This window comes from Meles meles, chromosome 14 (genome assembly GCF_922984935.1).
Source record: "Meles meles chromosome 14, mMelMel3.1 paternal haplotype, whole genome shotgun sequence".
Taxonomy (NCBI): domain Eukaryota; kingdom Metazoa; phylum Chordata; class Mammalia; order Carnivora; family Mustelidae; genus Meles; species Meles meles.
In genome coordinates, this window is record NC_060079.1 from 28,492,193 (window position 1) to 28,780,550 (window position 288,358).

Here is a 288,358-nt window from a genome sequence, read left to right on the forward strand (position 1 = left end):
CACAGCTTCCAGCTTGCCCATCACACCAGCAGATGGCCACCCAGCCTGCCAATTTACACCTTTCCTGACTACAGTGAGCCTTTGTGTGCCCGTTTCCACCTCCATGGGACATAGCCATGGAAATACCAAGGCTGCAGAGGATGAAGAGGACTTTGGTTCATTTTTAACGACCGAATCTGAAAAGTGCCAGGCAGGGAAAGCCAGAGGCTTTCCATCCATCTGTCAGTAGCCAGGACTGTGGGGCTCTTTAGCGTTGCTAACGGGCAGAGCGTTCTACTCCCACCATGGCCCGGAGACTGGCTGGAAGTCAGGCCCGTGTACCCGCAATTGTCAGCTTGGCCTTCCAAGGGAACCAGCACAACTTCCGAGCAGTGTGATTCAGAGCTCCATGTTGAGTGAGACTCCGGTAGACTCGGTAACAGTCCAAGAGAGGGCACCTTGCTCTCTCTTGTGAGCATCCCACTGATCACAGGAAGACATGTGCTTCTGACAAATGTATCAGCACAGGAATTCCAAACATAGGAGTGAGTCATGGTTAAGATAGTCCGTAAACATTTAATGTTGTGTGCAGAATGTGTGGGCATGTGCACTTTTCTGGAGGGAAAGATCTATATCTTGAATCAGATTCTCACAGCGGGCCGGGATCTAAAATATGATGAACCATGAAAGGAATATGTCGTAGTCTACTTGGCTGTTCTAATGAAAGTCCCGTAGACCAGGGGCTTATACAACATTTCTTTCTCACAGTTCTAGTGGCTGGGAAGTCCAAGATCAAGGCATTGGCAGGTTTGGTGTCTGGTGATAGTCAACTTTCTGGTTCAGAAGTGGCCTTCTCCTGGCTGGGTCCTCACTGGCAAAAGGGGAAATGTCTCTTTTGAGGACAATTTTGAGGGTCTCTTTCATGAGGACACTAATCCCATTCACCCTTATGACCTCATCATATTTCCCAAAGACCCCACCACACTGAGGGTTAGGACTTCAACATGGGAATTTTCAACACAAACATTGAGTCTACAACAGAATCAATTCCCAAGAAGTATGACATAGGGCTCATTTAATGGAACACCAGGAATTTCCTGAGTGAGTAGATTCTCTTCTACCTGCCCCTTAATTGAGTATCTTTTCCCCAAAAGGAGCACATCATTTTGGGGATACACTTGGCCATTAATTCAGGAGTCAAGGCCATGTACCACGTGTTTACAGTTTGTACATTAAGCCCCTCTCACCAGCCCTGAGGACCCAAACATTCACATGGCGCACCAAGACAGAGATCCTCTCCAGATTGTCCCTGGTCACCTGGCCGAGGGCCCTGGAGCATTAAGTCAGGACATTTTGATAATAAGACATGTCACAGATATCACTGGTAGAGAATACCAAATGAGATACTGTGAGAAATTAAAACCTATACCTTAGATTCAACCAAGTAAACCCCATAAATGCATGAACTGAAAAAGCCTTTCGATATACCCTTCAAGGAACAGCCAAACTGTATGTGAATGTGTGTGAGAATGTGTGTGTATCCCCTTCATTAAAGTCAATAAGGAGGATTCTAGGAAAATGGCTGCAGGGATAGGGTAGTTTTTAAATGTCTCTGAATTCCCAACTGAAAAAATAGAGCAACTACAACAAAGTCAAAATCTTATGGATGACACTTACGACAAAAATTAGGAGTCAGGGGGCGCCTGGGTGGCTCAGTGGATTAAGCCGCTGCCTTCGGCTCAGGTCATGATCTCAGGGTCCTGGGATCGAGCCCCGCATCAGGCTCTCTGCTCCGCAGGGACCCTGCTTCCTCCTCTCTCTCTCTGCCTGCCTCTCTGCCTACTTGTGATCTCTCTGTGTCAAATAAGTAAATAAAATCTTAAGATTTAAAAAAAAAAAATTAGGAGTCAGAAATCTCCATGATGATCAACATAGAGGCAGATAGGAGCAAACCTTGGCCAGCCATCAGACTGCAAGGTTTTGCCGTCTGTGCAGGAGAAGACAGAGGGTGCCAGTGGGTTGACAGACCTGAGAACAGTGACCAACAGGTACTCACAAGGAAGCATGGCAACAGGGTGAGGCTCTGCCCCGCCAAGGGTGAAGGAATGCCAGGAGTCTGCAGTAAGCTTGAAGAAGCTGGATAGCCTAGCTCCTGTGAACTCTAGGAATTAGGAACAAAAGAAATAGAAAGGCCACATAGAAATGGGGGAGTGGAGGGGTGCTGGGTAGCTCTGTGGCTTAAGCATCTGCCTTTGGCTCAGATCTTGAACCCAGGGTCTTGGGATCTAGCCCCGCATCAGACAGGGAGCCTGCTTCTTCCTCTCCCCCTGCTTGAGCTCTCTCTCTCTGTTAAATAAATTTTCTTTTAAAGTGGAGGAGGGGAGAAGAGCCAGGAAACCCCAGAGAGGAAGTTGCCTACGTATTTGAATCCTATCCAAAAGCACCAGAAGAGGGAACTCTGAGGACAGCCAAGCCACTCTAGAGCACACCTCGTTCCAAAGGCTCAGGGAAACTGACGTTCACATAATAACAGACAATAGCAAAGCGCTGAGGTAAGATTCAATACACTATTTGATGATATCAAACATATAAAAATTTTATGGGGTGCCTGGGTGGCTCAGTGGGTTAAAGCCTCTGGCTTTGGCTCAGGTCATGATCCCAGGGTCTTGGGATTGAGTCCCATTTCGGGCTCTCTGCTCAGCGGGGAGCCTGCTTCCTCCTCTCTCTCTCTGCCTGCCTCTCTGCCTACTTGTGACCTCTCTCTCTGTATCAAATAAATAAAATCTTTAAAATATATATATATATATATATATATATATATATATATATATATAAATTTTAAAAAGGGCAACAGCCAGACCATATGGACCCCCATATGGAATGAGAGCATTTAACCCCACGATGGTCTTACCGAAGGGATTGAGTCTTCTTAAGCCCCTGAATCCAGGAAGACAACTTTGTGGGAAATACAGAGGCCAGAGGAACATGAACCACACAAAATCCAGACCATGAGAAGCAGGACAAATGATGTGAATTCTCCAACATATGAACCTGAGGGGAAGAACTGAAAGGAACCACGTGGACCAGAAATAAACTTAGAAGACCAATCAGATTTTTCAAAAAGCCAACACTAATTCTTATATCTTGGGATGCTATTTGGCTTAAAAGCTGTAAAAAGGAGGAAGTGATCAGTATAGAATCAGGAGAGTATTTACTTTAGGGAAAGGGTAGACTTGAGATGGGATAGCACTCATTTGAGGGCTACAGAATGGCGATACCATATATGTAGTATACCATATATATAGAATACCATATATGGTACATATATATACAATACCATATATGTAGGATACCATAATTCTACCATATATGTAGATAAAATTAACCATTTTAGCCATTTTTAAGCACATAATTCAGTAGCATTAAGCACATTCACAACATTGTACAACCATCACCACTATCCATCTCTGGAATTTTTGTATCATCCCAAACAGAAACCCTGTTATCTACCATTTCTTCTTCTTTTTTTTTTTTTAGATTGATTGATTGATTGATTGATTGATTTATTTATTTATTTATTTATTTATCAGAGAGAGAATGAGCACAAGTAGGCAGAGTGGCAGGCAGAGGCATAGAGAGAAGCAGACTCCCCACTGAGCAAGGAGCCAGAACCCTGGGATCATGACCTGAGGCGAAGGCAGTGGCTTAACTGACTGAGGCACCCAGGTGTCTCATCTACCATTTCTTTTTAAAATGTAAAAATTTCTAAAAAGACACTTTCTTGCATCCATGGTTTGGTTACCGGGGTAGGGTTCATATGGAAAGGCAAGATAAAGGCTTGATGGGGATGGGGCATGAGGGGCAGCTCTGGGTGGCCCCAGCCTGTCCTGTTTCTTGTCCTGGGAAGTGATGACAAGCGTGTTTGCAGGGCTCCGAGATCACCATGTAAGTCAAGGGAGAAAGAGAGGGAGATGGGCGAGCCAGGCAAAAGAAGGAAGGAAACCTTCTGCTACCACAAAAAAGTACATACGATATGATGACCTTTATGCATTTCCTCAAATGAATTACGCGTGGTTCTCTACACCTTGAAATAAATAAAAAGGGAGCATGTCCCTCTATTAGGTGGATTTAGGCATAGGCCTACTTATGGGAAGATGGGTGTATAAAATAACTTCTTAGAACTCCTTCTGGGAGCAAGACAGGCCTCCAGGGTGCTGGTCATGATCTGATTATAGATCTGGATATGGCTGCAAGCATGTGACCAGTTTGTGAAAAACTATTGGGCTGTGCGCTCACAATATGTGCATTTTTCGGTATGTATGTTTTCGTAAAGACTTTTCTAAAAAACAAAAAAAAAAAACCCAAAAAACAAAACAAAACTTTTTCTTATAGTCCTAAGATCCTACTTTAGGGAAATACCCAATCCTCATTTCTGTTGTTGGAAGAATGCATTCTGACATGTAGAACTAGAACTGTAGTCCTAGCTACTCATTAATTCCCCACAAAAATGAAGTTAGACCTGACTCACCCCCTGCTTGTTCTTGACTGAAGGAGGGAGACTATACCTCTGGTTACTGGGCCTAGGAATGGCTTAGCAGCACCAACATCTTGGTCCACCCCCACAGGACCCAAACATAGCTGGGGCAGCTGATGGCTGAGTCTGACACCAGTGAATGAGTCCAAGATGGAAGCTGAAAAATATCTCACCACTGGCAGACTCTGAGAAGAAATGGAGGGAGGATGAGGAGGGAGAAGGAAGAGAATCTAAATAAAAGTGTTTCTACCTCATGCCCACTCTAATAACGATCTCAGAGCTATAGGCTGCAATATTGCTACAAAGCATAGATCACCCTGTGTTTTATAACTGAGGGACATGAAAATTAGCCCTTGAATGGGATTTCCCCTTAAATTCTCTGGTCCCATTAGCTCTGAGATTCTAGATTCTCTTGAAGAAATACTTACCTAATGGGATTTGCTGTAACTACCATCCTTGATTCCTAAAGACTGGGAAGGGTGCCTGGAAGGAAGTGGTAATTCTTGTTCCCTGAGAACATTGATGAGTACAGTCTTTTGAGCTTATTGGCCAGAAAATACTTTGGAAATACCAAGTCCCTGAAAATTCATTCTTTAAACAAATGACTTGTAAGAAGATGATGTCCCCTTACTGTGAAAAACTGACTGCTGTTTTCCACAACTATGAAGCATTATTCTACCATAAAGTTCTAGACTCAATGTTCTGGGAAATCATTCTACTGAAGGAGAGTAGGGTACTGGCAATTTAAAGGGAGAAAGACATATACAGGACTCCCAGGTACCTCAGAGCTTGTCACTTTACAAATGAGTTTCCCAGAATTTCCTTTTGGATGACTTGCGCTTTTCTATATGTATATGAGTCAATAAAGCAAAAACAGTGGGTGATCCCAGATGCAAATTCACTCACAAAAGCAGGGAGGGAGCCAGCATTTGATGAATGCATAGAGTAAGTCAGGCAGTGTGGTAGTCACTGGGGGTTTTTTGTTTGTTTTATTTTGGTAAAGTATACGTAACAGAAAATTTGCCACCCACCACCATCCATCTCCAGAACTTTGAGTCATCCCAAATTGAAATTTCATACCCACTACACAAGAATGAGGCAGAAGGGCACCTTTACTGTGGACCTCAGAGACCTTAGCAGGGTCACGTTGGTCACGTTGGTAAGTATTAGCAATTCTAGGTCACTGCTAAAAAATAGCTATTAAAAGTAGTCTACAAGTTATAAAACTTACCTTGGGGGGTGCCCAGGTGGCTCAGTGGGTTAAAGCCTCTGCCTTTGGCTCAGGTCATGATCTCAGGGTCCTGGGATCGAGCCCCACATTGGGGGGGGGGTCTCTGCTCAGCAGGGAGCCCACTTTCCCCCACCCCCACCTGCCTCTCTGCCTACTTGTGATCTCTCTCTCTGTCAAGAAAATAAATAAAATCTTTAAAAAAAAAAAAACAAAACCAAAAACTTGCTTTGGGTATTATCTTCAGAAACTTTTGTTATTCTTTAAGGAAATGACTTGATGTTTTGAATGACTTACTTATGTTAGATGCCACCTGCAGCGTTCCCATCTTCCCCTGGGCAAGGTTTATGGCTCTATTGCATTTTGCATATTTAATCACACACCTGGACCACTTTCCTTCTGGGGGAAGGACTCTGCCCCTTTCATGTTGTATGTCTAGCAGCTGCTAGTCGGCCTGGCACATATTAATTGTTCCACACGCATGTGCTGAATGAATGAATACAAAATTAATACTACTCAATTCTTACCAAAAGTTCAGGTGCAAATGAAATTTTTTTCCCTTTTGGGAAAGGACTGCCTCTGGGAAAATAATGCATGGCCTTGTCATAGAAGTGAGAGACCTTGAAGGCAAGAAAGAGAGATGGTTAAGCTGCCCCGGTATGACAAAACGAGGGATTTGTATTTTTTTTTTTCTCCTGAAGGGGGTGGGGAGCAGATCTAGGAAGGGAGAAAAGAGAACAGCCAGTGAGGGGCACCTGGGTGGCTCAGTGAGTTAAAGCCTTTGCCTTCAGCTCAGGTCTTGATCTCAGTGTCCTGGGATCGAGCCCTGCATCGGGAGCTTCCTCCCTTTAAAAAAAAAAAAAACGAGAGAGCAGCCAGTGAGCAGGTGAGAGATGGGGGATCATACAAAGTCGTGGCTGGTAGTTAAGGGTACTTTAAGAACAGGGACACCCAGACGTCACCCTGCGACGTAATATGCTCTCTTCCTTCCCATGTATTGTATTGTCTGTGACTAATACAAATACCAACAGAAATCTTGGAGAGGGTTTTGATTTCCTCAGAAGGTATGTACCAACTTCATCTGGATTTCATGGGGAAAGGAGAGGCCAGCAGACATCTGTGTTGCAGAAACATACTCGTGCTAGATCGCTTGAGGAGTGTTCTAGCCATTCCAGATCATAATAAAATAATTTTATCTTTGGATGGGTCCTGACCTTGGAAAACTGTAAGGCAGGATCTCTTCGTTCTGCCAACCACTAGAATTATTTTTATTATTTTTTAAAGATTTTATGTATTTGACAGAGATCACAAGTAGGCAGAGAGGCAGGCAGAGAGAGAGGGAGAGAGGAGGAAGCAGGCTCCCTGCTGAGCAGAGAGCCCGATGAGGGGCTCGATGTGGGGCTCAATGCGGGGCTCGATCCCAGGACCCTGAGATCATGACCTGAGCTGAAGGCGGAGGGTTTAATCCACTGAGCCACCCAGGTGCCCCTAGAATTATTTTTATTGAGTTAAATTTGAAGATGAGGCCTACACTGAAGGAGATCACAGAAAATAAGGCACAGGGAGCCCATTGCTGGATTTACTGTAGGGCTACTTACCGATGAGGGCTTGTGTATCTCATCATCAGACACTAAAAAAAAGTTTTCCCTAGGAAAAACACAGAAATGATGGCGAATCTTAGAACTAATTTATTTTTTCTTCTCTTCAGTTGTGAAAATCTCCTGACCAAATTCCGGTCCCACCTCTACTGACTGTGCAGGACGCGACACACCCAGGTTGATACCATCCCGACCCCTGGCTTCATATTCTTATTCTCATTTTCAGTTTTTACCTATGGCCTCACTGATTTTTGAAGGCGCTACAGAGACCTCCATAAGTTGCTACCAATAATTTTTAAGCAAGGCAAAGTGGAAAGAAAAGAGATTCACATAGTCTCCAAATTATGTTCTGTCTAGTTCCCACCCCATCATGCGTCTGCACTTGAAAGAGTGGAAAGCAGAAGATAAGCTATCTTCCTCCCACAGCCTGATGGCGGGCTTGGCCCGTCCCTCTCCATTCCTCCCTTGAAAGTACTGGCTGCCATTTCTAGCAAAGTTATTTATAGGTCAGTTTTCTGGATCAAAATCAAGCTCTCTGTCTCTCTCTCTTTCTCTCTCTCTCTCTCTCTTTCTCTCTCTCTCACACACACACACCCTGTACCTATTAAGTGATCAGAAAACTCACTGCCACCCAGCCACACAATCTAAAGACAGAACTCCCTTAGCTCTTCTCAGGTGTAACATGCTTCTTATTTCTTTAGGGCATTTTCCTTATAAGTTGTCTATATATGACAGGAATATTTCCCCCATTCTTTACTTGAGTTACTATATTACAATGTTAGGTATCTGTGAGAAAAAGAGCTCTAGAAACTAAACGTGAACTTGCACGTGAAACACCATTGGGATAAGTTACAAGGCAAGCGATAACGGCACTGACGTCCCCTTGACCACACTTTCCCTCAGTGCCCCTGCTGTTCAGAGTTAGCCGCTGTTACCAGGCTGATGCGATCCTTCTAGATTGTTGTCTATGCTTCGGCAAATATACACATGTATCCATAACAATATACTGCTTTTAGTATGTGTGTCTGTGTTAAATGGATGGTATGCTCTATGTGTTACACTGTTCTACAACTTGCTTTTTTCACTGAAGGATATGTCTTAGAGCCCATTTCCTACTCTGAGGGAAGAGCTTTTGTCTATGTTAACTTATGTCAACAGATTGTTCTAGTCACTAGTGGCTGGTCTTCCACCTTTACTTTTCAGTCACCAGCACTGCCAAAGACCTAAGTCACAGGCCATCGAGGCATTCAGAAAATCTGAATATACAAGGAGAACTAGCTCATAGGCTGCTAGGCTGGGATACGGTGCTAAACTTACCATTTGCCTCAGTCGCAAGTTCATTCCTTTAATTTTTGACTGGCTGGCCACTACCCACTGTTCCAGGCACTGGGGATTCAGCTGTGATTCATCTCTACTTCTCTGGTGCTTACAGAAGATATAATAATAAGGAAAAGAAATAGTATTTTGAGACACCTGGGTGGTGTAGTCGGTTAAGCGTCTGACTCTTGTTTCAGCTCAGGTCTGATCTCCAGGTTGTGAGATGGAGCTCCGCCTCAGGCTCTGAGCTCAGTGAGGAGTCAGCTTTGTATTCCTTCTCCCTCTGCCCTGCCCCCGCCACTCTCTCTTGAATAAATCTTTCTTTTTTTTTTTTTTTTTAGTTTATTTTTTTGTCGGAGAGAGAAAGAGCACCAGCTGGAGGAGAAGCCAGCAGAGGGAAGCAGGCTCTCCGCTGAGCAAGGAGCCTGATGTGGGACTCGATCCCAGGACCCCAGGATTATGACCTGAGCTGAAGGCAGCCGCTTAACTGACTGTGCCACCCAGGCGTTTTAATGAATAAATTTTTAAAAAAGAAAAGAAAAAGAAGAAATGATATGTTGGTTGCCGCTAAGTGCCACAGAGAAAAATTTAGGGAGAAAAGAATAGGAATTTCCCAGAGGAGACCAGTGACTGCGATTTTAAACATGGTGGCTGTGAGAAGGTAAATATCTGAGCCAAATTATACCTTTAATTTGTTCGGACAGGAGCTTCTTTTTCAGAGAGAGAGAAAAGGCTCACAGGCGCCTGGGTGGCTCAGTGGGTTAAGCCTCTGCCTTCGGCTCAGGTCATGATCTCAGGGTCCTGGGATCAAGCCCCACATGGGGCTCTCTGCTCAGCAGGGAGCCTGCTTCCCCCCCTCTCTCTGCTTGCCTATCTACTTGTGATCTCTTTCTATATACCAAATAAATAAAATCTTTAAAAAAATAAATAAAACCTTCAACTTAAAAAGAAAAAAGAAAAGAAAAGGCTCAAATGAGGGATTTTTAGCAGCACCTTTCCCATCATTTAGCACCCCCTTGCTGGCTCACCTTCTAAAACCTGACTGTTGAGCAATGTCCTTGAAAGAGGGGTCAGGAAGATCTCACGCCTGCCGGCCTGCAGACAGCACACCAGAAAACAACTTGGCTGTTTCTCTTTCTGGCTTCCTTTAACGGGCACCTGCGCTTCTGAAAGGTATCAAATTGCAGGGCACCTGGCTGGCACAGTCCTTGGAGTCTGCGACCGACTCTTGATCTCGGGGTCATGAGTTTGGGCCCCAGCTGAATGGAGAGATTACTTAAAATAAATAGCAGCATCCAATGGCTTCTCTTGCCTTCTATTTTGAAAAATCCTTTTCTTATTAATCCCTTAAAACAGAGATTCTCGGGGTACCTGGTGGCTCAGTCAGTTGAGCGTCCCACTCTTGGTTTCAGCTCAGGTCATGGTCTCAGGGTGGTGGGATTGAGCCCCACAATGGGCTCTGTGCTCAGCAGGGAGTCTGCTTGAGATTCTCTCCCTCTACCCCTCCTCCCACCCCACATGCACGCGCGCGCTCTCTCTCTCTCTCAAATAAATAAATAAATAAATGTTTAAAAAAAAAAAAAGACAGAGATTCTCAATCTTGGCTGCATATTGGCACTGCCAGGAAAGTTTTAACAATTTCTGCTGCCTGTGTCCCTCCCAAGGGGTCCTAGTTTCTTTGATCAGGAGTATGCCAGAGCATTAGGATTTTTAAAAAGTTTTCCAAGTGATTCTAACGCACTGCCAGGGATAAGAACCATTGTCTTATAAGCCACTAGTGATAACGTGTTCAACAAATGACCACAGGTTTCCAACTGAAGGCTAGTTCAGCCAGGAATTAAGAATGGGGGATCCCGTAACTAGCCAGATGTTGCTACTGCTAATTTCTCCTTACTTCCTTATTTATAACTTCACAGTTTGCCAAGTGTTTGAATATATTATCTTTTTGGAAATATGTGTCGTCATCTTTAGCTCCTAAGTTCTTTATAATTTCTTGAGTGATAGCATCATCTGGCACAGAGCTCCGAAATCCCTTAGAATTGCCTGGTTGGGGCGCCTGGGTGGGTCAGTGGGTAAAGCAACCAACTCTTGGTTTCAGCTTAGGTTATGATCTTGAGGTCCTGGGTTTGAGCTCCGAGTTAGGCTCCCAGCTCCATGCAGAGTCTGTTTCAGGTTCTCTCTCCCTCCCCTTCCCCCTCTCCCCCACTCAGTGGGGGATCTGCTTCTCCCTCTCACACTCTCTCTCTGTGTGCTCTCTCCCTCTCTTAAATAAATAAAATCTTTGGAAAAAAAAAAAGATATTCAATACAGGGTAGGACAAAAGTGGGTCAATAAAAATTATTTTGGGGCACCTGAGTGGCTCAATGGGTTAAGCCTCTGCCTTCGGCTCCGGTTGTGGTCTTAGGGTCCTGGGATCCAGCCCCGCATTGGGCTCTCTGCTCAGCAGGGAGCCTGCTTCCCACTCCCTCTCTGCCTGGCTCTCTGCCAACTTGTGATCTCTCTCTCTCTGTCAAATAAATAAAAAAAATCTTTTAAAAAAATTATTTTTTATGTTTATATATATATTCCTATAAATATATTTATATTATATATATGATGTGTGTAGGAATATATGTGATCTATTTATATTTTATTTTTATAATTATATTCCACATATGTATATATTTCAGATATTTTAAATATATATTTTATATTTATATTTACTTAATATATACTCCTATACCCCTTTCTATAATTTTATTTTTTTAAAGATTTATTTATTTTAGGGGCGCCTGGGTGGCTCAGTGGGTTAAAGCCTCTGCCTTCTGCTCAGGTCACGATCCCAGGGTCCTGGGATCAAGCCCCGCATCGGGCTCTCTGCTCCGTGGGGAACCTGCTTCCTCCTCTCTCTCCGCCTGCCTCTCTGCCTGCCTCTCTGCCTAGTTGTGATTTCTCTCTGTCAAATAAATAAAAAATATTTTAAAAAAAGATTTATTTATTTTAGAGAGAGCGAGCAAGAGAGCAGGAGCAGGAGGAAGGGCAGAGAAAGAGGGAGAGGAGAGAGAATCTCAGGCGGGCACCCTCCCTCCACCACCCCTGCCCCACCCCCACGGAGCTCAGAGCCCAGCTTGGGTTTGATGCCAGGACTATGAGATTATGACCTGAGCCGAAATCCCCAGTGGGTTGTTCAACCCACTGAACCACTCAGGCGCCCCTCCATTTCTATGATTTTGGTTCTTGCACTCCTGAACAAATGTTTACATAACTGATGTCTTAAATAGAATGAAAACTTTGCTCTAAAAGCAGTAATAAGTTACTGTGAACTAGTGTGCCCTGTGAGATCTGAGAAGAAATTCTTTCCTTTTCCATAGTTAACATTCCAGCGACCCCTGCTAAGGGTAGCACAATAACTGTTGCCATACCAACAGCTTAATGAAGAAGTCTGCCATTGTTTTCTTCCCTGTTTGTCCTCAACTATGTGATAAATTTCAAAGATGAATTAGAGCAATTAAATTCAGCCTCCAAAGAGTACCACTGGTTATAAAACGAAAACTAAAACTAAAAATCTTTCTAATTCCTATCTCCACTTTAACCCCAATCACTATGCCCACTGTAATCACTGTGAATAATTTATGAAACTTTGGAAAAATTTCTATACAGACACAAACAGATGTATATTCTTTTCCTAAAAGGAATACTGATTCTATCCACATGACTCTATTTGCTCCATTCTCTTAACAAAATTCAATTATCTTTAGGCTTTATGTTTCAAATTCTAAATTTTCTTTGATATTCTGAAATTGCATTCAGTTCCTACTATAAGCTAATTCCTTTTTTTTTTAAATTTTGTTTATTTATTTGACAGACAGAGATTACAAGTAGGCAGAGAGGCAGGCAGAAAGAGAGAGGGAAGCAGGCTTCCTGCTGATCAGAGAGCCTGATGCGGGGCTCGATCCCAGGACCCTGAGATCATGACCTGAGCAGAAGGCAGAGGCTTTAACCCACTGAGCCACCCAGGCGCCCCTATAAGCTAATTTCCATGACTGTTATGGGGAATGGTAGGCAGCTGGGCAAGATGCACCAGCAAAGGTGAAGTCACGTAAAAAAGAAGAATAAGCTGCCAATAAGTCAGCAATCTGGAAGGGAGAAAAAAATATGTATGGAGGGGCACTTGGGTGGCTCAGTGGGTTAAAGCCTCTGCCTTCAGCTCAGGTCATGATCTCAGGGTCCTGGGATCTAGCCCTGCTCTGGGCTCTCCGCTCAGCGGGGAATCTGCTTCCTCCTCTCTCTGCCTCTCTCTCTGCCTGTCTCTCTGCCTACTTGTGATCTCTATCTGTCAAATAAATAAATAGAATCTTTAAAAAAAGAAAAAAAGAATATACTTCCCAGCCACCCTGGGAACTAAGGGCACTGTGATTAGGTTCTGCCAATAAGATAAAAGAAGTGACAGGCATGACTGCTAGTGCCTGCCCTCTGATTTCTGCTTATCCCTTCCTTACTGGGATGGGGACATGGATGGTGTGGTTACTGGAGTGGGTGTTAGTGGGGAGGGTGGATGGAGCTCTGGATGTCCACAAATAGACCTCAATGTGATCAGTTGTATTTTTTCATTCATTGAAAAAAACAAACAAACATCGAAGTAAATATGAAAAATGTTAGCAGTTATTTATTGTGATTGGTGGGTACCTAAATATTTTTAAAATGTTTATTTCGCAATGTTTTTTCCAATGTTTTAGATCTATGATTTAAAAATAAATTCCAACATTCATCAGTTGGAATATTTATAATATATGTTTTTTTAAAGTAGGTTCCATGCTGAATGGGGGACTTGCACTTATGACCCTGAGATCAAGAGTTTCATGCTTGGGCACCTGGGTGGCTCAGTGGATTAAGCTGCTGCCTTCGGCTCAGGTCATGATCTCAGGGTCCTGGGATCGAGCCCCGCATCGGGCTCTCTGCTCCTCAGGGAGCCTGCTTCCTCCTCTCTCTCTGCCTGCCTCTCTGCCTACTTGTGATCTCTCTCTCTGTCAAATAAATAAATAAAATCTTTAAAAAAAAAAAAGAGTTTCATGCTCAACTGAGCCAGCCAGACATCCTGGAATATTTATAAGAATTTTTATTATTTTTTTATTATTTATTTATTTATTTGTCAGATTGAGAGAGAGAGATAGGGAGAGAGAGCACAAGCAGGGGGAATAGCAGGCAGTGGGAGAAGCAGGCTTCCTGCTGAACAAGGAGCCCAGTGTGGGACTCAAGCCCAGGACGCCAGGATCATGACCTGAGCCGGAGACAGACACTTAATTGAGCCACCCAGGCGTTCCTATTTATAATAATTTTTTAAATTTATAATAATTTAAAATGACATTCATCTAAATGTCATTTAATGATATAGGAAAATATTCGTGATAAAGGAAAAAATACTTGAACAATTTTCCAGTACTAAGAACTGGAGAGCTGGAGTTGCCCACCAAGTCTAAGAATGATTAAAAGTAGTTACAATCAAGAAATCTTCAAATTGGCTTATTTATAGATCTTTCAGAGCAGGCTTAAAATAAAACAGTAACTTATGCTTAAAGTTATGCATCTGATGGAGAAGTCACTTAAACATTAGGATTCTTTCCACCCCATTTTTTGCTTTTTAACATAGGCAATACATTTATTTATTATTATTTTAAGTAGGCTCTGTGTGGGGCTTGAACTCACAACCCCAGAGATCAAGAGCTGTATGCTCTACTGACTGAGCCAGACAGGTGCCCCTCCTCTACCTTGCTTGTTAAAATATTTACCAACATTGATGAGAACATGTACGTCAAGACTAGTTATCTGCGGTTTTCTCTATGGTTTATAAGAGCTCCATTATGTGTATTACAATTTTTTAAATCAGAAAAGAAGCCCTAGGTTTCAAAGTTAAAAGAAATATTCAAATATCTAAAAATACCTTAAATTCTAATGTTATTTTTACAGTCATCAAGGACACTCCTGGAAGTTATATTAGTTATGTTGCTTGGTTGCACTTAAGAGAAAAGGAACTCTTGCTCTCAGCTAGACTAGATAGTGCCAGCCCCTTGCCTGGGACCCCCTAGCCAGGCCTGGGTATTCTGTTGCACATAAGCAAACTCATAGAATATTAACATCAGATAAGGCTACTTTGTGACAAAAACATGAACCTCGTCCAAAAGAGCTACAGAGTCAAAAGTAGATACTGACCAAATCTTTAGGCACATTAAAAAAAAAATTATCCATTGAAATCGACCAGTTCATGTTGCCAAGAAATATATTTAAAGAGAAAATTTGCCCAAGTCAATGACTTTCAAACCTTTTTGAACTAGATCCACAAGAAGAAATATATCTTATGTTGGGATCTGGTACATACATACATGTGTAAATCTAAAACATACGTTTCATGAAACAATATTTACTACATGTGATTGTTTTTTTATTGTTTCATTTTTAATTAAGTCAGTTACTATTCACTAAGTTGTTTTTCAGTTCTCAGTTTGAAAAGCACTCTTACACCAGGTCTTGAATATATGCTGAATCCTATTAACTGAGATGGGATTTGGCTTAATTTAATGAAGAGAAATGAGAACTTTTTTCATCCATTCATTTATCAACAATTACTGAGTCCGGCCCTATTCTGACTCCTGAGGTACAGCAATTAACAAAGTCCCCCACTCATAAAGTTTAAATTATAGGGATCTGAGGCCATGAATATTCAAATTTAAATGAATTAAAATGAAATAGAAGTATATACTCGGTTCCATTGCCGCACTAGCCCCATTTCAGGCACGCCATAGCCACTTGTGACCTAGTGGCTATGGTATTAGAGCAGATACAGAACATTACCATGATCAGAGTAAGTGGTTTTGAACAGCTCTGCTCTAAAGGAAAGAATTTGTCCTGTAACTTGACTATAGTAATTGCTAGCAGAGTATGAAAGTCTGGGTAAAAAGAGCAAGAGAATTCACTAACAGATCTCAGAATGAAGGGATTCAGACCACACACCAGGAATATGGAGCTGGACTGGTTCATCCTAAATCACCTTCTGTCACCAGTCACCATCATAAACCTCATTCTAACCTCCCGGCCCAATTCCCTCTTAAGTAAACTACATTTTCTGCAACCTGTCTACACTATATGTAAGCAATTAGGAATTCCTCATTCTGCATTAATGGTATTCTTGTTTTGCAAATCAGTCTCCTGTGAGTTTGGAAAATACTAATCAGTTTCCCTGAACCTGACCCCCAGTGAGTAAAAGTAAAAAATGTCTAAGCTGAGAACCAGACCCTTTGCACTATGAGTATAGCAAGGACTACTAGCTGCCTGTATTCTTCCTAAAGAAAATCCTGATTTTACTTAGGGTGGCAATGAACCAGTGTCCATGACCTGGAAGACTATTTTGCGTCCTTTACTGTAACTAGATGCACCCATGTAATTGTTCAGTGGGATTGTAGCCAGAGGTACAAGAGCACCTGGCTCTGGGGGTTCCAAACAGTGCAGGTTCTGCCATTCACCGCAGACAAAATCCAAAGGCAGAGAGACGTGTGGTAGTGAGACAAGGAGTTTCAGTGAGGCTTGTACCAGGAAGACAGAAGACTGTGATCTCAGAGAAGGTCTCCAAAGTGCTGAACATACTTCCAGGTATATATAAGCAAAATGTAGGGCAAAGGTGGGCAGTGAAGGTCTAATCTATTACTGTGTTGGAGTCGGTCAAGGGTGGTGTCTTGCTGGCTCTTGGCAGTCCTTATTGCTTGAGGGGGTAGTTTTGATTGCTATCTGGGGATGCTTTGCCTTCAGGCTCTTCTGCCTGAGCCAAGACAAGCTGAGAAGGAGAACCCAACTAGAAAAGTCTGAAGTCAAAGGAAGTGGACCAAGTCCTCTTTTGGACTTATAGAATTGCTCCCTAGGAGGGAAACATAGCTGGAACGTTCCTCTTTTGTCCTTCCCCTTTTCTTGCAGCCTGCGAGTTGGATGTGATGGTTAGAGTTCCAGCCTCTATTGCAGACCATGTAAGTGGTGAAGAAAGGAAAATCCTAGGTCCCTGATGCCCATGAAGCTACCACCAGTGTGGACTGCGTATCCCTGAATTTCATTTATATGAGAGAACAGAAGAAACCGTATGAGTTTAAGCTATTGTAGTCAATCCCAAAGTGATAAAAGGGGGAGTCTTCAGAGGTGCTTTTCTCATGTGAGGACTTGTGTGCAGAGGCCAGAAGACATCGTTTTTGAGACCTCTTTAATTGCAAGAGATACCAAGTAATATTCAGCTGTGAAATTTAGGACAATCTTAGATTTTGTTAGAAATCACAGAATAAAATCATTTAAAGAAACAAAATGTTTTAAAAATTTCAGGGGTGCCTTGGTGACTAAGTTAAGCATCCGACTTTTGATCTCAGTTGTCCTCATCTCAAGGTTATGAGTTCAAGTCCTGTGTTGGGTTCCACCCTGGGTGTCGAGCCTACTTAAAAAAAAAATTCAAATGATGCCAAAGTAAAAGCTAATTAGCTAGGTAAAGCCCAAATCCTTCCAATTTCAGTGGCTTGCAATTAGGCAATAATTTTCCCTATTTGCATATCTGGTGTTCTAAGTAGGTATTAAGAAACAGCACATATGTTTTAAAAAAAATTATTTGTGTATTTAATTAATTTTGAGTGAGTAAATGATAAAAGTTTATTAAGCGAAGATACAGAAAAAGCTCTCAAGAGTGAGATGGGTGCCAAGAGGGTTGCCCTGGCACAATTTTATTTATTTTAAATTTTCTTTAAGATTTATTCATCTATTTGACTGAGAGAGAGAGACAAAGAGCAAAAGCATGGGGAAACAGTAGAGGGGGTGGGGGTGGTGGGGTGCGAAGCAGAATCCCACTGAGCAAGGAGCCCAGGATTTCAGCACCCTGGGATCATGACCTGTGCCAAAGGCAGACACTTAACCGAGTCACCCAGGCGCGTACCCCCAACCCCCACACAAATATTTTAGATGACAGGTGGAGCTTACAAAATATCCTTAAGCTCAAATCAGCTTTTCCTTAGTTTTTTTTTTTTTTTTTTTTTAGGATTTCTAGTTTCTGAATTACTGTGAGCTATCAAAGAAACCCAAGATAGGAATCTCATGGCGAGTTAAATTCTTTCAATTAACAATTAGTGTTGTGATTAAACAGAATGCCTTTAATACAACACATATCCACTAAATCCCTAAATATTTCCAAATGATATAATTAAAGGATCAATGAAATAGTTTCAGGAATTTTTGTAAATTAATAAAATTTGGGGGAAAAAGTAGTAAGATTTGGAAAGAATTACATCCAAATTTAACCAATATTTATTAACAACCTACTGAGGACACCAAGCATTTTTTTCATTGTCTTATTTAATAACCCCCAAACCTTTTAACTTACAGAAGTTCCATGTTATGCTTAGGCTTAGGGAGGCTGGCTTTCCCAAGGTTGCAGGACCAGTAATAGAGAAAGCCAAGATTTCAACCTAAGCTCCTTGACTCTAACTTCAGTACTCGTTTTTTTCACTGTAGGTTTTATAAAACTTGAAAAAATGTTTTTTTTTTAAAGGTTTTATTTATTTATTTGACAGAGATCTCAAGTAGGCAGAGAGGCAGGCAGAGAGAGAAGGGGAAGCAGGCTCCCCGCTGAGCAGAGATCCCAGGACCTGGAGACCCGGAGATCGTGACCAGAGCCGAAGGCAGAGACTTAACCCACTGAGCCACCCAGGCACCCTTGAAAAAAAATGTTTTTAATTGAACATAAAACTGGAGAAGAGTGGAGGGCGCTGTTTAGGGATATGGTATCAGTAAATGGAAATCTTCCTAAAAAATTTGAAAATGTTAAAGCTAAGGAAAAGAATTAAAGATCTGCCTGGGATAACCTGTCCCACTCATATATTCCAGAAATAACCAAGAGGTTTGAGAGATCCTTCACAGACATTCTGTCAGAAGATGTCCATTTGTTTCCAAATTCCCTTCATGCCATTTTTTAGCTTCCTCCCAGTTACCATGGGGTCCTCTGGGGTGTACAGTGCAGCCCACGACCACATCTTTTTGGGAGGGTACTATTCCCTGGCTCTTTTCCATTTTGACTTCTCCATCATCTCAATGCAGTTTTGTGCTCTCCTCTTTCCTGAGTTGCTCTTACTGTGCAGAATGCTTCATTATTGGATTTGGGGGGGGTAAATGCTGCATGTATTATAATTGCCTGAATCTTTGATTTCCTAGAACAAAACTTTGTGAGGATAGGACTGCTTTTAACTTGTTTACGATTGGGAGATCCATGCAAAACCCGGCGCTAGGGACCCGCAGAGCATAAAAATATTCGTAGAATGTAACAAGCTCTCCGGTTTCACACAAAAAGGGAAACTGTTTCCTTGAGTGTTTGTTTTGAAACTAGTAACTGGGTCTGAAGTCCACATAACATTTGAGCAGGTAGGAAGCTCCCTATTATTGTTTAACTCTCTAGCACTTAGGATATAATTTCAATGTCATCTTAAAGTGACTATATATATATATATATATTTTTTTTTTTTTTTTTTTTTGGTCCAACACGCCATAATTCAAGTGCAAAACAGAAAAGGAAGTTCTTAGGCTGTTTGCCTGAGGAATCGCCAAGCTCTATACGGAACCCAACTAGGAGATGGGAAAGCTGTGCAAACTCTAGGGACACCTTACCTCCTCCCCACAGACCTTGCGCCACCCACGACCAGTCCCAGAGGGCGGCGCGACGACCGTCCCGGGGCTCGGCTCTGCCCCACGAAGGCGTCCGAAAAATAAAGCTGCGGCAGCGCCTGGGCCAAACGCTGCAAGTTCTCGGAGGCCTCCCGAGAACCCAAAGCGAGGCCAAAAGCCCAGTCCCCTACCCTCATCCTGTGGACAGCCTCGACGTCTCCCCACGCCCCGACCCTCCGTAAACAAGAAGTCCTCTACAGCAGTTGACATTTTTGTTCCCAGAAAGGGGTGGGAGCTGCGCGAGGCGAGGCGCAGGGCGGAAGCTTGAAGAGATCTCATCTAAGCCCCACCCAGGCCCAGCACCTCCCAGGGCAGCCCGGCAGGGTGCGGAGGGGGCGGGGAGCGTGCCCCGCTTCCCCAACTCTCCTCACCAGGGGCCTGCGAACGCCTTCCTGTCCGTCTCCCAGCTGCCACCCGACCGCGAGCACCGCGGAATGCACCATTGTGCCCCCGGGCCAAGTCCCCGGATGCTCGCCTCCCCTCACCGGCCCGCGCCGTGGCTCCACCCCTCCCGCGGCTCTGCGTGACACGTCACCGCTTGCGGCGCTTCCGGAGGCGCAGCGGGCGATGACGTAGGGGGACGTGCCCTCTATATGAGGTTGGGGAGCGGCTGAGTCGGCCTTTTCCGCCCGCTCCCCCCTCCCCCCGAGTGCCGCTCCGGCTGCACCGCGCTCGCTCAGAGCTCCCGGCTCTTGCTAAGGTAGTGCCGCCGCCGTCTCTCTTCAGCCGTCGTCATGATCATCTACCGGGACCTCATCAGCCGTGAGTCGTGACTGCACTACTCCTACTGCCGCGCGCAGGGGACGCGGGTGGGGGCGGGGAAGAGGGACGCCGCCGCTGTCGTGGGCCTAGAGGACGCTGGCGGCCCTTCCGGGAGCGAGGAGGGGTCGGTGCCTGGGGCGCGCCTCAGGGTCTCGAGCGCCCGGGGAGGAGCGGGGGCCGCGTGCGCCTGGCCCGCGCGGGAAATGGCGGCGCCGGTTCCAGACCTCCGGGCGCACCGTGACGGGCGGGTCTGTGTCCCCGAGCAGATGATGAGATGTTCTCCGACATCTACAAGATCCGGGAGATCGCGGACGGGCTGTGCCTGGAGGTGGAGGGGAAGGTGAGTCGGTCGGGCCGCGCGGCGCGGGGGAGGCAAGGCCGGGCAAGCTCGGGTTTCCGCCGCTCCCCCGCCCGAAGTTGTGCAATCCTCTCCGCTGCCTCCTGGCGGAGGAGACGCTCTTTCCGGGCTTGGGTTTTTCTAGAAAAGTGGAGGCGGAGCTGAGCCTGGAAATAGGTCCGCCGCCTTGGCGCCCATCCTCCTCCCGGGCCGCCCAGGACAGGTAGCTTAGGGTTAGGGAGCCCCAAGCTTCTCAGCGTTTGCTCTGCACGTACTTGTTCATCATCCCAAAAGCCCACACAGAACTTCTGCTTGGAGTAAATGATCCCGTTTGCTTTTTGGTCAACAGAGAATTCTTAATGAGTTACGAGGTACCAGGAATTTCAGGCGGCTTCGGTTTTTTTCTCCATGACAATGTTTTAGTACTTTTTGGCCAAAACCAAAAGTTTTTGGTGGGAGGATGATGCATATGTGAACTCCTGATACAGATTTGAGGAATTCCTTAAGCTAAGGTCAAACGTCTGAAACCGAACTTTTTTTCTTTTCCCTTAATGCAGATGGTCAGTAGGACAGAGGGTAACATTGATGACTCGCTCATTGGTGGAAATGCCTCCGCTGAAGGCCCGGAGGGCGAAGGTACCGAAAGCACAGTCATCACTGGTGTTGATATTGTCATGAACCATCACTTGCAGGAAACCAGTTTCACAAAAGAAGCCTACAAGAAGTACATCAAAGATTATATGAAATCGTAAGTGCTACTGGCACAGCCCATCTACTGCCTTGAGTCCTGTGGGATTCAGGGAGAAGCTAACTTGGAGGAAACATAGCAGGTGTACCTGTGAAAAGCCTTAATCTTTCCTGTTGTGAGCTCACAAGGATAGTTGGTTTTCTAGAAATAAACTAATGTGAACATACTGTGGCATGAAGTGTGGTTTTAGCATTTTAGATGTGTACTTTGGGAATAACATGAAATCCAAAATTGTAAACAGTCTTGAAACTTGGATCCTGTGAGCTCTTAGTTTCTTGATAGTGGCATGTTAATCTGGCCCAGTGACTGCTAGTTGCCCTTTTCAGAGCTTGTTTGTTTTAGTTTGGATTTTTATTACTGGGGGGAAAAAAGTTCATTTTGCTGAGAGCTGAGTACTTAACCTATTAATAAAATACTGTTTTAGCATCAAAGGCAAACTTGAAGAACAGAGGCCAGAAAGAGTAAAGCCTTTTATGACAGGGGCTGCAGAACAAATCAAGCACATCCTTGCTAATTTCAAAAACTACCAGGTAAATACCATAAATGTTTGTGTCAAAGAACTGTGCAATTTTAGCTGCCAGAGCAACAAATTACTTGACTTGGTGATGTAACCTGGCTGTCTTCTGGATCTTTTGAGCAGTTTAAATATTGCATAGATTCAATTCCAGTAGTCTAGGCTGTGGAAAGTAGCCTTCCCTGCCCTCAGGTGTGTTTCTAGATCTTGTATGCTTGATTCCAGAGTCTCATCCGTACTCCCTTCCCAGAGGACATTCTTCATTTCTCCCTGTCTAGAATTGCTTATTAACCACTTCTGGGGTCTTCCAGTCTTCTTTTTAGTTCCAACTCCAGTGTCTCATTGCCACTAAGAGTTCTTTCTACACTTCTCTATTGGGAAACTCAGTGACTTTCCTTAACCTCTATAGGAGTAAAGAAAAAACTCATTACAGCCTGGCTCTTTGCTTTTTCAGCTTTCACATGTCCTCTGGCCATATAACTTTATCCCTGTAATGTGCTGTCTCGTTGTATGTTCCCTATGCTTGATGATGTAAACAGGCTTTTACAGAGTTTGGAATGGTATATATGTGTTATATTGTGTTTCCAGAAAGGCTAAAAGTGTTCTGAAATGCCCTGTACATGGGTCAGTTGTTACAGTGTTATCATTTGGTGAACAGAAGTTTGATTAGGATTTTTTTTTTCCTCCTGGTGAAAATCTCTTAAATTGTGGTGTTTTGAATCCTCCTTTGATTGTTTTATTGTAGTTTGTTTTGATACGATTTGTATATAATGGTCTAATTCTGGGTATTTGTTGTTTGCTTCCTAAGTTCTTTATTGGTGAAAACATGAATCCAGATGGCATGGTTGCTCTGCTGGACTACCGTGAGGATGGTGTGACCCCATATATGATTTTCTTTAAGGATGGTTTAGAGATGGAGAAATGTGTAAGTATAAGGACATGGGTTGAAAGCAGTGATGTAAAAATGGAGACCTTTTTGGTGTGAGTCCTTGTTCCCTGCCCCTGGGATAGTTAGAATGGGTTTTCTAGCAGTCTTTGTAAAATGTAGGTCTAGCTTTTCTTTTTGGGAGTCTAATAGGGTTGTGTTTCATATGTAAAAGGTTTTTACAACACAGAAAGGGACTTGGAATTTTTATATACAGAAAGCTTTTCTTGAGCTGGCTCAAATCCATAAGCTGGAGATCAGAAACAACACCCTGTTTGATCTTCCCCCATAGAAATGGCCCTTCTCTTCATATGCTGCCATGCATGCATGAGTGGCATGAGTGGTATGTGTGTGCATGAAATCTTTTTCACTTTGGTTATTGAAAGCCTTGATGTTACCAGCTTTTAGTAAATAAAGTTAAAGCTGGCTGCTTACCCAATATGCCCAGTCCTTTAGTAAAATTAAATGAATGTCTACTATGCAAGGAATTACTGGAGGCAATACAGGAATGAAAGCATTCATTATCCCAGCTTCCAGGGGATTTCATACAAATTAGCAACAAGATCAACTTTAGACTACACTAAGTAAGATTAGGGACAACAGTGGTTAGAAATGTCTTTGGATGGTACGGATCATTTGTTCTGGTGATTATTCCAGGAATATCTGGTTTTTCTTGGTAGAACAAAAAGTGAGTGGGCTTGGCTTCAGAATGAGATTTCTAGAAAACCATGCTACCCCTGTTTTGGTAAGGATGGTTGTGCATCCACTGATAGACCTCGAACAATTGGCTGTTGTTCTTTTGGTTTGCACTAGGATGCGAGAGAAAAAAATCCCCGCGCTTTCTGTCTGTCTCCTATGGCAGCCCAGATTGAATAGGGGAATACATCTGCAGCGTAGAAATGTTAAATATATTCATACTGGATAAATGTGTTAATACAGCCTTTCTTGTTTTTATAGTAATGCATCTGGCCATTACTTTGGATGTATCACCTGTTGTCGTAACTGGCTGCTGCTCTTCATCCACACAACACCAGGACTTAGACAAATGGGACTGATGGCATCATGAGCTCTTCATTTATTTTGACCCTGATTTATTTGGAGCGGAGGCATTGTTTTTAAGAGAAAAACATGTCATTAGGTTGTCTAAAAATAAAATGCATTTAAACTCATTTGAGAGAATGCCTCTTAGTTTAACTCCTATTTAAATCCATCCTGTGTAGTGTCCTGGAGAAGCTAGAGCCTGGTTGTAGACTACTGCTAGAAAGCATAAGACTGCCTGCAGATAACTTCTACAGTGAAAACTACTTCTGGGACTGGAATATAAAAAACAAGAACCCAAAGTCTTAATTCTGAGTTCCAGTAAAGGGAAAGACCATGCTCATAGCTGGGCCAACATTCCGAAGTGGATTCCTTACACATTTCATCACCTACAAACGGAAGTAGTTAACTCTGGAGGAGATCACCAAAAGAATAAAAAGAGACTAATAACAGTTTGGAAGCAAAGTATTGTGTGATCTTATTTATCATAAGTCAAGTAGAGCCAAGTTCTAGAGAAACCTAGACGTCTCCTGGAGTGCTTATGTCAAACTCCCTGGAATGGGGTTGGCAAACTGGTTGGTCCTGCCACCTATTTTTGTGACTTTAGGTTGGTACTTAGATATTTAAGTAGTTGGAAGAAAATAGGTGGTGGGATATGAAAAATACGAAACCTAATTTGTGTCCAGGTTTATTGAACACTGCCATGCTCGTGTTTTGTGTATTGACTGGCTCTTAACTGTTAAGAGCAGAGTGTGACACAGATCGTATGACCTAACAAATCCTAAAACAACCATGTGACCCCTCACAAGAAAGGTTTGCCAGCCCCTGCTTTAAAAGGTGAAGTTCTGGTTGGAATGTGAGCTAGCTGGTGGGCTGAGGAAAATGCCGCTGTTGTGTCCTATTGTATGTGGGTTGTGGGTGTCCGAGAATAAGGAAAATGCATCCATTTGACAGACCTGGAGCAGTTCCTGTCTGCTGCTAAGGTTTCCACTAGAGATGCAAGAAAAAAGTCCTCGCGCTTTCTGTCTGTCTCATTGTGGCAGTCAAGATTGAATGGGGGAGTACAGGCTAAAATGAGGGAAATTTCTGCAACTCAAGTAAACCTTGTCGACAATGAAGATCTGGTTTACTCTAAAGTGTCTAAAGTTGGAGTTTATGTAAAGTGTTGGAAAAGAATTTCCCAGACCCTTGCCTGTTGATTAATTTCACTTTTAAAAAACGTAAGGGTTAAAAGTAAATGCCAAGCTAGTGACTCATCTGGTCCTATGACCCTTGAACCCAGGGCGAATCCAGTGACTTAGCCATCTGGAATTTGCCCGGGGAGTTTCAGAGTTCGGAACCTGAGACACATTAAGGTTGATAGTGCCCCCTGGTGACGATTGGAAGCAAACCCAAGTACTGGAAACCAGTCCTAAAGCTGGTGGCAATTTTAAGCTTCCTGATCTGACACTACAATAGAAAAGCTCCAGTTGCTGATCTAGGCCACTTGGCCCTCTGAAATGTTAGTGGGGAGAGTTTTGGGGCAGTGGTCAGTGCTACGAACGTGACCACCTGATGGTGTGCAAGGTCTCGTGCCATCTAGGCCGAAACTTGATTCAGTGAGCTAGCTGTGGAAAAGACTGGAAAAGGAGACAGAGGGGTTGTAGGAAGTGAAGAGTCCTGGTCAGTCCAGCCTAGAAATGCTTATTTTCAGTCTTCCTAGTTATTCCCAGTGAAGAGTCTGGTTAAGATACTTTGTGCAAGAGTAACAGGTGATGTGTATTTGTGGGCATGTCATTTTATGTCCTTGTCAGTGCTGAGCTTGATAAAAGTTTGTTCCTAGTGCCCTTAAAGCCCTAGGCTTTGTTAAATGAGTTTGGAGAAAAATTGTAAAAGGACTTTGATGGGGTTGTCTGGGAAGGCCTTTAAAATGTGATTTGAGTAGGAAAGCAAATAAATAGGCTATGTGGGTATCGGCCGAACAGTTCAGGCAAAGAAGAGCAAATGCAGAGTCTGAAGTGGAGTGTGTTGGCACGTTCTGGGGACAAGGTGGCTGGTTTGCTGGACCCTAAATGACAAAGGGTTAAGGCACAGAAGAGAGTATCCAGGAAAAGCAGAAACCAAGGCCTGCAGGAAGGCCATAAAAGGGTTTTGAGTAGAAGGGTGACATGATCTGACCTAATGAACTGGGTGAGCAGTTGACTATTTTACTTGGGAGGAGAGGTCTAAAGATAATTAGACTACTGGGAAAATCTCAGTGCATGACATTGAAGCCAAAACACTGGGTGACATCACCTAGAAAGGACAGACTTAGCCCTGTGATCTAGAGCTTGAGATGGTCAGCATAATGAACTGGCAAAGTGATTCAGAGGAGCTGTCCCTGAAGTAGGAAGATCATGGGAGTGGTCTGGAAGTCAAGTGGACATTGTTTCAGGGTTACCTGTTGCAAACTAGCCAAGATGAGGACCAAGAAGGCGAACTTGACAAGTGTGTGTGTGAATAGTAAGGGAAGAAAGCCTGATTGAGATGGGCTCAAAGGAAGAACTACAGGCAGCATACTGCCTGTGAAATGTCAATCCAGTTGACCCCTAAACAATGTGGCTTTGAGCTAAACAGGTACCCTTAAACATGGATTTATTTTAACAGTACTGTATATTTTACAATTTTTCTTGAGCTTTACTGTAAGACTACAGTATACAACATACAAAATATGTGTTAATATGCTGTCCGCGAGGCTTCTGGTCAACAGTGACTATTAAAATGGGGAGTAGAAAGTTACAGATTTTTCTGCTGTGGGGAGTTTGCAGATAAAGTTAAAAATCATAACGATGGTAGTTTCTGTTTATCCCACTGAATTCCTCCAAGTCCATCCCTTAGTGCAGCAGCGGTGTATCTGATCATAATGCTTGTTGGCAGCCCAAAGCAGGGTTTTGGGTTTGTTTTTGTTTTTTTACTATTATGGGGCATGTTTTTAACTACTGGAACATTCTAATACACTTTCTGAGAGCGTGTAGATTGTGGATTTGTAGTATTACACATGGTTTCCTCTAACAACCTGGTAACTGGCATACAAGATTCCTCCCCACACTGAGCCATGAGAACTTCTGAGTGGATGTGATTTGAACAGGAGTCTATACAATTCAGTAGGAAAATGTCAGCTATGAGTTTAGGGGAAGAGTCTTCAAAGTAAGGACTTGTTCAGTGAGGTTTCCTTCAGTTACTGACGCCTCTCCACCTCCAGGATACACGTGACATCTCCCTTTGTTCATATACACTCAGTACCAGCTAGCAGTAAAGCAGGAAGCATGGGGATGGGGGAATACCTTCCCGGTGCTTTTGCATGAATGCGTCACAGTTTGAGGTGAAGAAAGGAGACTTCAGGCATCAGGTGGTTCACGAGAGGGGTCCTCTGGTGGGGGGACGCAGACCACAGTTGGTTAGCCAAGAGTGCAAGAGCACTGTTGTACTGTAGGGCTACTAGACGTCCAGTCCTGAGTTTCCAACAGTTGGATGCTGGAAGTCTAGTTTTGTACTTGATTATCTTCTTGTGAAAGATGGCAAGTAAGTTCTAGTTTTATTCTGCTACTTGCACATGACCTCACCTAGAGCATAGGACAGTAAAACTGCTCTACCCAGAGTGGTTCTAGAGAGCTGGTAAATAGAGAAAGTTGTTTTAAGGACAAGTATTCAAAACAGCTATGTATGTGACCCCCCCCCCCCCCCCCCCCCGCCGTAAGGTTTTATTTACTTGACAGTGAGAGATGGAACAGAGCAGGGAGAGTGGGAGAGGGAGAAACAGGCTTCCCACAGAACAGGGAGTGGGGCTCCATCCCAGGACTCTGGGATCATGACTTGAGCAGAAGGCGGATGCTTAATGACTGAGCCACCCGAGGGCCCATTTCCTTTTTAAGGACACTAATTTTAGATGTTTTCCTTCAAGAACTGCTAATTTGTCCTTTAAGTCAAATAGCCAAACTGATGGTCAGCCTTGGTGGGGGATTGGCAAGTGAAAGGAGGAAGATTGCTACACATGAACACCTCTTCTGACCACCTTAAGGTGGAATAATGCCTATCAACAGATGGCAAGTAAAACACTGGAAGCTAAGTAAACGCCCCTTGGGGGGCTGCAGTCCATGTTTCTCCCCGTCACTTTCCTAGCATCCCACCCTTCCAATGTGTCCCCCGTCGAGTCAGCGTGAGGGCAATCCACATGGATGGGTTTTTTCAGGTGGAACACAGGCTGGGTGTCGTTACCCTTGGTGACTGCCATCATACCATCAGGATGGTAAATACCAACTGCCGGCGTCTATTAAAAGCAAAAGTGACTAAGCTTTTGAAAACTGGTTAAGTAATGTGCAAACTGTTCCACTCTGCGCTGCAGAAGAGGAAGGCTGGGTGTGAACGTGAGAGCAGCTGATTTTAGCATCCCAAGAGCAATGTGGAGGCTTCATTTTCTAAGGCAGTTACTAAACCCTCTGGTTTATGGGGTTGTGAGAGTTGTGCAAGACTGCCGACTACTGCATAGCTTTCCCTGTCACTAGCCTGTGGTTTTGCAAAGTATTTTCTAACCCCCTGGGGGTTGCCTGTATCGAAGCCCTTCCTTCACCTGCATTTAACCTGGAAGCCGTAACCACCCCAATGCTTTTCCCTGGATAGCCTGAGGCTCGCTCTGACAACCAAGTCTGCTCAAAGCCATCTGGTCCAAATCAGCAGCCTTTTCTAACCATTCCATTGAAACCCACACACCCACCACCCAACCCCCTTTGCTTCTGTTCTCCATGGCGCTTCCCACCATGTAACGTGATAAGATTTTACTAGCTTACTGTCTTATCTGTGTCCATGCCATGCAAGCTCCAAAAGGGCTCACCACTGATGCTCAGTGCTGTATCCTGAATGTTCAGAACAGGACCTGGCCCTTAGCACGTAGGTGCTCGAGGTGTGCAGGTTACAGGCTTAAAGGAATGGTGGGATTCCTACACACCCTACTGAGTTTGCCCTGGATATGCTTTTTTGAAAACATTTCATATCCTAGTCTAAACCGCTGACTTTAGTGATTAGAGTGAGAACATCAGCCCCTTGCCCTACCTCATTCCTGCCAGGCTATTTTTACTCTCCCAAGACACATTCTGGATCATTGCTGTTTCTTTTCCTATTTTTTTAAATCCTTATTTCTAAATAACTTGCCTCAGCTATTCTTGTTTTTTCAGTTTCAGGGTTTAGAAATTACCATCTGACTTTATGGAGGATGATTATGCTTTCTTGGTGCTGGTAACGCCCATCTCTTCTCTCCCCTGATCACTTCTCTTTCCGTAACCTCCCATACAGTTACCTCCCAGTTTAAGCTAATCACTATGGTATGGCTGTGTATTTTTTCCAAATTGAGCCGTAGAGTACGATTTCTATTTTTGATTGTTTTACATTTTTTGCTGGAGTTAACTCATTCCCTACAGCTTAGTTTTCTAGGTACTCATTAATTCATCCCCTAAACTCTGTACTTCCAACGTGTGGAAGTTTCCCCCACACCAAGCAGCTGGTTGTTCTACAACTTAACTCAGTTCTGACACTATCTCCCTGGAGACAGCATCAGATTCCATAGCTGAAGCAATCCGTCCTACTGGACTGCCCCCCTCAGATAGCAATCATGTGTCCACATTACCTGTTCTTCTAGAAACTGGAGATTCCCACACCCCCTCCTCAGGTTGGATTAATTTGCTAGTGCGGTTCATGGACCTTGGGAAAACATTTTACTTGCTAGATGACCAGTTTGCCATGAAAGGAGAGGACTCAGGAACAGCCAGATGGAAGAGATGCACAGGGCAAGGTATGGGGAGGGGGTACAGAGCTCTTGTATCCTCTCCAAGCTTGTCACCCTCCCAGCATGTAGCTGTGTTCCCAACCTAGAAGATCTCTGAACCCTGTCCTTTTGAATTTTTACAATTCCTAGGTGTGTTTGATTCAATCATTGGCCATTGGTGATTTGCTGGACTCAATCTCCGATCTCTCCTTTCCAGGAAGGAGTAGGGTAAGACTGAAAGTTCTAACCCTTTAATCACACCTTTGGCTCCACTGGCAATCAGCCTTCATCCTTTGGGGCTTTCCAAAAGTCACCTCAAAACACAAGACACCTTTTATTGCTGTCATCACAGGAAATCCCAGAGGTTTTAGGAGCCCTGCCAGAAATGGGAAAAGACCAAATATATGTCTTAAAAATCACAACATTGCAAAATGTAAATTTTCTTTCAAAACTTTGAGTGTTCCAGGAATCTATTGGATCGACTCAGTTTTCTTGAAGAGCTTCTTCATGGACGCCTTCACCATCTTGCTGCCCTGTGGTCACAGGGAGCTTCTCCTCTCCTCAGTCTGGAATTCCCTTCACCACTTAACTAAATCCCAAATTTCCTTTCTGTCTTGGTAGAGCAGCTCTCTAATAGCTTACTGAGAAGATAAATTTTTTTTTTTGAGACTTTGCTTATATGAGATATCCTTATTTTCCTTTTGCACATGATTGATAATTTGGCTAAGTATGGACTTCTAGATTAAGAATAATTACCTGTCAAATTTAGACATCATCCAAAAACCCATTCTCTTCTAGCTTCCACTTGATTTTTTTTTCCCCCATTTGCTATTGAGAAGTTTGTCAGTTTTTTGCATGGTGACATGCTTTTGTTTTTGTTTTTGTTTTTTCCCCTTTCTGTAAGTTTTTAGAATCTTCTTTGTTCTTCATTTGCTGAGAGTTTATAATGCTGTTCTTTGGCATTGTGTCTTTAAACATTTCCTGTGAGACACTTGGTGAGTCATTTCAACTTGGAAACGTGGTTTTCATTTCTTGGAAATTTTCTTGAAATGTCTATAATCACATACACACACTTATGTGTTTTCCTTCCATCTTCTCAGTTCTGACTTTCTGGACTTCCTGTTAGTCAGACGTTGGGTCTTGGGGGCTTGCTTCTCAGGGGTGATCTTCAGTGTAATCTGGGCACCATGCAGCTGTTGCTGCCACCAAGGAGGCCTTCACAGATGTCAGACAAGATGTCAGGAGGCCAAAGCATGCCTGCAGCTCATGTCAGCTCCCCTCTGCTCCTGCTTCATGGCTGGAAGGTGAACAGCCCACCTTGTTAGCCTATGGCCGTGTGTTGCCCTGCCAGTAACCCTGGAGAGAGCCATCATGGAAAAAAGTACACACAGAAGCTTCTGGGGTTAGGGAAAATCAGAATACTTTTCTTCTGTTTGTACCCGGTTTCATAGGTGGAAACATTTTTATATAATTTGTTTCATTTAGCGTGCATCCTAATCCTGGGAGTTTCCTTGGCTGCCCACCCATGGAGTAGTGAGCCTGGGCTCTGGCCAGGTGGAGACCTCTGCAGAGTCATCATGTGTCCCCAAGCAGGTACTGTTCTCCCTCCATCTAAAAGGCCATTTTTGGTATGTCTCTATCCCTATTTCTTGATGTGTCTGCCTTGTCACAGCCAGCTGTGTACCGCTGTGTCAGGCAAGAAGGCCCAGAAGGAGCGTGTATGTTATTTTGTACAGCACAGTGCTTTGTTAGGTTGGAAGCCCAACTCTGTCACGCACTCTGCACTCCGTATGGGAGTTACTATACAGGGACATTTCCCTGCAGTGTCTTGTAACATTAGACTTTTCCTTTTCTTTCTTAGACGTCTTTACAACATTCCCCTTATGTATAAATACCTTCTTTCAAAAATGTGAAAGTAGGGGCACCTGGGTGGCTCAGTGGGTTAAGCCTCTGCCTGCAACTCAGGTCATGATCTCAGGGTTCTGGAATCAAGTCCCACATCAGGCTTTCTGCTCCGCAGGGAGCCTGCTTCCTTCTCTCTCTCTGCCTACTTGTGATCTCTGTTTGTCAAATAAATAAAATATTTTTTAAAAAAATGTGGAAGTAGCTATCAGCTCCCAGATTACAGGTTAGCCTAAGAAGAAAGCTTCCATTTCCCCCTGCACTGCACCCCCCCCCATTATTTTGTTCTTTTATTTAATAGCAGCCTGGACTTCAATCTGAATATAGTACAAGGTTCTGGGAGCACTCTAGACTCTAGAAGTCTGAAACCAATAGTGCTGTCATCAAATTGCACTCTAAATCCTGCTTACTGTGGTTGTTCACACTCCTTCCACGCCTCTGTGCCTGGGGAAACCACAAGTTTCTTAATAGCCAACTTTTTTTTTTTTTTTAAAGGATTTATTTATTTATTTATTTGACAGAGCACAAACAGGTAGAGTGGCAGGCAGAGGGAGAAGCAGTCTCCCCGAAGAGCAGGGGGAGCCTGACGTGGGTAATAGCCAACTTTTAATTAGTGCGCGTGTCTGCTCTTTTCCCCAATAATCTCACCAAAACTATCAGAGAAAAATCCTGCCTCGTATTGTTCTGACTCTGGTGCAGTTCTGCCCTAACTATTCATAGTAAAGGGATGATTTTCTTTAAATTTCAATCTGTTGTGGACTGGCAACTTTTGTAAACTACAACAAACATGAATTACTAGAGAAGGGAACTAGGAAATCTAAAGGAAAAACACTCCCGTGTGTCACTTCATATACTCTTCACTTCTGACACTTACAGTCACCAAACGTGGGTAGGTTTTTCTAACCGCCACGCAAGTCTGTGACACCAGCTGCGTGTCCTACAATTCAACCCAATTCTGACACGATCTCCCCTGGAGACAGCATCAGAGTCCACAGGTGAAGGAATAGTCCTACAGGACTGCCCCCCCTCCTTCAGATGCCAATCACTGTCCGGGTTACCTGTGCTTCTAGACATTGGAGATTCCCACGCCCCTTCCTCCAGTTGGATTAATTTGCTAGAGCGGCTCACAGACCTCAAGAAAACATTTTACTTACTAGATGACCGGTTGCCATGAAAGGAGAGGACTCAGGAACAGCCAGATGGAAGAGATGCACAGGGCAAGGTATGGGGAGAGGATACAGAGCTCTCGCTTGTCACCCTCCCAGCACATAGATGTGTTCCCAACCCGGAAACTCTCTGAACCTGGAAGCTTCATTACATAAGCCTCATTAACTAAATTATTGACCATTGGTAACTGAACTCAACCTCCAGCCCCTTGCCCCTCCCAGAGGGTTATGGGACTGAACCTTCTAACCCTTTAATCATGCGATTGATTCCCTTGGCAACCGGCCCCTCTACTGTGGGACTTTCCAAAAGTCACTCTGTTAACATAAATCAGATATGGTTAAAAGGGACTAGTTAGGAATACAAAAAACATTTCATTTTATCTTCTGGAGCTATTTCAGGACTTGGGAACAAAAGAGGCCCTTATAGTTCTTATTTAAACCTTATAAAGGTTTAAAGTGTTACGTGCTGGGAACCCAGGATAAAGACAAAAATATCTATTCTTTTTTTAAAGTTTTATTTAAGTAATTTCTACACCCAACATGGGGATTGAACAGAGTCAAGAGATCAAGAGTCACATGCTCTTCTGACCAAGCCAGCCAGGCGCCATGCGCACCCACTACTCCCCGCTTTTTAAAACCATCCATTTCCTATTATGAACCACATATTACAGAAAAGAAACCCCAAAATATATATACTACAGCTCTAAACTCTTGTTTATCAGATTTTAAATTATATTTGTATACACAACAAACAAAATTACTGTTAAATTGCCTTTAAAGGTTTCTAAATCCTTTTAAGTTAACTAAACAATGAGACCCGTAGACCAAGTAGCCTCCGATACCTTAGCCCCCGATGTGAGTGAAGTGAAACCCACCACCTGTCAAGGCCTCCAGGCTAGGAAACTAAAACCTAAAGCCAACAAATCATGAACAACCAACGAGGCTTTCCCTGCAAACTCCGAAGCTACAGCCAATCAAATAATTTCCTTGCTTCGTTTCCATCTTTCCGTAGAAAAGTCTTTCCCTGAGCTCCTATTGGTGGAGTGCTCCCAACAACTTCCAATTTGGCAGTGCCCAAGTCAAGGCATTTCTTCCTCAAATAGACTCCAAATTTCTTTTTCTATGCCTTGGTTTATCTTTTATTAACTCTCAGTTGCTCCCCCAGGCTGTGGACCAGAGGTTGAGTAACTGTGCTCCAGGCAATACTGGCCTGAAATGTGACCTAGTTTTGAATACTGAACACTGATTCAAGCGGTTCACCCCTTCTTTTCAAAATCTTACAACACGCCTTGGCCTTTCAAAAACCTCCATGGTGTGTCCCAAATGTACTTTTAAAACACCAAATTTTACTGAGATGTAATTTATACACAAAGAACAGAATCCTTTTAGGGTGTACAACTTGATGAATGTTGATGGATGTATATACCCTTGAAACCACAACCAGGATACAAAGCGTCTCTGTTACTTCAAAGAGATTCCTTGTGTCCCTTTGTAGTCTGTCTTGCCCCAGTTCCACCGCAAATTCACACTGCTTCTGTTACTAGAGATTCGTTTGGCATTTTCCTCTCATTCATTGTAATGATTCTGAGATTCGTCCATGCCGTGGACATATCAGGAATTTTTTTCCTTTATACCTGCAGTGTGGTGCTCTTCTTGGATCCCACTGGTGTTTCTAGTTTGGGGTTACTGTGGATAAGGCTACTGTGAACCTTTGTGTATTGGCCTGTGAATGGACATAAGTTTCATTTCTCTTGGGTAGATACCTAGGCATGGAATGAGTGGGCTGTACAATAGGTCAGTGTTGAACTCCACACCCATTTTTCTCACTATTTCAATTTCCTACCATTCCTCCTACCCACCTTGGAACTAAACAGAATCACTTTCTCAGACATGTTCCAAGATCTGCCTCCGCACCTTTCTTCAGGTTAATCCTACAGCTTGCAACAGCCCTTTCGAGATCATTCCATCTACCTTAGCTGGGTTCAAGCACTAACTCCATAAAGGCCTCTTTCTTCCTCTCTATTAGAAGTGACTGCACCCCCTTGGAAAGCTCACAGAGCTGCACCCTTCTTTTCATCTTAGAGCTTATCTCCTTCACTAGATCCTAAGTGTCCTTGATGGCAGGGTTCAGTTTGGAGGCTCCCCAACCCCCAGGGTCTGTTCAGTTCTTTTTTCTTTTTTTTTAAGATTTTATTTATTTATTTGACAGAGAGAGATCACAAGTAGACAGAGAGGCAGGCAGAGAGAGAGAGAGAGGGAAGCAGGCTCACTGCTTAGCAGAGAGCCCAATGCGGGACTCGATCCCAGGACCCTGAGATCATGACCCAAGCCGAAGGCAGCGGCTTAACCCACTGAGCCACCCAGGCGCCCCAGAGCCTGTTCAGTTCTTTGCATTGGGTAGGCACTCAGTAAATGTCTGTTGAATTAAGGAACATAATTTGTAAAGCAGGGAAAGGCCAGAGTATATGTGTTTGAGAAAAGGGAATAGGTAAATTACTGGGAGAGAAGAAAGCTAATGGTGGTTACAGTAGCTCCTTTGTAACAGCTTTGTTTGAAAACAGACTAAGAACTCACTTTAGGTGATGTGAGGTGTTATTCAAAGGATGGTAAGATATCCTGGTTCTCTGAACCCCAAAACAGCCCTCCTCTAATTGACCCGTTTGCATATCTGAAATTCCATCACAGAAATATCCACTTCTATCTAGGAATTGAGTATCAACAATTGGTAAAATCACACAAAAAAAGAGGGGTTAAGTACCTCCTGATGGAAGGACACAATAGCACCTTGGTCTTGTGAAAAAATGGTCTTGTGAAAAAAAATCAAACCTGAATCTAGTCAAAGAGCAATGACCAAAGTACCACCACTCCAGGGACAGGATGTATTAAACTCCATTAGGGTGATGCCATCACCCAAATCCTGACTGGTGGTGGGGGTAGCGGTAGGGGGGCACTCTAAAGAACAAATTACTGTCTTTTTTTTTTTTTAAGATTTTATTTATTTATTTGACAGACAGAGATCACAAGTAGGCAGAGAGGCAGGCAAAGAGAGAGGGGGAATCAGGCTCCCTGCTGAGCAGAGAGCCCGATGCAGGGCTTGATCCCAAGACCCTGAAATCATGACCTGTGCCGAAGGCAGAGGCTTTAACCCACTGAGCCACCCAGGTACCCCAAATAACTGTCTTTTTAAAACAAATAGAAAAAAGAAAGAGGCGAACTACAGGTTAAGAGATGAAAAAGACAGAGCAGCTCATTGCAATTTATGGACCTTATTTGGGTCCTGATTGAAAGAAATCGTAAGAAAAAAATGATGACATAGATGATATAATGGAATTTTTTTTTAAAAGCCTTAATCTTTTAGAGAACATAACAGAGCAAGGGAGAAATGGATGGTGATAATGATAAACCCAGATCGGCAATGAGCTGTTAGGTAATTCCTGAGGCTGGGGGATGGGTGACATAAAGTTTCATTGTATTATTGAATTTTCCATAACGAAAATTAAAAAAATAAAAAGGACTGCCTTTGGGTCAAATTTTGGGGGCTTCAAAAGGCCTTTTTAAAAATGTGAGCTTTCCCAGTAGGTTACCACATTAATAAATGATACATCATTAACATTTCACACTTGATGGTTTCTGGTAGCTGACATGAAATGTTCACCTTCCTCAACCCAGCCTTCCATGGCTGTCCCTCACTGAACCGTAGACAGCCCCTCAACATACCCTCCACTTTCCTGCATCCATCCCCTTGTGTTTGTCTCCTGGAATGCTTCCTCTTCCATCCTCTACTTGGCCAAACCCCCATCTTGAAAGATCCAGATCAATGTCACTTTCCCAGAGTACCACTTTATCCTCCTCAGTCAGAACACATCATCGCACCCCCAGATGCACACTGGAGAGCTGTGATGAAACCGTTGTTTCCAAGCACTCAGCACATTGTGTTTAATTGTAATGGAGAATTCTGGGTTCATCTCCAATTCGAATCAAGATGGACGTTTTTGGTGGATTAACTATTTTGGCTCATCTATTCTACTAATTCTAATCCCAGTCAGGGCGGGACAACCTTCATGGAGAGGCCCCTGTAAACCAGAGGTAAGCAGGTTGGACTCAGGTGTGACGTTTGGCATAGCAGCAAATTCAGATAGCTACAGATACTAATGTGTCACAGGTCTGAGGGGAGCAGGCTGCAGAGCGACTGGCAAAATGGAGAGCACGTGCACTTGTTGAAAAGTGCTTTTACCACCTACTTCCACTGGACTGTGGTCCCCAGGGCATGTGGGCCCAATATTGTCAGGTCTTTTGGTTTGTCAAGAACATTTAGGAATCTTCTCTTGCATAGGCTCCTTCCAAGGCCCACATGCTTTTTTGTTTGTTTTGTTTTGTTTTTAAGATTTTATTTCAAAGCAATCTCTGTACCCAACACGGGGCTCAATCTTATAACCCTGAGATCAAGAGTTATATGCTCTACCAACTAAGTCAGCCACGTGCTCCCCAAAGTCCAACTGTTTTTATAAAATTTGCAAAAATAAGATATTGTATCTTATCAGTTCAGACTGTTGTCTCTTTCCACTTTGACTTCCTTTCTTTCACTCTCCTTCTAAAATTGGGTGGCACGGGAGTGACTATAGACATTTGTAGAGTCCAAGCACCGTAGAAGGAAGCTGACTCTGGGGTACATACAGTGTGTGTTTAGTGGGATGCTGGCATAAGAATAACTTCCATAGATTCTTCTACCACCCACTGCGTAATTCACCTGGAATGGTGATGTGTGACTTAAAGATGAAAAGTCAGAGGTGATAGGCTATAACCTTTGAGTGCCCAACATTAGAATATGTAGGTGGTGGAAAAGAAACAAGGTATAAAATTAATGGGGCCAGAAGCTAGTCTATGGAAAAGTTATCCACTCCTTAGATGAATAAAACTCTTTATAAAGTGATGTTACAAAGTCAGGGCGCCTGGGTGGCTCAGTGGGTTAAAGCCTCTGCCTTCGGCTCAGGTCATGGTCCCCAGGTCCTGGGATCGAGCCCCGCATCGGGCTCTCTGCTCAGTGAGGAGCCTGCTTCCTCCTCTCTCTCTCTGCCTGCCTCTCTGCCTACTTGTGATCTCTGTCTGTCAAATAAATAAATAAATAAATAAATAAATAAATAAAATACTTTTTAAAAAAAATTATGTTACAAACCCATTTTGTACCAATACTGGCATGAGAGTCCAGCACTGACAGATCTTTCGCTTTTTTAGAGTAATCAGATGGCCCATATATTTTTGTAAATATCTGCAGATGAAGAGGTGGCCCATAAAAAATATATATATATGTACGTATATATATATGTGTGTATGTGTGTGTGTATATATATATATAGCAACAAAATATACTGGGAAAATACTGAAATTGGTAGGCAATTAGTAAAAATATGTTATTTTTCTGACTGTCAGCTTTTTAATTTTTTTATTTTTTAAAAGATGTTATTTATTTAGAGAGAGCGAGCGTTCATGAGAGTGGGGAGAGGGCACAGGGAGAGGGAGAGAGAATCTCAAGCAGACTCTGCTGAGACCGGAGCCCACATGGAGCCTGAGGCAGAGCTGGATCCCATGACCCTGAGATCATGACCTGAGCCAAAATCAAGAGTCAGGTGTTTGACCAACTGCACCACCCAGGCGCCTCTGTCAGCTTTTAAAAATGAGAATATTTTAAATTTATTTTTTCATTCCAAATCATAGGTTTTTAGCCTTTTTTCCCATGACTCTCTGTGGCAGTCTGGTGAAGCCTATGAACCTCTTCCCAAAATAATGTTTTTAACACCCAAAGAACAAATAATCCAATCAAGAAATGGGCAGAAGACATGAACAGACATTTCTGCAAAGAAGACATCCAGATGGCCAACAGACACATGAAAAAGTGCTCCATATCACTTGCCATCTGGGAAATACAAATCAAAACCACAATGAGATACCATCTCACACCAGTCAGAATGGCTAAAATTAACAAGTCAGGAAATGACAGATCCTGCGAGGATGAGGACACTGTTGGTGGGAATGCAAGCTGGTGCAACCACTCTGGAAAGCAGCAGGAGGTTCCTCAAAAAGTTGAAAATAGAGCTACCCTATGACCCAGCAATTGCTCTACTAGGTATTTACCTTAAAGATACAAATGTAGTAGTCTAAAGGGGCACGTGCACCCCAATGTTTATAGCAGCAATGTCCACAACAGCCAAACTATGGAAAGTCCCTAGATGTCCATTGACTGATGAATGGATAAAGAAGATGTGGGAGATTATATATATATATATATATATATTTTGATGGCTGTGTGTATACATATATATATATGCACACACACACACACACACACACATATATACACACACACAGCCATCAAATGAAATCTTGCCATTTGCAATGACATGGATGGAACTAGAAGGTATTATGCTAAGTGAAATAAGTGAAATAAGTCAATCAGAGAAAGACAATTATATGATCTCACTGATATGTGAAATTTAAGAAACAAGACAGAGGATCATAGGGATAGAGAGGAAAAAATGAAACAAGATGAAACCAGAGAGGGAGACAAACCATAAGAGACTTTTTTTTTTTTTTAAGATTTTATTAATTTATTTGACAGACAGAGATCATAAGCAGGCAGAGAGGCAGGCAGAGAGAGAGAGGGAAGCAGCTTCCCTGATGAGCAGAGAGCCCGATGCAGGGCTCGATCCCAGGATCCTGAGATCATGACCTGAGCCAAAGGCAGAGGCTTTAACCCACTGAGCCACCCAAGCACCCCAATAAGAGGCTCTTAATCTCAGGAAACAAACTGAGGGTGGCTGGAGGGGCGGGAGGTGGGGGGAATAAGGTGGCTGGGTGATGGACATTGGGGAAGATAAGTGCTATGGTGAGTGCTGTGAATTGTGTAAGACTGATGAATCACAGACCTGTGCCCTGAAACAAACAGTATGTTAATGATAAAAAAAAATAAAAAATAATGTTCTTAAGTGTATAAAGTATGTATGGTTACAAAGGACCACTGAAATACAGTTTCCACAATATTAAAGAAACATTTATAATACAGTCATATTTGTTTTAGTGCATTAAATAAGAGGATTCACGGGCAGGTATGATAACTGCTGAAATATTAAAGTAATGATGAGTGTAAAGGATATTCTCAGCTACTGTACAACATTATCATATGTGCCTCCTATTAGTGATGAAGTCATAGGTATTGTTCTTACCACTGTGGTGCATTGCCTGCATTTATAATTGAAAAAAAAATACTAATTTTTAGTTAGAGGTTAATGAAAATAAAGATGTATTTTTTTTTCTACTCAAGTGCATACCTCCTGGATTTTACCCAGAGGAGGTAGGAAGGGGTTCATGAACCCCACAGTAAGAACTCCTTAAAATATTCACTATAATAACTTCGGAGTCATAATTTCCTTAAATAGGGCCTCAGCAATTGTATCAGCTTTAGACCCTATAAAACCTGGATCTTTCTTCAAAATACACTTAGGCAATGATCACTTGTCCCATCTTCACAGTGAATAGGGGTGGGGGGAGATGGGGGGGTAAGCTGCTGTCATCTTCCACCTGTCATTCTCCACCTGTGGGCAGAGGGCTTGGCCCTGGGCCTGGTCTGTTCTGTGTTCAGCCCGCTGGAACCTTCACCACCTCAGACCCTGCATGTCACTGGTCTGTCACCCCCTCCCACAGCTTCACTTCTCCCCATGTGGTCCCCTCCCCTGTGATTTCATCTCCATCACCCCTCTCCCTCACACGTCCCACACACACTCCTGGTTTCCTGCCCACTCTTCCCCTGAATCCCCACATGGCTTACATTCATTTCTTCACATCTCCACTGCCCTGTCAGAAACAAGGGCTTTCCAGGTGCTGGGGTGGCTCAGTGGGTTGAGCCGCTGCCTTCGGCTCAGGTCATGATCTCAGGGTCCTGGGATCGAGTCCCGCATCGGGCTCTCTGCTCAGCAGGGAGCCTGCTTCCCTCTCTCTCTCTCTCTCTCTCTCTGCCTGCCTCTACTTGTGATCTCTCTCTGTCAAATAAATAAATAAAATCTTAAAAAAAAAAAAGAAAGAAAGAAAAAGAAACAAGGCCTTTCCTAACCAGCCACTTAACTGCATAACAGAGGGACCCTGCTGGAGGCATTATCCCCTCCTGACGGGTTACACATTCACCTGCTGCTACACCCCCTCCGCGCGCCCATAAGAGTGGCAGTTCCATGAAAACAGCGACATGTATTTCCGCCTCCCCCTCCCAGTTTTAGTGTCTAGAATGCTCTCCAGTGGGCACTTCATAACTACTTGCTGAATAAATTAGAAAACAAGAACTCCGATCAGAAAGGACGGTGGGCTTAAAATCTAACAAGAGTGTGGACATGAAGCGAAATTTTGTCTGGAAAGATGAAAGGCCAGGAAAAGGCCTGACATTCACGTTTCTGTAAAGTGGATGTTCTCCCCCAGTCTCTGACTTTCGAAACAAGAGTAAAAGGCCTCAAGGACCCTTTGCTGGCCCACGGGTGCTTGCCCGAGGAGGGGCACATTTCTAGACCTTTATGCGGAAAGAACCATCATAATGCTGATATGTAAAGGTGTTTACCTGTCAGCGCCACGTCTTCTGGAAACATTCAGTGGCCACGGACACTCTTTGGAGGGACTAGTGGTTTGACCCCCGCAACTCATCCTAGGGAAAACAGAGAGCGCCGCTGAGAAGCACACCCGCGGCCCCAGAGAGGACAGACGTGAGTGCCGCAGCGCCCCACGACCCGCGCCCCCCACCCCGGCCTCTGTCGCGGCCCGGGGCGTCGCGCGGCCGCCCTCCCCGCCCCGGGACCCCGGCCCGTGCCACCTCTGCCCGCCGCGGAGAGCACAGGGACTGGCTGCGGGAGCAGGTGCCCGGCGGGATCGGGCTTTCCCCGGCTCGGCGTCCGGCTCGCCTAGCCCTGGAAGGCCAGGAGCGCGAGGCCGCTGGGGACGGGGACGGGGACGCGGCAGGAGTCCCGGCGGATCACCGCTCGCTCCGCGCGGTGGCTTTTAACTGGAGGCGCCTCCATCTCTCCAGCCTCTCCCCATCTGCCTTCTCCTAGCAGAATGCACTCGAACTGCCCGAATACAACAACAAACCCCAGCAACTCATCGGCATGACCCATCTCCTCCTCCCCCTCAGTCCCGTTTCTGGGCACTGTGACGAGAAGCCGCATTTCCTGATGACACAGTGCGGGGCATCGCGGTTGCAGCGACTGGGGGAGCCGAGCGGCGGCTCGCCTTAGCTCGGGAGAGTGAAGGCGAAGCCCAGCACCCCGCGGGCTCGCAGCACCCTTGAAGGGCCTTGCTTCTGGCCTCTCGGGCCACCGCGGGTGGAGGTGTCGCCTGGAGGGGGCGCCGGCTGCGCGGCTGGGACTGCGCGCGGTGAAGTGTCCGCGTGCCCGCCTGGGGAGCAGTCCAGGGAAGGAAACAGCGGGTCAGAACCCAGGAAGAGTATCTTTTTGCTATGGTGACCTTTCCCTCGGAACCAGGACTAAGCAGACATCCGTTGAGGCTCATTGCTTAGCAACATCAGGGGTTAATAAAAATGCAGAATAAAAGGCAGGTGGTACAAAAGTACGTGGATTCCGCTGCATCTCATGATTGAAATGCTTGATGGCTAAGTGCAGGGGAGCGGGGAGAGGTAGCTTTGCTTCTAGATAGGTCTTTGCAGGAAGACACCAAACATTCCCTTGGGAGTGAATGGAAATGATGCTGTAGGTACATTAAGTTCAGTCTAATTCTGTTATTAATTCATGCGGCGAGTATTCTAAGGTGGCCAAAACGGTTAGCATGAGGTTTTTTTTTTTTTTTTTTTTTTTTAAGGTTTTATTTATTTATTTGACAGAGATCACAAGTCAGGCAGAGAGGCTGGCAGAGGTGCGGTGGAGTGGGGGGTGGCGGAAGCAGGCTCCCCGCGGAGCAGAGAGCCCACGCGCCCGGGCTGGATGATCCCAGGACCCTGGGATCATGACCTGAGCCGAAGGCAGAGGCCTTAACCCACTGAGCCACCCAGGCGCCCCAGCATGAGGTTTTATGAGTTTATTCTTTGTGAAGATAGTAAGTACCATTGTGCAAAGTTAATGTGCGTCACCATGGAATTCGGTTTATAGAAAGCTCTTAATACACACATCTGCTATCACCCTTTCGTTTCTTTTTGTGACTATTTTGCCTCCTCTATTCCTGCCTTTTCCTAACCCAAAGAAAGGCAAAGGCAGGTGAAATGATGGCATGGTGGGGGTGCAGAGTGGGAAGGTAAGCAAACTGATAGTTAATATGTGAAATCTTGCCCCTGGGTCTTCTGGAACCCACACAGATTAAAATGCAAGAGCCGCCGAGTCAATCATTGTTATTCTAGCTCTCCAGAAAAATTTAACAAACTTTGCAAGCGCTGCTCCAACCCTTGTCAGGGGAATTAGGCTGGGTGGGGAGATAGCTATGATTTTATCAAAATTTGTACAACCAATAACCATAACCCATTAGTAGCACCACTAAGGTATATATACATGAGGGAAAGAATGAAAAATATCAGAGACAGGTTAAAAAAAGGTATGTAGGTAAATTTTTTATTTTTGGAAATCACATTGCCCAGGTGCTGCAACCAAAATATGTATGTCCAGAAAAGAGACTTCACTAAACTCCTTGTGTAATTCCTTAGATTGCCACCAGAGGGCACCCAAGTTTTGCTTCTTAGAAAACTCCAAGTTGTAGTTCAAAAGACTCAGTAAGAGCCCAACTGTTTCAACATCGCCTTGGTGGAAAGTGGTGTGGGATGCAGGGCTGGTAACTCTAGGCCCACTGGTGTGAGCTGGAAGATGTCTGGACTAAGGCCCTCTGCGGATTAGAAAGTCTTGGACCTTGTTTTCTGTTATGGTTTGCTGCTGAGGGAGAGGAAGTCCCTTCCCTCTCTCTCAACCTGTCTGCCTCCAAGGGATCTTAAGTGATGGTGATCAACAGTAGTCCCTGGAAAAGTGTAATTACAGGCTAATGAATAGGTAGGTATGAATGGCAGGAGACTGTACGTCCACAAAAGAGTGACATCAGCTCTGCATAATCAAAAGAACTTTGTCATATGTTCTCAAAGTTAAAAGTTCTGAATAAGTACTGGGATTCCTTTTATTTTCAAACACCTCTCTGAATCTCTTTAGTCTTGTTTACTGTGACTCACTGTATTAAATATTTATTGCTGTGTTACAAATAACACCCAAACGTAGTGCTTTAAAACAACAATACACACTTATTACCTTGCAGCTTCTATAGGTTAAGAATTGGGGTGTGACTCAGCTAGGTAGTTTAAACTTGGGGCCTCTTTCATGAAGTTGTCAAATGTTGGGTTGCTGGGTCTGCAATCATCTGAGTCTGGCTGGGCTGGAGGATCCACTTCTAAGAAGCTCTTTCTTGGTAGGAAGCCCCAATTCCTCATCCTATGGCTCATCATAGGGCTGTTTGGGTATCCCCATGACGGGCGGCTGGTTTTCCCCAGAGTCAGAGATCCAACAGACAAAAGGTAGAAACCACAATATCTTTTATGACCTAGCTTTGGAATTCCTACTCCATCGTTTGCTCAACATCCTAATGGTTGCACAGGCCAGCCATATTGAATGTGGGAGGGGACAGACTACCTAAGGGTGGGAATATCAGGAGGTACAGATCAGGGGCACCTGGGTGGCTCAGTGGGTTAAAGGCTCTGCTTTGGCTCGGGTCACGATCCCAGTATCCTGGAATAGAGCCCTGAATCAGGCTCTCTGCTCAGCAGGGAGCCTGCCTCCCTCTCTCTCTCTGCCCGCCTCTCTGCCTACTTGTGATCTCTGTCAAATTAATAAATAAAATCTTAAAAAAAAAAAAAAGGTACAGATCATCCAAGATTCCTTTGGAGGGTGTCTATCACTTGCCTTGTTTTCAGGATGCACATTTAAGGGGAACGTGGGTGGCTGTGTCAGTTAAGCATTTGCCTTCAGCTCAGGTCATGATCTTATGGTCCTGGGATCGAGTACCGGGTAGGGCTCCCTGCTCCTCCTTTTTGCTCTGCCCCCATCTCCTGCTCGTGCTCTCTTTCTCCTGCTCGTGCTCTCTTTCTCAAATAAATAAGAATCTTTAAAAAAAAGAATGCACATTTAAATATCTTTTCAAATGTATATTTTACCTTGTTTAATGTTATTGAAAATGTATACTTGAACCACTTCTTAATTGTATACCAGCAAATTTATTTTCCTGTGAGTACAAAGGCCTCCCTCTTCCACAGGTCAGAAAACAGTTTCTGAAGAGGTGTGTCCTGGGCATGTGTGTGTCCTGTCTTTAATAATTTATGCACGATGCCTCACAATTATAAAAACTGATGTGTTAGGGAGAAGTTTTGCACTTTCTGGCTGGGCATGTTCTCATTTCTTTCTGCATTCAGACTTTCTAGCAAATGAGATGTTATATAATGCAATTCAAGTCATTCAGAGAGTTATTGGATCACTTTGTTTCATGATTAACAATCCCAAGACCTTTTTTTGTATGACCTGACACTAGCCATTCCTGAATGGTACCTGGAATGATTCTTATATTCTTTCCCCCACCCCCCAAATAAGGGCTCTAAAGCAGAGAGTTTGTAAGCAACCTCAGAGTTGGAGAATGGCTGAGGACTGACAGTTTCAACTCATAGTGACCCTGGATGCCATTAAAAAGTTAAGAGGAGAATGACTCACGCCGCAGAGAGCCACCATGTCTATCAAAAGCAGAGACTGCCCAGGCATCAGGTAGCTGCGGCACTGATCGTCACATGATACGGATGCTGCGACAGTTCCTACAGAGGGTCTCTTGGCTTCAGAAACACAACTCTGTGCAATGCCTTTTGCAATGACCTGTAGGGGGAAAGGGCCTGAAAAGGTCATCTAAGAGCTTTTATGTGTGTCAAGAAAGTCAAGCTTAACAAACATCCAGGGAATCCAGTTGTTTCTTCTGAGGACAAAGAATAGGGCTGAGTGGGGTGCCTGGGTGGCTCAGTTGGTTAAGCAACTGCCTTCGGCTCAGGTCATGATCCCAGGATCCTGGGATCAAGCCCCACATTGGGCTCCCTGCTCAGTGGAAAACCTACGTCTCCCTGTCCCTCTGCCTGCCACTCCTCCTGCTTGTGCTCTCTCTCTGTTAATAAAATCTTAAAAAAAAAAAAAAAAAAAAAAGAATAGGGTTGACTAAAAGCTAAAAGCAAAGGACCTTCTCAATACTAAGTCCCTACAGTTTCTATACAGGGGCGCCCTGCTGGCTCAATCAGTAGAGCATGTGACTCTTCATCTTGGGGCTGTGAGTTCAAGCCCCCATGCTTGAACTTTGCTTTTCTTAAAAAAAAAGAAAGAAAAAAGACTAGTAACAAAGATCCTTCTGTGGGGGTTGGGGGGAAGACTTTGTACCCATTTTACTGGATCTTCCAGGGCAGTTTATCATAATGATTCGGAGCATATGGCTTTTGGAGTTAGAGAGACCTGAGTTTATATTCTCCTGTCGCTTTTCATTGACTGTGTGACCTGGGGCACTTTATTTAATCTCTTTAATGAATTGTTTCAATTCATTCCTCTGGAATACAGGGATAATTGTATTTACCTTCTTGGGTAGTTGTGAGATGACCGATCGATTGGTCAATTGATCTAAAACACAACATGACATTACATAGGATTTTTCTCTTTAAAAAACTGAATAAACTCTGGGGAAAAATTAGGGCAGTGACAATATGTGATGTCCCAAATTTAGGTCCTCCACATGGTGGCATTTCAGGATCCCAGAACTGTGACCAGGTTCCCACCTGCTCACCACAAAGCAAAGTCTGTTGGTTGACAAGTGCTGGCCACACATAGAGCTCCTAATCAAATATCCAATTCCCTTATTAAAAAAATTCGAACAAACAGACAAGAATCATCTAGAAAGCCTTCAGCACAAAAGAGAGATAATTCACAAGAAACAGAAACCAGAAAAAATTCAGGGGACAGAAGAGAACAAACAGTACCCCTTAATCAATATCTTCAGAGAAGAGAAATTCACAAAAGTAGAGCATCCATAAATGATGCCATGAAATAAAAAAATCAAAGACCAGAGAGCTTTTGGAGATGGAATCATTTTAATTAAAAATCTTCTTAATTGGGAGTGCCTGGCTGGCGCAGTTGGTAGAGCACGTGACTCTTGATCTCAGGATTGTGAGTTCAAGCCCTGTCTTGGACCTAGAGCTTACTTAAAAAGAATTTTTGGGGCGCCTGGGTGGCTCAGGGGGTTGAGCCTCTGCCTTCGGCTCAGGTCATGATCTCAGGGTCCTGGGATCGAGCCCCACATCGGTCTCTCTGCTCAGCAGGGAGCCTGCTTCCCCCTCTCTCTCTACTTGCCTCTCTGTCTACTTGTGATCTCTCTATATATATCAAATAAATAAAATCTTTAAAAAAAAAGAATTTTTAAAAATCTTCTTAATTGAAGAATTGGAAAACAAATATGGGGCCATTTTCCAGAATAAAGTTTATTATAAGGCAAAATGAAAAACTGAAAGAAAAGATTAGACACTTAAAGAATCAATCTAGGAACCAACCTCTGATTGATAGTAGCTCAAAAAGAACAGAGAAAAAGGAGGAGAGGAAGTCTTGAAAGAAATATAATAATTCCCCTGGGATGAAGGGATATCTTCAGACTGAATGCAATATTGAGTGTTAAGCCCTGGAAATGTAAAAAGCTAGGACACTTCCGGTATTTCACAATTACATATCAGATATGACGACGTGTCCTAGCATGGGTCACACTTAGTAGAACGTCAGAACACTGAAAAAAAACCGAAAAGCTCCAATAAAGAAAAATATGAATATTAGTCCCAGGAAGTATATACCAGGAATTCTTCAAAGTGCTGTTCTAGTAAATCATTGAATCATTAACAACAGCCCTGGTGAGTAAGTGTTATCATCATTCCTACTTCACAGACAAGGAAACTGAAGTCACAGAGCCAGCAAATAGCAACAGAGCCAGGTTGGAAACTCAGGCAGTCTCTGGGGAGAGCTTATACACAGTGCCTTCCAACACTTCGCCCACAAGGAAGAGAGTGCAGAATTCTCCAGCAATACTGGATGTTAAAATAAAATGGCTCAATGCCTCAGTATCTCTGAAGAAGATTATTTCACCCTGGAATTCTATCCCCAGCCAAATTATCAATGAATTATGAGGGAGAAAAAAAGATATTTTCAGGCATTTCATTTGGAGAACACTATTTCCTATATATCTTTTCTTAGGAAGTTATTTGAGGGTGCCTGGGTGGCTCAGTTGGTTAAGTGTATGCCTTGGGCTCAGGTCATGGTCTTAGGGTCCTGGGATCGAGTCCCACATTGGGCTTCCTGCTTAGCTGGGAGTCTGCTTCTCCCTCTCCCTCTGCCCTTCCCCCCTGCTCATGCTCTCTCTTTCTCTCAAATAAACACATAAAATCTTAAAAAAAAAAAAGGAAGTTATTTGAGGATGCAATCCTCAAAAAGAAAAGAGAAAACAAAAACAAAACAGCGTAGTTAGAGAACTCCCAGAATGACAGACTTGTAGTCCAGTTTAAAACAAGATGACTGAAGTTTCCAGAGGGGAAAGAGGAACTCTTACAGAATTGCTAGCATTATTGAGAACTTGAGTGTATGTATGGAGAGCTATGGGCAGCCGGCAAATGTAGGTATGCCTAGATAAATATATAAATTAAGGTATGGCTAGAGAAAGAAACAGAGAGGAAGAAAAAAGGTATATTTAAACAGGAGGGACCTGGATGGCTCAGTCGGTAAAGCATGTGATTCTTTTTTTTTTTTTTTTAAGATTTTATATATTTATTTGACAGAGATAGGGAGAGAGGGAACACAAGCATGGGGAGTGGGACAGGGAAAAGCAAGCTCCCTATTGAGCAAGAAGCCTGGAACCTGGGACCCAAGGGCTCGATCCCAGGACCCTGGGATCTTGACCTGAGCCAAAGGTAGATGCTTAATGACTGAGCCACCCAGGCACCGAGTGTGGGAGTCTTGATCTTGGGGTTGTGAATTTGAGCCCCATGTTGGGTGTGGAGACTACTTAAAGATTTTTTAAAAATCTTTAAAAACAAACATTTTTTGTTTGTTCCAGGAAAACGAAAACTCTAGAAGAAAGTCATGGTCTAGATGAAAAGAGACTGGAAGGAGGAGGTAGACATGGCATAGGTACTGTTTTTGCTTTTCATTTGCTGTTTGATATGTTAGCCACGGACCTGGGGCTTTGATGTCAGTATTCATCTCTATATGTAGGTATAATCTTTGTAAGGAGTTCAGCGTTCATAGTTGAGTGGGCTGAAATAGGGAGAGGCCGACGTCTTCATGTAGAGTTGATTCTACAGCAAGATTCTGAGGCAAAACAGAAATAGGCAACCAATGGGGCGCCTGGGTGGCTCAGTGGGTTAAAGCCTCTGCCTTTGTCTCAGGTCATTGGGATGGAGCCCGGCATCCGGCTCTCTGCTCTGCAGGGAGCCTGCTTCCTCCTCTCTCTCTGCCTGCCTCTCTGCCTGCTTGTGATCTCTGTCTGTCAAATAAATAAATAAAATCTTAAAAAAAAAAAAAAAAAAGAAATCGGCAACCAGGACTAGGAAGACTTTGAGCACATTTACACTCTGAGAAGAAAACTTACAAAGTAGAAATCTGACCTTTAATCCGTAGAAATAAACCTGTTCAGGTATCAGGAAAAAAAAAAATCTTTAAAGGCAGAGAAAGTTCTCTGCACGTGTATTTGAAACAAAGGTGGGCGCACAGGGGGTCGAAGGGCTGGGATCCCTCGTGTTGGTGGAAACCTGGCTCCTCATGAGTTTTCATGGATTTGCACACCGCATACATGCCAGCTCCCGAAGTGGGAGTGGGACCTGGGTGGACTTCAGGTCTGGACACACCGAGACTGCCACGGCCTGGCGCTCATAGAGAGGCCGACCCAGGCCCCCTAACCAGGTGTGGTCGCACAGAGCACCGGGATCTGCGGGCAAGGACTCAGGGCAGCTCTGTGTATAAAGTAAAGCAGAAGAACACGAAACCCAAGCCTGGAACAGCCTGCATGTATGTTAGTAGCAGAACATTTCCGTGAAATTATGGTACATCCATATCCTAAGTCCTATGAAGCTGTTAAAGGGAGGAGCCTAGGCTGGATCTGTTTATTTCCTTAACAAATATGGACCAAGAGTCTCTTGTGTGCCAAGTGCTGTGCTAGATGGAGAGTCAGACAGTAATTTCAAATCCAACTCGGCAAGAGGAGCAGCAGACACACGACCACCACACACACCAGCAGGAGGTCCCCCCCCACCCCCGCTCCCCACCTTCTGCACCCCTGCTGATGAGTCAGGCCAGGCCATCTGAGCTTCCCGAGCAGTTCCCACCACACACTCCCTCCCAAGTGTCTGGGGCCTTAACAGCACCCCCGCCCCCTCTGCGTGGTTACTGTAGCACCTTTCTCGAAAGAGGAAACTCAAAATTATCAGCAAGAAGGATTCTCACGAGTCCCCTTAAAGCCTGCTTGCTGCAGAGCAACACCGCTGGACACGGGGGCTCCTAAAGCTTGGAGACTGGAGAAAGACGACAAAAGGGACACGATAATCACCAAGGAGGTCTGCAGGTGTTGCAAAGTCAGTAGTCGGACAGAGTCAGTCTTAGAATGTGGAGTTCTCCGGGGCAGGAGCTTAGTTCCTGATTGATAAGCCTTCAATAAATTAGAACATCGCAGAAAGAGTGCTCGAGAAATGGGCCTCCAGGCCACAGCGTCAGGCCACAGCGTTACACCGGTGCACTCTTAGTCCTTCTATCTGGGCCCACCAGGCAGATCCATTCCTTTTTTTTTTTTGGCTTCAGCCAGGGTGAGCTTCTGTCATTTGCAACTCCGAGGGCTCTCAGGCATAAAGTAATATTTGCATCTTATTTTACAGGTTATAGTGTTTTACGTTGACGATAAACAATGCGAGGCAGGCATTTTGGTCTCACCCTCTGTCAGGAAGAAGAAATGAAAACGCAAAGAAACAGAGGTTGTCCCAGACAAGCTGACGCCTGAGCCCACGTTCCTGCCACAGAGCCTCCCGCCCCTTCCAATCAGACTCCCTTCCTCCGCCAGGGGAGCTTCAAGTCACCCCAAAGTCTGAGAATGGGTGTGGTTCACGTTATTGAGACATGACATGCAGACGTAGTGTAATTAGTAGGAGTTAGTTTTCGGCAGTCATTCATTTGAATACTTCATTGTCCGATTTCTTTAGGTCTTAATTTCTTTCAAATTCTAGACAACGGGGCCTGAAGAAATTTTGCCAGACCTCGGACTTCCCTTCATGCAAGTGGTCCAAAGCCTTCAGGTTGTGGCTAACTTCTCAGCTCAGCACATCCCTCCTTCCCTCCTCTCCTTTCTCTTTCCCTGCTCTGAGGAAGGGACTCACTCTTCACCTACTATCAAGTTAAGTCTCTCTGCAGCCAAGCGAGGGGACAGGGCCAGGAGAACTGGCTCACATCCCTGCAGGTCTGCCAGAGCTTCCAAATTTCCTTTGTTGGGTCCTCGACAAATACGCTTAAAAGAACAGCCCCCAGGCCGACCCCACCGCTCGCTTTTGACTCTTTAATGCTATTTCTCACCAGCACGAGCTCTGAGGTCAGCCCCAGTGTGTCTACCAGCATGCAAGAATTGCTATTCAGCCCAATTTCAATTACCTTGGCAAGGGAGCCTTCATGAGCTGTGGCACCCCACCCTCTCCAAGCCCAGAAAGAGAGCGTGTGTGGATGTCGTCTCCACTCCGATAAATGACAGAGTTGTGCGCTCATGTTATCTGAGGACGGAAGGCCGCGAATAGTTGTTTTCAAAATAAGGTTTATTCATCGTTTGAAGAAATCTAGGACAAGTTCTCCTATCAAGCTGGCTCAAGGTCCAGGAAACTGTTGTACCAAAAGAAAAATGTGGCCAGACTCCTTGTTACCTGACAAGGTGAGGGTCTTGAACTGGTTCAGAGAGGTCTATGTCTTGTGGGTCAGGAAAGCTAATTAAGGCACAAACCCGGTCGGTACTCTGAGGTTCCCACACCTTCTACTTTACACCACTCTGTACCCCGAAGCATGTAGGACTCAAGGGTGCGACTGAGTATCTGCCTGCCGGGGAGCGACCACGGAGAGGCATTTTCTCCAACAGTTCTGAGCGCTCCTACCTCCTTGGCTGGAGGAGGCAGACCTCTCAGGGCAAGGAGATCAGGAGTAGACACTGGAAGAGAAGAAACCGAGGGACTTAAAATCCAAAGGGACTGGGCTGGCGTTTTGCAGGGCAAGGTTATGCACACTGGGGTGACAAGTGCTTGCTTCCTCCTCTCATTGTTTACACCAGGACATGCACCCCAAGGACTGGAACCTCATCAGGAAAACCAGCAGAAGGGGGGGGATCTAGAGCTGGCTGGCTGGGCAGGGGGAGGACAGCACCGCTTGCCAGCTCTGGTGACCCTGGGGGCTGAGAGACCCGGTCTTGGGTCTGATCCTACAGCCCTAAAACGGTTCAAGGGCTCTAGGGCCAGCCAGTGTTTACCTTTGTTTTTGCCCAAACTGGAGTTACTATTTGGTCTGTTTGATAAAAACAACTGCCATTGTTCAATACTGGTTTTCCTCTGTCCTCAGCTTTTCATCCTTATTAACAGCTTTTGGCCCTCTCCCGCGAAAGGGTTAGCGAGGAAAGACGAGAAATGCAGGCTGCTTTTCTCATTCAGTGACAGCAGCTCTGGAAACCGTCAACAAGAAACATTTATTGAACATGTACTATGTGGCAGACACTGAGCCACTTTACAAGCGCTTCTCACCTAACCTTTCAGTCCCTATTGGGAAACCATATCCTCATCTTTCAGGCTTCGGGGGATGGCAGGGAGGCCTCACGAGGTGTCTGGTCCCACTGTCAGCATGGACTCATTCTCGGGTTCTGAGGGTAGGCTGTGGGGCGTGGTGCATGATGGGTAGATACCACTGTGTGCCAGGAAAAGCCTGGAACCTTCCTACATGCTGTTCCCAGCCAGGGAAACACCACCACCCTCTTTCGCTATTTTTGCGGGTGAAAATTTTGACAAGTGCCATTGTTTCCAGACCTGTTTGATTGTCAGAAATACCTTGGAGCTTCAGGGGCGCCTGGGTGGCTCAGTGGGTTAAGCACTTGACTCTTGATTTCAGCTCAGATCATGATCTCAGGGTCCTGAGATTGAGCCCTGCATCAGTCTCCCTGCTAAGCAAGCCTGCTTCTCTCTCTCCCTGCTGCTCCCCCAGCTTATACTCTCTATCACATAAATAGTATCTTACAAAAAAACCAAAAACTTGGAGCTTACAGAGCTAGGTCCCCCTCCCAAGGGATATGTTGCAGTTCTCCCAGGTAGCGTCCAGCAATCTGTATTTTACCACGCTCCCCACTCACACAATCTCCTTGACTCTGATGACTAGGTAGGTTTGAGAATCCTGGGGCTGAAGAGAGGTTGGGGCACTGGGAGTGAGTGCATGCTGGCCCCAGCTCAGCCACTATTAGGCTGTGGAGTGTGAATGTTTACTTTTCCTTTTCTTTTTTAAAAAGATTTTATTTACTTATTTGACAGAGAGAGATCACAAGTAGGCAGAGAGGCAGGCAGAGGGAGAGAGGAGGAAGCAGGCTCCCTGCGGAGCAGAGAGCCGGATGCGGGGCTGATCCCAGGAACCTGGGATCACGACTTGAGCTGAAGGCAGAGGCTTTAACCCAGGCACCCTGAACATCTACTTTTCTGTGCCTTGATTTCTGTCTGTAGAATGAGGACGGCATTGAGATGCTTTTTCCGGTGCTCACTAGCAATGTGGACATACGAGCATCACCTCAACCTTCTCAGAAGTGGAGATCAAACCTTCCTAAATTGTGGCTGATAGCATGTGTAAAATGGTAAATTCATGTTGCTCTCTCTGCAGTGTGGGTCCCTTCCCCTTATTACACACCCAGTAGAGGAGATCTTGGCATAGCCGGGTTTGGGTATAAGGATGCTGTTCTTTTCTTCTATAGGTTCAGTATTCTTTCCATAGGAATCCTAGGAATTTTAGAACTGGAAGGGACTTCTCCTGATTTTCACCATTACCTTGAACTCCCTTAGTGGGGCTTTTCCCCGGTGCTCTATTTCAGTTGTGGAACTCAAGGCACAGAATCTTACAAAAATAAAATGAGGGGTGCCTGGGTGGCTAGGTCAATGAAGCATCTTTCAGCTCAGGTTGTGACCCCGGGGTGCTGGCACCAAGCCCCATGCTGGGCTCCCTGCTCAGTGGGGAGCCTGCTTCTCCCTCTCCCTCCGTCCTTCCCCTCCTCCCCAGTTCATGCTTGCTAACTGTCTCTTGTGCTCTAATAAATAAATAAAATCTTAAAAAAAAAAGTAACAACGAAATGATGACCGTGGGTTCTTATATTCTCAAATGTGCATTGGCAAGTAACTGACCCCATGGAGGATGCTGTGGTTGCTTTCTGGAGTGCTCAGCTAAACATCAGCCCCTTCCACTGGACCCCTCTGTCCCTGCAACAGTGGCTGATGGCTGCCATTCATGCTTCTCCCCACTGATCAAATTAGGGATGGATGCCTGACCAAAAGGCAGCCATCAGGTTTTTCTGGGATATCTGGAGACAGGACCCAGAATTAGAGTCAGTCAGCTGTGAGAGAAGCTGAGGTGGAAAGTCACGTCAAACTGATGCTAGAGGTGGCACTGTATTAAGACAGACCAAACGCATGCTGAAGGGGACCGTGACCTTGAGAAGCCAGGGAAGCCAATCTGCAGATAACAGGAAGGAGCAGATGCACAGAGGCAGGCCAAGAGCAAGGACCATGTGGCTTCTGAGAGAAGAAGGGAAGAAGGGCCAGTCCCCGGGAGGGCTGTCCTTTCTGCCTTTGAGCAGATGTAAGTGGCCTTCTCCTTCTTATCACCAAAAGAGCCTTTAGTAGGAGGGAGCTGGGTAAGAACCAGGAGACAGACTAGTATTTCCGGAGGCAGGCAACAGCGTGTGTAGAAGCAGGCGGGCCTGCAGCAGGGGGCAGGTGATGCTGGGGAGCCACGGAGTGAATGGTCTTCCCCCAGAACACACACGCCTGTCTAGTGCCTGTTAGCCTGTCCACAGCGGGACGCTTTCAAGTACAACTCAGCGTGTGTGTTGTAGCTGGGTCTGTGCCAGGTAGAGAAGCTGTTAAGTGATAACAGTAAAGCAAACCTCTCTCCAGTCTTGGGGTGTGGGGAGGACGGAGAGTCATGTCCAGCCAGACCCATGGCTTAGAGTCATAGAATCTTAAAACCAGAAAGGATATTACGGTTCATCCTTGCCAACCTCTCATCTAGTACAGACACTCTCTTGTCTGCTGACCAGCCTCTCTGCAGCCACCAACAAATTTCTCCACCCTAAATTACTGGTGACAGCAACTGCCTACAAAGACCTGGCAAAAGGAAGTACTAGGTGTGACGGAGAATGTGGAACCCAGTTCTAACACGCTGACTCGTACCTTTCTAACATACATGATGCCCTTGCCAATTGACATACTCAATTTTTTCATGAGGAAATCAACCAATCTGGCCCAACTGAGGGTTTATTTATTAAGTAATCTCTACCTCCAACGTGGGGCTCGAAATCACAACTTGAGATCAAGAGCAGCCGGGCACCCCGACTGATGGGTGTTTTGTTTTGTTTTTAAAGATTTTATTTATTTGACAGAGAGACAGCGAGACAGGGAACACAACAGTGGGAGTAGGAGAGGGAGAAGCAGGCTTCCCGCAAGTAAGGAGCCCAATGTGGGGCTCGATCCCAGGACCCTGGGATCATGACCTCAGCCGAAGGCAGATGGTTAACTGACTGAGCCAGCCAGGCGCCCCTGTTTTGTTTTAATGTGATCTGAAATAATCCCATTTTCCTTTCTGCCCTTTCTCGGTTGATTACTTGGTAACTATCTGCAACTGCACACAACTTGACATCCAGAGGCCAATGTCCTTTCATTTCAGCATACTAAGCCTGCAGACTAGGGTCTGTGGTCTTACAGGTGAGTCTCTGTGTAGGTGGTTAGCAGAATGTGATCTCAGCGATGACTGTCTGAAGGTGATTAAGAATTTTATTTCAATTTCGTTGCCTTGTGTCTGTGGTCAATCCCTCCACACACCCTCAACCCCAGGCAAACACTGACCTGTATTTTTATCCCTCTAGTTCTGCCATTTCTGTAATGTCCTGTGGATGGGAGCACACAGGATATAAAGGCTTGGTGAATAATGACTCCCTACCTCCAGAAGCTGCCACTGAAGGTCCATTTGCCTGAGTTCAGCGCAGCACAGCACACAGCACGGAAAGGGCACACTCACTCTCCTCTCCAATCTTGGCTCCAAGACTCTTCATCCAAGGGCAGGATACTGAGACAAGCAATGTTGTGGGGCCAGCAACATTAGCAAAAGTGGACTTGAGCTCTAGCCACAGGTCCACTGTGACACAGTGAAGAACTCACTTTGGTTTTATCTGCTTTGAAATATACATCTCTTATTTCCCTGATTACAGCAGGAAATCACCGTTCAAGCTTGCTCTCAAACATTTAGCAAATGTTCTTCCCTGCTGGCAGGACTGAAGGTGTTTTCTTTTTTTTTTTAAAGATTTTATTTATTTGACAGAGAGAAATCAGAGAGAGGCAGGCAGAGAGAGAGGAAGGGAAGCAGGCTCTCCGCTGAGCAGAGAGCCCGATGTGGGACTCGATCCCAGGACCCTGAGATCATGACCCGAGCCGAAGGCAGCGGCTTAACCCACTGAGCTACCCAGGTGCCCCTGAAGGTGTTTTCTAACACTAGCACCCAGGGGGTCGAACTGGAGCATTATGTATCTTTGGAGTGGCCTTGAGTTAACTTCTAAAAGGCATGCTCTCTCTCTGGGCCTGATTTTCACACATACATATTATATATGATCTCTATTTCACATATATATTATAAACATTCCAATCATTAATACACTCTCCTTATAAAAATATACACATAAAGAGAAATCCCCCCTTGCCCTGCGCCTCCCTATCCTAGTCTCCTCCCCAGAGGCAGTGCTGTTAAAAGACTCGTGTGTTTCTTGATGTTTTCCTGTGTTTATTCTTGTATGTCCTCATGTAGAAATATATATTTTGTGGGGTGCCCAGCTGGCTCAGTCAGTACAGCATAGGATTCCTGATCGCGAGGTTGTGAGTTCAAGCCCCACATTGGTTATGGAGCCTCCAAAAAAATGTATCTTATTTTTATTAATATAAATAGGACCTTACTATTAAATTAACACTTTTGAAAGTTGCCTTTTATACTTAAAGAAACCTTTCCAGTCAACATATTCATCTAATTTTTTAAAATATTTTATTTATTTGACAGAAATCACAACTAGGCAGAGAGGCAGGCAGAGAGAGAGGAGGAAGCAGGCGCCCTGCAGAGAGCCCGATGCAGGGCTCGATCCCAGGACTCTGGGATCATGACCTGAGCCGAAGGCAGAGGCTTTAATCCACTGAGCCATCCAGGTGCCCTCTAATTTTTAACTGTTGCAGACATTCTATAATACAGATAAGTCATAGTTTATTTTTTCCCTGTTGGACACTTGTTTCCAGTGTTCTTTCTATTTAATTTTTTAAGCTAGGCTTATTGATATATACTTTATATGCAGAAGTTACCTTTTTTTTTTTTTTTAAGATTTTATTTGAGATAGAGAGCAAGTGAGCACCAAGTGGAAAGAAGGAGAAAATCTTCAAGCAGACTCCCTGCTGAGTATGAAGCCTGACTCGGGGCTTGATCTTACGACTGCGATATCATGACCTGAAATCAAGTCGGCTGCTTAACCATCTGAGTCACCGAGGTGCCCCGAAGCCACCTTTTTAAATGTGCAAGTTTCAAAACACACACACACACACACACACGCGCGCGCGCGCGCTCCTGTAACCACCAGGAGTCAGGACTGCCATCATCCAAAACGTTGCCATGTGTCTGTGGTCAATCCCTCCACACACCCTCAACCCCAGGCAAACACTGACCTGCATTTTTATCCCTCTAGTTCTGCCATTTCTGTAATGTCCTGTGGATGGGAGCACACAGACGCAGCCCTAGGAGTCTGGCTTCTGTCACTTGGCACAGGGCAGAGGCGATTCATTCAAATGGCCGAGGCGGCAGGTCCTCCGTGTTCATGGCCAAGGAGTGTTCCCGTGCAGAGCTGCACCGCTGTTTATCTGCTCACAAGCCGGTGGACATTGCAGGGTGGGGGGGGGGGTGGTTTCAGTTTGGGGCTATTAGGATGAAAGCTACTATAGACATCTGTGTACAGGTTTTTGTGTGCACATAGGATTTTCATTTCTCTGGGGGGGGATGCCCATGAGTGAAATTGCTGGGTTGTATGGTGGTTATGTTTAAGTTTACAAAAAACTGCCCAACTGGTTTTCGAGAAGCCTGTATGATTCTGCATTCCCGTGGGCAGTGAGAACGTTCTGGTGGTTCCGTGTGCTCATCAGCACTTGGAGCTGTCAGGTCCCAGAAACCACGGCCGTTCTGATAGGTATACAACACTGTCTTGTGGTTTTATTTGCATTTTTCTCTGCCAGTGATGTTGAGTAGCTCTTCATGTGCTTATGTGACCATGCGTATCTTCTTGATGAGGGGTATGTGTACATTTACTGCCCATTTTTTAACTGGCTTGTTGTTCTGTTACTGAACTTTGAGAGATCTTTATACCATCTAGATGCAAGACGTTAGTGTCTTATAAAATATTTTCTCTTCCGTAGGATTTTTTTTTTTTTTAAAGATTTTATTTATTTATTTGACAGAGAGAGAGCACAAGTAGACAGAGAGGCAGGCAGAGAGAGAGAGGAAAGCAGGCTTGCTGCTGAGCAGAGAGCCCGATGCGGGACTCGATCCCAGGACCCTGAGATCATGACCTGAGCCGAAGGCAGCGGCTTAACCCACTGAGCCACCCAGGCGCCCTCTTCCGTAGGATTTTTAAGGGCTCCATTTCAACATCACTGATGAGAGATCATTATTTCTGAAGTGCTATCAGTAGTTTCATGGTGCCCTGGTATCTCTTTGGAGACCCACACTCTGACAAATAATTTTATTATTTTAACCACAATATATTTGATCTCTAACATCCTCTTAACTTGGGAATACAACATGTTGATTCAATGTGTTGATCAATTGTGAGATGACTGTCACTGTAGCAACAGTGACCCCTCTCACATCACAGAATTATTTTATTTTCTGTGGAGATTTAGTTTCTTAGCAAATGTGATGACTATAATACTGTCTACACTCACTACACTACGCATTAACTCTAGGACTTACTACTATTTGCAAGTTTGTACCCTTAAACATTTCTTCTACCCCACCCCAACCCAGGGGCCACCATTTTACTCTCTGCTTTTATGAATTTGACTTTTGATTCCACATAAAAGTGAATGCCATGTTTAAGACTATTTGTCTTTGGGGTGCCTGGGTGGCTCAGTGGGTTAGAACCTCTGCCTTCAGCTCAGGTCATGGTCTCAGGGTCCTGGGATCGAGCCCCGCGTCGGGCTCTCTGCCTGCCTCTCTGCCTACTTGTGATCTCTGTGTGTCAAATAAATAAATAAATATTAAAAAAAAAAAAGGAAAGACTATTTGTCTTTCTCTGACTTATCTCAGCGTACACCTTAAAGGTCAATATGTGGCAAGATTTTCTTTTCATGGTTGCATAATATTCCTTAAGCGTTTTCACACACACACACACACTTATCTCACATCTTTATCCATTTATCTGTTGATGGGTACTTGGGTCGTTCCATTATCTTAAGCTATTGTAAATAATACTGCAAGAAAATGGGCACGCATATACCTCTTTGATAGTCTGTTTTCATTTCCTTTGGGTACCCATAAGTGGAATAAGTAGTGGAATAAGGAGATCTATTTTTAATTTTTTGAAGAACCTCCATATTGTTTTCCATAGTGATTGAAACAATTATGTTCCACCAATTACGTCCGAGGGTTCCCTTTTCTCCACAGCCTTGCTAACGCCTGTTATCTCTTGTCTTCTTGAGTTTAGCCATTCTAACAGGTGTGAGGTGGTATCTCACTGTCGATTTGATTTCCATTTCCCTGATGATTCATGATATTCCGTATCTTTTATGTACCTGCTGGCCATTTGGAGGTCTTCTTCCAGCTGTTCAGATTTTTCACCTGCAAATGGTACTGCCTACCAGGGGCCAGTCAGTCATCACCAACTGAGGAGAAAGATACAGAACGCTCTCTTCAGCCTCAGCTCCTAGCTAGGTCTTCTAGTCCAGCTAGGAGTTACTGGGCCTCTACTAGTAAAGTGCATCTGACCTCATTTAGCTCCTGCTCCCTATTTATCTTTATTTGTTAGAGTTTGCAGTGGTGGAAGGATAAAGGATTGGGACTTCAAACCTCCAACATGTAATTCACTAAGGTTGGTTTCCATTGTCACTTCAATTGGATTATATTAAAGAAATGTGTTCAGGGATGAATCAAAGTGGAAAATCATGCTGCAAAGAAGGGAGCAACTAGGTTATTCGCATCATTTTGAACTTGTGCGTATGACTGAAGGAGGCTGGTCCTGCCTAGCTGTTCATCTGTTCCACCTGGTCCCAGGCAGCGATGACCTGCCCTCCACAATCTTCTATCAGACCAAAACGAGATGTGACCTGTCAAGCCACACTCCGGTACTACACCAAGCTGTATCTGGGAGGACACTGCAGGTGTGTGTGGGATCTCACTCCAACCACCCTGCTAAGTGATACCCATGCACTTGTTCTCCCTGTACTCCCTGCCCTCTGAATCATGAACTCCTAGACCCCCGTTCGAAACCCACTGCAGGGGCTGCTTGAGGAATGCATTCCTGCCTCCCCGAAGATGTAGTTAATCACTTCATTCTCTGTGCCACTTCCATATTTTATGTAGTTAGTACATGATAAAGTACTTTCTGCATGTCACACAGTGTTCTAAGTGCTTTATGTATATTGACTTTTTTTTTTATGGAACTACTTATGTTCCCTATGCCCCGACAGCAGCAGCAGGATGGCAGTCAGCTGTGCAACAGAGAGGGCCGGCAGTTCTCCAGCACCACAGCACCACCAAGAGTCCCACCCACGGATCTAAAGACAGTGCTGACAGACAGACTCGCTCAGCTTTCACCAGTTCTGTGAGGTAGATACTTTCAATGCATCTGCTTCACAGGTGAGGAAACAAAGAGGAACACAAAGCAACCAACCTGTTCTGAATGAGTTGCTTTGAACCCAAGTAGCTCTTAAAACATTCTGCCGTGTGTTTCTATTGCTGCACTTGATGAACTATGTTGGCTGGTTGTTGGCTTCCAAGTCCTCTTCAACCTGGGAGTTTCTGGAAGCAAGGCCCTGGTCGTACTGAGCTCTGTATCCCTGTATCCCATGACTTAGCAGTCCCAAACCAATGGGACTTCCTTTGCGCTTATGAGGTCACAGCAGAGGCCCTCAGCTGTGACCAGCCAAATCACCAACTTTCTCATACGCCTGGCTGGCTAGAATCTAAGTAAATCAAGTACACTGGCCATCTACAGTCATTCCTGGGAAATATCTCCTCTGAATCTAGAGCCATGAAAAAAAAAGGAACACCATTCCATAAAAGACTCTAGAACCTCACAAAAATTGGAAACTAACCTCTAAAGGCAAAAAAACTCAGGCAGAATCCAGAATTAATTATTTTTGGAATCAAGAAAGACTATGTGAGAAGTCAAACACAAAAGAGTTATAGGTCAATCACACCTCAACGATATTAATAACAATAATATACAAACAACAAAAAACCAAACGGAGACTCTGGGCAGGTGAATTACAGCTAAGGGCCTTCAGCAGCGCTGGACCCAGAACAATACACTTAATACATGTAATAGTAACAAGAGCTGGCTCTGCCAAGTGCTTTCCTGGGATTTTACTCTGGCTCTGCCCCCAACTACCCTGGTTATGACCTTGGTTAGGTTCTTCAACCTTTTAGTACCCGATGTTCCACACCTATAAAAGGCAAAAAGAGACCCATATTTTAGTGTTGTTGTGAGGATTAGATGAGTAACAGGACTCAAATGCTTAGCGCAGTGCCTGACATACAGCAAGGGTCCAATGAACAAAAGCTATGTTTCTTCCTGCATATTTAGTAACACAAGCAGAGAACTGTTGGCATGTAAGGCACACTATTACAAATACCCATCACCCTTTGCTCCTGGTGCCTGGCACCCAGGGGCCATTTAATGGGTTTTCACAGAATGAATGAATGAATGGCCCAAGTGCTTCCCAGGCTTTTGTTCAAGAAGAGAAACTAGAATGGCAATCAGAAATAAGGCTTACATGTCACAAGGACTAAGCCAGTGAACACTTCAATTTAGCATTCTATTAACGAGATCGATGTGCTACAGACATCCACTGTATGTGTTCGTAATAATGATCCTTAGGCATTGTATAAAGCCTCTTGTGTTTTAGGGATTTTCAATGGTTAAATTAGATTCAAAGAAGTTAAAATTAAGTATACATTACTGCACTCAAATGCTTTAAAAATTGGAAATCCACGCAAAGCATAAATGGCAACAATGAATTAACTGGTATATTCTGATTGATTGCAACACTCAGTTCACACTTCTCTACCCACACAGTGTTGTATCCATCTACATTGTCTATTTCCCACTAGACTGTGAACACCTCTTATGTCTAGCACTTTAGTACCCACAGTGCCTGGGACAGAATCATGGTCAGTAAATACTTGACAATAACCTGCCGCTGGGCTCCATGACCACGCCACACTATGGCGTTCAGTCCAGCAACATGTTCTTTTGGTGTACTTCCATTCCCACAAGACAACAGAAACCTCCAATCTTAAAATTTTAAAATACAAATTGCAACATTTAAAAATATGGTACACTTTAAGAAAATCATTCTTTAAAACCCTAAAATTTAAGACTAACTGATCTGACGGAATATAGTTTAAACTGGAAGCTAAAGCATCTAAAATGTCCCTTTTTAATTCAGATGATTTCTAACAAAGTCAGATAAAAGCTGCCGATTTTCTTATAAGAAACCATTGAAGGCTTATACAGCTGTCAGATTTACACGGTACGATTATACTATGGATGGTGGTACTTGCTTAAAGACCAAGAAGTGGGAAGAAGAAAAGACGGAAGTAGGTGAAGAAAAGGAAGATTAAGAAGCAATCTCTGGGGGCACCTGGGTGGCTCAGTGGGTTAAAGCCTCTGCCTTCGGCTCAGGTCATGATCTCAGGGTCCTGGGATCGAGCCCCGCATCGGGCTCTCTGCTCCGCAGGGAGCTTGCTTCCTCCTCTCTGCCTGTCTCTCTGCCTACTTGTGATTTCTGTCTGTCAAATCAATAAAATATTTAAAAAAAAAAAAAAAAAAAAAAAAAAAAGAAGCAATCTCTGACTGATCCTTCTAATGAAAACACTGGGCTCAGGAACCTACTCTGGACTCATGTCAGAAAGAAAAGAAAACCAGCTTATCGCCTCCTGGACTCGTGACACAAATGCCAGGGAAAATGGCCAATGTATTGGGACGAAAGGTGGGTGCCCAGCCCAGCAAGTGAAGGCCGACTATAAGGCAGTGCCCCTTCAGCCCAGTGGCCCAGCCTATTACATTCCACAGAGGTCCTTAACTCTTACGGAGGTCGAAGTAAGGCCACTCTAAAGCTGTGCGCCCTTCCTGGGTACTTGAAGAAGAGCAGGGATGAAAATTGTAGCAAGGGGATCTTGACTTTAAAGTAGGAAGTTGAGTTTTCATCTGTCAATGGGGAGGTTTGGGTGTTTGTATTAGAGATGCCAAAGGCAAACTCCCTTGCTCTCATGTCTTCCGCGGTCTGCCCCATTTTCCTGGAGGGAGGATTTGCGGGGGGGAGGGCGCAGTGGGGGAAGGTTTCTGGAAAAGTACACTCTGGTATTCACTTTGGCCCAAAGGTAGAATTTCCCCCAAAGGGGATCAGGTCTCATGACGGTGTGTTGGGCAGGAAATGGTTCTATAAAATGGTCATTATCTACCTCTCAGAGCTATTTTTGAGGATTAAATGCAATATTTTAGAGCATTTAACACACTGTCAGGCACATAAGGGCCTGATAAGTGTTTACTCTTATTTCATGGACAAGTACCAACAAGGATGAAAATAAGCTCCAAAGAAAATTTGTTCACAGACCATTAGGAACAACTCCAACTCTGCTGAACTCCTTAAGGGCTGCTTATGATACAACACAGCAAAAACGGTTTTCTTTTTTAAGATCTATCATTTTAGAAGTTACTGTGGCAACATGTAATTTCAAATCTTTCCAATGCCCAGCAACCGTAATATATTTATTACCGTTTGTTGGTTAAAACATCCCTTAAGTGAGTGTAAGTAGCAGAGTTTAACTAAATCACCTATGAAACATGGCCCTCCTGTGCTCTGAGGATGTGACATCTTACCAGATGTGCATCTCTCTTACTAGCTTTCCTCTCTCAATCTCACAGTGGTTATAAGGGCTGAGGACTCCTACTTCCTGATAGTTGGCTGTCGAAAGCGTGTTTATAGAGCAAGCAAGTTCTGAAATAAAAGAATAAAAGAAGCCAGAGAGAGTCTCCTTCATTATCAGTAGCCATATTTTAGTATTAAATAAGAAAGCAATTTCAAAAAATCTAATCAGGAATGGTACCAGTCTACCGCCTAGATTAGCTATGCCACTGAACAAGTAACAAGTGTTTAAATGACTCAAGCAGATACTGTCAGGTGTGATGAGGTCAAAGATACCTAAAATAAGCTGAAGAAACCAGACCTGGCAGAAATAGCAGAGCAGAGCTTCTGAGGAGACACAGCCCTGCCCAGAAGCTCTGCCAGCAGCTACACAGTTCAATCTGGCAGGCACGGTCACCATAAAAACTAAAGACAGAAGGAGAGGACACAGAGGTCTGTTTCAGGGCAGGGCCAGACATCAAAAAAAGACAAGGTCTGGGGGGGAGATATATGCTATGAACCAAGCACATGACAGGTATCCAGAATTCTCAGTTCTACACAGATCGGTCACACCATTATCCATCTGCTCCCTGACATTGAGTCTCTGTCAGAAACAAAGGCAAGGGGGATACATTTGGTTCCTGCACCAGAACAATGTAGAATAAGACCACAATCCCTTATCAGAATTATAGTTTACAGTGGGAATGCAAAGGTAGACATTTTCTCAATGCACTTGTACTCAGCCTCTGCATGATGGTGTTCCCTGCTGAAAATCAAATAATACAGGAAAATATTTATCTCTAAGGATAGGTTCCTCTTTCATTGGCTTTAGTTATGTAACAGTTTCTTAAAATTCTGGCATTCGTTCCTTCTTGGTTGGGCGCATACAGAAGCAGCTGACAAAATGAACAAATGAAAAGCAACTTTCCTTGTGTTTAATTTGTACACTTGATGTTAGCCAAAAGGCCGAGAAGCAATTAATTTGTTAAAAGCTTCCTTTGTTTGCCTGGTCTTGTTTGTGGGTACATTTGTTTTTGTGCCTGCCTAATACATATCGGCCTCACCCCTATAGCCCTCCGTTAGTCAACATCATTTGTCAGGCGACAATCAATATCTGCCAGCTGAGTACGTAGCAAAATTCTGGAACAAAATCAGTTTCTGAGAAGCTTATAATCTGGATGGGAGAGACAGATCTTGAATTATTGGGAAAATATTTAATTTCTAATTCTTTTAAAAGCAAAATAAAAGAGGGGCACCAGGTTGGTTTAGTTGGTAGACCACGTGACTCTTGATTGTGGGGTAATGAGTTCAAGTCCTTTGCTGGATGTAGAGATTACTTAAACAAATCAATCTTTTACAAAATAAATAAAAGCAAATAAAAGAGATACTCATTGGCCAAGATTTTTCCCATTTCTCATGTCACTAACAGGAGGGTTAAATATGCAAGCTAATAATGAAAGCTGCTATCTTAGGTACAAACATAAATGCCCTCTTCTTTATTAATGGGTGTGAATATGAAACATGATCACCTGTAAAAATAAATAAATAAAGACAGCTTTGTTCTTTGACAATTTCAGAATAAGGTACTTTGGTTTTTTATTCCCTTTAAGTCTTTCTGTAGTTGACCACTTTTTCTTGCTTTGCCATTCACTTGGGCTTTGTATCACCTCAGAGAAAACAAGGACAGAAGAGGCCTCATCTAGAAAACATTTTCTAGTTTTACATTTTGAAAGTCAATATTTAAAAAGAAAAACCTTCTTAATCCCCCCCAAACCCTCACCCCCTTCTGAATAATCTAGGTTTAATACAAGCCTATAAATAAATTTTTTTCCTCAAACCCCACCCCCCAAAAAAACACATTTGAGTAACTTTACAAGAATTATTGTTTAAAAAATTTACCTAGGGAAATTAAAGTTCCAGTCATTTCACCCCTACAACAGACGGTACTCAAGTATCTGAGTTTCAGCGGTGCTTCCTCAGCACACCGCCCTTTAGTTGTTCTGCTGGCATGCTGGCGAAGTCTTCTTAATCACTCTTTTCTTCTCCTTGATAATGTCTATACTCTGGCTTCAGCTCCCATGTGTTTTTGTGGGTCCCTTTTACATTCTGAACGCCAATTTCTTTCAAGATTTCCTTTAGGTACCCCTAAAAAAAAAACCCAAGATGAGACTTTGAAGGCGAAACAAAATTTAAAATAAAACCATACACCAAACCACACTCACAAGTAATACAAATTATGATCTTGAAAGCTCAACAAGATTTCTCTATAAAGATGTTCAACAAACTGTCTCTTGGTTCTATACATGCAATACACGCTGCGTTAAAGATACATTCACTTGCATTAAAGGGATTGGAAGTGTGGAATGCCAATGACCTGAGAGCTTAAAAAAAAAAACAAACAAAAATGTTTCGATGAAAATACACTAGAAAGTTACAGGTGCTCACTGTTTACTAAGATGACATAGTATATACCACGTGTAATCTTCCTTTGCGTTCAGTGGCCTCATTCGGTTCACAGTTGGACAGGGTTATTCTTGGACTGGAACCAGTCATTTCAGAAGAAGGAGCACATATACAAAAATAACAAATATTTTGGGGATGATAATATTCTAGAAAGCAAGCACATGACAAGCATTCAGAATTCTCAGTTCTAAGGTGACTTTTCAAATTTGCTATCAGGCCACTTGTTTTTCCTGTGTAATAAAGGTTATCCTTCATCTTTAGTATTGTTTTGATCTTGGCCAACCTTGCCAAGACAGGGTAAGGAATAAGAAGTGATAAGACATGGTAAAAGCCACGGGGCCTGCAGTTTTCTCATGCTTGGCTCCTCCAGAGGAAAGAGGTGAGCTGTGACACAGGACAGAACTCTGTTTTATGTCATTTTAGGTCCTCAAAATCAATACACATTAACCTAATGATTACTATATTCAGGGAAATGATGGTCGTGATAAATATAGTACCAAACCCTACCTTTACTTGGCAATGTCCAAGGCCAAAAAGTATTCCACTACAAACTGACCAATTAAATTACAGTACTGCTTTCTTGGGCAATGGAGAGAAAAGTTAACTATTTTTAAGTGTTTTGGGGGGCTCCTGGGTGGTTTAGTCAGTTAAGTGTCTGTCTTCAGCTCAGGTCATGATCTTGGGGTCTTGGGATCAAGCCCCACATCCTCGTGGTTTGGCTGCCTGCTCAGTGGGGAGTTTGCTTCTCGCCCTACCTTTGCTCCTTCCCTCTGCTTGTGCTTGCATGCACGCTCTCTCTCTCGCACTCTTATTCATATGAATAAATAAAATCTTTAAAAAGTGTTTTTTCCCCATGCAGAACCGATCCAGTAATATTTTGTGTATATGCTTCACAGAACCAGTTACAGTACTAGTGACTCACCCTGTTGATACAAGAGGTAATATTTTTTACTTATTGAAACGAGGTACTGACTAGAAAAATGGTTGAGAAGCTCTTACAGAGATAATGTTTAAGGCAGTGCCCTTCCTGGGGCTGGACTACTTGTCCCAGAGCCTCATGGGAGACTTGTTAAATAAACCTCTCATCTTAGGCCTAGTGAATCAAAATCTCTGGGGCCAGGCCTGGAATATGCATTTTCACAAGCCTCCAGGAGACTCTGATTTAACTACACTAAAGCTCCACGGCATCTGCTTTAATGGTTCACCCAGCTCTAATACTCTAGGGTCTCGAGTCCTCGAAGTTTAAGTGCTGGGGATTCTGCATTAAAAAATCCAATCAAATACCACCTTACGCTAACTGGTGTAATGCTCTGCTGTTGGATCCTTTCATTTAGGGGCTGGTTGTCACCTGGAAACAAGAGCTGATTAACACTGGAACCACATGGCCCTGGATGGCTTAGTGGGAATACAGGTGTGGCCTCCCCATTCCAGCAGCCAGGGCCCAGCAGGTGGCAGCAATGAATCAAATGAGGCCTGGGTTTCCCCAGAAAGAAGCCTGCTTGCCTCCCACACTTTCTGCAGTTGCCTTCACTAAGGGCTCTGTGCCAATGAGTAAGCATAAAGGCTCAAGCCACCCAGGTGATATGCATAGCTGCTCTCTGCTACTTCAAATCACATTTTTAAAATGGGACACTGTTCATAAGCTACTTTCTCATTAAGCAGTATTCATAAAGGGAAAATAATGTGCTGGACACAAAGGATTTTCAGTTTAGATGCCAAGAATGACATCTTTGTAAAATTCCAAAGGACGATTTATTGGGGGGCAGGCTACAAACCTGGACACAAACAATCAAACAATTGGCCGCACTGCTCTTGATCAGAACTGAAAAGAGCAATCGCTGGGAGCACTGTGGCCGGGAGCCAGCAGCTCTCCGGACTGCGAGTGTAGTGTGAACATTCAGAAGCCAGACACAGACGTGATAAGCCTCAAAAGGGTTAAACACAAAATAGTAAAGTCTCAAGTGTACAAATACAGTTGCTTTCATGTGTAGTCCACGCTCATTTTGTTAAATTAGTATAACGTTACGGAGTATTTTGTTTTCTTAATCAAAAGTCATTCCCTATTTCCTTTTCAACAGTAAGAACAGAATGAGATATTCAGTCTGTCAGTTTGTCAGGTAACGAGTTGGGATTAGGGTCACAGCATCTAGCCATGCTATCTAGCCATGCTTCTTTTTTTGGTGGAAGGTGGGGGAAGGGGACATTTCTGGAGTTTTAGAATGTTCCAAACTGCAACCTAAAGTCATTTCACTCTAACCAAATGAATCAATTTGGCACAACCCATTAGTAAAGAAAGTAATAGTAATGATAGGGAAACAGGCCACAAAATTCCCTGAAGGAAACACACAGGTAGGGAACAGTGAGATCATGTCATTCCACTGTTGAGAGAAAATTTCTTAGATTTAATTTATTTGAGAGAGAGAGTGCATATGCACAAGTGGTGATAAGGGCAGAGGGAGAGGGAGAAGCAGACTCCCCGCTGAGCAGGGAGCCTGACACAGGGCTCATGGTTCCCACCACCCTGGGATCGTGACCTGAGCCAAAGGCAGATGCTTAACCCGTTGAAAACATTTATTTAAAAAAAGATTTTGTTTATTTATTTGACAGACAGAGATTACAAGTAGGCAGAGAGAGAGAGAGAGAGAGAAGGAGGCAGGCTCCCTCGTGAGCAGAGAGCCCGATGCGGGGCTCAATCCCAGGATGTGATCATGACCCGAGCCGAAGGCAGAGGCTTTAACCCACTGAGCCACCCAGGTGCCCCACCTGTTGAAAACTTTTTAATGACTTCCCCTCTGGCCTAGAGGTTAAATTTCATACTCCTTCACAGGCATCCATTCAGGCCTGCCTCTTCCCTTTGACCTCTTCTAAGAATTCCCTGAAGACATGCTTGTCATTTCTGTGTCTACATGCTTCCTGTTTTCTCCATATGCCATTCCCTTTCCCTGTCATGCTTATCCCCTTCCCTCAGATCTGAACTCCTCATCCTTGAAGACTACATGAATGTCCCTCTCTCAGACCAACTTTCCTTAACAGTCACACATCTTAGATTTACATTTCACACTGGATGTTCTTCAGTGATGGCCCTCATACTACACTGTACCCCTTGACCGACATGCCTCTCTTCCATCAAGCCATGCCCTCCTACAGCAGTGGATGCCTGCACATCACAGAGTCTCAGTGCACTTACACTGAACAAACAAGGTATGCTTAAGAGCAAACAAGGGGACTAAGAGGATTTAGTGGGGGAGTTGTTTGAGGTAAGATCACTTAGAAGGTCCACAGGACTACACTATGCTAAATATAGTTCTGCTCATTTTCAGAAATCAGGCTCTAATTGACTTATAGGGCAATGAGAAATACAAGTTGACTGATTAAATTGTATTACCTGATTTGGAATAACATTTGTGACTAAAAATCTATATTATAGTGGTAAAATATTGCTGGGAACGAAGTCATCTGAGAGGGAATTCTTTTTTTTTTTTAAGATTTTATTTATTTATTTGACAGAGATCACAAGTAGACAGAGAGGCAGGCAGAGAGAGAGGAAGGGAAGCAGGCTACCTGTTGAGCAGAGAGCCCCATGTGGGGCTTGATCCCAGGACCCTGAGATCATGACCTGAGCTGAAGGCAGAGGCTTTAACCCATTGAGCCATCCAGGCGCCCGTGAGAGGGAAATTTTAAAGATTCTAACAGGATTGAAGATCAACTGACAATCTAACTTCCTTTAATAAAAATTCATACATTTACACAAATATTTATTTTAGAACCTACTATGGGCCAGATGGAGTGGTAACACAGTCAGTCTTCAACATCAAGACTTCACAGTTTAAAAGTAGGGTACGTGAGTCGGGAGGCAAAGGCACAGAAGCAGGCAAGTCACAAACTAAAGTACAGAAATAAGGACACATATATGCAGGATATCATGGAGCACTGAGACGGGACACTTAACCTAGCTGGAGCCATGATCTTTGGTTTTGAGGATGTATATTTGATCCTTTGAATTGAATGGCAATTCCGTGCAGAGAATAGGAGATACTAGCTCTTCTTCTCTCATACTAAATAATGATTTTCCAATTTCATCTTTTGTCTGACCACCTGCATTTTAAACAAAGGATTCTAGAACTTGGTAGATCACCTTTATGTGACACAGGACCGGAGAGATTTCTCATTACTGCTCTGTGCAGTGCTGCAGAACAATATCAGAAATAATAAACTGGCTCAGGTCCAGCAACCCTTCATCAAAGGGATGTGTGTGGGAGTATTTATAGCAAGTCTGAATTGCAGAGAAAAAAGGGATAGAACATTAAAGCTTCTTTGGAAGGAAAAGACAAAGCAAATATTGGACCAAAGAGGTCAAGTGATTAGGATGCGATTTACGTACTTGTGGGTCAAGATGACACTGTGGTGGCCCAAAAGCCAGAAACCCACAAATTCCTATTTCCCCCCCAAATCACGACAAACCTATGTAGGGTCACAAGACACAGTAGCCTACTATCTGCAGTCTTTCTCTTTCTCCTTATTTCCCTCCCTCCCTCCTTCCCTCCACCCCCACCATTTCTTCTATCATCTTTTCCTCTACTGCTCTGCCAACTAGTTCCCAAACCAGGAATTTTGGTTAAGTGTTATGTATATAATAACAAGCTAACTATATCTAAATTCCTAGAAATTGGCCCAAAACATGTATCTTTAACAAAGAGCTGATCACCAACTATTAATGCTTTAAGTGAATAAATAATATGACCCGGGGTGCCGGGGTGGCTCAGTGGGTTAAGCCTCTGCCTTCAGCTCAGATCATGATCTCGGGGTCCTGGGATAGAGCCCAGCCATCAGGCTCTCTGCTCAGCGGGGAGCCTGCTTACCGCCCCCCACCCTGCCTGCCTCTCTGCCTATTTGTGTTCTCTCTCTGTCAAATAAATAAATAAACTCCTTAAAAAAATAAATAAATAATACGACCCTATTAGACATCTAGTCACAAAACTGCATCAAAAAGGCTAGACTGGAGGTGCCTGGGTGGCTCAGTGGGTTAAAGCCTCTGCCTTCAGCTCGGGTCATGATCTCAGGGTCCTGGGATCGAGCCTCACATCAGTCTCTCTGCTCAGCAGGGTGCCTGCTTCCCCTTCTCTCTCTGCCTGCCTCTCTGCCTCCTTGTGATCTCTCTCTGTGTCAAATAAATAAATAAAAATCTTAAAAAAAATTTAAAATTAAAAAAAAAAGAAAAAGAAAAGGCTGGACTGAATAGACAATATGCAATCTATAACAAAGATGGCACTGGTTAATGCCATCACTAAAGGGAAGTCATCATATGCTTTTTATAAAATGATCCAACAAGGCAAGAGGGGCATTATCAGTTCTGTATAATTCCAAAGTACCATTTCAAATGATTTGTGTGATTAAAACAGAGGACTTACTGATAAAGATGTTGGCGGCTCCAAGGCACAAGTCTTTCATTAAAAAAACAAACTACACATTAGGCATAAGCTGTTAACAAAGGCAACATATGTTTTCATTCCTTTAGATACAGAAAACTGCTAACAGGACAGAGAAGGGGACATTGGGGATTCTCTGGGACACGGGCCACGTCAGTATTTTTATCCTCTTTTCCTTCTGGTTTCACCCCCACTTTCCTACTAGACCCCACCCCTGTCTTCCTCTTAGCTCACATAGGCTGCATTCCTCCCTCTGAAAAAGAAGCAGAGATGACGTGTAATGAAGCGGTCAAAGCACAAGCCCTATCTTATGGCTTAATCCAAATTCTGGAAAAGCAATTTATTATTTCATGAGTATTTGTGTGCTGGTATATCATCTTATTCTTATTAACACTTCATCTGCCCAGGACTGGCAAATGATTCATATGTTTGCATATATCAGATGAATAAAGTTTACCTCCTATGGGCCAAAACTTTTAACTATTTGCTTTCTAAACTGTACTTTTTTAGGACACCTGGGTGGCTCAGTTGGTTAAGCATCTGCCTTCAGCTCAGATCATGATCCCAGGACCCAGATAGATTCCTGCATCAGGCACCAACTCGGCAGAGAGTCTGCTTCTCCCTCTGCCCCTCCCACCTCTGCTCAGGACCTCTTTCTCATTGTCTCTCAAATAAATACATAAAATCCTTTAAAAAAAAAAACGCTGTATTTGTTTATTTGTATGCTAAACATAACTTAACCTTGGAATACTGCAAGATATTCCAAGGCTGATATATGGCTTTCAACTGAGTAAAGTGTATACATATATAGACGATGTTGAAACTGTTATTAGGAAAATACAATCAGAAATATCCAAAACATAATAAAGTAGCAAAAACTAAAACTCCTTTTGAAATTTAAATAGTGGAATTTAAGAAATAAAACAGATGAACACAGGGGAAGGGAAGGAAAAATAAAATAAGATAAAAACAGAGAGGGAGGCAAACCATAAGAGACTTTTAATTATAGGGAACAAAACAAGGTTGCTGGAGGGCAGGTGGGTAGGGGGATGGGGTAACTGGGTGATGGGCATTACCCAGTCACTGGGTACCCATCACTGAATTAACGAGCACCCAGTGCTGTAGGCAACTGATGAATCACTGAACCTCTACCTCTGAAACTAATACTACAGTATATGTTAATTAAACTGCATTTAAATAAAAAATAAAATAGAAAAAGCAAAAATAAAAATTTAAATATGAATTACTGCATTTAGAACCATGGCAACTATCTATTAGTGCATTTAGTGTGAAGTATAGTTTCAAATGTACAAAAAATAAGAAAATCTCAATTGGCATGTTATTAGTCTATTTGAACACATTGCTAGAAATTCAGTGGCAAACAAAGAGACTATAGGTATATATTTTACCAACAGAGAATTTTCTGTAAATTAGCTAGGACTCCCAATACCGAAGTATTATTCATCCTTAAAATATCTGGACTAGAGACTAAAGTTTTACCTTACGACAACAATAGATAAAAGTTTTTGCTAAGGATTAAAAAAGGACTGATGACAATCTGGCACTTAGTTCCTCAGGTTAAACAGAGTTATAAAGAGACTCAGCAATTCCACTAGATAGGGAGGAGACCCACCTAGCTCATAACAACAAATTAAGACAACAGCATTTTTAAGTTAATCAGAGAAATACAATTATCATATGATCTCACTAATATGTGGAATTTGAGAAACAAGCCAGAGGATCATAGGGGAAGAAAGGAAAAAATGAAACAAGACAAATCAGAGAGGGAGACCAACCATAAGAGACTCCTAATCTCAAGAAACAAACTGAGGGTTGCTGAAGTAGGAGTGGGGGGGATTGGTTGGCTGGGTGGTGGACACTGGGGAGAGTACGTGTCGTGGTGAGTACTATGTTGTGTAAGACTGGTGAACCACAGACCTGTACCCCTGAAACAAATAATATATGTTAATAATAAAAAGAAAAGGTTTTTGGGGAACTGGAAATTAATTCCATAATAAAGTCCGTATAGACTACGACATTAAAAAAAAAACAAAACACCATTTTTTATTACCAAATTATGATAGTAACATTTCCAATAAACAGTGGCTAGCTCAAAAAACAAAACAAAACAACAACAACAAAAAAACCACAGTGGCTAGCTTTTTGTATCAGTCCATACGTACTGGAAAATATGATGGAATTAGAATATCTGTCATGGTACATTCTAGAAGGAATGCCTCTGTAACACTGCAATACAGAACTGATACTGCAAGGTTTTCTGCCAACAGGCTTATCCTCTGGTATCTCAATTCTCTTGTGAGATAGAGAAACTGGGAAGCTGTAAACACTTTAATCCATACAGTCATGCTTTCTCTAGTACTGAGACCAAAGCAAAGCAAATTCTCTTTCCTGAGATAATTTCCATAAGGATGGCAAGCCTAAAAACAAGTCCTTCTAAATTGTTCAGGGACTAAATAAATAAATCAGAAGGCAGTTAATAAGCTCAAAACTTACGTTAACCTTTGTTGAGATCAAATGGCGCGGGAAGGGTTGGGAAGATTTTATATAACTAATGACGTTTTCCAGATTAAATATAAATTTTGTGGCTTACTGCTTAATTAAAAATTTGGGGGCTCCTGGGTGGCTAGCTGGTTAAGTGTCTGACTTCAGCTCAGGTCATGATCACAGGGCTGGGATTGGCCCACTTAAGGCTCCATGCTCTGCAGGGAGTTTGTTTTTCCCTCTCTCTCTGCCCCTCCCCCTGCTGTGTTCTCTCTTTTTCAAATAAATAAATAAAATCTTAAAAAGAGATCCTATGTCAACTTTGTATATAAAGAAATGCCCAATTTTCTTTACTGGGTGCTATGTTAAATATTCCTTTTATCTACATAATATTTCATGTAAAATCTGGACTCCATTGGTTATATTAGTAAATTAGTAAATTCACCTCAGATTTCAGAAATATGGTTAAAAAAAAGGTAAAACATATATAAGTTAAAGGAGAAAATGTTACTATCCTATAATAAACTTGGTAGTAAATCTATTATTAAAAGTTTCTGTAAGTATTAAAATTTCATGCATTAATATTCAATACAATTCAAATAATTTATTTTAGTATGACATTTCAAATTCTAAAGCTTAACAATAAATCAGGTTCTACATCATTAATTAGCAAATAATTACTTTTTAAAACAGAAGTCTCACAAAAGGCTGTCAGTAATATGTTCTACCAAGAAATTGGTGGTCTTTTTTTTACTAGTATCATTCAAAAATAAAAACTTCCATTTATAGGAAAAATGAACTAAAAGGGATTATGTGAACAGAAAGGAAATTATAAAGATTTCAGGAAAAAAAGAAGTACAAAAAGGAAAGTATACGTCAGAATAAAACATTATAATAAAAATACCACTTATTGGGGCACCTGGGTGGCTCCCTGGGTTAAAGCCTCTGCCTTCGGCTTGGGTTGTGATCCCAGGGTCCTGGGATCCAGCCCTATATCGGGCTCCCTGCTTGGTGGGGAGCCTGCTTCCCCCTCTCTATCTGCCTGCCTCTCTGTCTACTTGTGATCTCTGTCTGCCAAATAAATAAATAAAATCTTTATTAAAAAAAAAACAACACTTATTTTAAGTAATAAATTTGGGAATAAGTTTCAAACATTAAAAATACCTATTTTTATTTTGAATTAGAAACTGAATGAGCTAAGATAAAGCTTAGATACCATTCTCTATGTACCTCGCTTAGGTCAATCATCATTTTTTTTTTTTTTTAATTTAAAGATTTTACTTACTTATTTGAGAGAGAGACTGAGCGAGCAAGTGAGCATGAGCAGGGGTAAGGGCAGGTGGGTAGAGAGAGGGAGAATCTCAAGCAGATTCTGCACTAAGTGCAGAGTCCAACTCGGGGCTCGATATCATGACCCTGAGATTGTGACCTGAGCCAAAATCAAGAGTCAGATATTTAACTTATTTAACTGGCTGAGCCACCCAGGCACTCCAGTGATGATTTTTTTTTTTTTTAAGATTTTTTATTTATTTATTTGACAGGCAGAGATCACAAGTTGGCAGAGAGGCAGGCAGAGAGAGAGAGGGGAAGCAGGTTCCCTGCTAAAGCAGAGAACCCGGGGCTCTATCCCAGGACCCTGGGATCATGACCTGAGCCGACTGCAGAGGCTTTAACCCACTGAGCCATCCAGGAGCGCCCCCCCCCCCCCCCCCCCCGCCGTGATGATTCTTAATGAGAAAGCCTGCTGAGAGACATTAGTTTTTTGTTGTTTTATTTTCCCATTAAAAAGGGGTTCCTATTGTTAGAAAAAAATTTTCCTTGCTTGTCCACATAGACATGCACATGTCTGAATACAGAAGACGCAATGTGGTAAGAGATCTCCCTAGACTGAAGTCAGCACAAGAGGGGTCAAGTCACTATGCAACGCCTTCTCTGGGTTTACAAGAGACTAGGTAATTTCTAAGATCACTTTTGCCTTAAGATCCCGAATCAGATATACTCACACACACACAGAGGTACATGTATATATGTATGTAATTTATATGATATATACCATAATTTGTAATATATATGTCATGAAGAGGAAACAGGAATACAGTTGTCAGGCTTGATCGATTTAGGGAATGGTGGTGTCACTTACTGAAATGGGGAAGTCGGGTGGAAGTCTTTGGAAGGGAAGAGAAACCAGAGTTCTGTTCTGAACATACAAATATTTAACAATGGACTGACTAGCACTGACTAGGTGCTAACTCCATACCTAAGGTGACACGGCACAGAGCGGGGGAAGGTACACTGGCAGAGTACCTCTAGCCCTGTCCTCTTGGTTCAGGAATGGGCATACCAACCCCTTTCAGGTCAATTAAAATCTTCTCTGGGGCTTTTATTAAAATCATCAGGACAAATATTCTCTTTTTGCTTAGGGGTTGCTAGCTGTGAGGTGTTCGAAGAGGTCATTTCGGGTACCACATGGCAAGATCCCGCTAAGAGTAAAGACCACACACAAGAAAGAATAATGCAGAGAGATGTGGAAAGACAGGAAGGGACAGTTCTAACTAAACAATATTAGTAGCTGCGGCTAGTTATATCTAAAGCTAGATACATTCCTGAACCCTGAACCTCCTAGCTACATGGAGCTAATAAATTCTTTTTTTTAAGAGAGGGAGACAGAGACAGAGGGGGAAGGAAGGCAGGCTGGGGGCCGAGGAGAGAGAAAAAGTCTCAAGTGGGCTCCATGTCCAGCACAGAGCCTGATGTGGGGTTCAATCTTACGACCCCGAGATCATGACCTGAGCAGAAATCAAGAGTCGGACACTGCCCAAGCACCCCACAATAAATTTTAGTTTTGTTTAAACGAGTTGAATTTCCGGTCTCTGCAACTGAAAGAGTCTCAGCCGATTCACAGATCTGTAACAGCACATACTTGCAGGTCTGTGTGTGTTGGGTTTTTTTTTTTTTTAATTTTATTTATTTATTTGACAGACAGAGATCACAAGTAGGCAGAGAGGCAGGTGGAGAGAGAGGGGAGGAAGCAGGCTCCCCGCTGAGCAGAGAGCCTGATGTGGGGCTCGATCTCAGGACCCTGGGATCATGACTTGAGCCAAAGGCAGAGGCTTTAACCCACTCAGCCACCCAGGTGTCCCAGGTCTGTGTGTTTTAAAAGTAAGCTCTACACCCAACACAGGGCTTGAATTCACGACTCCAAGATCAAGAGTCACATGTTCCACCAAATGAGCCGGCCACACGCCGCTATAACAGCATATACTTATAACTAAAATTGTTTCTTGACAGGAGAAATATTCAGTAGGTCAAACTGTCTAGCTATTTTATCCTTTAAAAAAGCCTATATTCTTTCATCTTACTGAAGCCAAATTTTGCTTCAATTACTTCTATTGATGCCTTTATTTAAATCTATCTGGAAACAAATTCTGAGGATGAGGTTAACACTGCCTTATTGCTGCAATGGCTTTGTTTACCGAAAGCCCACTTTGTGCAAATAAAACTGCCTACTGAGCACTATTTAGTGCTGAGGAACTTGAAGTATGGGCACTACTTGCTTCAAAGTCGAAATCACCCAGATCTTTGCCTGGTTTCTCCTGTTGATTTGAACTCACTTTAATAAAAGGCACACATATTGCTCGATTACATATTTGAATTAAGCCATGGTCTGTGGGACCACATGACTGGGGACTGTTGATTTAGAAGGGATCATCAATAATTAAACTTCTCTGGATTGTGCCTGCAAGTTGGGTGGATACAGCACAAGGAAATTAGGGGTTCACTTATAACCAAGGCTAATTTTCAATGATACTTTTAGCAGAAAGATGTGGTTCAAGGAACACTGGAAATGGATGCTATGCTAGAGAACAAGTGTCAGGGCTCAAAGTGGTCTTGGCAGTTTGGTGTTTCCAAGGGAGCAATTAGATAAAGTTTCAAATGATTTAAATTTTGAAGGAAATGCTGTGTATGCTTCTATTTTACAGATAAAATATAAAGACTAGACATAACAAATTCAAGATGAAAGATCAAAGACCGCAGGGAAGAAATAATAGGCTTCTTCTGGTATTTCACATTAAGGAAGGCTTAAAAGCTCAAATTTAAACCATATAAAAATACCCCTTTAAATGGTATCATGTTTCTGACTTTATATCAGTTATCAGAGCTTGGTCTTTTAAAATCAGCTTATTTTACCCTTAATGAGTAACTAACTCCTTGATTGTTTATGCAGGTCAGATACTGACCACTGAGAGAAAAAGTCCGCCCATAAGGGCAGTTTTCCTGATCAATAATAATTCTGCTTATAGAAATAAAGATTTTTAGGAAGAATATAGAGAAGAAAGAACTGAAAAAACAAGAATAATACCTCAAGTTCACTCAGGATGTTGTAAAAAATGACATTCTAGAGGTGGTCGGGTAGCTTAGTCAGTTAAGTGTCTGCCTTTGGCTAAGGGTCCAGGGTCCTGGGATAGAGTCCCACATTGGGCTCCTTGCTCAGTGGGGAGTCTGCTTCTCCCTCCGCCCCTTCACCTGCTCTTGCTCTCACTCTCTCTAATAAATAAAATCTTTAAAAAACAAATGACATTCTAAAGGTCAGAAAGCAGATGGTAACTTAAGAATATAGTAGTCATGTCAATGACAAAGAGGATGTGTTAAAGGGATAGACGTCATGGTTAGAAATCCATTATCAAAGGAGGCACTGGGGACCAACAGAAAATGAGAGAAAGTCATTAAATGCATATATTAAAGAAGTATTGAATACAAACAAGATCTCTTTGTTTTCTCTTTTACAAGGGGGCTCAAAAATTTGTTTGTATTGAACATTAAATGTATTTAATTACCCTGTCCAGGACTATTTGTCTAAATGACAGAGCTGGGACATGAACTGAGATTCCATTACTCCAAATCCACTGGTTTTTCCATCAGACCAAGCAGCCCCTTCCCTGGATCTTCATGCTCTCTTCTCCTTCATTCTCCTGGTATTGCTCATATTAAAATCATATTAGGAAGGGGGTGCCAATGACCATGAGTACAGATTTATGTCCTGTGAACATTTTAAAGGGGATAGTTACCTACATGGAGGAGAGCTGGCCTTGGGCCACTTTCTAGGTGAGATTTGCCAATTCAATTCAAATATAAGAGGGAGGTGGAGAGGAGATGAAATAGAGGGAGAGAATCACACATTTAGGGTTGGAAGGGAGCACAATTATTCAGTCCAATTTCCTCAATTTTAGGAACAGAAGGGACTTTCTCGGATCTCAGTGGGGTAGGTAAATAGCAGAACTGAATCCATGCTGATCACTTCCTGGCTGCTCCTCTGGGGAGAGGTAACTGTAACCCTGTCACATTCCATACTTCCTTGAGACTGGCTCTCTGTCCCCCCCTCTCCTGCCATAAATGACAGGAGGCCTATGGAATTCATCTGAATAAAACATGTAGTCCTTGGATACTGAGGATAGGGCCACTGCCTTTTTTTCAAATCAATTCCTCTAATATTTACTGAATTTCTACTATGTTTATATTATAGAGCATATAAAAATTTAAGGATATGACTAATACACAAGCCTGTCTTCGAGAACCTTATGCTCGCTGAGGCAATTCAGTCTCTAAACAATAAGACTATTATAAAATAATTTAGTTTCTAGGTTAGTGGCTCACAAGCCCCTTGATGTTCCCAGAACCTCTATGAGAATCTGATATTAACTATGGATCTGCTCCCCAGAAAAACCCACGTATTTTTCCACCTATTCAGGAAGATTACTGGATCTCATAAAACCCACCTACTGACCATGAGTTAAGAAGCTCTATTCTTGGGGCACCTGGGTGGCTCAGTGTTAAAGCCTCTGCCTTCGGCTCAGGTCATGATCCCAGGGTCCTGGGATTGAGCCCTGTATCGGGCTCTCTGCTCCGCAGGGAACCTGCTTCCTCCTCTCTCTCTGCCTGCCTCTCTGCCTAGTTGTGATTTCTCTCTGTCAAATAAATAAAATACTAAAAAAAAAAAAATTTTTTTTAAATAAAAAAAAGAAGCTCTATTCCGAGAGCCTGAGTACCTCTACACAAAAATTCTCTGAAAAACTAAAGTTGAGAGAAATTCTAGTTACCCCTTTCCTTTGATGCAAAATGAATAAATTTTAAAAACAACACGCTGCTCCATGTTAAGAAACGAAAGTAAAGAAACTGCTTTCTCCAATATCATCTGAATGTCCCTTCTACAAAGACTTGTTTTTCCATATCTAATTTTTGTGTGTACATTATTACATAAGAATATATTATTTGCATTCAGTTTCTAAATATATATAACATATATATATAAATTCAGTTTCTCACAAATAAAGTTTACATTCACAAGGATAAACTTGATTAAAAGCAGAAAAAAACATGGCTTATCTAATGAATTATTCCATTTCAAATTTTTTTTTTTTAAAGATTTTATTTATTTATTTGACAGGGAGAGATCACAAGTTGGCAGAGAGGCAGGCAGAGAAGGGAGGAAGCAGGCTCTCTGCTCGGCAGAGAGCCTGATGCGGGGCTCGATCCCAGTACCCTGGGATCATGACCTGAGCCGAAGGCAGAGGCTTTAACCACTGAGCCATCCAGGCACCCCTCAAATTTTTTTTTTTAAACTTAGTTTGAAATGCTGTTTCTAAGGCTTTGATCCTGAAGAGAATAAGTCATTAAGAGGAGCTGATAATTCTGCAGCATGAGCACTTGGCTCCTCTCTACTGAAAAAACTATTTAGATCTTTTGGAATTTAATTTCTTTTTTTTTTTTTTTTAAAGATTTTATTTATTTATTTGACAGAGATATCACAAGTAGGCAGAGAGGCAGGCAGAGAGAGAGAGAGAGAGAGAGAGAGGAGGAAGCAGGCTCCCTGCCGAGCTGAGAGCCCGATACGGGACTCGATCCCAGGACCCTGAGATCATGACCCGAGCTGAAGGCAGAGGCTTAACCCACTGAGCCACCCAGGCGCCCTTGGAATTTAATTTCTTAATAAAAAAGTATAATAGTAACAAAATTCCTACAGAAGTGGGAAACTGTACAATCAATACTGAGGTGTCATAAATCATTTCTTAAAGCTTTGAATAAATCAGAATAAACATACAGCAAGCTCTTCAATACACTGTTATTTGGTTATGTTATAATGTTTTTAAAAACTGGCTCTCTTGTTACATATTCTTAAGGAAATAAATGGACTGACATACTCCTGAGTATACTAGCAAAGTGGACAAAATGATAAAGAAAACTAGGTAAAAGGACGGAAAAGAGATTCCATTTAATTTTTTAAAACCCTGTAAATAAATACTGTTATAATTCAATTTGCTGCTTTGCTAATGTTAGGTTAAGAAAGTTACATAGAAGGAAATGTGACTTGGAGATGGGAGAAAAGGGATTTGGATTTCTTATTTGTTACTAGTTTTTTTGTATTTTATTTTATTTTAAGATTTTATTTATTTATTTGACAGAGCGAGAGACAGCGAGAGAGGGAACACAAGCAGGGGGAGTCGGAGAGGGAGAAGCAGGCTTCCTGCCGAGCAGGGAACCTGATGCGGGGCCTGATCCCAGGACCCTGGGATCACAACCTGAGCCAAAGGCAGACGCTTAACGACTGAGCCACCCAGGCGCCCCTTGTTACCAGTATTTTAAATAGGTTAGAAATAACAAATTGTTAGCAAACAGGCACGAAAGTCTGGAGCAGGGAAAAAATTGATTATTTAAAGAACAGACATAAACTCTAAAACATCAATTTATTCAATTTTTCCTTGAAAATGGAGAATAGGCCAACCCAACCACAACCTCAGCAAGCACTGTGGGGCAGTACAGCTCAAGTTTAAAGGCACCTCATGCTAGTGCTAGGTAAATTCTGATTAAAAAAAGAAAAATCCATTAAAGAAGAGCCCATTTCATTACATGACAGGGATAAACACCTTCATCATGACAGATCTGTATGGCTCTTAAAAGAATATGGTTCTTTTAGGGGGCACATTTTCAAACAAATGAAGAAGCTGAGTGGTTTTTTTTTTTTTTTGTAGAGACCTAGGGGAACAAAAGAAAGACGAGAAAGGATATCAACAAAGACTTCAGGCTCAACGCCAATGAGGAGTATTAAGACATCTTTTCTGAGTGTTGAAAATAAACCCTGACGTTAGCAAAGGTACATGTGAGCTACATCATATATGACACCCTTCTCTTCAATAACATCATCTAAATGAAGCAAGACATACTGAAGGGATCAGCGTGAGCAAACACATACCACAGGCTGTTTTGTGATGTCCACCAAGTCCTTAAGATTATAATACTGATGTTTCTCAAATGCCGAAAATAGCATGTCCAAAACGTGTTGTTTATCGGCTCGAGCCCGTTTTCCATCTTCTTTCTTTTTCCTTTCATATTCAATCTAGGTGCAAACAGAAAAATAAAGGCATCAATCCAACACACTCACTCTGAAATAAATACAGGCATTCGTGTTTCAGTCACCCCCCAAAAACGATTAATTTCAAGTTGCAAGGCAGCAGATTAAAGAGCAGTGGATTCAGAACCTGCGTCTTCACTGCTCCTGGGGCTCTTCAGACCTTGAAGTATCTACGAAGGTATGAACAAGCCTGCCCATAAACCACCTTCATTCTTTTCTTTCTTTTTAAAATTTTATTTATTTATTTGAGAGAGAGAGTGTGAGAGTGGAGAGGTCAGAGGGAGAGCAGACTCCCCGGCCAAGCAGGGAGCACGAAGTGGGACTCAAGCCTGGGACTCCAGGATCATGACCTGAGGCGAAGGCAGTTGCTCAACCAACTGAGCCACCCAGGCACCCCCCTTCATTCTTTACCAAGGCTTTATTAATGTCTTCATTTGCCCCCAAATAGCCTTTGTTTGCCAAATTAGAACAATTCAGTGTGGCTACTGAGTCAGAAAGTCCAACTTGCAGTTTCTTTTGTTTTTGATTATCTCAAATACAGTAAAATAGTTTCTCTGACAGATGCAGTTTGGTAGGTGACATCTTTCAAAACTGAGGTCTTTCAGGACAGACAGGGAATTAAAAGACAGACTGGTTACAGAAGAGGTTCTCTAGGAAGTGCAGTTTGAGAAGCACTGGTAAAAGGAAAAGAACGCGGGCAGTGAGGCATTCTCTCTTCCCAGCTCTGCATGACCTTGAGCTTGCTTCTTCTCCTATAACATGAAGTAAGCTTACCAACAAGAAAGGGTGAATTTATACTCAGTACTCAGGCACAAACAAACTGTTTTTCCAAAATCCCCATTTTACCTTAAAAATTCATGTGAACTCTAAATTCACCTACATAATATACCTTTATTTGCAATACAAAAATAAAATCTCTCATTCAAATACAAATGACACTCTAGGAGCAAGTGGTATGTTTGTCCTGTAGTTTTGTGTACCTCTATGCACCCAGTTTGAAAGCAGTGGCACTAAAAGAATGTATAAATTCTCTCCTAGAGAGAGATCTGACCCAGGGATTTGATCACTTGAAAAAAAAAATTACATTTTATTAGTCGGCCTACTGAATGGGAGAAGATATTTGCAAATTATATATTCAATAAGGAGTTAATACCCAAAACCTATATAGAACTTTTACAACTTAACACCAAAACTGTCCACCCAAATCTGATTAAAAAATGGGAAGGGGACCTGAGCAGACATTATCCCAAGAACAAATACATGGCCAACAAACACAAGAAAAGATGCTCAACATCACTAGTCATCAGAGAAATACAAACAAAAACCACAATGAGGTATCACCTTATACCTGTCAGAATGGCTAAAATCAAGAAATAACAATTGTTGGCAAGGATGCAGAGAAAAGGGAACTCTCAGGCATTGCTGGTGGGAATGTCAATTTGTATGCTGTGAAAAAAGGCATGGAGGTTCCTCAAAAAGTAAAAATAGAAATACCATATGATCCAATAATTCCACTACTGGTTATTTACCCAAAGAAACTGAAAACACTAAATTAAAAAAATGCATCTCTATGTTTATTGCAGCATCATTTACAATCGCCAAGATATGGAAGCAACTTAAGAGTCCATTAGCAGACAAACGGTTAAGAAAATGCAGTGTGTGCACGCAAGCACAAGTGGAATATTATGCAGCCATAAAAAGGATGAGATTGTGCCATTTGCAACAACACAGATGGACCTTGAAGGCATTACGCTGAGTGAAATAAATCAGACTGAGAAAGACAAATACGATATGATTTCACTCATGTGGAATTTAAAAAACAAATGAGTAAACAAAAAGAATCAGACCTATAAATACAGGAGAGCAAACCGATGGCTGCCAGAGGGAAGAGGGGTGAGAAGAGGGACAAGATGGGTCAAAGGAAGGTGGAAGGCTTCCAGTTATGGAACAAGTCATGGGAATAAAAGGTACAGCACAGGGACCACAGGCAATGATACTGCAATAGCACTGTATGATGACAGAAGGTAGCTGCACTTGTGGTGAGCTGAGCACAGCATAATGTACAGAGAAGGTGAATCGCTAGGCTGTGCACCCAAAACTGATGTAACATTATGTGTCAACTGTACTCAAATAGAACACTTTTTAAAAAAACTTACTCTTCACTGCACACATGCAACTTATTATATTCACTCCCTTTAGCTGGTTTAGTTTTTAACTTTTAAAGAAACACTTCGTTTTGATAAAGCACATTAGAGGAAATACACTATCAACTGCAGCAGCCCACTTAGTACATAAGGCATCCGAAGGCTGGGTGAAAGCTGCTGAAGAACAATTTCATGTGCATCGGAGGGAATTAACTATAATCTAGGGACTAGTTTCAAAAATTAAAAAAATGAAATTCATTTCAAAATCTACAACTAAATTACTGTATAAATTTCAGCCTGATATAGTCAGGCTTACTCTCTGTATTTTAACAACAGAGATTTGTTATAAAAGAGATAAAATTTAGTTTCAAACCAAAAATGTATCTTACACATAATCAGACACTTTCAAAATTAATGGCACAAGTAACAGACAACAGTGAGTATCCTTCAGTTAAATAAAATTAGAAGAGAGGGAAAAAGAACCAACTTGTCTTGATTTTTTGATATATGCATCTTGGGAGTAAAAATCCATTAATCTCAACAGATGAAGCATGGACTGTGTGCGTGGACTGCACTAGGATACAGGTGAAATAAGATGGTCTCTTTCAAAAGATACCCCTTTCTTAGGGCTCATATATTAAAATCTACAGAGGGGGCCTTGCACATTTTAAATATAGTAATAGCAGTGCACAGAGCCACCCACCTCTGGATGCTGTGAAAGGTGCTGTGACAAAGGGCTGACAAAGGGCTGTGTTGCTGGGAAGGAATGTGGCCGGACTCAAGATTCTCTGGGTGGCAAGAGCATGAAAGAAACAACTATGGACAGCTACAGGGGATTTGTTAGAGAAGAGCAGAGTGACTAGAAGAGCTAGAAGCAAGACCAGAGAGAAGAGAGACCAGAGCAACCCAGGAACAAGGAGAAAATCCAAGTCCTCCCAACGTGGGGAAGATGGAAAAACAGACAAAAACATGCATTTAATAAAATACAAAGGCAGAAGCAGAGTGGCTATCCCAATTCAGTGAGAAAGGAGGCTGAAGAGATAGCAAAGACTAAAAGGGATGGACTTGAGGTCCATTCAAGAATTTTCTCTCTCAGGGCACCTGGGTGGCTCAGTGGGTTAAAGCCTCTGCCTTTGGCTCCGGTCATGATCCCAGGGTCCTGGGATTGAGCCCCACATCAAACTCTCTGCTTAGCAGGGAGCCTGCTTCCCCCCTCATCCTGCCTACTCGTGATCTCTGTCTGTCAAATAAATAAATAAAATCTTAAAAAAAAAAAAAAAAGAATTTTCTCTCTCTAGGTCAAAAGAAGAATAGAAGTGGAATGCCTGGCTGGCTCAGTCGGTAGTGTGTGTGACCCTTGATCTCAGGATCATGAGTTCAAGCCCCATGTTGGGTGTGCAACTTGAAAGAAAGAAAGAAATGGAAGGAGAGTAGAAGCAAGAGTATAGCTACATCAGGAAGGGAGAAAGTAAGCATGACAGGCCAGGACAAAACCCACAAATCCAAGCAGGAGGGTCTTTGGATTAGATACAGAAATATCATGGAATGCCTTAAGGCATTATTATTTTAAGCCCTGCTTTGCTGACTAATCTCTAAAACATGTATTTTTACTATTTACAATTGTACTTAGTTTGCATCCTGAAACTAACTTCCACTGTTGCACCGCATTTCAATAGTTCTCGGTTTTGCATTAAGACGAACAATCCAGAAAAGGTGACTGCTAAAAAACAGAGAAATAGAAAAGTTTGGACTAGGAGATGAAGTTGATATAATCTTTTCCTCTAGTCAGGTGTGTGGTAAGAAAAATAAAGGGAGACAGAATCAGATTAAGGAAGGGTGAAAAAGCCTATAGTAGTCCCAGAGGCTTAAGTGAGATGTGGGACAGAGGCCACCAGTCCTCAAGAAAAATAATACAAAGGAAGTGAGGACCTCACAGAGGTCCAAGGTTAGGCTACTGTACTTGGCATGAAGCCACAGTTGTACGATATTCTGTGTGTCCTCCCATCCCAGCTTTAATTTATGCTGATAGAAGGAGAAAGAGTTAAATTCAGGAACCAGGAAAGAGAAGTGCTGGTATACTCAGCTTCCACCCTTGGTAGACTCTTCCTTGTGTGAAATGCTTGGAGAAGCTAGGAAGATTAATAGGAAAAATGTTTTCAAATACAGACGATCTCCAACTTCCAATGGTTCAATTTCGAATTTTTCAGCTTTATGATGGTGCGAAAGCAATATGCATGTAGTAGAAACCATAATTTGGTTTTTGAATCTGGATCCCGTCCCGGGCTAGCAATCTGCTGTACAACCCTCTCCCGCGGGGCTGCGCAGCGGCCGCCAACTGTACTCCCGGTCAGCACTGCCATCACCCAACAACCCAGACACGGAAAGCCATTCTGCTTTACTTTCACAACAGTACTCAATACATTACAGGACACTGCATTACGGAACGGGGCTTGGTGTCAGACGATCTGGCCCAAATGCAGGCTAATGCAAATGTTCTTAACCACATTTCAGATAGGCTAGTTTAAGCTATGGTGTTTTGGTAGGTTAGGTGTATCAAATGCATTTATGACTTACAATATTTTCAATTTTGACTGAACCCCACCAAAAACAGGCAGACCTATAAAGAAATCTGTTGATGAAGCCAGATGGCCCACTTCAGAGGGGGCATACCCTCTAACTAGCCAGGGGAAAGAAAAGCCTTCTAAGTGTTTGTTACCAAGTTGTCCTAACCCCAGAACCACATGCCAGATCCAAGAGGGCCTGAATCAAAGGTAAGAATTTAGAATAAGTTGGAAAGGAAATTTGCTTCAATCTCAAAATTACTGTATTCAACACTGGTGCTTCTCTACTTTCGGGGGGAAAGCTGACTAGAAATGTTCTGTGTTAACTGTGTCTGTTGATGGCTCAATTCCTGGGGGGCAGTGCAACCTAACTTTACTTTTGATTAGTAGAATAAAAACACTTAAAAAGTATAATCTGAAAACCCAGGCATATAAAATAATAACAGCAACAATAAATTGGCAATATTATTCCTTATAAGAGAAACTAAAGTATTAGAAATTAAATCCTAGACTTATGTAAAAACAAAAGGCAAACGGCAAAATTTAATGTCCTCAGGTCCCATACTACAGGCATAAACTATAGAAAAGACTGTTTTTTAAATAATTAATTAATTAATTAATTTAACATATAATGTATAATTTGCTTCTAGGGTACAGGTCTTTGAATCATCAGTCAAAAGACTGTTCTAAAACAAAATTTTTTATAGTATAGCATTAGTTAAATTTTTTTTTATAATGTCCAGGGCAGACTCATAATCTAAATTCTGCTCTTTAGTAGCAAGTAGTTCCACTGGATATATGTATAATTAAAATTATATATACACACATATATATGTATATGTGCCTAACCATTTAAAAATGGTCATTAAATTATTAATGACTAACCCTATACTCAGGACAAAACTAAGGTCCCGAGGTAGCTTTTCTTTTTAAAACCAAACAGTACAGAAATGGTCATCTTAATATTGTACTTACAATTTGTACTGCTGATAAAATACAGTCTACAAATAAAGTACAAATGATGAACTAGTTTATGAAGGAGAAGACCAAAGTGTTACGATAATGTTAATGCTTCTCTTTTTAGCTCTTTTCCCCTTGGCATTTTGTTTTGTACTGCTGTACCAGCAAGGCAGGGAAATGATGCTACTCAAAACAGTCACATATCTAACTTGTTAGCAGCCACCACAAAATATTAGTAGGATTGTCACTGGACTAGAGATAGCTATTATGTGAATTTAAATTACCGCTATTATATCTGCCCCAGTGACCATAGATCAACTGCATAATGAACTGCACAGAAATACTTGTCAATTCAGAAAGGACTTTAAAATTGGTCTTCAATTAAAAATTTTACAATCCAAAAAAAAAAATCTATCATACACAGTAATTTTTCTTTCACAACAGAAAACAAATTATTCAAGACTAAAATGCAACTAAATGTTGAAATCCATTGCGGTATGGTATAGAGAGAGTCAACCATCATTACTGAAACCTTAATTACTGACTAAAATTATAAAAGCCGCCCACCGCCAATTAAAATATTGTAATACAGATGTCTATAAATTCTAGATTGTTGTTTGCAGAAATACTTTGCGTTGTCAAGGCAGTTCTTGTGGAAGCTTTTAACTTTTGAAGGGAGCATGACAGCCTTGAATATCATGGTTTGCATTTAAATTCTTACAAAAGATCCTCCTCACCCTTAATGCTTCTATTACTGCCTAGTGTGTTGCCATCTTTGGGGAGGAAATTAATTCTTCAAGAGTCTCTGAATTCATGGTGTGCAAATTCAAACTGACAAAGCACCTAGTATACTCCTACTTATACTAGGCAAATACTACTGAAAAGCCTTTATGATATAGTCCTGTAGGCATCTATGATTCCTTGAGTCAAATTCCAAATTTATACATAACTAAAAAACAAAAACAAAAATCACACCACTACAAAAACCCAATAACCTTCTTTCTGAAGACCAACAAAGCTGGCTGCCATACTGGAGAAAACAGAGTGTGGATAAAAAAAATTTTTCTCTCTAGTTCCCAGAGATTTACCTCAAGATTTTATGTTATCATTCAACTCCCTCCAACAATAATTTTCTAGTTAAGCTCTTTTGATTCCCTATCACTTTCTGACCAAGAGTTCTTGCCAGGAAAAAGATGGGAAAGAGAAATTATTTTTTTTAAAAAAGATTTTATTTATTTATTTGTCAGAGAGAGAGGGAGAGAGAGCGAGTGAGCACAGGCAGAGTGGTAGGCAGAGGCAGAGGGAGAAGCAGGGTCCCTGCTAAGCAAGGAACCCGATGTGGGACTCGATCCCAGGACACTGGGATCATGACCTGAGCCGAAGGCAGCCGCTTAACCAACTGAGCCACCCAGGCGTCCCGAGAAATTATTTTTAAAGCTAGGGAACAGAGAGGATAATAAAGACAAGAAAATATTAATTCTTTTTAAAAACCTTAGGTTTGGTGGAAAGAGACTTTCTGGTCTCCTCTGAGGTATCATTTTTGCCACTACCCAATAAGATGGCAAACAGACCTAGGAAGTTCCCATCTCTGAGTCAGTGGCTGCATGCTACAATTACCCAGGGAACTTGAAAAATTTTAAAATAGTTGGCCTCCACAGTAGATCAATTAAAATCAATCTCTCGAGGTTATTATTTTTTTTTAAAAGCTTCTCAGAGAATATATTCACAAATGACACTACAAAGGGCTGATATCCAAGATCTATAAAGAACTCTACAAATTCAACACACACAAAACAGATCATCACATCAAAATATGGTCAGAAGACGTGAACAGACACTTCTCCAAAGAAGACATACAAATGGCTAACAGACACATGAAAAAGTCTTCATTATCATTAGCCATCGGGGAGGTTCAAATCAAAACCACATTGAGATACCACCTTATACCAGTTAGAATGGCCACAATTAACAAGACAGTCAACAACGTGTGTTGGAGAGGATGTGGAGAAAGGGGAACTCTCTTACACTGTTGGTGGGAATGCAAGTTGGTGCAGCCACTTTGGAAAACAGTGTGGAGATTCCTTAAGAAATTAAAAATAGAGCTTCCCTATGACCTGCAATTGCACTACTGGGTATTTATCCCAAAGATACAGATGCAGTGAAAAGAAGGGCCATCTGTACCCCAATGTTCATAGCAGCAATGGTCACAGTCACCAAACTGTGGAAAGAGCCAAAATGCCCTTCAACAGATTAATGGATAAAGAAGATACAGTCCATGGGGCGCCTGGGTGGCTCAATGGGTTAAAGCCTCTGCCTTCAGCTCAGGTCATGATCCCAGGGTCCGAGGATCAAGCCCCACATCGGGCTCTCTGCTCAGCAGGGAGCCTGCTTCCTCCTCTCTTTCCCTGCCTGCCTCTCTGACTAGTTGCAATCTCTGTCTTTCAAATAAATAAATACAATTCTTTAAAAAAAGAAAAAAAAGAAGAAGAAGATACGGTCCATATATACGATGGAGTATTATGCCTCCATCAGAAAGGATATGAATACCCAACATTTGTATCAACATGGATGGGACTGGAGGAGATTATGTTGAGTGAAATAAGTCAAGCAGAGAAAGTCAATTATCATATGGTTTCACTTACTTGTGGAGCATAAGGAATAACACGGAGGACATGGGGAGATGGAGAGAAGTGAATTGGGGGAAATCGGAAGGGGGGATGAACCATGAGAGACTGCGGACTCTGAGAAATAAACTGGGGGTTTTGGAGGGGAGTGGGGTGGGGGTTGGGTGAGCCTGGTGGTAGGTATTAAGGAGGCACGTATTGCATGGAGCACTGGGTGTGGTACATAAACAATGAATCTTGGAACACTGAAAGAAAAGAATAAAATTACCCAAAAGAAAAAAAAAATGTTTCCAGGATATTTGATATTCAGATTTATTATACTCCAAATTAAATCATTCTGATTAGAAGGCTTATTCTTATTAAAGACAAGTGTAGGATAAGGATATACAGCTTGAATGATTTTTTGCAACTTCAACCAGAATTTTAAAATATTTTAAACCAGGATTTTTATTTGTGTTATATGATTAATAATTAAAAGTAATATGGAAAAAAAAAAAAGCTTCCCAGGGGATTCTAGTGTATAGCTAGCACTGGCAAACACATCTAGATAATAGCAGACAGAATTCCTGATGAGTAAAGTTCTAAGAGCATAAACTACTACATACGAGAATGCTGTGAAATTTACATATGCTAGATGATGTCCACAAAGCCAACAAAACCACACACAGAAGCAAGCACCTTTACTTGCTATCAGAGATGGAGGGAGCTGCAAGGAATCTTACACATCTGCTACCTCTATGTATATCAATTTGTAAACTGTAAAAAGGTACTTCTATATTAACATGCACGGATATTTTAAAGCATGCACAAACAAAAATTTAAAGAGATGGAATAAAAAATAAAACACTATTTTAAGATTAAGTTTTAATTTGTCCAATTACAAAATACATTTTGGTTTTGTTGTCAAAATACAGCAATTTGCTTTACATTCTGGATGCTTAGTTTTTAAGTGGATTGCCAACTGGAGTAGCTTTGTACCAGCAACAGCTAATACGACCTAAGGTCCAACACACACAAAGGTTAAGGGTCAGTTTGTCAGTTATCTTCAGTAAGCCTTTAGCTCCAGGCCCTGGTGGTGGTGGCAGCAGGGGACCTACAGGCTACATTTCCAGGAGTCCCTTCCTAGCGGGTTTCCAGCTGGGGTTCTGGCAAAGGGAGAATGAAAGTAGGAGGAAGGGAAATTTTTTCTTTTTGTATGCATTCTGTATACCTCTGGCGGCAGCAGCTTCCTTATCTCAGGTAACCAATCCCCCTCTCCAGCCCTTCCATTTTGTATTTGTAAAGCATCTGTAACAAATTCCCTACATTAAATCCCTTTCTGCTTGAAAATCTAGAGTTGTTTTTGTTTCCACAACAGACAGTAACTGAATCATCACTAAAGACAGGGGATGACTGATATTGCTAATATCCTTTGGAAGGGCCAAGAGTACTTGTTACATCAGATTACATCATCACTGTTTCTACCTCACACAATGACTGATAAAGAGACCATTTTAGAATAAAAGTATCAGTTTTTCCACTTTCTTGTTCACATATATTTGATTTATTAATATATTATCTTTATAGTTTCTTTGCAGGAAGCTTTAAAACCATTTTTTCATTTTTGAAGATTGAATTTAGCTAATAATAGTTACTATACTCTATAAACCTCTGAAATTGGTAGCAAACCTAAAAAGCTGAAGGCAAACGGAAATGTGAGGCACTGGAAGTACCAATGTCAATCCACCAGCGTTGCAAAATTCCTACTCTTCTGCTGAAAATGGCTGACTAGCACAGGGGCTGAATAAGGGTGCTAGGGTCAATCACCACAGTATTTCCAAAGCTCAATTTCCTTCTTTTATTACATGAAAAACAAGGTAAATACAAGTTCCAATATTTCCCCCCCTCAATCAACGGCCCTCCTGTAAATCCTACTTTGACAACCCATTATTTCCCAAAGTCTGTTTTTACCACTACAAAAGATGGGGGAAGGAGAATTTAATGTTCTAATGTTTGCAAAATATATGATTAAACAAATTCCAAGGTCCCAATTTCTATATATTAAAGTGTCCATTTTGAAGAGGATACAATCAGAATCTATAAGTTTTTTTTTTAATAGATTTTATTTATTTATTTGACAGAGAGAGATCACAAGTAGGCAGAGAGGCAGGCAGAGAGAGAGAGGGGGAAGCAGGCTCCCCGCTGAGCAAAGAGTCCGATGCCGGGCTCAATCCCAGGACCTGAGACCATGACCTGAGCCGAAGGCAGCGGCTTAACCCACTGAGCCATCCAGGTTCAGAATCTATAAGTTCTTTTAACATTTAATCTTTTTACACAGCTCCTTTTTTCAAGAAGACTCTCATTAAATTAGTGTTTCTTTCTTTCTTTCTAAAAAGATTTTATTTATTTATTTATTTATTTGAGCGGGGGAGAGAGAGAAGCAGACTTTCCACTGAACAGGGAGACTGACCCAGGGCTCAATCCCAGGTCCCCAGGACCATGACCTGAGCTGAAGGCTGACACTTAACCAACTAAGCCACCCAGGCACCCCAAGATTAGTGTTTCAAAAACTTACTCTGGAAAATGCTGGCCTACATGAACCAGTAGTTTCTGAAATGTAATGAAGATTCAAGGCAGAAGAAAACCACTTAAAGAAACCTAACCTGTCATATCCCATAGGTAAGGCAAGGTTTTTCAGGGCCAAGCTTTCAAGGAAGGAACATTCTAAAATATAATACTAATTGTGTGTTCTTTTTGGTCCAATAAATGCTTTCTGAATGGAAAGGTATGGGAGGTATTACATCTCAGATAGTCTGTGAACTAAAGAGATAAATTTGAATTTAACGCTTAGAAGAGTTCCATGTACAAAGTGGGAGTTCAAATATTATGAGATGATTACATATATATTCTACATGCAGTTGACCCTTGAACAAGACAGGTTTGTACTATGTGGATTTTTTAAGTTTACTGCCCCAGCATGGATTTTTTTTCAGTAAACACAATACTTTAAATGTGTTTTCTCTTTCCTTGTAGGAGAAAGTTATTTTTGTAATAATGCTTTTATTTCTAGCTTACTTTATTGTAAGAATATAGTATATAATATTTTTAACATTCAAAATATGTGTTAATTGACTGTTTATATTACCAGGAAGGCTTCCAATCAAGTTAAGTTTTTGGGGAGTCAAAAGTTATGCATGGATTTAACTGTGTGTGTGTTGTGTGTGTGTGTGTGTGTGTGTGTGTGTGTTGTGTGTGTGTAAGGGGGCGGGGGGCGTCAGTGACCCTAACCTCCACATTGTTCAAGGGTCAACTGTATATGTAAGTTTATCTATGAGACATAGGTGGGTGGGAAAGGTTTTGGGAGTAAATGCAAGGTGGGTTTTTCTGATCAAATGCAGGGATATAGTTTTATAAATATATATGCCATTTTCTAGCCCCTCTTTCAGTTTCTGTAGAAAATTTTTTCCTTACATTTATCCTGAAGATTGTATTCAAAGAACCTCAACAGTTATGATGAAATACTAGGCTTCATGTTTATGTATTTCACCTGGTAAAACTCTGAAAACGTTTCAACATCATACTGGATTTAAAATTTTATAGAACCTCTTGATTACGTAACCTCTAAGTCATTCTTGTTGAATTATGTTGATGTTTCTCCATCTTTTAAAAAAATCAAAGCCTCCTTCTGATAAAAATAACAAAAGCTTTATACTCTTTCTATAGTTGGTATTACTATAATACTGAATATGTTTTGAAAGCTATGTAGGTGCCTCCATTCATTCTGATACACTACCGTGGTGGAAAAAATTCATGAAACATTCAGAGAGTGCCACATGATAGATTATAGTTAGTCTTTATTTTTATATAAGCAAAATCTTTCTAAAGATTACTATATGGCTCATTGCTAATAACTACATTTGTATAATGACTCACTAGTGCAATAACAACCTTAATAAAGGTTGATACCATCAACTGTCACTTAATGTTAAAAAGTCTTTGAAGCAGATGGTATGGCATTACATCCTAATATGGAGTTCAGAATATAACATATTCAAACTTACTTTAGCAGTAAAAAGAAAATACAAAAACATCCTAAAAATATGAAATCTGGAACCTATCTTCTATACCTGCCAACTGGATATAGTGCCAATATCACTAAGAATATGAACTTACTAGCAAAGTACCAGCTTTGCTTGACCCAAGATAGATTCTCTTTTTGCCTCATCAACGGTGGTAGGAGCTCATCATGGACCGGTACTAACTCTTTCCCAGCTTTCTTACTTTTCTTATTCCAACAAAAAAGCTTTACTGTCCACTGTAACAATCTGACAATACATACTGTGATGATTCCAACAATTCAAAAAGACTTTATAAGGAAGAAAATTAGGATAAAATCATTCTAACTCCTCTATCATCCAAAATTAATGACCATTAAAGTACTTAATCTTAATTTTGGACATTTGTTTCCAATCTTTGCTTGTCTTAAACAACAGAGAGAAACACTACTGTGTATCTACCTTTGGACCCTGTCTTTCTATGATACATTCTTAGATACAAGACTGCTGGGTCAAAGATATATTCTTTATAGTGCTTTGGACACAAATTACCAAACTTCTCTCCAGAAAGGTTGTATCTCTTTATAGTTTATGGGAAGTATGGCCTTTCTTGTCCTTACTGTGATAAAGCAGCAGCCAAAAAGATAGACTTGGATTATCTGACACTTATTCAGCCTGTCCTCTTCTTAAGTTTACGTTTCCCCTGAAAGCATAACCAGAGGCTGTAAACTGAAAGCCTGGCTGGATGCAAATGAACTTTGATTTGCTTTATTTACTCCACATAGCACAGCAATTTAAAAAATACTGTTTTTAAGAAGGGGCATGCGTACTCCAGTTCACCATAGTCCCTACCATTTTACCTTCTTAAATTTCAGCACTCTGCTCACTGAAGAGGACTGCTTGGCTCTGAGGGCATTTGCTACTTCTCACGTAAAATAACCTTAAGAAACTCAAATTTCATAAAGTAAGTGGTTTGAAAATACTAATCTGTGATACCTAAATCTAGATACTTAAGGCCAGTCTTAAAAAGGGATTGTTTCTTCCTAAACACTGTATCAGGAGGAATGTTTAAGCAACAAAGTAGGACATAAGATATCAACTGTTAATTGTTACTTGACCTAACTCAGGTTTCACTGTATTTTCAGAAAATCATCACATTTTTCCTTACATTACAGGTATTTCAAGACCCCAAATCCTTAGTCCTTTCAGTACTTCTAATGACCTGCAGCAGCACAGCACAGTGGTTAACTAAGAGCATGGCTCCTAAACCAGACTACCTGGGCTCAACACCTGGATTGGTTAATCACTGGCTGTGCGACCTCAAGTAAGCTAACCTCTCAGGGTCTTAGTTACTTCATCTGTAAAATGAGGATAGTAATGGTAGCTACTTCATAGGGTAAGTGTGAAGACTAAACGCATCATATGAAGCACCCAGTGCACAGCATATAACGTGTATATAATATGTGTGTATTGTATATTATAATATGTAAGACAAACTTCAATAAAAATGGTTTAAAAATATATACAGGGAGTCCTCACTTTGCATGATAATGTGAGATCATAAAAATGCCCGTGAAAGTTGAAACTATGCAAAGCAATCTTAATAATCCACGGGAAGGGGCGCCAGGGTGGCTCAGTTGTTAAGCATCTGCCTTCAGCTCAGGTCACGATCCCAGGGTCCTGGGATTGATCCCCGCATTGGGCTCTCTACTCTGTGGGGAGCCTGCTTGTATTCCCTCTCTCTCTGTCAAATAAATAAAGTCTTAAAAAAAAAAAAAAATCAGTGGGAAAAATTACTATTGTTCCAGACTTAGAAAATTTCTTGTCAATACACCAAAAATTCCCAGTTATAAAGATATGGAAAAATGAAAAAATATTAAAACTAATATTTATTAAGGACATCGTAATTTAAAACATCAAAAACATTGAAAAATGAAGCGTTTTATTTTTTTGAAAAATTTATCAAGAGTAGCTTAAACAGCAGTGCCTTCTTCCCATTGTTTAACTTAAGATACAGAGTGAACATCCACCACGCATGGTAAATCATCATATTCCTTACTCAGTCTAGATAACTCAAGCACTTAATAGCAGGTGTGTGACTAAACTCCTTTTAAAACGTAAGAGTCTACAAAACAGAAAAGAATAAAAATATAACAGAATGAATAACGACATGAAGACTTACGTTATACTGATGATTAGCAACAGGTTTATAATTGGTTGTCACAACTTTGTCCAATTGTTGTGATAGCCTTACAGGTTTGGAAGATTCTTCTATTTGCAATCTGAAAAGCAGAAGGCATTATTAATAAACTTACTCATTTATTAGAGTGAAACCTGAGGTGTTATTGCTATAATTCTTCTTACTCAATATTTAACATATAAAAAGTAACCCCCAAAGCTATATCAACTTTAATACTTTATGTATTATAAACTTAATATAATACTTTATAAACATATAAACTATTTCATTATAATTCTACAACTTGTTTCTAATCCTAGCCTGTATAGTCAAGCCTTAATTACTAAAATCAAAGAAGCTAATCGGCTTTAAATTTCTGGAAAAAAATCTGCATGTAAAAATGAATTTTCTTAAATTATATGGTATAAAACTAATCAAGTCATTACAAAATTCCATTCGCTTGATAAGAGAAAAAGATAAATAGATAATATGCTGACACTCAGGTCTAATGGTTGCTTTATTGGACAGCCCAGATACAGAACATTTCCAGCATCAAAGAAAGTTCTATTGGATAGCACTGGTATAAAACTACTGCAGACCTCCATCTAAACTGAAATAAAACTCAAAATACCACCTCTGGGGAAAAGCCATAAACATATTACTTTAAATTCTTTTACTAGAACAGGAACTAAAAAGAATTTTCATTTAAAATTCCTTTAAAAAGCACAACTAGCACAACTTGCAGTATAAAAAGTACCTTTTTTTTTTTTTTTTAATTCATTTGAGAGAGAGAAAGCTTGAGTGAGCACAGGAGCAGTGGGGAGGGTCACCGTGAGAGGGAGAAGCAGACTCCCTGCTGACCAAGGAGCCTAATGCGGGGCTCGATCCCAGCAGACACTTAACCGACTGAGTCACCCAGGTGCCCCAAAAAGTACCCGTTTTTATCACATTCTTGTTATTTTATTCCTTGCGTGAAGCTAATTATCTATTTCCCTTCTGCCTATTTTTAGGTATGTAACACTGAATTACTCAGAAGAATTTAGAAACATAGCAATTGCTTTTTTAAATGTAAAAGTTATAAATACTATAGGTTTTGGTTTTGCTGTGATCCCCAAATTCAATATAGTCATTTTTGATTTGAAACATAAATATTTAAATTCTTCTATTTATAAATCTGTATCTATCATTTCAATACCTAAAATGATTATTTTATAAAGAATAAGAAAAGTACTCTAGAAATGTCTTTGGAAACTTACTGTATTGGCAACCATAAATCATACAATGTTACTTTGCTTTTCATGAGCCAAATATACTTTCTGTGAACCACAAAGAAAGCACTAGCAAGAGATCTAAAAGGGAGATGTCCACCCAAAGATAGACTTGGACTTATACTCCTTCAGTGGCCTCTTAACTGTTCTTGGATGAAGCACAAGGTCCTTCATGACTTCATGTCACTCTGAGATCTAGTCCCTGCTTATGGCTCTAGCTTTAGTGACATTCTCCCACATCTGCCTCAGACCACAGCTGTGCCATGACCAGATTTTAGCAGAAGCCTCCTGCCGGCAATTATTCAGCAAGTGTTTACTGGGTGCCTATCTCTGCCAGGCACCCGGACAGAGGCTGAGAAGGCAGCAATAAAGAAAAGACTTACTTGAGTGGAAGACAAACATTAAACAAATGCTTATCTATAACTAATTAACTGCAGAACTCAAAAGGAGCAGGGGGTTGGTATGATAACGACTGACTGCATGCTGCCAGGAAGTAAACACGAATCCTGGTGTGTGCATTTCAGGGTAGCTGCAGCAGGGCTGCCCATGCTTTTAAGAGGTGGGGAGAAGAGGTCAGGTGGAAATGACTCCTCTAAGCCGAGAAGACACCTCAAAGTGACTAAGAAAGAAACGAGTGAGTGAAGACAGGTGTAGGAATGTTTACAGAGGGTTAGAACTAAGTATGTCTAACTCCCTGAGGGGGGTGGTGGGGGAGATGAGATAATTCAAGTGGCAGTCTGTTTCTAAACACCTCTTTGCCTTCTAATCTTAGCCTTATCCACTACTGGAATCAGTTCTCAGGGATCTGGCCTCTCTAAATGGTAATCTATCTGTTATGCTTCCACTAAATTATCTTTCCTGTTTCAATCATCGCACTCCATAATTTGATCTTATGAGACATTCAAGGAGGGAGGCATGTACTAGCTCCTTCCTCCCACATTAAATGATTGTTCCCATTACTTCACAATTTGAAATTCCTCGGGGTTTCAGTTTGTTTAGGTAAGTGCGTCTTTATAAGTGGTAACTTATTCTTGTCATACTCTTGCACTTGAATTCATTCGCAGGCACCGCATCCTGATTCAGGTTCAGGTGGCATACACTCACTTCCTTTCAATTCTAGCGCAACAGCTCTAAAAGCCAATGCTGTCATCCATAGTGCCATGCCATTTTTAGCATCAAAGTATCTCGTCTTTTAAATTTAGAAAGGAAAACACTGAATTAACTTTTTAAAAATAAAGAGCTCATATAAAAACTTAACCTTCGTATTATGTATTTAAAATATCAACTTCAAGGGTTTTAACTAAAAAAGGTTATCTTATGATTCAAAAGTCAAAATGTTAATCTAGGGGCTGAAAATCATGACATCTTTAAAGAACTAAATGTTAAAATACTTTAATAAACCTTGAATAGGTTTTTTAAAAATTTTATTTATTTATTTGACAGAGATCACAAGTAGGCAAAGAGGCAGGCAGAAAGAGAGGGGGAAGCAGGCTCCCTGCTGAGAAAAGGGCTCATCCCAGGACCCTGAGATCATGACCTGAGCCGAAGACAGAGACTTGAACCCACTGAGCCACCCAGGCGCGCCAACCTTGAATAGTTTAAAATAGGTTAGCAGGGATCTTGATCTAACATAAATAAATTCATTTAACATTATGTCACGAAGTGTCAGAACAATTTGCAACTCTACTTCACCACTGAACCATGTACTTAATTAAACATCACTGACCTCAACATGCCTTCGAAGTCAAAATGAGGTTTTTCTGGCTTTGCACAAAATAATAAAATTTGGAAATATCTTGTCCGTAAAGCTGAAGAGCAAAGAACATACAGAGGTTGTAGGTGGGACTGAGAGGAAACTAAGTTTCACTGTCCTAACCATTTAAAACAAAAAAAAAATGGTCTTTCACAGAAAAATTTTAAAATATCGTGTTATTTTCAAGAAACTGTAACACCAAAATCATATCCTCTGATTTTTAGGTGCAGCCAGACCTTGTTTTACCTTTGTTTTATTTTTATTTTTTTTAAGATTTTATTTATTTATTTGACAGACAGAGATCACAAGTAGGCAGAGCAGCAGGCAGAGAGGAGGAGGCAAGCTCCCTGCTGAGCAGAGAGCCCGATGCGAGGCTTGATCCCAGGATCTTGGGATCATGACCTGAGCCGAAGGCAGAGGCTTTAACCCACTGAGCCACCCAGGCACCCCTTACCTTTGTTTTATAAACCATTTAAAAAAATATTTATGGGACGCCTAGGTGGCTCAGTCCATTAAGCTTCTGCCTTCAGCTCAGGTCATGATCCCTGGGTCCTGGGACTGAGCCCTGCATCAGGCTCTCTGCTCAGTGGGGAGCCTGCTTCTCCCTCTGCCTGCCACTCCCTTTGCTTGTGCTCTCTCTCTCTGACAAATAAATAAATAAAACCTTTAAAAAAAAATACTTAGTGCTAATTACTACTATCACTTCAGGACAATTTAGAATATACTTCCATCTTAGAAAGCTAGAACAATTACTAGTGTTTCTGGGATTATTATCTCAAGAGCCAATTTTATCTCTTACTTCTTCCCAGCAAAGAAAAAGCTTCAAGGCTACATGACCTAAGAGCTAAAATCCTAACAAAACAATAGTTATAACAAATTTATACAGACATTTAAAGAGCACTTACTATGTGCTGGAAACTGTGTTAAAAGCTTTACTTATATTATCTCAATCTCACTTTTCCTTACAGTAAGCAAAAAGTGAAATGTGATTTTTTTTTTCTTTTACCCCAAGTTTCAAACAGTTAACCTATTAATAAGTCCCTAACAACATACGGTCTCTTCTATACAGTCTCCTAAAAGGCCATATAGCAGAATAAAACCGCTAATTAAAATCTCATTGATATAAAAATTTTTTAAAAATTCTAGTATAGTTCAAAATAGGAGAATCCTCCTTAACACTCATCAACTTGCCTACAGCTAGCCCAATTATACACATACATACAGAAGGGCACATTTTCCTTTTCAACACCTAAAAAAGATTCCTATTAAGTTAATGTCATGAGTCATTAGGCCACAATCATGGTCCATAATCACTCTTATCAAAATAACTTAAAGATCTTCATTATACTTAATTAAGATTTACATACTATACTGGGAATTCAATTTTTAAATTATTTAGAATATTTCAGAAATACAAAATTAATGAAAAAAAAATTGTAGCATAAGCATCTCCAAAATACTTTAAAGGATGAACACTGGTAAAATCTAAAAAAATGGGAAAAAAGTCAAATTCTATTGCTTTAAAGATACTAGATTGCAGAAGGGAAGTCTACAAATTTTAGTCAGGAGACCCTCCCATTTACCTCCTTGGTAAGTGTAGTGCATCCCATGTAAAAGTAATTCAATAAATATTTGTTAAGTAAATGAACAAATGATACCATTACTGGACAATTAGATCACAAAGGAAAAGGGCAAAACCCATATTAAGAAATCCCACATTAAGAAATCCCATGTTAATGCCTGATTTTATACATGTAGACCATTTGCTTAAGCAAAAAACCGTAAGTAACACTGCCTTGACTAATCTGGTTATCAATGACAGAATTAAAGAACTAAAAAAAAAAAAAAAAAAAAACCCCACTAAACTACAAATGTTTCTACCAGCAACTGCCAATGTAGGAGTCATTTGTGTTACAGCTGCATGTGATTGCAATTTATGCTCTTCTTAAAATGACAGGTTTCACAAAAGAATGTGTATATTCCCAGATTTTGACTTCATTTTTAAAGGGAAAAGTAAAGCAGTGAAAGAGGTAAACAGTGCATCCAAGGGGGAGAAGGAGGCTGACGTTCTGTAGGGTGAGAGAAAGGTAGGTCTCAAGGCAAGGAGAAGCAGGAACAGCAGTGGAGCAATGGAACTGCCTATGAGCAAGAGCATGTATACTTGGCCCAGAGTCACGTTAACAAAAGAGGAGTTTCAGAAGAAAGCCCAGCGTGGGGGCAGGCAGAGAAAGGTAGGTCTCAAGGCAAGGAGAAGCAGGAACAGCAGTGGAGCAATGGAACTGCCTATGAGCAAGAGCATGTATACTTGGCCCAGAGTCACGTTAACAAAAGAGGAGTTTCAGAAGAAAGCCCAGCGTGGGGGCAGGCAGAGAAAGGTAGGTCTCAAGGCAAGGAGAAGCAGGAACAGCAGTGGAGCAATGGAACTGCCTATGAGCAAGAGCATGTATACTTGGCCCAGAGTCACGTTAACAAAAGAGGAATTTCAGAAGAAAGCCCAGCATGGGGGCAGGCAGAGAGAAGGCTGGGACAACGGCCAGGTGCGGAAACAACAAAGTGCCCGTGGAGCCGATTCATTAATACGAAAAGCTCTGGTGACATCCCGTTTTAACATAGTCCACTTATTGCAAGTTTCAGTATTCTGAGAACAGGACAAAGAGAGCTTCTTGGAGGAACTGTAACAGCTGCACATGTTAATCTATTAGAACATGCATCGGACTGGCAATGAAGAAATTGTACAGCTTGCAACTGATGAGTAAAGGAATTATATCCTTATCTGGCAGGGCTTCTGGAAGGATTAAAGACAGCAAATTTGAAATTAAGTAATTAACGTGTCTCTTACAAATATTTATTAGTATTTGTAAGCCTCGTGAAAACAGGAACTTGCTCATATCCCTAGCGCCTAGAACAGGCATGCAGTATAAATGCGTTGAATAAACGAGAAAATAAAAGATGAGAAGAAAAATTTTAGGCTGCACTCAATCAGAGATGGCAATCTGATTGTCAAATCACAAGATTCGTGGCAATATATGCTAACATTTAGATTAACATTTTAGAAAAGAGACTGTAAAATATATTAAGATTTAATTTTCACTCTGTAGGGAACACTCAACATACCTACTTGCACTGTGTAATATAGTAGACACTTAGCAACATGCAATTATTTAAATTAATTTAAACTAAAACTTAGCTCCTTAGGCACACCAACCACATTTTCAGTGCCCAACAGGCACATATGGTTAATGTCAACATATAGGACAACACAGATAAAGAGCACTTCTATCATTGCAGGAAGTCATTGCAGAATGACAAACCCAAACATCTATAGGAGCTTGTCAAGTAAAGTAGAAGTCCCAGCGAGAGATGGGGGCGGTGGTGAACTGGAAATAGAGCACATGCTCCATCCCAAGTGGGCAATAAGCCCTTAGCATGCACTTGATGGTTAGTCTGTAGGAATACAAGCACAGTATTACCAGATCTTCTAATTACTCAAGAATATGCAGAGTCAGATTTTTGTGTGAAAGCATTTATTTAAACACTGCCAACTAATTCAATTTTTATAAAGGGCAAACCTTACCCCTGCCCCGCACCCACCCCCAGCCCCTGGCAAAACAAAAATAACCTTTCAGTACCAAAAAAACATACTAGCTGTACCACGTCACTAGTTTGCAGCCCTCTGACCTCTAGATCCCAGAGGTTTTGTTTGCTTTTAGTTTCAAGCAAAGCAGCGGCAAAGAATTAAGAATTAGTACTAGAAGCAGGAAAGTCATTACAAAAGTGTGTAATAACTACTTGCATCAAGACTCTAGTTTGGGGCGCCTGGGTGGTTCAGTTGCTTAAGCGACTGCCTTCAGTTCAGGTCATGATCCTGGAGTCCCAAGATCGAGTCCCACGTTGGGCTACCTGCTTAGCAGGGTGTCTCCTTCTCCCTCTGACCTTCTCCCCTCTCATTCTCTCTCTCTCTCTCACACACACACAAATAAGTAAAATCTTAAAAAAAAAAAAAAGACTCTAGTTTTGTTAAAAGACCAGCAATTCCCTCCAACTTCAATCCCCTATTCCTATCCTAAGGAGAATCCCTGAGCTCCCAGATAGGCTCACCTAGATGGTTCTCACGGGAGTGCATTCCAGCTAGTAACCAGACTAAAAATCAAAAGATATCTCCTAAGCAATACAGAAATTAGTTTTTGGCTCTTTAGAAAACTAGCAATTTCATATGATTCAACCTAACAGCTCCCACTAACCGAAAGACTTAACACTAAGTTGAGTCTTCTACATGAGAATAGAACTCAAATCACTAATTACGCCCTAGCATAATGGTGACTTGTCCATGATCAATACCGTTTGTCGGAAGCAGGGAGAGGGGGAGAGACTCAAGATTCCTTGTCCAGTGCTCTTCACTTATACCATAATTACATCTTAACTATAATGAAATAATCCAGATGTCTCAAGTTGGTAAGCATATATATACATATATGTGTGTGTGTGTGTATATATATATAAAATCCCAATTTAAAATATGTATAGTTATATGAGAAAATATACTATGTCCCATAATATGTCCATTACATTAGCTAGCAAGGTATCCAGAAGGGACTTACACTCAGCAAGGGAATGATTCACACTTGGACTCTGTTTTCTCCTAGATTCTTGATAGAAACAACAGCCCTGAGGAGTTCTGGGTATGTGTTGATTAAGGTAAAATAAATGACACTTAGTGTAATGAAGATATTTTGTAAGGGTCTTGTTCTTGTTTTTTTAATTATTGCCTAAATTCTATTTTTCACTGAAACACTCTAAGACTGTCAACATATTAGCAAATTTTCACTTCTCCAGGAAGAGTGTGTCACCAGCATTTTATCGAGTATTCATCTCCACTAGCTAACCAACACAAAATTCCCACTCAACAGTCCAAAATATAAATATCTTGCTTCCTGCCAAAACCTCAACATTATCTTATCATTTTATCTTATATTCTTTCCTTATGTAATATATTTATTATCTTGAACTTGAAGGCAAGTGCGTTCGGTGGATATCTTTACCCAAAGCAGTGGCATTACTTCTAGGTCACCAGGGCTCTGGCTGTGTGCAAGTACAACAGACACCCACACTGGACAAAGGGGACCAGGAGGACAGCACACACAACTAGCTCTCGTGCGTCTGGAAAACAGGATGTCCACGGTATGCAGTGCCTAAAGGTTTTGTTGAAATAATTATCAATTTTGGTCACCCGCAAGGTAGCCATTATAATTTTTGTTTTCGTTAGTCCTAGTCCAAGTCAGGGATGCTTTCTTATACCATCTCAAGACAGCCAATTTCTTTTCACCCTGGAAAGTTTGGATTCCAATTTAAGTGTGTGTGTGATGGGGAAGGGGAAGGAGGAGAGGGGCAGGCAGAAAGGAAAGGGGGCAGAAAGAAGGATGGCATTTACTGGAAGAAACCCTTTGCTGCTTATGCTCTTCCTGTTAATCAGATACTCTAGGCATTATTTTAGTACAGGCAAAGAGTAGAAATACACGAGAAGAAAAAAAGGTTACCTAATCAGGGACTATTTATTACTTGTCAATACATGACCAGCAAGCTATTCTTCCTATGCTAGAAATGAAATTATCCTAAACTCCAATGGATGAAGAGTGACAAAAACACTTAAATTTCATTCTTTAAGAAGCTTTCATTTTATTTCCCTTCTCCAAATTCCAGTCACAGTAAAAAGCCTAAATAACTTGGTATAGTTCCCAGGGGTGTGGGCGAAAGCTCATCTATCAATAGGACCACTAATATTTATAACTCAATATTCAAAAGAGCAACAAAGAACTATCTTTTGTATTCAGGTTCATGCCAAGATTTTGCATTAAAAAAATCAGAGATTAAAAGCAAACCTATGGGGGCACCTGGGTGGCTCAGTGGGTTAAGCCTCTGCCTTCGGCTCAGGTCATGATCTCAGGGTCCTGGGATCGAGTCCTGCATCAGGCTCTCTGCTCAGCGGGGAGCCTGCTTGCTCCTCTCTCTCTCTCTGCCTGCCTCTCTGACTACTTGTGATCTCTCTCTGTCAAAAGCAAACCTATGGGGGCGCCTGGGTGGCTCAGTGGGTTAAAGCCTCTGCCTTCAACTCAGGTCATGTTCCCAGGGTCCTGGGATTGAGCCCTGCATCCGGCTCTCTGCTCAGCAGGGAGCCTGCTGTTCCCCCACCCCCTCTGCCTACTTGTGATCTGTCTGTCAAAGAAACAAATAAAATCTTAAAAAAAAAAAAAAAAGCAAACTTATGGCCTACTGCGAGACTTTGAAAAATGCTTAGTCTAGAAAGAATATACCACACCATGCATGATATGACAGGGTCTGAAACAAGATGGTTTTAAGCTCCCGGCCTACCACCAGGTATGATTTGGGACAAGTTAGTCACTCTCTTTAATACCTGGTGCCCTCAAGGGAAAAACTAAGGATTATAACAACAGAAATAGAGAGATGATTTTTATAAAACACTGTCCCTTAGCTTGTATTCAGTACACTGTAGCTATTGTAATTATTGTTATTACCCAAGTAGCCACACTGAACAGAAATGTATAGGAGTCATTTGAGAAAGTTAATAATGATCTGGTTTACCTAATAGATTTTGAAATCAAGACTTATGGAATCTGTGTTTATCCTTTATTCTAACAGGGGATATTTGACTACATCAGATTAAAAGCACTTTTTCTGATCTCCTCTGATGTTTTCAAGGAAAGAAAATTTCTTCCTAAATGCCATTCAACAGCAGGTAAAACATGTAATTCACAGAAGTGCTAATTATAACTAATTATAACTTAACCACAGCACCAGAAGACATATAAAAATACGGCAGCTTACAGTTCAAGTAGATAGAAAGGCAGGCAGAGAGAGAGAGAGGGAAGCAGGCTCCCCGCTGAGCAGAGAGCCCGACACGGACTCGATTCCAGGACCCCGAGATCATGACCTGAGCCGAAGGCAGCGGCTTAACCCACTGAGCCACCCAGGTGCCCCAATCATAGCCATTTTTAAACAGTCTCAAAAATTAATCTTTCCCTGCCTTACTCATATTAAGTATGATGCAAGGAAGTTTTCTAATTTTCTTTCCAGAGGACAGGGCCACCTGCAGAAAAACTACACGGTGGGTACAACTGAATGGAATAATGATTTTATTCCTCTCCTTCCTTTATCATCAGTGTCTACTATTACTTTGGCGAGTGTCCCTATTTTTTTTTTTTTACCTCCCTGACCTTTTTAGTTGATTTTCTCTCGATTTTCTATCTAGCTCTGGATTATTTTATATACATTATCTTATCTCGATGGCCAAATAGGTTAATGCCTCAGGGAACATGAAACAATAACCCTTAGGCCTCTTTCCACCATGGAATCTCTAAGGATTAGTTTAGATTTTGTTCCTAAAGGATTCTTTGCCCAGCACTTACCTACACTGACCCTCCTGAACTTTTGTGTATGTGGTGGGTTAATTTAGTGCTTAGAAATCCTCTTGACACCACCATTTTACTCAAGCAACTCAGGTTTCACCATCCATTTCTTCTCTTCTCCCAGATTATTTTCATAAATAGAAAGTGAGTTTTGCCTAAGTACTAATTCTAGAGGCTCGTGCTGCTTAAACTCTCCCACCCAGCTAAGTAATGGGCTCTAGCCTTCTGCTTCCTTGCAGATTCTCCACGTACAAGAGTCCACGGACTCCCACAGTGACGTATGACTCAGAGGCATGACTGGATGAGAGAACTGCAGGCCAAGCAGTCACTCTGGCAGTTCAGTGTAATGTACTGGGACAGCCAAGCCCCTGAATATTCTTGAATCACATCATACAGATCTTGATTGAAAACACTTAAAAATATTTAATCAATACAATGTGAAAGCTTTTTCTTTCCATTAAGATTGAAATGTATTCATTAATTTAAGGCTGCAATTTGATTTTAAGACACAGGTTTTACCTTTGCAGATAAAATTCTTTCAAAACTTAAAAAAATTGCTAGAAATTACCATTAATATAATAACATTAACTCAGTTTCACAACAGAAACACTAATGCTTATATGTTCACCATTTTGAGAAGGTGCTGAGAATAATTATTACACGAAGATTTTCTGTTTTCACAATTTTATCTGTTCATGTTGCCAGCACTCTCGACAGATCTTCAACTCCAACTACTTTTTTGGAAGCTCCCAAAACTGTTTATCCACTGACTGTAAATAGGTTTCTGATTTGCTATTATTTGGTAGGGAATTATGCAACACTAGCATAAAGTTACCTGGCCATCATGCAAGTTTTCTTTTACATAAAGCCTATGGATAGATTTATTAAGAACTGAATATATCGGGGCGCTTGGGTGGCTCAGTGGATTAAGCCGCTGCCTTCGGCTCAGGTCATGATCCCAGGGTCCTGGGATGGAGCCCCACATCGGGCTCTCTGCTCCGCAGGGAGCCTGCTTCCTCCTCTCTCTCTGCCTACCTCTCTGCCTACTTGTGATCTCTCTCTCTGTCAAATAAATAAATAAAATCTTAAAAAAAAAAAAAAGAACTGAATATATCATTTTGAATATAGTACAAATTCTTTTCCTTGCTATTAGTAGAAGGAAGAAGGCATTACATAAATGTTTTAGTCTGGATTTTTCTAAATATATAAAATACTATCTGGTTCAATTCAAACCTAGGATTTTTTAACAGCTGGTCTCAGTACAAAGATAACAAACGTGGCATACAGGGAAAGGGTTTCTAAACAACATGGTCCTGATGTTTAGGGACTTAGTCTCTCTGTTATTTTATTTGCATTGTTAGCTCTACTTGAAAGCAGCTTCATCTTTTAGTCATTCATTTTATAGCCTATAATTCCTACAAAATCTTATGGATATCAGACTATTCTTCATGGAGTTCTGGTTAGTCACAGAATGACTACTATTATGGGCCCAAAACAAATGTATCAAAATGTTTTCCGCATCATGAACACGCATGGATGGGACAAATTATTAGACAGGCTACTTGGCCATGATGCATATTTAAAAATGATAGACAAAATTCACTTCATTATGCTAAGCTCTTGATATGATAATCTGGGTCATTTATCTTTGTAAATGTCACTTTGGTAGATATCTTTGATGAGGGCAAACACCAGTAAGATGATGATAAGGAGGAATACCAGTAAGAAAGCATAAACTTCTATGTTATTTTTTTTTCAGTTATGGTAATGGTTTTATACCAAGCTCTTTTCCCCAGTTCCCTCTAGTATTGCTAGCTGAAAGCTAGCTGTGTCCATGGAACAGTCCAAGGCAACGAGACTATGACTTTGGTCTCTTAGCACTATCAATTCAACAACTGTAGAACAAAGGAAAAACTAGATATATATGTATGTATGTATATATGTATATGTACATATATATTTGGATGAACATATTCTAAAACATACCCATGTTATGTTTTTCCCAGTTCAATATTTAGAGCCAAGAATGAAATTAATAGGATTTGAGCTTGCTGTATTTTTATACAGATTAAAATGAGAATATAGATGACTGGGAAGTGGGCGTCTGTGGGTTTAATTCATACATGAGGTAAGGGTTAAAATATGGAGTATGTTTGATAAAAGCAATTTAGATGTGAAATGAACTTGGTGGTTTAAATGAGCCTTTACATATTTTATAACAGATGGTACAGCAACAGTCTTTATATCATTTCAGATTAGATCTGATTCTTTAAACTGTGAACTCTATCACCACGAACAGGCTACACTATCTTCTCCAAATAAAGTATATTCTAGAACGTGTATTTTCTGTAAGGTACATGTTCACCTTATATGAAATCTGAAGGAGACACATTTTAAAAATGAAAATAAATTTATATAACTGTTACCTTAATTAGTGACTAAAGAACTTAAAGTGAGTGTGCAGAAGGGGAAATGAATGAGGTAATGTAGTTCAAAGAGGCTGACCTAACAAAAATTAGCCAATAAAAGATTGAAAAAATGACTGTGACAAGAAGTACTTTCCAATTTTCATATTTATTATACCATAATTTAAAGGCGTATAACCAGAATTCTTTAAAATAGTTTGAAGCTAAGCACCCAATATTATCAAGCAGCCCCGACTGCTAACCTTCTGATCAATTTCTTTGAACCTAAAAATATTTAGGCTAGGGATTAAATAAGCTGCTTATGGTGACAGAAGCAATGTTTCTCTAGCCAGCCACTGTGATATATACTGCAAGTATGAATCATTCTTCCAAATTAAAATTTCTATGATCCTATGACTACGTGATGGGTGCCAACAGAATACACCAGTGGGATCAAACAACTTCCACTCAGCAAATTTAAAAATTCCATTCTGCAAAATTCCAGTTGCCTCTGAGTAGAAATCAGAATTATTAGCAGCGTATCATGTCAAACTGTAGGAAGCTACCCAGGCGTACACTAACCAAGACACTGTTGCTATGGTGACTAAGCAAATATAGCAAATGGCTACTTCATTAGTGACTCCATGAAAAGTATAAATGCTGGAATAATGGATGGGAAATGTCTGACAGTGTGTGGCCACCAACATGTGCTGAGAGTCAGAGAGAATTTTTTAAAAGATAAGGTGAATTTCATCATGTTATTTTAGCAACCTTCGAAAAATGAAGAGGAGAGATTCTGATGCTAATTAAAACCAAATCAAGCCAGGAGGAAGAATCTACAGAAGAAGTGGTAAAGGCTCGAGGGAGAGTGCTCCATTTTGGACCAGCTGCTGTGATACTGATATTGATATTAGAGACTGCAAGTCATTCAGACTGTCCTTTAGAGACAGCAAGAGAGAAGGAAGGACTCCCTATCGATTCACTGCTTCAGACTCTCCACTGTGAATGGGGTTTCAGGCCATATGGTCTCACGTTCTCTTCATGAAGAGGATGAATAAAGGGGTTGAAAGAAGAATTCTGCACATGCTTCATCTCTGAAGAATTCAAACTTTACATTCAAGAATGATAATGAAAGCTGGAAATAAACTTCTGTGGTACAGTGACAAAAGATCAATGCTAGAATTAGACTTCTCTCAGAGAAGTTAAATTTATCTAACACTCCATATACTCTTGCTCCAGCCTCATAAAAACAAAGGCTAGAAACTAAAAAACAAAACAAAACAAAACCAAAATGCTGTCTTTTCCTCTACACTTACACTGCCACTAAGAACTTGTAGCTGATGCAAACCATATAGGAACTAACCAAAGATATGCTTATATTTTAGTTTCTACTTAATGCTGTTAGTTATATAAATACTATGTTAAATCATTAGTTATAAAAATGTCAGTTATGTTATTGTTATGGTACATAATTAGGTTATTATATAAATGATGCTAGTTACATTATGACTTCTTGATGACACAACAGTAAAGCCCTAGTTCAAAGTAAAGTAGTGTAATTACAAGGCACGTAGCTAGTTCCGTACAGCATAGTGTTATGGAAGAGTTACGGCAGTTGAAGATGCACAAGTCCACTGGCAGTACTGGCTTCAGTTAGTTGTTTTTGTGGTTCTTTTTTTTGGGGCAAAACTACCATTATAAGAAAAAAAAGACTAGCAGTATACAAAATTGGCTGACGTCTATTAAATATTAAATGTCATGCTTGTTTTTGTTCTTGTTTTGATCAGTGTAAGCATCAGAGTGTTAAAAGCCATACTTACTAAGCACCTCAATTCATTCTCCCAAATTTGTTCAGATCTTCTAATCCTCTTTACTTGGGCCCACTACACCACAACAGACACTTCTCTGACTTCCTGTCTGAATGGCTTGCTCATCAGCATTGCTTAAGACATACAAATTCTTACTGGAATTAGCTCTCCTACCATACCCAAGGACTTAAATACACACACATTGCCATTATTAAACTTTTTACTCCAATTTCTTCTGTATCTGTCTTACCTTGCTTGTCAAATTGAAAGTTGTTTGTTTGGAGGGCAGGTGGCCTGTATCCCACATACCTTTCTTTGTACAGTACAGTATAGTACCCAATTAGGTGTTATATTTCTAAAATTCCAAACATTCCGTACATCACCATGTTTGTCCTTCTGACCAGGTTCCTTTCCACCAACAGCTCTTGAACACCTCCTCCCCTTCAACATTCTGATGTTAACACATAAATCTTTCTCACCCCTCCTTTTTTCTTCCTCACACTGTATTCATAAACGGTATCTCCAACTTCTGCTAAATATGTATGTTTACACTATCTTCTCACCAGCCACCTTCCAACTTCAACAAAAGCCTCTATTTCAAAGTGGTATCACATCTCCACCATCTCGCAACTGACTGTCAGAGGCAAGTATCCTACGAGTGCCTGCTGTTGATTAACAGAGAAGACAAACATACAGCGAGGTAAATAACAGTGTATAATAAAAGCCAGAGTCAAGTACATGGGGATCCATAGGGCAACTGCCTGGAGGAGTAAGGAAAGGCTTTTTCTGGGGACGTGAAAGTCCAGCTAGAAGTCTGTTGTACAAAGTGGGGCAGTATGAGGGGCAGAAAAGAAGGTGGCAAATTCCAAGAATGGAGAGGGTGGAGAAGGAAGGAAAGTGGGGAGGAGGGAGAAGGAGGGAAGGCAGAAGGGGGGTACTAAGGGAAGGGGAGTGGGAGGAGAGAAGAGGTGAAAAATAGGTGGTAAAAAGATTGTTAGGTCAGGCTACAGAAGCTCTCTTATGCCAAACTAAGCTATTATGAATTCAGTTGTCAAAACTGGGGAACTATGGGAAAGGGCTCACTTTAAAATGAAAATTAACTGACCACAAAAAGGAGAATGAACCAGGGTAAGGAGAGACTGGTCTCAGGGACAACAATAAACAAGGGACGAAGAGAAGCTACATGATACCAGGTACCAGTGAGAGGAAAGGCAGAATGGTATGTGCATACGGTAAGCGTGCCTATGATGCTGAATTCCAGAGGGTTCTGGAGACCTAATACAAGCCAGGCCCAGAACGAGGTACCGTGAAAGAAACCAACATGAAAAAGCTACAAGCTGGTGGAGAGGGCAATACAAATAATGGAACATAAGAGCCTCTTGAACTTCTAAGGATTCTTCACCATTCCTGGAATGTGCCACCTTCTTTTCTATCCTTCACTCCCAGTGTGCAAGGCAAACTCCTCTCTGGGCCATCACCTCCCAAGCAAAGCAGCCCCTTACTCCCTATGTGGTCGCTCCATTTCCCTCCTCTTTCACTCACCTCTCTCTCTGGCAGCTCTCACTGGACTCCAGTACTCCCACTGCCACCCAAAGCCAGTGCAGCAAGCATCACGTTCAAGAAGGAAAACAATCAGTATGTTACTCAATTAGAGTCTATCGAAGACATTCAGAGTGTCTATTACCTGTCAGATACTATGTTAGCTACGGATCTACACTCCTTTTAAAGCCCACTAGCAAAAACTATAATAGCTATCTTTAATGAAAGCAGAAAAAAGGGCAAGACTATCAGAGAGGAAACCTAACTCAAGCAAAAGTTTCGTGATACTTTAAAACAGTTTGAACTGAGGTATAACCGTTATAAAGGGAGCTGATTTCTGTCGTGTACAATTTGGTAGTTTTCACATACGCATATGCCTGTGCAACATACGCATACATTCTCAAATATGCATATGCGTATTTAGAAAAACTGCCCAGCCTTACAACCTAGGTTCCTCAACGCTCCACTTTGTTTCTTCCATGGAAGAGTTTTATTTTATTTTATTTTTTTTAAAATTTTTTTTTTTAAATTTTATTTATTTGACAGAGAGAGATCACAAGTAGATAGAGAGGCAGGCAGAGAGAGAGAGAGGGAAGCAGGCCCCTGCTGAGCAGAGAGCCCGATGCGGGACTCGATCCCAGGACCCCGAGATCATGACCTGAGCCGAAGGCAGCGGCTTAACCCACTGAGCCACCCAGGCGCCCATGGAAGAGTTTTAATAAACCCAAACTGAGTATTTTTTATTTAAGATTTTATTTATTTATTTGACAGAGACACACTGAGAGAGGAAACACAAGCAGGAAGAGTAGGAGAGGGAGAAGCAGGCTTCCCACTGACCAGGGAGCCCGATGTGGGTCTGGATCCCATGACCTTGGGATCATGACCTGAGCCAAAGGCAGAGGCTTAATGACTAAGCCACCCAGGCGCCCCTGAGTATTTTTTTTTAAATTATTATGTATCTCTGATCAATAAGCTCAGGAACTTAAGGACACAGAAGTTTTATTTCACATTTTTAATAGAATAACAACTACGGATATGTACATTTATACAATACTCTAAATTTCATATGCTAATTAAGTACTTTTTTAAAAAAGATTTTATTTATTTATTTGACAGACAGATCACAAGTAGGCAGAGAGGCAGGCAGAGAGAGGAAGGGAAGCAGGCTCCCTGCTGAGCAGAGAGCCCCATGCAGGGCTCGATCTCAGGACAAGTACTTTTTAAATGTCTGTTTACATTTGAAAAAAAAGGAAAATGATAGCCTAGAAACAGTGCAAATATACAAGAGTAGTCTTCCTACCTTCCAACTATATAATTTTTTTTTTTTTTGAGAAAAAGCATTTACCGTAGCAACAAAAATATAAATACACAGGGCAACCCTTACAAAAATGTTCAACCCTCTATGAAGAAAACTACAAATTATTATTGAAATATATAAAAAGAAGGCTTGAATAAATGGAAGAGGACAACTATGTTTTGGAACGGGAAGATTAAATATGCTAAGAAGCTGTTTCTTCCCAAATAATAGGTTTAAAATTAAAAAAAAAAATTACTAGAAATTGACATGAAAGAACAAATGGATAAGAAGAATTAAGAAAAAAAATTTTTTTGAAGATTTTATTTATTTATTTGTGAGAAAGAGAGAGTACACGAGCAGGGGGAGCTGCAGGCAAAGGGAGAAGCAGGCTCCCAGCTCAGCAAGGAGCCTCATGGGCGACTTGATCCCAAGAGGAATCATGACCTGAACTGAAGGCAGACGCTTAACCAACTGAGCCACTCTGGCGTCCCAAACCAAGAAAAATTTTCAAAGGAACAATAATGCAGTTCATAATATGCTGGGCATTAACATGCATTATTAAGCCACAATAATTAATATAGCACCTTTCAGACATAAAACTAAACCAGTGAAGTGGAAACAGACTCTAGGATGTGTAAGAATGAAGCTTATGGTAAGGTGGTATCACAAACCTGTGAAGAAGGGAGGAATCATTGGAATAACTTACTCAGCAGAGGAAGGGCTCCACCCTCTAGGATATGCTGATGGGAAAGGTGTCCAAAAGAAAGGCAGACTTAGCAGGCCACTACAGTGAAACAGTGACCAACAGTATCCTTCTAGACCTGTGGTAATAGCCATGACATACCTCCTCAAATTTATTTTGGATTAAGTAATACAGTCACATGGTATAAAATGTGTAACGTGCAAAAGCATAGGGATTAATAAGTCTTCCCCAGATCTCCCCTAGATCTTCCTCCCTGTAGACAACCACTGACAAGGATTTCTTGTGCATTCAAGGACATTTCATTTTGAAAGAAGCTGTTGGGAGGAAATGTTTTGTCTTTGCTGTTGCTGTCAAAGATCTGTGGTCTCTGGGAGGCAGCCTGCCACAGGGCAGTGTTATTCTAATGGAAAAGATTAATTTGTTGGTGGGTTATTTAAGAGATAAGAAATTACCACACTTAGATTTAATCATAGTTTCCAGTCATTTCAACTCAACATAAAGGGAACAGGTAGAAACATAAGCCAATGATTTAAAAAACACTTCCGAGACAGTTTACAGATTAACTAGCAATCAGCTTAAAATATAGCAATACATTGCTCGGGTCCATGTGTTACTTGAAAACTGTACTCCTTGTTAAGAATTCCTCATCTGCGAGATCTGAATTTCTCAAAATGTGTTTGGACGACCATTACCTCAGAATCATCAGGGTGCCCATGAATAGTACTTATTTCTAGTACCAACTTAAGACCTATTTTTTTTTCCCATTTTATTTATTTTTTTCAGCATAACAGTATTCATTGTTTTTGCACAACACCCAGTGCTCCATGCAAAACGTGCCCTCCCTATTACCCACCACCTGTTCCCCCAACCTCCCACCCCTGACCCTTCAAAACCCTCAGGTTGTTTTTCAGAGTCCATAGTCTCTTATGGTTCGCCCCTTTTGAGTCAAGAACTGTGGGGCCATGGCCCAACATTTTTAAATGAAGTTCTCAGGTGATCTGCATACGCATGTTAAAGTTTAAGAAAGACTGGGTACTACTGAAAGCCATAATCACAGAAACCCTGTCTTTCTTATTCACTGTAAGTGTAGTGCCTAGCACAATGCCTGACAAGGAAGGTATCTGAGAAAGTATGTTGAAGGTTTAATGAATGGACACTGGGACTGACTGCAGAGTATCTTGCTACGTTGTTAACAAACAACTGATTTTTAAACTGTAAGCTTCATCCAGACAGAAATTTGAATAAAGAGCAGAGAAACAAGCTTTGGCAATCAACAGTTTAATAAGAGTTCATTTAGTCGCATGACTCAGTTTCATAGCAAAGCACTTGGAAATATGTCAGGGAATTTAATTAGCAATACCTAATTAAATATCTGAGTTTCAGATAGATGCTTCAAGTGTATTATGTTAACAAGGACCAAGTGACCCAAAGAAAAGATCCGAAAATGAGATATTCTACTTATTTTCTATTTATTAGGTAGTGACATCTGCCCTAACCAGAACTAGGAAAGAAGCAAAAAAGAACATCTCAGCAACCAAAACAGATGTCACAAGGCCAAGCATGACAGCTCTGGGCACTTGACTCATAGACAAGCCCATTAGACCTTCACTCAGAGTCTATTCAGGCTACTCTTTGCACACATTATTCATTTTAACAGAATTGTAAAACTGGTTTCCTAGCTCACAGGAAATTAAAAACACTAAATCAGAACGGAGAGAGGGGCTGCAGCAGCTAGTAACACCATGAACGTGACAAAATGAGAACTGTTAAGAGGAGGGTGAAGAATATATGAAAACAAGCAAATGACCTCACAAAAAAGCATAATACTCTGTGGTCATCTGGTGAAAGAGTAAATGATCCTACTCTTTTTGACAGGATCTGAAGGCATCTACTACAGAACTCAAAACAGGTGTTCAAAAGAAAAATGAAGTTAAAGAGAAGGCTAGTTACGTTCCCAACAGACTTTACATTTGAGGTATGGATGTAGGTATAATATGTAACATATTTCAGAATGATTTTCATTCTAAAGCTAATCAAAAATTATTTAAAGTGGGGCACCTGGGTGGCACAGTCAGTTAAGCATCCGACTCCTGACTTTGGCGCAGGTCATGATCTCAGGGTTGTGAGATTGAGCCTTGCGTCAGGCCCCATGCTCAGCACAGAGTCTGCTTGAGATTCTCTCACCCTTTTACCCCTCCCCACTACACATACACTCCCTCTCTCTCAAATAAATAAATCTTTTAAAAAAATTACTTAAAGCTACAGACTTTTATTTTTTTCTTTTAATTAATTTATTTATTTGACAGAGAGGATCACAAGTAGGCAGAGATGCAGGCAGAGACTGAGAGGGAAGCAGGCTCCCCGCTGAGCAGAGAGCCCAATGCAGGGCTCGATCCCAGGACCCTGGGTTCATGACCTGAGCTGAAAGCAGAGGCTTTAACCCACTGAACCACCCAGGCACCCCTAAAGTTACGAACTTTTAAAAAGAACTGAGTAGTAGCTACCTAGAAAATAACTGTTAGACGCAACTCATTCCTCTAGAGTTCCAGGAAGGAAAAAGACGCTAATGTACTTAACCAACAAGAGATAATTTTCAGAACATTATGTTCTTGAAAAAATAATTTCAGTTATTGTTTTGTTGGTATGATTAGCAAGATTCAGGGAACTGTACAGCACATACACAATCATTTAGTTACCATTTAGAATCCACATGGGGACTATTTCTAGAAAAGTCATGGTGCTCTATTTTATAAATTACGTTCATCTTGAACGATAATTTTTTTACGACAAAGGGGTATCTAAAGTATGCAGTATAAAAAACAGTGCTACTTAAAGGCACTAAAGAGAACACAAACAGAAGTATAAACTCCTTATAATTTAAATGAACTGCAATAAAATGCCATATGGTAGTCAATGTAATTATGTGGGAAGTACTGCAAATTCTGTTAACAATAGCATTTGGCCATACCACACCCACCCCCTCCACAATTGTTGTGTGTACCCGACAGTACTGGTAAACAACAGATTTGTAAATTAATTTTACAATATTTCATATTCATGTTCGCCTCATAAAGTGTATGTGTATGACAGTGTTTCTCCTATAACAAATGAATTATTTTGGGTTGGGCGTTCACGTTTTAAAAGCTAGAAGATCAAGTATAGTTCATGAAGCAGACTGAGTAATTTTTTCTTTTTGAAACTACATAGAATGCTGCATATCAAAGAACGAATTATCTACAGTGAGCAATTCAAGGGCAGGAAAATTGCCTTACTCATCTTTTGTTCCTGAGTGTGTGGTACATAATGGGTGCTCAGTGGCTACCGAATGAATGGGTTCACACATTTGTGAAGCTTTGGGCTGTGAAACCTTCAATATTATGGTGTAAAATACTGATGGGGGTGGGGAGAGGAACTCTGCTCACTCTACAGTATCAACATCAGCTTCAATGGGCAATAGCATCTTTAATTTGTTGTCCAAGCTACAATACAGGTAAGTATGTGTCATTTCAGAATTATGCCATTTTGAAGAGAAAATAATTTGGCATTTTAAAATTAAGCTTAGAATATTTGTAAATTAAACATAAGTAATTCGATTTTATAAGAATTCAACAAATAAAAGATTATTAGAATCTAACAGAGGAAAAATAAACCTGTCGCTCTTCAGATAAATCTCCAAAATGTAAGAGGCTAGAAGGATTATGAAAAACATTCATTCATGAAACAATTATTTATTCATCATTACCAAATGGCAGGCGCTATGCTAGGTGACAGGAATACAGTCAATAGTAATAATTAATGATTAATAAAGACAGTGTCGCACAGTAATAAGTGCTAAAAATACAATAAAACTGAGTCATGGCATGGCAATAAGTAGGCCATGGTGGTGGGGTGGGGAGGTAGCTATACTCTTTCACCTAGGAGTGGTCAGGAGAGGCCTGTCAGAGGAGGTGACATACGACCTGAGAACTGCCTGATGGAAAGGAGGATAAGATCTAGTGAAAGACCTGTGCTTAGACTGAAAGAGCAGCCTGGAGATGGGTCTTGTTCTGAGGGACCAAGAAGGGGTCACTTTGGCTTCTATCTAGTGCATGAGAACAAGGTACGGTGGGAGAAGAGGATGAAGAAGCGTCAGGGTCCAAGGACACAGAGTTTGGAAGGTAGACATACAGGATCTTGTACATGCTAAGTAGGGAAGCGGTAAGATCTCGTCTATGCTAGTGATGCTGTGTGAAGAATGGCCCACAGGGGGAAGCAGGGAGCCACTAGTTAGGAGGCTACTGCTACAGCAGAGCCAGCCCCAGGGCAGGAGCAGTCTACGGTGCACTGGGCCCACACGTAGAAGGGTCTTACACTTGACCTGATGCAATGCTGTCCCTGTTTTGAAATTCTTAACTTAGTAAGGGACTGCAGAATTTTGTTTTGCAACAGACCCTACAAATTACGTAGTTGGTCCTAAACTTAGGTGAGTGAAGAAGGCAGCTCAGACTTGTGTAGTAGCAGCACTGAAAAGGTCAGCGTGTGCAGTGCTGGCACCGCTGACAGAACTGGAAGGTGGTCTGGCTGTGTCTTGTCACGAGAAGAGGAATCATGGATAACCCACAGGTTGTTTATTAACCTGAGTAACTGAGTAGAAATGGGGAAGACTGGAGAAAGACCTGCATTAAGGGGTGGGAAGGTGGGTAACAACCAGGAATTCAATTTCAGGAACGTGAAGCTAAGTGGCCTGTGAGACATCCAAGGGGAGCTTTCCAGCGAACTGTGGGCAAATACATGGGTGTGAAGGTCCAAAGAGAGGTCTGAGCTGGAAATACAAATTCCAGAGTTGTTGTGTATATATTTTTAAAGGGGGGGGGATCGCTTAGCAAGACAACATAGGAGGGCTAGAGTTCAAGAGATAAGCAAAAGCTACAAAGACTACAAAGGCCAGACGAAAATTAAAGAGGGTCACACTGACCAAGGGAGGAGAATACGCTAAAGACAGAGCCCTGAAGGATACCTAAGAACCTCCCTCCGAGTGACAAGCGCTCCAGTGGATCATCTACCTGTTCATGACAACACCGCAACACCCTACAGTGAGCCCTCCATGTACTAAGCCTACCAGGCGGACCCACTACTTTCCCTAAACACTCCAATTGCTTTATCCCAGATTTTGATGTGCATGTTCCTCCTAGAATCTCTCCCTCCTGCTCTTTATCTATTCAAAGCCTATGACTCTTTTCACTGACTTCATCAAATCAGTATTCTCCGAATCTTGGTATTTACTGCCTGTGTCAACTTCTCATATTGTATACAACAATATGCTACCCTAAATTATTATTCAATACCCATCTATGATCCATTTCCAAAACAGGTAAGCTCTGGTTTCCTTTAAATGCTACATTGCTTAGTATAATAGATGCATTAGATGCTTAATATGTATCTTAATGCTTAATATATATCTGTTGAACAAATGAGTAATAAATAACACCTTGAAGCTATGAAATATGGGGAAGTAACAGAAGTAGATAAATCAACTTGGCATGTAACAGCTAAAAAAGAAATGACTCATTGTGATCAAAGTCCTGGGCAGCCCGCCCGACAAAAGGCATAAAACCTAAGTCGTATACCTTTCAATCCTTCCTCATTCAACTAGTATTTACTGTGTGCCTACTAGGTGCCAGGTACTCTTCCAGTCATTAGAGATGCACCAGCCAAAAAAAGCAGGCAAAAAGTCTTGTCCTCAGGGAGCTGCAGTTTAGTGGAAATACCATTTGCTGGCAAGTTTTGTTTTATATAAACTTATTTATATAAGCCCACACCTTCTTCTATTTTCCCTACCAGCCTACTGTTTTTCAGTCTGAAAAGTTTTGGCCTGAACATTATCATTATTATTAATGCCATCCTTTCCATTTTCCTCAAATATATAACACATGATGAGAAAAGGGTTTTGGACATTCCAAGACCTTCAAAGGGCTAAAAAATTCAGTACACAGTATGTGGCAACTCTCATACTAGGACATATTCTAGAGAAGTACATCTTCAAAACAGCACAACTACCCAAAGCATTACAGAATTTACATAAACTTCCCAAAAGTAAAATAATAAACTCCACAGATATGTAAAATCATTGAAGATTCTCCTCTCCGCAGCAGATATACGGAGCTTTGAAATTAAATTATGCTATCAAAGTTCATTTTTAAGTGGTAGGAGCTGAAACTTGACAAAAATTCTAAAATGAAACAATGAAGCCATAAAATATCTTCTATAAATCCTGAAAATGTTATCCTATTTATTTTATAATGTAACAGAACCATGGTACTAACAATAGTAGTTTAAGTTGTAGGGCAATAGGATAAGGATCTTCCTATACAAGAGAGAGGGAAAGAGAACAAGCTCCCTTCCCTTTCCTACTGAAAAGTCACCCAAGCTTTTGAAAATACTAAGGCCAGAAGAGGTTCCCGGTCATCTAATGTACTGGAATTAACTGAATCTGGGCTCAAATTTCAGCTTTGCCATTCACAAACTGTGAGCCTGGGCAAATCACTTAACTCAGTTTTTTATTTGTGAAAATGCAAAGAAGATTTAAATTGAACATCTAATAGAACATGAAGCCATTTAAGAGTGGGAAGCCCACCATGCAGGCTGAGCTGTCCTACCTGAAAATCAGTTCCCCTCGGCAGACTGACTGAGTGACTTTATTTATTTAGTTAGAGAGTGAGGGAGAGAGAGAGAGAAAAAAACACAAGCAGGCTCCATGCCCAGCACAGAGCCCAATTTGGGGCTAGATCTCATGACCCTGATATCATGACCTGAGCCAAAACTCAAGAGCTGGATGTGCTTAACCAACTGAGCCATGCAGGCGTGTGTCTCCGCCCCTCTCCCCCGACCCCAACCAGGAAGTCTTTAAAAAATTTTTTTAAACAATGTCTTCTCTTTCTCTACTTATATCTAGAATTCTTTCTTAAAATTCAAGTTTTCTTGGGTACCTGTGTACCACTGTGGCTCAGTGGGTTAAAGCCTCTGCCTTCGGCTCAGGTCATGATCCCAGGGTCCTAGGATCAAGCCCTGCATGGAGCTCTCTGTTCAGCAGGGAGCCTGCTTCCCTTCCTCTCTCTCTGCCTACCTCTCTGCCTGCTTGTGATCTCTGTCAAACAAATAAATAAAATCTTAAAAAAATTTTTTTAGAGTCTCAAGCAAGGGGCGCCTGGGTGGCTCAGTGGGTTAAGCCTCTGCCTTCAGCTCAGGTCATGATCTCAGGGTCCTGGGATCGAGTCCTGCATCGGGCTTTCTGCTGCTTCCCCTCTCTCTCTGCCTGCCTCTCTGCCTACTGTGATCTCTGTCTGTCAAATAAATACATAAAATCTTAAAAAAAAAAAAAAGAGTCTCAAGCAAGAAGGACAGTCTATATGATGTTTATAAGTAAGATCTTCTTGTACTTTAGCAAACTGTTAAGAATATTTAAAGCAGGGGCGCCTGGGTGGCTCAGTGGGTTAAAGCCTCTGCCTTCGGCTCAGGTCATGATCCCAGGGTCCTGGAATTGAGCCCCGCATCGGGCTCTCTGCTTAGCAGGGAGCTTGCTTCCCTTCCTCTCTCTCTGCCTGCCTCTCTCTCTGTCTACTTGTAATCTCTGTCTGTCAAATAAATAAATAAAATCTTAAAAAAAAAAAAAGAATATTTAAAGCATAGTCACCTCAAAGTCTAAATTAGTACTTCCTAAGAGTTAAAGACTTGATTATCATCATTCCTGCAATTCCTGATTCAATTATTAAATGGTAAATGGGACCCTGATTCCCTAACAAAGAAACATGTGCTATCTTTCCTTATTCTTCAAGTGCTTCATGAAACTACAGACCAAGGGTTGAAAATTTCAGTGCCTTTAAGGATTAGACAAGCAACTTAGATTGTAAGCCAACTAGTAAGAGAAATGGACATCTGGGCTTGCAGCAAACAAAGGGAATGCCGTTCATTCCCAGGCTGGCCCATTTTGCAGTGCACCACAGGGTCACACTGACAGGGCACATTCAAAGAGAGGGTAAAGATTTGTATAATTCTTGTGACAATTTTCTGGAAGATGGCAATAATGTCTTGTTCAACGAAATATGTAAACTGCCATGATTCCCTGACAGACAAAAATAAAAAACACTGAAGGAAGGATCACCTTTTTCAAGTTTGTACAAAGACACTATATGGACTAGTGATGGTGCTAATCCTGCCTAAGTGAATTTGACCACTTCTGTGGGTTGCATTCAGCAGCAAGTTTTAAATCCTCGGAACAAATCTTCAACAAATGCAGGCAGGCCAGATCTACCCACTCAGCCCAGGAAGCAGAGATGGTTGTCCTGGTGACAAGTCCCACCACAAACTAAAAGGACGACTCAGATTTTGTGTTTAGGGCCAACCTATACATGGTATAATTTCAATGACTTTTCTTCCTTTCCCATTAAAAAAAAAAAAAAAAAGTGCCTACTCAAATACTTTGAACAGGTAATCTAATGGCTATTATTCACATGCGGTAATAAAAGGTTTAAAGTCAAATACCCAGTTTGATGCCTATTCATTCTTAAAATGTATTCAGAATTGAGAGACTAGAAAAGATCAGAATAGGATAAAAAGTAGGTACCTAAAGATAGACATTACTAAGGGGGAAAGGAATGATAAAAGTAGATGCCTGGATAATAAAGATCAACTTTCTCTAGTTCACAGTTTTACCTAAGGTGAGCCCTGTTGATTTTCAACTGTGAGTGAACAAAGACAAACTGTGTACTGAGGTATTTTTATCCTGCAAAGCTGTGAGGCTTTGTACAAACACCACCACATGCCAGCACTGCTTCTCAGGACTTAGAATTTTAATTTAAACACAGCTAAATGCATTTTTAAAAGAGTATTAATTCTTAAGAGATTCACTAATCATGGTATAACAATAAATCCGTAACTTTAAAATTTTTCTTTTTGGTCACTTATGAGAATTTAGTGAACATAAAGCTGTTAGAACAAAGATTAGATGTATTTCCTGACCTCAAGGAGCTCACTATCTAGTAGAGATAAATAAAGTTAATAAAAAGTAAAATAAAAAGCAAAATGTGATTAGTGGTTTATTAGAAAAAAGTGTAGCAGGAGCTTGGTGGAGATGGTGATTATCCTGTGTGGAAAAAACTGGTTGGTGACATTTCACATTTGAACGGAATCTTAAAGGATAATAAGGAGTTTGGAAGGCAGAAAACCAAGAACAGAGCACAGCAGACAGTGGGAGAAGAATGCACAGGATACATCTGGCAAGTGTCAAAGTCGCCAGTTTTAAAACAATGCCCATTTGAGGTGGAATGGCAGCAGAATAAGAAGGGGTTAGAACCCCAAGAGAACACGCAGAGGGGCCATGTAACTCCAAAGACAAGAGATGCTTACAGTGAGGCAATACCTACTCAGAAAGTTCCTCTCCTTTCTTCCAGTGAAAATGCCAGAGAATTTGAAAGAAGGAAATCAGATGAAAACTTTGTTGTTTAATTATGCCAGTGGTTGCGGGGGAGGTGCCTGGGTGTCTCAAGTTGGCTGAATGTCTGCCTTTGGCTCAGGTCATGATCCCAGGGTCCTGGGATTGAGCCCTGAAGCAGGCTCCCTGCTCAAAGGTTGGGGAGCTGCTTCTCCCTCTCCCTACTACTCACGCTCTCACTCTCCCTCAAATAAATAAAATCTTTATAAAAAATAATAAAGTAAAAATTATGCCAATGCTTTAATTCTTTATATATATTCCCAATAGCTTTTACAATCATTTGGAAATCCTTCTTTCATCAGAATACTAAATCTTCAGGTGTAGTCTATAGCTCAATGCTGGGGACAACAGCTGTTCATGGCTCTTCAGAGGAAATGGAGGCATTCTTACAGGGCAATCTCCCAAAGATTTTCTTCTTTTTCTTCTTCTTTTTAAAAAAAGATTGTTATCAAGGACTAAGAAGTCTTCCTGCACCAAATAACATTCCCTATGAGGAACTGTTTTAGTCTGTTAAAAAAAATTCTAGGTAAAACATTTTGCCTACCTTTTTTGGGTAGTTTTACTGCACTGGCATTTTTGCACTTTTACTACAGCTATCTATTTATAATGTGCTTTAAAACTACATTTTAATGATGACATCAGCCCCTTTCACATAATCCTTCACTTAAGGTGATAATTAAAAAGGAGTAGTACAGGGGTAAGGCTGTGAGAATAACAGCATAAGAGCATTAGCTCTTCAGAAGGATTCCTGTTCCCTGGCCTTTAAAAATTTTTTTTGATTAAAAAAGATATACAGCTCCATATTTTAAAAATCATACATCTGGGTTCCTTAGGACAGTCAAGCTGGAGAAAGACCGAAGAACATCAGAAACAGAGCTGCAGCACTGATGATGTTGAGAATGTCTAGATAAAGCATGGCTAAAGCCCACAATACCACTGGATTTTATTTATGTGAGTCAATGGATTTCTTCTATTTTTAAGCCTTTTATTTTTAATTTTTTAATGAAATTTTCATTTAATTAAGAAATGAATTTCTTTTATTTTTAGTCTGTACTGGCTTTTCTTTTTTCTTTCCTTTTCTTTTTTTCTTTTAAGATTTCATTTACTTATGTGACAGAGAGAGGCAGCGAGAGAGGGAACACAAGCAGGGGGAATAGGAGAGGGAGAAACAGGCTTCCTGCTGGACAGGGAGCCCCATGCAGGGCTCGATCCCAGGACTCTGGGATCATGACCCGCGCTGAAGGTGGACGCCTAAGACTGAGCTGCCCAAGCCCCTCCGCACTGGCTTTTCTAATAGGAAATGAAAGTACCTTAACTGATACTGATAAAAATATATTAATCATTAACCTCAACTTTCACCAAAAACTGTTTCAAATGAGACTACCAGAAAGCTACAATCTAATATTACATTTCCCAGGTCATGAAATTATCTTTATAGAATTCTGAGTTGCTGTTATGACCTCAAATTTTATTGAGGATTAAAAGAAAAATGGTTTTTAATAAAACTTATTTTTAGCTTATTACTGATTTAATAAACTTCATACAAAAATTTACATGAAAACATTAACACAGCACCACTGCATGTCCAACATTGTGTCGGTATTGGGAAGCACACAGTTTATGCTCAGCCATAGCAGTTCGACCCAGTCTAGAATTCCTGGTACTGTACACATTTCCTAAGCACCAGCACTTTCATTATTTGACTCTTATCTTTTAGTTCCCATTTTAAAAAGTTAGCATTTCAGTGTATCCAAGCTATTCATATTAACCTGACATCCGCATTTTATATGGGACGATTCGCACTGCTACCTTAGGGTGTCATCTTCTCTGGTTAGTGGCTGCTTTCTTTCCCAAAAGTATCCGTTTTAAATGCTAAGTTATACAATTACCTTATTTGTAATTCATCCTGCATTTATTTTTTAAATATAAAGGGACACAGCTATAAGAGACTCATCCTACTATGTAAGAAAAATCATTTACAAAATAATTATTCTTTACGAAATTTACACGGAAAAGAGTCAAAACTACAAGTACTAAATATATCCACATACTGGTTGAAATGTGGAAAAAAGAAAATGCTTCAGTGTTGTTATTGCATTGAACAAAAATTTTATTTGAAGAAACTTCTTTGGGCCTGAATCTAGTTCACCCACATGAATCACATGACCCACAAATTACATAAACATCTACTGAGTGGGGGGGGGGGGTCCTTTTCCTCTTCCCTTATAATAACATATGCTAAGACATCTTTTACCATAACATGAAACATCAGAAATCTAGGCAGGTAGAGTCTGGTAACCTCTCCCCAAGAAAGAAAGTGAATCACAACTTGCTTCCTACTATCTGGTGTCTTTGCATAGAAAAAAGACTGATTTTTCTCTTCTCCACTTGTCTGTAGTCTATATTCTGTTCTCAAGGAGAAAGGCTTTTCTTAGGTTTTTGATGAAAGCCCACAAACACTGAAAAAATTACAAATAAGAATTCTGAGACAAGTATTTTTAGATCAGTTGGTGACATAAACATGTAGAAGTTAAAAGTCACATATTTTCCCATTACTATGACTTTTTTATAAGAAAACACACATTAGGGTGACTGTCTTATCTATATGTCCCTTTATATTTTAAAGAGTACAACATGAATTATAAGCTTGGTGAATGTTTAATTTGTCATTTGGCTATTAAAAAAGCCTCAAGGGGGCACCTGGCTAGCTCAGTCGGTACAGTGTATAACTCTTGATCTTGGGGTTGAGTTCAAGCCCCATGTTTGACACACAAAAAAGCCTCAAGATGCTTAAAGTTACTCTTAATAAAACACTAATTAAATAATTTAAAATGACTTTTAGAGAAGGAGGGGGAGGGAGAAAGGGAGAAAGGGAGAGGAATAGAATCTCTAAGAGACTCTCTACAGAGCCCAAAACATAGTGCTTGTTCCCCAGGACCCCTGAGAGCATGATCTGAGCCAAAATCAAGAGTCAGACGCTTAACTGACTGAGGGACCCAGGCGCCCCATAAATTTTAATTAGTATGTCAAATGTGAGTTGATATTAAATATATTTACATTCACCAACTCAAAATAAATTTCCTAATATCATGCAGATCCATTCAAATGTATATCAGATAAAGAAAAAGTAACAGAAGCTGTGAAATACTTTTTCCTTTTTGTGTTTTAGCTTTTCTTGGTGGCTAAACGGATGCTTGCAGGATTTTATAATGTGATGGGATTGTACAAAGGAAAATTACAGCATAGGCTTAACTTCTTTCTTGTCCTGAATTTTATTGACTGATGGGTTCACATATTCCTTGCATTTACTGCAATACTTATTTCCACCTTTAAATGAATAACAGAATCTTACAAACTAATACAATCTTACTTATGTTTGATTAATATGGCCTATGTTCATAACATGTGGCTAATTTATCAGCTAAAATTTAATAGCAGACAGCTATAACTACTTATTACTAAATTAAATTCCCACTAAAGTAGCACTAATCATTTTTAAAGATTATTTTATATAAGTATAAAATATACTTTGTAAATATATACATTTATGTTGCTAAGAGTGTAGTTCAGCTACTATCTGCAAATATTATATAGTAAAACCTCACTGGTTAAAGAAAAAAACTCACTGACTTAGGGAAAGGTCTTCTTTGATAAAAAGGCTCTCTCCTCCAGTCCTCTGTAAATGAAAAACTATTTAATTATAACTTTATATTCTGATCAACTTTTTGTTGTTGATGAAATGTTTCTGTATTTGTTTTATAATCACTTCCCCCCTGCAAAGGAAGATATGGATGTATGGATGTATGTGCATGAGTGTGTGCACATACACATGTATACATGAATTGAAAAATCAATCAGTCCAGGTTTCAAGTGCAGCTCTGAGTTTAAAAAAAAAAAATTTAGGGGCGCCTGGGTGGCTCAGTGGATTAAGCCGCTGCCTTCGGCTCAGGTCATGATCTCAGGGTCCTGGGATCGAGCCCCGCGTCGGGCTCTCTGCTCCGCGGGGAGCCTGCTTCCTCCTCTCTCTCTGCCTACCTCTCTGCCTACTTGTGATCTCTCTCTCTGTCAAATAAATTAAAAAAAAAAAAAATTAAAAAGCTGAATGCTGCAGATTCCTACATTTCTGTACCTAGTTTTGCCATTCCTTTCTATTTCAACCCCACAAATACTTCTGGGTATTTATCATTTGTAATGCACTATGCTAAGTGCTCTGAATACAAACAGGAAGGGAATAAGAGAGAGTGAGAAATAAAGAAAAACTCACAGTCCCTGTTCTTACGAAGTTCATAGTCTTGGAGAAGATGCAACAATGCACGCCTAAACAACAGAAAACACAAATTTATATGTACCGTTAAATTGAATAGGTAAGTATGTGGGAACGTAAAAAAGGAAGTGGCAGATCCTAACTGGAGTGCGGAGCTTTGGAAGATACGAGAAAGTTTCACTGAGTAAGTAACACGTGGGTTGATTTGAAAAGCTCAGAAGGATCCTGGCAGAAGTTAGATGAGATATTCTAGGTAGAAGATGCAACATAAAACTTAGAAGTGCCCAGCACACCCAGGATAACAACGTGTAGTGTGACACAACTTGATGATGTGTGTCAAAAGGAGAACAGCTAAAAATACAGCCAAAAAGTTAGACAAGAGCCAGATTATCCAAAAACTCAATTACCATTAAATGGGACCATGCAGTCAGAAGGAGGCCCTGAAAACCGTGGAATGTGTGTGTGACATATCCAGGTGCCAGATATCTTAAGTACTGACCTGCCAATTCTGTTCTCAGACACTTCTACTTGGATGTCACCTCCATCGGGATATTTGCCTTTCCACTGATCAACAGCACCACTGTATTTCTATTCTGGCAACAAAACGGTCAGTAAACAGACGTTTTGGATAATCTGCTTGTGTGCGTGTGTGTGTTTTCCTTCAGTTTCAAAAGCTGTAAACTCCCGAACCTGAAGGGAAACACACACACACATACCACCCAGATTATACGGTGCCTGGGTGGCTGAGTTGGTTATGCGACTGCCTTCAGCTCAGGTCATGATCCTGGAGTCCCGGGATCGAGTTCTCATCACAGGCTCCCTGCTTAGCAGGGAGTCTGCTTCTCCCTCTGACCTCTCCCCCTTTCATGCTCTCTCTCTCTCAAATGAATAAATAAAATCTTAAAAAACACACAAACAACTGTAAACTCTCTGGAGCAAGAACAGTTAACTAGTAATTTTTTATTTTTTATTTTTTAAATATTTTATTTATTTATTTGACAGAGAGAGAGGTCACAAGTAGGCAGAGAGAGAAGGAGAAACAGGCTCCTCACTGAGCAGAGAGCCCGATGCGGGGCTCGATCCCAGGACCCTGAGATCACGACCTGAGCCGAAGGCAGAGGCTTAAATCACTGAGCCACCCAGGCGCCCCAACTAGTGATTTTTTAAAATTGAGCCTTACCTCAATGATCTCATGACACATGTGAAAATGTTAAGTAACGATAAAATACAGGTTGACCCTTGAATGGTGTAAGTCTGAACTGCACAGGTTCACTTATATATGGATTTTTTTTTTTTTTACAGTGCAGTACCATAAATGTATTTTTTCTTCCTTATGATTTTCTTAACATTTTTTTCTCCTCTGGCTTACTTTATTGTAAGAATACAGTAATAATACATATAAACATATAAAATATGTGTTAACTGACTACGTTATTGGTAAGACTTCCAGTCAACAGTAGCTACTAGCAGTGGTTTTGGGAAGTCGGAAGTTATATGCAGAGTTCCAGCTGTGCAAAGGGTGGACACCCCAACCCCTTGTTCAAATGTCAGCTGTACATGAGATACAACTTATAGCTTATATTACTTTCCTATTTTGATTAATTTACTCATCACTATTCTTCTTGCAGGTTAAGTACTTTCTGCTTTTTAAAGTTGTTTTTTTTTTTAAGATTTTATTTATTTATTTGACAGACAGAGATCACAAGTAGGCAGAGAGGCAGGCAGAGAGAGAGGGGGAAGCAGACTCCCTGCGGAGCAGAGAGCCCGATGCGGGGCTCAATCCCAGGACCATGGGAATTATGACCTGAGCTGAAGGCAGAGGCTTTAACCCACTGAGCCACAAAGGCGCCCCTGCTTTTTTAAGTTTTAATGTAAACTGTCAACCAAGATTTACATTAACATGGACATGGAAACTCTATGGTCTCTCCTGTCCCTTTCCCTTCATCAGTCTGAGGATTCGTAACAGAAGTGCATCCAAGCCACAACACAAGAGCCACCACCATCAGTCTGGTCCTAGAGAAATCCCCTGTCCCATGACCACTTAAGTAGGAGATGGGTTCCCAAGTCCTATTGACTCTACCTCCAAATATCCTCAAAACTTTGTCTTTCATTTCCCTTCTGATTAGAACCACTTTGTTTAGTCACTTAGACATTTTGTATACCTGGGTTATTACATCAGCCTCTAGCTTATCTCCCTGCTTTCGGTCTTACATTATGGCCAGGACGACCTATCCAAAACAGAAATCTCTTTGCTTTCCATACAGCTTCAAATTCTTCAGTGCCTCCCTAACGACCACAGCACAGAGTCCAAATTCCTTACCAAAGCATATTAAGACTGTTTAACAGATAATTTAGCAAGAATATAAAGATTTTCAATATTTTAAATCTTATCTCCTGCCACTTATTCACTCAAAAAAATACTTACTGACCACTACTACATGTCATGAACTTTTTTTTTTTCAGAGGGGGAGAGAGCACACACAAGAGAGCGAGTGTGAGCATGAGTGGGGGAAAGGGGGTGTGTGGGAAGGGCAGAGTGAGAGGAAGAAGCAGACTCCCTGCCAGAGAGCCAGATGCAGGGTTCATCCCAGGACCCTGAAATCATGACCTGAGCCAAAGGCAGATGCTTAACTGACTGAGCCACCAAGGTGCCCCGTCACGAACTATTCTAAACATTGGGGTGTGTGTGTGTGTGTGTGTGTGTGTGTGTAGAAATGAACAAAATAGACGACTGTGTGCACGTGTGTCCATGTACACACATACACACCAAAGAACCAACCATGGAAGTTTAAACTACACTAGGGCAAAGCTGGCAATAAATACAAGTAAAGTACATAGTGTATTATGAGTGGTATGGTCTGTAAGAAAATACAAGTATAGAAAGAAGTAGGTTGGTCAGGGTAGACCTTATTGGAAAGGCAAAATCTTAGAAGAGACTTGAAAGAGGCATGGACTGAGCCATGCGGTTATCTGCAGAAAGGATGTTCTCGGTAGAAAAGAAAATCTGGTGTAAAGGCCCTGATAAGGAAGTGCCTAGAGTGCTCAGGACTGCTAGGAGCTCAGAGTAAGTAAAGGGGGAATGAGGGGAGAGGAGGTAAGGATGGGGAGAAATGGGAAGAAGTAGAAGTGCGATCACGTTGATCCCGGCAGAGAACTGGAAGGACTTGAATTTTACTCTGAGTAATGAAGGAAGCATTGTTGAGTGATCAGTGAGCAGAGGAATGGCACGACTTGACAGATTCTGGAAGAACTGCTCTGACTCCTGCCAGCGCAGGAGTGGGCAGGGACAGAAGAAGGAATGCTGCTAGGAGGCTACTGCAGTGATCTAGGTGAGACTTCATGGCAGATCACGTGGGTGGTGAGAAACAGACTGTAGATGTGTAATATCTGAAGGTACGGTCAGTAAGATTTTTCTGACACACTGAACGTGTGTGTGAAAGAGGATTCAAAAATGTCACCAAGATTTTGGACTAAGAAAACAGGAGAACAGAGTTTGTACTCTGGTAGACCACTGGTAGAGCAGGTTTTGGGGGAAAGCCTGGGAGAACAGTTTTTCATGTATTTCAAGTGTCTAGTGGACATTCAACCAGGTTCTTGAATATCCAAATTTGGAGCTCAAAGCGGAAGTTTAGGGTGGAGATTCTGTTTGTTCTGCCTCAAAGAATCCCACATTCCAGGCTCACACAGAGTTCCCCAAGGTCTTCCCCAAGTCTTTATATGAGTGCATCTTTTAAGACATGTCATGTATTGTCTATTTTATGAAACTCACATGATTATCATCCCCTGAATCACCCTGTTTCCTTAAGTCACTTAAGTAACTGAAATATGTAATGGCTGGTCTCTTAGCACACTCAAAAGGCTGAACAATTTTTGTATCTTTTGGTAAGAAAAAAAGCAGTCATTTCATTAACACAACAGGCAACTTGCCTAATCTCACCATCAGAAATCTTTACAAACCTTTAAAGAAAATTAGGACCACAAAAAAAGATCTTGGCAAGCAGCTCAGTAACCAGATTTTGTACTTTGCAATTTCAGTGGTTATTTGAAGATGATAAGTCTTCAAAAACACATACTCTGGGCACCTGGGTGGCTCAGTGGGTTAAGCCTCTGCCTTAGCTCAGGTCATGATCCCAGAGTCCTGGGATCGAGCCCCGCATCTGGCTCTCTGCTCAGCAGGGAGCCTGCTTCCTCCTCTCTCTCTGCCTGCCTCTCTGACTGTGATCTCTGTCTGTCAAATAAATAAATAAAATCTTATAAAAACACACACACACACACACACTCACACACTGTATGATCAACTTCATAGGCTAAACACAAAGACAGAAACACCTCCTGCCTGTGTTCCAAAGTTATTTTCAGTTATAAAAAATTTTCATTTTGTCATCCTTTTCCTTGCCCCGGGGAGGCATTTAAATGAGAAGAATTATTGGACAAGAAAACAGTCTTTTTGTTTCATTCCTGAGAGACACACTCTAACCTAATTGAGAAAGGAGAGAAATTAAAAAGATGATGGGGCATTATAGAGGATCCAGCTCAAGCAGCCACCTTTTTATTTTTTTAAAGATCTATAGATTTATTTTAGAGAGCGAGAGAGAGCACGTGCGCACGTGCGGCGGGGGAGTAGGGCAGAGAGAGAGGGAGAGAGAATCTTTAAGCAGACTCCATGTCAGGCGGGGAGCCTGACGTGGAGCTTGATCCCAAGACCTGAGATCACCACCTAAACTAAAACCAAGCACTGGATGCTTAACTAACTGCACCACCCAGGCGCCCCTCAAGCAGCTACTTCCAGCTGTGAGAACCCTGCGATCCAGGGAGGCTACTGCTAGCACCCGAACAGTGTGCTCCCCATTATGAGCTCTGGATAGCTATAATCTGCTAAAATGTAAATTCCACAAGGGCAGAGAGTTTTGCCTGTTTTTGTTCACTACTCTTTGACACAGTAGTGCTGAATAAACAAACTTACAATTCTGAAGTACACAAGGCTAAAATACATTCAATATAAAGTATAAAACAAGGGGTGCCTTGCTGGCTCAGTTAATACGGCACATGACTCTTAATCTTAGGGCTGTGAGTTCGAGCCCCACAGGACGTGCAGAGTTTACTCAAAATAAAAAAAGGCTCCAGGGTTTTAAAAAATTGCTCTCTGAAAGTCATAAAATTGGAGTACCAAGAATTTGCAATCGCCATCTTCAAATATTAATTACAAAATGGTAACCATATACAACACTGGGGGAGGGAGGATCTTATGTGAAATCTCTAACAAAGTAGTAAGTTTATAAAAAGTTCTCTGTAAATCAAGAGAAAAGGATGATATTCTAGCAACTATACTTGCTTTATACTGTATAGTATTTTAGAAATTTCATTATGCAAAAAGTATAGCCTTTAAAAATAAAATAGTACAAATACATTACATGTGTTTAGAGAATCAAGATCTATAATGTTGACTAGTATAAAAAGAAGTATAAAAAGTTTGACTCCAGGTTATATTAAGAGAGTAGCTTAAAACAACCCAAATACACAGCCAGGTTCTGAAAATTCCCTTGCCAAAGAAACTCTTACTTGGGTTTTTTGTTTTTTTTTTAATCGAAGTATAATTGACATATACCATTATATTAGTTTCAGGTATACAACATAATGACTTGAAATATATATATTGCAAAATGATCACCATAATAAGTCTAGTTAACATGATGTCCCCATATTTACTTCTTGTGATGAGAATTTTTAAGATCTATTCTCTTAGCAACTTTCAAATACGCAAAACAGTAATATTAACTATAGTCACCATGCTGTACATTATATCCCCAAGACTATTTTATAACTAGAAGTTTGTTCTTATGTAGTCTTAAAGTAAAACAGCCTTTGAAGAAAACACTTTCAACATAGACAGTTTTCATGCAGTTAAGAAGCAATCTAATATACATATTTCAATCCCCAAAAGGAAATACCGGGTATTATCTTAAAGTTAAAGAATACCAACCTTTTTAATCTCATGTAGTTTTCACTGGCCGCAGGTCGGCATTCAGCTCTTTGTACCACTATTCCTTCCAATGAAAGTTTGTCTTGAATGGAAAGAAAAAAAAAATTAACAAATGTATTCAGAGATAACTCTGACCATTTTTAAGATTTTACCTTGACATACTAACCACAGTAATAATGATTAGAATCAAATGTAATAATACATATCAAAGAACAAAAGGAATACTTGTAAGTTTATAGTAACATCATTAACCAGAATAGAGAAAAACCTTACTCTTGGTGAGTAAAAAACTGAGCTTGTCAGGTTTGTTTACTGGGCTGCTGCAGCCCCTTGCCAATACAACTTTTATATATTTAACTTTTTCTAAAGAGGGTGACTTACTAGGGAATAAAATCAAATTTTAAAAAATCTGAAGGGAGTGGAGACTATAACAACTTTGGCAGAGAAGTAACTTCTGAAAACCCAGCTAGTCTAAACCATTAAAATTAAAGATAATATATATCTGTATGTGTGGGTGACCACACACACACACGCAAATAAAATTCTAGAATACACCATGACTAGAATAGCTAGCCTAGAAAATACTATAAACTGGGCAAGGCTAGTTGTCCAGGCTAAAACTGTCTAGGCTATACTGTGTACCACTTCTGCCTGCCAGTTGCTCTGACTTCTACTATTTTCCAGCAGATTTATTAACTTGGGTACGTCCAAGTTAGAGCTTTAACTGCTATGGATATTTGTCCAAACAGAGGGGCAATTTTTCCTACCATTAGTAAGAATTCTTTTGTTTTTTTTTAATATTTTATTTATTTGACAGAGAGAAATCACAACTAGGCAGAGAGGCAGGCAGAGAGAGAAGAGGAAGCAGGCTCCCTGCGGAGCAGAAAGCCGGATGCGGGGCTCGATCCCAGGACCCTGGGATCATGACCTGAGCCGAAGGCAGAGGCTTTAACCCACTGAGTCACCCAGGCGCCCCCCATCAGTAAGAATTCTTATGGTGACGCTGACACAAAATTCAAGAGAAACCAAAAAGGTAAACAACAGTTAGCACTTACTATGTGACTGCTAGGCATCAAACACTGGTAAATTCATCTTACAGACCTTAATAGTAAACATAGACTATCCCATGATGGCGTCAGCTCTCCTACAGTCTGGAAATGTACAACTATGGTTAGGAAACTATGGTTCAGTCTTAATTCCATGAGAATTCATCCAGGTTTTGAGAAGAGATTCAGGAAATCCTTTGGCTCATCAGCAATGCATTTATGATTCATCTCTTCAGGGCAAATGACTTCGTGCATTCCCCTAACATTAACTAAATGCCTACTATGTAAAGGGCACCATCTAAGCATTTGGAATCAAAGATGAGTAAGACACAGTACTCTTTTCAAGAAGCACAGTTTGCTGGGGTGGGGGAGAAGGGCAGATAAATGGACCAAAACGTAGAGTGCAGCTTGTACCACGCCCACATGATTTACATTAGAAAATCTTCCTTATGGTGACTTTTCTTGATTTTGTCTCCAAACTCCAGGAGACTCCTTACTGTAGCCCCTAACTGTGAATGCATGGGCAATCCAGCAGTTGAAGAACTCCTCAGTGGAACATATGCAACTAATCTCAAGTACACGCTATCAGATGTCTGGAAAAAGCAATGATGAGAAGCATGCCTACCTTATACCAAAATGTTAAGAAGGAAATAAAACCATAATTATTTTGTATTAAATTTAAATGTCTAAAAATAATTTCCCCTTGATAATCAGTTTAGTAAGACTGCGATTAAAATCTGAATTTCCCAAATCTTATATTTGAGTTTGCATTTCCACAGAAGCTGAAAGTTCTATCTAGAAAAATTAGTGGTATAGCAATAGCAAGATCTGGGGAATTTCTATGTATAAGATATGTTAAATGCATGAGAAAGTCCTCTATTAAAACACAAATCAATCCTTTTAAAAAAACTAAACAAACTTAGAATACTATACAATCCCTGAAAACTATTTACTTATATATCCAGGTGTTTCACTGAATACTAAAAGAGCTATCTGTTAATACCATCTGTGAATGTTTCCCCACTTATTTAAAGTAGTATCTACTTCAGGTAGATAGGCTGAATTTAATTTTTAGTTAAAGGATCTGCTGTCAATGTTCTCAATATAACACCTGAGAGAGTAAGAAGTTTCCAAAGCACCTGCCCATATAGGCTTGGAAACTACTCTCATCACTATTCTCCCATCAAGGTCACTCTCACAAAGCAGTAAAATTCACTTCCCCAAACCATAATTTCCTGTCCATCACATCTCCTTTTCAAATCTAAAATAGCTTTCCAATGCTTCTCAAGTGAAAGAGAAGTCTTAATCATCTGCAATGGATTTTCCCACTGACTGCTTGCTCTTAAATAACCCCACATCTTTGTTAGCTTGTTCCCTTTCTCCTTTTTTTTTTTTAAAAGATTTTATTTATGTATTTGACAGAGATTACAAGTAGGCTGAGAGGCAGGCAGAGAAGGGGTGGGGGGAGCAGGCTCCCTGCTGAGCAGAGAGCCTGATGCGGGGCTCAATTCCAGGACCCTGAGATCATGACCTGAGCCAAAGGCAGACGCTTTAACCCACTGAGCAACCCAGGTGCCCCCCCTTCTCCTTTTAAGTAAATTTTAAAAGCCAATTTACTTATGATAAAACCTCCTAAGCAAGATTTAAAGCCTTCACAATATTTTAAGGCCTTACAGGGAAATGTTTCCATATTCTTTCCACTTACCATGCTTCTTTTCTTCTTCAAAACATTGCTTAAGATTTCAGGGGAAAGGTATTAAATACATTATATTTTAAAGGCATCTTGGGGCCCCTGGGCGGCTCAGTAGGTTTAAAGCCTCTGCCTTCGGCTCAGGTTATGATCCCAGGGTCCTGGGATCAAGCCCTGCATCAGGCTTCCTAAGCCTGTTCCTGCCCCCCGCACCCCGCCTGCCTCTCTGCCAACTTGGGATCTCTGTCTGTCAAATAAATACATAAAATCTTTTAAAATAAATAAATAAATAAAGGCATCTGAAAGCACCCATTTGGACACCACTGTTGTTTATTAGAGACCATATTCATTAATACAGGAACCCTCACTTAAAATCACTTTGTTGGGGCAGTTTAAAAGACCACGAATACTTGAAACATATCAGGAATTACAAAGACAAATAAAGTATGGCTCCTGTCCTCAAGGAGTAGAGTCTAGCGCAGCCATTCAAATGACTTCTGTGACACAGATTCTTAAAAAGTATTGGGGGAGCCTGGGTGGCTCAGTGGGTTAAAGCCTCTGCCTTCGGCTCAGGTCATGATCCCAGGGTCCTGGGATCTGAGCCCTGCATCGGGCTCTCTGCTCAGCAGGGAGCCTGCTTCCTCCTCTCTCTCTCTCTGCCTGCCTCTCTGCCTACTTGTCATCTCTGTCTGTTAAATTAAATAAATAAATAAATAAATAAATAAATAAATAAATAAAATCTTTTTAAAATATTTTAAAAAAAGTATTGAGGGCCCCCAAAGAGCTTTTATATGGGTTGTACCTTTTGCTATTTATCATATTAGGAACTAAAACTAAGAAATGTTTAGAAAATCAGAACTGAAAAAGGCAGAAAGGCTTGGTATTATTATGAATAGTTTTGACTTTTATAGGCTCCTTGAAAAGGTCTCAGGAATCCCTCTACCCAAAAGTTTCCAGATCACATTTTTTTTTTTAAGATTTTATTTATTTATTTGACAGAGAGACAGATCACAAGTAGGCAGAGAGGCAGGCAGAGAGCGAGGAGGAAGCAGGCTCCCTGCTGAACAGAGAGCCTGATGATGTGCGGCTCGATCCCAGGACCCTGAGATCATGACCTGAGCCGAAGGCAGAGGCTTTAACCCACTGAGCCACCCAGGTGCCCTCCAGATCACATTTTTGAGAGCTGCTGGCCTAGTAGGAGGTATATAAATCATTTTAATACACCAGAATCACTTTTAATAGACCTCCACTTACCTCACTTCTAGATTATCAATGTTTTCAAGTCCCCTCTTTTAAATACAGTGACAGATGCCCATAGCTTGCCCATAGTGGGTAGTTAGGTTCATCTCTAGTACTCCCACACACTTCTGCTCTAACTATATTAGAACTTGTTTATGCTAGTTTTATTGTTAGTAATTACGCAATTTAATTATATATTATATAATCCCATTAATTTTAAGTATGGGGGAAGGAGATGTTTCTATGAAAACCAGGTTTAGTGCTTTGGCAAGACTTAATATAAAAAGTAAGTTGCTAAAAAAAAAAAAAAACCAACTACTGTCAAAACACTGGAGAGATAACAGGAGATTAAAGAGAAACATAAAAGTCTAGAAGGATTCTGCATTCATGTTGTTTCAGTGTCTAAATTTTTGCTCCTTTCTAAGAAGCCAAAATTGTAAATCTAGATTATGGGTTGAATTTTCCCAAGAAAGAGAAAGCAGATGCTCAATCAGCATATTATACTGAAATCAAAGGCCTTATCGTACATGTACATTGGTGGCTAAATGTACATTTGAACTCTTAAGGTAAAATGTTTAAGGCAGTAAGAATTCATATTAATATCATTTTATGATTCTCTACTTTTGAATTTACCTGACAGACTACTGGTCCTTCCCTATGGGCTGTGGGACTCCACTGCACAAAGAAGAACTTTTTAAGGGTTGTAAGATAGACACACAGGTGAAACAGAAGGACACTGAAGGTGGTGGGAATAGAGTGAAAAATGACTTTTGTCTCCTCCCTCTTTCTCTCTGTGTGTTTGTGCCTCTTTCTGAATTTCAAACTAAGGGACCCACACCAGAATTGGATTCTGGGAAATAGTTCAGAATCATTTCTAAATTTTCTCTCCTCCCATCCCCACCTTTTTTGCTAGATCCATTTACTTACTGGTTTCTGTTACTTGCAACCAAAAGAATCTTAACGAGTATGAACACATACTAGTATTTTATTGATCTACCCTACCTTACCACCTACTTTCAGAAAAAAATTGGTAGAAAATTTTAAAGGTTAAGTATACAAAACACATACCATAAAAAAAGAACTTAAGAGTTTCTAGTTCTGATTCTGTCACTAAACAGTTACGTCACTTTGGTGAGGCTACTTGCCACCTCTCAGCTTCAGCATCTATGTAATGAAGTTACTGTGGTATCTCAGATCTAGTTCCAAACCTCTATCACTTAAAAAACTGGACTTAAAAAAAAAACAAAAAACAAAACAAAAAAACCCCACAAAAACCCAAGACAAAACAAACAAACAAAAAACTGGCCTTCTCTTCCAACTGGAGATGTTTTATCATTTCATTAGTGTTTACTTTGGTTGGACTTAGATTTTCTAAAAGACTTAGATGTAATTAAACTTTCTTTGAGGAGAAATTAGAAACTTTCTGGGAACAACAATAACAAGAAAATGCTGAGAAACTCCTGCTCTAAGCTAGATCTTCCTGCTCTTTATCTCAACTGAGATAGACTATGTTGAAGAAAGAGAAAAATAATGGACAGGCTCTTTTTACAAGTTAAGGGCATGCCTGGCTGAAACAAGTTACAGTAATAAACAAGCTCGGAAGATGTTTATTATCAGCATTGGCATGTAATTAATGACGGGCAGATATGTTAGGAAGATGTTAGGCATCAGGAAGTTATGGGCATTCATTTCCACAAAGCCACTCTGGATCCAGTTCAATGTGGAGGCCTTTAAGAACACTTCCAACTCCAGTTAAAACACAGGTAAGTGGGCTAGGAACAAGATTTGGGACTGTTCCTTACAACTTCTGAAGCTACTCTCCTGATTCTATTTAGATCACATCTGTGTCTATCATCTGGAAAAGGACTGAAGAAAAAATATTTCCACAGAGCAGGTGAATTTAAAAGGTAAACCATTTTAAATATTCCTACTAGTTTCCAATCTTTTCATTTAGAATCTTTTCATGGAAGTTTTTTGCCTGTGGTTCGCAGGGTAAGTAAGGCCTATCAATATAAACAACTTGGCATATTAATAAGCCAGTGAGGCAAAATTGTAATCTATTTAATTAAGGTGATCCTTATTCTATTCAAATTTGTGAACTGATGTTCTGATCTACGTTTAACCTTCAAAAATTTTAGGAATAAAAGTTCATGTTCAGATTTCAGCAAACCTATAGAGTTAGGACTTGATTATTTACCTCAAAAATTAACAAATGAGCAATCATATAAATATTCCCTGAAGTTATTTATGTAATACATTTTCATATAATATTCAAATTATAAATATGTCTAATACACTGGAAATTCCCAATTCTAACCAAATACTGAAACCATATTTTGAGGACTAGACCTAAGCTTTAGAAAACAGTTCAACTTCCTCACTCAAAGTACTACTCTTCAACAGTTCTTCTATGGACTAAAGAAGGCTGTAGGTACATTCTTATACAAGGGACATCATAATGCTGATCAAAAAGTATCTGTGAATGACAAGAGTAGTTGCCCAGGAGTAAGGAAAAAAAAAAAAAAAACAAAAAACCCCAAACTGGTTAAAGTACAAAATCAAAGACAGAGGTTTTAGGGCACCCGGGTGGCTCAGTCGGTTAAGCCTATCCCACTCCTAACTTGGGCTCAGGTTATGATCTCAGGGTCATGAGATCGAGTCGCCTCAGGTTCTATGCTCAGGGGGAAGTCTGCCTGAGATACCCTCTCACCCCTACCTCTCCCTGCTCCCCCACTCATGCTCTCCTTCTCTCTCTCAAATAATAAATACATAAATCTTAGAAAAAAGGATGGAAGCCTTAAAGGCACAAAGGAATCTGGCCTGTTCTGTCAGTCTACAGAAGCCATAACAGACTTCAGATCAAGGAAATAACTCAGTGAATGAGCGTCTTAAGAACAAACATTTTTGTTTTAATGTTCACAAAGCAAGTCCACAAGTTAGTTATTGCTCCTCCTATAACTCAGATCACAGTCTCCTTTATGACTGTTACCATCACATATATCATTAGCCAATATAAAAACCTCTTGAATACAGATGTGGGCATGACATTTTGATGTATAAACAGACATAATCCCTAATCTCAAAGTTGCTTTCAAGAATAAGAAGCTGGATAAAACCCAGAAATAAAATACAGCTTTATAAAAAACATGAAGTAATGCTGTGCTGTAATAATGAAAAAGGTCAGGAAAATCCTAACACCATAATATTTTATTTTAGATAGACCCTCAACAAAGGGTGCAGTCCAGCTTTGGCTGCTGCACTTGAAATTAGGGATAATTTAAAAACAACAGCAATAGGGGCGCCTGGGTGGCTCAGTGGTTTAAGCCGCTGCCTTCGGCTCAGGTCATGATCTCAGGGTCCTGGGATCGAGCCCCGCATCGGGCTCTCTGCTTGGCAGGGAGCCCGCTTCCCTCTCACTCTCTCTGCCTGCCTCTCTGCCTACTTGTGATCTCTCTCTGTCAAATAAATAAATAAAATCTTTAAAAAAAAAAACAAAAAAACAAACAACAGCAATAGTGATTAAAGGGATGAGAAAAACAAATCCTTCCAGGAAAGATTACGCCTCCAAGAGAACAGACTTTCACTATAATGCTCTATTACTATTAAATAGTACCAAACACTGTGCTGGTTAAGATGAGTGATACCAAGAAGAAAAAGAGACCCTTGCACTTAGAAAGACTGCAATATATAGTTGATGAATTATATTAATGAAATACTTTATAGACAATCCAATGGCACATATTTTTAAGTCAACTAATAGGATTCAAGTTTCATTACTTTCAGCTTCAGTAACTCCTGTTCTATTCACTATGTTTAATTGGTAATAGCAGTGATGCCATACACTAGTTTAGTTCTTTATGAATTTCAAGATACTTTAATTGTTAAGTATCCTCACAACTACAGGGTAGAAATTATGTCCCCACCATTAAGAAGTCTGATACAAGTTTTCTTTCCTAAATTCATTGATCTCCTTAATATGGTGGTTCTTCAACTCTGCTTGATCATCAGAATCACCTGGGGAGCTTTTTAGAAACTACTGGGCCCGAAGTCAGAGATTCTATTCTAACTGACTTGTGAGGAGGGCAAGAGCTGGTGGTATTTTTATGCCAGTAGATAATTCTAATATGCAGTAGCCAGAGTTTAAAACTGCTGCCCTAATACTGTTCCTCACCTCCAGGCCTCCTTTCTTCCTCTCCCTGCATCTCTATTAATTTTATTTTCTAGTGGTATGAAGGTAACAGAGCTCACAGAACTGCTCAAATATTTATCAACACTAAGAAAGCACCAACTATAATATACATTATTTTATATGCCAGTAAAACAAACCACTGCCATGATTTAAGATGTAAGATTTTAGAAATGTTAGATATGCGGGTGCCTGGGTGGCTCAGTTGGTTAAGCAACTGCCTTCAGCTCCGGTCATGATCCTGGAGTCCCAGGATCGAGTTCCGCATCAGGCTCCCTGCTTCTTGGGGAGCCTGTGTCTCCCTCTGACCTTCTCCTCGCTCATGCTGTCTCTCACTGTCTCTCTCTCAAACAAATAAATCTTAAAAAAAAAAAAAAGAAAGAAATGTTAGATGTGGAACATGGAAGAGTTCTCCATCCCTAATTTCCAATCTCTGTACTCTTTAAGAAACTGCATTTGCTCTTATGAACTATCATATCCTGTCCTGCTGTTCAGGCCCCTCCACACCATCTCATCGATAAAGACACAAGAAGATCTAAAGAAAAGAGGATAACAGAAGGATTGCTGAGTTAGGTGGGGGACAGCATTTAGGAACTGAGACTAAATTTTTAGGTCATGGCTTTCTTTCTTTTCTTTCTTTTTTTTTTTTTTAACAGATTTGTTTATTTATTTGAGAGAGAAGGTGTACACAAGTCAGGGGAAAGGGTAGAGAGAGAGCGACAGAATCTTCAGCAGACTTCCCACTGATCAGGAAGCCCAACATGGAGCTCTATCTCACAACTCTTTGAGATCATGACCTGAGCCAAAATCAAGTTGAATGCTTAGCCCACTGACCCACCCAGCTACCCCTGGTCATTGATTTCATAAAATATTACCTTTACAAGTTTTCAAAGTCATGTCCCTCGTTTTGAGACTGTAGACAGTGGTTATGAACATTTTACAAGTATCTTCTTCCCAAAGAGAAGGCAAAATTCCACTTGGCTAAAGAGCACTATAGAAATGAGTTCTATACAAAAACATAATTTCAGTGTTCATTTGATGGCCATTAAAGTGCTTTGTTCATCTGGTTACAATAGAATTTTCCAGTGAATAATAATGCATAGGCTACACTTCAAAAAAGAGAAAATTCATTTAAAAAACCTAAATGACTTCTGCTTACGCAATTAAAGAACACCGATTTCCTTGAAACGCTCATCTTCCCAACTATATTTAAAATAGGAATTAATATGATTTGTAAGTTGTTTTCAAAGTCATCTCTGTAATTAAAGAAAAGCAAAGAAATGTGGGATGGAATTTTCCTTGAAGTGCTCATTTAATCTGTCTTTTTAATTTGTGCTCCTTTTAATCCATAGTGCTTTATTCTTTTCTGTACTCCTCATATGAGGCTTAAAGGTTTGCAAAGATTCCTGGGCTTCTCTGAAGACTCAGCTCAACACCACAAAACATTCTCAAAGATACTCATCTGACTAGAATCACCCATCCACATCGCATTCCTATCAGAAGTTATATCCAGTGAGTCCTAGGAGGATTCATGCATTCCACACAGCTGGTTAGACCCTGTGGCCAATCAGCTCAGAAGGCAGGTGAGGCAGCACTAGTGTTAGTACAATCCAGTACCAGACAATAGCTAATGCAGGTGATTTTGTATTTCAAAACTGAACTAAACTTTCGACATTCAAATGGAATTAGATTAACATGGAAAAAATCTTTGATTCTTAAAATGTTACTACATTACACTGTAATTTATTCTTATTTGTATTTTCAATGAATTTTTATTTTTTCACGCAGAGGCTAAAGTAAAATAGCCAGAGCTAAGTATCGAAATGAATCTTTCTCATATTAAATGCTATTAACAAGAGGCTATGAAAAAAAGGTGAGACACACATTCAAAAAGAAACACTTCGCTTGTGAAAGCCACAGTTCAAAGCAAAGAGGAATCACAGGACATAAAAGTAAGATGGCCAAGGGTTAGCCAAATTTGGGAACATGAACAGATAAAGCTATCATCATGCAGTCAGGCAGGAGGGCATCAAATTCAAGTTAGAAAGAAAGACCCAGATCAATAGGCTTGAAAAAGTGTGGCAAAGTCCAAGGAAGAGACAGAGTGCCAGATTTAAGTAAAAACTGACAGCATCTGCACTAGCTGCAGTTGCTTTTACTTTCTACGGTAATAACTAATCTTTCTGAAAGGCAGGCAGAACACACGGAGGTGAAATCAACCAAAAAGATCTAGTACAGATGGAGACAAAAGCACAATGTTATTTTATTTATTTAATTTTTTTGAAGATATTATTTATTTGACAGAGAGAGACAGGAGAGAGGGAATACAAGCAGGGGGAAAGGGAGAAGCAGGCTTCCCGCTGAGCAGGGAACCCGACTGAGCCACCTAGATGCCCCTTATTTTTTTTTTAAAGATTTTATTTAGAAAGACTGAGAGAGAGAAGGGTGGGTGGAGAACATGAGTGGGGCAGAGGGGGCAGGGGGCAGAGGGAGAGGGAGAAGCAGACTCCCTGCTGAGCAGGGAGCAGACATGGGGCTCGATCCCAGCACCCTGGGATTATGACCTGAGCCAAAGGCAGATGCTTAACCGACTGAGCCACCAGGTGTGTACAATATTCTTATTTTATTTTTTTAAAGATTTTATTCATTTATTTGAGAGAGTGTGAGCGAGAGAACACAAACAGGGGATGTGGGAGAGAGAGAAGCAGACTTCCGGTGGGAGCAGGGAGCCCAACATGGGGCTCCATCCCAGGACTCTGAGATCATGACCTGAACTGAAGGCAGGTGTTTAACCATAATGTTCTTATTTTAAAGGCAGCTCCTAGGACCAACCCTTTTCCTTGAAAAGGAGTATCTGAATTTCATAGAAGAATGATATGTTGAGCTTGGGAGCAATTTTTAGGTCTTATATCTTCCAACCAAGAGAGATACCTTCTTGGCGAGGTTCTACTTCCTTCCATGGCATATAAATGGAGCAAGCATATATTACGACGACATCCTGTGTCAATCATGGCAATGACAATGACCTCTTCCACCAGGAGGTGGTAGATAAGATGGAAACTCCTCCCACTGGCCTGGAATAAGTTCTGCCTAACGCAGGTAGTAGAGGATTAGCATCATCATATTAGTGGAAGGTTTTGCTAGAATTTGATTAGGCACTGGGCCTAATTAACAGATAAACTTATACCAAGAATGTAACAATGGTACTGTTTAAATCCTCAGAGCTGGCTAAAGGGCTCTTTTATATGTGTGATTCCAGATGCTTAAGACAGAGGTGCTCTAACTCTAACAAAGGTCTAGGGTACGGAGTAGAAAACAGGGCCTCCCTAACTTTAAAAAAACAAAAAAAACAAAAAACCTTCTGCCTGCAAAGGAGACAAAATCCTCAAGCCTAGTGGTCAAGTGGATCTAAGTGAGCTAATCTTTGACATGCGGGTTAAGCCTTTTGCTTAAACTGCTGAACTGATTAACTGCGGTTTCTATCTACAGCAACATGGAGACACATAATCACACCACGTTTTCCTTGGCATAGGTACTGAAGCACGATTTTTATAGTCTTAGGGCCATAGGGACCTGATTGACAATATCCAGGATGAGCTTTCCCCACCTTCCACCCACCCAAGCAGGCAAATACAATTTTAGAACAGAACAGGAAAAAGAAACAACCTGGCTTTCCCGTAAGGGGCAGATGTACCCCAACAGGCAGCAGTGATCAACAAGGCCGTAACTTCTGTAAGATGCGATTATGTTACTTTAAAGGGGATAAGGTGGAGTAATGGGGATAAAGTGAGGGATACTGGGAGCCACTTTTCTTTAAGACTGCAAGTTGGGGGCAGCAGGACACACACAAAAAAGTGCTATGGATTCCTATCAACTAACTTCTAGTCAGGCTAAGACAAAGCCTCCATTACACTCTTGTTGCCTGGCCATGGGGGTGGCAAACAAATCATACACATCAGATGTGCAGAAGCCAAGAACACCAGAGTGAAGTCTAGAGTGGGGAAAAAAAAAAGCCATCAAGGGTCAGGGGCACACGCTGGTGTGGGCAGAGTCTGTCAAGGCAAGCCAGCAGAAACCCAGAACACACATCAATAGTCTTCAAAATCAGGGGCGCCTGGATGGCTCAGTGGTTTAAGCCGCTGCCTTCGGCTCAGGTCATGATCTCAGGGTACTGGGATCGAGTCCCACGTCGGGCTCTCTGCTCTGAAGGGAGCCTGCTTCCCTCTCACTCTCTCTGCCTGCCTCTCTGCCTACTTGTGATCTCTGTCTGTCAAATAAATAAATAAAATTTAAAAAAAAAAAAATAGTCTTCAAAATCAGGCAGCAGGAACCAAAAGTGAGTTAGCAAGTATAAGGCAGCCCTGGAGTGATGACTGCAGAGGCGGCAGTCCAGCCTGCAGTAGCCCTGCCTCACCATCCCATCCTTTGAAAGCCTATCTTCTGGCAGCACTAGCTTTATTTCCCCATGACAGCTTCTACAAATGGGCCAAACAGGATGTAAGGAAGGAGGCCTGTATTACATGGTATTCTACTACATCATTTGATTTAAACACACAAAACCTGGGTTCCATCAATATACTACAGTTAGAATCAATATTCTATTGATTCTGATGTTCATAAAATTCATTTAAAGAGGACTAGACCTATCAATGAAATGATTATGCCTTTGTTGATTCTGCTTATAACATGGTGCAGGGACTATAAACATATGAACTTCACACATTTCCAAAGTTGTACTGAAAAAATATATTCAGTATTTCTTAAAAAACCAAATCCATAGAAAAAGATTTGATTCCAAAACAACAAAGTCAGCACACATATGAAACACTATTCTAAAATCCTGTTAGAATACAGGATGCCTGTTGGCTCAGTCAGTTAAATGTCTGCCTTTGGCTCAGGTCATGATCCCAAGGTCCTGGGATCAAGTCCCACGTCCGGCTCCTTGCTCAGTGGGGAGCTTGCTTCTCCCTCTGCCTGCTGTTCCCCCTGCTTGTGCTCTCTCTCTTTCTCTCTCTCTGACAAATAAATAAAATCTTTAAAAAAGAAACAATATAAGAGTACACTCTTCTTAAAAGATGCGGGACTGAGGGGTGCCTGGGTGGTTCAGTGGGTTAAAGCCTCTGCCTTCAGCTCGGATCATGATCCCAGGATCCTGGGATCGAGCCCCACATCAGGCTCTCTGCTCAGCAGGGAGCCTGCTTCCTCCTCCTCTCTCTCTTCTCTCTGCCTACTTGTGATCTCTATCTGTCAAATAAATAAATAATTAAAAAAAAAGATGCAGGACTGAGAGGAAGGTTTAGTTCAAGTGCTGGCTTATCATTAGCAAACTGTAATGTTCTAGATAAAACACTAAATAAAAACTCTCTAGAATGTAATTTTATTTTTGGTAAAATGAGGAGGTTGAATTTTATGGTTTCTAAGTAAAAACTCAGCTCTAAAAATGTTTATGCATTAGATTTCTAGTTTAATTTCAATGGACGTTTGATTATTTCAAAGATCAATATGTTACTTGCTATAATTAAGGATATAATTTTTTATATCTGAAGAAAATCTAACATTATTTAGAGAAAATACAAGGTAAGCATTTTTAGAAGACTCTACTCCAGGATTTCCATCAACACACAGCTGAATAATTTAAAAATACCTTTAACATAACAGAAGTCAATTTAATGTTAAATCTAATTTAATTCTGAGAATAATGTAGTTCCTCAGAATAATTTAGCAGATAGACCAGTCAAATAATAGGGTACAGGGGAAAATGTTCACATTTCTTACCAATGGGCCTTTAAACTCTGGCAATGAAAGCTCAGATCTCTAAAATGCTTTCGAAGGCAAGTTACAAGGGAAGGGGAAAAAAGAAAGAAACAGGGAAAAACATCAGACTGAAAGCTGTTCCATTCCCAAGTTTAAAAAAAAAAAAAAAAAAAAAGCTGTCTCTAGCCCTTTCTCTTGCCTTTGGTGAACACTGGGGGGAGAAAAACCAGCAACAATTAAAAAGAACAAAAACAAACCCCTCAGTGAAATTTACCATGACACTATTTTATAGCAGGTATTCTGAATCTTTTATCTTCTGAAACACACACACACACGTGTGTGAATGCGCACACACACACACATGCGCACACTCACATACACACTTAATAGTATTTTCTATAGCAGCCCAAGTCTTTGTTCAGCACTGGAGCAGCTTTAGGGCAAAAGAAGCTTATGAATTTTCCACAGGAAATCTTAACTAAAAAGAGATGTAAACGATTACTGCAAAGCCTGTATATTTGATGTTTTTCCTTGAAGGAAAGAAAAGGAAAAAAAGAAAGACAGAAAGAAAGAAAGAACCTTCTGTTAAACGGCTTTAAGAAAATTTCTTCTCACATACTAAAAATCCCCAAATTGAAATCACATGCAAATCCAATTAAATTCATGTGCAGTATCACAAATAACAGGTTTAATATTCTCATTTGGGTCTCTAAAATTACTACACACTGTGAAATGTGTGACTTTTTCTAGGAAAAAAGATTTTATACATCTACTCCCTTTCTCTTTAGGTTTCCTATTTATGATTTACTTTGAAAGATGATACTAATTCAATAACACATTATGCTCCAGAAGTTCACAATATTATTCAATATTAAGCTTGCCTGATTGAGCCATAACTTAAAAGACACTTAGAAACGGAAACAGACTCAAACTTAGCTGGAGAATTAAACATTTTGTAATTGCTTAAATGCTAAGAGGACATTCAATTTATCTGGAGTAACTTTTATTATTTCAAAGAATAATTCCTTCCCCGACACAGTTAAATGCAAATTATCTTTTTTTTTCCCCTGTCTTACTCCAGAAAGCTCCCGCACACATAGCTGATACGCCACCTACTGCAAAACCGAGCTGACAGCGCAGGCGATGCTGCCAGCATTTCCATTCCATCACCAGGCTGGGGCTGAATAAAGGCGTGCTTGTGTGGTAGTGTTTCTTTTTTAAAAATCTCAGAGCCAAGAAGACCAGGCTGAAATAGAATTTTCAAAAATGGAGCGTAAAATAAACAGAAGAGAAAAAGAAAAGGAGTATGAAGGCAAACACAACAGCCTGGAAGATGCTGATCAAGGACAGAACTGCAAGTCCACACTGATGACCCTCAACGTTGGTGGATATTTATACATTACTCAAAAACAAACACTGACCAAGTACCCAGACACTTTCCTTGAAGGTATAGTAAATGGAAAAATACTCTGCCCGTTTGATGCTGATGGTCACTATTTCATAGACAGGGATGGACTCCTCTTCAGACATGTCCTAAACTTCCTACGAAATGGAGAACTTCTACTGCCTGAAGGGTTTCGAGAAAATCAACTTCTTGCACAAGAAGCAGAATTCTTTCAGCTCAAGGGATTGGCGGAGGAAGTGAAATCCAGGTGGGAAAAAGAACAGCTAACACCCAGAGAGACTACTTTCTTGGAAATAACAGATAACCATGATCGCTCACAAGGACTGAGAATTTTCTGTAATGCTCCTGATTTCATATCAAAAATCAAATCTCGCATTGTTCTGGTGTCCAAAAGCCGGCTGGATGGATTTCCAGAGGAGTTTTCAGTATCATCAAATATCATTCAATTCAAATACTTCATAAAGTCTGAAAATGGCACACGACTTGTACTAAAGGAAGACAACACCTTTGTCTGTACCCTGGAAACTCTCAAGTTTGAGGCTATAATGATGGCCTTAAAGTGTGGCTTTAGACTGTTGACCAGCCTGGATTGTTCCAAAGGGTCAATTGTTCACAGCGATGCACTTCATTTTATCAAGTAATTACCTGTGTCATGAACAAAGGCAACAAGCATGCAGCCAGCAAGCTTCGGAAAACCACAGCATCAAAGGCATCCCAAATAACGTGTGCCGGGCCAGCTCCGTACTCAGAGCCCTGCTGCTAATCAATTACTGTGAGCTAACGGTATGTAAATTCTATCGCTAAAGATGCCCTTCTCAAGGGTGTTCCTGCTGATCAGACTCTTATACTTAAAATGAAAACAGTGATGTTCTATACATTGTAAATAAAGACTGAATGCTTTTGCTATTTGTTTACTTCTTCTAAAGCTTTCAATGAGAATGTTTTGGGTACTTGCACAATGAACAAGCATGTACATTATCTATCCTTTAAGTAAATGGTAATAAAAATATGTTAAGGGGCTGTAGGATTTAAAATCCTTTCTGCAAAACTACGAAGAAACTGAACTGGTAAAAATTAACTACTGAGAGCAAAGGAGATGTGCAGATGTACTAAGACAGAGCTATAGTGAAACCAAATGTAACTGTCAGAAGGTATTAAAGTTACTGATTTAATTTTAACGGCAGGCACCAAAAGCTTATTTGTAGTTCCTGTATTTCATGCTATAATTATAGCTGAATTGACATATTGCTGAACATTCCTAGAAAACTGCGTGATGCCAATAAAAATATAAAAGCACTACTAGCTTCTTTGCTTGTATTAATAATTATAATAAAAAGTTAAATGTGTCTCTTTCAAAACAGAGAGTACCACTTGATGATTTCACATAGTATTATGCATTGATGTTGTCAATTGACAGGTTACAATAACCCTGGCTGGTGTTGCAAATGACAAAAATCGGCAAATTCATTTCTTTGCAGGCTGAGCTCCAATAGAGCATGGATAACTTAGCCTTAACAGTTTATGTGGTATCAAAATAATAAAGGAGTTCATTTTCAGAACTATCCTTTGAATCTATTCATTTTTAAAGCTCAAAAATATTAAATGAGCATCATTACACATTACTCTTACGAAAGAACTTTATTCTTTCCAATACATATTTTGATGCTAAATCTCAAATTCACTGAGTTGTGTTAATTTTGTTAACCTTATGCTAAATGGAAAGTTATGTTTTTAATTAAGTTTTATATATGGCTTCCCAATGAAATAATGCAGAAACTTAGCTCTAAATGTGAATGCATTTTTCCCTCCCAAAGAGCAGCTAAATAATTTCTATGCCTCTTATTTTCTTTAGCTTCTAAGAATAAATTATACCTTAAATTTGCTCCTTTAAAAATTTAACAATTAAAACAGGTAACTAAATCTTAATTTTAATAAATTTCCACAAAAGACTGCTGAAAATCGTGAGTTATATAAATTAGCATATATGCCAAAAGTTTGCTTACACATTAAAAACTTAGAGTAAATTAGCAGCAAAGCTAATAGGCATCCTCAGAACTCTGACTTCCACTTAATAAATCAAAGGTAATGGAAAAGTTGGCTGCACATACTAAAGGAAATATTTTAAAATGATACCAAAAATTTCCTTAAAAAATCCACTTTAAAAAAAATTCCATATCAACCACACAATCTATAAAAGTATAAAATGTATAAAAGTTTCTAATAAAACATCAAATTATCTCTTATGTACTTATGTACTTTAACATGGCTTAATCAGGATTTAAAGAAACTATGAAAATAGTAAAATATAGTAAAGTCTACTTTAAAACAGTTCCCTGTAATTGAACTGTTTACATACTTCTCCAGCTTGTTAGTTGACTTTTCCTTGGCATTTGGACTTTGGTAATGAAAAAATGAGAATGATTTAATGTCAAAGCAAGATTTTCTCTAACAAGATTTCATTACAGATAATGAAAACAGCCCTGATATATCTTTCTACAGGAGACAACACTAAACAAATCACCTTAGAGGTAGTGGTAGAGGTAGTATAGGTTTTTGCATGAATTCAAAAAAGAGAATTTAACTGTCGTAACAAATTATTACCGATAAAAACCACTACTTAAAGAAATCTGTCATTCATTTTAACGTATGTTTCCAAAAGAAATCGTAACTGGATGCATTTAACACATCGTCACATTCTTTTCTTTTTTTTCCATTTTTTTTTTTTTTTCAGCGTAACAGTATTCATTGTTTTTGCACAACACCCAGTGCTCCATGCAAAACGTGCCCTCCCTATTACCCACCACCTGTTCCCCCAACCTCCCACCCCTGGCCCTTCAAAACCCTCAGGTTGTTTTTCAGAGTCCATAGTCTCTTATGGTTCGACATCATCACATTCTTGATAGATCATAATATTCTAAAACAATTTAGTTATCGAAGGACACTGACAACTTTCTGTAAGTGTACCTTTTTAAATTCAGTTAGTTGCATTTGAATTTACATATCCAAGTGCATAAATACTATGTTTAAGTATACAGAAAATCTCATTTTCAGTTTTCCTATTTCTTAAAATATTTAGAAACATTTTCCACTAAAAATGACTCAAGAAATCATACAAAATGCCAATCGTAAGAGTGATGTTGTATTTCTGTTTGCAGTCAATGAATAATTTCTTCCTTAAATTCTTCTCACAGAAATTCTCATTGCTTCACAGAATAAATCACAAAGTGACTCTTTATCTTCTTTTTCAAAAGAAAAGTAACAAAAAATAGTTTACGTGCCACAAGCCAAACACACATACCCCTGCATTTGGAATTATCCCCTGCAATGCTTCTAGTAGTGTCCTTAAAATATGAAAAATGAAACACAGCTGATAGTGTAGTATATTTCTAAAATGTATATGGCTGTGTGCAGAGCAAATGAAACATTTAATGAGACTGCAGGTAAAAGATGACTACCAATCCCAGACTGAAGCTAATAATACTAATGAGGCTTGTTATTTTTTTAAAGAAATTTCATTATAGTTCAATTGCTCTTTTAAAGATGATATTAAAAGGTAATGCTTAAAAAAAAGGTAATGCTTATTGTTTCATTACATGCCTAATACGACACAAGAACATATATTATCTCAATTAATCTTCACAATGACCCTAAGAAAGGTACTATCATTCCTTCCTTCTCTCAAGTGAAGAAACAGACTTATGAGGGCTAAGGAACCTAAGATCATACAGTTATTAAGAGGTAAAAGTGTAACCCCAGACTTGAAACCCAGGTATGCTAACTCCAGAGCCAGCAGGAACTATGTCTGCTTTTGCCAGCCACTTACATCTCTTAACACTTAGAACCTGGTGTTCATAAAGTATGTGCTGAATACGCAGTACCAAAACCCAGGTTCGCCTCACTTGATGAAATCTCACATTGCAGGTACTCATAAAATGTTGAGTGACAAACTGAACTAGGGGAAAGCAAATAATATTTTTAATGTCATGCGGGGTCATTTAAAGAACATGAGATGAATCATCTCACAAGAATAAAGGATATCCCAAAAAAAAAAACAAAAAAAAAAAACAAAAAAAAAAAAATAAAGGATATCCCAAATTTGTCTACTAATCAATCCAGATTTTCATGTATCAAGCTTGAGGAAAAGGAGGTTAACTTTTTAGGACTTGTACGTCCACAGAATGGAGATATTATGAAGAAAAAGTAGAGCACACGTGAGCACTGGAGTCAGACCTGAATTCAAATTCAGTTAACCTCCACTAACTTGCTTACATGATGTAAGCAAGATTTAACTTCTTTGAACTTGAACATACCCATAACAAAATGGAGATAATGATTAGCTGGCAGACCTTTTATAAGACCTAAATAAAATTCTAAATTTATGTAAAGTGCCTCACACACTATAGACTTTCAATAACCACTGATTATTATCTTATCCAGTATAAAGATACCTTCATGACATAATCATGAATACCATGCACAAAAACTCAAATTTACATTAATTAGGCTTTCAACTTAGACATGAACAGAATGCAGAACTTTTAACAAATGCATGCTTAATACTTTGATGAATACTATAAATATAAGAAAATACTTTAAATTGCTATAGGCCAACACAGTTTTCATTTGTATTAAAAATGCATATGATGAGTTTCCTGGGACTTTTTATATTCTATCTTCATGTATAAAATCTACAAGAACAAAATAATCGTTGCAGCTGTTTCATCAGCAGTATAAAACCAGTCAGCAGTAATATATGTGATAACACAATCTTAGAGATACCCCACCTAATAAATTCTGGTTAAATGTCTTAAACTGCAATGATGTCAGTCAAGGTTAAAATTAGAGCATCAGACTCATAATTATCTTTGCTAATAAAACAGAGTTGTAATATGGACAAAACAGCATACAACTTAGATATCACCGAGGGAGTGATGATAAAGGAAAGTATGCAGGGCAGAGGGAAACAACTAAGATGAAATTTTAAATTTACCTAAAATAATTTATGAAGAGTTGACTGTGTTCCTACTTCTTGACCAAAATAAACGGTTCAAGAATTTCTATCAAACCAAAATCACTGATATAAATCTCATAAGCTGCTATAAATCTCATATGCTACAAATAACCTTCGCTTAATTAAAAATTTCCAAAAGTGCAAAAAAAAGTACAATGTTAGGGATACTATATATAAAATGTGGAACCTCTATCTTTATTTAGATCACTGATTATTTCAGAAAAAATACTGAATTGGACATGAAAGAGTGAGGCAATTATAATGTACTTCTTTATTATAGGTTTTAAAAAAAAACTGTTCCCTATCATAAAATGTAACTGTTAACGTAAGAGCACACAGGTTTTTCCAAACCCAAGATTCCAGAGTATTTAGGCACATTTAAAAGCAAACAGTTAGTTGTTTTTTTGTTTTTTAAAATCTAGTTAACTTTGGAAAATACCTTTTTGAAGATAGGCCCAACTTTTTAAAAAGTAATTTTGATTTGTCCTCTAAGATGCTTAGACATATTTTCTATATCATTAAAGTGTAAAATTGAACAAGTCTGATTTCTTCCTAATTTCACTCCACTGATTTTGCCTTGTTACAACAGATTTTTTTAATAACAAGATGTTTATAACCAATTTTTAAGATTAAGAAGTATTGAATGATTCTAACTTTAATATCAGTAGTTCCTTGAAGTTAATTACCTGACTTTTATGCAGCTGCACAAAAAACTAGACCATTTAGCATTTATTTTAGGCATATCATTTGCTGAACTTTTTTTTTTTTTAAAGATTTTATTTATTTATTTGACAGAGAGAGAAGTCACAAGTAGGTAGAGAGGCAGGCAGAGAGAGAGGAGGAAGCAGACTCCCTGCAGAGCAGAGAGCCCGATGCGGGGCTCGATCCCAGGACCCTGAGATCATGACCCGAGCCGAAGGCAGCGGCTTAATCCACTGAGCCACCCAGGCGCCCCTCATTTGATGAACTTTTTAAAAATTTTTCAAAATTTCTTATTTTTTTTTTAAAGATTTTATTTATTTATTTGACAGAGAGAGAGAGAGATCACAAGTAGGCAGAGAGGCAGGCAGAGAGAGAGAGAGAGAAGGAAGCAGGCTCCCTGCTGAGCAGAGAGCCCGACACGGGACTCGATCCCAGGACCCTGAGATCATGACCTGAGACGAAGCAGCAGCTTAACCCACTGAGCCACCCAGGTGCCCCTTCTTATTTTTAAGTAATCTCTACATTCAATGTGGAGCTCAAACTTACAACCCTAAGAGCAAGAGTCACATGCTATTCTGACTGAGCCAGCCAGGTGCCCCACTACTTATTTCTTTAAAAAAATATTAAAAATAATACGAATGCAGATACCTACGATCTTATATCCTAACAATTCTTTTTTTTTCTTTTATTTTTATTTTTTTTTAAAGATTTTTATTCTGTCACAAGTAGGCAGAGAGGCAGGCAGAGAGAGAGGGAGGCAGGCTCCCTGCTGAGCAGAGAGCCCGATGCGGGGCTCGATCCCAGGACCCTGAGATCATGACCTGAGCTGAAGGCAGAAGCTTTAACCCACTGAGCCACCCAGGTGCCCCTCTTTTTTTCTTTTAAATAGGCTCCACACCCAGTGCAGAGCCCAACGAGGGGCTAAAACTCACAACCCTGAGATTAAGACCTAAACTGAGATTACGCGTTGGATGCTTACCCAAGTGAGCCACTCCGACACCCCCTAAAGAACTACTTTGATTTTTATGTATTTTTTCTGTGTGAATATGTATGCATGTATGTGTGTGTGTGTGTGTATGTGTGTGTGTGTGTGTGTGTGTGTGTATATATATATATATATAAGATTTATTTATTTGAGAGAGATAGAGAGCCCGCGTGCATGTACCTATTAACAGGATGGGGCAGAGGGAGAGAGAATCTCAAGCAGACTCCCCACGGAGCATAGAGGCCCACATGGGGTTCAATCTCATGACCCTGAGATCATGACCTGGGCTGAAATCAAGAGTCAGACATTAACCAACTAAGCCACCCAGGCGCCCCATATCCATGTATGTTTTTATAGACTCCCCTATAGAAAGAAAAAGGTAAGACTATATATAGCTATGTGCAGGAATAATTATTAGTAAGGGTTGGGTGATTACTGGAGAGAAACATCAAACAAAAGAATCTTAAAACCCACAGGTGATTAATTTATAAAACAACAGAACCAATATATACAATCGCAGGCATTTATGATATATATATGTTTACCTGTTACAATGCAGCCTTGCAAATGGTCAAGATAATGTTGAAGAATGGTTAGCAACTCCCCTTATTAGACTGGGCCAAGACTTGGCGTAAGATACCAAAAGATGCTGAAGTTAACCAAAAGGGAATTTAGCCAGTGCCAGTCTGGTGAGTTTTTTGTTGTTGTTGTTGTTTTTAAAATTTTATTTATTTATTTGACAGACAGAGAGATCACAAGTAAGCAGAGAGTCAGGCAGAGAAAGGGGAGGGGAGCAGGCTCCCCGCTGAGCAGAGAACCCGATTTGGGGCTCGATCCCAGGACCCTGAGATCATGACCTGAGCTGAAGGCAGAGGCTTAACCTCCTGAGCCACCCAGGCGCCCCAGTCTGGTGAGTTTGATGTAAGAAAAAACCAAGATAGAATCCATTTCTGAGACATGCTGAGCCACAATCACAGAAAGGAAAGGGTGTGACCGATAGATCAGAGATTAAGTCTAACCAGGAAAGAAACCTCTATGAGCCAAGGAGATTTTTCTCATTCAGGTACAGAATAATTATTGAATAATCCAGAATAATAGCTAGCTCCCTGGGAATAACCACCAAACTGATTGCTAAAAATGAACTAAAAATTCTTCCATGGGAACATCTAAGAAAAAGTAGAATATCTTTAAGCAACTGGGAGAGAGGAGTTTGGTGGGGTGGAGAGTGTATTTATATAAAGTACTGAAGGAACAACTTCACAAATTTCTGAGATACAGTCAACGTTTGTACTATACCCTTTATCCCTACTTAGGGGGTAGAGGAGTAAGAGGATGGATAGAGAAAAACATAATTCTCTTCTCCTTCCTAGAAGTATCAAACAATTTAAAAAAAAATACTTGGGATTGGGACACCTGGGTGGCTCAGTCAGTTAAGTGGCTGCCTAAGGCTCAGGTCATGATCCCAGGGTGCTGGGATCTAGCCCTGCATCAGGCTCTTTGCTCAGCAGGGGGCCTGTTTCTCCCTCTGCCTCCCATTCCTCTTGCTTGTGCTCTCTCTCTGACAAGTAAAATCTTAAAAAAAAATAAAGTAAATACTTAGGATCAAAAAGCATCTCACATGCTCTGTTTTAGAGTACTGAGAGGAAGTGAAGTAAGAAAACTGGGAAGGAGAGGGGCGCCTGGGTGGCTCAGTGGGTTAAGCCTCTGCCTTTGGCTCAGGTCATGATCTCAGGGTCTTGAGATCGAGCCCCCTATCAGGCTCTCTGCTCAGTGGGGAGCCTGCTCCGTCCCCCCCCCCCCCCCCCCCCGCCTGCTGCTCTGCCTACTTGTGGTCTCTCTCTGTCAAAAAAATAAAATCTTAAAAAAACAAAAAACAACAACCTGGGAAGGAGAAACATAGTCCGAAAAACTGAACTGGTGGAAGCTGGCAGACAGACACGGCCAATTTCTTAGGAACAGCAAGACATGAATGAAGAGTTACATAAGGAGCTATTTCCACACAGAGAGGGGTCTGAGGCTTTAACCAGCAGGGCAGCCATTTGTTTTCTACGTAGCTAGTATTCTTATCTTCAATATTCCAAATTAATAAGCTTGTGGTAAACTATTCAAACCATTAGACACTTTCCCCAAGAATATGTCAACAGAAGGATCAAGAAGAGCAACTGCTGCCTTTTTTTTACAATGAAAATACTGGAGCACTAATGTTAAAGCTCACATACTTTTTCTAAAAAAAATAAATCAGATAAAAAGTGACCCAAAGGTCAATAGTGGTGAGTTTTGTTTTTCTTCCCCCAGATTATAAAACACAAATCTTTTGCTCTTTTAAGAGCAACATTCACGCATCCACATATTAGTAATTTTATTTTATATTTAATTCTAAATATGTAGTGTTTTGTACTATACAGCTTTAAAAGATAAAATATGAAGTTATTGTTGCTTAATACCTTATTTTACATAGCTATCTGAGAGACAAATTACTAATAAATACTTAGAAGTTTTAAACATGAGAATATATATGTTAGGAGTCCACTGGAAAGAAAAAGTATTTTGAAAATTGGCTAATAAGCAAAAGATATCAACTAAGATTAATAAGAGTTAAACAGTTCCAACTACTGCCTTGGAACCTGGGCATCTCTTAGCTTCTGGTCACTTATATGTACTAAATATAACCAAAGAAGATGAGGACATATTGAGAAATGTTCTTATTCTAAAGCATTCAAGGAAAATGCCTGCTAACATAGCTCCTACCAAACTTTTATAAAATCAAAGAGAGGAATAGGACCAATGGCATTGGTTGGTCAATCTTTCTGAATTGAACACACACCTAACTAAAGCTGTTATTAATAATATCTTCTGCTTGGTTTCATATTAATGATAGATATCTTTAAAATTTTATTTTAAGTTAAACTGTAATTTAATTACCATAGCAATTCACTTTCTTAGACCCTTATTTTAAAAATATGTTTACAGTGGACATTTATTTAAAACTGTCTCTGTAGCCTAAGACTCTCACCTTTAAGTCTACTGTTCATCTCTATTCAAATTCCTAGCTCATATTAGAAATGAAAAATAGTAATAATAAATATAAAAATAAAAGAATAAAATAAAGAAGAATAAAAAGACACTAATGTTTATTAAGCATTAGCTTGTGCCAGGCATTATTCTCATTGCTGTGTCTGATGTACAAACTGAAGTTTGGCCAAGTATGTCTAAGGTTTCAGAGCTCCTACTGAGAGATTTTCTTTCTAAAAATTTTATTTATTGGGGCGCCTGGGTGGCTCAGTGGTTTAAGCCGCTGCCTTTGGCTCAGGTCATGATCTCAGGGTCCTGGGATCGAGTCCCGCATTGGGCTCTCTGCTGGGCAGGGAGCCTGCTTCCCTCTCACTCTCTCTGCCTGCCTCTCTGCCTACTTGTGATCTCTCTGTGTCAAATAAATAAATAAAATCTTAAAAAAAAATCAGATAAAAATTTTATTTATTTATCAGACAGAGAGAGAGAGAGAGAGCACAAGCAGGGGGAGTGGCAGGGGCAGGCAGAGGGAGAAGTGGGGTCCCCACTGAGCAAGGAGCCCAATGTGGGACTCAATCCCAGGAGCCAGAGATCATGACCTGAGCCGAAGGCAGACGCTTAACTGACTGAGCCACCCAGGCGTCTCTTCTAATGAGAGACTGAAGAGGGTTTTAATTCAGCATTCATTTCCAGAAACCACTCTCAATTAGTACAACATATCATTGTCAGTCTAAATTCTCCACCTAGCTTTGAAAAGTAGAAAAATTTTTTTTTCCTGAGTCTATGGAAAAGAGTATTCACCAAACAAACTTATAATGTAAATGTGATTCAGAGGAAGATTTTCAACTCACCTGAAAGTTTTTTAAGAACAGTAGAGGGGCACCTAGGTAGCTCTGGTAGTTCAGCATCTGCCTTCAACTCTGGTCATGATCCCAGGATCCTGGGATCAAGCCTCACATTGGGCTTCCTGCTCAGCTTCTTTCTCTGTCTCCCACCCCCACTTGTGCGTGTGCGCACTCTCTCTCTATAATAAATAAAATATTTTTAAAAAGAACAGACGAAAGAAATGTTTATATATGTAAATAATTGATATATTTAAAACACTCTTGGCTATTCATTCCAAGATTCCCCAAAAAACCTCTCTGGACCAAGTTTTTATCCTGATTTCTTATTGTTAAGAAATCATAACAACGCTCCTTAAAACCATTAATAAGAAAATAAATTCCAAGCTGTCATTAATTGAAATGTGTGACCCTTTCCTTTTTGAGGCAGCTAGCAAAAAGGGAATGAGGTATATAAAGAACTGATGTCACATCTCTTTTGTTTTTTGATGACAACATATGGCAAGGACCACTAAAGAGACTGACAATCTACCAAAACGAAAAAATATTTTTAAAGAAAAAGTCATGCTTTCCACATCACTATATCCCTCTAAAGAAAATATTAAGATGTATGTGAAAAAATCACTGAATAATTTTATTGTATAAAAATTTATTAAAGCAGTACATTAAATTAAGAGGCCTCAACTATATAAATACACAGAAATAACAATTCAATCCATTTCACTACAAATACACAAAACTAAAAAAACCCAAAATGGGGGCACCTGAGTGGCTCAGTGGGTTAAGCCTCTGCCTTCGGCTCAGGTCATGATCTCAGGGTCCTGGGATCGAGCCCCACATCGGACTCTCTGCTCGGCAGGGAGCCTGCTTCCCTTCCTCTCTCTCTGCCTGCCTCTCTGCCTACTTGTGATCTCTGTCTGTCAAATAAATGATAAAATAAAAATCTTAAAAAAAAAAACCCAAATAATCATTTTTCACATGATATAAGCCATACTGACCAAATTAAATCAGAGCTTATAATTAAGATAAAATGTACTTGTTAAGAATTGTATTTCAACATCAGAGGAAATAAAGATAAGAAACAAGGAGAGAAAAATATGGTCCAATAAGTAAATCAATTCTTCTACCAAAGTGTTTAATTAGCTTAAAAGTAAACATTCATTAATTGCCTAGAACTCCTTGAAGAATAAAACATATATAATCTATCTTCTATATAAAAAATTATAACTATATATCTAAAAAAGACATAAAATCTTGAGTCTAAAATGGAGACAAAAATTCTACAATGAAACTGAAAAGAAAAACTGTATTTTTAAAAAGTCATGCATGAAACCTTTTAAAAAGTAAATTAGGATCTAATGGGAAATCTAGACAATATACAGACACATAAATATAAATAATTCAGGAATAAAATGGCATGATCAGAAAACTAGAAAAAAAAGCACAAAATCTATTTACAGCTAACACTAAGGTTAAACAGCAGGGGAATTAGCTGTGGAACAGAATGTTAACCTTTAAAGCCTCAATAAAGTGAAAATGTAACTCATAAAAATTGAGAAATTACATTTTGAGGGAAAATAATGTCCTAATTTTTCATAAAAGGAATTAACAAGTTAATCAAAAAGTGGAACCTGGAGTTAAAAAAACAAACATAATGACTTGAAACCTTAATTGCTCCCCCCTCACACCCACAACCTCATTCCACAACTAAGAGGCAGCTCATGGGAACTCATATTTTTTTGTGGAAAAGAAGCATTTATTTGACACTAAACAATTCTTTCCATTTTCTTTCTTCTGTTAATTGAAGTAAATTAACCACACTTGTATTTATTCCCTATAATGGTGGCCTAAGTTACTTAGATCAAAGCTCCCACAGAAAACTGTAAAAGCTGAATAAAATCTTAAAACTATCAAAAAGACTACAAGACAATAAGTAATCACCAATCTCCAAATACAGGGAAAACAAAAAATCTGTGAGGTCATGCATCAATCCAGAGAAAATGAGACACCCTGTTTAGACAATCTCCCAAAGAAAGCAGTGGCAGAAATAAACAGAACTCAAAATCCTGCACAAGGTGGAAAGCCTAAGAGGAGTCTCTTACCATAAAAAATTAACATCCCAAAGGACTGTACTCTCAAGGTGAGTGAAGAGGACATCGAAAAGTCCACAATAAATCGTAACTGAGATGACCACAGGTCCTAGATTTCCCAAGACAGTCTGGATTATAACACTTCTTTTTACCTCTCAAAAATGTTCCAGTTGGATGGCTCGTTACATGGTCACCCTAACGATCAAACTGGTTTCAATCCTCTGGCTATCCTACCAGAAAAATGTCAAGCCTTGAACGTGGTTTAAATGTGGCTGTAGTAGACTGTCTCTGAAGATGACTGCCAAAAACTCCTCCTTGTGTACATCAGGAAAATTCTCATAGATTCAACAAGAACCAAATAGGACATCTAGAAATAACAAATACAGTAACATTTAAACTTCACTGGTTGAGATTAGACACAACAGAAGAAAACTTCAGTGAGCTGAAATATAGCATAGCACAACACAGCATGAAAAGAAGCTAGAAAAATCAGAAAAGAGATATAAAAGGTAGAGTGAAATGGCTGAGCATCTATTTAAAACATGTAGTTTAATCAGAGTCTTAGAAGGAGGGGAAAAAAAGAAATGGAACAGAGGCAACATTTAAAGGGATGAAGTCTGAAATTTTTCAACTTCACAAAAGAGCAATCAACAGATACAAGAGGCTCAATGAATCCCAGGCAGCTTATGTAAAAAGAAATCTCCACTTACATATCATATTAACACTGTAGAAATGAAATATAAAGAGAAAAATTTCAAGTAGCCACAGAGAATAAAAAGATTACTTTAAAAGAAGCAACAAACTAAGCAGAATTCTCCGACAAAAACAACTGAAGGCTGTGACTATCTTCAATGAGTTGAAGGAAAGTATCTATCAGCCTAGCATTCTACACTCTGCAAAAACACAAATGACCAGTATCAGGAATGAAGAACAAAGGCATTATTATGAATTTTATGGGCATTTTAAAAGAAAACAAGTGGAAATTCATTCTAATAAATTTGACAGTTTAGGTAAAATGAAGAAAGTCAAAATTCACCAAAATGACACAAGAAGATAGAGAAAATTCAAACAGCCCTATAAATAAATCGACTTCCTGTCAACAACGGAGAAGGGTCTGACATTTTACCCAAGTTACTCGAAAACTAACAAGTTATCCTACCACAATTTCATAGATACCTGCAGAAGATAGGAGACTCCTAGGCCAGGGGAAAAGGATTTCATTATTCACCACAAAACAGACAGCATGATTTTTACATTTGTATCCAGTTTCTTTTGCCTCCGCTATCTGCCCATGGCAGCAACCTAAAAGAGGCTCAGGTAGATAGTATGTACACAGAGGGTATGTGTCACAGTTGAAGAACCCCAAGCTTAGAAAACTACCGATCTCATATGGAGGCTGCCAGCAAACCTAACAAAACTTTGCCCTGTAGAAAGACCCTATTTCTGTATTTCAAGGCTTTTTGTTATATAAACATTCTTAAAAGGATAGTCTGAGATAAAAGCTGTCACAAAATGTGTAGAAATGCTATACAGATTTGCTCCCCAACTCCATAACTTAAAAACTGCCCACAAAGAAAATTACATTTCTAGTTAGACTAATCAGTGAATTTTGCTAATTATTTAAGGAAGAAATATACCCAGTCTTAAAAAAATCATCTTCGTAACAAGAAAAGGATCACTTCCCCAACTCATTTTATGAGTATAATGTAACCTCGATACCAAAACTTGATAAAAACATTAGGAGAAAGGAAAATTATGGGCCAAGTAAATTCATGAACATAAATGTAAAAATATGAAACAAAAGATAAGCAAACTGAATCTAGCAATATTAAAAGTATTACAAGTCAAAGCCAAGTTAGTTATTCCAGAAATGGAAGTTTGATTAGCAATTTAAAAAATCAACATAACTTTCCACGTAAGTAAATTTTATAATATCAACAGATCTTGAGACAGAAAAAATATGTGATAAAATTCATTATTCATTCATTCATTCATTGGCATGCTTAGCAAATTAGGAAGAAACAGGAATTTCCCTAATCTGATGAGGACTGCCTATGCAAAACAACCAACTAACTAGAACCTACAGCAAACATAAAGATGAAATGTTAAACAGACATGACCCTATTAATATCCCCAACTAGTACAATAATGCAAGAAAAAGAAATGAAAGGTATAGTATTTGGAAAGAAAGACACAAAACTGAGGTTTTATTTGCAGATTTTATGACTACATAGGTATGAAATTTTTTAAAATTTATAAACTAATAAAAATTTGTAGATAAACTATTAGAATGAATAAGGCAGTTGAAGAAGGTTGAAGAGCACAAGGTCAATATTAAAAGTCAATTGTTTCTATATTCCAGAAACAAAGTGATGACAATCTTTTTTTTTTTTTTTTAAAGATTTTATTTATTTATTTGACGGAGAGAGAGATCACAAGCAGGCAGAGAGGCAGGCAGAGAGAGAGGAGGAAGCAGGCCCCCCGTGGAGCAGAGAGCCCGATGCGGGGCTCGATCCCAGGACCCTGAGATCATGACCTGAGCCGAAGGCAGCGGCCTAATCCACTGAGCCACCCAGGCGCCCCGTGATGACAATCTTTTAAAAGAGGTACTTTAGTGTCAAAAATATCAAGTATCTAGAAATGATAAAAGTGTATAAGATATCCAAAGAAAAAAATATAAACTTTACTGAGAAAAATTAAAGACCTCACAAGGGCACCTGGGTGGTGGCTCAGTCGGCTGACTGTCTGACTTTTGGTTTAAGTTCAGGTCATGATCTGAGTCCTGAGATTAAGCCCATGTTGGGCTCTGTGCTCATTAGTGAGCCTGCTTGAGATTCTCTTTCACTCCCCCTATGTCACTCCCCACTGCATTCTCTCTCTAAAATAAATAAATAAATAAATCTTAAAAAAAAAAATTTAAAGACCTCACAAATGTTCATATATTGCAAAAGTCAATAAAAGATGTCAATTTTTCCTAAGTCGCTATACAGAACAATACAATTCCAATAAAAAGTAAACCAGTCTAGTGCTTATGGAAGATAAAATGATTCTAAAATTTACACAGAAATGCTGAGAGGCCAAAAATAACCAAGATACTCCTAAAGAACAGGATGGCAAGGGGCTTCCTGTCCCAGATATCAAGACTTAGTACAAGTTACAGTAAGAAAGTTGTTTGGTACAGCACAAGGATAAATGAATCAACTAATGGAACAGATAGGGGAATCTAAAAACAGACCTCGGCTTCAATAAATACCTATGACAAAGGTGGCAATGCATAACTGTGAGAAAAAGATAGTTGTCTAAAATGTACACGATAATCATCAATATTGAGGAAAAATAAAATTTGACTCCTATCTCACACCATACAGAAAAACCAATTCCAGGTAGACTGCAGATCAAAATGTAAAAGACAATACAAAAAAACCTTCTGGAAGGTTTATGGTCTTGGTCTTTATGGTCTTGGGCACTGCAATGGGACACAAGACCCTCAAAATCATAAAAGACTAATAAAATGGAATGTACTAAAGATAGTATCTTCTGTTCATCAAAGTCACCTTTAAGAGAATGAAAGGTGAGTCACAGAATAAAAGACACTTGTAACCATATAACTAAGGGCTACACCCATAATTTATAAAGAACTATAACTCAAAAAGAAAAAGTCAACCCAATAAAAAATAGGTAAGAGATCTCAACAAACATTTCATAAAACAGGAAATAAAAATGGACAATAATGAAAAGGACTCAACTTTATTAGAAATCAGGGGAATGTCAAATCAAACTACAATGAGGAATCACTACACATCCACTTTTAACAGTTAACCTTAAAAATAATAATTGGACTATACTAAATGAAGAAGAGCTGAAACAAAAAAAAACTCAGTGCTGATGGAAATACAAACTGGTATAACTCCTTTGAAAAACAGTTTGGGAGGGGCGCCTGGGTGGCTCAGTGGGTTAAAGCCTCTGCCTTTGGCTCAGGTCATGATCCCACGGTCCTGGGATAGAGCCCTATATCAGGCTCTCTGCTCAGCGGGGAGCCTGCTCCCCACCCCTGATCTCTGGTCAAATAAATAAATAAAATCTTAAAAAAACAAAACAAAACAAAACAGTTTGGCATTACCAACTAGAAGAAAAAATACATCCTATAACCAAAGCCCACAGTTAGGAATATGCCTTTTAAAAATCTATGACTGGGGCAATTGTACAAAAATGTGATAGCAACACTGGTAATGAGCCACAAATTATAAACACCTCAAATACCCACCAACAGTAAAAATGGATAAACTATGTTAAATACACACTTTGGAATACAGAAAAAAATTTAATAAGCTACTGCTATATACAACATTAATCAGTCCTAGAAAAGTGTTCAGTTAAAAAGCAATGCAAAGGGCGCCTGGGTGGCTCAGTGGGTTAAGCCGCTGCCTTCGGCTCAGGTCATGATCTCAGGGTCCTGGGATCAAGTCCCGCATTGGGCTCTCTGCTCAGCAGTGAGCCTGCTTCCCTCTCTCTCTCTCTGCCTGCCTCTCTGTCTGCTTGTGATATCTCTGTCAAATAAATAAATAAATTCTTTAAAAAAAATAAAAAAATTAAAAATTAAAAAAATAAAAAGCAATGCAAAAAAGAGTGCGTTTTGTATGATTCTTTTTAACAATAAAAAATGAAGTAAAATATATTGCAAAGGAATGAAGATTTAAATGCTAATTATGAAAGAAAAATAAAAGGATTATCATAAATGTCAATGGTAACAGTTACCTCTGTGGAGGAAGGAGTACATTATGATGGAAGAAGGATAAGATACCCAGCAGCTTCTGAGGGGCTGGACATGTTCCATTTCAACTGTTTGTGTTAATGTGTCTTTCCTGTATTTGTTAGGCTCACTTTTTTAAATGTATTTTAAAATTATTTATACTTATTTTTTAAAATAGCCACTCTGGAAAATTTTGGCAGTTTCTTATAAAATTTAACATGTAATTATCATACGACCCAGCAAATGCACTCTTGGGCATTTATCCCAGAGAAATGAAAACTTATGTTTACATAAAAATCTATACACAAATGTTCACAGCAGCTTTATTTGTAGTAGCAAAAAATGGGGAACAACACAGATGTCCTTCAATGAATGACTATACTATGATTCCTCCATACCATGGAAATAACTCAGTGAGAGAAATAAATGAACTACTGATACATGCAAAACCTTAGATGAATGTCCCGGGAATTTAAGTGTGTGTGGGGGGGTGCATTTATATAGCACTTCTGTAGTATTTTTTTTTTTAACATTTTATTTATTTATTTGACAGACAGAGATCACAGATAGGCAGAGAGGCAGGCAGAGAGAGGAGAAAGCAGGCTCCCTGCAGAGCAGAGAGCCCGATATGGGGCTCGATCCCAGGACCCGGGGATCATGACCTGAGCCGAAGGCAGAGGCTTTAACCCACTGAGCCACCCAGGCGCCCCTTATGTAGTATTTTTTAATGATAAAATTATAGAAATGGAAAACAGATCAATGGTTAGCAGGGGTTAAGGATGGGGTGGGGGAAAGCAGGAGGTGGGGCTGGGAGGAAGATGGCATGGTTACAAAAGGCTGAAACAAGGAATACTTGTGGGAATAGAACTGTCTGTACCTTGACAGTGGTGGCGTGTACAGGAAACCAAATGTGGTAAAATTGCATGGAACTAAACACATGCATGCGTACACATCAGTAAGTAAAAGTAAAACTGGGGAAATCTGAGTGTCAGTGGACCGTATGGATGTCAATACGGATGCAGCAGACTGTGCAGTACTACAATGGATTGTACTATAGTTTGGCAGTATGTTAGCATTGAAGGAAACTGGGTAAAGAAAACAAAGGATCTCTACATTACTTTTTACAGCTTCATATGAATCTACGATTATCTCAAAACGGAAGTTTAACCAAAGTAACTGAAGAAATAGGACACATAATTTCTCTCCCCCTACACCCTTATTTCTGTCTATGTAGCTCTATGATGTCTAGCTGCAATATTAACCAAGTGATAATTATTTACTTCTTGGTAGTAGGAACTCAAGGTGATTTGAATGTTTCTGTACTGTTACAATTTTTTTTAATGAACATCTTTTTTAAAAATATTTTATTTATTTATTTGTCAGAGAGAAAGCGCACATGCACAAGCAGGGGAAGCAACAGGCAGAGGGAGAAGTGAGATCCCCATGGAGCAAGGGGACCGACATGGGACTTGATCCCAGGACCCCGCGATCACAACCTGAGCTGAAGGCAGGCGCTCAACCAACTGAGCACCCAGGCGCCCAACCAACTGAGCACCCAGGCGCCCAACATCTCTCTTTTTATACAAATAACAAGTCATTACTTAATTTTTAAAAAGGCAATATAGCATAAAACTTACACTCTAAAATTAGAAGACAAAAAAAATTTTTAAAGACCTAAATGAATGCAGACATCCATGTTCATGGCTTGGAAACAACACTGTTAAGATGATAATATCCTCCAAGTTGATCTATAGATTCAATACAATCCTTACCAAAATCCCAATTGGTCCCTTTTGGAGAAATTAACAAGCTGATCCTAAAATTCACATGGAAACTCAAAGGACCCAGAAGAGCCAAACAATCATGAAAAAGAACAAAGCTAGAGGATTCTCAACTTTTCCTATTTCAGAATTTCCTACAAAAGCTGTAGTAACCAAGACTGTGTGGTACCGGCATGAAGGACAGATATATGGAGTGATGGAATGGAATTTAAAGTTCATAGACAATTTCTGATCAATTGATTTTTCAACAAGAATGCCGAGACAATTAAATGGGGGAAAAGACAGTCTTTACAACAAATAGTGCTGGGACAACTGGATATCCACATGCAAAAGAATAAAGCTGGACTTCTACTTCATACTGTATACAAAATTAACTCATAATGGAACATAACTCAGTAAGAGCTAAGACTACATAACTCATAGAAGAAAATATAAGATAAATCTTTATCACCTTCAGATAGACAAAGAATTCTTAAATATAACAACAAAAACAAAAGAAAAAAACAGAAAAGTTGGATTTCATCAAAATTAAAATTAAAATTAAAATGCTTCAAAGAGTATAGACCATCAAGAAAGTCAGAAGACAGGGAATAATGTCAGTCTTTTGGTATCAGTTGAATCCTGATTTGTGACTCAGTATGTGGTCTATTTTGGAGAAGGTTCCATGTGCACTTGAGAAGAATGAGTATTCTGTTGTTTTAGGGTGGAATGTTCTGTATATATCTATGAGGTCCATCTGGTCCAATGTGTCATTCAATGCTTTTGTTTCTTTATTGATTTTCTGTTTGGATGATCTGTCTATTACTGAGAGAGGCGTGTTAAGATCTCCTACTATTAGTGTATTCATATCAATATGACTCTTTACCTTGATTAATAGTTTTCTTATGTAATTGGCTGCTCCCGTATTGGGGGCGTAGATATTTACAGTTGTTAGATCATCTTGGTGGATAGTCCCTTTAAGAATTATGTAGTGTCTTTCTGTATCTCTGACTACAGTCTTTAGTTTAAAATCTAATTTATCTGATATGAGAATCGCTACCCCGGCCTTCTTTTGAGGCCCATTGGCATGAAAGATGCTTCTCCATCCCTTCACTTTCAGTCTAGGTGTATCTTTAGGTTCAAAACGGGTCTCTTGTAGACAACATATGGATGGGTCCTGTCGTTTTATCCAATTTGCAACCCTGTGTCATTTTATGGGCGCATTTAGGCCATTCACATTGAGAGTGATTATTGACAGATACGTTTTCATTGACATCGTGTTACCTTTGAAGTCTTTCTTTCTGTAGACTGTCTATTTCTGTTCAATGATATTTTTAGGATTTTTTTCTCTTTTATAGAACCCCCTTTAAAATTTCTTGCAGTGTTGGCTTGGTGGTTGCATAGTCTTTTAGGCCTTGCCGGTCTTGGAAACTCTTTATCTCTCCATCCATTTTGAATGTCAGTCTTGCTGGATAAAGTATTCTTGGCTGCATGTTCTTCTCATTTAGTACCCTGAATATATCTTGCCAGCCCTTTCTGTCTTGCCAGGTCTCTGTGGACAGGTCTGACGTTATTCTCAGATCACAATGCTTTGAAACTTTGAAATGCATTGATCAAAATGATTGAAACATGCTCAATCACAAGGAAAAGTTCGGAAGGAACTCAAACACCTGGAGGCTAAAGACCACCTTGCTTAAGAATGCTTGGATCAACCAGGAGATCAAAGAAGAACTTAAACAATTCATGGAAACCAACAAGAATGAAGACACTTCAGTCCAAAACCTTTGGGATACAGCAAAGGTGATACTAAGGGGGAAATACATAGCCATTCAAGCCTCCCTCAAAAAAATTGAAAAATCCAGAATACACCAGCTGTCACTGGAGAACCAACAACAAATCAAACCAACTCCACACATAAGAAGGGAAATAATCAAGATTAGAACAGAGATCAATGAGGTAGAAACCAGAGATACAGTAGAACGTATCAATGAAACTAGAAGCTGGTTTTCTGAAAGAATCAATAAGATCGATAAACCATTGGCCACACTAATCCAAAAGAAAAGAGAGAAAGCCCAAATTAATAAAATTATGAATGAAAAGGGAGAGATCACAACTAACACCAAGGAAGCAGAAACAATCATCAGAAGTTATTATCAACAGTTATATGCCAAAAAGCTAAGCAACCTATATGAAATGGATGCATTCCTGGAAAACTATAAACTCCCAAAATTGAACCAGGAAGAAATTGACAACCTGAATAGACCGATATCTAGTAACGAGATTGAAGCAGTGATTAAAAACCTCCCAAAAAACAAGAGCCCAGGACCTGACAGATTCCCTGGGGAATTCTACCAGAATTTCAAAGAAGAAATAACACTTATTCTCCTGAAGCTGTTTCAAAAAATTGAAGCAGAAGGAACATTTCCAAACTCTTTATGAAGCCAGCATTACCCTGATCCCCAAACCAGGCAAAGACCCTACCAAAAAGGAGAATTTCAGACCAATATCACTGATGAATATGGATGCTAAGATTCTCAACAAGATCCTAGCAAACAGGATCCAACAGTACTTTAAAAAGATTATCCACCATGACAGGTGGGATTCATCCCTGGGTTACAAGGATGGTTCAACATTCGCAAATCAATTAATGTGATAGAACAAATCAATAAGAGAAGAGAGAAAAACCACATGGTCCTCTCAATTGATGCAGAAAAAGCATTTGACAAAATCCAGCATCCGTTCCTGATTAAAGCACTTCAAAGTATAGGGATAGAGGGAACATTCCTGAACTTCATAAAATCTATCTATGAAAGACCCACAGCAAATATCATCCTCAATGGGAAAAACCTCGCAGCCTTCCTGTTGAGATCAGGAACACAACAAGGATGCCCAGTCTCACTACTCTTGTTCAACATAGTATTAGAAGTCCTAGCAACAGCAATCAGACAACAAAGAGAAATAAAAGGTATCCAAATTGGCAATGAAGAAGTCAAACGCTCTCTCTTTGCAGATGACATGATTCTTTATATGGAAAACCCCAAAGACTCCACCCCCAAACTACTAGAACTCATACAGCAATTCAGTAACGTGGCAGGATACAAAGTCAATGTACACAAATCAGTGGCTTTCTTATACACTAACAATGAAAATACAGAAAGGGAAATTAGAGAATCGATTCCATTTAGCACCAAGAATCATAAGATACCTGGGAATAAACCTAACCAAAGAGGTAAAGGACCTGTACTCGAGGAACTACAGAACACTCATGAAAGAAACTGAAGAAGACACAAAAAGATGGAAGACCATTCCATGCTCTTGGATCGGAAGAATAAACATTGTTAAAATGTCTATACTGCCTAGGGCAATCTATACTTTTAATGCCATTCCGATCAAAATTCCACCAGTATTTTTCAAAAAGCTGGAGCAAATAATCCTAAAATTTCTATGGAACCAGAAGAAACCCCGAATTGCTAAGGAAATGTTGAAAAACAAAAATAAAACTGGCGGCATCACGTTACCTGATTTCAAGCTTTATTACAAAGCTGTGATCACCAAGACAGCGTGGTACTGGCATAAAAATAGACAAAAAGACCAGTGGAACAGAGAAGAGAGCCCAGATATGGATCCTCAACTCTATGGTCAAATAATCTTCGACAAAACAGGAAAAAATATACAGTGGAAAAAAGACAGTCTCTTCAATAAATGGTGCTGGGAAACTGGACAGCTATATGTAGAAGAATGAAACTCGACCATTCTCTTACACCATTGACAAAGATACACCGTACACAAAGATAAACTCAAAATGGATAAAAGACCTCAACATGAGACAGGAATCCATCAGAATCCTAGAGGAGAACATAGGCAGTAACCTCTTCGATATCAGCCACAGCAACTTCTTCCAAGATATGTCTCCAAAAGCAAAGGAAACAAAAGCGAAAATAAACTTTTGGGACTTCATCAAGATCAAAACCTTCTGCACAGCAAAGGAAACAGTCAACAAAACAAAGAGGTAACCCACAGAATGGGAGAAGATATTTGCAAATGACAGTACAGGCAAAAGGTTGATGTCCAGGATCTATAACGAACTCCTCAAACTCAACACACACAAAACATAATCATATCAAAAAATGGGCAGAAGATATGAACAAACACTTTTCCGATGAAGACATACAGATGGCTATCAGACACATGAAAAAATGTTCATCATCACTAGCCATCAGGGAGATTCAAATTAAAACCACATTGAGATATCACCTCACACCAGTTAGAATGGCCAAAATTAGCAAGACAGGAAACAACATGTGTTGGAGAGGATATGGAGAAAGGGGAACCCTCTTACACTGTTGGTGGGAATGCAAGCTGGTATAGCCACTTTGGAGAACAGCGTGGAGATTCCTCAAGAAATTAAAAAATAGAGCTTCCCTATGACCCTGCAATTGCACTACTGGGTATTTACCCCGAAGATACAGATGTAGTGAAAAGAAGGGCCATCTGTACCCCAATGTTCATAGCAGCAATGGCCACGGTCGCCAAACTGTGGAAAGAACCAAGCTGCCCTTCAACAGACGAATGGATAAGGAAGATGCGGTCCATATACACAATGGAGTATTATGCCTCTATCAGAAAAGATGAATACCCAACTTTTGTAGCAACATGGACGGGACTGGAAGAGATTATGCTGAGTGAAATAAGTCAAGCAGAGAGAGTCAAGTATCATATGGTTTCACTTATTTGTGGAGCATAACAAATAACATGGAGGACATGGGGAGATGGAGAGGAGAAGGGAGTTGAGGGAAATTGGAAGGGGAGGTGTACCAGGAGAGACTGTGGACTCTGAAAAACAACCTGAGGGTCTAGAAGGGGCGGGGGGTGGGAGGTTGGGGGAACAAGGTGGTGGGTATTAGTGAGGGCACGTGTTGCATGGAGCACTGGGTGTGGTGCAAAAACAATGAACACTGTTATGCTGAAAAGAAATAAAAAAAAAAGAAAGTAAGAAGACAACCTCGAGAATGAGAAAATAGGTTTGCAAATCATGTATATATCTGACAAGGAACTTGTATATACATACAACTCTTATAATTCAATAATAAAAAAACAAACATCCCAGTGACTAAAAAAGATATATACGAGGGGCACCTGGGTGGCTCAGTCGTTAAGCAGCTGCCTTCGGCTCAGGTCATGATCTCACGGTCCTGGGATTGAGCCCCACATTGGGCTCAGGTCATGATCTCACGGTCCTGGGATCGAGCCCCACATTGGGCTCAGGTCATGATCTCACGGTCCTGGGATCGAGCCCCACATTGGGCTCCCTGCTCAGCGGGAAGCTTGCTTCTCCCTCTCCCACGCCCCCTGCTTGTGTTCCCTCTCTCGCTGTCTCTCTATCCAATAAACAAGTAAAATCTTAAAAAAAAAAAAAGATATATATGAGATGCCTGGGTGGCTCAGATGGTTAAGTGTCTGCCTTCCGCTCGGGTCATGATCCTGGCCAGTCTTAGGACTGTGTCCCACATCGGGCTCCTTGCTCAGCATGGAGCCTGCTTCTCCCTCTGCCTGCTGCTCCCCCACTTGTGTGCGTGCTCACTCACTCACTCTCTCTCTCTCCCACAAATAAAATCTTTAAAGAAAGTTTAAAAAATTTAGAAAGACATACAAATGACCAATAAACCTAAGAAAAGATGTTCAACAACATTAGCTATCGGGGAAATGCAAATCAAACCCACTATGAGACTACTTCACTCTCAGTGGATGACTATAATAAAAAGAAGAGACTGTATCAAGAGTTGGTGAAGAGGCAGAGGAAATCAGAACCCTCATAATACTGCTAGTAGGACTAAAAAATTGTGCAGCTCCTGTAGAAAACAGTCTGGCAGTTTTTCAAAAGGTTTAACATGAAGTTACCATATGACCTAGCACTTTACTCCTATGCTATATATATTCTATATATATATATATTCTACTATATACTCAAGAGATTTGGAAATGTAAGTTCAAAAAAACAAACAAACAAAAAACTTTGTAAACAAATGGTCTTAAACAACGTTGTTCTTAATAGCGCCGGGAGTGGAAACAAGCCAAATGCCCATCAACTGATGAATGGATAAAGAAAACATGGCATATCCATACGATGGAATATTATTCAGGAATAAAAGAAATTAAGCATGATTAATGCTAAATCATGGATGAACTCTGGAAACATGCTAAGTGAAAAATGCCAGTCTCAAAAGACCAAATACGTATTGTATGATCCCACTTATGTGAATTGCCTCGAATAGTTAAATACAACCATAAAGACAGAAAGGAGATTAGTGGTTGCCTTGGTTTGGGAGACTGGAGTGAGAATAACAGGTGACTGCCTACGTATGGCATTTCTCTTTGAGCTGATAAAAACGCTCTTTAAAAAGACTGTGGTGCCAGCTGCAGGTCTCTGTGAATATACTAAAAACACTGACTTGTACACTCTAAATGGGTAAATTGTATGGTGTATATGAATTATACTTCAATAAAGGTGTTATATAAAAAGAGTAGAATGAAAATACTCCTTTTTATTTTTAAGATCACTAAATAAAGGGCACCTGGGTGGCTCAGTGGGCTAAGTGGTTGCCTTTGGCTCAGGTCATGATCCCAAGGTCCTGGGATGGGGCCTGGCATTGGGCTCCCTGTTCAGCAAAGAGCCTGCTTTTCCCTCTCTCTGCTGCTCTGCCTACTTGTGCTCTCTCTATCTCTCTGTCAAATAAATAAATAAAATCCTGGAACACCTGGGTGGCTCAGTCCGTTAGGCGTCTGCCTTCAGCTCAGGTCAAAGAGCTCAGGGTCTTGGGATTGAGTTCTACATCAGACTCCTTGCTTTGCAGGGAGCCTGATTCTCCCTCTGCCTGCATCTCTCCCTGCTTGTGTTCTTTGTCTCTCTCTTGCTGACAAATAAATAATAAATCAAATCTTTTAAAAAACTAATAAAAATAATAAATAAATTAAATCTTCTAAGAAATCACTAAATATCAAGTTTACTTATAGATAAAATAGGGAATTATGAGCTTCTCCCTCTCCCTCTGCTGCTCCTAGTTGGTTGTGCTGTCAAATAAATAAATATATTTTTTTAAATAAATGAAAAAAAGGGGGGCACCTGGGTAGCTCAGTTAACCGTCTGCCTTTGGCTCAGGTCATGATCCCAGGGCCCTGAGATCCATAAGGCTCCCTACTCAGCGGGGAGTCTGCCTTCTCCCTTTGACTCTCTCCCCTCTCATGCTCTCTCCCTAACAAATAAATAATATCTTTTTAAAAATAAAAATAAGGGGTGCCTGGGTGGCTCAGTGGGTTAAAGCCTCTGCCTTTGGCTCAAGTCATGATCCCAGGGTCCTGGGATCGAGCCCCGCACTGGGCTCTCTGCTTGGCAGGGAGCCTGCTTCCCATCCTCTCTTTCTGCCTGCCTCTCTGCCTCCTTGTGATCTCTGTCTGTCAAATAAATAAATAAAATCTTTAAAAAAATAAATGAATAAAAAAAAATAATAAAAATAAAATAAATGGAGAGCCAAACCATGAGAGACTCTTGACTTGGGGAAACAAATTGAGGGTTGTAGAAAGGGAGGTGGGTGGGGGGATGGGGTAACTGTGTGATATGATGAGCACTAGATGTTATGTGCAACTAAAGAATCACTAACACTACACCAAAAACTAATTAATGATGTACTATATATTGGCTAATTGAACTTAAATTAAAAATAAATAAACTAATACTGGGAATTATGAAAAATTCAGAAATACTAGGCTGCTTAAGCAAAAATAGTTTTTATTTTGGAGCTATTTATGATTTTATACATATTTTTTAAGGGGAGAGAAAAGAGCAATCCATAAAGAGAGAACAGGATCTGAGAACCATACTAACATATGCACAGATGAAGTGTTACACCTGAAATTTGCTTAAAGGAATCCAGCAGTGGACAAAGGAGGTAGGAAAAAGAATAATAATAGACAGGTATATGGAGCTTCATATATTATTCTACTACACTTGAAAATTTCCATTTAAAAGATTTAAACTATAACCTTAAACACCAAACTTCCAAAGAATTATAACTTCAAAGATTTAAAATATTATAAGATCAGTTTTACAGGGGCGCCTGGGTGGCTCAGTGGTTTAAGCTGCTGCCTTCGGCTCAGGTCATGATCTCAGGGTCCTGGGATCGAGTCCCACATCGGGCTCTCTGCTCAGCGGGGATCCTGCTTCCCTCTCACTCTCTCTGTCTGCCTCTCTGCCTACTTATGATCTCTCTCTGTCAAATAAATAAATAAAAAAATCTAAAAAAAAAAAAAAATCAGTTTTACAAAAGTATCTATATTCTACGGAAATGGTATAATGATCAGGTGCCAGGGTGGCTCAGTTGACTGGGCATCTGACTCTTGATTTTGGCTCAGATCATGATCTCAGGACCGTGAGATCAAGCTCCGCATCAGGTTCTGTGCTGGGTGTGGTGCCTGCTTAAGATTCTCTTTCCCACTCCCTCTGCACCCCCCCTCCCGCCTTGCTCTAGTTCTCTCTTAAAAAAAAGAAATGGTATAAAAATCAATTTTCAAATAAATCTGATTTTCTAAAGAGCTTACACAGCAGTAGAATATCCTTCAAAATAAAGCAGTGCACTTCATAATAGAAATTCTTAACGATTTGTATCAAATATATATCACCTGATTAAATCTAAAGCAGATAAAATTTGTTTCTCCAGACAGGGAGACAAAACCTAAAACTCTTAATCATAAGAAACAACTGAGGATTGCTGGAGGGAAGTGGTGGGGTGGGGGGACGGGTGTGGAGGGATGAGGTAACTGGGTGAGGGACATTGGGAGAGGGTATGTGCTTTAATGAGCGCTGGGTTGGGGTTTTTGTTTTTGTTTTTTTTTCTTTTGTAGGTATAGCTAGCTTTACGTTTTTCCACATTTTTTAAAAATATTTTATTTATTTATTTGACAGGTAGAGATAACAAGTAGGCAGAGCAGCAGACAGAGAGGGGGAAGCAGGCTCCCCGATGAGCAGAGAGCCCGATGTGGGGCTTGATTCCAGGACCCTGAGATCATGACCTGAGCTGAAGGCAGAGGCTTAACCAACTGAGCCACCCAGGCACCTCTGTTTTTCCACATTTTTAAATTTAAATTCAATTAATTAACATATAATGTAGTATTTGTTTCAGGGATACAGGTCTGTGCTTCATCAGTCTTTTATATTATATATATGTCTTATACAAGACTGATCATCAGTCTTTTATATATTATATATATGTCTTATATAAGACTGATGAAGTACAAATCTGTACTTCTGAAACAATAATACAGTGTATGTTAATTGAGTTTAAATAAAATTTTTTTAAAAACAAAGTAAATTTCAAAAATTTACTTTGAGAAATTGTTTCTCACTTTTTATTTTTAAGATTTTATTTATTTATTTGACAGACAGAGATCACAAGTAGGCAGAGAGGCAGGTGGGGGGGGGGGGGACAGCAGGCTCCCGGATGAGCAGAGAACCCGATGCAGGGCTCGATCCCAGGACCTGAGCTGAAGGCAGAGGCTTTAACCCACTGAGCCACCCAGGCGCCCCTCTCACTATTCATAAACCATCACTATACCCAGGTAACAATCTGGATAGTCAATTAGAGAATATATCAGTCAAGACAATTAAAAGCTGGCTGCAAGTGAGGGCTAATAATTAATGTAATCAAAAAGAACTTATACAGAATTATAAACATTATTAAAGCCAATTCTTTTCACTGAAGAGTAACTGCATGGAACAATGATCACAAAATGCAAGATCCTTCACAAAAGTTATTTAAAGCAAATTCAATTTAGAATGAGAAATATTCAAGTGCTAAGGTATGAGAAATACTGTGTACTTTGTGAATAAAAGTAATGGGAGAGAATAAGAAAAAAAAGTCACTAGTAGTGAATGAGGCACTTGCCGGCTAGAGTGAATAAAGCTAATAGCTGTCTTTTGAAAAACACTATATCCAGAAATGATCAAAACATTCCTCATTCTTCAGTATGAGCAATAAAGGATGAAATAAAAATGTATATAAAATATTTATAGCTGCATGACAATTAACTTCAAAATGAAACGGAGTCTCTTAGGAGAACACGGAAGCCCAAGAAAGATGAGTGCCTGACAAATTCCAAGGATGAAATAATTATTTTTCTCCTCTTTCCCAAACCTTTATTCTAGTAGCACTGTCAGTCTTGGAGATGCCCCATACCATAGCCCCTACCTCCTGAACTGTTTAACATGCTGCCACCCTTCAACACTCCCAGAGCAGCGACACCAAGATTCACACACTTTCAGGAGTCACCATTTTCCTTCATCAATGCACTGGAAAGCAGTCCTCATCAGAGCCTGACGCCCTCTCCAGTCCGTACCTACATCTAGTCCCAAGTCACCGCACTCTGTGGCTCAGCCTTTACACTCCCAGCGATGCTCCCCAAATGCACAATGCTCTCAAACCTCTGCACATGCTGCCTCAGTGATCAACAGGCGTGCTTTGCTTGCTTCGCAATACTTCAGGTCTTAACTCAAATGCTAGGCTCTCGGGGAAGCTTCTGTCTCATTCAGGATAATCCGGTTGCTTCCTCTCTTTGTTCCACTGAAACCCAACCCCTCCCTACCCCCCTTTCAGACACTTTTGAGGACAGGAACTGTGTGTCTTTGCAAAACATTGGATTCTCAGGGCATAGTGTAATAATGATCCCATAGCTGGTGGTTAAATTAAATCCGCCCAACCCACATCACATTACCAGTTTTTCCTCCAAGTTCTTGAGGCTCATGTGGTAGTATTACAAAAGTACTTTGTAAAATATTGTACAAATGATGTTTTATTATACATTTATTTATTTTAATTTTAATTCCACAAATGATGTTTTTATAGGCTAAACTTATCTTTTAGACAGTGAATTACACTGCTTTTCATCTGAAACTATACCTGGGAAATACAAATCCCCCCACCGGTCTCTACCATTAAATTTCTTAATTCCCTAACCAAATAAGCTATGAGACTCCATTCCTAAAGTGGGTATAGTAACAGGAATATTAAGATTCTCAATCTGGGATTTTTTTTCCTTCCCCTAACTTCAAGTGGAAAGGAAAATCTATAGCATTCCAGTACGGTTCCTTATTATTTGCTTAAGAGGTTTGTCTAGTCTCCTAAAGAAAGAACCACAGAACACATTATCATTCTGTCCTATGTACAAAGAGGTATAACTTGGCTTTTTACTCATCTCTTCACTTCTTTGGTATTCTTTCCAAGGCAGGAAAGACATGAACACAGAGAAAGGAAACTGATCTGTAGCTTCACTCTCAAAGTCATTCAAATTAACTCTGCTGTCTAAAAAAGCAACTGGACAGATATCAGGCCATTTTAAACCCAAAAGTTGTCAGGGATGGGGTAGGTAAGAAAAATATATGAAACAAGTGAGTATAAAATAAGGCATAATGGCTACACTATTAGCCTGGCCATTTGGAGAATGAATGCCCTGCCTAAAATCACCAGTATGCATTAAAAAAACGAAACAAAAGCAACCCAAATAAAACAGGCCTGTAGGATGGATTTACTCTCTTACCCCAGCATTATTTTAGTGGTCATAACACACACAGATTCATGACTTATACTCCTGAGTTCACCCCTAAACTTGACAATCCTTAAGCACTTCCTCTTCTACCTTTAAAATTAAACTCAAAGGAAAGAACCATGAGAGCCATGTTTTCCAAATTAAAGAACACTACATCCAGGCGAGATCAGTTTCAATAGAACAGGGTTTGCTAGACCCTGTTTTACTCTAATAATGACGCAGTATCTTTGACTATCTTGTCCTAAAACATCTTTGCCTAGTACTTAAAACTCAACCTACAGTCTATGACTTTTTATTTTGCCAATATACTCTCCTTTTATCTGTGCAGCAAAGTCTATCTTTAATATAAGATTAGTAAAATGAGTTCTCTTCCAATCAATATCCCCCCCCACACACACACACAAATCCTCTTATTCAGAAATGATCCAGGTCAAAATGCAAGTCTCCTCCTCCACTAATACTGTGAGTAAATTACTACTTAAACAGCACTCCTTCTAATTCTGTAACTTTGGCCAGTACGACCCTACTACTAAAGTAGCAGTGTATGTACCACTCCCAATGACATATAAACCATGGGACAGATGCATCATGCTGCAGAGTCATTCTCAGGTTCCCAATCAAATATCACAGAGTGAGCTTCTGGGGAAATCCGAACCAAATCAGGGATAATAAAATGTAACTCTACAGTTACTGTAGTCTACAGTTAGAGTAGACCCTAATCCAAATGACTGGTGTTCTCATAAGAAACCTGGTCACACACGAGGGGCTTATGTGCACAGAGCAACAACCATGTGAAGAGGCAGAAAGAGGCAGCCATCTACACACTAAGGAGTGAGGTCTCAGAAGAAACCAAACATGACAGGACCTTGATTTTAGACTTTTAGCCTCCAGAACTATGAGAAAATAAATTTGTTGTTTAAGCCACTCAGTCTGTCCTTGTTGTTATGGAACCCCCAGCAAACGCATACAACATGATTTAATACCTATAATTAACTTTTTGAATCAACTAAGAGATCTGGTAAATAGATTTTTAGAAAAATGTGTTTTCTTCTTGTGCTTTGCTTGATTAATAAAAATGTCACTGAAATATAACTTACATTTAAGTATCCAAGTCATAAGTTCATAAGCTTCGATGAATTTTCACAAAGTAAACACATCCCTGTAACCATCACTCAGATCAAAATACAGAACATTGGTAGATGTGCTTTGATTCTGAATTCATGCACTCATTAAATACTTTGACTTTTCAATACAATCTCTTACGTATACTGAGGAACCTTATTTCCTTCCTAATAATTATTTAACTTTCAAGCTTAAGTCTTACAGTGGATTACAGCAGACACACCAGTATTATTTAGAAATACTGCAATATTAGAAATACTAAACTTGGGGCACCTGGGTGGCTCTGATGGTTGTGTCTGCCTTCGGCTCAGGTCATGATCCCAGGGTCCTGGGATCAAGTCCCACATCAGACTCTCAGCTCAGCAGGAAGCCTGCTTCTCACTCTCCCACTCCCCCTGCTTGTGTTCCCTCTCTTGCTGTATCTCTGTCAAATAAATAAATAAAATCTTCAGAAAAGAGAGAAATAGTAAACTTAAGGACTAACATGTTAAGAACAAGCAAAACAGAATCATGGTCCTAGCATTTTATTTTTTTGATTTTTTAACTTTATTTTTTCAGTGTTCCAAGATTCATTGTTTATGTACCTTACCCAGTGCTCCATGCAATATGTGCTGTCCTTAATACCCACCACCAGGCTCACCTGATCCCCCACCCTACCCCCCTCCAAAACCCTCAGTCTGTTTCTCAGAGTCCACAGTCCTAGCATTTTAAAATTTTACTTATTTTTCTTCTTAATACAGACTACGGTTACCTTTGTGAGACAGTCTGGTAAACTTACCATTACACAGGCTCCAATTAATTTTTCTTTTTCCCACTTAACATATTTTAATATTTTTTTCTGACAAGACTTAGAAGCAAGTAAAGGCTTTGGGGGAGGCGAATGTCAGCTGAATCAGTGATGCAGTTAATTTATGTGAATTACTTTTCATAAATTTTATAGTGTTGGAATGAAATGGTTTCTCAAAAATGATAGTTTTTTCAGCTAATGAGGTACTATGTATACAGAATATTTTCCCCTTGCAACTGTCTTCCGGAGTAAATTATATTCAGTGCAGAAGTTCTACTGCTTTGAAGCAGTTATTTCAAAAAGCTGGAAATAGAGAATCTGCGTATATGAAAGACTGGGGGCTGAAGTGAGAAAAAGAATCAGGGATGGTATCTGAGTGCACCTTCCTGAGATCTTAAGAGTTCATGGAGGCTTTGGGGACATCCAAATGAACAGAAGGGCAGGGATGAGAACGCACGTTTACCCAGTGAGACTGAGTTCCATTATTAGTGGGATTAATGAGAGCCTAGGGAAGGCAACAGCAGCACAGTCAGTCACACTGGATGGGAACAGAGACAGGTGAGAAGATGACGATGGTCAATCAGAATGGCAACAGGCAGCTGACTGAGACGGCAGCAGAAACAAGCAATGATTAGGGGAGAGAAAGCAATGTCGGCAGTCACACAACCATAAAAACACCAATGTGTTCTGAAACTACATCTTGGCTTCCTCTTTTAAATCTTCCTGAATCTCAGCCTTAGAATATTTGGGTCTGTTAAAGAATGCTTTATGGGCAGCCATCCTAGGAATCACAGTAGGGTTTAAAACCATTTGGATACACAAGACGAGAAGGCCGAGGATCAAAGAACACATCAATGCTCCCACAAAAATAGTCGTGTGTAAGTGGTAAGTTGTGAAGTATGGCATTAAGTAACTTAATAAGAATTATAATACCACATTTGGTCTGCGACTTTTTTAAAAACTGGGGTATGTGTCAAGGTTATCTCTATAAAGACATCATTTTCGCTTTCTGAGTAAAGGGAGAGCTACAGTTTATTACCTCTATCTAGTTTTGGATCCTTCCAGAACACCCCACTTGAGGGTTTAGGGAGCTAGGTATTTACCCACTGAGTACTGTCAGATACTGGTTGAGAGTGGTTCTCAGCATGAATGTTAATACCCTAGCATTTCTGACCTGTCCTCCAGGAGGGCAGAATGGCAGCAGAAAAGGCGCTCAGATAGACACACAGATGTTGAGATTCAGAAGTTGGCCAGCATGCACAGAAATGGCAAGGGCAGAAAGACTACAGGCAGGCACTGAGACCATCCATGGTATTTATGCCACAATCCTCAATAAATGTGAGTCTGTCCCTAACTCAGGAAGAAAAGAAAAATTCTTCACCTAAAGGCTGCAGAAAAAGGATTGTGAAAAGGCATTTTCCTTTGCTGAACAGTATAGGCATTCCCCCCAAGACAGTGTTTATGGTACAAAACAAGTTACACAGTAAGAAAAAAACTACCCCCCCCAAAAGAAGAAGAAGAAGAAAGAAGAAGGAAGAAGAAGGAAGAAAGAAGAAGAAAGAAGAAAGAAGGAAGAAGAAAGAAGGAAGAAGAAGAAGAACACGAAGACGACGACGAAGAGAAGACGAAGACGAAGACAAAGAAGAAGAAAAAGAAGAAGGGAAAAAACCTACCAAATCCTCATAGTCATTAAAAAAGAAACCAAAGCCACCGGGCACCTGTGTAGCACAGTTAAGCGACCAACTGTTAGTTGTGGCTCAGGTCATCATCTCAGGGGGGTGGGATGGAGCCCCACATTGGGCTCTACGCTCAGCATGGAGTCAGCTTAAGCTTCACTAATCCTCTCCCTCTGCCCCACCTGCTCATGTGTGTGCACGTGTGCACCCTCTCTTGCTCTCTCAAATAAATCAAGAAAGGAAAGAAAGAAACTGAAGCTGTCAACAAGCCTGCATGGTGTGCTGTTTTTCTGTATGAGTGGAGAAGGCTACAACTTCTAACCATAAAACATTCTCAAGACTGGCTCTCTTACAGGGGGTAGGAGGAAAATGCGAACACAGAATGTGTCTGTAGGGGTTTCTGTTCCCTTCTTCATTCGGAATAGCTAATGATACGGTATAAGCAAGAAACCATGGACTGATACATGTACATAGAGCTCTTAAAAAAATAATCTGCATTTCTTTCCAAACACAGCAGTCTTTCAGAGCATGCTGGCTATTAGTGTTTCACCTCTGCCTATGCCACAGCTGTCCACTTCTAGCACCCGGTAAGAATATGGAAGAATGAGGGGCGCCTGGGTGGCTCGGTGGGTTAAAAGCCTCTGCCTTCGGCTCAGGTCATGATCTCAGGGTCCTGGGATCGAGCCCTGCATTGGGCTCCCTGCTCGGACGGGGAGCCTGCTTCCTCCTCTCTTTCCCTGCCTGCCTCTCTGCCTACTTGTGATCTCTGTCTGTTAAATAAATAAATAAAATATTTTAAAAAATATCTACTAAGTTGTTTTGCATTAAAGACATAAACTGATCTGACTTCAAGAGATTTTAAACTTAAATTCAACTTAAAAAGGTTTCTCTGTTCTTTATTTCTCTATTCTTTCTCAATTTCTTTTATTTTGCAGTAAGAAATATTCTAAATTGAGGTTTGTATACAAATTGTATATAATGTCCCCATTGTTTATATGGACATACAGTGATACAGTCCCTATCATATCAACTATTGAAATTAATGAACATTTTTATTCCATTCATCGCATAAATTTACACCACCTTTTATTTTGTTGTAAACCTGTTTTAAAAGCCCTCTATTCTTCAGAGATCAGCCATATTGCATTAAAATTTTCTTCTTCATAAACGCATACATTTGTTAACTTTAACTATATACAATCCTACAATAATCCCAGTACATTCAGTAAACACAGCTCAGGAATTCCCCCCATCAACAATGTCACAAGTTAGACATCAGTGCCTCAGTACAGCTCTAGAAGTTATTTCTTTTCTGTCGTTTTTTTAGTTGACACACAATACTCACTTCTTTATCAGTCAAATTCATTAAACAGTTCTACAGAGGATGTTTCATGACTTCAGAGTAATTCAAATGACTGGGTGAATGGTATTTTCTCCAGTGGTACCTTTATAAGTGAACACTGTGAGCTGTGCAACTGCAAACCACTGTGACTTCAGATAGAATTGAACCATGTATCAGAAGGAGGGGGGATCAGGGAACATTGGAATTTGGGCATGACAGCTCCCACTGATTAGATCTATGATACTGGAATTACTGTTTTGTTTTGTAAGGTATCCTAATAGCATTCTGGTTATTTTTTTTTTAAGATTTTATTTATTTATTTGACAGAGAGAGATCATAAGTAGGCAGAGAGGCAGGCAGAGAGAGTGAGAGGGAAGCAGGCTCCCTGCCGAGCAGAGAGCCCGATGTGGGACTCGATCCCAGGACCCTGAGATCATGACCTGAGCCGAAGGCAGCGGCTTAAACCACTGAGCCACCCAGGCGCCCCACATTCTGGTTATTTTTTTAAAAGGAATCCCTATGGAGACATGTACTGAAGAATTTTAAGACAGAATGACATACTGTGTGAGATTTTCTTTAAAATGATCCACGGGGCTCCTGGGTGGCTCAGTTGGTTAAGCATCCAACTGGTGATTCTGATGCAGGTGGGAGATCAAGCTCCGGGCTTGATTGGGCTCTGTGGGGAGCATCGGGCTCTGTGCTGAGCAAGGAGCCTGCTTAAGATTACCTCTCCCTTAAAAAAAAAAAAAAAAAAAGATTCCCTCTCCCTCTCCCCCTTCCCCCTGCTTTCTTTCTCTCCTCTCTATAAATCTATAAATTAATCAATCAATCATCCTGTGATGGGGCGCCTGGGTGGCTCAGGGGTTAAGCCTCTGCCTTCAGCTCAGGTCATGATCTCGGGGACCTGGGATCGAGCCCCGCGTCGGGCTCTCTGCTCAGCAGGGAGGCTGCTTCCCCCCTTTCTCTCTGCCTGCCTCTCTGCCTACTTGTGATTTCTCTCTTTCAAATAAATAAATAAAATTCTTAAAAAAAAAATCAATCATCCTGTGAGATACAAAGGGCAGTGGCTGTGGTATAGCTGAAACAAGATTAACTGTACTACTTCTCTGCTACTGGAGTGCTTAAAAATTTTTCATAGTGAAAAGTTAAAGAACAAATGGGGGTGGAGGAAGGGAAAAGAAAATTTAGGGAAAAGAAAGTTTATTTTTCTTTCCTGGTAAGCTTTCTTCATCATCGTCGTTATTATTATTATTATTATTTTAGAGAAGGGGGAAAAGAGAGGGGAAGGGGGCAGAGGGGGTGTAAAAGAGAGAGAGAATCTTACTTAAGCAGGCTCCACACCCAGCACAGAGGTTGATGCTGGGCTCCATCTCACGACCCTAAGATCATGACCTGAGCTAAAATCAAGGGTCAGATGCTTAACTGACTGAGCCACCCAGGAGACCCTTTCCTGGTAAGCTTTTACCATGAAAAGCCCTACAGATAATTCTGTTCCACTAATATATAGGTGAGAAATCAGCCGTATTTCAACTTTATATTGCTTTTTTTCTTTACTAAATATGAATATTTAAGCTTGAAGAATTACATCAAGCTTGAATTAAAGTGGATAAGGTAGGAGGAGACAAGCCATACCTTTCTAAGAGTAAGAATTTTTCTCAAGAGCAATAAAAAGCCATGTGTAAATTACCGTATTTTTTGGCTCTAAGAGTTTTCTTCAGTCATACTAAGTAAGAAAAATGTGCTTTTGTGATTGTGGCAAACACCCCAAACTTTTAAAGAAGTAATGTGACCAACAATAGCTAGTGAAAAAACATGGTGCTTAAGAGTGGATATTTTAAAAAAATCCATATAAAGATAAAACCTCAAGGGTAGTCTCCTAAAAGCAAAAAACAAATTTCTTCTGACACAATTAGAGAAGAAAAGCAGCAGGAAGAGAGTGAGAGAGAAGGAAGAGAAGAACAAAAACAATTACTAGGGAGGTAAACAAGTTTTGGTCACTCCTGTTGACACCTTCAAAAAACCTCATTTATTTTATTACTTTAATATCACTAGCAGTTATATCAAATAGCTTGTCTGCTAAAAATAACAGCTTCTCTTATATGAGACCATGGTTTCTCATTCTTGGCACTACTGAAATTTTGGGCTACGTGGTTCCTCGCTGTGAGGGGCTGTCCTTGTCCTGTGCACGGTAGGATGTTTAGTGGCATTCCCGATCATTAATCAGATGCCAGTAACAGTCAGCTGTGACAATCAAAAATGTCTCCAGAGCTGTCAAAGTTGCCCCCAGGTCAGAACCACTGCACTAGTTATATAAAGATACACACCTAGAAAGCAGCAGTTGAAAAATATATTCATAATCTGCAGACAATGATTAGATAAGTCCATCAGAGAAAGACAATTATCATATGATCTCGCTGATTTGAGGAATTTGAGAAACAAGATAGGATCATAGCAGAAGGGAGGGAAAAAATGAAATTGGAAGAAACCAGAGAGGGAAACAAACCGTAAGAGGCTTTTTTTTAAAAAAAGATTTTATTTTATTTGTCAGAGAGAGAGCACAAGCAAGGGGAGCAGCAGGCAGAGGGAAAAGCAGGCTCCCTGCCGAGTAAGGAGCCCCATTAGGAACTCGATCCCAGGATCCTGGGATCATGATCTAAGCCAAAGGCAGACGCTCAACCGACTGAGCCACCCAGGCATCCCCCATAAGAGACTCTTAATTTCAGGAAACACACTAAAGGCTGCTGGATGGGGTGGGAGAGAGAGGGTGGCTGGGGGATGGCTCTGGGAAAGAGTACATGCTACGGTGAGGGCTTTGAATTGTAGAAGACTGATGAATCACAGACTTTTAGCCCTGAAACAAATAATACATTATATGTTAGTAAAAAAAATACTAATTGAAAAAAAAAACATGCACGGGGGGTGCTGGGTGGCTCAGTAGGTTAAGCACCTGCTTCCGGCTCAGGTCATGATCCCAGGGTCCTGGAATGAAGCCCCATGTCAGGCTCTCTGCTCAGTGGGGAGTCTGCTTCTCCCTCTCTCTCTGGTGGCTACTCCCCCTGCTTGTGTGTGCTCTCTCTCTCTCTCTGTCGAACAAATAAGTAAAATATTTAAAATGAAATGTAATAAAATAAAATAAACTAGGGGTGCCTGGGTAGCTCAGTCATTAAGCGTCTGCCTTCAGCTCAAGTCATGATTCCAGGGTCCTGGGATCGAGCCCCACATTGGGCTCCCTGTTCAGTAGGAAGCTTGCTTCTCCCTCTCACACTCCCCCTGCTTTTATTCCCTCTCTTGCTGTGTCTCTGTCAAATAAATAAACAAAATATTTTTAAAAATAAATTAATTAAATTAAAACAAAACATGTACATGGGTGGCTGGCTGGCTCAGTCAGTAGAGCATGCAACTCTTGATCTTGGGGGTGGTGAGCTCAAGCCTCACATGGGGTGAGGGGCTTACTTAAAAAAATAAAAATTAGGGGCGCCTGGGTGGCTCAGTGGATTAAGCCGCTGCCTTCGGCTCAGGTCATGATCTCAGGGTCCTGGGATCGAGCCCCGCATCGGGCTCTCTGCTCCACAGGGAGCCTGCTTCCTCCTCTCTCTCTGCCTGCTTCTCTGTCTACTTGTGATCTCTCTCTCTCTCTGTCAAATAAATAAATAAAATCTTTAAAAAAAAATAAAATAAATAAAATAAAATAAAAATTAAAACAACAACAGTAAAGAATATGAATTCCTTTTTAAAGTAATTAAATCAATTTTGAAGTCTTACGCTTCTTTTTCCCATAGGGAATTACTGTACTAGAACTATCACCCAGATCAACAGAATGCAGTTCCAAACAATGAAAATATAAAGCCAACCAAGTAATATGTCTTCTCTTTCTATAATAAGGGGCTACATGGCAGAGGAAAAAAATCAGCTACATTGCATTTTCTCAATTTTAAATTTTGATAAAAGAATACATTTATGTTCAAAGAACCAGAGACAAAAACCATGTCTGTGTGCAACAATCTTGTATGAGGTTTAAAAAATAATAATAATGGCAATAAAGTTACTTGAAACAGCCGAAGAAAATGACTTCCAAAAAATTAAGATAGTTTAAAACAATTAAAATAGTTTTAAATTAACATTATTTCAAGACTTAGTTTTAATACCTCAAGTACTCAAACACTGTAAAATTGATTTTACCATGTTGTAGGTTTTGTAAAGAAGCCAGTCTTCCTAAGATCTTAAGTATACATAAATCAAAACAAAGAACCAACTTCATAACCTGGAGGCTATAGAAAATCAAAAAGGAAAAAAGAGAAACACATTCGTACAGCATTATCACTCCCTCCAGGTATAATAAAAACCTCCTAAGTTCTTTTTTTTTAATTGTATTTATTTAATTGACAGAGACACAGCAAGAGAGGGAACACAAACAGGGGGAGTGGGAGTAGGAAAAGCAGGCTTCCGGCCAAGGAGGGAGCCCAACTCGCGGCTCGATCCCAGGACCATGGGATCATAACCTGAGCCGAGGGCAGATACTTAACGACTGAGCCACCCGGGCGCCCCTCCTAAGTTCTTCTTAACAGCTTTACAAAACAGAAAATTCGCAGTTTTGATGATAAAAACTGAATTTTAGGAACAAGCAAATAAGATATACGATAAAGATAAAAACTTGAGGCTTTTTGACATTCTCCATGAAAATCATGAACAAGGATACAGGGAAGACAGGTCCAAAATAAAGTTAGTTATTTAATAGAAATCACAACCGCAACTTCCAGTAGATTTTAGGCAACAAAATTTTTTTATTAACATATAATGTATTATTTGCCCCCAGGAATACAGGTCTGTGAATCATCAGGCTTACACATTTCACAGCACTCACCATAGCACATACCCTCCCCAATGTCCATCAAACAGCCAACATACCCTAACACCCACCCCCAGCAACCCTCAGTTTGTCTCATGAGATTAAGAATCTCTTATGGGGGGCGCCTGGGTGGCTCAGTGGATTGGGCCGCTGCCTTCGGCTCGGGTCATGATCTCAGGGTTCTGGGATCGAGTCCCGCATCGGGCTCTCTGCTCTGCGGGGAGCCTGCTTCCTCCTCTCTCTCTGCCTGCCTCTCTGCCTGCTTGTGATCTCTCTGTCTGTCAAATAAATAAATAAAATCTTTAAAAAAAAAAAAAAAAAGAATCTCTTATGGTTTGTCTCCCTTCCGATTCCATCTTGTTTCATTTTTTTCCCTCTCTAGCCCCCAGGATCCCCTGCCTTACCTCTCAAATTCCTCATATCAGAGAGATAATATGATAATTTTCTTTCTCTGATGGACTTAGCATACATAATACCCGCTAGTTCTGTCCATGTCATTTCAAATGGCAAGATTCATGGGTTTTGATAGCTGTATAGTATTCCATTGTATATACATACCACATCTTCTTTATCCCTTCATCTGTTGATGGACATCTAGGTTCCTTCCAAAATTTGGCTATTGTGGACATTGCTACTATAAACATTGCGGTGCATGTGCCCCTTTGGATCACTACATTTGTATCTTTAGGGTAAATACCCTGTAGTGCATTTGCTGGGCCACAGGGTAGCTCTATTTTCAACTTTTTGAGGAGCCTCCATACTGTTTTTCCAGAATGGCTGCACCAGCTTGCATTCCCACCAATAGTGTGGGAGGGTTCCTCTTTCTCCACATTCTCACCAGTATCTGTCATTTCCTGATTTGTTAATTTTAGCCATTCTGACTGGTATGAGGTGGTATCTCACTGTGATTCTGATTTGTATTTCCCTAATGCCGAGTGATGTTGAGCACTTTTTTATGTGTCTGTTGGCCATTTGAATGTCTTCTTTGCAGAATGTCTGTTCATGTCCTCTATCCATTTCTTGATTGGATTATTTGTTCTTTGGGTATTGAGTTTGATAAGCAATAAAATTAAAGCAGAATTCATGAGTAACAGAACTGGAAACTTAGGTTACTTTAACAAATTCATAGCAATGACTAAAACTGATGAAAAGCCAAATGTGTCAATACTCCTTGCATAAATTATAGATCAATTCTTCTGAAGAATACTATAAATATTATCTGACTCGTATTCAAAATAATGACAGTGTGATTACTACAATACAGATATAGAAGAGACTACATTACCAAAATAAAAAATGTATGCGTGCAAGGCTAACACAAAATTTAAATGTCTTCTTTTATCCTATATTTTCCACTGATGAATTGTATTTTGCACATGGGACTGAATTTTTTAGGTTTCTCATTAATAATTACTTTTGATCACATAATTTATACTAAATTATAGGGAATTAAAAAATTCAAGTAGTAAAGAAACAACAAAAACAACAACAAAAATGCTTGTCAAGATATACTCTACACTGGGGCACCTGGGTGGCTCAGTGGGTTAAGCCGCTGCCTTCTGCTCAGGTCATGATCTCAGGGTTCTGGGATCGAGTTCCGCATCGGGCTCTCTGCTCGGCAGGGAGCCTACTTCCCTCTCTCTCTCTCTCTGCCTGCCTCTCTATCTACTTGTGATCTCTCTCTATCAAATAAATAAATAAAATCTTTTAAAAAAAAAAAAGATATACTCTACACTAAAAAAAAAAAATTTCTATTCAATACAAGCACTGAACTTTCCTAGTTGCTACAAATTTAGATGACACTGCTTAAACTGTCTCTAAAGAGTTTTGTTCTCTTCTAACAGATACCTAAGTCCTGGAGATCTAATACTGTATAGGGACCACAGACAATAAAACTCTGTTGTAAACATTAAACTTGCTAAGAGATTAGATTTCAAATGTTCTCAGCACTAGAGGAAATGTTAATTATGTGACGTGATAGAGGTGTTAGCGAATGCTACAGTGGCAGTCATGCTGCAGTATAAATGTTCACTTCAACATACTGTACACTTAAACTTATACAATGTTACATGTCAATCATATCGCAATCTTAAAAATTATCCTTATTTTCTATTTTCTCCTTTCTTTTGAAGTGATAATTTCCAAAATACATTATTATGCATCAAAAAAAGAGAATTCTGTTTTCTTTTTTTTTTAAAGATTTTATTTATTTATTTAACAGACAGAGATCACAAGTAGGCAGAGAGGCAGGCAGGGGTGGGGGACAGGCTCCCTGCGGAGCAGAAAGCCCGATGCAGGGCTTGATCCCAGGACCCTGGGATCATGACCTGAGCCAAAGGCAGAGGCTTTAACCCACTGAGCCACCCAGGCGCCCCAAGAATTCTGTAATTCAAGTAAAATTGTTAAGATTTTTGTTGTAAGCAACTGCAGACTCTTCACAACGAGTCACAATAACATACACACTCAACTCCAGGACAACAGTTACCTCTGGATAGGGAGGTGGGATGGGACGAGGAAAAAAAAAAGGAATGTCAGCTCTATCTAAAACATTTTATATCCTTAAAAAAATATGGCAAATATCAACAGTTATGAAATACAGCTGTTACACACTAGTTATACTATTCTCTACAGTTTATTATAGGCTTGAAATGTTTCATTAAAAAAATCAGCCTTAAATAACTTGTGATTCCAAACCTTAATTTCATCCTTCAATTTTTTTTCCTCACCTTCATCACCAAATTATTAAATCTACAGTGTACACCAACTGTGCATTTATGCATGCATACTTAAATATGAAAAGAATATAAACATGCCTTTTACTCTCTTTCCAGCCACTGAATAAAGGAACATTTTCTGCTATTAGGTTTAACTTCAGAGAGCAGACCTGGCTCAGGCAGCTGGCAGAAATTTCAAAGCTGAACCAGCCACAAAACTTGCTGGCAGTTCAGGAAAAATACAAAACACTAAAGTCATACATTTTTGCTTCAGTTTTTGCTCTTCCTGACAAGAATAAAATTGCCAGAAACTGGTAGGATTCCAAATGTTCAGTTCAGTGGCATGACCGTTACTCAAGAGTAAGCAAAAAATCCAGCTTCCTTACTCCTTCCACAGTCTTTGCACATAATTCACTAGAAGAGTGGAAAGCCTGGGGGCAGACACACAAACTATAGTTATCAGACTCAGGTATCTACTTTCTTAAAAATGAATGGAATAAGTCCAACCTTTCAAAGAAACAACCAAGAGCATTTGATGCCAGTAACAAAATTCAAACTTTCAAAAAAACGAAAAGTAGCAATCTCAAAATATGTATACCCACCATAAGCTTGAGAGCTATCTAAAGACTTTCTGATTAAATCAGTGATGTTAATAAATGCAAAATTTTGATATAAGGAAACATGTCAACATGTGGAAGAAGTGCATAGCTCAGTGAACCAACACTCTCCAAATGATGGACATATGACGTTACAAAATCTCAAGAACATAAAAATCCATTCACAAAGTACTAGTTAAAACCTATGGATTTCTTTTCTTTCTTTCTTTTTTTTTTTTAGGATTTTATTTATTTGACAGAGAGAGAGAGACAGAAAGAGAGCACGAGCAGGGGTAACAGGAGGGAGAAGCAAAACCCCCTCGAGCAGGGAGTCCGATGTGGGGCTCAATCCCAGAACCCTGGAATCATGACCTGAGCAGGAGGCAGATGCTTAACAGACTTGCCACCCAAGCACCCCATAACCTATGGATTTCAGTGTGACAGAGTATAAAAAGTTTACTGATCTGGTTTTAAATTCTATACTGCAACAAACCTTTAAGAAATTACCCTTATAGAATTTTGGTGTAGTAGCAAAAGAATATGCACAATTATCTAAAAATTTCATTAATTACTCCTCCCTTTCCTAACAATATTTGTAAGAAATCAGATTTCCTTCAGATACTTCAACCAAAATTAACATACCGCTACAGACTGAATGCAGAAGTGGACAAGAGAATCAACTTGTCTTTTAAGCCAGATATGAATGTGATTTGCAAAATACCACATTTCCATCTAGTTCTTTTTTGGAAACAGGGTGTTTTCATATAAATATTATTTATGTTAACACGTAATGTATAGGTGCCCTGAAACCAAAAAGTTCAAGAACCACTGCACTAAAGTGATACAAAATAATTACAATTATAAAAAAAAAATTACAATTATGATATATAAGGCTAAATAAAATCTGACTCCCATTGCACAGTAACTATAACAGCATATGGTGCTGATCTAATAAGTAACAGAACATAACTCATGTTTAAAGGCAGTGATAAGAAAAAAAATTCAACAATAGAAGAAACACCTGTAGTATGAATGCTAACAACCTCATATACATATACGTAAAGCTTAATCAACCTCTGCAAATCATACAGCTAAAATCCCATTCTCAACAAACGGGGGAAACATACCCAATTAATATTTCCCACTAACAGTCAAAAATTCAACTTTAAATAAAAATACTACCTATATTGGACGCCTGGGTGGCTCAGTGGGTTAAAGTCTCTGCCTTCAGCTCAGGTCATGATCCCAAGGTCCTGGGATCGAGTACCGCATCAGGCTCTCTGCTCGGCAGGGAGCCTGCTTCTCTCTCTCTCTCTGCCTACTTGTGATCTCTGTCAAATAAATAAATAAAATCTTTAAAAAAATATATACCTATATTTATCCTTTATTTGCCATTCCTGCACGATAATCCACACAAGGCAGATTATAAATTCCACAGTATTTCCAACATGATTGGTAATTTAGCATCTGCAAAGAGCATTCCCACAGTTACAACAGTTTTCTTCAAATTCAAACAAATGTGTTCTAAGACAAGTATGTGTTGGTATGTGTTACCAAATTCAGGCTTGACAGTAAATAAGGCAGGCCACCACCAAATATATTCACACATACTTCCAATTATTTCAGCTGCTTTACTACCCCAGGAAGAGGTATTATAATGTGTACAGGGGTTAACCAAGTGTTACAGGACACACTGCTGAACTACTCTGGTTAACAAAAAGAAAGTAAAGGAATCAATTGTGCCAAAAAATGTAATGAGGAAGAAAAATACTGAAAAAGGAATTTAATATCCAATTTTGAACCTCAAATGTCTTAAGAAACTTTGAAGGAAGTTACCAATAAACCACCTCACTTAAAAACCATTGTAGAATGTACCTTTAGAGTAGTAGTAATTCTTTGGGGAATATTTTGGGGAAAATAAACTATTTTAACACCTATGCTTTAACACACCCATCCACTATTGGCCAATCCTAGCCCAGATACAACAGTGATAAGCATAAGACATAGTAACCTGCCCACAAGGTTTAATTCAGGGGCAAAATGACTAATACAAACCTTACGGCCAAGAGTCCAGATGAAGGAAGAATCAAGACTAGAGCAGTAAAGGAAGGGTGGCTTTGACTAAAAAAAGGCAAACAAATCCCTGATGAGGGAAAAACAAGGGGAAAAGCCGGGGTGGGTGCCGGAAGCTACTGTAAAAGATAAGAGATGCCAGCAGATTGGACTAGAGGGTGGAGAGGATGGGTGAAGTTTTCACAGGATGCTTCAAAGGACTGCCTAAACATTCACATGTGATTTTTACAACAGAATCAAATGGGGCACCTGACTGGACATGAGAGTAAGTGGAGGCTAAGAATTATTGCAGCCTGGAGAACAAAAGAATGAGGACATATCACTGACAGAAATATGAACATATGGGGGCGCCTGGGTGGCTCAGTGGATTAAGCCGCTGCCTTCGGCTCAGGTCATGATCTCAGGGTCCTGGGATCGAGCCCCGCATCGGGCTCTCTGCTCCGCAGGGAGCCTGCTTCCCTTTCTCTCTCTCTGCCTGCCTCTCTGCCTACTTGTGATCTCTCTCTCTGTCAAATGAATAAATAAAATCTTAAAAAAAAAAAAAAAAAAGAAATATGAACATATGGAGAATAAAAGAATGAGAAGATCAGTATGATTTTTGTATCAAAAATCCAAGTGGATTACCTATTAAGACAACTAAAGATGAGACGGACATCAGATGAGAGCTTAGACCTTTGCGCAGGCACCACTCTGGTCCAAGTCTCTGTCATTTCTCCCCTGATTACCGTCCTAGCCTCTAACTTCCACCCTTGCCCTCTTGGTCCCTTATCAACCTCCCAGCCAGAAGGAGTCTTTAAAATGTAAATCAGATCAAATCTCTATTCTGCTCAATACCCTCCAGTGGCTCCCCCTTTCACTCAGAATAAAATCCAAAATCCTTACTGGTTTACAAATCCCTTCCTGATCTGCCACTGCCAACTCCCTTCCTCTCTAGCCTACGACTACTAATAGCCTACTGCTCTTCCCCTTGTCCCATCTATCCCATCCCACAATGACCTCCTTGCTACTCCTGGAATGTGCTATAGGCTTGCTCCGACTTTAGGGCAAATGTGTTCCCGGCTGATCAAATCCCATCTTCTCTATGGGTCCATACTGACCATACTGTTTAAAGTTGCAAGTCCCAGGGTTACTGGCTGGCTCAGTAGGTAGAGCCTGCGACTCTTGATCTCAGCATCAAGAGTTCAGCCCAACATTGGTTAAGTACAGAGCTGACTTAAAAATAAATGAAAATATTAAACTTGAAAGTCTCACCTTCAAATCAGGACTCCTGATTCCACTTTCTGCTTTTTTTCCCCAGATAACTCACCACCTTCTAGACTGCAAAAAGATTTACTCATTACATTTATTATTTGTTGCTGTTTCCTCTTACTAAAATGTAAGCACTAAGAAGGCTGGGAGTTTGCTCACTAAAGTATCCCAAGTCTAAATAAAAGAGGTCCTGCAGATAGTAGGTACAAATATCAGTTTGCTGAATTAATGAACTGCTGCAGAGGGGTCAAAGATAATGAAAACTTAGAGCAAAACCACCACCATGGTCCATCAGTTTTAATACTGCCCATCTCCTCCAGTATTTTCTAACTCAGTAATAATGGTCTCCCCAACTTATCCAGATGCTCAAGCCAAAAAAGCCTGGAAACCATTCTGGACTTCTCACTCATCCAATTCTCCCAGTTAATTCATCACCAAAAGCTGTCAAAATTACCTCTCCTGTCTCTAGAACAGGATTCTCTTCTCCACTCCCACTGAACCAGGTCAAACCTTTTCATCTCTAAACTAGACTAACAAATCCACAACTGAGCTATTTTGCTTTGATGTAACCAGGACTATTTAATAGATTTTTAGATAGATTACGACAAAGTATGACAGGTAGGAGAAAGCAAAGTGAAGAACAGGCTATTTGGAGGCAAGAAAAATGCCTTCTATCTTACCTTCTTGCCTCCTATCAAGGCATGCTTACTTCAAAGTCCAGCTCAAATATCTCCACATTTGAAGTCTTTCCCAGTTCTTTTAGTTAGTACTCTTTTTTCTTCTTTGTACACAGTTCCATTAGAGCACTTTCTGTAGTGAGTACACCAGTTGCCCAGCTGAACAGAAGTCTAATTTTTTTTTAATATTTTATTTATTTGACAGAGAGAAATCACAACTAGGCAGAGAGGCAGGCAGAGAGAGAGGAGGAAGCAGGCTCCCCACAGAGCAGAGAGCCCGATGCAGGGCTCGATCCCAGGACCCCGGGATCACAACCCGAGCTGAAGGCAGAGGCTTTAACCCACTGAGCCACCCAAGCGCCCCAAGTCTAATTTTTTTTATTAAATATTTTCATTTATTTATTTGAGAGAATGCGAGGCAACAAAAGTAGAGGGAGAGGCAGAGGGAGAAGCAGACTCCCCAGTCAGCAGGGAGCCTGACAGGCTCCATCCCAGGACCTGGGACATGACCAGAGCAGAAGGCAGATGCCCAACTCACAGAGCCACCCAGGTATGCCAGTCTAGCCTTATTCTAACACACGGCCTAGCATTAAAAATACCTGTTAAACAGATGAATGAACAATTTTAGCCTAGAATTTGCAATTATAAAGAAAACCTAAGTTTGAACAAAGATAGGGGTATAAATTATGAAAGAAATCGAAGTTATTTAATTACCAATAGTAGCTAAAAATACTAAACCAAAGACCCAAGGGGAGAAAAATAAAGACCAAACACATGAAGAATTTCTCCTTAGACAATGGCAGAAAGATAAGGATACTAGCTAATAAAAATATTTAATAGGGAAATAGATTTAGAATTCCAAAGAGAAATGTGGACCAAAAAAGGGCCAACCCAAAACAGTACTTAAAAATAAAACATTTTCCTCAGATAGGAATACTCAACTAGAAATAAATTGTGTTCATAAAACACTCAGATTGTATTAAGGAGATAATGTAAAAGATATCATCAGTCTCCTCAAACTCCATCCCCACAAAGACACTCTAATATGAATCATTAGAAAAAAATTGGTTCAAGGAGGCCTCTCAAAAACCAGCAAAATGTATATTACAGAAGGAATAAAGTTATTAAAATTAAACTCCTAACACATTGAACATGTGAGGTTTTAACTCTTCTTATCAAATTCTACATTTTAAAGACCTACGGACTATTAAAAAAAATGAAGAGCCAAGAAAAGCAATTTTTAATAAGATGGTACAGTTCTATGCTTGAGGGAAAACATAAAAATATTAAAGATAATGCCAGCTTTATGAATATTTCATTGTAAAATAAATGGCTTTACTCACTGTAAAATGGTTCAGTTATTCACACTTTGGCCAGTTCATGATCAACCAAGCTAATACTACAGTGTGGACTCTGAAGCTTTTTTGGGTCACAGACCCCTCTGAGTCTCCAATGAAAGTTACAGTACTGTTCCACAGAAAAATATACATACATGTATCTATATAGATATAGATATTTTTTGAAAAATTTTTTTAAAGATTTTATGTATTTATTTGACAGACAGATATCACAAGCAGGCAGAGAGGCAGCCAGAAAGAGAGAGTGAGGAAGCAGGCTCCCTGCTGAGCAGAGAGCCCGATGGGGGGCTCGATCCCAGGACCCTGGGATCATGACCTGAGCCGAAGGCAGAGGTTTTAATTTACTGAGCCACCCAGGTGCCCCTCTTTGGAATTTTAAGTAGACTCCATGCCCACTGTGGAGCCCAGTGTGAGGCTCAAACTCAAAAACATGAGATCAAGACCTGAGCTGAGGCCAACAATGGAATGCTCAACCAACTGAGCCACCCAGGCAACTCTGTATCTAACATTTTAAATACATTATGCAGTCACCAATCCTCTGCTGTCTATTCATGACTTCCTAGAGATTCAAGGGATCCAGCTGTAGAAATGAAACCTTAAAGATTAGAAATGGCAAATAATGCAGTGCCCCTCAAGGAATACACTGTTAATAACGACAACTCTACAGAGCTTTTTCTTAGTCATCAAAGCAATCAAAAACTGAACATAAAAACCTCTAGTGGCTGAAGTTCATCAGATGATATACACAGAAACGAGCTAAAATGTATGCACATGCCTTAAAATAAACTTGAAACCTGAAGAGTTTAAAAGTAAGATCTAATACAGGAGTACCCAGTGGGCTTAGTCAGTAGAGCATATGACACTTGATCTTGGGGTCATGAGATCAAGCCCCACACTTGGCCTGGAACTTACTTTAAAATATATATATGTATACATATATATAGAGAGAGATCTTTAAAAAGTAAGATCTAAATTAATAACAGTAATAGCTAATAGTTACTGAGCATTTATTATGTAGAGTGCTATTCTAAGTGTTTTTAAAAATTCTTATTTAGACCTAAATATAAATATTTATTATTCCATTTCACAAATAAGGAAATTAAAGCACAGAAAGGTGCAAGGAAAGCCAAAGAACAATGACATGAAACAGAAATGACAGAAATTAAGAAGGAAAAAAACTCCTTAGGGTGTGAAGATCTAACAGTTACTTAGATATGCATTTGTATTACCACAGTTCGACAAAACAAGAACATATTGTCCAAACTCCAGAAGAAGGATGACAATCTTGATCCTCTTCCATATCCCTGCCAAGATAATCCTTATAATACCATATTCACTTTGGAGTACACTGTAACCAGAAATGTGAACACAAAATGTTCAAAAAGAGCACAATACTAACTAAACGATTTACAAGATTAAAATGGAAGATGAATTTTGAGAATAACAAACCTTACCTTTGCAAATCACTGTCTTTTGTATAAGTAATACATCATGCATTAGAAAAATGAGCAACTTAGTAAAATGTAAAAAAGCTGAAATCCAAGGTTCTGCCTCCTATTTACTGTTTTGGTGCCATATGCCTCTTCTACTCCATAGACAACCACAAAAGTAGAGAAAACCTCACAGTTCAATAGGTCTTGCTAAATCTTAACAATCATAAGACAAATTTCAGAGTCCTTGGATACACCTATGCTATGCCCTGCATAACGTGGCCTACAATAAATATTTCTTGAATAGTTGATTTCTCTCCAAGAGAAAATGCATGTGTTTAACATTTTCTTCCTCCCAGGGCCACCTGAGTGGCTCAGTGGGTTAAAAACATTTTCTTCCTCCCAAAATACTCCATTACAAATTTGTAGCATCAGAATAATGCAATAAAACAAAATTTTTACCTTAAACCACATGATGTAAAAGTTATAATTTACCATCTGGGTTTTTAAAAAGTATTTATTTATTTTATAGAAAGAGAGCAAGAGCAAGCAGGGAGAGGGACAGGGGGAGAGAAGCCCCACCCCCACCAACCTGAGGCTCCACTCTGAGATCATGACCTAAGCTGAAATCAGGAGTCTGATGGTCAAAAACAAAGCCACCCAGGCACCCCTATAATTTATCATTTTGTTACACTCTATGTCCAAGGAGGAGAGGAGAAAAGACTGTTTTTTGATCAGTTTATACAGCTACTGGTAATTCAAGACACCATAAAAGATTTATCTGAACATATTCTTTTTTAAAACAATAACATTCTTAACACCTATAATTTCTTACAGCTTTCTTTGTAATGTTTAAAGAAGATACAACAAAACCACAAATCATTTTCTTTAGACAACCAATAAACTTTTTAAATTAGATATGAGAAGTTAGCTTCATTAGAGTTGCCCTGCTGTGTTAATAGTAATATTCTAAAGTCAGGTAAGGTTAAAAATCAAATAACAATGAAAATAAACATAGATGTACACTGCAAAAAAGCTCCCTGTATATTTAATTCACAAACTGAAACACCTGCTCCTGATTATTGAACTGGTAAAATACCTGAGAGCACATAAAATTTACAAACTACCTTAACATAGCTTCTTGGAAGTCAAAACCAATTACAAACAGTTCATCTCTCTGCACTAAAAAGTCCCTCTTAATATTGAAACCCACAAAAGCAAAAATTCTGACTAAAATATTCCCTAATATTAAGAGATTTTTTTTTTAAGCACAACTTATTAGTTGCTAAATATCGATTTACCAAAACAGGCAAGTATGACCTTATCTTGGCAAAACTCAGAATACTGTTTCTTCAACATCCTAGAAGACAGCTTGATGCACCACAATCTTCCATCTGCTTTGTTCTATTTCTTCATACCCCAAATGGAAACTAAACCCTTCGAGTAACAGCCAAAATTTCATTAATCCAGGAAAGTACTTAGAGAAAAAAAAATAAATACCATGATATGAATAGAGATAGAACAACAGGTAGAGCAGCCTTGTTAATGACCTCAAAGTATATGTTGAGACAGAAAATCTATACAACACATACAGGAATCACATTAAATAATTCTATTCCCACTTACCTGACGAGCTCTCAGTAAAGACTGTTAATGTCTGTCCTCCAACACTTTGTAAGACAAATGGATGTTCTCTAGGAGTGCTGACTGATGCTGGTTTTCCACCAATGTCGTGAATATTTGCAAGATCCTCATTCAAAGTAAATGACACCTAAAAGACACATTAACAAGAGCTTATTACAATAGGCTTAAGTATTCAAAGTACCATTCACAGAAATTCTGATTACAAATCAAATACTTTTTTAAAAATGTGAATCCTTGTTTCTAGATATTTTATTAAAACATTTCTCTAAAACTGATAAGTAAATACGTGATATATTAAGGGTAATAAAACACTAATTACTCTTAACCATGAAATTCTTGCAACATTGCTTGTTATTTGACTTTTTCATAATAAAATTTAGGGAAGATGTAAAAAAATAAAACCCATTTCTCTAAAACTTTATCCAAAAAACCCTTAATACTTCATCATAAAAAGAGAATCTAGGAGCACCTGGTGGTAGAGTCAGTTAAGCATTCAACTCTTGGTTTTGGCTTAGGTTGTGATCTCAGGGCTGTGAGAACAAGGCCCACATCAGACTTCAAGCTCACTGTAGAATCTGCTTAAGACTCTCTCTGCTCCTCCCCATCCCAAATAAAATAAATAAATCTTAAGCAGAGAAAGAGAATATATTCCCAATTGTCAGAATAATGGAACTAATCTACTATTATAAAGATAGGTGACAGCATTCAAATGTTTTCTGTGGTTTACGGCTGAAGAAATTCTATTTCCAAAACAGAAATAATTGTTTTTCCCTTAAGGTCTGTGAATTCAAAGGATCATGTCTTGTTACATTTATATCCTTATGAATACATATACTTAAATATATATTTATATATATAACAAACATAAATAAAATATAGCATGCCTGGTACATAGAAGGAAAACAGTATTTGCTGAATGAGTGAATATTGTAAGAGTATTAAGAAAGCAATTGTACTTAAGGAGGGAAAAAGTGAGCTATTTACTAAGAAGGCTTAAACACTCCCATAAGCAGAGGATATATTTCTTTTTTTTAGGTTTTAATGACTACTGTAGGAGTACATGGTACTGTTTCATTTTTGAATATTTTAAGAAATACAACTAAATATTTACAAAGATAATGCAATATTGAGGTTTAGAATAAAAACACATACTAGATGTTCTTTCAAAATGATTTTTGCTATATACCAGATCTCCCCAAAGGAACATCACATTTTACATCAAAAGATTTATAAACATGAAATACTAATCTCCCAACCACACAGGAAAGATTATGAACCATTTGTTAAATATTTCTCTACTGTACAATACGTGCCACAATTACGTCCTATACTTAATGGGTCAAAATCTAAAGCCCTGAAAAATCCAGACAAAATGCCTCTGCCATGCTGAAATAACATTAAAGCATTACTGAAGCAACAGTAAGCCTCACAGTACCAAGATAGGAGATAGTTTAGGTCAAAGCAGAAAAATGCTAAGAATGAACGACCAGAAAGGAGTCCATTCATTCACACAAAAGTGGCATTTACACTGTTTTATGTTCCTCACCATCAGCCACTAGTTTGATGTGGAGTTTTCCAGAATGCAACTACCACCTTCTCTTTACTATTACTAATACATAGTAAAATAATCTCATGTTTTAAATAAAATTTTCATAGAAATAATCTTACCTCAGTCCTTCCTTGACTCCTACAAAAGAAAGGAAAAACTTTTATTTAGATTTCATGTTTTCTTCAAAGTACACTAAAAACTAAAAGAAGTAACACTACATCATATTTACACAGACTAAGACATGTACATAGATCAACTAATATTTACCCTTGGCTCTCCTCAACTAACCTACTTATAATCATACAGTAAAAACAAAATCACATTAATCCTATGTGTAGTTATTATGAGTTTGTATTGCTTTACACTATTACTACCTGCCCAATATACTTTTTTAAAAGAATTTATTTATTTATTTGACAGACAGAGATCACAAGTAGTCAGAGAGGCAGACAGAGAGGGAGAGGGAAGCAGGCTCTCTGCCAAGCAGAGAGCCCGACTCGGAGTTCGATTCCAGGACCCTAGGATCATGACCTGAGCCGAAGGCAGAGGCTTTAACCCACTAAGCCACTCAGGTGCCCTGACAACCTGCCTAATATTTTAACCAAGCGCTGATCTCATTACAATTTCTATCTTTATTTCTACACCCTATGTAATAGTCTAATTTTTAGAACTCTATATTACATATCTACTAGAAGCAAAGTACAGAGGTTTTTTTTTTTTAAAGATTTTATTTATTTATTTGACAGAGAGAAATCACAAGAGAGTCAGGCAGAGAGAGAGGAAGGGAAGCAGGCTCTCCGCTGAGCAGAGAGCCCGATGCGGGACTCGATCCCAGGACCCTGAGATCATGACCTGAGCTGAAGGCAGCGGCTTAATCCACTGAGCCACCCAGGCGCCCCGCAAAGTACAGAGTTTAAGATCTCTGTCTTCATGGGGTGCTTGGGTGGCTCAGTGGGTTAGGCTTCTGCCTTTTGCTCAGGTCATGATCTCAGGGTCCTGGGACAGAGCCCTGCATTGGGCTCTCTGCTCAGCAGGGAGCCTGCTTCCCTCTCTCTCTCTCTGCCTGCCTCTCTATCTACTTGTGATCTCTGTCTGTCAAATAAATAAATAAAAATCTTTAAAAAAAATAAAATAAAAAAATAAAATTAACAAGTCAGGAAATGACAGATGTTGGCAAGGATGAGGAGAAAGGGGAACCCTCCAACACTGTTGGTGGGAATGCAAGCTGGTGCAGCCACTCTGGAAAACAGTATGGAGGTTCCTCGAAAAGTAGAAAATAGAGCTACCCTACAACCTAGCAATCGCACTACTGGGTATTTACCCTAAAGATACAAATGTAGTGATCCAAGGGAGCACGTGCACGCCAATGTTTATAGCAGCAATGTCCACAACAGCCAAACTATGGAAAAAGCCTAGATGTCCATCAACAGATGAATGGATAAAGATGTGGTATGTGTATACACACACACACACACACACACACACACACACACAGGAATACTATACAGCCATCAAAAAATGAGCTCTTGCCATTTGCAACGAAATGGATGGAACTAGAGGATATTATGCTGAGTGAAATAAGTCCATCAGAGAAAGACAATTATCATATGATCTCTCTGATATGAGGAATTTGAGAAACAAGGCAAAGGATCACGGGGGAAGAGAGGAAAAAATGAAACCAGAGTGGGAGACAAACCATAAGAGACTCTTAATCTCGGGAAACAAACTGGAATGGAAGTGGAGTAGGCGGGATCTAGTGGCAGCATAATGGACATTGGGGAGGGTATGTGCTATGATGAGCACTGTAAATTGTGCAAGACTGATGTATCACTGACCTGTACTCCTGAAACAAATAATACATTATATGCTAATAGAAAGAAAGAGAGAAAGTAAGTTAGGTTTTTTTTTTGTTTGGGGGCTTTGTTCTTTTTTGTTGTTGTTAGATTTTATTTATTTGAGAGAAAGAAGGGGGGGGCACAAGCAGGGGGAAGGGACAGAGGAAGAGAGAGAAGCAAACTGCTCACTAAGAAGGGAGCCCGATGCGGGGCTCGAACCCAGGACCCCTGAGACCATGACCTGAGCCAAAGTCAGATGCTTAACTGACTGGGTCACCCAGGTGCCCCAGAAGGCTGGTTTTAAAACTTAAACAACTTAGGGAATTGGAGGTGGGAGCAAATGAAACAAGCTAAAGCAAAACTATAAGCTAACTAAAATGCAGTACACATCAGATGTCCAAAGGGATAAAAGTAATCCAAGTACAATGATTTAGAAACATTACATAAACCGTAAGAAAAATGGCCCAAATGTTACCAGCTGCTAAAAAAGGCTAACTGTCCTTTCTTCAGGTATAAACAGCACCAAATTTGGGGAAAGCTGCACTCCCAGCTACATGTTTTCTCCCCCTCCTCTGCCTCTCCCAATTTCTCTACTCCACAGCCCTGCATCTGCTGGAATGAACAACCACACGAGGCAGATCTTCCTAGCTTCTGGCCCAATGCTCAGCAAGGTGCTACTATCTTTGGGAGATGTGCTGGGGAAGGGAGGCCCATCCCCAATCCACATCAGACATAATGCAGGGCCAGCTGTCTATACTGTGCAGTATGTGGCATGACAGTAGGTGAACACTAGTGACCATTTTACATGCATTGAACCCAAGAGGTATTAAAACCACTTCCTTTCAATAGATGAGGAAACAGAGAGAGGAAGCAACTCACTTAAAATCACAGAGCTAGTAAGCAACAAGGTCTGGACAAGTCCAGAGCTGAATGACTCCTGAGTCCATACTCATAACCAGTATGCTACCCTGGCTTTTAAAAACCTTAGCTGTTTTCATGTTTTACCCAAATATACATTCTTTTACCATATAGATATTCCATAAACTGGTTAACCTGCCTCTAAAAGTCAATAGTTGATTATGTATTTCCTAGCCTAAAAAGTATTTATAAAGATGGGACGCCTAGGTGGCTCAGTGGGTTAAACCTCTGCCTTAGGATCAAGTCATGATCTCAGGGTCCTGGGATTGAGGCCCGCATCAGGCTCTCTGCTCAGCAGGGAGCTTGCTTCCCCTGCCCCCGTCTGCCTCTTTGCCTACTTGTGATCTCTCTCTGTCAAATAAATAAATAAAATCAAAAAAAAAAAAAAAAAAAAAAAAGGCAGGCCAATTCTTGCTTTAAAAAAAAAAAAAATGGGGGGGGGCGCCTGGGTAGCTCAGTGGGTTAAAGCCTCTGCCTTCGGCTCAGGTCATGATCTCAGGGTCCTGGGATCGAGCCCCGCATCGGGCTCTCTGCTCTGCAGGGAGCCTGCTTCCTCCTCTTTCTCTCTGCCTGCCTCTCTGCCTACTTGTGTTCTCTGCCTGTCAAATAAATAAATAAAATCTTAAAAAAAAAAATTTGAAGATGGTTTTACCTGGCGTGCCTTAAGGCTTCTCTCAACAGCCACAGTACCTTCAAATACTCCTCACAGGGCACTGAGCTTTTTAGTTTTCTCATTATCCTAGTCTCACTCTACTAAAGGGACTAGGATGCTAAGCAAAATAAATCCATCAGTACATCAAATAAGTTATGAACTTATTTGTCTATAGCATAGCATAGACTTAGACGTCTTTAAGTATAGCACTAAGAACTGAACATAATGTCTGCACCATACAGGAACTGGGAAAGAAAAGAGTGGGATTATCATCCCACTTCATTCTAAGCAACAAACATCTATTAATGGAGTCTTTTGTTTATAGTCACATATAACCCTGATGACTCATACTTAGCTTGAAATCAACTAAAATGTTGATAACCTCGTCACAAGGACTGAAAAGCCATTCCTTATCATCCTACACTTGCTTAACAGTGAATTTAGTAATTCAGTAAAAGGAATGAAAACTGGGGCACCTGCTGACTCAGAAGAGCATGTAATTCTTGATCTCAGGGTTTTGAGTTCGACCCCCACGTTGGGTGTAGAGATTAGTAAAATAAATAAGCTTAAAAAAAAAAAAAGGAATGAAAACTGAAAGAATTAATAGCACAAACAAGATAGCAAGCTAGGAGGCCTACTATGGAATACGCAGTTTTTAAGCATTTCCATAGCTATTTTAGGGTACTAGTTATTATGAATCCGTTCTCATCATTAAAAGGATCTAGATCTGTAAGACATGACTGGTTATGTATCATGTTAGGTAGAAAATCTGCTAGATCTTTTATCTAACATAAGAAATACAAGCACACCTGACAACATTAAATGCAAACAGCTTACTGTCACAATCAGGATACTCTAGAGCGTGAAAGAGGGGACACTAGTAATAACTGCACAGGGAAATATGTAAACTGGGCCTGTCCAGGCAAACCTGGGGATGGCCACCCAATATCAGATTTAACTGTGTAAACCATCTGCTTCAAATAAGGAAGAAAAAGAGCTTGAAACTTTCTACCCAGCAAAGGCTGATAAAGAAAAATTCTATGGCACACCCACCGCTGCTTATTTAGCATGCTGTCTTTGTTCTACTTTAGGGATCAAAGGGCTTGCAGAAGTTTCCCTGAACCTCAGCTTTTACCTTATTTCCCATGCTAGCCCTGTCTTCCCACACCAAAAAAAAAAAAAGAAGAAGATTTTACAGTTCTCAACCAGGTATTCTCCTCATACAGAGATTTTGAGGAATGCAATATTCACGGCAGAAAAAGGACAACATCTGAGTTTACCAATATTTAAACAAACCCTAAGCTATTTCCTTTGTCTCATAAATACTCTATGGGTTGGTGAGGCATTATTTTCCACATTTTACAAACAAGAAAGCTAAGGCTTAGAGAGGGAAGGCCAAAGAACTTTCAAGAGCCACTTAGGACTAGAACACAGACTAGAACACTAGAACTAGGTCTGGAGTTCTAGTCTAGTTACTACATCAAACCACATCACTTAAATGCGTTTTTCCTGTACTCTGCCTTTCTTCAGTGACATACACAGCTGAGATTTTATCTTGATAGTGACTCCCATTTTCAGTAAAACCAAGTATAAGAAATTCTGATTTCCACAACAGAAAAAGTATTAATTATCTGCATTACAAAAAGAAAAAAGATCAGATTTAAAAGTATGCAAAGAGCAATGGTCGCCAAACTGTGGAAAGAACCAAGATGCCCTTCAACGGATGAATGGATAAGAAGATGTGGTCCATATACACAATGGAGTATTATGCCTCCATCAGAAAGGATGAATACCCAACTTTTGTAGCAACATGGACGGGACTGGAAGAAATTATGCTGAGCGAAATAAGTCAAGCAGAGACAGTCAAGTATCATATGGTCTCACTTATTTGTGGAGCATAACAAATAACATGGAGGACATGGGGAGATGGAGAGGAGAGGGAGTTGAGGGAAACTGGAAGGGGAGATGAACCATGAGAGACTATGGACTCTGAAAAACAACCAGAGGGCTTTGAAGGGGTGGGGGGTGGGAGGTTGAGGAACAAGGTGGTGGGTAATAGGGAGGGCAGTACTGCATGGAGCACTGGGTGTGATGCCAAAACAATGAACACTGTTATGCTGTAAATAAACAAATAAATAAATAAAAATAAAAGTATGCAAAGTGTGCATTCCTTTTTTCTTTCAATGAAAGTATGACAACTCACAAGAAAACGTGATTTATCTACAACTTGCCAGAAATCGCTTTATTTTATAAAGTTAAATATACTAATAAATGGCAACCATTTCCATATTATCTCACTAGATTCACAAAAAAGCCCTGTAAAACAGGCAACTTTGAGGATAAGGAACCTAAACTCAAAAGACGAAGTGACCTGTACAAAATCTCACTGACAGTAAGTGACAGAGCTGGAATGGAAACTTTGTGGAGTTTTCTTACCACTCAAAGTCCTAAATTCAAACCTGGTACTGCTATTCAACATGTAGTCATTTCTTTCTTTTTTTTTTTTTTTTAAAGATTTTATTTATTTATTTGACAGAGAGAGAGATCACAAGTAGTTAGAGAGGCAGGCAGAGAGAGAGGAGGAAGCAGGCTCCCTGCAGAGCAGAGAGCCCGATGCTGGGCTCGATCCCAGGACCCTGAGATCATGACCCGAGTCGAAGGTAGTGGCTTAATCCACTGAGCCACCCAGGCGCCCCAACATGTAGTCATTTCTTGAGAGGGTAAGATACTACTTGTCCCTACCTAACTTTAGAACTTTGGATATAAAAGCATGACTGTTTCCAATCAATATTTTGTTCGACCGAAATGAAGAGTTAAAAGATATGTCAGAACAAAAGTAAGTAAGAAAAGAACAAAAAAGAACTAGAAAGAAAACCCTGGGGTCAAATAACATGTAGAGACTCAGAAGATGAGAAGGAGCCAGCAATAGACTGAGAGGAACAGCCTAGGGAAGATAATCAAGAGAGTAGGTTCCCAGAAGTGAAATGAAAAATTGGGTATGAGGATAGGAATGATCACTATGTCAAATTCTGTTGAAGGACAATTAGGAAAGCTGATAGATGACTCAGATTTAGAATATGGATGTGCCAGACTGCAAAAAAAAGACTAGAAATCCCTTGCAGTGACTCCCATCAAGAGTGGGATGAATCTCTTGAATCTGCTTGAATCTGGGCTTGGCTACAAGAGCTGCATCCTCAGTAGGACTTGGCAACCATGAGCACACTGCTCATGGTTCACGTGAACGAGCATGCTGGAATGAAACATACATGGCCCCTGCCCCAGCTGATAGCAAGCCAACTACTAGATACATGAGAATGGCCAACTACGCCATTCTAACCAGGAAGACCAGTCAGGTCAGCCCCAAACAGAACTGCCCCACAGAAAAATAAACAAATAAAATGGTTTTTTATTCTAAACCACTAAATTTTGGCCTGCTCTGTTATGAAACAAAAGCTAACTGATAAAGAGGAAGACAGTGATGACAAATTAGAGCTATTTCAATGGAGTAGCATGCGTGAAAATTTGATTAGAGCTGGGTTAAGAACCAATGGACAGAGTGGAAGGTAAGGCCCCTGGCTGATACCAAGTGAGCTTTGGAGGCCTCCTTTCCTAACAAGACCATTTCTTCAACCAGGAAACTACACCATTACACTGCTTACCAATGCCTCTACAGGTACACATGGTGGCACAATGACAAAAACCTTTCTACTAAAGCACTTAATGGGGTGCATCCAGTTACTCCCAACCCCAGCATACCTCTTCAGAAGATGTGGAGATGATGGAGGGATGAGGGAACTACGTACTCTGCTGCTTCACAGCCAATAAACCTAACTTTATATTTACACCTATCACTAGAGAGGGGGTGTGTGTGTGTGTGCGCGCGCGCATGCACACGTATCTATATGCATATGCACATAACTCCTTGGAGTGCACCTAACCATTTCTTGACATGTCTTAGCATACTCATTACTTCTCCTTTTCCAGGTACATTCTCTATCTGAAAAAAAACTGTTATTACACTTTAAACCACCTACAAAAATTTCAAAAAACAGCTTTTTAACTTACTTGGCAATCCGCAGTTTCCCAACTTCACCTCTTCCAGGGGCTTTAGCCCATTGTTGTGACAAATATTTAGGAACCTAAAAAAAAAATAAAAAAACACTAGTAAGTCTGTGCTTTAGATGCTAACAAACTTCTTAAACATAAAATGATATACTGCTTCTATTTTACTTCCTGCCTATAGTAACTGATCATTGAGTATCACTTCCTTTATACATTTTGCACTATAAAGGATACTAAGAAATCATTTTAAATTTCAAAGATCTTAAAGTCAATGAAGCTGGTGACCCAATATTAACACTAGTCAAATATCTTAACAAAGTGTTAACTTACGTTCCCAAACAAGTCCAGTGAAAGTTCAGACATGAGAAAGGCTACCAGAAGAGGTTTCTCAGAGGAGTAGAATACTCTAACATATTATTTATAGATACCACAAAGTTTAAGAGGATTTCAAAAGTCAAGTTTTACTGTAAGATAATAACTCAGACCAATGATAAAGGGTCTGCTGAAATAAATGATTAAATATCACAGCTAACATTTATGTAATACTACTTTCCTGACACTGTTACGAGTTTCCATATATTTACACATTTAATCCTCACATCTCTATGAGGTAGATACTGTTAATTACCTCATTTTATAGATTATGAATCTGGGATACCCGGGGATTATATAAGTTAGCCATGATTATATAATGTGCAAATGATGGAACCCAGGCAGTCTGGGTTCCAGAAGGATTTTAATTTCCCAAAAGGTTAAGAGACTAGATGCTGAATCACTAGTATTTCTTCTAAGAGGCAGTTTGAACTGTGGAATCAGCACACACCTTCGAGGTTAGCCTATTGTGAGGAATGAAATACCACATACAAAGCAGGAAGCATAAAACCTCACATATGGCAAGTACTCAATGAGTGTCAGGGGTCACTACTATTTCCCCCAGCAATCTTGGAATGATAATATGAACATCAGTGTAGAACTGAGTCAGAGCTTCCAAAGCTGGAAAGAAAAAAAAAAATTCTATTTACCAATTTTCATTTGCAAAAAGAACCACTTGGTTATCAGTCAAACAAATGGCACTGCTTTGTTTAGATACAGTAAAAAAAAATCACGAATAAAAGGTTTAAAAGAAAATTCTAATGGTGTTTCTTCAATTATGTATGCATACTTTACACCAAAATTGAACACTAGTCATATTCCCTAATAAAGCCCCTAGGAGAAAGATGGTGTCTTTCCTTCATCATATTCCAAGTTACTGGTTCAAATGGGTCCTCTACACATATAGACAGCACAAGACTTTCTCCCTGTCAGTAGCAGTATCCCTTCCATAATTCGTATTTCAAGCAATCACACTAACCACTAACACTTCCTGGCTCTCTCCTCAGTACTTCAACAGTTTTTCCATCCCTTCAAATCACTGACTCTAACATCTCTGCACTGTTCTCTAGCTGTGTATGTCCCGTCTTCACATCAATCATTCCCTTGCCCTTACTTCCTTCATCATGCTGGCCTAGCAGAACCATTATTAATCCCAATTAAAGCCAGTCTCTACTGCTACTTAATTAACTGGTTTGATTTGATCATGTTACTTCTCCACACTGTACCTGAGCAGCTGGAGAAAAGTTCACAGTGATGCTAACTAGTCTCACCTGAAATATATGGCTACTAACATCAAGTAAGCCCTTCAAGATGCTTGGCAATTGAACTCCATCTCCCTAACCAATCCATTCTCGCGCTACAGCTGAATTACAAGTTCTCTTCACCTCTCAAGCCAACAGTAGCACCTCTTCTCCCTTCTCTTTCTGTGCTGATAACCTAACTTCTCTACCAACTAGGGAACAAGGATCAAGAGAACCTCTACAGCTACCATGTTAGCCACAGCTGAGGCCTTTTTCTCTGACTTCCTCTAAGAACAATAGATGAACAATGGTCAGTCCCTTCACTGTGCACTGAATTTCTTCCCCCGTAGTCTAATCAAGGACATCTTTTCTTCAATTCTATCATTTTTCTCCTCTTATCTACTTAATCATTCCCCCATCAGAATAATGACCATGATGATGACCACCAACACTACAGTGTTCACTACATGTGGCAGGAACACTCTTAAAATGGCTCCCAATGATCCTCGTCCCCTGATATTCACAGCCTTGTGTAATCACCTCTTCTTGAGAAGGGGATCTGTGACTTGCTTCTCATCAATACAACATGGCAAAGGTGATGGGATGTTACTCCCCTTCCCCTAAGGCTAGGATTCATTTGTTTATTTTTATCTTTTGGCTACAAAATTTGTCCAAGTCTTTTTAAATGGCTTCCACACCCAACATGTGGCATGAACTTACAACTGTGAGATCAAGAGTCATATGCTCTACTGAATGAGACAGCCAGGTACCCCATTTCCTTCCCTTTTTTTTTTTTTTAAAGATTTATTTGAGACAGAGAGAGAGAGAGCGCGCACACAAAGATGGAGAGGGAGAGGGAGAAGCAGACTGCCTGCTGAGCAGGGAGCCCGATGTGGGTGGGGCTCCATCCCAGGATTCTGGGATCATGACCTGACCCAAAGGCAGACACTTAACCTACTGAGCCACCCAGGCGCCCCTATCTTTTTTTTTTTTTTAAGTTTTTATTTTCATTACCCAGTGCTCATCACACAACATGTGCACTCCTTAATCCCCAACACCTATTTCACCCATCCCCCTATTCACCTCCCCTCTGGTAACCATCAGTTTGTTCTCTGTCAGTTTGTTCTCTGTCCTTAAAAGTCTGTTTCTGGGTTTATCTCTCTTCCCCCACCTTTGTTCACTTGTTTTGTTTTGTTTTAATTCCACATATGACTGATATCATAAGGTATTTGTCTTTCTCTGACTTACTTCACTTAGCATAACACTCTAATTCTGTCCATGTTGCTGTAAATGGCAAGACGTCATTCTTTTTTATGGCTAAATAAGATTCCTCTGTGTGTGTGTGTGTGTGTGTGTGTGTGTGTGTGTACACACCACATCTTCTTTATCCATTCATCAACTGATGGACATTTGGGCTATTTCCATATCTTGGCTAGTATAAATAATGCTACTACAAACATGGGGTGCATATATCCCTCTAAATTAGTGTTTTTTCATTGTTTGGGTAAATACCCAGTAGTGTGATTCCTGGATCAAAGGGTAGCTCTATTTTCAACTTTCTGAGGAACCGCCATGCTGTTTTCCACAGTGGCTGCACCAGTCTGCCTTCCCACCAACAGTGCAAGAGGGTTCCTTTTCTCCACATGGGATGTTACTTCTGTGATTCGGTTACATAAGACAGAAACTTGTACCTTGCTTCTCTTGTTTTTTCAGTCTGCACACTTTGATGAAGTAAGCTGTCATGCTGGGGAGGCCCAGGTGGCAAGAAACTAAGGACAGGCTCCAGTAAGTAGGCAGGTAGGAAGCCTAGGTCCTGGGTCCAATAACCTCGAGGAACTGCATTCGGCCAACCACATATGCTTGGAAACATTCTTTCCCTGGTCACGACTTCATATGAGAATTCAGCCCTGGCTGACACCTTGATTGTAACCTGTGAGAGACTGTGAAGCAGGAGACCCAATTAAGCCATGTCAGGGCTCCTGATCCACCAAAACCATGAAATAATAAATGTATGTTGTTTTAAGCCTCTAAGTCTGTGGTTATACAGGAACAGATAACTAATACATTACGTGACAAGCATTCTTCCAATGTTTTAAATATATTAACCACTTTATCTTTACACAATCTTGTTATTTCCTCCAGTTTGCAAATGAATAAACTGAGGCACAAGAAAATTAGCAAATTTGCCCAAGGTTACACACCTAGTAAGAGCAGAGTCTATAACTCTTTCCACACACTGTTCCATTTTTCTACCTCTCTTTTCAGCAAAGCTTTTTTTTTTTTAAGATTTTTTTTAATTTATTTACTTATTGACAGACAAAGATCACAAGGAGGCAGAGAAGCAGACAGAGAGAGGAGGGGAAGCAGGCTTCCTGCTGAGTGGAGAGCCTGATGCGGGGCTCGATCCCAGGACCCTAAGATCATGACATGAGCCAAGGCAGAGGCTTAACCCACTGAGCCACCCAGGTGCCCCTCAGCAAAGCTTTTTGAAAGCTGTCCCTGCTGCCTGACTACAGTTCCTCTTCTGCCATTTTGTTTTACTCTAGACAGGGCTTCCTCTCTACCACTCCACTGAAAATGATGACCTAGTTACCAAATATCTCCACACTGCCAAGCCAACTTACAGTCTCATCTTCCACACTTATCAACAATATTTGAGAACTGTTTCCTCCTCCTTCAAACACTTCCTTCACTTGGCTTCAAGTTACCACAATCTCTCTTGCTTTTCCTCATAGTTCTCTGGATTCTCCTTTATGGTCCCCACACATCTAGATTCTCATCTCCCCAACCTCTCACCTGTAGAGGGTTCTGGTTTCAGTCTTCAGACCTCTTCTCTCCTCTACCTGCACTCAATCTTATGTACTCTCATCCAGCCTCTGACTTTAAATACTGTATAATAACAACTCCCAAATTTAGAGCAAGTCCAGGCTCCCCCCCTTAAGTTCCAACTTATATAGCCAATTGCCTACTTAAGCTCTCCATCTGGATATTCAGTGGACATTTCAAACTTAAAATATCCATAGGAGAACTCTAATTTCTCCCTCATAACCTGTTCCTCCCACAATTTTCCATAGCTCAGTAAAAGTCAACTCCATTTTTCCAGGTACTCAGTCTGAAACTTTGTGCGGTTACCCTGAATAGCTACTTTTATCTCAATTCCACATCCAACCATCTGATATATCCTATGAGCAACAACTTCAAATTATACCAGGACTCCAGCTCCTTCTCACCCATTCCAGGGTAACCATCCTAGCCCAAGCCACCATCATCTTTCGTATAATTGTAACAGCCTCCAGATTTCCTAACTTCCGCTCTTGTCCACGTCCAGTTTATTCTCAAGAGAGCAGCCTGAGTCATCATCTTTTTTTTTTTTTAAAGATTTTATTTATTTATTTGACAGAGGGAGAGATCACAAGCAGGCAGAGAGGCAGGCAGAGAGGCAGGCAGAGAGAGGAAGAAGCAGGCTTCCTGCTGAGCAGAAAGCCCGATGCGGGGCTCGATCCCAGGACCCTGGGATCATGGCCTGAGCCGAAGGCAGAGGCTTTAACCCACTGAGCCACCCAGGTGCCCCCAGAGTCATCATCTTAAAACAGACGTCAACTAATACTATTCTGCTCAAAGCCTTTCAGTTTACTTCATAGACATCTACATAGTGCTTACTACAAGCCAGGTACTTTTCTGATCACTTTACAAACATTACTTCACTTAATCCTCATAACAACTCTATTATTAACTCAGTTTTTAAAAAATTTTATTTATTTGAGAGAGGGAGAGAAAATCTAAAACAGACTCCGCACTGTGCACAGAGCCCAATGCAGGGCTGGATCCCACAACCAGGAGATCATGACGGAGCCGAAACCAAGAGGCAGCTGCTCAACCGAGTCACCCAGGCACCCCTACTATTATCCCATTTTTGCAGATTAAAAAAATGAGACCAAAAAGTTATTTGCCTAAGGTCTCACAATTACTAGCGATGAAGCCAGGATTCTAAACCAGGCAGTCCAGCTCCATAATCACCATGCCATTTTGCTGCTCTAGGACTACTCCCTCTCCACGTCACTCAGAGTAAAAAAATCCCATGATGTCTTACGTGTTTCAGCCCCCTGCTCGCTCATGGCCTCATCTCCTACTACTTTCTCTCATTCACTTGACTCTGTGAACATTCCCAGCACCTCATATCTGAGGGCCTTTGAATTGCTTTTACTTCTCTCTGGAATACTCTTCACCCCAGATATGTGGAAAGCATGCCCCCGTAATATCCTTTAGGTCTCTGATCACACACCACCTTATCAGTGAGGCCCTTCCCCCATCCTACTTAAAAGAGCATCCCCAGGGCACCTAGGTGGCTCAGTTGGTTAAGAGACTGCGTTTGCCTCAGGTCATGATCCCAGAGTCCTGGGATCAAGCCCCACACTGGGCTCCCTGCTCAGTAGGGAGCCTGCTTCTCCCTCTCCCTCTGCTGCTCTGCCTGCTTGTGTCTCTTGCTCTCTCTGTCAAATAAATAAATAAAATCTTTAAAAAAATAAATAAAAATAAAACAGCATCCCCAGCTACTTACTACACATTTGACCTCATTCATGTTTCTTCAGAGCACTTACCATGGGCTATATATATGTTAGTTTACTGTCTATTCTCCTTCCCCCATTAGAATGTAAGCTGCAGGAGGCAGGTATTTTGTCTGTTTTGTTTACTGCCATATCCCTAGCACATCTAGAATAGCCTGGCACGTAGCAGGAGCAGTTATTTTAATGACTGGATACTGAGGAAACATTAGCTAATGTTAATGTAGTAACAATGATGACATTATTGAGATACATCCAGGATACAGAATTTAATTTTAATAAACCTCACTGCATTCTCAGAGAAAAACCTTATTTCAGAGATCTACCTCAAGGGGTAAGGAAGAGGGGCACCTGGGTGGCTCAGTGAGTTAAAGCCTCCGCCTTTGGCTCAGGTCATGATCTCAGGGTCCTGGGATCGAGCCCCGCATCGGGCTTTCTGCTCAGCAGGGAGCCTGCTTCCTCCTCTCTCTCTGCCTACTTGTGACCTCTGTCTGTTAAATAAATAAAATCTTTAAAAAAAAAAAAAGGGTAAGGAAGAAAATGCCAATAGTGGAGAGCATCATCTTCCAGGCTGCCTGCATCCACTTACTGCTAGTTCCTGGAGATGCTATTAAGATAAAGGAGAGACAAGAATATTCTGGAGCACTAGAACTCTTGAGAAGATCACACTTCTTCACTACATTAACCAAGTCAAAAGAGTCTCTGATCAAACTACTAGAGATGACAATTTAAGCCACCAAACAACCAGAAGTTCAAAGTGAAGTCTATATTGTACACTAAAACAAATTTAAGAATCAAATTCACTATAATAAGTTGTACCTAACACAAGCAACTGAAAACTTACAAAAAAAAAAAAAAAAAAGACTACGCTCTAGAAGTTAATTGATAAAAATAAGTTTGGAACTCATACGACATTATCATCATTATAATAAAATTATAAATTCCCAGGGAAGCCTACCAGCTTATATAATTCAAAAGGTTGCCAAAATACTATACTCTTTCAATGAAAAACTGAATACATTTAGGATAGCGTGTCAATCATATAAATATAACTCTCTATACCAAGAGCTATTGAAGTGAGCTTCCCAGAAGTTCCAATCCATTAGCATTAAGTCTGAAAAAAGGGAGGGAAATGAGGAAGAAAAACTAATAGCATTTATGGTCCTAAGCCTCCAAAATACTATTCTGAATGGCTGATTTTTTTTTTTAGTTTAACTATTAGCTTCTTTTTTTTTTTTAATTTATTTTCAGCATAACAGTATTGTTTTTGCACCACACCCAGTGCTCCATGCAATATGTGCCCTCTCTATTACCCTCCACCTGGTTCCCTAACCTCCCACCCCCACCCCCCGGCCCCTTCAAAACCCTCAGGTTGTTTTTCAGAGTCCATAGTCTCTCATGGTTCATCCCCTGAATGGCTGATATTTTTAATTGAAATGTTTTCTTTTATTTTTTAATAAAGTTGTATATATTTAAGGTATACAACATGATGACCTGATATACACAGTGAAATAGTTACTACAGTCAAGCCAATTAACATCATCTCCTCACATAATTACTTTTTATAAGAACACCTGAATTCTACTCTTAGTAAATTTTCCCAAAACACTCATGTGAACATGTCACTTGTGAGATATGTGTTGTTTCCACTGTCTCCATATTCATTAAAGAAGATCAGATGGAGACAAGATATTAGGTACCACAGGGGATGTCCTCTCAGATTTCCAAAGACAGTAACAGAAAATGACTCACTTAAGCATTACTTCCGCAGGGAAACTTCCTTTGACCCTCTAGACTACATCAAATTCATTATCCACACTGACAGGAGACTATTCCTGGCTTCAGTGTCCAGAGAGATAAGTCTGTAACTGCTTTTGTTAGGACTAATATTTGATGGATGCCTGTCTCCCTAGGTAGACTATAAATCCCAGTTCACAGAGACGGGGCCATGTCTGTTTCAACTCACCATAACATACTCAGAGCCTGGCACAATGACTGACAATCACTGAAAGCTTGTGGGATGAATCAGTCCACACACCCGTTCATATACGGCAGGCAGAGCAGTAAGGTCAACCATGACTTTGAAGCTAAGGTGCTAAGATGATATGTACAGATGTTACTCCCCTGAACTTCTGTGCCAACTTTGCTTCAGCAAATATCCAGTTCCCTAACTACTAGTCTCCAAACCCTGTTTCTCCCAGAATACCAGCAAATTAAGGGCACTGTAATGGACACTGTGATGTCACATCCAAGTCCCCCTTTACGACTGAAGATCTTTTTCTCCCAGCTGCTGGGAGTGTGGCCACAGAGAAACCTTTGCTGTTAGCCCCTTCCGCAATGACTTAGCTGAAGAGAGGTGATGTGGGAATTGGCTCCTTCCCTCCCTCTTCTCTTTTTTTTTTTAAAGATTTTATTTATTTATTTGACAGAGAGAGACAGAGATCACAAGTAGGCAGAGAGGCAGGCAGAAAGAGGGAGAAGCAGGTTCCCTGCTGAGCAGAGAGCCTGATGCGGGGTCGATCCCAGGGCCCTGAGATTGTGACCTCAGCCAAAGGCAGGGGCTCAATCTACTGAGCCACCCAGGTGCCTCTTTTCTTTCTTCTGGCCAAGATCACACTCTTTCTAGGGCAAACCACATACAATGATAGGTCAACATAGAATATACCTCACCCCAAATCAGGACACCTGGAAAACTCCCTGTGGAATCATCAAACCCACTTACCAATCCTGTTTAAGTCTTCTTCTTTCCACAGGTGATGATCCCGGAACACTCCCTAATCATCTAAACCTAATTATCTCAGAATCAGCTTCCTGAGAAGCCCAGTCTGTGACACGGAGCTTTTATTCCCATGTTTTCTTGAAGATCACCACATGGAACTGAAGAGATCCAAGGTCACAAAAATGAAGTCCCCAGGAGCACCTGGGTGGCTCAGTCAGTTAAACTTCTGCCTTCGACTCATGTCATCTCAGGGTCCTGGGGCTGTCCTGCATTGGGCTCTCTGCTCATCAGAGAGTCTGCTTCTCCCTCTCCCTCAGCCCCTCCCTCTCACTTGTGCTTTCTCTCTCAAAGAAACAAAGAAAGCAATGAAGTCTTCCTGCACCTCTGTTTCCCAGAGAGATAACTCATGAAAGAGACCTAAGCTGGAAAATCTGTAACACTATGAGATAAAGGATGTTAACTAAATTTTCTGTGGTAATCATTTTGCAATCTATACATATTATACATATATCAAATCACTATGTTATTCATCTTAAATATACAACGTTAGAGGCACCTGGGTGGGTCAATGGGTTAAAGCCTCTGCCTTCGCCTCAGGTCATGATCCCAGAGTCCTGGGATCCAACCCCGCATCCGGCTCTCTGCTCAGCCGGGAGCCTGCTTCTCCCTCTGCCTGCCTGTCTACTTACGATCTCTCTGTCAAATAAATAAATAAAATTTTTCTTTTTAAAAAAAGCTCATTTGGATCATCAACCTCTTGTAGATTTAAGATATTCAAAACCTCAGAAATGGCATTTTATTAAGCCAGAACTGGCACTGGACATTCTGAGATAGAATCTTCTATATTTGCTTTTTTCTGAACCCTCTACTTCTCCCCAGCCCTTCTGGGAAGTTTTTTCCTAACTAATCAACTCCATAAGATCTTCTTAAATGTCAGCTTCTCCATGAAATCTTCCCTGTTCCAGCCAGAAAAACAACTAGTTTCCTGCTCAAATGCTCAACGATCTTACATGTATATTACACCCTACTGTATTTCTCCTGTTTTATACCTTTCTAGTGATGGAATTAATAAAATATGTACAAGATGGCCCATAAACTTTGAGATTCTTTTAGAAGAAATTTACATATTTTGCAGCAAAAGAACCTCAAAGAACAGAACTCAAAGTATTATTTATAATGAGAAATTTGGGGTACTCTGGGGGGTCTCCTTTTTAAAATTTTTTAATTTAAAGATTTATTTATCTATTTATTTGACAGAGAGAAAGTACAAGCCAGGGGAGCTGCAGGCAGAGGGACAATGCAGGCTCCCCACTGAGCAAGGAGCCTGACATGGGCTTGACCCCAGGATGTGGATTATGACCTGAGCCGAAGGCATATGCTTAACCGACTGAGCCACCCAGGTGCTCCCACACTGAGAAAGACGAACATATAGAGAAAAGATGTGAAATCAGTACATAATTCTGTTCAAAAATTCTGCCTGGATAAGAACAAAGATATACCTCCTAATACGTTATATTTTAATATCATGCAAAGAAAGCCAAAAATTGGGGCGCCTGGGTGGCTTAGTGGGTTAAAGCCGCTGCCTTCGGCTCAGGTCATGATCCCAGGTTCCTGGGATTGAGCCCCGCATCGGGCTCTCTGCTTGGTGGGGAGCCTGCTTCTCTTCCTCTCTCTCTCTCTGCCTGCCTCTGCCTACGTGTGATCTCTGTCTGTCAAATAAATAAATAAAATCTTTTAAAAAAAAAAGAAAAGAAAAGAAAAGAAAGCCAAAAATTGACTATTACAATTTCATGTTGTCGTATAATTTATTCCTATAATTCAGAGATGAAAATCCAAATATGCCCCTGTATGGGCATGAAAATCACACTGGATCCTAAGTCCACTGCAAATGAAACAAGTTCAAGTTATCTGACAGCTATGCAAATCAAACCCCGTAGTCTACTGGGTCTCTAATGAAGCAGAAACAAAAGTTGTCAAATAAAGAACAGGAGTGGACTTTAGGGCAGAAAGTATTTGCTAGCAATTCTTGTCATCTTTCAGAGATAAATCTGTCAAAGAACAAGAACTGGCCAAGAATGTCCTTTTAAACCCTGGAAAGATCTATCTGTGAGCGTGTGCGTTTTTTGTTGTTCTTTCTGGTAATACTTAAGATTAGAAAAAGAAGATATACTGTATGCCAAGCTGGTAAGAAGAAACAGTGATACTGTAAACAGTAAACAGTCTAACAACTACCTTTACAAAACAAGAACAAGTCATCAGCTTGAGTTCTTTTCAAAGAGATAAAATGTCTTCAAATACCACACATGAGAAAACACTAAAGATTTTAACTTCATTTTATTTTTTAACTTCATTTTAGGTTATATTCTTTCACATTCTCACATAGTCACCAAATCCTGACAACTTTCGCTGAAAAAGTTTCCCTAACCCCCTCCCTGCCAGACTTCATTATCACATCCTATGATGCTGTGATAATTTTCTAATTTTGACTCTGGTTATCTTCCTCTCAAGCTTTTTCCCCCTTAATTATTTGCATCCTTGCCTTACTCAAAACCCTCACTTGATGCAGACTAAAGTTAAGACATCCCCATTTCATAATATGATAATATGAGTATATGGTCCCAAACTTTTTTTTTACACAAACCCTCTGCTCTAAGCATAATAATCTCCTTTGTCTTCCAGGAAACACCATGTTAATACGCATTTTCAGTCTTCCATTTCTTTTCCACTCTCCATAATATACTATGTTAATGCTTCTGTCCACCCACCCAACTGTGTACGGCAAACAATATTTACTGAACATTTATTGTGCTTCAAGAAGTAATGCAACATCTCAAGTTCCACCACTTTTTCAAGTTCTTTCAATCTGCAAAGGAATTCTCCTTAATGATTCTCCTCCATTTGGCACGCAATAGGAGAAATGCCTTAGGAGAAATTTACCCCAGTCAGGTCATACTGATATAGCCGTGAGAAGTCAAATGAGCGCCAGAGAGTAAAGCTGGGGTTGAAGAATAATAAATAAGAGATCATTCATTCATTCATTCCATATCTGTTGACCAATTACCATGTGTCAAATACAATTCTGGTTGGGATAGGCAAGGATCCCATTCTTATAGAATGTGAGTGCACCCACACTAGGGAGGAAGAGGTAACTAACACTAAAGACATGAACATACAATCACTTTAGACTGGAATGAGAGCTTTGAAAATGTAATACAAGTTTGACATGACAGCAACTGATCATAAGGGACCTCTTTTAGAAAGGTGGACAGGAAGCGCCCCCCAGATTTAACTAATGAGAACTCAGCCACGTGATAAGTTAAAAAAAAAAAAATTTTAAAAAACCCACAAAGGTCCTAGTTCAAAGACTGCCATAATCACATTCTGAACATAAATGTCTCATGAAACTCCCCTAAGAGACAACACTCCTTGATATGAAAAAGTTGAGCACAAAATACTGTGCTCACTCAGGGCTAATCAAGATTGCTGCCTTTCCAAAAAAAAAAAAAAAAACCACAAAACACTCTTAAAGAACACTCCAGGGGCACCTGGGTGGCTCAGTGGATTAAGCCGCTGCCTTCGGCTCAGGTCATGATCTCAGGGTCCTGGGATCCAGCCCTGCATCAGGCTCCCTGCTCCGCAGGGAGCCTGCTTCCTCCTCTCTCTCTGCCTGCCTCTCTGCCTACTTGTGATCTCTCTCTCTCTGTCAAATAAATAAATAAAAAATCTTTAAAAAAAAATAAAATAAAAGAACACTCCAGTTCAATGGCCTCTCCTTCCACGAGTTCAGAGCTCTCTCAGCTATCCTGAGAACTTCAATAAGAGCCATCAATCTAAAAGAACACGTTAAGGGTACACAGGGACCCGTTCTACTTTCTGGCCGAGAAGACTGTACAGGTAGCAGATACTCAACTTCCTTCTATAGACTCACGACTGAAATCACTTTCACCAAAAGGAGACACAGAAATATTCTTCAATCTGGGATAAAGTACACCACTCAAGTCGGAGAACATCAGCACTGGACTCCAGAAAAAAACGCACATGGGGGGGGGGGGGGCAAAGGAATCCGTTCCAGGCAGGTTCGGACTCAAAATTGTCTCAAAGACTGCGTCCCTCAACTAACTGCCTCACCTGCAAACTAGTCTGTCTGCACGACTCCTGCCTCTGAAAATATGTGTAGCTCTAAGGAGACAGTCATAGAGAACTTTAAAAGGTTTACGGAGTGGGACAGTCTCAAGTCACTTAAACTACTTTAGGTAAGAGGAGCGCACGCCGGAGCCGCACGAACACACCTTGACCAGCCACACTCCGGTGTTCTGTTTGGCGCCGGTCAGGTCGAGTTCCCCACGTTCCGCCATGGGTCTGTTGCGGGTGGAGGCGAGCGGACCGGAGCAGCTGCCCGAGAGCTGTGGGCCTGCGGTGCAAAGGACCGGAGAACAGTGTGTGCCTCTGCCAGAGACGGAATAGGAAGAAACCGCGTCCACCCGCCAAGACACAGGGAATCCCCGGAAAGAGAAACACGCCGCTGGGAGGCGGGAACTGCGCCTGCGCGCTGCCACCGTCGGGACGGCACGCCGGGCCGGACAAACCTCCTAGTTCTGCACTTGCTTGAGTGGGCGTGGTTTATTGTAGCTGGTTGTGTCTGAGAGATCAAGACATAGGGTAGGATGAAAACAAAATGTGCACAATACATTTAAAGACTAGGTCAGCATAAGTGAAGACAGGCAGCGTCAAAACAGAAAAATGGGGTTCAAAGAGACAAAAGCTGTCAGTATGTGTCCAACCCTGGCCAAGAGAGAAGCAACATTTTTGAGGACAGGGTGGGAATAATAAAAAGAGTAAGTGAATTTTAGCACATATGGGCGCCGGCATCAAACAGTGTAGCCCTGGGAATACTAAAAATATGCTGTTTGTAGACCAGGAAAAAAAAAAAAAAAGGGTGTCTCAGGCGACAAGCTATCCTGAGCACTTCCAATTAAACACGCAGAGCACACTCCTTTCAGACTCCAAAACACAAACGCGGAGTCCATATAATTAGATCAAGGACAGTAGAGCTGTAAGACAAACCTGATCATCAAACTCCCCCGGCTTAAACAGTTTCCTCTTCGTCTTCTTGCCTCTAGCATTAAATTCAATTTTCTCTTCGAAGGCCCTCTCAATATGATCCCTGCCACTCAATCTACACATGGAACCACACGGAACTGTCAGACCTCCCGCAAACACATCGGGATATTCGCCCTCAATTACTTCAGAGTCTCTGCACACTGGATGCTCTTTACTCATAGATGGATGCCGTATTCCCCCCCTTACTCTCCTTCTCACCCTGTCCTCTGATTGGCAAATTCCTACTTGGGTTTCAAGACTTAAGGAAATGTCACTTCCTAGGAAACCTTTTATTAAATTCCCCAGAGGAAGTTGGTTTTTCTTCACATCACTGTGTGATACTTATCACCCTGCGCTACTATATACATGTTTACATGCTGCCTTTGCTTTCTAGGGCTCCTCCTAGGTGGAAACAGTGTTTTATTCATTTTGTATCCACAACAGCTAGCACAGTACTTGACACATTGTCAGATTTCAATGGGCTTTAGCTGAATGAACATTTGCTGAAAGAGAAACAAAGAGCAAAATGTAAGAATGGTATTGAATCAAGCATCACTACCATGCACGTAATCCAGGAAAATCCATGTCTGCGCAGCATAGAGCCAGAAAAAGTTGTCAGGTTTCTGTGATCAGCTGAGAAAACTAATAGAAAAGATGGGAGACCGAGCATGGGTTGAAAAGGAAGGTTACATTCTTGGGTCACAGCTTACAAAAAGGCCTTAAAACATATAAAGGGTGAAGAGAGCTTCTTTGAGCTTTGATCAAACAGAAGGAGTAAAATGAAATACGAGACCATAAGGAAAGGGAAATAATGTAGCCTGGAGCACCCTAGTAATGGACTTTAAAGGATTAAGGGTGCCTGGGTGGCTCAGTCGGTTAAATGTCTGCCTTCGGCTCAGATCATGATCCCAGAGTCCTGGGATCCAGCCCTGCATTGGGCTTGCTGCTCTGCAGGGAGTCTCCTTTTCCCTCTGCCTCTCCCCCAAACCAGCCTGTGCTTTCTCTTGCGCGCGCTCTCTCTCTCAAATAAATTTTTTATAAAAGAAAAAAGACCTTTGATCTTTGATCATGGGAAGACTTAAAATGAGTGTGGGTGTGTGTATACATGGAATGAGAGAGAACAAATAGGTAAAGAAGAAATGGCTAGAGAAGAAAAAGAAAAGGGCAAGTTTTTAAAGTGATTACATAGGGTGGTGTGCCCGCCTGGCTCAGTCAATAGAGCATGCGACTCCTGATCTCCAGGTCCTGAGTTCAAGCCCCATACTGGGTATAAAGCTTACTAAATACATACATACATAGGGAAGAAGAAAAAACTATTTAGCACCCCATCCTCATATAGTGTTGAACGAAGAACAAACTTTCATCTGTCCTTTTCAAACTACCAGCTTGAGGAGGAATGCATATGAGCTGTGAGAGAAATGGACAATGGCTCTGTTGTTCAAGGTGAAGTGGGGAGACCCCCAGGCCCTGAGGCCTTCACCCTGCCTGTCCCCAGGATGTTGCTGGAGGTTCTTAGTCTCCCCAAAAGAAAGAAATCAAGGATGGACCAGACGCAGTTGTTAAGCGCTGCCGGTAAAGAGTTTAATTAAAGTGATGAAGTGAGAGTGGGCAAGCTCAAGGGAGAGCTGTGTGGCCTGGGGTTTGGGGTTCTATCCTTTATTGATAGTCTCTAACAAGAGGACGGAATATTTATTATTTGGGGACTGGATTTCTTCAGGAGCATGGTTTCACGCCTTTTCTCCCGTACTTGATCAGGGTCTCTGGCTTTCTTCGTCTTGGGCCTGTCTGATTCGATCCAACTTCTTGTAGCTTTGTTTTACGGTGCTATCCGGACAGGTATCTGTTTTTCCTGATAGCTGACCCCGACTCTCCCTTTGCTGGCCTCTAACTAATGGAGGAGAGTCAAAGAAAGGCAGACAGGAGCAAAGGGCTCCCGTCTTAGAAGAGGAAACTACCCTTAAAAGGAAAAAGATCCCATCCTGTTATTCTACACCATGCTGTAAGGAGCCCTCCACTCTTCCCTATGTTCACAACTATCTGATACGTAGATGAGCATCTGGACAAAAACCTGATTGGGTGACAGGTTCTTGGAGGGTTAATCAGATTAAGACAGCCCACTCATCATCTCCTAAAAACCCCTAGATTTAAATACCAAAATGGCGGGGCGCCTGGGTGGCTCAGTGGATTGAGCTGCTGCCTTTGGCTTAGGTCATGATCTTGGGGTCCTGGGATCGAGCCCCGCATCGGGCTCTCTGCTCCGCAGGGAGCCTGCTTCCTCCTCTCTCTCTGCCTGCCTCTCTGCCTACTTGTGATCTCTCTCTTAAAATAAAATCTTAAAATAAAATAAATAAATAAACAAATACCAAAATGGCAAGCCCCTTGGGTCCCCTCCCTCTTCGGGAGCTCTGTACTTTGGCCCAATAAACTGCTCTGCCGCCCACTGTTGGGTCCATGGCCAAAGGAGCGAGACTGATACAAAGCAAAGGTCAAGCAAAGCTTTATTTCGCGCCAAGCATCGAGAATCAAGCTGACCGGCCAGGACCGTCTTTTGCAAAGAGGCGACCTGTCTCTGCCTTACAGACTAGCTTTTAAGGGCAAAGGCCATGTATGTGGTTGGGCCTGGCCACGCAGAGGTGACCAATGAGATTGTAACACAGAGAAAGCTGCACAGTCCTGCTAGGTCACACATAAGTGACCAATTGAATTATAATTTACCCTATAGCAGATATTTGAACTAGCCTATCACCTTGGTCAGAATTGGCACCCAAAAGGTGCCCAAAGGGCGGGGCCCATACTCCTAGGGAGATAGTTTGTGCCCCAATGATTGAATACCTCCACCCGGCCTGACCCACCCTTGTATTTGGGCTTTGTTACCTGGGACTAGTTTCCAGGACTTATTTTAAATAAGTCCCCTGGGGGAAATGTGGGGGGCAGGGTCAGTATAAGTTTTACTGTATAAACAACAAGGCCATTGTTTAACCGGATGGAATTGCTCTGGCTAAATAGGCCCTTACACCTACCACTTTTTGTGGGGTCTACCCCTTCATTCTTTGAAGTGGCATGACCAAGAGCCACAGTGCTAAAGGAAAATCCTGAAACGCAGACATCCAGTTAGAACCTAACTACTGCCTAACTAATGCTGTGACCCAGAGTCACAGATTTACTCTGGAAACCGAAAAAGTATTAGATCTCAGCTAGGTTTTTCACCTTCCTGAGGGCCCATTATATGCCAAATAGCAATAATTTTGGCCTAATCCTACTTTGTGTTCCTTTTTGTGTTCCTTCCACCATGATCCCACATCCTTAATATCCATTCTCAAGCACACATGTTCCCTGGATTGCTACTTGTGTAAATTATAAAACTGGGGCACCTGGGTGACTCAGTCAGTTAGTTAAATGTCTTTGAGGACATGACCCAGGGGTCTTGGGACTGAGCCCTGCTCAGCTGGAAGTCAGCTTCTCCCTCTCCCACTACCCCTCTTTCTACTCAAGCTCTCCAAGTCTCTCTCTCAAATAAATAAAATCTTCAAAAAAAAAAAAAAAAAAAGAAACTTAAGTAGTTCTTTTGAAGTATAGTGCACTTCTCCTGGGTCCATACTTTGTACCTCATCCTTGGGATCTGCTGGAACTTGAATCTAGTTATATATAGGTCTAGGAGCAAAGAGAGGTGGTGAATGGTGAGTAAAGAGAGGTGGTGAATGGTGAGTCCTGAGAATTAGCATTGCAGGGGAAGACAACTGCCTTATGGGAAGCTATCACAATGTCTTCCTTAATCTTCTCAGAGGAGGTTAGGGGATGTAGGGGACAACATCACTGAAGGTGGGGAAGCTGCTTCTATGTGGGGGTGGGAAGGCCACTTCCACTGGCAAAGAAGATTCCTCAGAATCTAGGGCTTCAGAGTTCCCAGCTCCTTCCTCATCCAGGTCTTTCCACACATCCCCATTCCAAACACACAGGATCCCATCCTTTCTGAAGGATGCCCTCCTTTAAATACACCCTTTGAAAAATAAATAAATAAATAAATAAATAAATACACCCTTTGAGTCTGGGTAATCCAGCCAGTCCCAAAATGAATATTTGTGTTTGATTTCTAGCCCTCTCAGCCCCATGGCTACAGGAGATAAAGGTCTTTATCTTCTTTGTCTTTTATGGGTTTAGCTTTCTGGTCCTATATGCATGCTTGAGCTGGGAGTTCAAATTCTGAGCTTGTCTTTTCCTTTCACTGCTCTGTCCAGCAACATTGGGAGCAAACAGCCAATTTCATTGGATTTGTTAGTTTCCCAGAAATGTTTGAGCATATCATATACACAGTCACCCAGGTCCTTGCTTCTTGTAAGTGGTCAATTAGGCATAGTCGATGCAGGTGTTCTGCATATCTCTAGAGCCCAGTCACACAATGGACTCTCAGTGTTCTCTTACTACTCTAGAGTCTTTATAACATCTTTAAATCAGTTTGGAGAGCAATTCCAGGGGCACCTGGGTAGCTCAGTTGGTTAAGCATCTGCCTTTGGCTCAGGTCATGATCACAGGGTCTAGGGATCAAGTCCCTCACTGGGCTCCCTGCTCAGCCTGGAGCCTGCTTCTCCCTCACCCACCTCCTGCTTGTGTTCCTGTTCCTGTCCCGATCTCTCTGTCAAATAAGTAAATAATGGGGCGCCTGGGTGGCTCAGTGGGTTGAGCCGCTGCCTTCAGCTCAGGTCATGATCTCGGGGTCCTGGGATCGAGTCCCACATTGGGCTCTCTGCTCAGCGGAGAGCCTGCTTCCCTTCCTCTCTCTCTGCCTGCCTCTCTTGTGATTTCTCTCTGTCAAATAAATAAATCTTTAAAAAAAAAATAAGTAAATAATAAGGGTAGAGCAAGGCAGTTAATAGCAAAAGAAAAAAAGAATTGTTCCTGGCGGGTTCCTGGGTGGCTCAGTGGGTTAAGCTGCTGCCTTCGGCTCAGGTCATGATCTCAGGGTCCTGGGATCGAGTCCTGCATCGGGCTCCCTGCTTAGCGGGGAGCCTACTTCCCTCTCTCTCTCTCTCTCTCTGCCTGCCTCTCTACTTGTGATCTCTCTATGTCAAATAAATAAATAAAATCTTTAAAAAAAAAGAATTGTTCCTGGCCAGCTGCTTCCCTTAGGGAGAAGGGCAGAAGGCCTTATTAGGTGGATCACCTGATCTTACTTTGTGAGAGGGCTCACGTGACAGATGACCCCATTGGTGCCGACCAAATAATTCCTGACTGATCAGTTAAAACTACATTTCTGAGGGGGGTTGGAACTGCAATTAGGTTACATATTCAGTCCCAGTTTAAGAACTTGGCCTGGCAAAGTGACTCCTTCTTGGGCCTTATTGGGTCGTGGCTCTGGGAACGCAGGAGGAACAATAGAAATGACCGCCAAGGCCACCATCTTCCAGCACACACACCCCCTGCCCCCCACCCCACTGCTCCTTAACCCTTGACTCTCCGCCAAAAGGATGTATGCCCAGGTCACATCTCAATAGGTAATCCAATACCTATGCAGGAAACAGAAGTATCAGGACCCCACCCATACCTTCTGATCACCAAATACCTTACCATATATGGATATGAGCCCTTGCCCTGCCTTGGCCTGATAAAAGACCCCTGCCGACTCCCTCCCAGCCTGACTTCGCCAACTCCCTCCCAGCGCAACTTCCCCCGACTCCCCTCTCCAGAGTCGAGGAACCTCACCCGAGGGTGCCCACCTCCTCCCTGTGCCGACCTTCCTGGCTCCCCTTCTCCTGAGCCCTGAAACTTTGCTGGAGGGTGAGTGCCTTTAATAAATCTTGCCTTGTGCCTACCTTGCCTGGTGTTATGTTTGCGTCATCTCCAAAACTTTACAGGCCTAGATTTTAATTTAAATTATAGAGAGAGACAAGGATAGAGACCTACTAGAAGAACTTGACTCAGGTGATTATGGAGACTGAAAGTTAGTTCTAAGACCTGCAGTTGGTAAGCTGGAGACCAGGAGAGCCTATGGCACACTTTAGTCTGAGGCCCAAGGCCTGAGAGGCAAGAGAATTAATGGTGTGAGTTCTAGTGTGAGTCTAAAGTCCCAGCTTGAAGACCAGCAGAAAAAGGGAATTCTCTTCTACTGAACTTTTTTTTTTTTTTTTTTAATTTAGGCTTTCAGTGGATTGGATTAGGCCCCATCCACAGGAAAGGACAGTCTATTTTATAAAGTCTACTGATTCAAATGTTAATCCATTCATTAACACCCTGACAGACACACCCAGAATAGTGTTTGACCAAATACCTAGGCAACCACAGCCTCAGTCAAGTTGGCAGATAAAACTGACCATTCAGGGGCGCCTGGGTGGCTCAGTGGGTTAAGCCGCTGCCTTCGGCTCAGGTCATGATCTCGGGGTCCTGGGATCGAGTCCCGCATCGGGCTCTCTGCTCAGCAGGGAGCCTGCTTCCCTCTCTCTCTCTCTCTCTGCCTGCCTCTCTATCTACTTGTGATCTCTCTCTGTCAAATAAATAAATAAAATCTTAAAAAAAAAAAAAAAAAAAAAAAAAAAAAAAACTGACCATTCAGACGCACAGGGTTCGGTGCCCAAAAATGTAACTTCAAAGTTTTCTACTCTCCCAGATGATTGACTAAGTCATGTTCCTATTAAATCTTTTAAGGCACGAATGCAAACCAAGGAGGGAGGGCTCAAGAACGAACTGCCGGCTGAACTTTTCTCCAAGAAGTCAGTAGGAATTCCCCCGGGCCTTATAAATTCAGAATACCATAAGTCTGTCATGTAGCCACTATGGTATAATCAATCCAGTCATTAGAGGAGATGCTAAGGTGAGCTGAGAGAATTAGAATATTAATAGTTGCTGAGACTTGTAACCAAACTAGCTTTGAGTTCCTGTGTGAGTTAAGGTAGAGACCACACCAAGAAGAGTTGTCAAATAACCTTTATTGGCAGCAAATAGGGAGATCACGGGGAATAACTTCCAAAGCTGTGACTCCCCGAGAAGGGGTGAATGGTTTCTGTTTATTTAGGGTTTGGGATGGAGCTTTGTCACTGCACGTAAAGGCAGGAATAGGTTTGCACAGGCATATGTGGAAAACACGCCTACAGTGTAGGCATCCTATGTTATGTCAGAGAAGCACGTGTTCTTCCTAGGGCAGAGACTTGAACATGATAATGAAGCAGAGATAACTATGGGGCTCTGTGGACGTGCTCTGAGAGCTGTATAAACTAGATGGGGTCTTAGCTCATTTTCTCAGATAAGGAATGCAGAGTCTTGCTTACTTTTGAAACAGCCCTTGTAGTTTTACCATTGATTTATTGTCTCTGATGTGGTTAGGCTATTCCTGGTCTGGTAGAGAGACTGTTCTGTTAGGTCCATTATTAAACAAAACGAGACTGAGACAAGGTGAAAGTTATTTAAAGCTTTATTTTATTATAAGTATTAGAAGTTAGACTGATTGGCCAGGGGAACAAGACTGAAACAAGGTGAAAGTTATGCAAAGCTCTATTCTATCTATGCCAAGCATTAGAAGTCAGACTGACCAGCCATGGCCGTCTCCGAAGAGAGCAACCACCCCCAGCTTACAGGCTCAAGAATTGACTGACCAGTCAGGGCCACCTCCGAAGAGGGCGACACCTCCCCATCTTACAGACTACCTTTTATAGAGCAAAAGTCTGGTCACACATAGGTGGCCAATGAGATTGTAGTCATGTTAGGTCACACGCAGGTGGTCAATTGAATTACAATTTACCCTATAGTAGCTGTTTGAACTAACCTATTACTCTGGTCAGAATTGGTGCTCAAGGTTGGTGCCCAAACAGCGGGGTTTACATTCTTTGGTGGTTAGGGAAAAAGTATGTGTGTTTCTTACTGATTGGATGTCTCTACCTGGCCCAACTCGACCTTGTATTCTGGGCTCTGTTATCAGGAACTGGCCGACCTGGCCTTGTATTCTGGGCTCTGTTATTAGGAACTAGCTAACCATATTTTACTGGTTTCCCAGACTTGCTTCTAAGTAAGATTCTCTGGGTGGGGAGTGGCAGGGTCAGTTTAAGTTTTACTGCACAAACAACAAAATCGCTTTTAACCAAGATGGAGTCGCTCTGGCTAAATAGTTCCTTACATGATCATCTTTGCATTTCTTTTGTTCCCTTAAAAATCTTTTTTTTTAAATTTTATTAATTTATTTGACAGAGAGAGATCACAAGTAGGTAGAGAAGCAGGCAGAGAGAGAGGAGGAAGCAGGCTCTCTGCTGAGCAGAGAGCCCACTCGATCCCAGAACCCTGGGATCATGACCTGAGCGAAAGGCAGAGGCTTTAACCCACTGAGTCACCCAGGTGGCCCCTCTTAAAAATCTTTAACTACTGAGATTTTTGCAATTCTTTGTAATTCCCACACCTTCTAAGAAGTTCTTGAAGAAGTGTGCTAAAGCAAGTAGAGCCTTAAGGCATCCGGCGCAGAAACTAGCTGGGGAACCTATAATGACTTTCCTTGTGTTATGAAAGCTACATCTCAAGTCTTTCTTTTTCTGGGGATCCAAACACTTTCTGACTTTTTTTTTTTTAATATTTTATTTATTTGACAGAGAGAAATCACAACTAGGCAGAGAGGCAGGCAGAGAGAGAGGAGGAAGCAGGCTCCCCGCGGAGCAGAGAGCCCGATGTGGGGCTCGATCCCAGGACCCTGAGATCATGACCTGAGCAGAAGGCAGAAGCTTTAACCCACTGAGCCACCCAGGCGCCCACACTTTCTGCTTTTAAGTCCACTCGCAGATATTGTCTCTGGCCCTATCACATGGGCCCAGTGTTTTTCCAGGCCAGAGATTCTATTTGTTCCTACTCAAAAACATTCTAGCAAGGCAAAGAACACAACCATAGAACACTTCTTCTTTTTTTAAATTATTTTTATTAACATATAATGTATCCCATAGAACTCTTCTTAATAAACTAGACTTACAGGGCACCTGGGTGGCTCAGTGGGTTAAAGCCTCTGCCTTCAGCTCAGGACGTGATCCCAGGGCCCTGGAATTGAGCCTCACATCAGGCTCTCTGCTCAGCAGGGAGCCTGCTTCCTCCTCTCTCTCTCTGCCTGCCTCTCTGCCTACTTGTGATCTCTCTCGGTCAAATAAATAAATAAAATCTTTAAAAATAAATAAACTAGACTTACTATGTATTGGTAACTTTTTTTTTAAAAGATTTTATTTATTTATTTGACCGAGAGAGATCACAAGTAGATACAGAGGCAGGCAGAGAGAGAGAGAGGGAAGCAGGCTCCCTGCTGAGCAGAGAGCCCGACACCGGACTTGATCCCAGGACCCCGAGATCATGACCCGAGCCGAAGGCAGCGGCTTAACCCACTGAGCCACCCAGGTGCCCCTGTATTGGTAACTTTTTAAAAGATTTTATTTTCTTTAAGTAATCTCTACATCCAACATGAAGCTCAAACTCACAGCCATAAGATCAAAAGTCAGATGCTCTACTGACAGAGTCAGCCAGGTGCTTCTGAGTTGGTTATTAATTAAAGATTTTTGTGCACCTTAATATTTATAGCAGCATTATCAACAATAGCCAAATTATGGAAAGAACCCAAATGTCCATCCACTGATGAATGGATAAAGAAGATGTGGTATATTGGGGCACCTGGGTGGCACTCTTGATTGAGCATCTGACTATTGGTTTCAGCTCAGGTCATGAGTTGAGGGTTGTGGGATCAAGCCATGCATAGGGCTTATGCTCAGCAAGGAGTCTGCATGAGATTCTCTCTCCCTCTCCCTCTGCCCCTCCTGCTCATGCTCTCTCTCTCTCAAATAAATAAATAAATCTTTAAAAAAAGGAAGACGTGGGGTGCCTGGGTGGTTCAGTGAGTTAAGCCTCTGCCTTCAGCTCAGGTCATGATCTCAGGGTCTTGGGATTGAGCCTGGCATCGGGCTCTCTACTCAACGGGGAACATGCTTCCTCCTCTCTCTCTGTCTGCCTCTCTGCCTGCTTGTGATCTCTCTGTCAAATAAATAAATAAAATCTTAAAAAAAATAAAAATAAGAAAAGGAAGATGTAGTCTATAAATACATTGGAATATTACTCAGCCACAAAAAAGAATGAGATCTTGCCATTTGCAATGAAATGACATGGATGTATCTAGAGAATGTTATGTTAAAAGAAATAAGTCAATCAGAGAAAGAGAAATACCACATGATTTTACTCACATGTAGAATTTAAGAAACAAAACAAATGAACATGGAGGAGGGAAGAAAGAAGCAAACCAAGAAACAGACTCTTAACTGCAGAGAACAGACTGAGTGTTGCTGGAGGGGAGATGGGCAAGGGGATGGGTTATATGGGTGATGGGCACTAAGGAGGTCACTCACTATGATGAGCACTTAGTGTTTTGTCTAAGTGATGAATCACTGAATTCTATATCTGAAACTAACATTGTGCTGTATATTAACTAGCTGGAATTTAAATAAAAATGTGGATTTAAAATATGTGATTCCAATCATCAGAAAAAAAAGATTTTCATTCAAAATTTACAAATGAATTTTGAAATGTGATCATTAGATTTCCCCTACATTTGTGATGTCATGGGTAGAGAATTTTTTTTAAGATTATTTATTTATTTGAAAGAGAGAGAATGAGAGAGAGGGAGAGAAGTTTGAGAAGGGAAGGATTGGAAGGAGAAGCAGACTCCCCACTGAGCAGGGAGCCTGATGGGAACTTGATCCTGGAACTCCAGGATCATGACCTGGGCCGAAGGCAGTAGCTTAACCAACTGAGCCACCCAGGCGTCCCATGGGTAGAGAATTTTGCTTTAGTGTCATACCAAGCTATAAAACCCCATCTCTAGTTGTTTCTATTTTTATTTTTTTAAGTAGGCTCCATGCCCAATGTGGGGCCTGAAGTCACGACCCAGAGATCAAGAGGTCACATGATCTACCTTGACTTCAAGGTAGAGTGGAGCCCAACACGGGTCTAGATCTCACCACCCTCAGATCATGACCTGAGCCAAAATCAAAAGTTGGGAGCTGAACGAACTGAGCCACCCAGGCATCCCCAACTTGAAGGAAAATTTTAAAGCTTGAATACAGAATAGCCAGATTGATATTTTTTAAAGTTTGTATTTTTAAAATAATCTCTGTAGCCATCACAGGGCTCAAACTCACAACCTTGAGATTAAGAGTTGCACATTTTCCTGACTGAGCCAGCCAGGGACCCCTTAGATTTACATGTTTACAAAGATTCCTCTAACTGCTATGGAAAAAAGTGGATTGGAAGGGGCCGGAATGGAAACCAGGAGCCTAGCTCAGACATCATTGCACTAATCCAAGTGGAAGAGAAGAGTTGTTTGGATTAGGAAGGTGGCGACAGAGATGAAGAGAAGTAGATGAACAGGACACATATTGATATATTCAAGAGGTAGAACTGATGGGACTTTGTGATTCCTTGCTGTGTAGCCAGATAGACCATGTGACCAGTGATAACTCAGTACCAGGACACAAAGTACACAAGCGAGCACACACGGAGCATTGTTCCTTCTGGGAGTTCAGACAAGACTCTGGGTGTATTTTGTCTGACAGATGACATAATTCAGTTGAATTGCTTGTGTTAAGTGCCTCATGTATGATGTAACATATGGGGGCTGTGGCCTACAAGAAACCCTCATTCTCAGTAAGTCAATTTAATTGTCTGTTAGGGATCACTCTGGCACTCAAGTGTTAAATAAAGCATGAGAAAATTTAATTTGTCATTACTCCAATGAAATCCAATTTGTCTTCAGATAGGTTTACCAAGACTTTGGTATCATACTTTATATATTATATATATATATGTACACATATATATATTTATATATTAAAAATATATTGTGATTAAGCACTGAAATACTTGGTCAGAGTACTCAGACAAAAATCACAAATAACAGTAAGTCCTAAAACGCCATATTAAACAGATGGACCCTCACTGGTGTTCAGATTTCAAAGCCAGAGAAGCCACACGTGCTGAATATCAATAAGGAATTATGTCCGCTTTCCTGCTAAGAGCAAAATCTAGGGGCTTCCATATTGATGCATCAGACTTCCTACCCTCAACACATAAACATTATGGGTAAGGTTTTCACAGGCAGGGTTTGGTGACAATTTTATCTAAAGAAAGCACATGCCTCCCCCATCAATGGGTGGAGTGGAGACAATTCAGTTTAAGGCTCCTTTCTGTGAGGAGAGCTCTTGCTTCTTTGCCAGTGTAATTTTTAGTTCTCCCTCATGTAAAAAGCTGAGTTGACTCTGTTCCATGAAGTAGGTGGGTGCCAAGGGTTCTTCCATCTTACTATTTCACTATTTCTGGGGTGTTGACCTTTTCTACACATGGTGGACCACAATGTCTGCCTGTTCCAACCAGCAGGAAAAGGGAAAGGGGGAAAAAGATTATATATCATTTCAACCAGAGCTTAAAAATATTTTTTCTCATAGCTACATTATTCACAACAGCCAAAAGGTGGGAGCAACAGAAATGTCCATGGGAGTAAGACAGGATAAACAAACACACAAATACACACACACACACACACACACACACACACACACACACACACACACACCACAATGGAATATTAGACAGCTTTAAAAAAGGAAGGAAATTCTGTCATATGCTACAACATGGATGAACCTTGAGGATATTATGGCAAGGAAGATAAGTCAATCACAAAAGGGCAAATATGTGCAATTCCTTTATATGAAGTATTTAGAGTAGTTGACGTCACAAAGCATGGTAGGAAAAAAAAAGGTAAAATGATGGTTGCCAGGAGTGAAAGGAGGAGGGAATGACGAGTTACTATTTAATGAGTACAGAGTATCTATTTTGCAAGGTGGAAGAATTCTGGAGATGGATGATGATAGCTGAACAATAATGTGAATGAACTTAATGTCACTGAATTATGCACATGAGAATGGTTAAGATGGTAAATTTTGTGTCATATGTATTCTACTGCAATTTTTTTTTTAAAGATTTTATTTATTTATTTGAGAGAGATCACAAGTAGGCAGAGAGGCAGGCAGAGAGAGAGGGGGAAGCAGGCTCCCTAAGCAGAGAGCCCGAAGCGGGGCTCGATCCCAGGTCCCCGGGATCATGACCTGAGCCGAAGGCAGAAGCTTTAACCCACTGAGCCACCCAGGCGCCCCCTTCTACTGCAATTTTTAAAAAGATTTTATTTATTGGGGCGCCTGGGTGGCTCGGTGAGTTAAAGATTTTATTTATTTATTTGCCAGAGACAGAGAGAGGGAGAGCACAAGCAGGGGGAGCGGGAGAGGGAGAAGCAGACTCCCTGCTGAGCAAGAAGCCCAATGAGGGGCTCCATCCCAGGACCCTGGCTGGGATCATGGTCTCAGCTAAAGACAGATGCCTAACCGACTGACCCATCCAGGCATCCCTTTACCGCAGGTTTTTTTTGTTTTGTTTTGTTTTAAGATTTTATTTATTGGGAGCCTGGGTGGCTCAGTTGGTTAAACATCTGCCTTTGGTTCAGGTCATGATCCCAGGGTCTTGGAATCAAGTCCTACATGGGGCTCCCTGCTCAACAGGAAGCCTGCCTCTCCCTCTCCCACTCCCCCTGCTTGTGTTCCCTCTCTCACTGTCTCTCTCTCTTTGCCAAATAAATAAATAAATAATCTTAAACTATTTATTTATTTATTTGGCAGAGAGAGAACAAACTCAAACGGGGGTGCAGCAGGCAGAGAGAGAAGCAGTCTCCCCACTCAGCAGGAAGCCTGCTTCCACACCGCCCTCTTCCTGCTTCCCCCACCCTCGCCGCCCCCCACCCCCCCACCTCCCCGCTTGTTCTCAATCTCTATCTCTGAGTACCTCAGGGAGAGCAGTTATCCACCTGCAATACTCTGATACCCAGGCTCTCTCCTCTTCATTCTTTTTTATTTTCCCTACAACATCCTTTGATCACCCATCAGGAAGAGCCTGCATGGCCCATTAAAACTGGAGCCCCCAGATTTGCAACTGGCTGATTGCCTAATTGTTTTTACTCCTAGAGATAATGGATTTCTACAGCGTTTGCCTGTCAAGTATCCAGAGAGAAAGGCGCCATCTTTCTTCTGTGATTGTTAAACTAAGAGAATTAAGTGCCAAGTAAACCTGTTCGGTATGCACACAGTTTCAGCTCTGTGTGGGGATAAATAAGACTGGGTCTTTGCTCTGTAACTAGCTGACCCATGTGGACACATCTCTATAATTCCTCGGGACTAGTAAACAAGCTAGGCTTTGGAGGACAGAACTGATCAAGATGGAATGACTTCTGAGAGGAGATGGTGGTTGGTGATATTTCTGCTCCATTGTTATCTGTTTCTGGCTTCAAGGCTCAGATTTAGCTGTGGCTGGGGGGAAAACCCTTAGCAGTTACTTATCATTGTATATGCTTTTATTCCTATGTACCTCCTCATTACTAAGATAATCAGAATTTTTCATATTGCCTGAATCTAAAAAGTATTATGTAAATCACACTTTAAAATCGATTTTATTTTATTGATTCTTTTACAATTCTTCCCAGCTTTCAGAAACCTTAAGCAACGAATGCCTTGTGGTGAAAGGGATGTTAATTGCTTTCCCTGGGGTCAAGCAGCCTCTTTGTAAATCATGAATCCAATAGCTGTTAAGAACCCAGAGGAAGAATTGACCCTTAGTATTACAAGAGTTATAATTGGGCATTTTTTATTTAATTCTAATGTGAATTTGTTTTTGATAGATTTTTCTCTTCTTCTGACATCTTATCAATGAAGCAATTACTGCAAATCTTTTGACTCAGCTTCTTCATTATGTTGGTTCACTATATGAGGCTTTATTCCAAGAGTCTCATCCCTCAATGACTAAAGCCCCTCTCTGTCTTTTCAGCATAAAGTGTGGGTCAAGGAGGTTTACAAAGTGCGCTTAACAGTGCTGACTCTATGAGTTGTGGTGGTGGGATTGGCAGGTGGTGGGAAGAGGAATGCTAGGATAAAAATTCCTCTCCATATCCAGACAGATGTAACCAATATCTCTTGTGCAAGGAGGCAGACTGAAGCCAATATGTTTCACCTGCTATAGTACTATTTGAATCTTGATGAACTTTCTATGTGATGTTTAAATTCCACCAGGCAAGAAAAATTAAAACTATAATACTTACATTGAGAAAATACCTGAACAAGGGCATGAGTTACTGCCTCTCTTCTTAGACATCTCCCACTAGTGCCATTGGCTGTAACTCTGGGGTGGTTTTAGAATCTTTCTTTCCTTCTTTATCTCTTTTTCTTTCTCATATTCCAATTCTTTGATATTGTTGCCTTCAAAATCTTCAAAATGCTAAGCCCAGTACCCCTCTCCTCCACGTAGGACATAGGCTACACTTACTGACTCCCTTCAAACAAATAGAATGTGGTTATATGATTACCATGGCTAGTGCATAACAAGAATAGCTTTCCACCTGTTTCTCTCTCCCTCCTTCCCTCTTCCTCCCCCCTCCTCCACTCTCCCTTTCTCTCTCTCTCTCTCTCTCTCTCACACACACACACATTTTATTTTGTTCAGGCTATTCAATAGGGAAAGCACCCTAAATCTGAAATCAGAGTATCTCAGCAGGATGGTTTTTATCCTAGAGTTTTATAGGGAGGGATAATGAGTTACAGATTTAGAGTTTGGGTTTCTTGCCAGCAGAAGAAGTCTCAGTCAGTTATCTGAAGAGGAAAAGTTTTTCTATGGTGAGCTGGTAAACAGGGGGACAAAGCCGTTCTAATTTTAGGGAATCAAACATGAGACAGAGAATGGGAACTTGAAGGATTGTGTTGGAGGGTCTGCCTTGTCAGCAAGTTCAGGAAACAGGGGGGAAGGTCTACGTTTGTACTTGTCAGCTCACTTATTCTGGGCAGAGCTAAGCACCATGCCCATTCCGCAGCAGGCCGGTGGCAATGTCCTTGGGTAGAGATGTTCGTGAATCAAGAGGCAAAGGTGAGCAGTACCAAGCAGTCAGCTACTGAGGGAGCCCCCTTGGAAACAGTGCCTTCTGCCTCGGTCAAGCACTGAGATGGTTTCAGCCTTTTAGTCTTTGAATCCTCCAGCTGAGGTCCTAGACACCATAAAGCAGAGGCAGGAGGCATAGATAACTAATCCAGACTCCTCTTCTCAACGTGTGCAGGCATATTAGTGTCAGCAAAAACACCCTCCAGCTGCATGCTCCTTCAAAATCTCTTCTCAACCCTCAAAAGGCGAATGAGATAGCATCTGGGAAAAGAAGCTGCCTCCTTGAGTCCTATGCACCTTGAGAAACAAAATCAGCCATAATTTTGTCATATACGGAAAAAATGACAACTTCATGAATGGAGGCAGATGAAAAGCTCTCCTTTTAACCATGCCCTTAGCAACTAGATAAGTCCGTTTACTTAATATCCAGCCCCCCCAAATACTCATTTGTAATGCAACCGGGTCAATTATAACACAATCCAGTTTTTGCATTGCCAGTCTAAGGAGTAAAACAAAACAGCTGCTACTGCAGGAAAATTCAGTGGTGTATGTTTTAAGACAGACATACCAATGGGAAGTTTGAAATTGAGGGTTTAGAATCTTGCTATTCAAAGTGTTCCTCCAAAGAACAGTATCATATCAATTCAGAGTTTTGTTAGAAATTCGGAACTTGGGGGGTGCCTGGGTGGCTCAGTGGATTAAGCCGCTGCCTTCGGCTCAGGTCATGATCTCAGGGTCCTGGGATCCAGCCCCGCATGGGGCTCTCTGCTCCGCAGGGAGCCTGCTTCCTCCTCTCTCTCTGCCTGCCTCTCTGCCTGCCTCTCTGCCTACTTGTGATCTCTCTCTCTGTCAAATAAATAAATAAAATCTTAAAAAAAAAAAAAAGAAAAAGAAAAAGAAATGCGGATCTTGGGGACCGACGCCTGGCTCGCTCAGTTGGTAGAGCAGTTTCGAGCCCCATGTTGTGGAATCATTTAGATATAAAATCTTAAAAAAAAAAAACAACAAACAAAAGAAAGAAATGTAGACTTTAGAGCCCTACCCTACACCTACTGAATCAGAGTTTGCACTTGAACAACATCTTCAGGTGATTCATATGCACATGAAACTTTGAGAATGGGGGTGATTAATTCATACCTTCAGTTATTCAATAAAGAGTGCTTGAATATTCATTGCACTGGAAATAGAGCAGTGAACAAGGCAGATCAGACACTTTAAATTCCCTTCCAGCTCTCAAGTTTTGTATTTTTTATACATGATTCCTTGACAGGTAGAATTATTTTTCTCAGGCTTTTTGCTGCCATTACACGATAGTAGTTACAGATTCATTCAACTTTTGATAGGAAGGCAGGTGCCAGAGGGAGGGGGGGGCGCGGGATTCCCTTAAGATCAGAACTTCACTTACCTAAAATGGGAGAAGTATGTGCACATACATTAAAACATCCACTGCTCACACTGACAACTCGGTACAAATTGCCTGCATAAAGATTCCAGGGTACTCTGACTTGACTTTCAAAATTGCTCCACAACTCCCTGGGAAATTGCACAGTATTTTGGAAACAGCAAGATTCTGACAGCATGTCAAGCGCCCACTATGGTGTCTTCCAATGTTGTATCTCTAACAATAACCCACGGGGCGTGCTAGAAAAAGTGGCAGAGGTTCATCTAAAATGATATTTGCCACCAGCCATGGAGCTGAAAAAATATTTATCTCTTAAATTCCATTAATAAGGGGGCGCCTGGTTATCTCAGTCAGTTAAGTGTCTGCCTTCAGCTCAGGTCATGATCCCAGGGTCCTGGGATCAAGCCCCACCTTGCATGGGGCTTCCTGTTCTCCCTGCTCAGTGGGGAGTCTGCTTCTCCCCCGCCCCCGCCCCGTTCATAATCTCTCTCTTGCTCACTCTCTCAAATTAATAAATTAATAAATAACTATTTTTAAAAAGTTTTCATTAATAGGAACTTAGGCAGGACAAAAGAAAATAAAATAACAGATCAAAGGAAATAAAAGACGAAAGAGAGAAGTCCTATATACCATGGGGACTAACCTCCTGTTCCTTTCAGTGGTCCCAGGTGACTCAGGCTGCCTGCCTTTGGTCTAGCTCCTTCCTTTAGCAGCCAGTAAAGAAAGAGCTACAGCTATTATTTTTTAAATGTCATTTCGTTTCCCTCCGAGGTCAGATTTCCAAAGCAACTCTTTTTAAAGGTTGAAGGAAAAAATTGATTTGTGAGACAAGATACTTTGTCAACTTTATAAAATCGCTCTTTTTTGGACCCTCACAAATAGTATTCCTCCTATTACACATACGAGAAACAGGGTACTACTCTGCTGTAACAGCTTTCGTCCTGTAAATTTCCATAAATGTGATTAAACAACGTGGCTCCCCTGATTTGTTGGTGGAGAAATTGTGTCAGACAAATTATGCCACTGTGTATAGTACTTTTAAGTCTTAATGAGGGCCTGATACATAGAAATATCAAGAACACATTGATAAATATTTATTAAATAAATACATGAAATTGGGTTCAGAAAGACAACAGAGAATGTAATTGAGACCCCATCTGTCGAAGACTCAGCAGTTGGTTATAGGACCAGACACCACCTGCTACCTCAGCAAGGCTATTTTCATGAAAAGAGATAACATTGATTTATATCCTTTGGCTTCAGTTCGACGGTAGGGCTGCTCAATATGATGGTCTTTGGGGGAGGCAAGACTGTTAACGGCAGTGCCGGGTGAGGCAAGCGTATAATGGCCAAGTGGCTATGTCACTGGAAAAATCCTCCCAAACCAAACATTCACATAATGAGCTTGGTTTGTGAGTTTAGAATTTTAATGAAGAGAAGGCAGTGCTTGAAGCCCTAAAGAGAGAGAGAGTGTGTGTGTGTGTCTATATAAGCAACGGCTTCTGGAGCGTACTTTACAAAAGTACATGCTTCAAAGGAGCTAACCGAATGTTTTATGTTCACTACATGCTCATTAGTAACGGCTTTCGTTTCTCCCATTTACTTTTCTTACTGATCTTAAGGATGCAATTAAAATCCCAGTGACTCGTGGTTTCTGCTAGAGAGATAAACAGCACCTGACCCCATGTGATCTGCACCGTGAATAGAGATCAGGATTTCATCTTCCAGCAACTCATGGTTGCTAAGGAGACTATTGGCATCTCTATGTCCTAGGTGCCATATTGCTTGGAAAGAATTACAGCAGTTTCGCCTGTTACTTTCCCGGAGGGGAAAAAAAACCCTGAAAACTCGTTAGGGGAGCCAACATTTTAAGATTCTGCTGGTCTCTTTAATGTTTTGAGTGCCTTTGGCCTTAGAGTGTAACCTGTGAACGTGTTGACATCTAAATGAATATATGCTCAGAAATGACAGGGCAGCTTTTTTATAGAAAATAGCACGAATGGGGCACCCGGGTTGATCAATGCAATAAGCATCCCCATCTTGCTTTTGGCTCAGGTCATGATCTTGGGGTCATGAGATCTGGCTGCATAGGGCTCCGTGCTCAGCACTGAGTCTGCTGGCCCCTCTTCCTCCCCTGCTGCCCCCCCTTCTCTCAAATAAAAAAATAAAATCTTGAAAGAAAGAAAGAAAGAAGGAAGGAAAAAGGAAATAGCATGAATAGTTAGGCTGTGGGTACCAAATTCTCTGATCTGGTATGTGACAAAGGCTTGTTTTGTAGTTTCTTTTTCTTTCTTTCTTTCTTTTTTCTTTTCTTTCCTTTTTCTTTTTTTTTCTCTGAGCTACTCACCCTGCTAAAGGTCAGAGTCAGGAAACCATACTTATATTCCAACCCTGTTTCTAACATAGGGCCCAGGCAAGTATTCTCTCTGACCCTCAGTTTCCTTTTCCTGAAAGCAGGAAAATAGTGATACCTCACCATATTGTTCATGAGGACTAGAGGAGATAATGGGAACATGTGGTCAAAAGCTGCTTGTAGGGTGCCTGGGTGGCTCAGCTGGTTAAGTGTCCGCCTTCAGCTCAGGTCATGATCCTGGAGTCATGTGATCGAGTCCTATGTCAGGCTTCTTGCTCACCGGGGAGCCTGCTTCTCCCTCTGCCTGCTGCTCCCCCTAATTGTGCACCCCTCTGCCTCTTTCTCTGGCAAGTAAATTTTAAAAAGCTTAAAAAAAAAAAAAGCTACTTGTAAATTGCAAAACAGTTCTAAGTCAATGTTCCACAGGAAGAGCCCCACTGGCCAGCTTGAGGAGTTTCCCTGCCATCTTGTCTATTGAGGAATCTTGAGGAAGGAAGCATGAGGATGAGTAGAGCAACAACAACCTCAGCCAGTTCTGTGGTAAGCTCTGAGGCTAGCATAGATTCAGGATTGTCCCAAATAGGGCTGGTATGGCCAGTTCTTCTTTCCCCTCTGTTATGGGCTGAATATTGTGTCCTCCCCAAATTCATATATTGAAGACAAACTGCCAGCATACGGGGTTTGGAGTTGAGGCCTTTGGCAAGTAACTAGGGTTAGATGTGGAAAATCTATGGAAATCTGTGGAAATTGATTTGGGTCATGAGGGTGGACCCCCATGATGGGATTGTAACAGGGAGACAAGACCACAGCTCTCTCTTTCCTACCCCTGTAAGGATATGACGAGAAGTCAGTCGTGCACAACACAAGATCAGAGCTCTCCCTGAGAACCTGACAGTGGTGGCCCACTGGTCTTGGACTTCCAACTTCCAGAAGTATGAGAAAATAAATGTCTGTTGTGTAAGCCTCTCAGTCTATGGCCTTTATCATAATGGTCCAGGGTAAGACCCCCTTCATTAGTCATTTATTGGGTCTGGGCTCCCCAAGAAGGGGCATGACCTTTCTCTATGCAGCTCAGGTAGTTCTGGAAGGAACTGCTGAGCTGAGGGCTATCTCTGGTAGCACATCTCAGTGAACATCACAATCACTGTTATGACCCTTCACTCTTCCTGAATGAGAAAACTCACTCTGTCCAGCTATGCCATGTCAGGTGAAAAAACAAGCTCATTACTGACATGTTTCATTTGTTCACCTCTTCTTAGCACCATTCCTCTCCCCTTTTGCACAAATCTCTTTAAACAGTGGTTCTTTTTTTTTTAAGATTTTATTTATTTATTTGACAGAGGTCACAAGTAGGCAGAGAGGCAGGCAGAGAGAGAGAGAGAGAGAGAGAGGAGGAGGAGGAAACAGGCTTCCCGCTGAGCAGAGAGCCCGATGTGGGGCTCGATCCCAGGACCCTGGGATCATGACCTGAGCCGAAGGCAGAGGCTTTAACCCACTGAGCCACCCAGGCGCCCCTAAACAGTGGTTCTTAATCACCTTTTCATCTGCAGTACATCCAGGGATACAACACATGTCTATTAGCAAATGGTGACTTTCTGCACCTGTGATTTTCCACAGGTGGGAATACTGGGATGATGGGCTCATTTCTTCTTCTCAGGGCAACATATTAGGATCTTTTTTCTTTTTCTTTTTTTGGGGGAGGGGGTGGGCACCAAAGCGAGGTTTATTGAAGGATAATAAAGCAAAGTTTATTGAGCGATAGTACAAAACTCCTGAAGAGGGAGGGGACCCAAGAGGGTTGCCGGCAACATATTAGGATCTTAAAACAAATTGCTAATTGCCTCCATTCCATGTGTAGTTTAACTCTTATTTTAGGTCTTAGGGTAACTCACTATTACTCTTATATAACAAAACCAAATAGATTTAAGCAGATGAGAATCATGGTAAGATTTGCAATTTAGAAAGATTTTTTTTTAATTTTTTTAAAATTAAAAAAATTTTTAAATTTTAATTAAAAAAATTTTTTTTAATTTTATATATTTATAAGAGAGAGAGAACGTGCTCCAGAGCACACAAGCAGGGGAAGCAGCAGGCAGAGGGAGAAGCAGGCTCCCTGCTGGACTCAATCCCAGGACCCAGGGATCATGATGTTAGCCAGAGGCAGATGCTTAACTGACTGAGCCACCCAGGCATACCACAATTTAGAAAGGTTTCTAGGGGTGGCTCAGTCTGTTAAGTGTCTGCCTTCAGCTCAGGGTCCTGGGGTCCAGTCCCACCTTGAGCTCCCTATTCAGCAGAGAGCCTGCTTCTCTCTTTCCCTTTGCCTGCAACTTCCTCTACTTGTGCTGTTTCTCTCTCTCTCTGTCAAATAAATAAATAAAATCTTAAAAAAAAAAGAAAGCTTTCTTCTTCTTTTTTTAAAGATTTTATTTATTCATTTGACAGAGAGAGAAATCACAAGTAGGCAGAGAGGCAGGCAGAGAGAGACAGAGGGGGAAGCAGGCTTCCTGCTGAGCAGAGAGCCCTATCAGAACTCGATCCCAGGACCCTGAGATCATGACCCAAGCCGAAGGCAGAGGCTTAACCCACTGAGCCACCCAGGAGCCCAAGAAAGAAAGATTTCTAAAACTAGAATGTGGACCAGGTGGACCAGGTGGAGAAGACCAGGAGCAGGGAAGTTATGGAAGGACTAATCAACCATGAATCAAACTATAGACTTATTTCCTATTTCTTCCACCAAATTCCCACCAAATTAATTTGTACTTTCTAGAATTTTATATATATGGAATCACACAATATGTACTTTTTTCAGTATCACTTCTTTCATCTACCATAATTATTCTGAGCCATCAAATTTGTTGCATATATTTGCTTTGTTATATCTCAGAGTAGGGTTCTGTTACACTATACGGATATACTTCATTTTGTTTATCCATTGACTGATTGATGGGCATTTGAGATATTAAAAATAAAGTGCTATGAACATTTGTATATGTCTTTGTTTTAAGTAAAAGAGTACACTTGGTTACCATTCCTGCACTGTGGCCAGAACAGAGGAAATCAATCAGATTTTTAGTGCCTCATTCTTTTTTTTTTTTTAAGTGCCTCATTCTTTATTGTAAATGAATATTGTGGGATCACCAAGTATTTGTTTTGTCTCCAACATAAAAAAACAGAGACCTAAAGAAAAAACTTTTTTGAAGAGGGATTTATAAGAAAACTTCAAATATTTTAATTCATATTTTCAGATTACCCAGCAAAATAAATATGAAATAGCACATACTGGAAACAGAAGACCATTGCTTTCAATATTCTGTATAGACATTGTTTGTTTGTTTGTGTTTAAGATTTTATTTATTTATTTGACAGAGAGAGAGCACAAGTAGATAGAGAGGTAGAGAGAGAGAGAGAGAGAGGGAAGCAGGCTCCCTGCTGAGCAGAGAGCCTGATGCGGGACTCGATCCCAGGACCCCGAGATCACGACCCGAGCCGAAGGCAGCGACTTAACCCACTGAGCCACCCAGGCGTCCCTGTATAGACATAGTTTTCAATGCAGAGTTCTATTCCTAGCCAAATTACCAATAGCATTTGATGACGAAATAAAAAACATTCCAGCCATATAAAGTCTTGAAAAGGAGACTGCCAGGGTGCCTCAGTGGCTCAGTCAGTTGAATGTCTGACTCTTGATTTTGGCTCAGGTCATGACCTCAGGGTAGTGAGATCAAACCCTGAGTGGGACTCCATGCTCAATGCAGAGTCTGCTTGGGATTCTCTCTCTCTCCCTCTCCTTCTGCCTCTCCCCAGCTCACGCAAGCTCTTTAAATAAATAAATAAATAAAATCTTTTTTAAAAAGGAGGAAACTGCCATGCACATTTTCTCAGAAAGCTTAGTATTACACCAATAAGAAGAAACCCAAGAGATCAGGTTAGAAGAACCCAACACAGGAGAGAAGGTGTTGAAAGTCACACAACACCTTGAGACTAGTCCATATTGGAGCAGGAGGATGAAGGGCTGCTAGAGGGAATAATCTGAGAGAAAAAACGGCTCTTGGGGAGCACTGGCTCACTCTCCCTTCTCATTCTCTGAATTTCTGCAAAGTCCTTTGTTCTACGCACTTTCCCAATAGTACATTCCTAGACTCTGTTGTAGGGTCACCTTGACCCACCGCAACAAGCCCCACAGAAGACTACTGTCTCACATGTCTCACAACTCATGTCCTTGCTGCATGTATATTAATGGAAATTCAGAAGAGCTAACATAGGGGGAGGCAAGCAAAGTGCTCAGGGCTCGAAATTTAAGGAAGCACTTACTCTCAAATGCAAGCAGAGGGGGCACCTGGGTGGCTCAGTGCATGAAGCCTCTGCCTTTGGCTCAGGTCATGGTGTCAGGGTCCTGGGATCAAGCCCCGCATGGGGGTCTCTGCTCAGCAAGGAGCCTGCGTCCTCCTCTCTCTCTCTCTGCCTTCCTCTCTGCCTGCTTGTGATCTTTTCAAAAAACAAACAAACAAACAAACAAACAAACAAAAAATGCAAGCAGAGCTCCCCATTGCTTCCCGACATTTAGATCCCCATGGGTAGATGTCTGACTTTCTACCACTCCCACATCTGTCTCACTGTCTTCTGTCTGTCTTTACTCCATCTTTCTCATGTTACCCTTCTATAATGGGCTGATGCATAATGGCATGCAAACAAGTTTCCTTTAAGGATTTATATAATTTTTTGTATTTAATCAAGTTTAGGCCATGATTTTTGTTTGTTTGCTTGAAGCTCCATTAGAGATTTCTTCACATTGTATGAGGCCACATTTTAATTTTAAAATAGAATACCAACTTTGCCACCTCAAAATTTCACAAGCAAAATACCCTCCAACATCACATGGAGCATGACAGTCGTTTGTGATCCATGAATAATAAGGAATAGAAAAAGTATGAAGAAGAGAAGAAAGTGGGTGGTGAAAACACATTTTGTTCTCATGAGTCTAATGAATTGTACTTTCCCCTAAAATATTTCTACTTCCAATATTTAAGGGCAAAATTTTCTCAAGTAATTGTTTGAAGCTGAAAGTGCATGCTAAAATATTAGGAACAGAAGAGCACGAATCCCTACTACAGTCATAATTCTACTTCTAAAAATATGCAGCCAGGTTATCCAAACAGTGCACAGAGTTTCAGTTTGTAAGACTATTCATTATCATGTTCTACTGCTCTTCAAGACCAGGAGTCACAAATAAGTCCATTGTGATTAGAGAAGAAGGAAAGCATTACACTACAGTGGTAACATTCCATCCATCAAAGACCTTTGGCAGAGCTACAAAGAAACAGTCTTACTTCTTTTCTAACCATAGTTCAAAGCAATCTAACCATAGTCAATTTAATATTCCTCATGTGCAGTATCGTGACCATGAGAGCAACCCCGAGCCTTAGAATGTTCTGGGCTTTGGTAACTTTCAGGTGGGCCACTAAAATGTAAAACAATAATTTAAACATTTTGAGAATATTTCAGACTGATTCTTATGTCTAAGAAGTCCATCTAAGGCTGGTATATTTAGCTTTGGTCTTGCCCTTGTCAAAGTTTTTATTTTAACATTTGGCCAGTAAGAATTCAGCCAACTTGTGTATCTGCTCACTCTGTTAGGCATACGTTTTTCTATGTATTAATATGGTTTTCCCTCCCCTGTCCCGTCTTATTTCCTCTCCTGCCACCAGTTTTCCTTATTGCTTTATAAATGTGTTGGTTTGGATTAAGTTTTAATTTAGTCCTCAGGTTCCAGGATATGAAGAGGGGATGTGATTAAACTATAAGAGGAATAAAAATCCCCTAGAGGCAGAGGCAGGGAGTCATGTAGCTTTGGGCTTCCCACTTTGGGGAGAAGGAAAGAAATTTAGGTTATGCAGGTATTTTGTTGTTTGGAAATTGAACTATGAGATGTTTCAGAGGTTAAGTAGCTACAGTCGTACTTTGCACACACATTCCAACCACCTGCTGCTATGGCTGTCTATACTACAAGCCTGGAAACCAAAAACCATATTCCCAAAATCTTTTGCAAGTAGGATCTAGCTATATTTTAGGCTTCCTGAATTAGATGAACAAAAACAAAATGTTGACTTGGAATGAAGACGATGGAGAGAGAGACAGGCTAGGAGTCATGTTTTGGCTGGTTTGAAGGATGGTCAAGGCAGTATAGTCAGACAACAGCTGTGCTTGTGGCTTCCTGAGTCTACTCCTTCCTAGTCACCGCAGGAAGAGCAGCCATCTTGGCAGACCTTTAGTTAGTGTGGTTTTGGTTTCTGGGCCGAGGATTTGAGGTTTTGGGGGTTTGGTTTTGTTTTTTCCCCTCTCTCAATAGTTCTGTGAACTCTCTATATGCCTCAATAAATCTGTTTGTGCTTAAACTAGCTAGAGAAAATTCTATTCTCAACTATTTCAGAAGTTGACTGTTCAATTTTTGTCTCGTGACGTGGTAGGCCCTGTACCTGTATTACCTAATTTAATCACCACATGACCAAGACCTTAAGTACTATTATTTATATCTATTACCAGATGAGGAAGCAACTTTCTGATCTTTTCCAGAAGGTAGAGAAGGAAAACTGGGGTAACTTTTTTCACAGGAAGTTGTAAGAATAGTACAAAGAACTCTTATGTACGCTTCACCCATTTTATCACATTTGCTTTATCTTTTATGGCTCCCTGTCTTTCTTTCTCTCCCCCTCCTCTGTCTCTCCACAAACATATGGTAATTTCTTTTCTTCTGATCCACTTAAGAGTAACCTGCAGACATGGTGCCCTTTCGATGCTCCTCGATGTGTATTTTCTAAAAACAACATTTACTTACACAACTGTAGTACAATGATCAAAGTTGGAAATCTAACACTGATACCATACTATCCTCTAATCTACAGACTTTTTTTTTTTAAGATTTTTATTTATTTAGTTGACAGATAGAGATCACAAGTAGGGAGAGAGGCAGGCAGAGAGAGAGGAGGAAGCAAGCTCCCTGCCAAGCAGGGAGCCCGACGCGGGGCTTGATCCCAGGACCCCGGGACCATGACCTGAGCGAAAGGCAGAGGCTTTACCCACTGAGCCACCCAGGCGCCCCTAATCTACAGACTTTTTATTTTGCTTATTGTTCCAATAATGTTTTTTATCGCAAAACTAAAAAAAAAAAAAATCTTTTTTTTTGTCTAGATGCAATTCAGACTCAAAAGTTGCATTTAGTTGTCAAACCAATTTAGTCTCCCTTAATAGTTCCTCAGTCTGTGTTTGTCTTTCACAATCTTAACATTTTTGAAGTATACAAGCCAGTTATTTTTAAAATGTCAATCTGGGTTTATTTATTTTTTAGAAGATTTTATTTTTTATTTGAGAGAGAGAAAGAGAGAGAGAACGAGTGGGAGAGACAGAAGAAGAGGGAGAGAGAGAGAATCTCAAGCAGACTCCACACTGAGAGCAGAGTCCAACGCAGGGTTTGATCCCATGACTGTGAGATCATGACCTGAGCTGAAACCAAGAGTCAGAGGCTTACCTGACTGTAAGGTAATAAATCCCTTAGTCTGGATTTATTTGAATTGAATATTTCTTGAGGGAATACCTTTAAATAGATATATTACATATATGTTGCAAAGAACTCAAACTGAGAAGTATATAAAGTAAAAGGTAAAATTTACCTCTTCTCTAATCCCTTCACCATAAATAACAACTGTTAACATTTGAGTTTTAGAACTTCAAAATGTTGCCTAAAAATAATTGCTTGTGGGGTGCCTGACTGGCTCAGTGAATACAGTACATGACTCTTGATTTTGGGGTTGTGAGTTCAAGCCCCATGTTGGTCCCAGAGCTTACTCAAAGAAAAAAAAAAAGAAGAAGAAGAAAAAGGAAGGAAAATAGTTTCTTTGTTTATTTCAGTATGTATTGCTATAAAACTTAAGAACATTTTCCTATGTGACTGAAATAACATCAGCACCTTAAAATTAAAAATAATTTCTTTAGTCATTTGACAAAGAGAGTGAGAGTGCACAAGCAGGGGGACCAGTATAGAGAGGGAAAAGCAGACTCCCACTGAGCAGGGAGCCCAACGTGGGGCTTGATCCCAGGACCCCAGGATCATGACAGTTTCTTAACATTATTTAACACCTAGTCTGCATTCAGTTTCCCCTAATTGTTACAGATATGCCCTTTACAGTTAATTTGTCCATATCCAAGATTCAGTCTAGAATTAGACATTTGTTACTAGTTGTTATGTCTCATAACTCTTTCTTTATCTTGAGCAGTTCATAATGTTGGATGATAAGAAACAGTGTGGTAAGAAAACACCACTCTTTAATATTGTCCTTGGAAGAAGAAGAAATAATTGGTTCAAGTTCCAAAGGCCCCGAGGTCATTCTTCCATCAGCTGTAAGAGCCCTCACCTCTGTAGACCAGGACAGATGACTCCAAACCTGGCTGTTCAGGGGGATCGCTCTAGCCAGGCTCTAGCCAAGGCACCAGGCTTTGCTTTTCTCTTTTGCAATGCAAATAAAAAAACACTAGTCCCAAGGGTTTGTAAGAAAAAGTCCTTTATCGATCAAATATAAAGTATTAAATACAAATATTCTTGTCATAAAAAAAAATTGCATCTAAAGCAAATAGGAGGGACATCTGGGTGTCTCAGTCAGTTAGGCACCTGCCTTCAGCTCTGGTCATGATCCCAGGATCCAGCGATCGAGCCCCCCATTGGGCTCCTTGCTCAGAAGGGAGCCTGCTTCTCCCTCTTCCCCTGCTGTTCCCCCTGCTTGTGCTCTCTCACTCACGCTCTCACTCTGTCTCAAATAAATAAATAAGTAAAATCTTTCAAAAATTAAAAAAAATAAAGCAAACAGGAAAACTGAAGTCATAGGAATTAAATAATGAATATTCAACTCAAAGGAAAAAAGTCTGCAGTTTGAAGATATTTGTTTCTTTGGATTTATTTTTCCATTTTTTTTTCTTTCAATGTTTTATTTTTTATACATCATAGTGGCAGCAAGTGAGAGTTCATTAGACCAGATATACTAATGGGACATAATGAAATGACACTCCATTCATAGACCTGAGTGTAGGGCGAGTGAATTTACAGCCTTGACCCAGGAGAACAAACACTGAGCAATGTTTCATAAACATTCTTTCATGTCCACAAAATGCTCTGGCTGTTACTTCCAAAGGAGAGTTCAATTTGGGGCTTATTCCACGGCTTTGTTATTTCCTGTTACCTCACATGTGCTGGGCCCCTGGGGGAAGGAATCCTTATCATTCCTTTGGTTGTAAGCATGTTAAAAAGCCTAAACACGGGACACATTTAACGATGACTTATGGACATTTGTACTGAGGTGAATAGTGTCCCTTAATCATATTCACACAGAACCTCAGAGTGAGACCTAGTTTGGAAATCAGGTCTTGGCAGACCTAATTACTCAAATTAAAGTGAGGTCATCTGAATTATGGGGATTATGGATTTTCATAATCTAATGACTGGTGTCCTTATAAGAAAAGGGAAATTTGAAAAAAAAAAAAAAGAAAAAGAAAATCTGGACACAGACCCATCGGGAGAGCACCACGTGATGATGGAGGCCAAGACTGTATCCTTGTCTTTGTCTTCTGGTCAAGGAACTACCAGAAGCTAGGAGGGGCCAAGGAGGCTCCCTTCAAGCCTCCAGAGACAGCACGCCCTGCTGATGTGTTGATTTTGGTCTTCTGGCCTCCAGAATGGTGATAGAATAAATTTCTGTTGTTGTAAGCATCCAAGTTTATGGTAATTTGCTACCTGGCCCCAGGATCCTAGGGCACATTGTAGTGTCATGTGTAACCGAACTTTGGGAAGCTGACTCATTCTAACCAAAATGCACCAACTGTTTATAAACTCAGATTTCAGTGGACTGACCCGCAATGGGAAACAGGAGACAGAGTAACAGGCATCCCCTCAGGGAGCACCAATCTGGTGTGTGGGCCAAAATGATAAGGCAGGAAGGAGAAGGAGGAACTAATATTTATAAGCATCTGATATGTTTCAGGTTACATACGGGCCACAAAGATCAGTTACAACCATGATCAGGGGCTCTGTGGGCAGATGTGGTGTGGGAGCTGGGGAATTGAGGACGTAGATTGCTCAAGGAAGACGAATCTGGGGAAAGGATGTAGAGGAATGATAGGAATTAACAAAGCTAAAGGGACACGGGAAGATGGCAGGTACACTAGTCTTACATTTTCAAGGAACTGAAAGAAGGATCACATGCCTTGGGGTGGGGGTGGGTTGTACAGGCTGAGGCAGGAGAGAAAGTGAGGGGTGACTCATGTAAGAGGCTCCTGGATGGTGTTCAGGTTTCTGTCTTTCTCCTAAGGCAGTGGGGGAGGAGGGGTAAGTTTTCCGCTACAAAGGGACGTCATCATTAGATCGACATTTTTGGAAAAGCTCACTCTGGCTGCAGTGAAGGTACAGATTGGAGGGAAGGGCTTTGATGCCCGCAGAGATCTGGGGATTAGGAATGAACACATCACACGTCAGCAGACACTCTATGAGAATCCACAAGAGCCAGCAGGAAGCCAGGCCCCTTTCCCCCGCTCCGTGTGCCAGGAGGCCTCCCCAAACATAGCTTTCCTCATAGACCCAGACCCCCTCTTGGAGAGAAGTAGGCCTGAGCAGCTGCCTGAGTTATCCAGCAGAGAAAGAGGAACTAAAACGGTTACGGAATTCATGGGATTGGGTTAAAATCATGCTTTAGGACTATGTTTTTACCCTTGTTATCCCAAACCCTGAGAGTTCGTAAAAAGAGATCCATCATGGGGTATAATGGTATAACATTCTATTTATACACCTGAGCATAGAGTGAGGGAATTCACAAGCCTGACAAATGAAGAGAAAACAAACACCCAACAGTGTGCCTTACACCATCCTTTCAGGTGAGATCACATACATGAATGGCAATCTTTGTCACAGACACCGCACCCCTTGTCTATGTTCTGTCATTCATATATTTTCTTTTCTTTAATGGAAGTATAGCTGACACACAATGTTACGTGAGTTTCAGGTGGATGGCGCAGTGATGGGATGCGCCCGTACAACACCGTGGACAGTAGTGCCTGTACTGTATATTTAATTGTTTTCTTATTTATTTATTTAAGATTTTATTTATTTGAGAGATAGTGTGACCGAACAGGAGAGAACACGACCGGGGCAGAGGGAGAAGCAGGCTCCCCACCAAGCAGGGAGCCTGTCGAGGGGCTCGATCCCACGACTTTGGGATCATGACCTGAGCCGAAGGCAGACGCTTAACCGACTGAGCCACCCAGGCATCCCTATTTTCTTACTTATTTGGTAAGAAACTCTCTCTGGTATTTTTCTACAACACCAGCATCTTGGACATTTATCCAAGTACACTTCTGAGAGATTTTTCTGTGGCACTAAGTCTTAGGAGGAGGATTTCCAGGTCTAAGAGAAAGCATATTCAAACACTAATAGATCCTGGCAAACTCCCTAAAAGATTGTTCTGATGTCGTAACTCTACCAGCAGGAGGCTATGGCTTAATCACACTAATTTCCGTCTGGGTGAAATATTCATAGTTTCTCACGGGTTATCTTATTTTTTCTTTCTTCCTTTTTTCTTTTTTTTTTTTTTTCTGATTGTAAGAGTTACATATGTTTCAGGAGATGCAGAAAACGTCTTTCACTTGACCTAGGAAGGTAGCACTGCGGGTGTTTGAATCCCATACACAGATGGCTGCTTTGGATGGGAGGTGGTTATCATCTGGGATGTTCAGGTGAGTAAGTCCCCAGAGAGGATGGCCTTCTGGTTTTGCTGAACTTGCATTTCAGAATAAGCCCCGACTTGGAACTGAACCTTCTGCACTACAGAGGGGGAGAATTTGAAGTTGGCAGGTGGGATGGGGACTCGGAGAGGAAGACTCCAGAAGTCAGTGAAAATAACCCGGAGGTGGGGAAGGACGGGGAGGTAAACTCTAGACACAGTGCAAGCAGAAAGGGCTTTTGGAAGTGAATGTACCATTTCCTAGAGTTCATAAAATTCCATTCTCTTTGTGTTAATCGTGCCTCAGAATATGTATTTAACCTCTTATTAGAGATGTTGTGAGTCAATTAGTTCTGGCCTTTCTCCCAGGCAGGCAGCTGTATGGCTGTCATGAGTTGTTTCAACACAGTGAGGAGAAGCCAGGAAGCCCGTTTCTGACAGCAAGAATGGAAGAAGGTGAGGGAAGATGGCACTGATGGAGAAAAAAGCACACCAAAGCCTTCCTCTAGGGACTGTTGTAGGTAACAAAGCCAAGTCCGTTTGTACCTTCACTGCAGAACCCATGCGAAGGGACAGATGGGTGGCTCCTTCAGTTAAGCGTCTGCCTTGGGCTAGGGTCGTGATCCTGGAGTCTTGGAATTGAGTCCCGCATCGGGCTCCCTGCTTGGCAGGGAGCCTGTTTCTCCTTCTGCTCTGCCTATTTGGGCTCTCTCTTTGACAAATAAATAAAATCTTAAAAAAAAAAAAAACAAAACAACGCACAAAAACATGTAAAGCTGCATCCCAAGAGTTTATTCACACTTCTGGAAAGTGGTCTGGGAGTCCTCGAAGACAGGCCTTGAAGGGTCTAGTTGTCGCGTTGAAGAGAAGACCAAGGATGGCTGGGTGTCACCAGACAATGAAACAAGAGCCGTAGGAGAAATGACAGGGGGAGTGTGACAGCCACTGCGGGCAAATGGAGAACCTGGTTTGGTCTGGGGGTGGGGGATGGGGATGGGGTGGGTGTCTTTCACAGAAAGCAAAACCCATGAGTTAAGTCTGAAAAGTAAAGCTCCATGAAGCTCTGAATGTGGACATGTGTCTGTTTCCTAGGTTAAGATTGCAAGGGACCACCAACTGGGTGGCTTTCAACAACAGAAATTTATTCCCTCAAGGTACTGGAGGCCAGGACACGGAAATCAAGGTGCTTGGGGAGACGCCCTTACTTGCTTCTTCCATCTTTGGACAATTGCTGGCTGCCTTAGCTTGTGTCCCGTCATTGTAATCTCTGCTTCCATTTTCTGTGGCCTTCTCTGGTTGCTTTTAACAACACTAGTCAGCGGACTTAGGCCCCCTCCGGATAGCACAGCATGATCTCCTCTCAAGGTATTTAAGTCAATTATATTGGCAAAGACTCTCTTTTTAAATCAGATAGCAGGTTGTCTGGGTAGCTCAGTGAGTTAAGTGTCTGCCTTCGTCTCAGGTCACTGTCCCAGAATCCTGGGGTTAACCACCCCCCACCCCCCGAATCCAGCTTCCTGCCCAGTGGGGAGTCCACTTCTCCCTCTACCTCTGCCTGTCCTCCCTGGCTTGTGCTCTCTCACTCGCTTGCTCTCTCTCTCAAATAAGTTAAATCTTTAAAAATTCAGATAACAGGGGCGCCTGGGTGGCTCAGTGGATTAAGCCGCTGCCTTCGGCTCAGGTCATGATCTCAGGGTCCTGGGATCGAGCCCCGCATCGGGCTCTCTGCTCTGCAGGGAGACTGCTTCCTCCTCTCTCTCTGCCTGCCTCTCTGCCTACTTGTGATCTCTCTCTCTGTCAAATAAATAAATAAAATCTTTAAAAAAAAATTCAGATAACATTCACAGATTCCTGGGGTTAGGATGTGGGCGTATCTTTTTGGGGGGTCACTGTTTAGCCCACTGAGAGGGCGTCTGGGAGAGAACAGACTTCTTAATGGAAACCCTTTGATGGCATCTCCAGCATCTTTGACACATTATTCTTCTGCCTTCAAGGTGGATTAATTGCTTTCATTTCCACAGATGAAAGGTATGCCAGGAGTCCAAGCTTTTGTATAGGCACTGCCCTCTTTTCAGTTTTTTTTTTTTTTTAAAGATTTTATTTATTTATTTGACAGACAGAGATCACAATTAGGCAGAGGCAGGCAGAGAGAGGAAGGGAAGCAGGCTCTACTGAGCAGAGAGCCTGATGCGGGGCTCGATCCCGGGACCCTGGGATAATGACCTGAACCAAAGGCAGAGACTTTAACCCACTGAGCCACTCAGGCGCCCCCTTCTTTTCAGTTTTAATCAAGTTGGATGCTGGAAGGACATCAGTAGGATAGACTAATTGTTGGACACAGGTTGAGGGGATCAGACAAAACAGGCTCTCTGGTTCCAAATGAGTCTATTTCATCAATAAAAGCTTCTTTTGGACAATCCAGCTATGTTATAGAAGCCCCTTTCCCATTTCATCTGGCTTTAGGTAAGTAGCAGTTGGAAGGTTTATTTGTGTGAAATGTAAAAATGTCCTCTCTGAGGGGCGCCTGGGTGGCTCAGTGGATTAAGCCGCTGCCTTCGGCTCAGGTCATGATCTCAGGGTCCTGGGATCGAGCCCCGCATCGGGCTCTCTGCTCCGTGGGGAGCCTGCTTCCTCCTCTCTCTCTGCCTGCCTCTCTGCCTACTTGTGATCTCTCTCTCTGTCAAATAAATAAATAAAATCTTTAAAACAAAAAAAAAAGTCCTCTCTGAAATTTGATTACCTGTTTACCCATGACTAGCAGCTGCTTGCAAAAGTTGTTCACCTTTGAGTAAATTATAAATTTGCCTCTGAGCACATAAATATCCTGAAGCTTTATTTTATTGTGTGTCTCAGGAGAAGGGAGCGGGACAGAATGAGCTGGATATTCATAAGGCTGCAGATAATTTGCTTTGAATGCTCTCGGTAGACTGAAGAACCGGGCTGAGGAGGAGAAATGCTTGAATTTCAATGGGAGTTGTCAACATGAAGTGAATAACAAAGGTGCCAGCCCCAAGATCAATGCATTCATATCTCTCTTTTATTGTCTCATTGTAATTAAAACCTAAAGTGGATTTGAAAACAGACAAACAAACATCTTCCACCTTGGATTTATGCCTGGCATGCTTGAGGTTATGTGTGGTGGGATGTGATTGCCTATGCATTATGCATTTTTACTATAATGGAGGGATTTTAATATATAATATGGAGTTTCCATGAGGCAAAATTATAAGTCTGTCAACACAAAGGCAGATGAAAGGGTATTGCTTATTAAAGATCACAAATAGACTAGAAAAAAATGAGAGGCAGGGAAGAAAATAAGCCATTGTGGGCCACAGTGTAGGTGTAGAATATTTGCTGCACAAAGATACATAGTGAAGGGCTGAATGGGAAGCAGATGAAAAGAGGAGACAAGAGATGCCTGGGTGGCTCAGTCAGTTAACGCCTGCCTTCAGCTCAGGTCATGATCCCCGAGTCCTGGGATCAAGCCCTGCCTGGGGCTCCCTGCGCAGCGGGGAGTCTGCTTCTCCCTCTCTCTGCCAACCCTTTGCCTACTAGTGATCTCTCGCTGACAAATAAATAAATAAAATCTTGAAAAAAAAAAAAGAAAAAAGAAGACTGATCTGTTGCTGTTTTCCCACAAATTCCCTTTTTAAATAAATATTTTATTATTTACCTGAGAGAGAGAGAGCATGAGCAGGGGAGGGGCAGAGGGAGAAATGAACTCCGCACTGAGCAGGGAGCCAGACAGGGAGCTCAGTCCCAGGACCCTGGCATCATGATTCCAGCAGAAAGCAGAAACTCAACTGACTGAGCCACCCGGCACCCTCTTTTTTTTTTTTTTTTTTTTTAAGTTTATGTATTTAGGTAATCTCTATACCCAGTATGGGGCTTGAACTCAAGGCCCTCAGATCAAGAGTTGCATGCTCTTCCAAGTGAACCAGCCAGGTGCCCCACAAATTCTTTACTTGCATAAAACATCATCATTACTGGAGGGCCTGGGTGGCTCAGATGGTTGGGTATCTGCCTTCCGCTCAGGTCGTGATCTCCGGGTCCTGGGATCCAGCCCCATGTCTGTCGGGCTCCCAGCTCAGTGGCGAGTCTGCTTCTCCCTCTCCCTCTGTCTCTCCCCGTGCTTGTGCTCTCTCTCTCTCTTTCAAGTGAATGAATAAAATCTTTAAAAACAAAACAAAACCCACCATCACTGCTGTGCAACTAATCCCATAGCTTCTCCCAGGTATACCCAGGATTCTCGTCCTCTGTGGTCCGGAGACCACTGTTCACACTCCAATCCCCCTAGAGCAAGGGGAACAGCTTACTAAGCCTCAGAGAGGAAGGAGGCCATGAAGAAAACATCCCTCACCAGCTTCCCCTTCTCCATCCTTGGAGAGCGTTGGAACCAAAAGAGCCTACGGGTGCCGTGGTCTGGGTGTGGACAGGAGGCAAAAACCTCTGGGCAGGAGCAAACAGATCTTTGCTCACTCAGTGCCCAGAAGCCCCAGCATAGCCAGTGCTGGCCTCTGGAGTCTGCTGGGCTGCCCAGTAGCTGGGGAATCCATCTACGGCAAGGATGGGAAGTGTCTTGGCCCGGTGAGTCTCTGTATCCACTTCATGGCCCGCTCTCACCAGGTGAGTGGAAGCAAAGAGGTCCAAGTGGCTTGTGGGTGGGGGTGAGGGGGCAGAACTGAGGTGTAAGGGAGTGTTTTACTGCATAAAAGACTCAGACAGGCTTCAGTCTGGAGACTCATCCTGCAACTTCAACGCCTTTGAAAAACGAAGGCAAATCATTCGCTGTCTCTGAACTGAATGTCTTTCTCCTTCAATTAATGGTGATGCTCCCTACGCCCAGAGTTATGGTGAAGACAAATGGGATGCCTGCCTTCATTCCTTCCTTCAGGCATTGACTTAAGCTATATTTTTGGGTGCTGCCTTAGGCAAAATCCTGAGATAACCTCCGTTAAACTGTGACCTTGTAAAATTTCTCCCTTTGAAGGTGGGCAGGATCTGTGACTATGATGAGTGTTACTGTTGGGTCCCCCCAAAATTGGGTACCCCAATAATGGGTCCGTGATTAAAGGAGCGAGACTGATACAAAGCGAAGGTCAAGAAAAGCTTTATTTCGTGCCAAGCATCAGGAATCAGACCTACCGTCAAACAGACGGGTCCGGGTTGCCCCTTACAGAGGACAACCCCTCCCTCCCTGCTTTCCAGACTAACTTTTATAGAACAAAGGCCCTGTGGTTGGGCCTGGCCACACTCAGGTGGCTAACTGAATTACAATTCACCCCACAGTAGCCATGGAAACTAGCCAGTCACCTTGGTAGCTAGGAGACAGTATGCGCCCCCACTGATTGAATGTCTCCACCTGGCCTTACCCACCCCTGTACTTGGACTTTGTTACCTGGGACTGGTTTCCCGGACTTGTTAAGTAAGTTCCCTGGGGCGGGGGGAGGGGGCACAAGGTCAATCCAAGTTTTACAACAAAATGAAGGTTCAACCGGGGTGGGGCTGCTCTGGCTCTGAATAGGCCCTTACGTTACTCCTGTGATGAAGTTGTGTATTGTGGCAAAGGTTAAGGGATTTTGCAGATCTGTGGATTTTGAGTTAATCCAAAGGAAAATTATTCTGGGTGGATCCGAATCAGAGGAGAAAACCTTGGAAGTGTCGGAAAGATTATCCTGCTGGCTTTGAGGCAGGTAGTTGTGAGCTCTCCAGCTGCAAGGAAATGCATTTTGCCAGCAATCCTGTAAGGTTAGAAGAGGACCTGGAGCCTCAAATAAGGTCCCATCTCACGGAGCTGACCCCTGGACCACAGCTTTGTGAGACCCTGAACAGAAGACCCAGCTATACCACGCCAAGACTCCTGATCCATGGAAACTGTGAGATAATATATGTGCATTATTTTAAGCGACTACTTTCCAGGTAATATGTTATGCAACACCATGGTGAGTGCTTGGGATGCCGTGGTTCACAAGGCAAGCACAGCCCTGGTCTGCTAAGAACACAAAGAGAGAAACAGGTGACTATTATCCGGTGAATGAATAAAGGAATAGTACTTTTGAATTAAGTACTTTGAGAGTTTTTTTGTTTTTGTCTCAAGAGAGAGAACACGAGGGGGAGGTGTGCAGAGGGAGATGGAGAGAGAAACTTAAGTAGGTTCTATGCCCACTGAGGAGCCCAGTACAGAGCCTAGTGTGGGGCTCGATCTCACAGCCCTGAGATCATAACCTGAGCTGAAATCAAGAGTCGGATGCTCAACCACCTGAGCCGCTCAGGCACCCCCTGAATTAAGGACTTTGAATTAAGTTCTTTTGTAAGGGCCTTCTTAGCCAGAGCGAGTCCATCTCTGGGATTAAACAGCCATTGTGTTGTTTACGTAGGAAAATATGGCCGACCAGCCCCTGATAACAGAGCCCAAATACAAGGGCAGGTCAGGTCAGGTAGAGATAACAGAGTCTGGATGCAGGGATGAGTCAGGCCAGGTGGAGACATCCAATCAGTGGGGCGCACATACTGTCTCCCTAGCTACCAAGGAGTGTGGGCCCCGTTCTGGGCGGCAGTTCTTGGGCACCAGTTCTGACCAAGGTGATAGGCTAGTTCAAATAGCTACTATGGGATGAGTTGTAATTCACTTGGCCACCCGTGTGTGACCTAGCATGACTGTGCAGCTTTCTGTGTGTTACAATCTCATTGGCCACCTGCGTGTGGCCAGGCTCAACCACATGGCCTTTGCCATATAAAAGTTAGTCTGTGAGGCTGGGAGGGGTCGCCTCTCTGTAAGAGGCCGCCCAGCTGGTGGGTTTGATTCTTGATGCTTGGCGGGAAATAAAGCTTTGCTTGATCTTTGCTTTGTATCAGTCTCGCTCTTTTGATCACGGACCTATCATTGGGGGACCCATCACTTTCACCACTCCTTCATCAGTGAACATCATTCTTCAACTGCTGGTGTCTTGTCATTATACTTGTTGGGACAGGAAACAGAATGTAGGAAGGAGGAGGTTATGATGGGGGCGGGTGCTGGTGGAGATCCCTTCCAGGAAGGGAGCAAAGGGAAAACAAAGCCCGTCTGGTCCTAAGAGGAGAGGCAGAGGAAGAAAAAAGAGGGGGTAATGCTTATGGGCTTGTCTTCCCTCACCCTTTTCCTCCCCCGAGTTGAGAGAGGAGGGAGGCTTTATTTTTCTTTTTTAAAGATGTATTTATTTTAGAGAGAAAGAGGGAGAGCACCTGCATGGGTGCAGGTGTTTGTGTGGGAGGGGCAGAGGGAGAGGGAGAGAATCTCAAGTGAAGTCCAAGCAGCCCACAAAGCCCTATGTGGGGCCCAATCTCACAACCCTGAGATCACGACCTGAGCCAGAACCAAGAGTCAGACGCTAAACCAACTGAACCACCCAGGCGCCCCAGAAGGAAGGTTTTAAATGACCAGGAAAGTTTTAGGGAGATTTTATAGTAAGGGGACCTTGTTCCTCTCTTCTTTGGGTAAATACTGGGACGTTTTCAAGCGTCCTTAAAAGAATGCCGAATCCAACACCTACCCCGTTGGGACAGAAAGCTGAGAGGATCTAGGCAGAGGGCAGACGGGAGCTAGAATCCCCACCCCTTGCCTCCGCACTCTTGCCCAGCCCTCCTGTCTGCAAGCTTACCAACAGCCAGCTCAGTCGGACCACTTCCTTCTCTTAAGGCACAAAACAAACCTTTAGGATGTTTATGTGCTCAGAGGCAACCTTCTAACGTACTCAAAAGTGAACAACTGGGCGCCTGGGTGGCTCAGTGAGTTAAAGCCTCTGCCTTTGGCTCAGGTCATGATCTCAGGGTCCTGGGATTGAGCCCTGCATTGGGCTCTCTGCTCAGCAGGAAGCCTGCTTCCCATCCTTCTCTCTCTGGCTGCCTCTCTGCCTGCTTGTGATCTCCGTCTGTCAAATAAATAAATAAAAATCTTAAAAAAAAAAAAGTGAACAACTTGCGAGCCATTGCTATTAATAAGTGAACATGGAATCAGATTTCAGAGAGTGTTTCACATTTCACACCATGGGAGGATCACGAAAAAGGTGCCTTTAAACCAGAGGGAATCAGGTTTTAATTGGTAAGATCGAGTGTTCTCTCTCATGAGTGTGATGGTGGCTTGAATGGGAGTTCAGACCACCATTAGCAAATAAAGAAAGCTTTATTGTTGTTGTTGGGGCATCTGACGGCCTCTGAATGAATCTAGAGTGTAACTGGACCTAGTGATTTTCGGGTTCAGTTGAACTCCCCAGGAGTTTTGTGGTAGCATCTAGAGACATCTGCGGTTGTCACAACTTGGGGGTGGGCACTACTACTTTATCTAGCGGAGAAAGGCCATCCATGCTGCTAAACACCCTGCCCTCTTAAAGACAGCCCCCAACAAAGTTAAGTGAACAACTCTTGGTTTTGGCTCAGGTCGTGATCTCAGGGTCATGAGATTGAGGGAGGAGCCAGCAAGAATGAGGGCAAGCAGGGGGGTCGCTGGTCTGAGCAAAGGCTGGTCAGGAACAGCCCAGGAGGGGTGTGAACAGGGTGAAGCTAGAGCAGGAGGTGACTCAGAGACAGGAGTGGCTGCCGAGGTGAGCCGGCTCAGGTAGAATCTTCAAGCCTTGCCTAGACTCTGGACTTTAGTCCGAGGTCCTGAGGGAGAGATTTTGGCAGCAGCCATGTTCCCCTTTACAGCTTACAAAAGAACTTCAACTACTTCTCATTGGGTCTTCACAATAACTCAGTGAGGAGGGAAGGGAGGCTGTTATTATTTCTATTTTTAAAATACATCTGTAGGGCGCCTGGGTGGCTCAGTGGATTAGGCTGCTGCCTTCGGCTCAGGTCATGATCTCAGGGTCCTGGGATCGAGCCCCGCATTGGGCTCTCTGCTCCGTGGGGAGCCTGCTTCCTCCTCTCTCTCTCTGCCTGCCTCTCTGCCTACTTGTGATCTCTCTCTCTGTCAAATAAATAAATAAAATCTTAAAAAAAATAAAATAAAATACATCTGTAGGTCTTAACTCTCTTCACTATGGAAGGTGCCATAAGATGCCCTCCTGCCTATGACAGGAGGAAATAAGGGAGCTGGGAAAGAGAAATGAAGAGATGCATTCCTGCCTCTCTGCATAAAGGAGTCTTATTTGCCAGATTTGTGCACCCACCTCTGGCGTGTGGTTTTCACTTTGGTCATTTTCCCTCTGATGAAACTTGACTATGCATCAGCTACTTAGAATCACACCATTAAATCAAGTTCTGCTTCAGCCACTGTCTGCACATGAATTGTTATGATATTAGTTGAAATAGAAACGGACTAGACAAAAGAGTTCATACCTACGTAGGTGGTATTCTCTCTCTGGGAGTGGGATCAGCCAGTCCAAAGTCAATGGTCCGTGAAACCGTATTGAAACCAGATGTCAGTTACATTCAGAGGTGTGGGGAGAGGAGCAGCATAGAGAGGACAGGCTGCCTTCGTTAATGGCTTAGGAGGAAACGCTGGCATGCAGAGAGAAGTCCAGCACTGTTAGGACACCTCACATAAAGTATGGCTCGTTCATATCTCTTAGTTTCAGAGCATCTCCTACTCATGGTCCATCAACCGGCTGCCTGGAATTCACAATACGCTGACTTTCTGGGAAACACAACGAACCTCTCCACGGAATCTTTATTTATAATGTCCTCCAACCACGCTCAGGGTGAAGGTACAGTGTTTTGCCTTCTGTTCTGCAGGTGGTGAGGAGGAGGATGCTGTGAATAAACTGTGTATTTACTGGCTTGGGTCAATGATTGCTTAACAATGTCTCTGATTTATCTTGGAAATAATCCACCAGTACATAGACATTAAACTGAAAACCAGAATCAATGCAAGAAATATTTTCCATCGGCAACCATGACTGTTTTTTAAGAGTTTAGCCTTGCTGGCGATGCTAATGCTTTGTCCTCTGCATTTATTTTTCTAAGCTGTAGATGACACAGGACACTCCCGTGCTCTAGAACCTTCAGCAGCTCCCTCTATTTTCAAGATGAAAGTCAAAGGTCTGGCATACAAAGCTTTTCACAATCTAACACCACCTGCTCTGCCTGCTTGTCTTCCCCCATTTGGGCTCTTGATATGAATCTGTGCAACAGTCACAACAGGGGCCCAGCCAGCCCTCATTTAGAATGCCCATTTTGATGCCTTCTTGTTTCTAAAGATGTGGTTTTCTCTGTCAAAACTGCTCTACCACTCTGTCTGGAAAAGTTTTCTGGATCAATTCAAATAATGAATTGGTTGGGACTATAGACAAAATGACTCCACTTGGAAACCCAGATTTTGGGAGTCAGAGCCAACCTCCCTGCCCTTTGACCTGAACGTGAATTTCATTGGTCATCTGCAAGTAGCCACCTGCCTAACTCACAAGGATTCCCCTCTTTTGGGAGCTGCCACCCTGATGCATAGGTCTCAGGTGTAACAGGAGATGCTAAAATGGAGCAAGTAAGCTTGCTAAGAGAGTTTCTTTTAAAATAGGGTGGCGGAGGGGCACCTGGGTGACTCAGCGGGTTAAAGCCTCTGCCTTCAGCTCAGGTCATGATCCCAGGGTCCTGGGATCGAGTCCCTGCATCGGGCTCTTGCTTAGCTGGGAGCCTGCTTCCTTCTCTCTCTCTCTGCCTGCCTCTTTGCCTACTTGCGATCTCTGTCTGTCAAATAAATAAAATCTTAAAAAAAAAAAAAAAAGGGTGGCGGGGGGGCGCCTGGGTGGCTCAGTGGGTTAAAGCCTCTGCCTTCAGCTCAGGTCATGATCCCAGATCCTGGGATCAAGCCTCACAACTGGCTCTCTGCTCAGCTGGGAGCCTGCTTCCTCCTCCTCTCTCTCTGCCTGCCTCCCTGCCTACTTGTGATCTCCGTCTGTCAAATAAATAAATGTGGTGGGTATTAAGGAGGGCAGGTTATGGGCAGGTCATGGAACACCGGGTGTGGTGCATAAACAATGAATCTTGGAACACTGAAAAATTTTTTAGAAAAAATGAACAAAAAAATAGGGTTAGGAAGGGCACCTGGGTGGCTCAGTCGATCAAGCGTGTGTTCCCAGGGTCCTGTAATCCAGCCCCGCATCTGGGCTCCCTGCTCAGTGGTGAGCCTGCTTCTCCTTCTCCCCTTCCACACTGTTCCCCCTGCTCCTACTCTCTTGCTCTCTCTCAAATAAATACAGAAAATCTTTAAAAATGATAAAATAAAATAGGGTTAGAGGCCACAAAGCAGGAGGAATTTATGCCCCCCTCTTTGGAGGAACCATAAACTTTGTGCCAACTGCAAGCTGTAAGCCTGAATTTAACTCCCTACTCATCAGAATCCCTGAATCCTAAACACTCTTCACTTCAAAAGGAGCCAACCAGAATTGACAAGTTTCAATCCCTCGTTTATGTGTTAATCAATCCCCTTTCAGCTAGTTTCATTAGGTATTTTGCTGAGAAGACTTCAGTGAGAGCTCCTGCACTTTTCCCTTTATAACCCTGCCCCTCTTTGTCTTCCCCAGAGTCAGGTTTCTACCTGAATCTTTGTCTCCAGAATTGGCAGTTCTAACAGTCTGAATAAATGCCCGTTTGATTAAATTTTCAGTTTCTTCTTTCTTGGTTGAGACAGGAGTGGACCTCCCGCAGCTGTGTCTGTATCGGAGATCCACAGATTTTAGAGCTAGTGCTTGACACCCTGTAAAATTCTCCTTTCTGCAAATTTTTAATTGGGACCCAGGAAGAATTAGGTCATCCTCATTATGTGTCTGCAACTGTAACTTACAGACTGAACAGCGGTGAGGCAGCCGTCTTCCCTGCGAATCTTGCCAAGATGCGGAAGAGGTAAGTCTGCAGAGAGAGAAGAGGATCCTGAACCCACACGGAGAAGTGGAGACAACAGATGGAGAAGGACACCTGGAAGCTTCGCTGACCTTAATTTCTATCTCTTTCTAAAGCCCAGCCCAGTTCCATTCCCGTTCATGCGGTCCATGGAATAACACTACGGCCTCATGATAAAATCCTTTCCTTTCACTGTATGTTCTACTCAGCTGTAGATTACAGCACCCAGGGTTCTTTCGATGATACAAACCCTCTCCTGGTTTTGTAACCAGACCGCTGCCACATCTTCAGGCTCAGGTATGGCTTCTAGCAGCCTGTGGATTTCCTTGCCATGTTTAATGTCTCTATTCTCACTGTTTAGCAGTCCTTTCCTCTCCATATTGCTCCATGGGCATGAATTACAGAGAAGGCATTTTTACAATCAGCGTAAATAGTTCATACCTGGTTTCACTCAGTTCTACTGTCCTGGTTAGTGTAATTGTTTCTGCCTTTTGGGCTGAGGTTCCGGGGGCTGGTCTTTTAGCCTCTGTGAGCACGTTTAGGAATACCACTACATACCCTGCCCTTCTTAGCTCATTTCCCATAGGACTGCTGCCATGTGTCAACCCGATTTCCTCTGCGGTGGACAGAGGTTCTCTCTGGAGATCTTCGTTGCCAGAATAAATTTGATCGAGCGCTTCATGATTGGGGGAGTAGCGCGGCAGCCGTATCTGAGGTGTCTACCAGCGCGGCTTGATGTTGTAACATTTTGTTTTAGGGTAGCCACAGATGTCCCTTGTTTCTCCCCCAAACCTTTGGAACCTGGTGTGGAGTCCAAACAGGCATAGGTTGGCTCATAGTTTTTTTGTTTTTTGGGCTTTTTTTTTTTTTTTTTTTTTTGCTGCTTTTATCAAGAGGCACGCGGCTGCTACTGCTCCCCTTGGCCACTGCGTCCAATTGTTTAGAAAAACAAAAAATTGTTCAGAAAAATGCTATGGTTCTCTTTAAGGGCCCCAGCGTTTGGGTTAACTCTGCTCAGCTATTCCTTCCCTCTTATGTCCATACAAATAAAACAGCCTGTCAAAATCAGGTAATGGTAAGGCCGGAGCCTTCCTAAGTAGGGCTTTACATTGCCCAGCTTCAGTTTGCGGGGTTTCAGGAAGAAAGCGGGGCGGGCAGTGTTAGTTCTCATTTATTCCAAGTCAAGAGAATGAAAGAAAATGGGAAACCTTAGCTTGGCGGGTCATCATCAGAAATTCAAAGAAACCAGAATTCAGGATCTAGCCAGTTTTACAGGCCAACAATAAATACTAAGACAATCAGACCTAGAATCCAAGGACATATTATTGAAACATAATTTTTCTCTAAAATGACCCTCCTTCCCACCAAGGATGGTCCAATCAATACTAATTTGTTTGGAAAACAAGTCCAGCTTTAACAGCGTTGGCCTGATTATTTACAGAAGCTCAGCAAGAATAGTGATTGGTCGCATAGATTTTTTAAAACTTGCTTTGCTAGAACTTTTCAAAAGGAATTTCTAGATTGAACTTTCAATAACCTCTCGAGACCAGAAGCAAAGCCAACTTTTTGCCATCAGACCTGTCCGAACTACCTGTAGATTTGGTCGAATTCTTTTTCTCGAGGTCCCCAAAATATCCAGTAAAGAAGTGACTTTCTTTACTCACCTGGTAAGGCTGCTGGGAACTCTAAGCTAGGTACCAGGCCAACATTTCCAAAGGGCTCCATTATGTCCATAAAGTCAACCTTAGTTTTTTTTTTAAAAGATTTTACTTATTTATTTGACAGAGAGAGAGACAGCGAGAGAGGGAACACAAGCAGGGGGAGTGGGAGAGGGAGAAGCAGGCTTCCCATTGAGCAAGGAGCCTGATGTGGGGCTCGCCAGGACCCTGGGATCATGACCTGAGCTGAAGGCAGATGCTTAACAACTGAGCCACCCAGGTGCCCCAAACCCAATTCTTTAGAGCTGTTTGCACATATCTGAGTCTACACATGTCTTTCTCAAATATAATATTCAAGTCAAAGCCTTGGTAAAATAACCAATATTTCCAACAGTATCCTGCTACAAACAGAACAGATTCCTATTGAAAGAAAGAATACTCATTGAGAGTTTCTGAATTCTGGAGGGCTCAGGTAGGGAGAAAACTTGAATCCTTCAATTTGTTCACAAAGGAATAGTTTATCATATTTTTGTATATCATGGATATCTTTATTTTTTTAAGATTTAATTTTTTTTAAAAGATTTTATTTATTTATTTGACAGAGAGAGATCACAAGTAGGCAGAGAGGCAGGCAGAGAGAGAGGAGGAAGCAGGCTCCCCACGGAACAGAGAGCCCGATGTGGGGCTCGATCCCAGGACCCTGAGATCAGGGCTCGAACTCACAACTCCAAGATCAAGAGTCACACACTCTACCAATGGAGCCAGCCAGGTGCTCCTATCATGGGTATCTTTTTTTTTTTTTTTTTTTTTTTTAAGATTTTATTTATTTATTTGACAGAAAGAGAGAGAGAGAGAAAGCGATAGCACAAGTAGGAAGAGCGGCAGGCAGAGGGAGAGGGAGAAGCAGGTTCTCTGCCAAGCAGGGAGCCAGAGGAGGGGCTTGATCTCAGGACCTGAGCCAAAGGCAGCTGCTTAACTGACTGAGCCACCAGGTGTCCCCCATCATGGATATCTTAAGAGAAAGTTTCCTTAAATCTGGAAAAGCAAACATTAGAAAACTAGCAATATTTCAAACAAGAGTCAGAAAAACCATAATCATCTTCCTCAGTTCATTCAGTCCCATGTTATTAATTCTTGTTCTGTTTGAATGCAGCTTTTCCATTAGTTCCACAAGTTCTTTACTCAGCTTAGTTTTATGATCTTAAAGGTATGTTTGTCAAAAAATCTTTTTTATGAATCTCCTTGAAGACGAAACACATTTTGTAAGAGAGCAGAACAATAATATAAATGACAAAAAAAGCCCTCAAAAATGGACATAGTTAAACATCCAACGAGAGTTCATTATCATGCAGTTGACAAAGAAATCCAGTTATTTCCGTGACACAGAACATTTCAATAATTACAATGTCAAGTGACAACTTGACATATTAAAACTTTGGGGACTTCATATAATTTCCAGAACAGTTATAGCATTTACCCAAACAACATAGCCGAAGAAGGTTTACCATCATTTGTTTGACAATGCTTCTCCTTGAGTTTAACATACCAAATAAAGAAGCCTAGCTAGGCAAAAAGACTTCATTAAGAATTTGCATCTTAGGAATTTTGTTATAAATCTCAAAAGGTTTTATTTATTTATTTACTTACTTACTTAAGATTTTACTTATTCATTTGACAGAGAGTGAGAGAGCGAGCAGCAAAGGGAGAGGGAGAAGCAGAGTCCCCACTGAGCAGGGGGACCTATGCAGGACTTGATCCCAGGACCCCACAGGGCCCCGGAAACATGACCTGACCCCATGGCAGATGCTTAACAGACTGAGCCACCCAGGCATTCCAATCTCAGAAGGTTTTAAAGCACATGCCTAAATAGGATTACAGAGCATTATAAAACTTAATATTTAATTATCTATTTATACAAGTTGGCCAAAAAGATTCTAGGTTATGTAGTTGTTAGCCAGATTTAGCTCCTTGACTATTGAGAAGTTACAGCTTTTTTTAAATTTATTTTTTATTTTTTTATAAACATATAATGTATTTATATCTGCAGGGGTACAGGTCTGTGAATCGCCAGGTTTACACACTTCGCAGCACTCACCATAACACGTACCCTCCCCAATGTCCATAACCCCACCCCCCTCTCTCGACCCCCCTCCCCCCAGCAACCCTCAGTTTGTTTTGTGAGATTAAGAGTCACTTATGGTTCATCTCCCTCCTGATCCCATCTTGTTTCATTTATTCTTCTCCTACCCCCTAACCCCCCATGTTGCATCTCCAGTTCCTCATATCAGGGAGATCATATGATAGTTGTCTTTCTCCAACTGACTTATTTCACTAAGCATGATACCCTCTAGTTCCATCCACGTCGTCGCAAATGGCAAGATTTCATTTCTTTTGATGGCTGCATAGTATTCCATTGTGTATATATGCCACATCTTCTTTATCTATTCATCTGTTGGTGGACATCTAGGTTCTTTTCATAGTTTGGCTATTGTAGACATTGCTGCTATAAACATTCGGGTGCACGTGCCCCTTCGGATCACTACGTTTGTATCTTTAGGGTAAATACCCAGTAGTGCGATTGGTGGGTCATAGGGTAGTTCTATTTTCAACATTTTGAGGAACCTCCATGCTGTTTTCCAGAGTGGCTGCACCAGCCTGCATTCCCACCGACAGTGTAGGAGGGTTTCCCTTTCTCCGCATCCTTGCCAGCATCTGTCATTTCCTGACTTGTTAATTTTAGCCATTCTGATTGGTGTGAGGTGCTATATCATTGTGGTTTTGATTTGTATTTCCCTGATGCCAAGTGATGTGGAACACCTTTTCATGTGTCTGTTGGCCATCTGGATGTCTTCTTTGCAGAAACGTCTGTTCATGTCTTCTGCCCATTTCTTGATTGGATTATTTGTTCTTTGGGTGTTGAGTTTGCTAAGTTCTTTATAGATTTTGGACGCTAGCCCTTTATCTGATATGTCGTTTGCAAATATCTTCTCCCATTCTGTCATTTGTCTTTTGGTTTTGTTAACTGTTTCCTTTGCTGTGCAAAAGCTTTTGATCTTGATGAAGTCCTAATAGTTCATTTTTGCCCTTGCTTCTCTTGCCTTTGGCGATGTTCCTAGGAAGACATTGCTGCGGCTGAGGTCGAAGAGGTTGCTGCCTGTGTTCTCCTCAAGGATTTTGATGGATTCCTTTCTCACATTGAGGTCCTTCGTCCATTTTATGTTGTTGTCCCCGGCCCCCCCCCCCGCCCAATGTCTCTCTTATCCAGGTTGCCAAATAGTTACTCTTATATTTTTTATTATTTTAAACTCTGTTATGTTTGTGGTTATTTTTTAAAATTTTATTTATTTGAGAGAGAAAAAGAAAGCACGAGCAGAGGAGGGGGCAGAGAGAGAAGCAGAACCCCCCTTACTGAGCAGGGAGCCCAATGCAGGGGGGAGGGGTCTGGATCCCAGCACCCAGGGATCATGACCCGAGCCAAAGGCACACATTTATTTTTAATTTTTTTTAAAGATTTTATTTATTTATTTGACAGAGAGAGAGAGAGAGATCACAAGTAGGCAGAGAGGCAGGCAGAGGGGGAGGGGGAAGCAGGCTCCCCGCTGAGCAGGGAGCCTGATGTGGGGCTCGATCCCAGGACCCCAAGATCATGACCGAGCCAAAGGCAGAGGCTTAACCCACTGAGCCACCCAGGCGCCCCCAAAGGCACACATTTAAACTTAAGGTACTGAGCTGCCCAGGCACACTTCTGTAATTGTTTCTTGTCTGCTGTTTTCTTCCTCAGTTTTTCCAGTTCTTTTTTAAAAGCAGCTTTTAGCTTCATTGATATTCTCTACTGTGTAATTTGATGATGTTCTTTCCTTAACATTTATTTTTATTGTTTTCTTCTGTTTTCCTTGGGTGTGACCTGTTGCTTGTTTTCTGATTTCTTAGGCTCATTTCCTTTTAGTATTTTGGTTGGGTTGTGTTTCTTTATTTTCTTGGTTGGAATAATCTTCCTTCAGCTCTGCAAAGCTACCTCCATTCTTTCAATTGTCATTTAAGTGGCACTTCCCAACCCCACTTTCCCTGCTCATTCTACTGAAACATGTAGCTCCTCCTTCCTCTCCATTCTCCTTCCCTGTTTTATTTTCCTCTATACCATTTATTACCATCGAACGTATCCTTTATTATTTATTATCTATTTCCCGCATTAGGATATGAGTTCTCTTAATTTTAGCAAACTGATAGACTCGTTCACTCATCATCATATCTAGAATATTGTATACTTTTATGTATTTTTTAAGTAGTCTGAATGTCCCATGTGGAGCCAAATGCAGGACTAGAACTCATGACCCCGAGATCAAGACCCTAGCCAAGATTGAGAGTTGGATGCCCAGCTGACTGAGCCACCCAGATGCCTCTAGAATATTTTATTCTTTATTACCTATTATTATTATACCCATTTTTAAGTTGTATTGTTTGGGTTTTTTTTCTATTAAGTTTTATCACTTTCTTACATGAATTAGATCTTTATCTTCTCTCCAATTAAGACAAATATAGTAGAATATCCTGACTGTCCTCTGGCTGGTGTCCAGCCAACCCTGCTTCCCCTCCCCAACATGCTGAATATCATCTTGCTTTAGTTCTAGGTTGCAATCACTGGAGGAAAGAAAAGAGCCCTTCAGCGGTCTGCCCCCAGCCTCCCATTGCAATCCCTTTCTCTCTCCAAAGGGGATGAGGAAAAGAGGTCTCTTCCATAGTCTTTGTCATTTCCAGGTTCATGCACTTTCTCTTTATAGCATTTTTACCATCAAACATTCTCTATGTTTGGGTGCCTGGGTGGCTCAGTGGATTAAGCCGCTGGCTTCGGCTCAGGTCATGATCTCAGGGTGCTGGGATCGAGCCCTGCTTCCTCCTATCTCTCTCTGCCTGCCTCTCTGCCTACTTGTGATCTCTCTCTGTCAAATAAATAAATAAAATAAAAAAAAAATCCTCTTTAGGAATATATAAAATACTACACTGGAGATGCAATAATCAAAATCCATAGTGTGGGAAACTCTTTAAGATAATTGTCCGGGGGGCGCCTGGGTGGCTCAGTGGGTTAAAGCCTCTGCCTTCGGCTCAGGTCATGATCCCGGTGTCCTGGGATCTCGAGCCCCGCATCAGGCTCTCTGCACCTCAGGGAGCCTGCTTCCTCCTCTCTCTCTGCCTGCCTCTCTGCCTGCTTGTGCTCTCTGTCTCTCAAATGAATAAATAAAATCTTTAAAAAAAAAAAAAAAGATAATTGTCCGGGGGCACCTCATGGCTCAGTTGGTTAAGCCTCTGCCTTTGGCTTAGGTCATGATCCCAGGGTTCTGGGATGGAGTTCCGCATTCCTGGGCCTGCTTCTCCCTCTCTCTGGCTAGCTCTGCTCTCTCTCAAATAAATAAATTAAAAACTTTAAAAAACAAAACAAAACAGGATAAACTGTCCAGTTTCTTAAAAAAGATAAATTGCATGGAGAAATAAGAGGGAGAGGGAACTTTTATTTTAATGGCTTTAACTGGACTTTATCTTAGGTATCTGAAGGTTAAATGAAATGAAAATCAATTTATCTTTATTTTAGGGAGAATATAATTCTTCCAAAGGCAGTACAAGCATCACATGATATAGTTTTGTTTTGTTTTGTTTTAGTATATGTGCTGCAGAAGCAAGCACAACATGATATAGTTTATCCTCTTACCATCTTGGTTCATTCCTGGGTTCTTTTTATACCTCTGATCCAGAGTGTGTATGAAATGGTCTCAAAATTTTAATAGAAAGGTACTGGGATCTTTTTTTTTTTTTTTTAATTTTACTTACTTAGCATACCAGTTATATTGGCTTCTGGAGTAGAATTCAGTGATTCGTCACTAACACACCCAGTGCTCATGACAGCATGTGAATATCCATCACCCCTCTAGTCCATCCCCCACCCACTCGCCTCCATCAACCCCCAGTTTTTTCTCTTATGGTTTGTTTCCCTCTCTACTTTCCTGCCTACCCCTTCCCATATGTTCATCTGTTTTCTTTCTTAAATTCCATATATGAGTGAGATCATATGGTATTTGTCTTTCTCTGACTGACTTATTTCACTTAACATTATATTCTCTAGCTCTATCCACATCATTGCAAATGGCAAGATTTCATTTTTTGATGGCCAAGTAATATTCATATATATACATACATACACATATATATGTGTATATATACATGGTATATATACACAAGTGGGGGAGGGGCAGAGAGAGAGAGGGAGAAGCAGGCTTTCTCCTGAGCAAGGAGACCTACATAGGGCTTGATCCCAAGACCCTGGGATCATGACCTGAGCCGAAGGCAGACACTTAATGACTGAGCCACCAGGAGCCCCTATACCACATCTTCTTTATCCATCCATCAGGCAATGGACATTTGGGCTCTCTCCATAGTTTGGCTATTGTTGATAATGTTGCAGGGAGCCTGCTTCCCTTCCTCTCTCTGCCTGCCTCTCTGCCTACTTGTGATCTCTGTCTGTCAAATAAATAAATAAAGTCTTTAATAAAAAGAGAGAGAGAGAGAGAGAGAGAGAGAGAGACTTAAAAGCTGTATAACTAATTGCAGTGATTTTTAAAAAAAAAACTATATACATTTATATGAGCCGAATGAGGAAATTTGAACATTCACTTGATATTTGATAATGTTAAGAACTTGTTTATTTTTTTTTAAAGATTTATTTATTTATTTATTTGACAGCGAGAGAGAGAGAGATCACAAGTAGGCAGAGAGGCAGGCAGAGAGAGAGGGGGAAGCAGGCTCCCTGCCGAGCAGAGAGCCCGACACGGGACTCGATCCCAGGACCCTGAGATCATGACCTGAGCTGAAGGCAGCGGCTTAACCCACTGAGCCACCCAGGCGCCCAGAACTTGCTTATTTTTAAATATGTAATAATATGTGGTTATGTTTTTTTAAAAGAGTATAAGCTTTGAGAAACACACACTAAAACATTTTAGGTGAACTATGATGTCTTGACATGCTTCAAGAGAGTCGGGGGAGAGGAGGGGCACCTGGGTGGTTCAGGTGATTAAGTGTTGACTCTTGATTTTGGCTTAGGTCATGATTTGGGGGTTGTGAGATCAGGCCCCACTTTGGGCTCTGCACTCAGCAGGATTCTGCTTGAGATTCTTTCCCTCTGCCCCTCCTGGTCTGCCCCGTACCCTATCCCCAGTCACTTGCACAAAACACATACATATTCTCTCTCTTAAAGAGGGGAGCCTGGGTGGCTCAGTTGGTTAAGCAACTGCCTTTAGCTCAAGTCATGATCCTAGAGTCCCAGGATCGAGTCCGTCATCTGGCTCCCTTAGCACAGAGTCTGCTTCTCCCTCTGATCCTCCCCCCTCTCATGCTTTCTTTCTCTCAAATAAATAAATAAAATCTCTTAAAAAATTTAAAATTAAAATTAAAAAGAGAGAGAGAATCAGGGTAGGGGAGTGGGTGGGAGCATAAATGAATAAAGAATGGTTATGATTTGATAATTGTTGAATCTGTATCATGAGGAGGGTCATTATACCATTCCCTGGACCTCTGTATATATTTAAATTTTCTATTATATAAGATTTTTTTTAAAACCTCCTCTTTATAATTACTGGCTTGGAGGTCTAAAAACATAAGCAAGAAAAGAAAACTACAAAAATTGTTATGTGGGGCGCCTGGGTGGCTCAGTGGGTTAAAGCCTCTGCCTTCGGCTCAGGTCATGATCCCAGGGTCCTGGGATCGAGCCCCGCATCGGGCTCTCTGCTCAGCAGGGAGCCTGCTTCCTCCTCTCTCTCTGCCTGCCTCTCTGCCTGCTTGTGATTTCTGTCTTTCAAATAAATAAATAAAATCTTTAAAAAAAAAATTGTTATGTAAAGATTATACTAATTATAGTCATGGTCTAGTAGGGGAGATAAGCCAGGAAACATGTAATTATGATACAATGCAATTAACTTCTATAATAGAAGTATCACAGGGTGGTATGTGTGTAGGTCTGGAGTATCTGGGGAAAAGAAAGATTGGGAGATCAGTACTCCGGCCAGGGTTGAGATGCATTATAGCTCTGTTTGGCCTCTATGATGACAGACCCAAGTGTATCTCCACCTGCTACTCTCACCGTCCTCTGTTTTAATCATTCTCTTTATGAGCTTGGAGGCATTTGAACATACAGTCTCAGTCTATACTGTCTGCACCTTCCAGATGGAGGCCATTTATTGTCCCATACCATGGTCCCCGGGGGTGGGCAGCCACGGCACTGGACTTTCTCCCTCTGGATACCATCCTATCTCCTCTCACCTCCTGTGCCTCTTTCTCCTCTTAGGTCCTCAATCTCTCCTCTCCATTGGTACCTTATTGTTCAACTATGGTCAAATTTTTGCCTCCTAGAGTGCCTGGCTGGCTTAGTCAGTAGAGTGTGTGTCTCTTGATCTCTGGGTCATGAGTTCAAGTCCCACATTGACTGTGGAGCCTACTGAATTTTAAAAAAGAAAAGAAGAGGGGCGCCTGGGTGGCTCAGTGGTTTAAGCCGCTGCCTTCGGCTCAGGTCATGATCTCGGGGTCCTGGGATCGAGTCCCGCATCGGGCTCTCTGCTCAGCAGGGAGCCTGCTTCCCTCTCTCTCTCTCTCTGCCTACTGTGATCTCTCTCTGAAATAAATAAATAAAATCTTTAAAAAAAATAAAAAAATAAAAAAGAAAAGAAGAAAGTCTCCGTATCCTGAAAACAGAACTAGGGGAAAAAAAAAAAAAAAGAAAAACGGAAAGAAAAGAAAACCCCTAACTCTGGCCACACCCCTACTAGGAACCACATCTCTCTTTCCCTTCATAGCCAGACTTCTTCAAAGAATAAATAGTCTGTGCACATCTGCCCTTCCTCACCTTCCAGGAACCCATCAGGCTTTTTGCCTGACTGCTAGTTCTTCTTGAGTCAGTTTTGATATTTTCCATGTTTCTGGGAATTTGTCCATTTCTTCTACGTTATCTAATTTGTTGACATACAGTTGCTCATAGTACTCTCCTACAAACCTCTCACTTCTGGAGGGTGGGTAGAAAAGTCCCCTCTTGCTTCTTCTTTTAATTTTAAATATGTCAGTCTTTATTTTTATTTATTTATTTTAAGTAAGTTCTATGCTCAACATGGGGCCCGAACTCACAACCCTGAGATCAAGAGGTACATATCTACTGACTGAGCCAGCCAGGCACTCCATAATATTCCCCTTACACTTCTGATTCTAGTACGTTGTACCTCTTTTCTTTTCTGTTGGCTGCCCTTGCTAAAGATTTGTCAATTATGTTGATCTTTTCAAAGAACCAATTTTTTAAAAAAATTTATTTATTTGACAGAGAGATCACAAGTAGTCGGAGAGGCAGGCAGAGAGAGAGGAGGAAGCAGGCTCCCCGCTGAGCAGAGAGCCTGATGCGGGGCTCGATCCCAGGACCCTGAGACCATGACCTGAGCCGAAGGCAGAGGCTTTAACCCACTGAGCCACCCAGGCGCCCCACAAAGAACCAATTTTTGAGATAATTGATTTTCTCTATTGTCTTTCTTTTCTCTATTTAATTTTTGTTCTACTTCTAATTATTTCCTTTCTCTGCTTGTGTTGGGTTTAATTTTCCTTTCTTTTCCCAATGTTATAAGGTGAAATCTTTTTTTTTTTAAGATTTTATTTATTTCTTTGACAGAGAGAAATCACAAGAGAGGCAGGCAGAGAGAGAGGAAGGGAAGCAGGCTCTCCGCTAAGCAGAGAGCCCGACGCGGGACTCGATCCCAGGACCCTGAGATCATGACCTGAGCTGAAGGCAGCGGCTTAACCCACTGAGCCACCCAGACGCCCCTATAAGGTGAAATCTTAGCTTAGTAAGTTTCTTTATAATGTTTCTTCTTTCTAAAAGGCGTTTAGAGCTATTAATTTCCCTCACAGCAAATATGTGAGCTCAAATTTGTATTCATTTTCATTCATCTCAAAGTATTTTCTAATTTCCCTGTGATTTCTTCTTACTGAAAGTAGTGCTGCAATTTCCAAATGCAATGGCCGCATTAGGTGTACTCAATGCGACATTAGACACTGTAATTACTCCCTCTTTAAAATTCTCTCCCAAAGTTAAACAAAAAAAATTTAGCTGCTTTTCCTTTCCCTCTTTATTCTCATTCAGGGACTTTCATGGATTCCTCTTCTTCTACTAATCCACTAAATATTAAGGTTCTTTGTCTTTTCTCAACAGGACAAAATAGACCTGCATTCCCAAGAATCAGGATAAAGCTGAAGATGTCCACCTTGTTTCAATCTATTGTACTTTCTAGGGTTGAGACAAATGTATAATGACATACATTGATTATTGTAAGATACAGAGCAGAGTATTTTAATTGCCATAAAAATGCCCTGTGCTCTGTATATTCATCACCCCACTCCCTCTCAACTTCGGCGACCACCGATCTTTTTATTGTCTCCACCATTTTGCTTTTTCCAGAATGTCATATAGTTGGGATCGTACAGTATGTATTCTTTTCAGGTTGGCTTCTTTTACTGAGTGACATATATTTAAGTTTCCTCCATGTCTTTTCATGGCTTGGTAGCTCATTTGTTTTTAGTGCTGACCAGTATTCCATTGTCTGGATGGACCACAATTTATTTGCACATTCACCTACTGAAGGACGTCTTGCTTGCTTCTCAGTCTTGTCAATGTGAAGTTGCTATAAATGTCCATGTATAGGTTTTTGTGTGGGTGTAAGCTTTCAGATGCTTTGGGTAGATGCCAGGAAATGCAACTGATGGATTTGTATGGTAGAAATATGTTTAGTTTTATAAGAAGAGGCCAAACTATCTTCCAAAGTGGCTGTAATGTTTTGCATTTCCACAAGCAATGAATGAGAGTTCCTGTTGCTACAAATCCTTGCCATTGCTTGGTGTTGTCCATATTCCAGATTTTGGCCATAGCATTTCATTTACTTTTTGCAATATCCCTAGATGTTATTTCGTTTACTGAATATCAAAAAACTTATACGAGGTGAAGTCATGATTTAAATCTGGTTCCTGATATTTCTTTTTAAAGATTTTATTTATTTATTTGATAGAGAGAGATCACAAGTAGGCAGAGAGGCAAGCAGAGAGAGAGAGGAGGAAGCAGGCTCCCTGCCGAGCAGAGAGCCTGATGCGTGACTCGATCCCAGGACCCTGAGATCATGACCTGAGCTGAAGGCAGAGGTTTAACCAACTGAGCCACCCAGGCGCCCCCTGATATTTTAAAACCTGAGCTCTTTACCATGCAACAAACAAACTCTTGTAGAATCTTCCACATTATCTGCACGTACAATAGTTTTTAAAAATACGTATATTTTATTTATTTATTTATGAGAGAGAGAGAGAGAGCATGTGTGAAGGGGGGAGGGGGCAAAGGAAGAGGGGAGAGAGAATCCCAAGCCAACTCCTAGCGTCCTAGCTGGGTGCAGAGCCTGATGCATGGTTTGAGATCATGATCCTGAGATCATGACCTGGGTGGAAACCAAGAGCTGGACACTCAACTGAAGGCACCACCTGGGTGCCTTTTATCTGCACATATAGGATCTTGACATGGAGACAGATGTAGGTCCACAGGTGACCCAGCAACATGTCTGGCATGAAAGCTTTCTTGTATTATTATTATTCCCTTTAAATACATGTAGTAGTGCACCTAGGTGTCTCAGTTAGTTAAGCGTCTGCCTTCTGCTCCAGTCATGATCCCAGGGTCCTGGGATCCAGCCTCCCCTACCGCCCCCTCCCCCACATTGGGCTCCCTGCTCAGTGGGGAATCTGCCTCTCTCTCTCTCTCTTGCCCTCTCTCTTGCAAATAAATAAATAAATGAAATATTTTTAAAAAATAAAATAAATGATTAAAAAAATAAAAGCATGTAGTAGTTTTCTATTGTTGTGTAACAAACTTAGCAACTTAAAACAACCTTCATTTATAAACTTAGAGTTCTGTACTTTTAAAAGGGAATATTTATTGGGACGCCTGGGTTGCTCAGTCATTAAACGTGTGCCTTCAGTTCAGGTCATGATCCTGCGGTCCTGGGATCAAGCCCTACATTAGGCTCCCTGTTCAACAGGAGTCTGCTTTTCCCTCTCCTGCTCCCTCTGCTTGTGTTCCCTCTCTCACTGTCTCTCTCTCTCTGTCAAATAAATAAAATCTTAAAAAAGAGATAAAAAAATAAAAAAGAATAGTTATTAAGTTAAATTGCTGTTTTCTAGAATTTCCCCTGATACAGTCCAGATAACACTCATCTTGGAAGACTGTGAGGAGCACCTGGCTGGCTCAGTGGGTTAAGTCTCTGCCTTTGGCTCAGGTCATGATCTCAGGGTACTGGAACTGAGCCCCGCATTGGGCTCTCTGCTCAGCAGGGAGCCTGCTTCCCCCTCTCTCTCTGCCTGCCTCTCTGCTTACTTGTGATCTCTCCCCCTCTCTCTGTCAAATAAATAAATAAAATCTTTAAAAAACAAAACTTAAAAACCTTTCAGTTTTGGACACGATTTCTTTGAGATGTTGTGACACAAAAAGATATATACATTTGGTGTCTCCTCCCAGTTCCTGGCTCAGAGCTTCTAAAACACTTGTGACTTCATCAGTGATAGAGTGAGAAGAGGTTATTATTCATAATAAGGCCCTTTCAACCACATCTGGTTTTATGTTAATGAGGTGACTCTTAGAGGATGGAGGCTGGTTGCCAGATGGTTGGAACTTTCAAATCTCTCCTCACCCCTAGAAGGAAAGGGGCTGGAGATTGACTTTATCACCAATGGTCAATGAATGAATCAGCCATGCCAATGTAATGAAGCCTCCATGAAAACCTAAACAGCAGGATCTGGAAAACTTCTGAGTGGGTGGATACATGGAGATGCTGCCAGGGTGGCATACCCAGAGGGAGCATAGAAGCTCTGCACGCATACTCTCCTCCCCCATACTGTGACCTATACCTCTCTTCCATGCGGCTGTTCCTTACCTGAATCTTTTCCTAACAAACCAGTAATGGTGAATATAAATGTTTCCCTGAGTTCTCTGAGTCATTTTAGCAAGTCATCAAACCAGAGAAGAGGGTCATGAGAATCTCTCCATCAGAAGGAGAGGTGGCACGGGGCGCCTGGGTGGCTCAGTTGGTTGAGAGTCCAACTCTTGACTTCGGCTCAGGTCATGATCTCAGGGGCCTGGGATCGAGACCTACATCCCTGCATCAGGCTCTGTGCTCAGTGGGGAGTCTGCTTCAGGATTAGCTCTCTCCTTCTGCCTCTCCCCCTGCTCTCTTGCGCTCTCTCCCTAAAATAAATAAATCAATCTTTCAAAAGAATTTGTTGGCATGGAAAAAACACCACACGTTTGGTGTCAGAATCCTAGGTCTAGACACATTTTCCCCCCTAGATGTCCATGAGATATTTAAGGGGAGTTGTTGTAGGTAATTGGATATGAGTTTGGAGCTAGAAAATAGATTTAGACTAAATAGTTAAATTATAATCAGGCTATACTTCAATAGAAATTTACTTAAGTTATAGTAACTGTTTAAAAGTCACTGGCAAGTATGAGAAATTAGTCACCAAATTTTGTGCCTTTTCTAACGAGGGGGAAAATATCTGAGTGTGCCTTTAATTTAGTCTTAAATGAACAAAACTTCAGTCTGGTGATTAACAGTCTTGAAGCCCCGGGAGTCCCAGCTGGGAGCCATAGTAGCTGTTTCACATCCAAGGAGGAAACATGTTTGTGTCTGCTTAAAAGTGGAGTAATTAATGATGTGGGAAGAAATTTTTCCTTTATTTGCTTCTCAACATGAGGGCTTTGCATGATAAGGCATAGAGTGTTAGGACTGAATATGAACACTGCCAGGGAAAACGCATGTAAGCTGATATGTCTGTGTTTTATGAAGAATGCTCAGATGTTCAGAAGACAAGCTGCAAAGATCAAGATAGCATCTTAAAATGTCTAGAGAATTCTAAATATAAAACTTCTAGAAAATGATAACATCCACATGGAGTTTTGGACACCTCAGCAATATTTTTATTTTTAAAGATTTTATTTACTTATTTGAGAGAGAGAGAAGGAGCAGATGTAGGGGCAGAGAGAGAGGGAGAAACAGACTTCTCATTGAGCAGGGAGCCTGATGCGGGGCTCAATCCCAGGACTCCAGGGTCATGATCTCAACTGAAGCGAGATGCTTAACCAACTGAGCCACCCAGGTGTCCCTGACACCTCAGCAATATTAATAAGAATTGGGAAAGTAGAGTTATTGGAAGAGGGAGTGCTGAACAAGTTTTCCTGGCAACAAAACAATGTGGGGATTGTTTTTTCAGAAAGAGGGCATGGGAAGGTTGTGGGCTAGCATCCTTGAAGAGAAGCTGCAACTTCTTGGCCCATCGTCTTCATGCAGTCCCTTCACATTCATCCTCGATCTCAGCTCGGATTTCAGGAAGCCTAGCCGCTCATCTGCCATCCCCTTCCCCCACCATCCAGATGAGGCCCCATCCTAGGCTTTCACAGAATCAGTCCTTCTCTGACAGCATGCAACACCATTGGGATTACATCATTCACTGTGTAGAGGAGTAAAGATCCTAGTCCACAGCTTGGGTGAGCAAGAAAATTAACTTATACTTCAAGATCCCATTCAACCATGGTGGTAAAAATTATATTTGGGGTCCCAAAGGGTTCTATAGTTATGTAGAATTAAGTTTCTATAGTTGGAGGGAGGAAGAGGAGGAAAAGAAGGTATTGGGGGAATGACCACTTTGTCTTTAGTGTTATCTGAACACAACACTCTCTATTAAGACACCTAGAGTCCAGCGTGGGGCACCTGGGTGGTTCAGTGGGTTAAAGCCTCTGCCTTCGGGTCAGGTCATGATCCCAGGATCCTGGGATCGAGAGCCCTTATCAGGCTCTCTGCTCAGCAGGGAGCCTGCTTCCCTCCCCCTCTCTCTGCCTGCCTCTCTGCCTACTTGTGGTCTCTGTCTGTCAAATAAATTTTTAAAATATCTTAAAAAAAAAAAAAAGACACCTAGAGTCCAATCTCGTTCTGTTTCCTTAAGTATCTAAATCACTGGACAAGAGCAGCCAGAGAAACACCGGAAAAGTTTTTGCCCTGCCACACTGCCTCTAGAGCAATGAGCATAGCTTCCCTATTTTCATAGGGACAAAGCAAGGAAAGAAAAGCTAGAAAGGGAAAATACTGATTTATATATGTGTGTGTATATATATTTACAAATACATATATTTCTATATGTATGTCTGTGTGTGTGTGTATATATATATATATATATATATATATAATTAAAGAGTTTATTTGAGATAGAATGAGAGTGAGAGAGAGAGCACAAGCAGGGGGAGTGGTAGGCAGAAGGAGAAGCAGATGCAGGGAGCCCGATGTGGGGCTTGAGCCCATGACTGTGGGATCATGACTTAAGCCAAAGGCAGATGCTTAACCGACTGAGCCACTCTGACGTCCCCCACCTTTTTTTTTTATTTTAAAGATTTTATTTATTTTGGTTAATATTTTAAAAATAGTAGTTCAAACACATATTTACTCTGTCTGGGAATGTATAGAGAAAGTTACGTGGGAGAAATAATTTGCCACTCTTTACCAGTCTAGTGCAGACGCTTAAACTTCGTTAAAAGAAAAGAAAAAGTTTAAAAATATCCAAAGGTGGAAACAAGCCAAGTGTCCACTGATGACTGGTAAACACAATATGGTCTGCACATATGATAAGAACTGTTCAGTCTTAAAAAGAAAGGAAATTCTGTTACCTGCTCCAACATGGATGAACCTTGACAACACTATGAGAAGTGAAAGAGGCCAGTCACAAAAAGAACCCTGTGTGCCCCACTTACATGGGTGCTGTCAAGTATGTGGAGACAAAAAGCAGATTGGTGGTTGCTAAGGGCTGGGGGAGAAGGGGATGGTTCGTGGTTAATGGGTACAGAATTACAGTTTTGTAAGAAGAAAAGTTATGGAGATGGAAGGTGTTGATAGTTTTACAACCATGTGGGTATACTCACTGCCACTGAACTGTACACTTAAAAATGTTTAAATCTGCATCCATGGGATACAGGCAACTTTAATAAGAGACAATATAGTGGCTTAACTAATTTTATGTTATATATATTTGATCACAATAAAAATATTGTTATCTAAGGGGGGGCACCTGGCTGGCTCATTTGGAAGAGCATGGGACCCTTGATCTTGGGGTCATGGGTTCGAGCCTCACGTTGGGTATAGGCTAGTTAAATGAATAAATGAACACTTAAAAATATTATGCAAACACATGGTAATTAGTTGTTTAATATCTTTCTCTTCAACTAGAAGAGAAGCTCTGTAGGAGTGGGATCTTGTCCCTCTTATTCACTGCTCTATGTCCATCATTCAGCACAGTAACTAGCATGTCGCAGTAACTCCATAAATACTGTCGAATGAATAAATAGTCCTGGGAGTGGGATGGGGGGCCAAGGTATGCCTCAGGAAAGCAATACCCCATATAGTGAATTACCTGAGAAACGCTGGCAGGATATTGCATAATTTGCTGCTGATACTATTTAGTTGCCATAGTGCTTGGGCATTTGTGAACATGTATCTTGACTAAATATAGAAAGAGAGGAAAATAAGTACCATTACATATCTATAGCCACACTCTTTTTTTTAATTTTTAAAAGATTTTATTTATTTAAGAGAGAGAGGGAGGGGAGGTGCCGGGGGAGGGGCAGAGGGGGCGTATAGCCACATTCTTAATCACTCAGTCCGTTGCAGAAGAGGGCTTCTTCCTGTTGAGACTTTTTTTTTTTTTTTAAAGATTTTATTTATTTATTTGACAGAGATCACAAGTAGGCAGAGAGGCAGGCAGACAGAGAGGAGGAAGCAGGCTCCCTGCAGAGCAGAGACCATGCGGGGCTCGATCCCAGGACCCTGAGATCATGACCTGAGCCAAAGGCAGCGGCTTAATCCACTGAGCCACCCAGGCGCCCCCTGTTGAGACTTTTAATATAATGATCATTCTTAAAATACTATTTATTGTATTTTCATAGAGTAGCACAAATAGCTTACATCTTAGCCTATTAGATTAGACCTAAAATAAACAGGCCAACTTTTAATTACGGAAAATAAAAGACAGGAAGGATATAATGGGGGAAGTGGGGTAACAGGAGAACTGTAGGGAGTGGAGGGAAAGATTGGCTCTAGGGCAGCAAGCAATTGCAACTGAAAACAATATTTATTAAAATTAAAAATTCATCTATCTTTCGAAAGCCTATCCCTGGGAGTATCCCACAGAGACAAAACCACTCCTTCAAGACGCATGTACAGGGATGCCGTTGCAGATTACTCGTTGTGACAGAAAACTGGAGACAAAGCCCATGGCTGATTAATTCATAATACACAACACCGTAAGTTAGTATTCAGGCATTAAAGAGACTGAAGTAAATCTAAACTAGTTGAGTTGGTGAGATTTCCATGAGGTCCTGTTGAGAAGAGAAAGAGGCAGAAAAAGCATATAATGTGATCCCACTTTTGTAAAGTAAACAAAGACAGAAAATCCCTCCGAATCTCTATACCCAAGTTTATGAGCACGGAGGAGAAAATCTGGGAGAACACACAGCTGGTTGGTGATCCGGCTTGTGTGTGGGTTGGTGTGGGAATGTCTGGTGTAGGAGGGGGG

The 288,358-nt window shown here is 41.0% G+C and overlaps 3 protein-coding genes and 2 non-coding genes across 5 annotated transcripts; 4 read left to right on the top strand and 1 right to left on the bottom strand.

Moving 5' to 3' along the window:
* The first annotated feature begins 19,960 nt into the window (after positions 1-19,960).
* Positions 19,961-23,818, top strand: TPT1 (tumor protein, translationally-controlled 1). The gene is made up of 6 exons (XM_045978289.1): positions 19,961-20,125; positions 20,392-20,465; positions 21,020-21,210; positions 21,635-21,740; positions 22,533-22,649; positions 23,607-23,818. The coding sequence occupies exons 1-6, from the start codon at positions 20,098-20,100 to the stop codon at positions 23,607-23,609; spliced, it is 519 nt and encodes a 172-aa protein (XP_045834245.1). The 5' UTR covers positions 19,961-20,097; the 3' UTR covers positions 23,610-23,818.
* On the top strand, positions 23,407-23,537 carry LOC123925395. The gene has a single exon (XR_006814990.1). It is a non-coding gene; the product is annotated as a small nucleolar RNA SNORA31 (small nucleolar RNA).
* Positions 23,819-24,624: 806 nt separating the features above from the next.
* LOC123925396 lies at positions 24,625-24,756 on the top strand. Its single transcript, XR_006814991.1, has one exon. It is a non-coding gene; the product is annotated as a small nucleolar RNA SNORA31 (small nucleolar RNA).
* A 39,632-nt stretch (positions 24,757-64,388) lies between these two features.
* Positions 64,389-225,169, bottom strand: GTF2F2 (general transcription factor IIF subunit 2). The gene is made up of 8 exons (XM_046028132.1): positions 224,959-225,169; positions 211,779-211,852; positions 204,428-204,446; positions 202,742-202,886; positions 135,186-135,267; positions 97,285-97,384; positions 82,621-82,764; positions 64,389-66,129 (listed from the first exon to the last, which is right to left on the bottom strand). Exons 1-8 carry the CDS (start codon positions 225,022-225,024, stop codon positions 66,010-66,012), a joined length of 750 nt encoding a protein of 249 aa, XP_045884088.1. The 5' UTR covers positions 225,025-225,169; the 3' UTR covers positions 64,389-66,009.
* Positions 150,247-151,801, top strand: KCTD4 (potassium channel tetramerization domain containing 4). Its single transcript, XM_046028131.1, has one exon. It carries the CDS (start codon positions 150,367-150,369, stop codon positions 151,144-151,146), a length of 780 nt encoding a protein of 259 aa, XP_045884087.1. The 5' UTR covers positions 150,247-150,366; the 3' UTR covers positions 151,147-151,801.
* Positions 225,170-288,358: the final 63,189 nt, after the last annotated feature.

Coding starts and splice junctions, on each gene's coding strand:
- TPT1 (XM_045978289.1), top strand. CDS start 20,098: ATGATCATCTACCGGGACCTCATCAGCC. Junction 20,466..21,019: donor GCCTGGAGGTGGAGGGGAAG/GTGAGTCGGTCG, acceptor CCCTTAATGCAG/ATGGTCAGTAGGACAGAGGG. Junction 21,211..21,634: donor ATCAAAGATTATATGAAATC/GTAAGTGCTACT, acceptor ATACTGTTTTAG/CATCAAAGGCAAACTTGAAG.
- KCTD4 (XM_046028131.1), top strand. CDS start 150,367: ATGGAGCGTAAAATAAACAGAAGAGAAAAAGAAAAGGAGTATGAAGGC.
- GTF2F2 (XM_046028132.1), bottom strand. CDS start 225,024: ATGGCGGAACGTGGGGAACTCGACCTGACCGGCGCCAAACAGAACACC. Junction 211,853..224,958: donor CCGGAGTGTGGCTGGTCAAG/GTGTGTTCGTGC, acceptor TTTTTTTTTTAG/GTTCCTAAATATTTGTCACA. Junction 82,765..97,284: donor TTGCTAATCATCAGTATAAC/GTAAGTCTTCAT, acceptor GTTTGCACCTAG/ATTGAATATGAAAGGAAAAA.